The 288358-nt window shown below is 42.1% G+C and overlaps 4 protein-coding genes and 1 long non-coding RNA gene across 15 annotated transcripts; 1 reads left to right on the forward strand and 4 right to left on the reverse strand.

Annotated features, from left to right (window-relative positions):
• Positions 1–33122: 33122 nt before the first annotated feature.
• On the forward strand, positions 33123–154450 carry LOC147578358 (uncharacterized). Of its 2 annotated transcripts, XR_015254247.1 has the most exons (6): positions 33123–33192; positions 33667–33795; positions 49061–49106; positions 63539–63650; positions 66897–66987; positions 153794–154450. It is a non-coding gene; the product is annotated as an uncharacterized LOC147578358 (long non-coding RNA). The 2 variants fall into 2 exon arrangements; XR_015254246.1 differs by lacking the exon at positions 153794–154450 and having other exon boundaries at positions 66897–67260.
• Positions 54360–61887, reverse strand: LOC147578359 (uncharacterized). Its single transcript, XM_086718250.1, has 3 exons — positions 61793–61887; positions 60797–60951; positions 54360–59094 (listed from the first exon to the last, which is right to left on the reverse strand). Exons 2-3 carry the CDS (start codon positions 60932–60934, stop codon positions 55294–55296), a joined length of 3939 nt encoding a protein of 1312 aa, XP_086574376.1. The 5' UTR covers positions 60935–60951; positions 61793–61887; the 3' UTR covers positions 54360–55293.
• Positions 97367–111689, reverse strand: FLG (filaggrin). Its single transcript, XM_086718251.1, has 3 exons — positions 111586–111689; positions 108600–108758; positions 97367–107997 (listed from the first exon to the last, which is right to left on the reverse strand). The coding sequence occupies exons 2-3, from the start codon at positions 108735–108737 to the stop codon at positions 97663–97665; spliced, it is 10473 nt and encodes a 3490-aa protein (XP_086574377.1). The 5' UTR covers positions 108738–108758; positions 111586–111689; the 3' UTR covers positions 97367–97662.
• Positions 154451–172598: 18148 nt separating the features above from the next.
• FLG2 (filaggrin 2) lies at positions 172599–186298 on the reverse strand. Of its 10 annotated transcripts, none has more exons than XM_086718254.1 (5): positions 185932–186040; positions 185125–185284; positions 182007–184086; positions 180224–181889; positions 172599–179998 (listed from the first exon to the last, which is right to left on the reverse strand). In XM_086718254.1, coding segments are annotated over exons 1-5 (10725 nt in total). In that variant the 5' UTR covers positions 185934–186040; the 3' UTR covers positions 172599–173181. The 10 variants fall into 10 exon arrangements, with proteins under 10 accessions (XP_086574380.1, XP_086574382.1, XP_086574381.1 ...); XM_086718256.1 differs by having other exon boundaries at positions 172599–179464; positions 179690–179998; positions 180224–184086; XM_086718255.1 differs by having other exon boundaries at positions 172599–178873; positions 179099–179998; positions 180224–184086.
• Positions 186299–251485: 65187 nt separating this feature from the next.
• Positions 251486–256570, reverse strand: CRNN (cornulin). Its single transcript, XM_086718262.1, has 3 exons — positions 256506–256570; positions 254422–254572; positions 251486–253316 (listed from the first exon to the last, which is right to left on the reverse strand). Exons 2-3 carry the CDS (start codon positions 254557–254559, stop codon positions 251829–251831), a joined length of 1626 nt encoding a protein of 541 aa, XP_086574388.1. The 5' UTR covers positions 254560–254572; positions 256506–256570; the 3' UTR covers positions 251486–251828.
• Positions 256571–288358: the final 31788 nt, after the last annotated feature.

Consider the following 288358-nt stretch of genomic DNA (forward strand, 5'->3'; position numbering starts at 1 on the left):
GTTCAAGTCCCAGCCCCATTTAATTAGGGGAGTGTGTGTGCATGTGCATGCTGTGGAGGTCCCAAAAGACAGATATGTAGGTTGAGTTCATCCTTCATATATGTTGCCTACCATGGCTAATGGAGGACCACAGTTAAGTCATACCAAAGAAGGGTATTGATATGGTCACTTTATAAAAATCTGTCAGAGTAGAGACTAGCGGCTGTAGGTAAATAGCCAGGATATAGTTCCTAGAAGAGATTTGCTTTGTGCTGTTTTGCTTGTGTCGGTAGATATGTATATTTTAATCTATCGACCTGTTTTAATTTTAATGTTTTTTTTTTTTTCACTTAATGGCTCGTCCTGCTAGAGAGAGAAGTAAATACACGACTAATTTTGAGAGGGAAGGGTGCGATGATGGTGGAGTTGCTGCCACGAGAGCCTGTTAAGGTCTTCCTAAAAAGCCACAAGGTGAAGGAAAATGTGGATGCTATGATATCTATGAGTAGAGCTGCTATTGGAGACCTGGGTCACGACTTATTCCCCACTTCTGCGCCTGTGATGTGCCAGCAATATCTTATGCATAGGAAAGTCTCAGTAACTTTTTGTGGAGTAAGTCAATTACTGATTTATAGAAGCATTTCAGAATCTAGTTTAAGCGCAAAAAATTCTAAATTTGTCTCTACTTTCTACTTTTGTTCACATCTACATCCTTGCTTGGACTTTTTCTTGTGCGTCCATACACCAGTCAGTTATTAATTATGATGCTTGCTTGCTATTATTGACTGTGTGTTCAGCATTCTGCAAGGCAATCACAAAAGTGCAGAGATTTTAGTCCATTTGGAATAAAGAAGCTTGATATAGAAAGGAGTTTGAGCAGCAGAAGCAGGACATGAGAAGTGCTGAGAGTTAGAAAACCTAGGTGCATGAGGAGTCTTCATGGGCTATGCCCAGGCTCCCTTCATTAGGTAGGTTTTGTGTTGTTCCTGGTGGGATTCAGGTGGGAGGAAGAAAGCAGAGAAATCCTGGTGGGGAGAAGGGAAAGGACAAAGGTATGAGGCGAGATTTTATAAGACATGTTTGGATTGCGGTGAGCTGGTAAGTCTGGCTGGAGTAGCGGGTGTACAGAAGAATCGAATCGGAAAATTTTGGAATGGCAAAGGAAATCTAGTTTTAGCCTCTTAATTTTACAGATGAGGAAAATGAGGTCCAGGTAGACTGAGTAACTTGCTAAGGGTTCCACAGGGCTATGATGACAGCCAGGCCTAGAATTCTTTTTTTTTTTTCTCACCTCTGGTTCTTATACATTCTCTGAGGCAGATTTGGGGCCTGCTTTAGGGTTAGTTTTAATGAGAAATGGGAGATGGGGAACATTTTGGTGAGGAAAATGACATGAGTAAAGCATTGTCTGGGGGAAGATCTTAATCTGACTGCAGTAAGGTGGCCACCTGTCTCAGTTTGTGTGGGACTAAGGGGTTTCCCAGGACATGAGATTTCAGCACTAAAATTGGGGAGAGTTCTGGGCAACCTAGGATAAGTTGGTCATCAGATACTGCAGGATACAGGATGAACTGGAAAGAGGAGTTTCTGAGTAGGGAGACTAGCAGTCTATTGTGTGGCCCATGTGAGAAATGACTTGGACAACGCAGTTCCGAACTACATGATAGGAGCTGGATGATAGAGGGAAAGAAAGGTTAGGGACCAGATTAGGTGAGGGGCAGGGAAGGTGGAGAAGCCAGGAGACACTCTAGGCTCTAGGTCTGGATAGCTCAGAGAACTGTGGTGTGCTGAAGAAATTTGACATCTGAAAGGGGTTCACTGGGGTCTCAGATTCGGCACCCCTCCCAGCATCCCACAGGCTTTCCGCCTCTGGGAGCCTGCCATCTGCCTTCCTGCTTGCATCCTCTGCTCTTTGGGCTCTCCCAGTACCAGTCAGGACTTGCTTCAGTCTGTTTATAAATCCTGAGAGTGGGGTCATACCAAGATTCTCTTTCTGCTTTTGAATCTTGACTTGGTTTTCTTCAATGTTCTATTTATTTTTTGAGAGAGAGCAGGGGAGGGGCGGAGAGAGAGAGGGACAGAGGATCTGAAACAGGCTCTGTGCTGTCAGGCTGACAGCAGAGAACCCTATGTGGGGCTTGAACTCACAAATCATGAGAACATGACCCGAGCTGAAGTCAGACGCTCAACTGACTGAACCACCCAGGCACCCTTGAATCTTGACTTGTAAGCACTATTCAGTTATGTCTCTTCTTACCCATTAGAAGCAAAAACCAAGAGAAATTTTGGTGACCCCAGAGGCAAATAAGGGGAATGTCAGTGGAGTGGGTAGAGGGTAAAGACAACAGCCATTGCAATAGAGTGGCAAAACTGTGGCCCCCAAGATGTTGGTATTTTCCAGGGCTCCTTAGAAACTCTTTCATTGGTTAGATGGGCAGTTCTCTGCCTGAATCTGCAGTGGAGAGAAAAATGTTTGTTTGTTTGTTTGTTTGTTTGCTTCCTTATTTATTTATAATCTCTACACCCAACTTGGGTCTCAAACTCACAACCCTGAGATCGATAGTCACATGCTCTATTGACTGAGCCAGCCAGGTTCCCCCTGAGAAAGATGATGTTCTTAAAGTAGGGTCTGCTATGTACCCATTCATTCGATGCTTGGTAAGTTCCTACAGGATGAGCAGAGAACTGTGTGTTGCTCAGTTAGTCAGTTGGTCTGTGTGAGCATGTGGAGGGCTCTTTGGTAGGCCCTGAGACAAAGGCACAGTCTTTGTTTTAAGGAACTTTCAATTTCACTGAGACACAAGATACACAGGCTTCTCCTTTGCAGTAGACATTGTACTGTCATTGATAGGGCGTTGGGAGAGTTTGGCTAGAGGGAAGAGAGGGGGAGGATGCAGAGGCTTAATATAACACATATTTGAAGAAATCATGGAATATAGTGGGCAATTTCGGGCAAATTACTTAACCTCTCGGTCTTGGATTTCTTCATCTGTAAAAGGAGAGGGTTGAACTGATTTCTAAGCGATCTTTTTTAATATTTTTAAGATTTTGTGATTCTAATCTTAGGGTTAGCAGGGGCTTCAGAGGTTGTAAAAATATAACTTTGCTGTATTTGTAAATGTGTTAAAAGCCTCAGAACTTTGTGCTTCTCAGTCTTACTCAGTGGAAAATGGGGAGGGGGAGTGGGATTGTGGGGGTCCTGTCATTTAGCTAGCATTTGTAACTTGCATGAGGATCTTCACTGTTTTTGTTCATTGTTTTTCAGTGTGTTTTCCTTTTATTTGCATTCATGTTGGTCTGTGGCCTTGTGGCCTCAAAGACAAGATGTTTTTTAAGCTACAATTTATTGAGGTCTTATCATATGCTAGGCTCTATGTTGAGCTATATGTTATATATGTTGTCTTGCTTAATTCCCCCAACTCTATGAGGCAGGGAATATTATTGTCAGTTTTCAAACAGGGAAACTGAGAGTTAGAGAAAGATAAATAACTTGCCCAGGGTCATGCAGCCTGCAACGGATGAGCTGGGGATTGAAGCTGCACCTTCCTGGCTCCCAAGCCCTTGTTTGCAACCCCTATGTTCATACCATCTTTTGGAACAGGACTGGTGATTGCCCACTCCACAGTGAGAGAAATTGTTTTCCACAAAAGCTGACTTAAGAACAGAGTCATTTCCTAATGACATGCTCTGAAGGAATCCAACTTTGAAATGAGAACCTTCTGGTGTTTAGCCAGTCAAATATTTATTATTTTCCCATGCTTCTTGCCTACCTAAATGATTCCAACACTGAAGCAACCTACAATCTATTTGGAGAGATAAGACAGATGCTTATACTTATTATTTTTTTTTTAAAGCTGCTCTTCTGTCTTTACAGTGGAGAGAATGGGATGGAAGAAGTTCCACGTGTTGCCCACTGTTTTCAGGTCTTGACCTTATTAAAGCCTTTGCTGTTCATTTTCTGTGGGGTGCAGATGTGCCTATTGGGTGTGACAGGTACTATTTTGAGCTAATGGAGTTTTCAGGGAGTCTCCTCGCATATTTTGACCAAATCATTAGGGATAATTATCACAGAGCTCTTTAGACTTCCTTTTTCCTGCTGTTGAGAAGTTGGGTGTCTATTCAATGAGATGAAATCCTAAGGACCCAGAGAACGGCTGTTTGTCTGACAAAGGAAGGCCCCTGTGTAAGCTTGGGGCAAGCCCTCCATTCCTGTTTAGCTTTTGGAATTAAGCAGGTAGATAAACTGCAGATGGGGAAAATGACCACCTTCCTCTGGAAAAGAGTGGGACTAATTAATAGGCATAAAAGTCTTTGAGATTTCTTGATATTGAAAGGTCATTTATTATCATCTACACAAATAAGTTCTCATTTTAAAATCTTTCCTTGCAGATGATATACCCTCCTGCTAATTATAGGCCATCTCCCTATTAATGACATCTGTGAGAGTTAGTAGGTTTTGAAGTTTAACACTGGCCTCAGCGATATTTTAACCTTGTCAGAAAATGTGTTTTGAGCCAAAAGGGAAAGAGAGGTTGAGTTCCTGGGGGTCTAGTGCACAGGTTTTGTCTGATAGCCTGTAGCCCAGGCTTTTCTTCTGTAGTTTTTGTTTTTGGATACATCATCCCTTACCTCCCCAATGTTTCAGGCCATGTCCCCCATGAAATGAGCTAGAAAGTGTAAGAAGTTATTGCCAAGCACAGCCCCTGGAATTTTAGATAACCCTAGAACATAGTTAACACTGCTCCAGACCAAAACAGATGCCCCTAAAGTTGGCCATGTGTGACAGAAATTGGATCATTCAGGTCAGGTTTTTGAGTTCTTCTTTTTGTTAAAGAGCTTCATCGAGATGTAATTCATGTGCCATACAATACACCCATTTAAAGTGTGACATTCAATGCTTTTATTATTATTATTTTTATTTTAGAGAGAGAGACTCAGTGGGGGAGAGGGACATAGGGAGAGAGAGAGAAAGAGAGAGAGAGAGAGAGAGAGAGAGAGAGAGAGAGAGAGAATCTTAACCAGGCTCTGTGCTGTGCATGGAGCTCCCTGATGGGGGTCTCCATCCCACAGCCCTGGGATCCTGACCTGAGCTGAAATCAAGAGTCACCGACTGAGCCACCCAGGCGCCCCTCTGTGCTTTTTAGTATTGTACAACCATCATTAAAACCTCATTTTTAGAACATTTTCATCCCCCCTGTGCCCATTAGCACTCATTCCCTATTCTGCCCTCTTCTATCCCATGGCAACCACTGACCTACTTTCTGACTCTATAGCTTTGCTTATTCTGGAAATTTCTTGTAAGTGGAATCATACAAAATGTGGCCTTTTTGGACTGGCTTCTTGCACCTGGCATAATATTTTCAAGGTAGCACTGCGGTTCTGTGCCTTCTGGGGGGCTTGCGCAACGCCTGGAAGCCAGCAGCCACCAAGAACCCACAATGGTAGGCACCCTCTGAAGGTTTGTGGACCGAAAGAATGAATGTGGCCTGAGGTAGAGTGGGAGTGGAGGAAATGGGGCAAGGAAGGTAGATAAATATGCTTTGTAGTCTCTGAAGTTTCAATTGTATTTTAGGTATTATTAGCAAGCCGCTTGGGGTTACATCGGTGTTTTCCGTTCCCCAGCTCCCATACTTCCATCCCCCAGTCAGCTCCTTCAGGATGGGAAAAGGTGAATGTGGGGTGGCTGGGTGTGTGGAAATCAGGCATCTGCCTGTTCCCCTGCAAAAGCGGTCGGCTCCCCCCTTTTCCCTGCAGCTTCTCCTGCTCCTCACTTCGGTGCCCCCAAGAACCCTTGGGCAGAGAAGTGGAGGCCTTGGCTTCTCATCAAGGGCCCCGCTTTCACTGTGAACTTGGAAACGATGTTTCTACTTTGTGACCTTTTCTTAATCTTTAAATGAGGGAGGGGTTTGAAGCCATGACTGGTTGAACTGGATGTCTTCCCACCTCTGCCAGTGTGTGCTCCCTGAGGTCTGCTGGTGCTGAGACTCTGTCCTAACTTGTTTCTTGTCTCTCCCTGCCTCACCTTTGCTCTGGCCACTGCTCAGGAGTGGGCCTCGTTTCTGTTTGCCAGGACTGCTGGGACTGCTGTGCAGCTACCAAAACACCTCCCTGCCTCCAGTCTTCCTTTCTAATTCATTCTTCACATTATCCCTAGAGTGATTGTCTCTTCTCAAGGGGGGGTTACAGTTTCCCATTAGAATAAAAGGTTAGGGAGGCGCTTGGGTGGCTCAGTCGGTTAAGTGTCCATCTCCTGATTTCAGTTCAGGTCATGATCTCACGGTTCATGGGTTCAAGCCCCGCGTTGGGCTCTGTGCTGACAGCAAGAGCCTCCATGGGATTCTGTCTCCCTCTCTCTCTGCCCCTCCCCCACTTGCTCGCTCTCAAAAGTAATAAACATTAAAAAAAAGAATAAAGGGTTATCACTTTTCCATAAAAATCAAGTTCAAAATTCTTTTTTAAATTTATTTATTTATTTTTATTTTTGAGAGACAGCATGAGTGGGGGAGGGGCAGAGAGAGGGAGACAGAGGCTCTGAAGTGGGCTCTGTGCTGACAGCAGTGAGCCGATGTGGGGCTCACTCACAAACCTCGAGATCATGACCTGAGCCTAAGTTGGACGTTCAACCGACTGAGCCACCCAGGTGCCCCTCAAGTTCAAAATTCTTAACATGCTCTTCAAGACCCTCTATGGCAAGCAGATCTGTGGTTTCATGTAGTTTTATTTCTTCCTGACCACTGTGGACTTCTTGAGGTTCTCTTACTAAATCTGCAGTGTCCTTTCTATTTGTATTCACACTGCTTCTTCCCCCTGGACCCGCTTCTCTCTATTTCTGTTGACCAAAATTCTACTCATTTTATTATTTTTTATTTTTTTATTAAAAAATTCTTTTACGTAAGTTCTATGCCCAGTGTGGGGTTTGAACTCATGAGTCTCATGCTCTACCAACTGAGCCAGCCAGGCACCCCAAAATTCTATTCATTTTAAACACATTTAAATAGTTACCTTTTCTAGAAAGATATCTCCAAGTCTTCCTCGCCAGAACTGTCCCCTCTCTTCTCTGCCCCTCCCCATACTCTGTAGCCCTTGCTTGGTGTTTGCAACCTTCTCTTTGGTGTTCTGTAGATGGCTGTGTCTGTGTTTGCCTATCTCAGTAGATTTTGAGCTCTATGAGGGAAAAGACAGCCTCTTAATACCTCTGCCTGTCTCCTACAAGCTCTGCTTTGCCATTCCTAGTTTTTTAAATTGATGTTGGGTGGCTTTCTGTAGCTCCTGTGGCCCCTGTAGAGTGGGATTTTGAAACATACAGCTAAGCTCTCATTTCATGTGGTGTCTTAGCCCTGTGTGCTGTTTCCTGTGTCTACTTCTTACCTCTGAATTAGATGATGAGTTCTCTGGGGGCAGGGACCTTGACTTCCCTTCTTCTGTGCCCCCCATGTGCCCTGCCACAGTGCTAGGCCCCCAGTGGGTGGCTGAACCTGGTGACTGCCCACCTCTGCAAGTCTTTGCTCCAGGGGGAGTTCTGGGTGGGATTTAGAGTTTGTTTGTATTTGGACTCTAGGGAATAAAGAGCATATTCTGTGAAAATTATGGCTCCATACAGAGTGTGGGGCAGAAAGATGGGTTTGTAAGCTGGACCGGTGGTGGGCTATGATGATTTCAGGAGGCCTGGGGAATGGCTGCTAGTATCTGAAAGGATTTGTACAGACAAAGAACAAAGGAACAGTTTTAATTTCCCTGGAAATAGCTGGGTTCTGTGGTTCCCAGTCCAGCTGATGGGGTGAGATCTGGGCATAGCCTGGGAGCTGCACCTCTCACCAGCAGCTGAATGTGTGTGTGACACATGTCAGCATGTGCACAATGGGTTCTGGAACAGGCAGGCCAAAAGCAGTGTTGGGTGAGCATCAGACTCATCAGGCCTCTGTCTTGCCATGCCTTGGCCTCAGATGGTCAGTGCCCTGGCCATCCCCGGCAGGTGTCCATCCTGAGGCTCCCCAGAGAAGCAGATTGCCTACTGTCCCTGAGAAGCTCCTGCCTGTTTCTCATTCCCTCAGCTATTGGGCACAATAGGATGCTGGGTCCAGGGTTCTGAGAGATCATGGAGAGAAAAGCAGGCAGTCTCGGGGAGTTACTACAAAGCCTTCAGTAAGGGGAGTGATTCTTCAGAGGCTTTGGCCAGCAGTGCACAGAAGGAGTATTAGAGGTCACTAGTGGATGGCCTGGGGGCTTTGGTGGAGATGCTCTGGGAGTGGGGAGGGATGCTATCCCCAATCCTTTGTGATTTGTTGCCTGGTTCTGAAAATGAGGGCAGTTGATGCTTGAGTGATACATCTACTTGTCACGTCCATCTAGCAAATTCTTGGCATAGTCAGGAAACAAAGAAGAAAGGTTGTGGGGTTGGAGGCCACACCAGAGTTTTCATCCTCAATTGGCTGGCTCATTCATTCATTCATTCATCCTCTTCACGAAATGGTAGGTGAGGAAGACAGACCCATTAATAATGAGAAGGATCCAAGGAGAGGTTACAGTGGAGCTGGGGGCAAAGGTTGGGGGAAGAACAAAGTTTTGCCATCTTTAGCTCTCCCCCCACAGTGGGACCCACCCAGACAGCACCCCCTGTCCCTTGGCTCCCTCTTGCAATGCCTCATACCCGGCTGTGCGCCCCAACCAGACTCAGCTGTGTTACCACACCCCTTTGCCATGGGTGTTCTGCCTACTCATCCCCTTTAATCCCTAACCTCTTTATTGTGGTCACAAATGCTCCACGTGGCCCCAGAACCCTGCAGGGAAGAAATCATTAGTTTCTTGCAGCATCCAGAAACAGTAGCATTGCACTATTTGTCGAAAGGAGCAGAGGGGAGGGATTAGGGAGGAAAAGTGGCAGCAGAGGGATAGGCCCAGGCAGGATTTTGTCGTGACATGTTGCCCAGGCTGATCAGAGTCGGGAGGAGCCTGGCTTCCTATCTGAGCCTCTCACCTCCAAGCATCTGTGCAGAGTGCCAGCCTTCTCTTGCTAGTCTGTAAGAGAAGAGGCTGGCAGTCCCCTCCGCAGGGTGTCCAGAGCCTGCCTCTGTCATGGGAGGTGGGCTGGTGAAGGTGAGTGCAGGGCATCCTCTGCTCTCTGGAAGGACCGAAGCCCCTGTACTGTGGGTGTCTCAGGTTCCATAGAACAGGGAGTTTCAAGTGCCCAGAGCCTTCCTGCTTTTGAAAAGGGAAAAATCAAGGTCACTGGAGAGAGGATGTGCATTTTACAAGGTCACACAAGAAGTCAATAATTAGCTGTAGTTAGAACCCAAATAGTCAAACACAGGTGTATGGCACAGGGTCTTTCTTGTCTTGACACTACATTCCATTCTTCTCTCTGCTCACATTTACTAGTCCCACACCAGGCAGGAAGAACCAGGGTCCGAGGGTCAGGCAGGTCTGTGTGGGAATCCCAGCTCTGCTCAGGCTTGCTCTCTCCCCCAGCACCTGGCACAGGGGAGGGTGAGGTCAGCACTCTCTGCTTCCCTACCTAGGGGCCCGGCCATCATTTCCTCTCTGGAAACTTGCTGCGCAGCAGAGGTCCTGACCTCCTTGAGCACGGTGCTCAGTATATGTAGGCCTCTGTTTACAGAATGTGTCAGGAGCTCAAGTACTTTATGGGTAGAGATTAATTACTGTCACAATTTATTCTACTGGCCACCCACAGTGGTGAGATGCTGGTCTGAACCATCTTATCTGAGAAGCAGTGGAGGGACTTTCTGAAACTAATAAGGTCTGTGCTATCAACTTAGTCTTGAGGATGTGGACTGTGGGAAGTAGACCGGTTAAAAATTTTTTTTTATTGTTTATTATTTTTGAAAGAGAGAGAGACAGAGAGCGAGCAGGGAAGGGGCAGAGAGAGAGAGGGAGACACAGAATTGGAAGCAGGCTCCATGCTCTGAGCTATCAGCACAGAACCTGATGTGGGGCTAGAACTCACGAACCATGAGATCATGACCTGAGCTGTAGTCAGCCGCCCAACTGACTGAACCACCCAGGCACCCCTGAAGTAGACTGTTTAGAGACTCTGTTCCATGCTATACTGTCACCTTTGCCACAACTTGGTTCTCTGCAGTGCATTCCCACAGCCACCTAGCATCCCCTGTCAGGCTCTCATCAGATGCAGCCTAGAGGGCCACACATCCTTTTTTTATATTATATTATATTTTACTTTATTTTATTTATTTTTAATATTTGTTTATTTTTGAGCAAGAGAGAGACAGCCTGAGTGGGGGAGGGGCAGAGAGAGAGGGAGACACAGAATCTGAAACAGGCTCCAGGCTCCGGGCTGTCAGCACAGAGCCTGATATGGGGTTTGAACTCACGAGCCATGAGATCATAACATGAGCCAAAAGTTGGATGCCCAAATGACTGAGTCACCCGGGTGCCCTGAGCCACATGTCCTGAAGAAGAGGAGGTGGTTGTTTTCCATGTGGAAGGATCACAAATGATGGATGGGGGAACAGAGGGAAGTGAGGGCAGATCATTGTCCATTCGTTCAGTGATGATTATGATTTTGAGAACCATCTCTTCAGTCCAGAAAGCAGGTAGGAAAGGTACATGGAGTTCACTTACAGGCATATGCAAAGTAATACATTTAGGGAAAAGTACTTAGAGTGGGAAGTGCATGAACTGCACTGTAGGGGACGAAGGTGGACTTGGAGTCAGAGGAACTGACCCACATTTCTTGGTCTGTGAACAACCGGTTGTCTGGCACCAGTAAACTGGAAGGATTCCTTCTGAGAAGGGACAGATGCATGTGCTGGAGCCACGGTGTGCTGAGTGTGCTCTGACTCTGAGGCTGCATGTACTGATTCAGATGTGACCTCGCCATGAGCTGTCTCTGCTTGGGTGCCCAGGCCCAGACACTGGATGAAGGGAGCTTTATGCCATTGGCAGCCTCTGCTTCATGTGGGGTCTTTTCTTAGAAAAGTAAGCTTTTGCTTGATTTTGTTATCAAACCCTGGCCCATGTCAATGTTCCTCTGCCTCAGTCTTCCCAGAATCCATGGAGTCTTGTCCAAAATGGCAGCCAGGATTTTTGTTCCAGGCTTATCTCAAGTCAACACCATTTCTTTGCCTATCACTCAAGCAGATGCCCATCTTTAGATTACGAACGTCCAGATGCTAGACTTTGTAATGTTACTTATTCCTTCCCATCAGAGTGTGGGATTGTAGTGAAGACAAAGTGCTTAGGACTCTGCTGGCGGGTGGTCGGCCCTCAAGAAACATTAGCTACTTTCGATATGATTTTTCTATCTGTAAAAAGCTCAGCATGATACTTGGCACATGATCAATTTAACGCCAGCCCAAACTGTCCACAGGGAGTGATGGGCTCTGAGCTGTCCACATGATACAGGAAGGGGGTCCCGGGTTCCTGCGCTGTGTCTTGAGAACTTACCGCAGTGTGCATATATTCCGCAGCCTGTCACAACCTTCTGTGCTGAGCCGGCCTCTGCACCCAGCTGTGCTAGGCTTGCCTCCCCTCCATCTGTGGCTTACTTGTCTCCATGTCCCTTGCTTGTGGCACAGTGCCTGGCACAGGGCACTTCCTCAGGATGAATAAATTTAAAAGGAGACCTGAAGTACGGACACCACTGAAATGTGTGCTACAAACAAGCCAGGAACACTCACTCTCAGCCTCCCTGGCTCCAGAGCCAGACGGCCTGGGGTTGTATGCTGGCTCTGGTGCTTACGAGCTTGGCAGTCACTGGCATGTAGTAGGCACTTAGTAAATGTAAGCTGGAATTATGTTTATCCTCATTATTATTAAGAGTTTAATGGACCAGTGCCTGAAACAGCAAGTACAATTTTGGTTTCCACACTGTGAGAAACAATTGGCAAATTTCAAAAAAAGGTAACCAAGAGATGACGATAAAGAACCTCCTACCTCAAGGCCTCTGTCCTTGCTGTTCCACTGCTGTTCCCACTTCCTGGAATGCTCTTCCCTCAGATAGCCATGTGGCTTAATTCCTCATTGTTTTAAGGACTCTGCTCAAATGTCCACTTACAGGAGAAGCCTTCCCAGACACCCTGTAGAAAATAGCAAGTGGTCACCTAACTTTCTGTTCCCTTACTCTGCTTTATTTTTCTTCTTAGCACTTATGACTACCACCTGCTTTGGTGCATATTTGCTCATTTCTTTTTTCTCTCCTCCCCTAGAAAGTAAGTACTTTATAGCCCCTGTGCCTACAACAGTGCCAGGCACATGGTGTGTGCTGTAAATGCCTGTTGATGTGATTGAATGGCAAAATTAAGTCTCTTCATTTACAGAGGATAACAGCAGCGAAGACATTAAATGGAAGATTGTAAGATCAAGAAGGGTATATATTATATGCATATGGCCATGTCTACAAACACCTAACATAAAATAAGGGGGTCCTCCTTCCTTTAAGGCTTGAGAAAGGCTTGTCTTTAAGACAAAGAGAAGAAGTCTTACTCCATATAATTGGCCAGCACTTGGGGGAACTCCTTGCTCCAAGAAATGGTGCTACCTGAAAAATGAGAATCTATTCACAGCTTTCCAGCAGCACTAGGCACCGTCTCTGGCCATCTGGCACTGGGTTTCCACAGCTTTTTTGCGTAAGACTCAGATGCCTTTGTTAGGGGCAGGCTCTTGGACAAATACACACAGGGCTGCTTCTCAGCTGGCCATTTCAGATGATTCTGTGTACCGGGGTAACAAGAGAGAGAAGTAACAGGGCAAAGGATAAGTGCTGTTGAAAGCAAAGAGGAGGGAAGAGAGAGTGGGGAATGACAGATTGCATTTCCCCTGGGTCTTCGTGAGTGGGAGACATAGGGAAGGAACCCTGGAGGAAGTCACGTTGAGAAGTTTGGGAGACCACCATAAACCTTGTTCATTTATCGAACAGATGCTTACTAACAACCTGCTATACACCAGTCACTGTTCTAGACACGAGGGTTACAGAAGTGACACCCTGGCCTCCTACAGCTTTACATTCTAAGATGGGGAGACTCATGATAAACTAGTAAATAACTTCACAGTGTGTCAGTTGGTGCCAAGCACTATGGACAGGAAGAGGCAGGGGAGGTGACAGGGTGTTTTGGGACTGTGGAACAGAGGCAGTGACTGGTGGGGATTTGTGATCTGCTGGCTGGGGGAGCTGCTCTGAGAAGGTGATGTTTGATAATGGCCTGAAGGAGGTGAAGCTTTCTGTCTGGTCCCAACCAGAGGCTCAGACAGCTCTCAGTGGCCTATTTACATTTGACTGTCTGCTTCTGAGTCGTTTCCTCCCTCCGTGTGCCTGTGTTTCCTTCCCTGGCCCGGAGAATCTAGTTTACTCAGTAAACACTAAGCACTGGGGACATACTGTGAACAAGACAGACAGGATCCATGGAACTTTCAGGCTGAAAAAGGAAACAAGTAAATAGTCACTCAACAGTGTGAGGGCTGCTGCCTTGGGCATTTTCAGGATGTGGGGGCAGCGTGGAGAAGGGTGCCATCCTTCCTAGAGGGTCTCACACTAGGCCTCCCGGCTGAGATGGGAGTCTGAGCCCAAGTTTGTCTTTTCTTCACTTCCAGCCCTCTCTCCTTGCCTCCTTCCATTCCTTCCCTTCTCGAATGTCTCCTGAATTTCGAGTTCTTTCCCATCTCACATTTCTTGTTGTCTTAGGCATCATGACTGATTCTTCTTGGCTTTTACTTCCCAGTTAAGTGAACATAATAGCTGTTACCACCCATATGCTCACAAGAATGCAGGAGTGTTACAGGGGATTAATGGTATTTTAGGATTAAGGACACGATGGTAATTTAAATCTTTTAACTCCTCCTAAATTAGGGGAGCTGGCTGACACAATGCATTGCTAAGCCTCACAGATTTCCCTATGGCAATGCTTCTGTTTCTCTGTGGGCCCCACACTGACTACTGTTTGGGAAATCTGGGCACGACTGCTTTGAGTATCATGTATGTGTCTCTTGGACCCCACCCCTGACCCTGTGGCCTTCTGACCACAGAGCTCAGGTATATGGTGCCTGATGAACTTGCAAGGGATGTGGCAGGCGTGAGGGAGGGTTGGTGAAGGTCACCCACAGCTGCAGTGGGACATGGTGTAGACCGCTCTGTAGTTCCTGTCCTCTGCAAAGCAGACCTCACTGATCAGGGATGGGGGCACGGGCACCAGGGGCCTTCCGTCAGGGTCTCTGTCAGGGTCTCCATACTATGACCTGACTCCTGTTTCCAACTTCATCTCCCTTCCAGAACCTCTGCTCTAGTTAACATGTCATCTTTACTGAGCCCCAGACCCACCTCCACACCTTTGTCCAGGTGCTAAGTCCTCTGAAATGTTTTATTTACCTCTCACTTTCTTGAAAATCTGCCTCCCTCCATGAAACACCCCTTGATCCCCCTTTGATCTCTCCCTGAACTGAGCTTCTTGGCACACCTTATCTAGCACAGCACTTTGGTTCAGAGCAACATCTACCACCATAGAGGATCCTCAAAGTAGCACCAAGAGGCACTTCATGGCTCTAACCCAGTGGCTTTCAAACTGTGTTCCTTAGAACCTGTCAGGGGCTGAGGTGAGGGGCCGGGAGGAAGGACTCAGCTGCTTATGCCCATTCAACTAACTGCTTTTGTCTTTCAAACATCCTACGCTTTGCTTTAAGGAAGGGATTCTGGACTCAGACAGCTTGAAAACTATAGCAGCAGATTTGATTTGTTTATAACGTGGACGTGGAGGTCCACAGTGTACAGAACGGCACACAGCTAGGCAGTGCTGGGATCAGACGTCACCTCCCTGTTACCAGAAGGCATTACTGGAGTTGTGGCATGCCCTGCCATATGGTCTAAAGTGAATTATAACTTCTCTGAAATCATGAAAGTCTTATATCTCCTTGCTCCCTGGCACAACGCCCTGCTCATAGATGCTCAACTAACATTGGCCACCATCTCCAAAGGTGGTGATAACAGTGACATAGTGGACACATCCAGTGAGCCCCTGAGAGGCCCCTGGCTAGCTTCCCTGGCTCTGCCTGACCGGTGGTGTGCCTGCGGCAGTGGTTAGGCCTTAAGTCCAGGCAAGGCATCTCAGAGGGATCCCAGTTGCTCCCCAAACTGTGTTTTTGGTTATCAGTAAGGTTAACATGAACCAACTCTGCCTTCCTCATCATTCAGTGTTGGCCTTAAAGCTGTCTCACCAAGAAACATGGAGGCTCCCAAACACTGTTGGCAAACCCAGCTCTCAGGCTGTGTCTTTGCTTTCCTGCACGCACTCACCTCACCTCCGCCTCTGCTTCACTCATGACCTGTAACACCCACCTCTGCACAGAGCCTGTTCTGGTTCCCAGGCTCCCAATAGTCTTCCTTTCTCTGATAACAGTGCTTTTAGCTTTATTATCTTGTTTGCTCAGTTTTATTGAAGTGTAATTCACAAATAAAATTGTAGTGTATGAGGGTGCCTGAGTGGCTCAGTCGGTTAAGTATCCAACTTCAACTCAGGTCATGATCTCACAGTTTGTGGGTTCGAGCCCCACGTCCAACTCTGTGCTGACAGCTCAGAGCCTGGAGCCTGCTTCGAATTCTGTGTCTCCCTCTCTCTCTGCCCCTCCCCTGCTCACACTGTCTCTGTCTCTCAAAAATAAACATTAAAAAAATATCAAAAATTGTAGTGTATGGTGTACATTGTGAAGATTTGATATACGTACCCATTGCGAGAAGATTCCTCATATCTAGTTCATTAACATACCCATCACCTCACGTAAGTACCTTTTTTTTCCTAAAGAAAATTTTGGGGGGGATCAACTTATAATTTATATATATCTACATATTTAAGTTTTTATTTTAATTCCAGTTAGTTAACATACAGTGTAATATTAGTTTCAGGTGTACAATATAGTAACTCAATACTTCTGTACAACACTCAGTGTTCATCACAAGTGCACTCCTTAATTCCCATCGCTTATTTTACTCATCCTCCACCGTGTCCTCTCGGGTAACCATCAGTTTGTTCTCTATAGTTTGTTTCTTGGTTTGTCTCTTTCTCTCTTTTATCCCCCTTTGCTCCTTTATTTTGTTTCTTAAATTATACATGAGTGAGGTCATATGGTATTTGTCTTTCTTTGACTGACTTATTTCACTTAGCATTATACTCTCTAGCTCCATCCATGTTGTTGCAGATGGCAAGATCTCATTCTTTTTTATGGCTAAATATGTATCCCATATTGTTAATAATGGTGCTACAAACAGAGGGGTGTGTGTATCCCTTTGAATTAGTGTTTTTGTATCCTTTGGGTAAATACCCAATAGTGCAATTACTAGATCATAGGTTAGTTCTATTTTTAACTTTTTGAGGAACCTCCACGCCATCTTCTACAGTGACTATAACAGTTTGCATTCCCACCAACAGTACAAAAGTGTTCCCCTTCTTCCGTATCCTTGCCAACACCTGTTGTTTCTTGTGTTGTTGATTTTAGCCATTCTGATAGATGTGAGGTGATATCTCATTGTAGTTTGATTTGAATTTCCCTGATCATAAGTGATGATGAACATATTTTCATGTGTCTGTTGAGCATCTGTATGTCTTTGAAGAAATGTCTGTTCATGTCTTCTCCCCATTTTTAAATTGGATTATTTGGTTTTTAGATGTTGAGTTGTATCAGTTCTTTATATTTTGAATATTAACCCTTTTATCAGATATGTCATTTGCAAATATCTCCTCTCATTCTGCCTTTAGTAAGTTGCCTTTAGTATTGTTGATTGTTTCATTCTCTCTGCAGCTTTTTATTTTGATGTAGTCCCAATAGTTCATTTTTGCTTTTGTTTCCGCTGCCTCAGGAGACATATCTAGAAAAAAGTTGCTATGGCCAATGTCAGAGAAATTACTCCCTGTGCTCTTTCATAGGATTTTTATGGTTTCTGGTCTCACATTTAGGTCTTTAATCCATTTTACATTCTTACCTTTTTTGTGTGTGTGAGAACATTTAAGTTCTAGCCTCTAGCAAACCTTGATTATACAACACAATGTTATCAACTAGTAATTCCTATTTATTGAGCTCTTTGAGCTCTGTGCCAAGTGCTTTACAACCATTATCTCATTTGATGCTCACAACAAGCTTGTGAAATAGATAATATTATTACTCTCACTTTGTAGATAGGAAAGTAGAGCTAAAAGAGGTCAAATAATTTGTCTGAGGTCCTGGAAGTAGTAAATAGCAGTGGCAAGAACTGAACCCAGGCATTCAGACTTCAGAAACTAGGGGCTTAATGTTGCAACCATGCTGAGCTTCTATTAGGTTTAGAGACAGTCATATTATGTATCATTTACTGGCTGATTCCTTCACCAAATACTTATTAGGCACCAATTCTATTCAAGAGACCTTACTTAACGCCGTTAAAAGTATGTATTAAAATTGTCTCATCCTAGGAGCTCCTGGGTGGCTCAGTTGGTTAAGTGTCCAACTCTTGATCTCAGCTCAGGTCTTAATCTCAGGGTCATGAGTTCAAGCCTCGTGTTAGGGCACCCAGCATGGGTGGAGCCTACTTAAAAACAAAACAAAACAAACAACTGGACTGCAGGGCACTTGAGGGAAGCTCCTATGTTTCCTATCTCTCTTTTGTCCCCTGCTTTTCTTGCCCACTCACTTAAATGGCTAACAGACTGCTGGGCACAGATGCTCACCCAGCTGGTTAACGTGATTACATGACAACATCCATAGCCTGTGACACATGCCACAGATTCCCATATTGGAGGGGAGGTCAGAAGTGACCTGGTCCATATTCCTGACTCCAAGCAGCCCTAACTACAACTATACCATTCAATAAAATACAGTCATCAAATTTAGGGGTTGACAAACTATGGCTGTGGGCCAAATCATGCCTGCCAACTGTTTTCGTAAGGCCCACAAGTCAAGGATGATTTTTATGTTTTTAACTGAATGAAAAGAATGGAAAAAAGAACACCATTTTGTGATGCATAAAAATCATATGAAATTCAAATTTTAGTACCCATAAATGGTTTTATTGGAACACAGCCATGCTTATTTGTTGCATATTGTCTCTGGCACCTTCACATTGCTGCTGACTGTGCTGTTAATTGCAGGTGCATTCGTGACTTGACAGTGTTTCAAGGGCAAGCTGATCATTGTACTGTAACATCTCCTTTCATTTTCTATTACCAGTCACACCCATCATGTCAAACAAAAAAAAAAAAAAAAAAGGAAGAGAAAAGTAGACTTCATATGTCCTTCTTTTAAGGCACAGTGGAACATAGTCTGTTGTCCTTCTCATCATGGAATTAGAGGACAAAGCATTACGTTTATTATGCAGTGATGCTGCTGCTGTGTTGAGATCATACAATCTATGTTGATGTCATCAGACTAAGCACTCATCAGAGGTTTCCAAGTTGGGCGCCTGGGGGGCTCAGTTGGTTAAGCGTCTGTCTGACTTCAGCTCAGGTCATGATCTCATGGTTCGTGAGTTTGGGCCCTGCATCCAGCTCTGCTCTGGCAGCTCAGAGCCTGGAGCCTGCTTGGGATTCTGTGTCTCCCTCTGTCTCTGCCCCTCCTCTGCTCATGCTCTGTCTGTCTCTCTCTCAAAAATAAAAAAATAAAAACATTTAAAAAAAGTTTAAAAAAACAAAGTGCCCAACTCACAGGAAACAATGGTCAGAAAAATCAGCAAACTGAAATTGAGACATATCACAGCAGAATTTCTTTACAAAAAAATGTAAGCAAAACCACAACTAAGTAAGTTTCCCAAGCAGCTTTTTTGTTAGCTAAGCAAGAAAAGCTTTTCTAGTTGGTGAGTCAATTAAATCATATTTGATTGCAGTGGCTGAAGAAATGTATCCAGAGAACACAAACTTGGTTAAGGTCACTAGCCTTTTGGTAAAGAGTGAGGACATTGGGAACATCAACCGTCAATAAAAAACAAGGCAAATAAATGGTTTTGAGTGATTTTCTTTGGTTTTTGATGAGTTGGCAGATGTTTCTGATACTGCTCAGTTGTTTATTTGGATAGTTAATACTGAGTTTGAAGTACCTCACAAATCTGAAGTACCTCTGCGATAGTCTGTGCAATACCTGCCTGCAAGCATGTTCTCAAAGTGCAGAAAATACTGATTTCCTGAAGTGGAATCTGCTACTATATGTTACAACTGATGGTAAAAACACAGTTGGAAAAGAGCTTAATTGGAAACATTTTCAAAGCTCATGAAACCGTAGTGTTTAAAGCCTATGATTAATGTTGTGTTATTCGTCAGCAGATACTTTGGACAAAATGTTGCAGTCTTTCATGTTTTTGAACCAATGGTGTCAACGGTGAACTTCACTTCCTCTTGTGCACTTAATCATCCTCAGTTCTGTGATTTTTTGGGTCAGAAATAGAGGTTAAGTAGTCTCACTCGCTCTATTCCACAACAGTTTGAAGGTTTAGCAGTGGTCAAGTTTTCCTGTGATTTTTTGAGTTCAAGGCTAAGCTTGAAATTTTTATTGAATGAGAATTATCTTCATCCACTATTTTTTAATAGAGATAGCTTTGGAAGTTAGCTTTTGTGGCAGACTTGATAATGTTTCTTAATGAATTTAATTTAAATTTACAAGGCAAATGAGCTCTTAAATGTGGAACTCCTACCATGCTAAAGTTGTTTCTGAGATGACTAACACTGTCTAGATCACCAGTAATGTCGAAGTGTGCCTTCCTGTGTGTCAAAAGTTAGAATAAAAAGTGAAGCTGTACTGCCACACAAATTTGTAGCAGATGTATTTTCTGAGCTCAACTCTGTACTGGCAGCAGTTTTTTGTTTTTGTTTCTTTTTTTTTTTTTTTTTGGACCTTGATGCAGGTACAAAGGAAATTTCCGTTTCCATTTAACTATGCAATGGAAGATCTTTCCCCTTAACCTTCAATTGGAAGGACTTACACTCTTTAATGTAATGCCATGTTAAAAGGCAAATATCAAGAGGTGAATTTAGTAGAATTCTATAAATATCTTCCAAGTGATGAAAATGCTGAATTAAAATCCTATCTATGGATTGGCATCAGTATTTGGCAATATCTATGTGTGAAAACACATTTTTAAATATGGAATATCTAAGATCTTTTTAGACATTAGCATCGGCAGATGAACATTTGCAGTCGATTTTGATGATAAGCAACAGCTCTGAACCTCAATTAGATGAATGGTTACTCCTTAAAAAGAGAATTACATTTTTTTCTCATTGTAGACCCGTATTACAAAAAATTGTATTCAATTATTAATATCATATTTTGAATTTTGTCAATAAAAATTGTGGAAGTTTGTTTTCTCTCTCGTTAAATATAAGTATCAATGTAATATCCTTAGCCACAAATGCCAAAAATATTTATTATCTGACCCTTTACAGAGAGAGTTTGCCTACCCCTGATTTATCTATACTGGAAATGTCCAAGGGACAACCCAAACGAGCAGACAGACAGACAATCACCAAAGGATCCCATTTCTTTTATGCTTTGTTTCTTGTCAGAAAATACATTCTCAAATCTCATTCTTGGCCCTGAAGTTGAGCTGATTTCTTCTGGTATCTGGCATCTCATCAGTGAAGAGCAAGGTCAGCAGGTCATTGTGGAAATCTGTTTTAATTTGCTCTGAGTCAGTTCTATGCAACAGAATAATGAAGCCCTTTACTTGCAGTAAAGAAACTTACGGGTCTAGCCACCTGTATTTGCTAAGCTGGTTTTCATTTACGGAACTCTCTCCCTCTGAAGCCAGTAAATGCTGCTTGGGGTAGGAAGGGTGAAGTTGAGGACACCCTCTGGAGTACCTGAAGTTGTTGTGGAGGGGGACGAGTTCAAGGGCCTTTGGGCATGCTTGGGCTGGTGGAGAGAGAACTGAGGAATCTTCTATGCCAGTAGGAAAGACTGGGCTCTCAGTGGGGATTAGGCGTGGCTCAGTCCTCTCCCTGGGCCTGAGCTGCGTGTTTCTCCTTCTGTGTCCCCATCTCCTTTCTCTGTCATTTTGTGTGTTTGTTCTCAAGAAGAGGGGGTAGTACCCTATTTTATAGATGAGGGAATCGAAGTCCCGAGAAGTTAAGTAATTGACCTAGACAACATAGTCAGTGAGGTGGGACTGGGACTTAACCTCAGGACTTCTACCTCTCAGTCCTCTGCCCACACCCGTGCGTAACACTGTGCCCACACCCCTCCGTAGCACTGCGCTGGCCATAGTAGAGATTTTGAGCCCTTGTTGGTTGACTAACTGAAAAGTATCTGAGAAGACTTTCCCATTCAAATGCTACTGAGCTGCCAACCCACCATTAGACTTGCTCACACTTTACCAAGGCACTTGCTTTTTTTTTTTAAAGTTTTTATTTAAATTTCATTTGGTTAACATACAGTGTGATATTAGTTTCAGGTGTACACTGGGGTGATTCGGCAGTTCCATACAACATCTGGTGCTCATCACAAGTCCAGGCATCCTCTTTCAAAATGTGGACTGACATAGTAAGGCATTAACACTTGTAAGTAAGTTCTTTTTTTCCATTACTCATACCCAAGCCAGGAAAGTTAGTGTTAGGAGTTTGGGGAGTAGAGTCAATAAAGGTTGTGAAAAGGTGAGTGAAGGATGTTGAAGTCAGATTTTTCCTCTCTTCCATTGCTTTGCTCAGGGCCCCTCAGGACTTGTATCACACGGACACTTGTCCTTCTATTCTGGGGCATGAGAGACACAAATTGAAATCTTCCAGGTAATGTCAGTGGTTCCAGGTAACCTTTCAAAAGGTACACCCCATGGTGGTGACCAGCCTGTGCTTGGCCGTGCCCTCTAACGGAGGCGGTCCTCCCCAGGGGGCAGCCTGTGCCATTCCGGATAGTGCTAGTCTTGGGGAACATACATCACTGGGAGATGCAATCTATGTTGGACCTCTGCTCCTTGGTTCCTATTCTACCTTCTGGAACAGTGTAAATCAAGGCTTATTGAATTCTTCCTCCACGTGGCATCACCAAACAATTGGCCAGGCCCCCTCTGACACCTCCTCTTCTCTGTCCCTATCGATTCTGTTCTTGTCACCTTTCTCATGTGATGAGGTCTCCAGAATATTCACAACCCTGGCCGTGCCATCTCCCGATATGCTATAGTTTGTCAGCTCCTCTCATAAAATGCGGCACCCTGGACTGGCTGGTGCCCATTCGGTTTTGTTTATGTAACAAATATTTATGTGAGCTTGCTCTGTGCCAAACCCTGGGCAAGTGTCTGAGGGCTCCTAATTTTGTGGAACTTGGTTAATACTCAAATAGCCATGTCCTAAAACAAACAACAAACTGCAGTACATGATGTGAAGGAGTGTACCGTATCTGGAGAGATTCCTGACTGCTGAAGTCAGCATTCAGGTGGTCCTCCTGCTACTGGCCTGTGTGGACAGACCCCGGACATGACTCAAGATGGTAAGTCCTGGGCTTTCATAGAGGGCCTGAGGCACACTTTGACTACCCCCTTCCACAGAGGGAGGAGCCACTTAGGCACCTTCAGACCTGATGTTCTGTAGCCTCCAGTCTCTCTGCCTCACTCCCTTTTCTTCTATTTTGGGGAAGACACAGGCAGAGATACCAAAGTTGCATAAAAGAGTCTTGGGAAAGGCTCTGGTGGAGTTTTGAGATGTGGCTCCCAGGGCTCAGCTCAGCCAGCTTGCAAAAATGCTTTGTCTGTGTGGCTTTCATTAAAAAAAATTTTTTTAGATGTTTATTTATTTTTGAGAGAGAGAGAGAGAGGGACAGAGAGGGAGAGAGCACGAGTGGGGGAGGGGCAGAGAGAGAGGGAGACACAGATTCTGAAGCAGGCTCCAGGCTCCAAGCTGTCAGTACAGGGCCTGATGCGGGGCTCAAACCCATGAACCGTGAGATCATGACCTGAGCCGAAGTCGGATGCTTAACCCACTGAGCCACCGAGGCGCCCCGCATTTTTCTTTTATTTTTTTAAAATTTATTTATTTTTGAAGGAGAGAGAGAGAGATAGAGCATGAGTGGGGGAGGGGCAGAGAGAGAGAGGGAGACACAGAATTTGAAGTAGGCTCCAGGCCCTGAGCTGTCAGCACAGAGCCCAATGCAGGGCTCGAACTCACAAACTGTGAGATCATGACCTGAGCCGAAGTCGGCTGCTTAACCGACTGAGCCACCCAGGCACCCCTGGGCACCCTGCATTTTTAATAGACTTACAGGGCTGCCCCTCAGTATGATGTGATGTTCAGTCATGAAAGAATTCTTGAGATATCTTCGGTGCCAAAGGTGCTTTTATTAGAGCACAGGGACGGGAACCATGGGCAAGAAGAGATGCACTGGGGTTGTGATGAGTGATTGGTTACATACTTTTAAGTTGGAGGGAGGGGTAGAGACAAAGGAAGTTTCCAAAAGGATCTTTGTACGTTAGAGAAGATTTACAGGATCCTTGAGGTCTGGCTATTGTCACTCTAAGGTTGCTTTTTTCTCTAGCAAAGCATTAATGTTGATGTTGTTGTGAATTCCTCAAGGAATGTCCTACTCTGTCCATCTCAGGGATTTATTAGTGGGCTGAAAATTATAAGGAAATTTAATTGTATCTACATTTATTTTGCCTTTGTTCTCCTCATTAAGCAGAGGGAGAGCTTTTGTTTCCTCCCTGGTCTTACCCGGCTCCAGAATGCCAGTTTAGGCTGAGGTTGGAGCAATTGTCCCAGGATGGGCCGCTGGCTGAGTCTGTGCACACCGTGGCTGGAAAAGTGTGGAGGTCAGTGTGGCACCTCCCATGAGGACACAGACTGCATGGCACACAGTTACGAAGCGAGGTCCTGCTCTGCAGAAAGCTGGGCTCTTCACCTTGACTCACAAATGACAAGAAAACATCCAGTGACTTCTAATATCATCACTCTTGTTGCCCACGTTATCATTATTATTGCTGTTACTATGCAATGACCGTGGCAAAATCTAAAAAAGAGTTTTATCTCACCCTGGGGTCTCATAGCTCCCTGGGGTCAGAAATAGCCAGAAGGCATAACTGGAAGGGCCTGCCATGAAGAATAAGGCCTTCCTCAGATGACAGCACTGGAGCTGGCCCCTGTGGCCGGGTTCTGACCATGCAGAGGGTGAGGCCCATGGGGATGAGAGAGCTGAATGGTTTCAGGCATAGGCTAGGCTTGAAAGGAGTTTAATCTCAGCACATGTAGTGGGTCAGAAGGCAAGGGGCCCACTCTCAATATTCTGTCTTGCCCTAAGTACTGAAGACCTGGATTTGGGGTGGGACCTAGTTATTAGAAGGGAAGAGGGTTATAAAGTCCAAAGAGCTGAAGACAAAACAGAGGCAGAAGGTCTGGAAGAGAACATGAAGGCCACATCAGGCCTCTTTGGGGTTAACCTGAAGTCACAAGTTACAGGGTGAGGTCAGCTGCTTGTTCCACCAAAAGCTTTCCTGGAAGGAATTTATTCAGCTCTGCTGCGGGGACAGTTGAGCAAGTTTGCAGTGCCTCTGTAAGGAAGCACCTGAAAACAACCACCCTGAAGTGAAATCAATGCATATTATTCTGTGGGCTTGGGAATTATCTCATAAGAAGTTGTGAGCTTGGTGCTGAGGGATGTTGGAGTAACAAAGGCCAACAAAGAGGTTACTATGCTGTTTAAACAACAACAAAAAAGCAGAGTGGAAGAAGTTTGAATTATTAGATTTCCTTTACCAGTATTCTGGGAAAAAGCATTCTGTTTTTTAATTTAGAATTCCTCTCAGGGTGCCTGGGTGGCTCAGTCGGTTAAGCATCTGACTCAGTTTCAGCTCAGATCATGATCTCACAGTTTGTGAGTTCAAGCCCCTCATCAGGCTCTGCACTGACAGTACAGAGCCTGCTTGGGATTCTCTCTGTCCCTTTCTGTCTGCCCCTCCCCTGCTCTCTCTCTCTCTCTCTCTCTCTCAAAAATAAATAAATAGAAACTTAAAATCCCTCTCAAGGTGAAAATATTTTCTGTCCTGACTCCCTGTCTCCTGTAAACTTGTGATATGTGGTATCAGACTCCTTAGTGGTCTTGTACACGTGATAAGCATGTCCCGGTGCCTGGCCTGAGGATAAGGCCTGGTGTCTCATCAATATACATGACTATTGTCATTTGGCTCCTCAGTCAGGTAATCTGCATGTGGTCCATGTGGATCAGACTCCTGGCACCTTGAGACTCCAGGGTGCACCCATGAGCTGGCTTCTTAGCCATCGGCCTCCCAGTGGAGTGCACTTCAGATGATTCCCCAGGGGTGGCTGCTACTTTGCATGTTAGCTTTGCAGCTTTCTGGCTGGCCTGAACCCAGCTGAGAGCTGCCACAAGTTCAACATTAGATTTGAATTTGTAGTTTCTTGTTATGGAAACAGGCTTTTAATAAGAGTCAGAAAGGGGCGCCTGGGTGGCGCAGTCGGTTAAGCGTCCGACTTCAGCCAGGTCACGATCTCGCGGTCCGTGAGTTCGAGCCCCGCGTTGGGCTCTGGGCTGATGGCTCAGAGCCTGGAGCCTGTTTCCGATTCTGTGTCTCCCTCTCTCTCTGCCCCTCCCCCGTTCATGCTCTGTTTCTCTCTGTCCCACAAATAAATAAACGTTGAAAAAAAAAAATTAAAAAAAAAAATAAGAGAAAAACTGGGCTCACATCCTGACTCTTTCATCAATGAGCTGTGGGGCTTTGGCTAGTCACTTTGCATATGTGTTCCTTAGTTATTTCATGTGCAAAACAGCTGAGAGTGGGAAGGAATAAGGAGTGCATTGGTCCTGTTCGACTGTGAGTCCTGGCTCTAAGATGTGACCGACATGGTCTTGGCAGTGCATCCGGAGTCTGGGAGGGGTACCCATTCCTCCACACTAATCAGCAGCATGAACTCATGGAGTTGCTCTGGAATCTGGCATTTCCAACATGCCTCCCTCTGGACCACAACCTTTTGGTCTTCCTTTTCTGCCAGTTTTCATCTCCTACAATTATGACCAGAAATGAAACAAAATCAATGAAAGCTCAGTTTCTCACCAGGTCCCAAGAGACCATTTGTAGGGAGTGCATGGGATGAGAGTAGATCTCAGATCAAGGTCCAAGCTATGAGGGCGTGGAGGGGATAGAGCTCCTGGGTAGGGGTGAGGTGGCACTGAACTGGCACAGTTGGCACCAGGTTAATTGGATCCCTAGTCGGGATAGGATGTGTGTCAGTTCTCCTAGCATAGAGCATGGTCCAGCACCTTGCTCAGGGCTTAGTGGAAAAGTGCTGAGTTGGGATCAGGACAGCAGAACCGCACGACTGAGTGCTCCTGGGTGTGAGCCTGCCTTGGGCTTGGATGCTTGCTTCTTCCTGACTGGTGGTGAAGCAGCCATACTGCCACTGATCCCTGGGTGTGGAGTAGGCATGTCCTGAGCTCCTACAGTGGGCCTGATGGTCCTCTGAGTGCTCTCTATAGGAATTGGGGGACCCCAGCTAGTGGACTGGCCTGCACGTGGCAGGGTGGGCTCTCATAGATCTGCTCTATTCGGAGGGTTTAGTGAAAGAAAGCCAGCACCTGGGCAGGGGCAGGGGGGCGGCAAGTGACTGATTGAACAACATATACAGGGAATGCTAGATGGGGGTATAGGAAGTAGTAAAGGGTTTTCTATTGGAGTCCTCCCTGGTGCAGAACACTTTAGGACAGGTGACTCCAAATGCCCCGCATTTGAGCTGTACTTGAGCTGCCATTGAGCTGGTCATTGGAGGCCCTCTAGTCAGGGCTCTGAGTCTTAGGAATGGAGCTCTGATGTTGTTTCTGCAATGCAGGGAGGTGGAAAAGGAGAGGAAATGAAAAAGGATGGCAAGAATGGAGAGATGAGGAGACAGAAGGAGGGGAGAGAAGAAGTGAAAAAGGCAGCTCGTCATCCCTGGGGCAGATGTAGAGAGTCAGGGGCACCTAGGCCATGGAGGGTCTGTGTGCCTGTGACCACTGGCCTACTCAGATTTGCCCAGCCGACGCCTCATCCCATGTCATGCTGCCATATCAGACATCATACCACCCATATGGGTCTCCAAACAGAACGACTGTTGCTGTTGGGGAGATGTCTGCCATTTTCCAGAGAAGCCATTCCTTAGGGTAGAGAGGCAACCATCCCACATGGACATAAAATCCCACATCTAGAATTCACACAAATCTCTCAAGTTTGTCAGCATTTGGGACCAATTCAACAAACATTCACTGAACATCATCACTACATGTAAGTTACCTTGTGTGGTGCTGGGAATAATAGAAAGCCAAGGGACTTAGGATCTGGTGGTGGTGGTGGTGTATTTGTATAAACAGGACAAACACATAAAATAGATGTGGTGAAGCCGGAACATGCTAGATGGCTACAATGGCCCCTGAGCTACAGATATGAAGGGTTTACAGAGGAAAACAGTATATATCTACCTCTAGGTTTGTCAACAGCTAGAACTGACAGGGGAAAGAGAGATAGAAGTTTGTAGTGGGGGATCCCTGCTCCACACTGAACAATGCTAATGTGCTCCTGGGCTCACAGGAGACAGACAAATGCAAGCTGGACATTTCAGTGCTGACATGAAGGTATCTGAAGGCACAGCCAAGAATAACTTCTCAGCTGTGAGAAGTGTCAGAGCCTGGGCTAGAGGCTCAGGAAAACAGAGGGGCAATTATTTATTTATTTATTTATTTATTTATTTATTTATTTATTTATAATATGAAATTTATTGTCAAATTGGTTTCCATACAACACCTAGTGCTCATCCCAACAGGTGCCCTCTTCAATGCTCATCACCGACTTTCCCTTCCTTCCCACCCCCCATCAACCCTCAGTTTATTCTCAGTTTTTAAGAGTCTCTCATGGTTTGCCTCCTTCCCTCTCTGTAACTTTTTTTTCCCCTTCCCCTCCCCCATGGTCTTCTGTTAAGTTTCTCAGGATCCACCTAAGAGTGAAAACATATGGTATCTGTCTTTCTCTGTATGACTTCTTTCACTTAGCATAACACTCTACAGTTCTATCCACGTTGCTACAAAAGGCCATATTTCATTCTTTCTCATTGCCAAGTAGTATTCCATTGTGTATATAAACCACAACTTCTTTATTCATCAGCTGATGGACATTAGGCTCTTTCTATAATTTGGGTATTGTTGAAAGTGCTGCTATAAACAGAGGGGCGATTTAAATCTCTTTTCTGGTAGACTAGAGGATTCTTCTTTGGTTGGGATGACTTAAGTATTATTCTGTGAAGAGATAGAAGGATATGTGATTTTATTGAATCATATGATTCTTTCTTTGCAATCTGTTTCTCCTTCCTAGCCCTGGAACACTTTGGAACTGGGGCCAAAGCACTACCCAGCCACCCAAACCTAGGCTCTAGGGCAGAGCCCACAATGGACAAACCTTGTGTCCTTGGGTTAGTTACTTGCTCTCTGTTCCTACATCCACATTTGTTGACCCTGGAGCCAAACAGGGAAAGTGTGAGTGTCTGTAGACACCTGGTGGCAGTTTGAAGGCATTAAAGTCAGTATTATCAGAGCAAAGCCCTGTAGGTTGTTCAGGTGTGTCTCAGGTGCCCCCAAACACTTCCTGGGTTTGAAGGCTAAGTTATTCAATTTGAGGGGTTCATCCTGGGAAGATGGGACTATTTTCTAAGTCAAGTTTGTCTAGAAATCCATCCTTGTTACGAGCACAAATGTTCAGATTTGGTTTAATTTTTACTATTCCTACAATCTGATTGCAATGATTTCCTTTCTTAGTTCCATAGATTTTATTCCAGAGGTAAAATGCTTGTGGATCTAGGACTAACAAAGAGTGTAAAAGGTAGCTGAAGTTTTATCATGCTTACCAAGTGTCTTTCACAGTCCCACTATTATCCCCTTTTATAGATGAAAAAACTGAGGCAGAGAGAAGTGATATAACTTACCCAACCAAAGTCACAGAGCTAGGGAAAGAGACAGGGTTTGAACCCAGACTGTTTTAACTTCACAATCTCTACTTAAAAAATTTTTTTGGAGTTTATTTATTTTTGAGAGAGAGAGAGATTGAGAGAGCATGAGCTGGGGAGGGGCAGAAAGAGAGAGAGGGAGACACAGAATCTCAAGCAGGCTCCAGACTCTGAGCTGTCAGCACAGATCCTGACATGGCTCGAACCCACGAACCATGAGATCATGATCTGAGCCAAAGTCGTACATTCAACCAACTGAGCCACCCAGGTGCCCCCATAATCTCTACTTTTAACTTTTAATAAACAATTGTTGACTGAATGATATATATGTTTATTACTTGAGGAACTCTGGGGGTAGAGTTGTATATTTACTATCAAGTACTGCCCTTTGTCAGGGTTTCTTATAGTGATTTTTTGGAATGTTTTAAAATTATTAAAAATTTTTTTAACGTTTTATTTATATTTGAGGGAGACAGAGCATGAGCGGGGAAGGGACAGAGAGAGATGGAGATACAATCCGAAGTAGGCTCCAGACTCCGGGCTGTCAGCACAGAACCCAACGCGGGGCTCGAACTCGCAAACCGTGAGATCATGACCTGAGCTGAAGTCGGATGCTTAACTGACTGAGCCACCCAGGCACCCCTAAAATCACCTTTTTTATTCAAGTGTAATTAACATAGTGTTATATTACTCTCAGGTGAACAGTATATATTTTTCAACAATTCTGTACATTACTCAGTGCTCATCACAGAGAGTGTACTCTTAATCCCCTTTATCAATGTTACCCATTCCCCACCGACCTCCCCTGTGGCAACCATGCGTTTGTTTTCTGTATATGAGTCTGTTTTTTTGTTTGTCTCTTTTTTTCTTTGTTCATTTGTTTCTCAAATTCCACATGTAAGTGAAATCATGATATTTGTTTTCCGCTGACTGACTTATGTCACTTAGCATTGTACTCTCTAGCTCTATCCATGTTGTTGCGAAAAGCATGATCTCGTTCTAAGGTTGAATAATATTCCATTGTAGATATACACCACATCTTCTTTATCCATTCATCTATCGATGGATACTTAGGTTTGTTCCATATTTTGGCTATTGTAAATAATGCTACAATAAATATTGGGGTGTATATATCTTTGCAAATTAGTGTCTTCGTTTTCTTTAACTTTTTTGAGGAACCTTCATACTGTTTTCTAAAGTGGCTGCACCAGCTTGCATTCTCACCAACAATGCACATTGTTGTGATTCCTTCACATCCTTGCCAACATTTGTTATTTCTTGCGCTTTTGACTGTATCCATTCTGACAGGTATAAAGTGATATCTCATTGTGGTTTTGCATTTCTCTGATGTGGAACATCTTTTCATGTTATCTGTTGGCCATCTGTATGTCTTCGTTGGAAAAAAGTCTATTCAGGTCCTCTGTCCGTTTTTTACTTGGATTTTCTTTTTTTTGGTGTAGAGTTGCTTAAGTCCTTTATATATTTTGGATATTAACCTCTTATCAGATATATCATTTGCAAACATCTTCTTCCATTTAGTAGCTTGTCTTCTTGGTTTTTTGATGGTTTCCTTCACTGTGCAAAAGCTTTTTATTTTGGTGTAGTCCCAGTAGTTTAATTTTGCTTTTGTTTCCCTTGCCTTAGGAGACATATGTAGAAAAATATTTCTATGGTCGATGTCAAAGAAACTACTGCCTATGTTTTCTTCTGGGATTTTTATGGTTTCAGGTCTCACATTTAGGTCAATAACCCATTTGAGTTTAGTTTTGTGTATGGTGTAAGAAAGTGGTCCAAGTTTCATTCTTTTGCAAGTTGCTGTCCAGTTTTCCCAACACCATTTGTTGAAGAGACTGTCTTTTCTGCATTGTATATTGTTTTTGTAGTTCTTTTAAAGGTGTAGACAACCTATGAAGGGTTACAGTAACTCACTGATGTGAATTTATTCATTAGAGGTTTTCACTGCTTAGTGAATGGAAGTTCTAGAAGGGGCTAAGAGGAATTGTTTGGTTCTTCAAAGGCATTTCAATAAAGAGTGTTCCCCCCGCCCCCCGCTCTTGTTCTGAACAGGATTAAAAATTAAACCTTAAACCAAAAATACAGTAGTGAAAATGCCACCTTTTTTTCTGATAGTGATTAGATTATAGGCAGTGGCTCTAGGTCTGCTAGCTAGGGCTCGCTCATACTAGACCTCAGAATTAGTCATATTTGCCCACCCAGTGGCAACCTTGGGGTGGGGCACACATCCCTGCACAAGTATAGGTCCTGTTATGGCCTGGAGCACCTGTAGTTCCCAAACAGAAGCAGGGCAGACATGAGCCAATTGTTCTTACAAAAATTTTCCAACCAGTCCCTCTACCGTCTCAGGGGTAAAGAGAAAAAAAGGGTGGAAAGAGACCAGGAGTGGGGAAAAGGTGCTCACATCCAGAAGAAACCTTAAATATCAGATTGCACAGATACATTGCATCATTGTACAGGTGCCACAGAATTCCAGGGAGGGGAAAGGATTTTGATAAGTGACTGTTGCAAGCTTGTGAGGGAGATGAGCCAGGACACCAGACATCCCGACTTGGGTCCAGAGCTCCATCTACATCTCACTATGCTGTTCTCCTCCAGAAAGAGGGAGCAGTAGGAGTAGGAAGGGGAAAGAGGACAGTAGCAGTGAAGCCAGAGTAGGTGGGCCCCGTAAACAGAGGATAGGGTGACCCCTTTAGCACTTTGGAGCATCAGTTGTTGGAGTCAAGCCCTCTCTGTCCTGCTGATCTCCTTACATCCTTACAGCTTCACCAAGAGTCAGAGCAAGAAGGACTATTTGAGATCACCTACTTTAATACTAGGGTTCTCCAGAGAAACAACAGAAATACACTATATATAGTGTATATATTTATTATATGGGACTGGCTCATATGATTATGGCAATTTCAAAATCTGCATTGTGAACCAGCAGGCAGGAGACCCATGGGAGCCAATAGTGGAGATGGAGTCTAAAGGCAATCTGCTGGAGAATTCCCTCTTGTTCAGGGCAGTGGGTCTTTTTCTTCTGTTCAGACCTTCAACTGATTGGATGAGATGCACCTCACTCAGTTCATTCATTTAAATATTAATTTCACCCAGGGAGCCTGGGTGGCTCTTAAGTCTCTGACTTTGGCTCAGGTCACGATCTCACTGCTTGTGAGTTCAAGCCCAGTGTCCTGATCTGTGCCATCAGCTCAGAGCCTGGAGCCTGCTTCAGATTCTGTGTCTCTGTCTCTCTGCTCCTCTCCCACTCCCACTCTCTCTCTCAAAAATAAACATTAAAATTTTTAAAAAATATTAATTTCATCCAAAAACACCCTGTAAATTGACACATAACAGTAATTATTACACGTATTCCCTTGATTGTCCTTGTTGGGCTGGTCATTTTCCCTGATATTAGTTATTTGAGTATCCCTTTCATGATTTTTTGCAGTATCTCTGTATCATTTATTTAATATTTTCTTTAAAACAATGTTTACTCCCTTTTTATAACATGGATGGAGCTAGAGAACATAATGCTAAGTGAAATATGTCAGTCAGAGAAAGACAAATACTATATTATTTCACTCATGTGGAATTTAAGAAACAAACAAGTAAGGGGAAAAAAAATAAGAGAGAGACAAAGCAAGAAACAGACTTAATAGAGAACAAAGTGATGGTTACCAGAGGGGATGGGGAGGGGGTGGAGGGATGGGGGAACTAGGTGATGAGGATTAAGGAGTGCACTTGTGATGAGCACTGGGTGATGTATGGAAATGTGGAATCACTAATTTACACCTGAAGCTAATATAACATTGTTAACTAATGAATTAAAAAAACACTTAAAAAAATAAAGCTACTAAGCAGGACCGTTCCATTGCCAGAGATAGCACGTACCCCTTTATTTATGCCTGGATTATTTCATCTCTAAGATCATAAAAATAAAATCAGATTTTGTAAACACACACACACACATACACATACACACATCTTAGCCTTATACTAAAATTCTATTTGAGACAAATGGTGTTAGTTGCACTAGTTGCAGTTTTTTCTAGCACGGGTAAGAATAACTCAAAAACTATTAAAAGTGCACGTAGCACCTAAAAGCCCCCCATTTTGCACACGTCTTTTGGGAAGGAGCATACCAGCCAGGGCTGCAGGGAAGGCGCCGAGGCTCCCACCGGCCACCAGGAGGCGTCAGCGCCCGCCGTCCCAGAGGCCCCAGGTGCTCGACCGCAAGCGGAGGCGCGCGGCCGGGCTTGGAAAGGCGGGGGCGTCACCCGCGGTGGCGGGGGGGGGGGGGGGTGCTGCCGGGGCCCGAGCCGAGTCCCTGCCCGCGGAGGTAAGGGCGGGGCTGCACGAGGGCCCTCCGGGAGGCGCGTGGGGGTGGCGCCTGGAGCCGGCCGGTCGCGGGTCCTGGCCGGGGCGCGCGGGGGGTCGAGGGCTGTGCTTCCGGGCAAGAGCGGTCTGTCTTCCGCCCCCTCAGTCGGGAAGGGCGGTGGGAGCGCAGGGGCCCGGGAGGCGGTCCCGGGGCAGCGGCCTCGGGTTCTTAGCTGCTCAGAACCAAGTGGAGACCCCCGGCCGGCTTGGGGAGCACCATCGGGTTGCTGAGGATCCTCACATTTCGTGGGTGCTCCGTGGTGCTGTCACGCTGTCCAGCGCGTGTGCGCGAACACTCCCAAAGCCTCCTGTGCGCACCTTGTCCTGATGTCACCTATGAATATTCTAATGTGAATGGCTTCGCTGATTTACTTAGTTGGAAGTATTTGTTTATTTTAAAAAAATGACTTTATTTTTATTTATGTTCTTTTTCTAGACAGAATGAGCCAGTGTGCCAGAAGGGCAGGGGCAGATGAAGAGAGAGAGAGAATCCCAAGCAGGCTCCACAGACTCTTGGCTCGATCCTATGACCCTGGGGCCATGACGAGCAGAAATCAAGAGTCAGGTGCCCCTATTTGTTTATTTTTATTTTTTTAGTTGTTTATTTTTGAGAGAGCGTGCAAGCAGAGAGGGGCAGAGGGAGAGAGAGAGGGAGACGCAGGATCAAAGCAGTCTCCAGGCTCTGTATATGGGGCTAGAACCCACAAACTGTGAGATCATGACCTGGGTGGAGGTCAGATGCCTAACTGACTGTACCACCCAGGCGCTCCTGTTTATGTTTATTTTTATTTTTAAATTTATTTGTTTTAAATAGGCTCCACATCCAGTGTGGGGCTTGAGCTCACAACTCTGAGGTCAAGAGTCCCAGGCTCTATGTGTGGACTGAGGCAGCTGGGCGCCTCTTGAAAACATTTATTTTGAAAGGAAACTTTCTTTATGTATAGAATGGTGACAACCATGCCAGCATCAAAAGATTGATTAATGAAATAATGCCAGAAGTGCATGGTGTTACTGTTATTACTGTAGGTGGAAAAGGAGTTCTAGGAAACACTGTTACATGTTCAGAGACGATTTTAATTCTCTTCCAGGAGCTTTGGGAAACTCCTTGACTTCCACTCTATTCTCCTTCCTCCCGTTTATGTGTAGTGTGGCAGTCCTCACTACTGGAGAGATTCCCGGCAATTCCATTTACCAATAAATAGAGTTGCCAGCAGGTGGCCCCAGAGCACCATGGGTGTATTTGCACTTTTAGGTCCTAACATCTGCCTCACACTCTGGTACAGGATGTGGGGGTGGGGGTATAGGGTTGAATGAAGGTATGGGTAGGAGCCCCTGGCTTCAGGGAGAATATAAATGATTTATTATTCTGGTCTTTTTCTTTCACAAGGTTTTGGCCTTTATTAGATTCATTCATATAGTCATTCAGCAGATATTTATTGAATGCCTACTCTGTTCCAAATGCTATTCAGAGACTTGATGTGCATCAGTGAATTAGAACAAAGGTCCTTGCCCTCACAGAGCTTACATTCTAGCCAGCAGCAATAAGGATAATGAGTAAATAAATTATATAGTTTGTTAGAAGCATTGTGAAAAAGAAAAGTATAAACCTGAGTGTGTGGGGATATGGGGGTTGGGGTGGGCAGTTCAGAGGATGGCTAATAGGCCTCATTAGGAAAGCAAAATTTGAGCAAAGTTTCAAAAGAAATGAAATTAGCCAAGCAAGAGCTGGGGAAAGAGTGTTCTAGAGACTATGAAAAATTTGCAGCAGTTACATTAGGTACCCTTTTATAGATGACGTAACTGAGGCTCAGAGAAGTGAAAGGACTTGTTTAAGGTCTTATGGGAGGTTACCGGCAAAGTTGGCATAGCTTTACCACCTCATTCCTAGCCCCATGTTCATGTACTGGATCATGTTACCGCTCTGTGTTTGCCAGGTGATGGCACCTTCTTGTAAAGCTGCCACTACACAGCCTGCTTAAGAGTGACTCAGGTGAGCTGGCGTATTTCCCCCGTTGGGTAATACTAACACTGCCCGTGGTCTTTTTTTTTTTTTTTTTTAATGTAACGAGTAAATATTTCTTTTGCTGAGTGCTGTGGAGGCAAGAAATGAGCATAGCCCCTGCACCTAAGGGACCAATAATCTATCCGTAAACATTTGGGTCTTCATTTCTTTGATCTACTTTCCCTACTTCCCCTAAACAAGTCCACTGATGATCTCTACCTACAGCTTGGAGTTGAATCAGTCCTCAAACTTGGTCACTCATCGTTAGTTTCTAGGTTCCTGGACTCTCCCTAGATTCGTTTTGCTGCCAGTTGGTACACGGTGCCCCTGTGTATCCCCAGGTCACTCCTTCTACTCTGTGTCGGACCCATCTATGAGACAAGGCTTATGCTTTGTCTCCTAGGCTTTGGTTAGATGCCCCACCTGGATCCATTCTTCATTCCCCTTAGAACCGTCTCTGTCACCTATATTCACAATTGTTGAGATCTCTCCACTTGATTGGACACTCTGTGTCTTCCTCCTTGGAAACTGTGCTCCTTGGGCATTCTGCTTGGTCTCCTTTGGCTGCCTTTTTGTGCCAGTCACCTCTCTCAGCCTCTGGCCCTGAGAACTCAGGACATGTACTGAGTCGCCTTCCTGGCCACATTTACTGAGAGGAGATTGTGGTACCTGGTGTTAAAGTCCTGGGTTATGGTGCCTGTGAAGCAGCAGAGAAGGACAGAAAGCTGTAATTAGGTGGTTGACAGCTAGTAGTTTAGAGGGGAGACGAGCTTGGTAAGCTTGCAGTGGATAAGAATGAGGAAGCCTGGTGTTGAAGGATGGGTAGAATTAATAGGTGTAGGGGAGAGAACAGTGTGGGGGTGAACGTGGGGTGTTGTGGGATAATGCGAGATTAGCCTGAGTAGAACAGAGAGGGTGTGTTTTGGAGTGCTGTGGGAAGCTTGTAGATAGGCAGGGTGGGGTTGGAGCAGGGCCTGGAACACCAGGTCAAGAAGTTTGCATTACAGAATCTTAAACTGTTCTTAAATAAAGCTCCTGGGAAGCTGGCGGAAAGACATTTAGGACAACATGTCATTAGGACCTGTATATCCACCTGCCTATCTTTGAGCATCTCAAATTTACTACATTCCTGAATGCTCCATATAAAAGAGATTCCCTTGGTTATTTTGTCATAGTGTCCTGTTTCTTTTTTTTTTTTTTATTAAAAAAATTTTTTTTAACGTTTATTTATTTTTGAGAGGGGCAGGAAGAGAGAGACAGAGGATCTGAAGCAGGCTCTGCACTGTGAGCACAAAGCCCGATACGGGGCTCAAACTTACAAACCATGAGATCATGATTTGAGCCGAAATCAAGAGTCAGCAGCTTAACTGACTGAGCCACCCAGGTGCCCCCATGGTATCCTTTTTGTTTCCGTTTGCTTGTTTATTCTCAGTTTCCTCTAGAGTGTCCTAAAATTGCTGCCAAATGGCAAGGACTCCGTCTGGTTCTCTGTTGTATCTAGAATGCAACACAGTAGCTACTAAAGGCTCTTGAAATATTTGTTGACTGAATGAACAGTGTAAACTAAATATCTGTTTCTCTAACTGTGCTTTACCTTCTGGCTACTTGACTTCTGTTAGTGCTAACACCATCTGGCTGGCCTGCACAGTAGAGATCTTGGAGTCAACCTTGATGTGGACATGAACACAGAAACTGCTTCTGAAGTTTACATGGGCTGTACTCCTGCTGAGGCCTTGTTTTATACTCTGTTATGACAAGATAACACAACGTACCCTGTTGGGTTTTAGATGTGAAGGCTGAAAACATCGAATGTAAACATCAAGGGAAAAGGAGTTAGAAATCATTGGGAAGCAGGGCTGCTGGCAAATTGCAAATTACATATTTCTAACTATGATATTAACTATGCTGATCTTTTCCAAGGGGCAGAATTACATAGTGGTTAATAATAGTATTAATAATAGTATTAGTTGTTAATAATCATGTTAGATTGCCGGGCTCAGATCTTGGTTCTGCTGCTTACTAGCTGTGTGTCTTTGGGAAAGGGGCTTAAGCTCTCTCTGGCTCTGTTTTCTGATCTGCAAAATACAGGTAAGAATAATATCTCACAGAATTATTGTGACAAATTTCTTAGAGCAGTGCTAGCATGTAGTAAATGATCAACAAGATATAGGTACTATGAACTATTATTATTCAATGGGCCATTGAGATAACTTATGTTCTATTGCTATTTTGAACTGTTGATCTGAAACAGGCAGTCACATTTCCTCAGGGAATGACCTTTGCAAAATGTGACCAAGGATGTAGTGAAGGGAGGTTGGGATTTGTTGAGGATGGAGTTTCTGCAGGAGAGGTGGTGGCCATAGAGAGAGGTACCAGGTCTGGATGTGATTGTTTCAGATAGAATGTGCACATGAACTCCCTGACACAATGAAGGATGTGCCACCACTCAGCTCTCTATGTGCGGAGCTGCACAGAAATCTAAACGAACTCTGCTTCTCCTCTGGTTTTGCTTTGTAGGGGGAGAAGGCAGCCGTGTCTGAAGCCAGGCCGATGATGACCGTGGTGGTTGGTGCTTGCCCAAGCCCTCCTTTACACTCTTATCCCCTCCTTCCTCACTGTGACTCTGTCTCTGCTCAATCAACACAACCGGAAGTTTCATTCCAGGAGCCCTGGTGGTGCAGAGGTAGGACCAGAGGGTTTTGAGATTTTACCAAACTTTTTTTTTTTTTGGAAATACAAAATTTTATTTTATATTATTATTTTTTTAATATGAAATTTATTGTCAAATTGGTTTCCATACAACACCCAGTACTCATCCCAACAGGTGCCCTCCTCAATGCCCATCACCGACTTTCCCCTCCCTCCCATCCCCCATCAACCCTCAATTTATTCTCAGTTTTTATGAGTCTCTTAGGTTTGGTTCCCTCCCTCTCTAACTTTTTTTTCCCTTCCCCTCCCCCATGGTCTTCTGTTAAGTTTCTCAGGATCCACATAAGAGTGAAAACATATGGTATCTGTTTTTCTCTGTGTGACTTATTTCACTTAGCATAACACTTTCCAGTTCCATCCATGTTGCTACAAAAGGCCATATTTCATTCTTTCTCATTGCCAAGTAGTATTCCATTGTGTATATAAACCAGAATTTACCAAACTTTTTTTACCTATAAAAAGTGCCTTTCTCCCTCTGTGCCCCACCATTTCAGAAACTTAGTATTCTCACCACCTCCCTCTGACAAACAGAGCTACAGTGGGTTTGATAATCAATTATTTTATACTTTAGAGTGATTTTTCTTTTACTGAATTTTGAGATACTGGGAAGTGAAACATTTTAGAGCTACAGAGGCAATGGTGGCAGATCTGTGCGGTATTGACAAAGTCTTTCCTGGACCTTCTGGGCTTCCCACAGGTGTCCCCTGGGGCCTGTCAGTCCAAACCAAGGGGCCAGTGGGTGCAGATGTGCATTCTTCCCTTCTAAATGCCAAAGGCAGCTAGCAGGTGTGAGACGATGGTATGGGACAGAACCTGTGTTTTTTTCTGTCTTGCTTCTGTCTAGAATAGAAAAAAGATCACCTGAACACAAATGGAGGGGAGTTTGGAGAAGAAATAAAGAGTAGGATATAGTGTGTGAGACTTAGCTCTTCCTTTGCCCAGACTGAGTGTGAGGGATGGTGATTTTTTGTGTGTCAGAGGGATTGATGTATTTTCTGAATAAGGCCTTGATCAGCATGGCTGGCCATCTTTATAGCACATTCTCTGTAAGTGAATGTTTCCAATATCAATGAACAGTCCACTTTGCAGGTGTGGGCACGCCAGAGCTGAGAGGACATGGGCCTCCCTGTCTTAGTGTCTCCACGGGAACTTTGTGCCCTATAGGGAGGCGCTCTGGTGCTATGAAGGCATGTCTTGGCATAAGTATTGGAGAAACTCAGCCTCCCAAGTTTGCCTTAGCCTAAAAGTGGCCTGAGAGGGCATTTGTGGAAGTCTAGCGACCCCTGTCCCCTTCCTGGGTTCTTGCCTGTCTTCCTCTTCACCACCCTGGTCCAGTCACTTTTCCAATTCTATCTCCAGGAGGATTTAAGTCTTGCATATTGATTTTCCGCTGTTGTATGTGTCCATTCTGGACTCTAAATCACACGTTTCTTCTTAGGTGGCCTGTCTCCATTCGTTCCTTGACACTTCCCCAGAGCGATTTTCAGGGTCATGGTCGTTTCCCAGTCTGTCAGCTCTTTACCTGCAGTGTTCTGGGATCGCTCTGCCTGCTCCCTCAGGTCCTTTCAGTCACTCAGCATTGACCCTGTTTCCTGACTGAGCATCTGGGCTTCGACTTTGTGATGATTTCCTTCAGCGTCCCCTCCTCCTTGGTGTGCTCGGCAGCTTCATGTCTAACACACCACGTCTCCAGTTCTCTGCTTATTGGTTGCTGGTAGGACCCACCACTCCTCTTTAATTGAAGCTAGAGTTTTGGATCATGGAATTATACCCTTAGAATTTCAGTGGGATTTGTGAGGTAACTATCTCCTCACCTGACTGAAACCGGGCTTTTCCTGAATGACCCTGCTGTCCAGCTGTTCCCGTGGGTGTACCCCTCTCTCTCCACTGTGCGTGGCCTGGGCTTTCTGCTCCTTGTGTGGCTTCTTTCAACAGCCACACCTCCACTCATACACATACACTCCGCCCTCTTACCATCCTCATTTTTGGCTCAAGTAATCTTCTTGCCCTATAACCATATTCAATGAGAATGTTGGCACCTCTCTCTTGCCTCCCTGGCTTTTGTCATCATTCTGGAAAACTTCCACATTGGTGACACATCTGAATCCTTTGTTTCTTATACCCCATCGATTCCCACCTCCACTCAGCTTCAGCCACCCATTGAAATGGCCACACCTCAGACCTTGTCACCACCCATAATCGTTCCATCTCTGAAGCCATGAACCGTGAAGTTCCAATTATTGATCTCAAAGCACAGCTTTCTTTTTTAAAAACATTTATTTATTTGTTGTGAGAGAGAGCATGCGTATGCGCGCGCACACACACACACACAAATGCGGGAGGAGCAGAGAGAGACAATCCCAAGCAGGCCCTGCGCTGTCCGCACAGAGCCCAATGTGGGGCTCAATTCTCACAAACTGTGAGATCGTGACCTGAGCTGAAATTGAGTCCGAGGCTTAACTGACTGCGCCACCCAGGTGCCCCTCACAGCACAGCTTTCTAGCTGTGACTCCCAGGTTCCCACTAAGCCTGTTCTTAAAAAGTGGTCTGTATTTTTATTTTGAGCAATTGCATACTTGCCTCCTAGAATTGATACTAATAAGCATTATGTCATATTTGCTTCAAGTCTTATTCGAATGAATATAACAATAAAGGTACATTTAAGTCTTTCCTGGGGATCTCCTCCCAGCTTCTTTTTTTTTTTTTTTAAACATTTATTTATTTTTGAGACAGAGAGAGCACATGAACAGAGGAGGGTCAGAGAAAGAGGGAGACACAGAATCCGAAACAGGCTCTAGGCTCTGAGCTGTCAGCACAGAGCCCGATGCGGGGCTCGAACCCACGGACCGCGAGATCATGACCTGAGCCGAAGTCGGACGCCCACTGACTGAGCCACCCAGGCATCCCTCCTCCCAGCTTCTAATCTGCCCTCCTCCTCAGAAACAACCATCTCATGAATTGAGTGAATGTGTGTGTATATGTATAAAATGTAATATTGTTTTTTGTTCCTGTACATAAGTTACAACTTGATTTTCACTCAATGTTATGTTTTTGAAAAATCTATAGATACATAACAAATAGTCCATTCCTTCTGAGTGTTCCATAGCATCCCAGTGTAAGAATAGAGTGCGATTTATTTGTCCATTTTCCAACTTCATCAGCACAAAGAGTGCTGCATTAACACCCTTGTAAATAGCTTCCTGCACAGGACAGTCAGTGCAGCGCTGTGGCTGTACGGGACCTCTATGTGCATCTGAAAGGCTTCCTCTTTGCATGGACCTAGTCCTCTGAGCATACAGCTTGGCAAACGGAAGGGCCTGAGTGAAGAGAAGAGTTCTTGGGTGGATGTAGCTTTCTGTTCAGGATGCATGGATTGTTAAGGGTGTATGGATTGAGTTTCTTGGACTTGCTCCCTCTGGGCACCTCTGGACAGGGGACAGATCACATAGCCATCTTTGGTGCCATGAGTTAAGAACAAAAACTTTAGAGGGGTGCCTGGGTGGCTCAGTTAAGCATATGACTCTTGATTTTGGCTCAGGTCATGATCTCACAGTTCGTGGGTTTAAGCCCCATGTTGGGCTCTGCACTGACAGCATGGAGCCTGCTTGGGATTCTCCCTCTCTCTCTCTCTCAAAATAAATAAATAAACATTAAAGAAAAAGAACAAAAACTTTATAGAGTCACATTGTTGTGGTTTAGATGTTAGCTTTTGTAGATTCTCAGCACCTGGATCCTCAGCTGGTTAAGTGTACGACTCTTGTTTTTGGCTCAGGTCATGATCTTGAGGTTCAGGAGTTCAAGCCCCACATTGGGCTCTGCGCTGACAGCACAGAGTCTGCTTGGGATTCTCTCTCTTTCTTCCTGTCTTCTGCCTCTCCTACACTCATGCACTTTCTCTCTCTCTTTGTCTCTCAAGATAAATAAATAAAAATGTGCTAGCTATTGTGACTGTAGCAAACTACTTAATCTCTGTGCTCATCAGTAAATTGGGAATATGGAATTCTTTCTCTCATGGGTTATATAGTAAGGGTTATCAAGAGGATTATGTATAGTGGCTTTTAGCATATAGTAAGTTTTACATAAATGTTGGATATTCCTTTAAGGTATAACAGCAGGAGTACAGCTGTTGGTTGGGAGGGTATGCACTTTTTAAATACACCTGTTCTTTATCCCATCTCTATTTTTTAAGTCTTTATTTTATATCTAGCCTGGATCCCTAATCACACTTTTGAGACTGTGGGCCTCTGTCATGTTATAGTGCATTGGGATTGTTCTTGGCAATGGGAAAACATCCCAAAGAGGAGCAGACAAGTCACCCAGGCCACTCCCCAAAGTGGGCAGAAGGAAAGGATTGGATTAAGGGTGCAGTAAGAGTGGCCCCCTCCTGCCAGGCATGACGACCCTCCTTATCTATTTTTTTTTTTTTATTAAAAAAATTTTTTTTTTCAACGTTTATTTATTTTGGGGACAGAGAGAGACAGAGCATGAACGGGGGAGGGGCAGAGAGAGAGGGAGACACAGAATCGGAAACAGGCTCCAGGCTCTGAGCCATCAACCCAGAGCCCCACACGGGGCTCGAACTCACGGACCGCGAGATTGTGACCTGGCTGAAGTCAGACGCTTAACCGACTGCACCACCCAGGCGCCCCAACGACCCTCCTTATCTAGAGAGGGCCCTTTGAGAGATGTCTCAGATAACAGTAGTGAGTGGGCTGAGCTCATTTTCTTCCTCTAAATTCCTTCCACCCCCACCTCCTCATGCACACACTCCTTCAGCCAGCAGTCTGATACACATTTGTTATTAACAGCTATCAATTTGTTATTACCAGCTGCTTATTGCCTGTTACTTTATTCTTGCTGCTAATTGTCCCACATTATGCTTCTCTCATTTTCTTTAGTCTTGTTGCCAGAAAATACCCCTATATTCTTAATTCTTTCTTAGAATACTCCCTGCAACCCCTTGTTCTACCAGAACTCTGGTTTCCCTTTGATGATCCTGATTCCCTTCACTCTACAAAGTGGAGCCTCTCTAGTCCTGGTGGGGTCAGTGTGGGCTAGCGGATGGATTGAGAGTGAGTTTTGCGGTCAGTCACACTTGAATTCAGACCTGAACTCCATCACAGGCAGACTGTGTGTCCTTGGCCTCATGATAATTTATAAAAATCTCAGTTTGCAAACCTTGATTTAAGGATCTCTGCTCCAAAGAGTTGTGAGGTAAAAAAAGGGATACGTGACCTCACACTGATACATGGCTTCTAGTATATTCCATATTGTTATTTACTTTTACCCAATAAGTTGGGGCTACTAGCAAGCCCATCTTTACTACAGTAATTGGAATGTAGAGGAAAATTTGGCTGTAACTTTATCCCTCTCATCACACACATGCAGTTTGGGCTGAGGAGAGGTCCAGTACAGCTCTTTCCTTTCCTCCCATACCTGTAACCCTCACTAGGGATCATGAAGTGTCCATGGTTAGAGCCTTCACTTTCCCTTGCACCTGCCCTGCCAGTTCCAAGCCCAGTGATTAATTTTATGACTATTATTCTAAATTCACTTTCTGCTATATTGTTTAAATCATTTTTGATCAGTTCGTTACCTGTTGTTATTTCCTGGACGTTTTTCTGAGGGGAATTCTTCCGTTTCGTCATTTTGGATAGTCCCTGGAGTGATGTGGGACTGCGGGGCACTTCCCCTGTGCTGTCTTGAATAACTTGCGTTGGTGGGCGTGGCGGCAGTCAGACCTGATGTCTGCCCCCAGCCCACCGCTGGGGCCACAGTCAGACTGGTGTGTGCCTTCTCTTCCCCTCTCCTAGGGGCGGGATTCACTGTGGGGTGGCGTGGCCCGTCTGGGCTACTTGCACACTGCCAGGCTTGTGGTGCTGGGGATCTGGCATATTAGCTGGGGTGGATCGGCAAGGTGCATGGGGGTGGGAGGGGCAGGCTCAGCTTGCTTTTCCTCCGGAGATCCGCTTCGGAAGGGGCCCCTCTTCTGTGGGCCTCTCGTCTGCGCTTGGCTCCAGAGACTCTGTTCTGCTAGAACCGTCTTCTGGCGGTTTTCTGGGTTATTTAGGCAGGTGTAGGTGGAATCTAAGTGATCAGCAGGAGGTGCGGTGAGCCCAGCGTCCTCCTGTGCCGCCATCTTCCCAGGATCTCTCTGCCCTGCCAGTTCCAAACCTGCAGTTAACCTAACTCCCATTTTCTCTGCTGCTCCTGCCAGGCTATTGAGTGTCAGCAGGTATCATATACTATGGTGTGTTAGCTGCTGCTGCACATTTGTGATGTGCAGCCTTATCTAAGCTCTGAAAACTGCCCAGCAGTCTGTTTTCTGGTTCCTGGTTGGTGCCCTTTGTCAGACCCTCAACAGGTATTTCACACTGTTTCTGCTTTTTTTCAAGTCTCCCTCCCTCCCCCATCTTCCTTTTAGATCACTTCACCTCTTCCTATGTTAAGGTGGTGGAGTAATTGAATAAACATTAGGAGTCCAGTCTGGAGAAGACTGTTTCCTTGAATAAATGACAGTGCAGACATTGAAAGGAAAAAAAATCACAAATCACCAAGGCTACATTTAGTGTGTTTATGTGGAAAAAGAGTGGTTTCCCCACAGGATTTTCATGCTTGTAGATGTTAGCATTGCAGACATCAAGAAGTTTTTTTATGTTAGGGAGTTAGAACTTTACAGGAAAGGGCTCCAGGCTTCATTGATTTTGAGAGACTAATACTGGGTAGAATATTCTTCCTTATTTTTAGCTTATCTCAGAGTGTAAAGACCTTTTTTCCTCTCCATCTGAGGGACCTGGTCGGCTTAGTCATAATTGTGGCTGGTTAAGGAGTTGGTTTTCTTTCTCCATAGGGGCCAATGGATATGAATTCTAAATTCCACTCTTCTGAAAGGAAAGCAGTAGATCACAGACTATTCAAATGCAGTTTGCTGGGCCTCATCGGCTAGAAGTTTTGACTCCCTGGGTGTGGGGTGGAGTCCAAGAATTTGCCTCAGCCAATTCTGATGCAGCTCATCCTAGGACCCCTTTATAGAACATTGACATAGTTATGTCTTCACTTATTTTTTATCTCCTTTTTGCCTCAGAAGTGTGAGGTGCCCTGTTCCCTTTCAAGACTGATTTCTCTGTATGTGCTTTTGATTCCATTTTGTCCTTCTTCTCAGTCCTTGGGCCAGCAGTGAATCCCTCTCTCTGGTACTGACTGTCTCACAGTCTCCTTCCCCTTGGCTTATAGATATTATTCATCTGGTAAATTTTTATTTAGTTTCCAGCATACGGTTTAATTGCCTTCTTTGCTGCTTCTCTCCTCCTGTCTATTCTTCTCTTTACCACCCTACGTCTTGAAGGGATCTTTCTTTTCCACACTGATTTTTAATAATAATTACAACCACCATAACAACAAGTGGTAAATAAGAATAGCCACTAACATATGCTCATTGATTACTATGTACTGGACACTTTTCTCTCGGGTTTCTTTTTTTTAAGTTTATTTATTTATTTTGAGAGAGAGCACACACCTGCACGTGCACGTGTGTGGGTGAGAAGGAGAGAGAGAGAGAGAGAGAGAGAGAGAGAGAATCACAAGCAGGCTCTGCACTGCCAAGCATGGAGCCTGATACTGGGCTTGAACTCATGAACCATGAGATTGTGACCTGAGCTGAAACCAAGAGTCAGATGCTTGACTGACTGAGCCACCCAGGTGCCGCTGGACCAGACACTCTTCTAATTGCTTTACATATATTGACTTTGTAGCTGATATTCCACATTTCAGTTATAAAATATTAGGACCTGATTCTGGACTGTTTATTCAGTTATATTGATCTGCATTATGTACTCTTATCCCAATACCCTACCATTTTATTTACTATAACTTTATTAACTACGTTTTATGTTCATGCCCATTACTTACTGGAATTCTTTTTGGTTCTGGAACACCACTTTCTTCTGCTTCTCTCCTTGCTTTGATTCATCTTTATCAATGTGCTTCACTGGGTTTTCTTTTCTGCTTACTTCAACTCCATTTATGCTCATTAGAGCTTGCCTCCAGCTTGCTTTTCCTGCTACAGTTCCCAATACTCTCTTTTTGCCCTACATGCGTGAGCCAGAGACACCTGCTCTTTGGTCCCCAGCATACTATTTCCTTGATAACTTTGCATGGAGTTCCCCTTCTCTGCTGTAAAGTCTGGCAGTATTGCAACAGTGGATTTGTCCCAGCTCTGTGCCTCAGAGTACCTGCTGATTTAAGACCTTCAACACTTGGAATGCTCAAGCTTTGTAGATAAGGACCAAGCAGCAGCCAGGAAAGCTGCTCTGGGATAGTTCATCCACGGGGTAGAACACACAGGGCAAAGGAATCAGAGAGCATAGGAGTAGGTAGTGGGACAGGGAATTCTGGGTGTTGGGGGCAGTGGCTATAAGATCTTTGTCTTTTAAAGAGTGTAACACTGTGGGTGGTTGTTTCTAATTAGTCCACAGTGAACTTCAAATGAGGCATACCCTAAGGAGGACAAGGTCAGAAATGCCACCCCCTGGAATGGAACTTAATGAGGACTATTAAATGTGATGAGATAAATAAATGTGAGGACATGAGTTATCTGCAGCAGGGAACCTCCCTTGGAAATTGTTTCTAAGTGTGTTGCTGATGAGTGAGGGTATTTCTCAAGTGTCCCTCAAGGACATTAAGTATCCTTGTATTGAGGGCAAGAAAAGGGGAGTCAGGATTATTATTAGTTGGTGTGTCTTCCGCAGTGCCCAGAAGAGGGAGCTGTTCTGGTTTGAGGTATCTGTATAGTTGGACCTTGAACAACACAGGTTTGGACTGCACTGCTCCACTTATGTGTGCATTTTTTGGGATAAATATAGTACAGTACTATTAAATATATTTTCTCTTTTTAATGATTTTGTTAACATTTTCTCTAGCTTACTTTATTGTAAGAATGTTGTTATATAATACATATACAAAATATGTGTTATTTGAATGTTTATGTTATTGGTAAGGCTTCCGGTCAACAGTAGGCTGTTAGTAATTAAATTTTTGGATGAGCCAGAACTTATCTGCATATTTTCAGCTGTGCTTATTGGGGGGAGGTCAGCGTGCCTAACCTGCTTGTGGTTCAGGGGTTAACTGTAGTTGTTTAAAGAGAAATATTACTAGCGTGGAAGATGTGTTTGTCAGACAGATCTGGTTCTCAAACCTGGCTCTACTAATGTAAGGAACTCACTTCACCTTTCCTTTTTAATAAAATGAATATAAAAAACCTCTAGTCATAAGGTTGTAATGAGAATGAAACTAAGCAATAAATAATATATTTAATAATACATATAAAACACATACTTTAATATTCCCAGCTCACATGGTACTCAATAAAGACGTTAATTTCGTACTCTTTTCCCTTTTAGGGAAAATTGTTAAAATCACCAGGTTACCATAACACGATAGGGCAACCTTTTGAGAATAAAACTCTTTTGCTCTTGAGCTCATTTAACAACCTCTGATAATCTCTTAAATGAATCTATCCAGTGGGAGGGGATATCCTGTGGTGGACAACTGTTTCCTGTTCGCAATGCATGTGTATTTTGTAGTTAGTGAATTAGATCCTTAAGGCTTTGTTTAGTATGAATCTGTCTCTCAGAGCTTGGTTACATCTGAGTGTACAGAAAAAAAAAAATCAACTTTCTTCATCTTCAGAAGTGAGGTCCAGACTCTGGACAAGGTATTGAGACCCTATTAGATACTGCCTGAAACAATTACCTCACCCTTTTCTACCCTTTAGATTCTGTGGTTCTAACAAAGAGAAGAGAGACACATGAAAAATGGGCTTAGCTATACAACTAGGCATTTGCGTGAAATTTGTTTTCTCTTACTAGAATAATGTTTTTGCTCCTGAACTCTTGAAATTTGGAAGAGGCAAAGAATAAGGTTGGGCTGTTGCCTGGAAAAGGGGTCTGGGTTTGGCCATCATTCTTGTAGGCTCAGGTAGGATGCGCTCATGTTGCAGAGTTGATTAGACTCAGGAAAGCTGTTTCTTTGTAACTAAACTCACCAGGGACTGAAGTATGAAAACCAGAATGTCAAGAGGGAACCAGAAAGTCAGAAATGCACTGCCAGAAACACTAGGTGTCTATATTAGTGAATGGATAGTGAATGCTTTCTCTTTTTGGGAAAATTACAGGAAACCAAAATTTGCAGACAGCTCCCTGCTGAATTTCAAGTTGAGCCAGAAAGTTGGTTGTATGATTCAGATGATGAATATCATCAGGCACTGATGTACTGATACATGTATTTCAACAGCTGGGACATGCTGGAGCAGATACGTCTGTGGGCTAGCTTGTCAGAGTACTTTCTTTCTTGAGCAGACCTTGATGGGCATTCTAACACTGATCTTTGGGCCCTCCTTTTTCTTGTGAAATAATTTGAGGTTTACAAGTTAAGTGTAGGGAGGGAATAATATAATCAACATTGTCTTCCTGAAGAAAACTTTTGACTTTGTTATTCTTTTTTTTTAATTGAAAAGCAATTAGGTTTTTTAAGTTGGAAGCAAGTTTTATTCTTTCTTTTTTCTTTTTCTCTTTCTTTCTTTCTTTCTTTCAAGTTTCTATTTATTTATTTATTTGTTTAATATAACTTATTGTCAAATTGTCTTACATACACCCAGTGCTCATCCCAACAAGTGCCCTCCTTAATGCCCATCACCCACTTTACCTTCTCCCCCACCCCCTATCAATCCTCAGTTTGTTCTCAAGTTTCTACTTAAATTCTAGTTAGTTGTCATATAGTGTAATATTGGTTTCAGGAGTAGAATTCAGTGATTCATCACTTACATACAACACCCAGTGCTCATCAGGAATGCCTTCCTCAACACCCATCACCCTTCTCTCCAGAGATAACCACTATCCTGAATTTGGTGTTTCACATTCCCAAAAGGATTTTTATATTTACCAATTATGTACTAACCACAAACAATATATGGGATTGTTATATATGTTGTAAAGCTAAGTAAATGGTATACTATACACATATGTTTTACAACTATTTCACTCAATATTCTACTTTGGGGACTTGTCCATGTTGATACATATATCAAGTAGAAGCAGAAAACTTTTCCCTTCTTCCCTTCTAGGTTCCTTGGCTGCCCTACTAACTAAATTGACAGAACACAGAGTAAGGTGAGAAAGATTTAATTTCATATGTATGGGAGCCCCATAAAAATATGAGACTCAAAAGCAGTCAGGCAGTTGAGGCTTATATACCTACCATCCTGAGCTAAGGAGCCGCAGGTCTGGGGCTTCAGCGGGGAGGAAGGCAATTCACAGGAAGATGAGAAGAACAAATATGCCGTGCAGATCAAGTCTTTTTGGTATAAGAAGTTATCTCTGGTAATAGCTGTCTCCTGGGACAGATTTCAGTTGGTAGTATGTAAGTATCTAGGAATTTGTCCATTCTGTCCTGATTGTTCAGTGTTGGCATATAATTTTTCAGTATTCTCTTATAATTGTTTGTATTTCTGGGGTGTTGGTTGTGATCTCTCCTCTTTCATTCATACTTTTATCTGCTTGGTTCCTCTCTTTTCTTTTTGAGAGGTTTGGCTAGGGGTTTATCAATTTTGTTTATTCTTTCAAAAAACCAGCTTTTAGTTTCATTGGTCTGTTCTGTGTTTTTTTTGTTTGTTTCTGTATTATTTATTTCTGCTCTAATTTTTATAATTTCCTTTCTTCTGCTTTGGGTTTTATTTGCTGCTCCTTTTCTAGCTCCTTTAGGTTGGAAAGTTCGGCTGTGTATTTAGGACCTTTCTTGCTTCTTGAGATAAGCCTGAATTGCAATGTGTTTTCCTCTTAGGATTGCCTTTGCTGCATCCCAAAGGGTTTGGATTGTTGTGTTTTCATTTTCATTTCCTTCCATGTATTTTTTAATTTGTTATTTAATTTCCTGGTTGACACATTCATTCTTTAGTAGGATGTTCTTTAACCTCCATGTTTTTGAGGGCTTTCCAAATTGTTTTCTTGTGGTTGATTTCAAGTTTCATAGGGTCGCGATCTGAAAATATGCATGGTATGATCTTGGTCTTTTTATAACTGTCGAGGGCTGATTTGTGACACAGTATGTGATCTGTTCTGGGGAATGTTCCATGTGCACTGGAGAAAATGTGTATTCTGCTGCTTTAGAATGAAATTTTCTGAATATATCTGTTAAGTACATTTGGACCAGTGTGTCATTCAAAACCATTGTTTTCTTGTTGATCTTCTGCTTAGATGATGATCTGTCCATTGTTGTAAGTGGGATATTAAAGTCTTCTATTATTATCAATTAATTTATTTGTGGTTAATTGATTTACATATTTGGGTGTTTTTCATGTTGGGGGCATAAATATTTACAAGTGTTAGGTCTTGATGTATAGACCCCTTAATTATGATATAATGCCCTTCTTTGTCTCTTGTTACAGATTTTGTTTTAAAATCTAGTTTGTCTGGGGCGCCTGGGTGGCGCAGTCGGTTAAGCGTCCGACTTCAGCCAGGTCACGATCTCGCGGTCCGTGAGTTCGAGCCCCACGTCAGGCTCTGGGCTGATGGCTCAGAGCCTGGAGCCTGTTTCCGATTCTGTGTCTCTCTCTCTCTCGGCCCCTCCCCCGTTCATGCTCTGTCTCTCTCTGTCCCAAAAAATAAATAAACGTTGAAAAAAAAAAAAAATTTAAAATCTAGTTTGTCTGATATAAGTATGGCTACTCCAGCTTTCTTTTGACTTTGGTCTCCATTAGCATGATCAATGGTTCTCCATTCCCTTACTTTCAGTATCAGTTATAGAATTTTTAAAATTCATCCTGACTATAGGTCTATGATCTCTGCAGCTAGGGTTTCTCTGGTGTCTTCTATGCTTTTTTTCAAACCCAGCTAGTAGTCTCATGACTGCTGTTCTAAATTCTTGTTCAGATATATTATATATTTGTTTGAGCAAGTCCCTGGCTGTGATTTCTTCTTGACCTCTCTTTTGGGGAGAATTCCTCTGTCTTGTCATTTGGCTATGTTTTTTTTTTGTTTGTTTGTTTTTTGTTTTTTTTTTTTTTTGTTTGTTTTTTGTTTTTTTGTCTTTGCATGTTTTAAAAGCTTGTTATGTGTCCTTCACCTGAGAGTACTACTATGTTAGAAAGGGGTCATACACTGTCTAGGGCCAGCACTCCAGGAAGTGTTTCTGGTGTATGCTGTGTGTGCTCTGCTGTTATGTTCTGGCTGCTCTTTCCCACTGGTCAGTCCTCTGCAGAGCTCCTCCTTATTTGCAGTGGTGAAATGTTTGGGACTTTAAGTAGGTGTGCTTTGATTTGTTTGTTGAAGTAATCCTGGGAAAAGAAAGAGGGAGTAGCTTGATTCCATTAGAAACAGGAACAGAAAAAAATCAAACAGGGAATCAAAAAACCATAAGGCTGATTCCAAGGAAAAATAAAGAAAAAAAAAAAGAGGAAAAAAAAGCAGAAGGAAAAAAGAAAAGGATAAAAAAGCCTGATTCAAAAAGAAAAAAAAAAAAAAGGAAGGAAATGACAAAAACCTAATTAGAGACTATGAACCTGATTCCAAAAGAAAAAAAGAAAATGGTAAAAATGAAAAAAAGAAAAAAAAGAAAAAAGTTTTCTGTTGGTGCCTGGGGGTGGTGGTGGCTGTGCTGGCTCAGTGTCAGTCTTGCCCCAATAAATAAACAGTTGCCAGGCATGGTAGGGAAGGGTTTGGTGTAAGTGGGTCCTACTTTACTGGGGGCTGCTGTGTTGATCCCACCGTGTTGGTGTTGGGGAGAAATGGCTCCACCCCAATCTCTAGTCATTAGCTGGGGACCTCAACCCCTGCTGTTCAGGCAGCCCTTGAGGATTAGTGGGGGAAGTCACCTCGCCCTGTGCCAAAACTGTCTTGCATTTCTCTTACATTTTTTCTTTGGTGCATGTGTGGGATTCAAAACCTAAAATCTTAAGGACCCGGCACTTGGTGCGCAGCTGGGATTCAAAATCCAAAGTGATAAGTGACCGGCATGGCATGGATCTACTCCCCTCCTCTGGAGTAGAGTCTCTCTGTCCTGCTGATGAAAGGCCTTTGGCTGGCACCTGCAGGGTCTTTTGTCCTTGGCGAGGCAATAAATCCTCTTCTAAGAGGAAGGGGACTGTTCTCTCCCTGTGCATCCCAGAGATTGCTACACCACACTATGCACTCTGGGGCTAGCTCCCTCCTCCCCAGGAGTGCACGCCATGGCTCCACTCCAGAGAAAATTGCACACTTCCAAAACTTCCAGGTTGGAGCTCCAAAATCTGTTTGCAAAAAAGAATTGGGACACTCAGTATTTCCAGCTCCCCGGTCCGTGGTCCAGAGAGGTTTTCCTCTTGTGCTAACTCGATGCTGCACTTTCTCAACCCCTCTCTTCTCTCCCTTTTGTGTCTCCACAGAAAGTGTTTCCTCCCCTCCACAGCTCCGGCATTTTCTCTTCCCCAATTCATGTCTATGCACTTTGCATCTGCCAAGCTGTCTCCCTCCAACTGTGGAGATCCTTCTGCTGCTCCACAAATCTATTTTCTGTGTGTTCCAAGTAATCTGACCTCAATACAGCTGTGTTTGAGGAATGAGAAAAACCCAAGGTCCCCTTACTTCTCCTTCATCTTAACTCTTCCTCCTGTGTTTCTTGTTTAAGACTTCAATCTACTTTGAAGTCATAAAAATACTGTCCTGTATTTTCTTTATTGTTTAAAAATTTTTGGCTTATCACACTTTAGGTCTTTATTTGGAACTGATTTTGTGTATGGCATATGAAATGGAGATATAATTTTTTTTTCACATGGAAAACCAATGATCTTGGCACTATTTGTTGAATGGTTTGTCTTTTCCCACCGAAATGCAGAGTCATTACTAATATAAGTCAAGTATGCATGGGTCTGTTTCTGGATCTTCCACTGTTCTATGTGTCTGTTCTTATAATAGTTCCACACTGTCCTGAATAATGTAACCTTGTAATATTTTGATATCTGATAAGATGACATTCCTTCTCCTTATTTAAAAATTGTCCTGGACATTTTTAATTCTTTGCTCTTCTATATAAATTTTAGAATTAGTCAAGTTTCACAAAAAGCCTTGTGGAGACTTTAAACAAAATCAACTTTATTGAGCTGTAGTTTTCATATGATAAAGTGCATATGTAATTTATGCACTGTGTAGAATAATTCCCATTACTTTTAGCTCCCTTGTGTTCCTCTTTCTAGCCAGTTATTAAGTTCATAAGTTCTCTCATTCTGAGTTAACCACTGACCTACGTTCTGTTTTTCTATTTGTTTTTAGTAACTTTCATATAAATGGAATCATATTGTATGTACTCTTTTGTGTTTAGCTTTTCTTTTTAAAGTTTTTATTTATTTTGAGAGAGTGCAAGCAGGGGAGGGGCAGAGAGAGAGAGGGAGAGAGGGAATCCCAAGCAGGCTCATTGCTGTGAGTGTGAAGCCCGTCATGGGGCTCAGTCCCACAAACCATGATATCGTGACTTGAGCCAAAACCAAGATTTGGACGCTTAACTGACTGAGCCACCCAGGTGCCCCTGTGTCTAGCTTTTTTTGATCAATATAATGTTTTTGAGGTTAATCCATATCATGTTTGTTAATTCTTTTTTCCTTCCTAAATAATGTTTCATTGTATGACAATACCACAATTTGTTTATCTATTCATTCGTTGGTGGACATTTGGGTTGTTTCAGGTTTTGGGCTGTTATTAAAGCTTTTATGAACATTCATGTAAAAATCTTCATGTGGACATACGTTTTAATTCCACCTAAGATCAGAGTTGATGGGTGATATAGTCAGGTATATTTTACCTTGTAAGAAATTGCCACACTATTTTCCAAAGTGACTGTGTCATTTTATTTTTTCACTTGTTATATCTACACTTGGTGTTGCCAGTATTTTTAATTTTGGCCATTCTAATGGGTGTACAATAGCATCTCATCATTCATTCGTTCATTCATTTTGAGAGACAGAATGTGAGCAGGGGAAAGACAGAGAGAGAAGGAGAGAGAGGATCCCAAGAAGGCTCTGTGTTGTCAGAGAGCCTGACTCAGGGCTCAATCTCATGAACTGTGAGATCATGACCTGAGCTGAAATCAAGAGTTGGATTCTTAACCAGCTTAACAGGTATCCCTCGTGATATTTTAAGATGTTGTTGACTAATAACATTGAACATATTTTTATGTGCTTATTGGCTATTTGTACATCTTTTTTTTTTTTTTGGTGAAATGTCCATTCAGATCTTTTGCTCATTCTTAAATCGAGTTGTTTATCATTAAATTTTAAAATTCTTTGTCTATTGTGGGTTGTTTGTGAAGGACAAGACCATGGAAAATAGCTATTTGAGTTAGTTTCTAGTTTGACTACCTGTGTGTGAGAAGTAAAACAAAGGAGAGATGAGACAGACTTTAGTATATGATCATCATAATTTGCTGTCAATTTTAATAATATCCAGTTATTTGAATCCAAAGACTTGAAACAAATATAGTCAAATCAAGGAGCAATATAGCAGTGGTAGATAGTCTTCCTTTCCATCTGGGCATAAATGATATTTTCCTACACAGAAAGACCAATGAACTACAAAAGTAGGTTGGAGACAGTATATTTCCATGCTATTGCTCTTCCTTTTTTAACCTGGAGCAAATCCTTAGAAGGAGGGGGCAAGAGCTTTATTGCTGAAACCAAGTTAGAGTCCACATTTGTATCCTTTAATCATGAAAATATCCATCCCTGCTCTTTAAGAAAGAATGCTTTTATTCACTGGTGAGGGAGAAGCTCCTAGTGCCACTTTTTAATGCCATTTGTTAGCTTATTGATTAAAGATTTACTCAAAAATAGGGTCTTGGTGGTTTTGATGGGCAAAGAAACTACCAACGCCGTGCTTTTCCTTTTAGGATCTTCTCCATTCCATCACCATCCAATGTGGGGAGCACCAAAAATTATGATCCATGTTTCTGTAAGAGAGGCTTTGGCTCCAGAACTGGTAATGCATTTCTAATACTTTATTCTTTAGGGGTGAAAGTTTGGCTTTGGCATCTTAAAATGACTAATGAGCTCTTGAAATGATATCTCAACTAAACTCCGTGCTCCTCATATGTTTTGTATTATTCTTTCAAATGTAGTCCCACACATAATTTGTTCAACTCAGTATTTCCTAACAAAGTGCTCACATATCCTACATTCTCTGAGGGAACCTTAATAACAAGGAATAGAGTACAGTTACATGTTTAGAAGAAGAAACAGATACACCCACTTTTAAAAGAAGTTTTATAATGAATTGCTTATCTGTAACAGTGCTGTATTTCTTAAATGGCTACTTGAATGAATTTCACTTCTATTTATTATTTATCCTTAGAATTGGCACGCTGCTCTTGGATATATTCATAGAGTGGTGTGCTGCTGTGGAAATTATGAGAACTTGGGCCGGTACTTCCCCCTGCACAGTTATCTCCTCCTCTTTTATAACAGTAGTCACCTTGTCTGTTATCCTCCTTACAAATTAACAATGTATTGGTAGTGTTGGATCTAGACTGTCCAAAAGAGGGTATCAATTGTCCAGAGCTACAATTCGAGGAGCTTTCTACTTGTCTACAACTGCTTCCTGATTGCCCTTCATTACAGTTTGATTCAATGAAGCCAGGTTCCCATGGACCTTGGCTCCATCCTTGGCTTTGTTGCATACATGTTCTTGATTGTCCATGAATACTCTCATATACATCAGGCCCACTACCTGATAGGCTGTAACACCTACTTCTTTCTTTTTGGCCGCACCCTGACCATTCCTGGCTATTTCTTCTTGATTGATTAGGGATTGAGCCCATATGGGGTCTGTTGTATTCATTATGAGTTCCACTTGAACTTGACCTATATCTCCCTTGTTGCTCATAGCTAGAACACTGACCAGATCTAGAACCACATTGTCCAGAGGTAGATGAGTGACATGAGCCATACCTATATTGCTCAGAGCTAGAACACTGACCAGATCTAGAACCACACTGCTCAGAGCTAGATGAGTGACATGGGCCAGACCCATATTGTTCAGAACTAGAACATTGACCTGAGCTAGATCTGTGTTGTCTACAGCTAGAAGATTGACCTGATCCAGACCAGTGTTGTCCAGAGCCAAAAGACTGACCTGATCCGGACCCATTCTGGCCATAGCTAGACGACTGACTAGATCCAGACCCATATTGCCCAAAGCCAGAAGACTGCCCTGACCCAGACTCATGGTAACCATATCGAGAGGACTGACCTGAGCCAGATCTATGTTGGCCATGGCTAGAAGACTGTCCTGATCCAGATGCATGTTGCCCGCAGCTTGATGACTGTCCTGAAGCAGAACCATATTGTCCATAGCTAGAGGATTGACTTGAGCCAGAACCATGTTGACCATGGCCATAAAACTGTCCTGATCCAGACCTGTGTTGACCATAGCTAGAAGATTGACCTGATTCATAGCCATGTTGCCCAAAGCCAGAAGACTGACCTGATCCAGACCCATGCTGGCCATAGCTTGAAGACTGACCAGTTCTGGACCCATGTTGCCCAAAGCCAGAAGACTGACCTGATCCAGACCCATGCTGGCCATAGCTAGAAGACTGACCAGTTCTGGACCCATGTTGCCCAAAGCCAGAAGACTGACCTGATCCAGATGTGTGTTGACCACAGCTTGATGACTGTCCAGAAGCAAAACCATGTTGTCCATAGCTAGAGGATTGACCATATCCAGATTCATACTGTGCAGAGCTTGATGACTGACCTAAGCCAGATCCATGCTCAGTGCCAGAAGACTCTCCTGAGCTATATTCATGTTGCCCAAAGCTAGAAGACTGACCTGATCTAGACCCATAATGCCCCAAACCAGAAGATTGGCCTGATCCAGACCCATGATAGCCATATCTAGAGGACTCACTTGAGCTAGATCTGTGTTGACCATAGCCAGAAGACTGTCCTGTTCCAGATGCATGTTGACCACATCTTGATGACTGTCCAGAAGCAGAACCATATTGTCCATAGCTAGAGGATTGACCTGATCCAGAACCATACTGACCATAGCCAGAAGACTGTCCTGATACAGACTCATGATGACCAAGGCTAGAAGATTGACCTGATCCAGACCTGTGTTGCCCAAAGCCAGAAGACTGGCCTGATCCAAACCCATGTTGGCTGTGGCTAGAAGACTGACCTGATCCGGACCCATGGTGCCCAAAGCCAGAAGACTGACCTGATCTGGACTCATGATGACCATATCTAGAGGACTGACTTGAGCCAGATCTGTGTTGACCATGGCTAGAAGACTGTCCTGATCCAGATGCATGTTGCCCACAGCTTGATGACTGTCCTGAAGCAGAACCATATTGTCCATAGCTAGAAGATTGACTTGAGCCAGAACCATGTTGACCATGGCCATAAAACTGTCCTGATCCAGACCTGTGTTGACCATAGCTAGAAGATTGACCTGATTCATAGCCATGTTGCCCAAAGCCAGAAGATCCAGATGCGGGTTGACCACAGCTTGATGACTGTCCAGAAGCAGAACCATGTTGTCCATAGCTAGAGGATTGACCATATCCAGATTCATGCTGTCCAGAGCTTGATGACTGACCTAAGCCAGATCCACGCTCAGTGCCAAAAGATTCTCCTGAGCTAGACTCATGTTGCCCAAAGCCAGAAGATTGACCTGATCCAGACCCATGATGGCCATACCTAGAGGACTGACTTGAGCCAGATCTGTGTTGGCCATAGCCAGAAGACTGGCCTGATCTGTGTTGGCTGTGGCTAGAAGATCGACTTGAGCCAGACCTATGTTGTCCATAGCTAGAAGACTCTCTTGACCCAGACCCATGTCTACTGTGGCTAGAAGATCGACTTCGGCGAGACCTATGTCGTTCATAGCTAGAAGACTCTCCTGAACCAGACCTATGTCGGCTATGGCTAGAAGACTCACCTGAGCCATACCCATAGTGTCCACAGCTTGATAACTGTCCTGAAGTAGAACTATTTTGTCCATAACTAGAGGATTGACCTAAGCCAGACCCATGTTGCCCAAAGCCAGAAGACTGACCTGAGCCAAATCTATGTTGTTCATAGCCAGAGGACTGACCTGATCCAGATCCATGTTGTCCACAGCTTGATGACTCACCTAAACTGGATCCTGAGCTAGACTCATGGTATTTCTGACTAGAAGATTGATTAGAACCAGATCCATATTTTCCATAATTAGAGGAATGGCCTGACCAAGACCCTTGATTTTGTCTTCCACAACTCCCTGGATAACCACCTGAGTTGGATTCATGGTATTTTTGCCTAGAAGGATAACTGGAGCCATAACCATATTGTCCATAGCTAGAAGACTGTCCAGATCCATGTTCTTCGTGACTGTGGTTAGAAGACTGTCCTAAGCCAGACCCATGGTGACCAGAGGCAGAAGACTGAACCGAGCCAGACCCATGCTTTTGTCTTCCATACCCTCCTGACTGATAACTAGAGCTGCTGCTATGTTTTCTCTGAGTAGAGGACTCATAGGAGCTTGAATGAGTTTTGCCATTGCTTATGGACTGGCCTGATTCAGACCCATATCCCTCATAACTTGAAGACTCTCTTGATTCAGAACCCTGTTTTTGTTGTCTACCAAGTCCCGATTGACCACTTGAATTGGATCTGTGTTGCCTCTGACCAGAAGAATGACTCTCAGATCTCTCTTGCTGATGAGAGCCATGCTTGTTTTTCTTACTATCCTTGAAGTGGCCTGAACTTGACTCTCTCCTTTCCCCAGAGCTTTGCCTGTGCTCTGAACTAGATAAGCCTCCTTGATGACCCATTCTTCTGGAGCTGGACCCAGGCCTGTGTTTAATCCTTCTTCTGGAGCCCCCAGAATAGGAATTACTCTCTTCTGTACTTGACCCTGAATGACCTTGCCTTCTGTCCTCCTCTTCTGTTTCATTCTGTTCCTCTTGGTACTGGTGACTGTGGTCTGTCTGCTTTGACCCTGAAGCTTGGCAGTAATCTTTGCCAATGATTTTATTACAAGCCTGAGCCAATTTGAATATCATCAGAAGGTACTCAGTAAAATCCACTTTCTTGTCATGATCTTGATCCAGATTTTGCATGATGATATCTACAGTGTCTGGATCATCTGGATTCTGTATAGGAACAAGGTACAAGGGACAGCTATGTCACTGTGGACAACACACACCCAGCAATCCATTTGAAAGAAGACTGTAGAAATGTGAATGCTTGGCTTACTTAGGTGGAGCTCAACCACCTAGTCCTTTAGGCTGGAGTGTTCTATCCTGAGCCGAAAGAAAGAAAGAAAGAAAGAAAGAAAGAAAGAAAGAAAGAAAGAAAGAAAGAAAGAAAGAAAGAAAGAAAGAAAGAAAGGAAGGAAGGAAGGGATACATAATAAGCAATGAAGTGAGAATTTTCTAGAAGTGGATGCAACTGAAAGATGTTAGTGAACAAGGAAATTGATTATATTTTGTGAGCAATAGGTTAAATATGAATGATTAACATAATTATATATGACTTTTCTTTATTTGCCTAGTTATTCATTAACTCATTCAAAACAAAGATTTTTTTGTACCTACTATCTGCTTAGCATTGAGTTAGCTGCAGGGGATGAAGCAGTGAAAAAGTTTGTTTTCTGCCAAAATGGAAATTAAAGTTTAGTGGCTCAGACACACAAACTTAAAATTACAGTGTATTGTGATAATGTTTTAGAGAGTACACCAGAGGGGAACCAGTGGGGGTTTAAGGAAGGTTAATGAGAGGAAGTAATGCCTTTTGAAGTATTAGTTGGACTTGGCCAAATGAAGGGGTAGGAAAGAAAGGAGAGGGGACACGAGTTTTCCAGGCAGAGGGAACAACAGAGCTGGAGGTTAGAGGACACATGGCTCATACAAGGAAGAAATTATGGATTGTTAAATTTTGAGTCTCAATAGTCAAGAGATACTGCTAGAGAAACAAATAGGGATAAGATCATGCCTTTTAAGTTATGTGAAGGAACTTTAGACTTTATTTATTTTAAAAGCTGAAGGATTTTGAATTGTGCCATAAAATGATTAGATTTGCATTTAAGGTTGAGATTGGGAGTAGAAGGTGGCCTGAGCCAAAGGACTAGCAATAGTGATGGAGAGAAATGGGCAGTTTTGAGAGACTGTTGATGAATTATATGGAGGGTGGAGGTGCTTGCTGAGAGAATGAGTTATGAATGGAACCAGATTTCTGCCTTGGGCAGAAGAGGAGAAAGTTTAGAGGGAAAATGATGAGTTTCATATCTGACATACTGAATTTAAGACACCCATAGGAATCCAAATAAGAAATATTTAGTAGGCAGTTGGATATAATGAATTGATGATCAGGAGCTAGATCTAAGCTCCCAAATATTTATTTTCAGAGCTGACATTTTAAGATGTTGGTCACCATGTTTTATGATTTAGGAGGAAGATGCTAACTTTCTGAACTCTGAGGCCTTATAGTGTCAGAATCTCAAAAATAGGCAGTCAGGTCAGTCAGGATGTTCTGGGATAAAGAAAGACAAAGGGAAGAAGATGCATTTCATCTACTTTTTCTGAGAACTATCTAATTTTTTTTATTCCATAAGAATCACATAGATAGGATATTATATAACCTATGGATTTTATCTGTTCAGTAGGATCACTTCCCTTGGTCCTGTTAATGGAAACAATTGTGGGTCAACTTTTGATCATATTTCAAGCCTTTACCAAACCCTAATCTCTATCACCAAGTAGAGAGTCCTGTAGGAGTCTGACAGATGTGACAAAAAGGTGGGAAGGAGTGAAGAAGAGAATTATAGCTGTTTTCAGTCCTGAGCTGGGTTCTTACCTTCAGAATTTGTTGAAACTCATTTTCCAAAAGTTCTTTCAGTTCTGCCTTATTCAATGTGTCACATTCCCCATCCTGGGTGGCATATTGGTAGAAAAGATCAATGACAGTGACAATGCCATGTAGGAGTTTAGGCATCTTTTTGTAAATTTAACCTAAAGGAAAAAAAAAAGGAGAGAGACCCACCTCTTATTACTCCTTTTTCTTGCTTAAATACATAAATAGTTACAATCATTTGTAGTATTTGTTCAGAATTAATTGGGCATGATTAATTTTATCCTGTTGAAATCAAGAACCAATCCAGAGTTGACAGACTTGTTCAAGCCATGTAGCAAGAGAGTGATGAAATTAGGAACAGAATATGTATCTCTTATTTTCATTCCTGAATGAATGTAGGAGTAATGGCTTTCTGTTTTGAGCTTCCTGCTTCTACCAAGGATAATTTTATGAACATTGCTCTGGAGCTATAGAAATCTTGGGTGTGCCGATCCACCTACTTCCTCAATTCCTCTCTAGGTGCCAGCCACCACTATGGAGGGACAGGTCCTTCACTCATGGCATGCCTGATTCCACCCAAGGGACACCAGTGACTAAGATAGACCCTCAAGACTTGTAGGTCAGAGGAAGTAGACAAGGTGAGCAACCACAGGCCTAGGTGGTAAAGAGCTGGGGGCAGCTGCTATTGGGCCCACTTCTGTTTTCATTCTCCAAACAGGGACCGACCCTCAGGCTTTGCTGATTATATAGCAGAGAGAAAAATCTCAGTAGTCCAGGAGCAACCTGTCTAGTGGATAATTAAGCCCCATGATCTTTAAGGAAATGACCCTGAAGAAAGAAGGTGCTATAATTCCCAGTCATCTCTTCATTTTCCTTCTCAGTAAAGTTAAAATTATATCAAAGTCCCCAATGTACATTAGAAAGAAGGCTGGTGTCCAGTGCCTCTTTGTCTTAGAGCACATACTGGATTTATGGCCCAAAGTACTCCTGTTCACTTACCTAGTTCACCAGAGGAACAAGTCGGATGGAGACTGGAATGGCTTACAGGGTGCTGCTAATTGGGGATAGTGGCCTTTTTATAGAGGGGATAATGGTCCATCTTAGGGAGGAGCTGTCCTGAGATGTCCTGATTCACCACAAATAAGCCCAGCTCCACCTCCGCCTCCATCTCCACCTTCCTGGTGATTGCCCTCTTACTTCCTTACATGCTCACCTGTGATTGTACTAGCAGTTCCCAAATCTGGGCTAGTATCAGCCCCACCTGCCAGAGTCTCTGGGCGATGCAGAAAGACCTTTGTGTATTCAACAAAGTATCTAGCATAATGCATCGATAGCCAATTATGTGGACTTTAATTGGAGTGAATGGAATGTGTGCAGGGACATCACTGACTGAATGTCCAACCCAACAATCATGGGACCTGATGTTTCAAAGGAACCTTAAGGATCATCCAGTCAAACTCCCATTTTGAGCTGAATTTTCTTATATGGATTTCCAACCAGAGTATCATCCAGGATATTATTACCCATGATATAACCATTCCTCTTGAATCAATAATGACTGCACAGGCCTTCTTGTCTCTTTACCTAACCCTATTTACCAGACCTTAGTGGCCATTCTCAATATAGCTTTCATTTTAACTACTGTTAACCTTAGGAAGAAATCCATGCTCTTTAGCAAGGTATCCCAGAAATAGCTACTGTTAATTATTTGGTGTATATTCTTTCTGATGTATGCATGTGTGTGTACACACACAGACACATACCCTGATGTATGTGTTTATTTTTTTTCTCAACGTTTTTTTTTTTTTAATTTATTTTTGGGACAGAGAGAGACAGAGCATGAACGGGGGAGGGGCAGAGAGAGAGGGAGACACAGAATCGGAAACAGGCTCCAGGCTCTGAGCCATCAGCCCAGAGCCTGACGCGGGGCTCGAACTCACAGACCGCGAGATCGTGACCTGGCTGAAGTCGGACGCTTAACCGACTGCGCCACCCAGGCACCCCATGTGATGTATGTGTTTATATCACTTCTAGACTATGAGCTCCTTGAGATCAGGGGATGGGCATTATTATCACCTGTGTCACCTGGAGACTCAGCACATTTCTTGGCACAAAGAAGTCCCCAGTAAATGTTTGTTGAATTGAATTGAAAGAGGAGTGAGGGTCATGACTGTAGTGCTCTGCATTGATCAACTTCCACTTTTTCACAGGATTGGGGGCTGCCCTCTCTCTTGCTATCTTCACCTCAGAGGACATGATTTCACCTAAATACAAACTGAGTCCTAGGGCGCCTGAGTGGCTCAGTCGGTTGGGCGTCTGACTTCGGCGCAGGTCATGATCTCACGGTTCATGAGTTCGAGCCCCTCATCCAGCTCTGGGCTGACAGCTCAGAGCCTGGACCCTGCTTCAGATTCTATGTCTCCCTCTGTCTGCCCCTCCACTGTTTGCACTCTGTCTTTCATATTGTCTCAAAAATAAATACACCTTAAAAAAAATTTAAACTGAGTCCTAGGATTGGGAATCAACACATGCCTTCTGCTTATCCCTGCGACCTTGCTCTGCATTTCATCCTTTCTGAACTATGCGTATAACATGGATGTCACTGAAGCTGGGTGAAGTCACATGGACTTAAAACTTATGCAATACAATCATCAGGATTTGGGAAGGAGTGGTAGCAACTGTTGGTAAATGATAAATTATGTGATTCCAAATTCAACCATTATGATGCTCTGTGTTTTCTTCTAGGAGCTACCCAGAGGGCTGCACGGTCAGGATCCATGCTGTGGCCGCGTTTCTTCTGGATGCCTGATTTGGGCCACGTTGTCATGATTCCATCAGAGGAGTGAGCCTTTTGCAGGTGTGACTAAGACTGTGGGGGTGCAGGGGAGGTGGAGTTTGCTGAGTGAAGACTAATTTTCTGCAGGAGCCAGTGTTTGCCACAGAGGGACAAGGGGGTTGCTGGTGGAGACTAATCCAGGTGAATCATGCTTTCAGTGCCAGTGTTCTCCTAAATGAGGGGTCAGCAAACTTTTCCCGTAAAGAGCCAGATAGTATATATTTTAGGCTGTGTGGGCCAGACAGTCTTTTGCAGCTACCCAGCTGTGCTCTGGTAGTATGAAAGCATCCACAGATGATATTTAAATGAATGAGCATGCCTGTGTTTAGTAAAACTTATTTATTGACACTGACTTATTGACAATTTAAATTTCATAATTTCACAGGTCACAATTTTTTCCAGCCACTTAAAAATGTAGAAAACATTTTTAGCTTGTGGCCCATACAAAAAGTTGGTGACACACTGCATATGGCATTCCTGACCCTCGTTTATATTTGCTTGTCAGGAAGATTCCCCAGGAGAGGAGTCTCAGAGTGAAGAAGAGGGCTGGGAAGGGTGGGACATCAGAACCACGAGTTCCCTTGAGTGAGAAAAGTGTGCATGTCTGTTTGTGAATGTCAGCGTGTGTGGTGGTAGGGAAAGGGACCAGAACAGGGCACCGTTGGGTACTAATAAAAGGGAGGTACCTTTTGACTTGATGTAAGGAAGAAATTTTTAACATCTGCATTGACTAAAAGTGCAATGAGCTTTTTGCAATGTAACTTAATTCATTGCTAGGGGCATTAAAGGAATTGTCATGTATCATATAAGCAGTTTTAGTCCTTTTGGGGCTATATATTCTGAATACCCTCCGACATCACCAACCAGAGTTGTGTTGAGCTTTATTTCCTGGTTCGTGTGATGAAAACAAGAGGCATATTGAATGTGCATTTTGGCCTCTTTGCTCCCTTTTGAGCATTACTAATGTAAGAGTTGGACTAGGTTATCACAAACATCCTTTCCCACACAGAGAGTCATGATTTTACCAGAGCATGTGCTCCACAGTGAAAGGGTGGGCATGAAGATTTCCCCTCATGAATTTGGTTCACGGTTTTCCCTTTGGAGATGACAGGGTTCAGGAGAAGAGGTTTCTTATGGTATGTGTCATGTTTTAGGTTTTTCAGTACCTCCACATTTTGGCAGAAGAAAGAGAATTATGGTCCCCTTTATACCAAGCACAGTGCTTTGCATGCTTACATTCATCATTTTATTAATCCCCACAACAAGTATATGATGTAGGTATTATTACCTCCATTTTGCAGATGATAAAACAGGCTCAGAGAAGATATCTAACTTGTTTTAAGTCACTTAGCTATTAAGTGGAGAAGACAGGATTCAAACTCAAATCTGCTTCTTCCTAGGAATAGCCAGGGAGTAGGGGACTATTTGTGTCTTAGAAAAGGAAGGGTTTGGAGGCATCTCCTGAGGAACGGAGTGTTTGACCTAAAACAAACAAACAAACAAACAAACAAACAAACAAACAAACCCATAACAACCAACCAATCAACAAACAGATAAAACTGGTGAAGATCATCAGGTGGAGTTCTCTTCCCATCCCAGTGCACTCGCGCTGCCCTTGTCCCTAAGGCAGTGTTCTTATAGCACCATCTGCTGGGTCTTAGGAAAGTTCTGCAGAAGGTCTTTTCCTCCCTGCCCTTTCTTTCCTCTCCCATCACATCCCCTATGCAATTCCTGGTGATTCTTAATAGCTTAGTGTTTATGAAGGAGGAGACTATGCAAAAACCAGGGACATAACAAGCAGAGAATACTGATGCTCATGAGTTTGGGTTAAGGGGAGTCAAAGAAGTTGGCTATAAATTAATACTTGTCAATAGGTGTTCTTTCTAGGTACAAGAGTCATTTCCCTCTTATCTCAAAAAGTCAAAAATAAATGTGATATAATCTTATAGCTTAGCATCTGTTCTCTAGGGAGTGGGGCCGGCACAGTGATCCATCTTACAGCTCCAGCCCCAGGCCCTGGAACATAGCCTGCTTGAGTATTGGTCTTCCTCTTCAGCTGTTTCTCTCTCCTGTTGGTATATTCCCTTTTCTCCTCCAAGTTCCAGAAGATGCTCCAGATGCTGGGAATCCAGAGCTCATTCTTACTTGCACCCCCTTATTTATTCTGTCAATACCTTTCTCTAGTGTGTGTTTATCTCCTTAACTTTCTGTCTGATGCTATTATTGGCATGACCATTCATAGCCTGTATCCCTTGTTGCTGCCTACCTGAGGCTTTCTGCATGCAGGCTTGGTTGATCATAGTAGGCAGATGGGGGAGAGTGATGGAAAGTGCTCCTTGGGGACCCTCCAAGTGTTACATGTAGGTGACACAAAACACCTGCTAGCATGGGGGACATTGGGGATGGGGGTACATCTGAGCTTCAGGTATGGGAAGGGAAGAGTCAAGACATAGATAGAGAGCCCTTGGGTGTTGGGAGTCAGATCCAGAGCCTTTGCCTGTGTGTGCGTGCGTGTGTGTGTGTGTGTGTGTGTGTGTGTGTGAGAGAGAGAGAGAGAGAGAGAGAGAGTGTGTGTGTGTGTGTGTGAGTGAGTGAGTGTGAGAGACAGACAGAGGGAGAGGGAAGGATATATTTTTTTAAATTTTTATTCAAATTCAAGTTAGTGAACAGTGTTATATTAGTTTCAGGCGTACAATATAGTGATTCAACACTTCTGTACAACACCCTCTGCTCTTCATGACAGGTGCACTCTTGATCCTCATCACCTATTTTCCCTGTCTCCCCGTCCACCTCCCTTCTGGTAACCATCAGTCTGTTCTTTATGCCTCCACATTTTGGCAGAAGAAAGAAAATTATGGTCCCCTTTATGCCAAGCACAGTGCTTTGCATGCTTACATTCATCACCTATTTCCTGGTTTCTCTCTCTGTCCCTCTCTCTTTTTCAAGAGGGAGGCATACTTTAGTGTGAATGTGATGAGTATGACACTGATCAGGCCCCTTTTTCTTCTCTGACATTCCTCCAGCTCCGTTTCCTCATGGACTCGGATGAAGCCATACTGCTTCCTTGCTATTCTCTAAAACCTCCCAGGCATTCTCTTTCCTTAGGATTGCCATTAGGAATGCTTTCACCCTGAATATCCACTTGGTTTTATCCTTTATTTCCTTCAAGTGCTTGCTCAAGTGTTGCCTTCTAATAAGGCCTGCCTTGACCACTCCATTTGGCACATGCTCCTAACATACTGTATGGTTGGCTTATTTATTATGCAGGGGTTTGAGCAGAGGAGAGACATGACCTGACTCACTGCTGTGATGATGCTTGACCGTGGGGAGCTGAGGTAGAACAAGGAAGATCAATCAGGTGAGAGGCAAGGGAATGGACGTAATCAGGGGTCTGGCTTGGATGACTGTGTGTATGGTGGTGTACGCACTAGGAAAAGCAATCAAGGAGAAAGAGGAGGCTTGAGATGAGGGGAGTGATGATGATTTCTCATCTAATTTATTCCCATCAGATTTTTCTACCTCTTCATAGCCTAACTCCATAGCGCTCCCTGTCCCTCACCTTCCATTTACTTGTCAACACTTTACAATCTGATTATTGCACCTCTTTCAGTCTTTCTTGAGGGCTCCTCTTCCTTGGCCAGTGCTTAAATGTTTTTGCTCTCCAGAGCTCCATCATTAATTTCTCTGCATGTTTGGGTCAGTTTCTAGCCTTCCCACTTATTAAGTCGAGTAGTGGAGCATGAAAGAAGCAAGACATATTGTTCATAAATTTTTATTGGCCATTTTTTTTGCATTTGCATAGTCTGAAACCAGAAGCTTGGAAGTTCGATCTGTAAACTCAAAGGAATTGCAGTCACAGTGATGTGATGATGCTGTAACACCTAATACATCTCCTAAAAGGATCATGTATAATATAGAAATTTGCAGAAATGTTAGAACTTGAACTCTCACACTTAACACTCTAATGAACTCCACGTAACAAAATTTTTTATAATATTATTAAAATTTAAACTTATACTGCTAACATGCTGAGGAAGACATATACATTATCCTTCAAAAGAAGGTTAATATTAAGAAGGATTAGATTTACATTTTTAAAGGATTTTTTAAAGTTTATTTATTGAGAGAGTGAGAGAGAGAGAGAGATAGAGAAAGAGAGAGGCAGAGAGAGAGAGAGAGAGAGAGAGAGAGAGAGACTCCCAAGCAGGCTCCACACTGCCAGTGTGGATCCTAATACGGGGCTTGAATTCACAAACCCACGAGATCATTACCTGAGCCTAAATCAAGAGTTGGCCACTTAACTGACTGAGCCACCCGGGTGCCCCAAATAATTTACATTTTTAAAGAAAAGGGGAGAGACATAACTCTGTCCTCAAAAAGGAGTTTTTACAATAAATTCCTGTACTTTATATTTTTCTTCTCATGTCTTTGCTTAGTTCCTCTTTTGCTGGTGTCTTACTTAAGATAATGTTCCCTTTGTTCTATTTATAGGGTAGAGTGTTGGTACAAAATATAGTAACACCTTGTTTTTTTGCTTGCTTTCATTGTTACCTGTTGTCTCAGAGCTGCCATTTTGATAAATATCCTCATCCTGTCTGTACTTTCCACTGTCCCTCAGCTGACTATGGTAAGATTCCTGTCTATGCCTTACATTAAGCCCCTTGGTTTTGGTACTAAATGACTAGTAATAGTTCTACTCTCCTATTCTTTTTGGGCCTTTGCTGTTACCAGATAGGTAAGAACTGGAGACCCGAGCTCTGCTTTTGTGAACTTGATTGCCCTCTGTTCATACCAAGATCACCTGGAGAACTGGACATTATGATGCTGCTTTCTATTTACTAGAATTGAGCTGACTGTGGATATAGCTCACTTAAGTGGGTATTACTATGTTTGTATCTTCCAGTGTCATCGAGTTGAGTCCTGGTCCTTTATGGCCAGAAGTCATCTGTCCACTTGTTGATAAGTGCTTTCTATTTGAATATCCTGACTGAATTTCACAGTCACTAGAATGTCCATTGCTGGGTGCTTGTTTTCTAGTGGAAATGTATGATGGACCATGAGGGGAAGTAGATGTAAATTAAAAAAATGACAGGATTATGTGTCATTCAGGGGACTGGCTCTAAGTAGTTGGTGGTCTTCCACCTATGTTAGATCTACACTGACCATTGGTGTCAAATTAAATTTATAGCTTATCCTCGAGTATCCAAAGTTAAATCTTTGCTCCAGACCTTGAATGATCAGAGGTATACCCTGACTGTTCAAGACTAAGCTTGTTTGTACTTCTATTCCCAGATTTCAGTGGACTGGAATCAAGGCTGAGTTTCTGTTGTTTTCATATTATCCATAGTCCTATCCTATGATTTTGTAGTTGATGTGTTTGTAGCTATAAACCAATCCTTGCTTTTATTTACACTACTGTGTATATATTATTAGGCCAAAATTAATCTTGCGTTTGACTTGTTTGGCTTCTAAATGTGCTGTTTCTTGCCTGATTATAATTATGACTGATTTGTTCCTCTAGAGAACTTCCTGGATTCCGACTACTTATGGGTTGACGTTGTCCATTTATGATTAGACCCTGAATTTCTTGCATTGTCTTCAGAATATTCATGGATGGGTCCTTTTTGGCTTATCTTATTGAGTTCCAGTTGTCCATGGCCCTCCTCATACTGTCCATAGGTTGATATTAACTCTCTATTTGAGTCTTCATCACTACCTCTAAACTGACAATAACTATATCTACAGTATCTATTTTTACTAGGATAAAGCTGTGTAGATGAAATTTGTCTGTAAGTTGACTTGCATGTCTGGATCTATTTTCTGATTGTTGGTGGCTTAACACACGTCTTCTGTTGTGCCAGACCTAAATTCCTCATGGGTAGACCCAAACTCCATTAGTGGGTGTCTGGTCATGATGAGATCCTGAATATCTATTATATTTTCCTGCCTGCTCCTAGTGGGAGGCTTGCCTTCTTGTTAGGTTGAATCCTGACTGTCCATGAGTGGCTCTCTGACTCCATTGCAATTCAGACTGTATGGTCCTATCTCCTTGTCTTCCTCTGTGCTGGACACATATTTCAAATGTCTATATCCGGACCATCCATGAGTTAGTGCTGATGCTGTCTCTGAATCTTCTGCTTGTCCTTCACTCTCCCTGACCTGATGGGATACACAAAACTGAATCTTTGATGTCTGCTTGCCCTGTACCCAGATGATGATCATCTGTGTCCGGGCTGAGTCTCTAGAGCTGTGTCCTGTGTGTTTATGGAAAGATCTTTGTCTTCCTCTTATACTTGATCTTGATGGTCCACAGAATCAGACTCCCCACAAACAGTCTCCTGACTTTCATGAGACCCTGAGTGTCAAGACTATTGCAATTAGTCTCCCTCTTTCCTCTTGCTTTGTCTCACAATCTGCGTCCACATAGCAATCAGCCTTTTAAATCAGCTTAAAAGAAATTTTAAACGTGCAAATCAAGAGTGTTACTTTCTTGCTTAAAACTCTCCAAGAACTTTCCATCGTACTTAGAATAGTAGACAAACTCCTTGCTATTATTCTCTTTGTGATTTGATCCTCATCAACCTTTTTGATTGTATTTTGTACCTTTATCCCCCTTGTTGATCATGCTTTAGACATACTCACTTTTCAACTCAAAAGATTTTTCAGCCTGTACACTCCCAAGGACCTTGCCCTTTGATTTGATTGTTGGTTCTTTTTTTTCTGCGTTGCTTTTTTTTTTTTTTAATTTTTTAATGTTTATTTATCTTAGAGAGAGAGACAGAAAGAGAGAGAGAGCGCATGAGCAGGGGAGGCACAGAGAGAGGGAGACACAGAATCTGAAGCAGGCTCCAGGCTCCAAGCTGTCAGCATAGATCTTGAAGCAGGGCTCAAACTCACGAGCTGTGAGATCATGACCTGAGCCGAAGTTGGACACTCAACTGACTAAGCCACCCAGGCGCCCCTGCATTGCTGACTTCTGTTTGTAATTCTGTTCTCTGCTCAGATGATGCCTAATACAAGTAACTTTCCTTCCTACCTAGACACCCTGACACCTTTATTTTACTATAGTATTTATTACCATTTGAAATTTGTTTAGTGTCTGTCTCCCCCTACAGAATGTATAAGCTGTCTGAGAGAGTGATTTTGTCTGTCTTGTTCTCTACTATAAACTCAGAAGCTAGAATAGAGCCTGGCTTATAATAGGTAGGCACTTATTAATATCTGTTGTATGAACAAATGAATATTTTTATCTATGTAGAGTCTTCTTCATTATTCCTTAGCACATTGTTTACATTGTTTCCTTTGCATGCTTAGCATGTTGTTCTACCTATAGGAGGTAATATACTAAATTGTAGTTGCCATTTATGGGATTATCTCATGTTATGAGTTATCATTTTGAAGGAAATTTATTTTTTTCTCTATCTCCACAGCTTTTTCATCTTTGTGTCTCTAGCATGTATCAAAGCACTTATTTAATGCTAGAACTCAATACATATTACCTGAATAAATGTAATCACTAAATTAGAATTAGATGAATCATTGGATTAGAATTTAGTCATTGCTTATCTAGATAATAGAGAATCATGGAATTGGTCTCCTTAGATCACCTCTCCTTAGATCTACCTCACTGAAGACTTGTCTAAATTATCATATAGCCAAAAGGAGTAGAAGGACACACAGAATTTCCTACATCTTTAGATTCAATAGTGCAGGAGGCAGTGTGACTCATCTGTTCCACAGTAAGAGCTATATGATATTTACATAAAACTCTCTGAAAATCGACAATGCTGAATCTCTTTTGGACTGCCATGTCTTAGGGCTGTATAATGCAGCAATGCAAAGTGAGTGTAGAGCTATCTCAGAGAAGGCACATCTCTGTCCCCAATTTCCTCTCCATACAGGCTCTAATGACAACAGAGTAACAAAAATAATCAAAGCATGTATTGATGTTATTCCTAGATTCAAGATGCATGAAGATTGTATATGCCGGAATGAAATGGTGTGAAGCTTTAATAGAGGTCATTTGAATAGTGGTAGATGTTAAAAGCTGAATTTGGGAATAAAATAGCAATGTAAGCACAAGATAGAAAATATGTATTTTAGCAGAAATATGTATGAGACTGTGTGTGTGAGAGAGACAGACAGACAGACAGAGAGATAGAGATTGCGAGTGGGGGAGGGGCAGAGAGAGAAGGAGACAGAGAATCTTAAGCAGGCTCTCCACAATCAATGCAGCGTGCGTGGCTGGAACTCACAAACCATGAGATTCTGACCTGAGTCAAAAATCAAGAGTCGGCTGGAAAGCGGTGTGGAGGTTCCTCAGAAAATTAAAAATAGACCTACCCTATGACCCAGCAATAGCACTGCTAGGAATTTATCCAAGGGACACAGGAGTACTGATGCATAGGGGCACTTGTACCCCAATGTTCATAGCAGCACTCTCAACAATAGCCAAATTATGGAAAGAGCCTAAATGTCCATCAACTGATGAATGGATAAAGAAATTGTGGTTTATATACACAATGGAGTACTACGTGGCAATGAGAAAAAATGAAATATGGCCTTTTGTAGCAACGTGGATGGAACTGGAGAGTGTGATGCTAAGTGAAATAAGCCATACAGAGAAAGACAGATACCATATGGTTTCACTCTTATGTGGATCCTGAGAAACTTAACAGGAACCCATGGGGGAGGGGAAGGAAAAAAAAAAAAAAAAGAGGTTAGAGTGGGAGAGAGCCAAAGCATAAGAGACTGTTGAGAACTGAGAGCAAACTGAGGGTTGATGGGGGGTGGGAGGGAGGAGAGGGTGGGTGATGGGTATTGAGGAGGGCACCTTTTGGGATGAGCACTGGGCGTTGTATGGAAACCAATTTGACAATAAATTTCATATATAAATAAAAAAAAATCAACAGTTGGATGCTTAATCGACTGAGCCACCCAGGTGCCCCTTTACTTAGATGTTTAAAAGACTGAATCCTGGAATAGTGAACCCTGTCCCCACTGAGAACTTTTTCTCTTCCCATTGTGACCAGACAGAGTGGCACAGGTGTTTCTTAGTCATGTTGACTTGCACAGTGAAGCCAAGATTTAGTAAGGGGTGAAAGTGACCAAACTCTCCAAAGGCAGAGATCAGTGACAAATAATAATTTATATAATTTCAGACGGTTGTCCCATTAGCAATTCTGTAGTCTTCCTGCTCGATGAGCTGGAAAAGTAATATCCATTCTGTTTCTGTAAGGTCTCTCTGATGCTGATGTGGGCCAGTCATGGTTGGTCATGGGAAATGCCCTTTGAGATGTGTAACCATAATTGTAGGACTGAAGAGGAGTTGCAGTTTTTGTTGAGTGGTTTCCAGAAGGAGGTATTTGTTACCACTTAAGGAGGAGTGATTTTGAAGTTGGTATTCCAGGTGAAATACTTTATTGTATTCCACAGCTGAAGCCAATAGTCCTGCACACCCATCAGGACTATTGGCTGCAGTGTCTGTTAAAAAATAACCCTGGTCAGGACTGTCTTAGTCTGGGCAGGATGATGGTCAGGCTGACCCCACACACATTTTGCAATTTGTCTCTGGTGTTCTTGCCCTCTGTGTTCACTACAATTGTTTTGCTAGGTGATGCTCTGCTCTTAGAGGTGAAAGTGAGCCAGTTAGGGCAAGGAGAGTTTATAAGTTGGTAAAATACTCAACACATTCAATCTTTTTATTCACTGCTGCATCACTTGAGACATGGAAGGAGACATTCTTACCAGAAATGGCTGGAAAGCCTGGAAAGTGAGTACTTTGGGAGGATGTCTCTATAGCTAAGTATCAGACACCTCCTTGTGGCTATCGAGGCAGGTGGGAAGAGCACAAAGAAGAGCTAGACCTCATGAAGGACTCTCCTGCCTCCCCCACAAACCCCAGGTGGAGCCGTGTTCTGGAGGGATAAATATAGTTCTGTGTAATTGAGGGAAGTTCAAAAGAAGAATCTCAGTATCCTGAGGTCATCATTTCATTCACAAGCATTTTTTGAGGGCCTACCGCATGTAGGGCACCGAACTAGTCATTGGGTTATAAGTACAAAGAAGACATGGCGTCTGCCCTCAAGTGGTTCATAATCTAATGCAGGGTGTAGACATGCAGCAACCACCTGGAATATGAGGTAATGATTCTAATCCAGGTGTTTCCAAATTGCTGTGTAATGACAGATGAGGGAGTAACTTGTTCTTCTCAGAAAGATCATGGAATGTCTCCCAAGAGGTGCTGCAGAAGCAGACACTTGCTTGCTAGATTCTTCCATTCCTCACTGTGTTCTCAGTGCTTTGCAGAATGCTGGACATGTAGAAGTACTCAATAATTACCTGTTGATCATGCATTCTAGGCAGGGGGAGCATCCTGAGAAGGGCAGTGATTCTCACAGTGTTGGTAACTATTGGTAGCCCAGTGTAGCTAGTTGATGGCTAGAATACGGGAAATGTGCAGCTAAGGAAGGCCACATGAGAAAGGTCTCATTTGGAGTACCTCATAGAGTGAAACAGGACTTGAAATATTTTTGAATTAAATTAAGCTAAAATTTTTTGAATAGATAATATATACAAAAGGCATAAAAGGATATACAAAGATGAATTTCATTCCTACCCCTGCCTGTCACTGCTGAGTTTTACTTACCCAGAGGCAATCAGTGATACTATTTTATCTGTAACTTTCCAGACATAGTCTGTGTACATCCAAGCAAATACTTGCATGTAAATATTTTTCCATTTCCCCCTGTAAATGATGGCATATATACTTTCCTGGAACTTAACTTTTCTCACTTGATAATACCTTTTGGAAATTGTACTAGCACATAAAGAATGTCTTCATTTCTTTTTACGCTGGTTAGTATTCCATCCTGTGGGTGTACCCTGTTGTCTGAGGTGACTGGGGGTGTGTAGGGGGTGTCCTTTCATTTTGTTCTGCTTTCATTGCCACCCTCCCCCCCCCCCCCCCCAGCCTATCTATCTTTCCTTGTAAGAATCTTCACACTTGGAATCATGGTTTTCTGGTGACCTCTTGCTTGCCTCTTGGTAGTTTACCATTTTCTTATCCTTCATCCCTGATCGTGGACATTATTGATCTGGCTTTGCTAGGACTCTGTCTTTGCCACGCTGTTCTCCCCCAGGTTTGATAGGATTAGTCAGGAGGCCTGAAATAGGTGGAGAGAGGAGGATTATGCAGACTCACCAGCATAGTATTTGTTTTTTTCCAGCCCACACATAGCTTGGAGAAGAGTATTCAGGAGACAATGACAATAGTATCCTAAAGTATCCCGAGCTGTGAATCGCTCTACAGCCAGAGTACTCACTGAGGTGGGGTTCTGGAAGTCCTTCAAGGATGGCCTCACGTCAACAACAGTGCATGTGTGGGCTGAGGCTGTCAATTCCTTAAGGAGTGCAGGTCTTGTTGGGGAGAAGCCTGGCTCAGTCTCTCCACAGCATTTTCTAATTCTCTTATCAGCCTCTCTTTGTAGTGAGCTGCTTGCACAGTGTCCTGTCATTTCCTAGGGATTCCTCTCTATTTTAGGGGGTCTTCTCTATTTTAGGGTGTCCTAAGCAACCTGGGAAAAATCTCTTGAGTCAGGAGCTGACATTTTTAGTGGTGGGCTCTGTGGCGGGAAGCATACCAGGGCAATGGTGTGGGACCCAGGGCCTTTGACTCTTGACTGCTTGAGGGGGAATTCCCTTCCCTCCTGGGGTACACCTCAAGGGAGTTGGGATGGTCTTTGCTTCCTCCCTTTGTTCAAAATGTTTGATTCACATTCCCTGGAACCCAGCTCTGCTCCCACTTTTTCTCATCCTTTCTCTCTTGGACCTATTAGTGCTCATGCACAGTATATTTCTGTCACCCAAAATAATTTTTGCTGAATTACGCATAATTTGTATATAGTGTGGCTATGTTTTATTGAATATTTTAATTTTCCTTATGCAGTTCTTGTTCTTAAGAAGCCTTTTGAGGAAAGTTAGTATGATGGGGTTGACTTAACATACCTGTCGCTACATTGGTGCCCTTCTTGTGTAGACCAGGCCACAAGCCAGCCTGGAACCATGCCAGCTGCAAAGGTTCTAGAGTTGGCTCACCTGAGTGCCTCCCAGCTTTTTCCTTCACTTCTCTGTGACCTCAGGCAGCTACTTAGCCTCTCTGAGTCTGTTTCCTCATCATTAATATGAGGATAAAGTGCCTGTTTTAAAGGGTTGTTGAAAGTATTAAATAAACTAATCATGTCAGTTATCTGGCACATTACCTAACATTTTAGTTATGTTAAAACTCATAGATATTATTGTTCTATAATTATCAGAGTTTAGTTGCCAACCTAATGTTCGCTGTTTTAATTGTGTGAACGTAGGTACTCGTATGTGTTTCCAGTAAGAGGGGATCTGAGAATGTAAATGCCTTTTTCAAGGACTTTTCCCTTTGAAGGTTATTTTCCTGGAGGCCCCATGAAGAATGGCTCAGGGGGCACAGTGTGATCTGAGTCCTACCCCGTCCCCCATCTAAACTTCAGAAATCACCATAGGTCTCTGTCTCTCGGAGCACAGCTTCAGGGGAATTGTGGTTTCTGACTGAGTTCCTCCAACTAGTGCTTTTTGCTTTTAATCTGATTTCCTCTGTATTTCCAGAGGAATGAATGAAGAAGCCCTTACTGGAAAAACATAGCAAAAGAGCCAAGAATGTAGTGAGGAGAAATAGTAGTAGAGAAATGAGATTAGGGTGGGGATCCCACTCAGAATTTGCATTTGTTCCTTCTTTTTGTCCCTGACTTCGGATGTCCTGTGTTATGTGTTCTCTTCCCTCCAAATGAAAGATGATCTGCTATCTAAAGTCACATTATATGCAGTCAGCGAGACTTCATTTGGGGGGACACAGTTAAGTGTCCACAAAACCTGGCTGGGGTTTTGTGGGCCTGTGTGTAGGAACTTTTTAGCAGGAGAACGTGTGTCTGTAGGCCCTGGCCGCTCTGAGTCCCGCTCTAGCCTGCACCTGCAGCTCTGCTCCGTGAGCGCTAATCTTCCTTTCTTTCTGATTTCAGTCTTTGGTTATTTCTCTCCTTCTCTATCAAGACCCTCAGAGGTCAGCGTCCCCAAACTTAATTCCCAGGTGCTTTTTGTCTCCCTTTAAGCTTTCCCACCATCCTAGAGTGTTCTCCCTCACTCCTAAGATTATTTCATGATAATTTTGTGCTTCAAACCTTTTGGCATCTTGAGGTTCTCAGCATTCAGGGCACTGAAATCTAATCTTGCCATGTGGGATTGAAGGCAGAATTAGAAAGTAATTATCAGGGAGTTCTCAAATGACTAGCGGATGTCTAGGAGAGGGAAGCATAGGGGAGGAATACAAGTTACCTTTGGTGGGAGGGATAGGAAGAGCAGGGAAGATGAGCAAGGGATTCTACTTCTTCACATGCTCTCTGCATCCTAATCTCCTATTTTTTTCCGTGAGCCTTTTATTGAAGCATAATATATATACAGAAAGATACACAAATCAGTAAGTGTATAAATTGATGAGTTTTCTCAAAGTGAACTCTCCATGTAACCAACACCCAGATTAAGAAACAGAACACTACCAGGGCCCCTGGGTGGCTCAGTTGGTTAAGCGTTGGACTTCAGCTCAGGTCATGATCTTGCGCTCCGTGAGTTCAAGCCCCACATCGGGCTCTGTGCTGACAGCTCAGAGCCTGAAGCCTGCTTCAGATTCTGTGTCTCTCTCTCTCCCCTCCCCAACTCGTGCTCGCTCTCTCTCTCTCAAAAATAAATGTTTAAAAATTTTTTTTAAATTAAAAGTAAAGAAACAGAACATTACCAGCACTCCCAGAAAGCCCACAATTGTATCCCCTTCCAGGTACTCCTGACTCCCCAGAAGACTATTATGCTAACTTCTAACACTGTAGATTAATTTTGCCTATTTTTGTACATAGCCATGGTTATTAATTTTCATCGTTCTACTTTATTGCATTATATGAATGCATTACAAATTACATATTTTTTCTACTCTTGGATATTTGGGTAGTTTCCAGTTTTTGACTATTATAAATGGTGATACTATCTATGTACATTTTTGTACATGTGTTTTGCTTATGTAAGTATGCAAGTCTGTTCTCTTCATAGTTTGCTGAGAGTTTTTAACCAGAGTGGGTGTTGAATTTTGCCATAACAGTAAATGATTATTTGGTTATTGTCAAGTGACCTATTATGTTTCCAAAAGAATATGTGGAACGTATGAGGCTAAGGCAGAGAACCAGTAAGTCACAGCATTCACCATTGATTGTTTAATTTGAATATTTTTGCAGTCTACTGATTTGAACTCATGGGCCCATAGGACATGTCAGTGAGTTCAAGAGCCTCTGAGTCCTAAAGGCCAGACAATGATTGTAGACAGTCTTTATTCCTGACCCAACTCCTGAGTTGTGTAGGGATGCAGTATTCCACATTGCCAGGAATAGAAGTCTTGGAGTTTTACTGCCAGGGATTAAAATCTAGTCCCAGCCTTACTTCCTGTATGTCCTTGGGCAAGTCAGTTACCTTACTTATTATGTTCTAATTGTCTCATCTCTGAAAAACGGATAATAACAGTACCTACCCCAAGGTTATTATGAAGATTAAATGAGTTAATCCAAGTATAATCTCCAGCAGAATGCTTGGCATATAACAAGCAGTCAACATATCATACAACTCTGTAATGGAATGTGCTACAAGATGTTACAGGTGCAGCTTTGGACTCCAGAATCAGAAATCTAGGCCTGCAGTTTTAACTCCTTGGAGAATTGTGACCGGCTTTTACAAGATTAATTTATAACACCTCAAAAAGCCAGAAACTTTAGCTTGGAGATTAGAGAGATTTTTGGTTGAATCTCAAATGAAATAAGTGTCTTCAGGGGCACTGGCTAGCTTAGTCAGTAGAGCGTGTGAGTTTAATCTCTACATTGGGTGTAGAGATTACTTAAAATTAAATAAAATTACTTAAAAATTAAAAAGATAGAGTGGTATGATTCAGCTGTTCAGAAAGTAGATGACAAGAGAAATGAGTGTCTCAACTCTCTGTCCAGTGCTTGGCAAATGGTAGGCAGGCAAATTTTGGTTTTACCACAGTTTTTCTCCCATTTTTTCCACTGTTTTCACCCAAGAAGCTCAGGTACTTATAGAATACCTAAATCCTAAGAATAAAATTACATTTTAGAAAGGCTAACCAAAATTCTCTTTGGAAATAACTAGAGTTTACATAAATAAAATACTTGTTTATAAACTAAAAACAGTTAGTTTCACTTCCTTTTCATTCTGCTAGAATCATCAGAACGAATGGTTTGTTTTTTTTTTCTATGAAACCTTTCTTTTTTAACTCAGGATTGGAGACAATCTTCCTGCATGCATACTCTGTTGAGAGTGCCAACTTAAACTGGATTCCTTTTGTTTCTAGTTAGGAGAATATGGAAATGAATTAATGAGAAAGGCTACAGTTGAGAATTTTATTTGCCAGTAGACTTATGTTGATCAAAGCTTGGTGACTGAGTACTCCTCTCTTATTTTAATTTTATTTTTGTCCTCTATAAATCTCTTTCCCTTTATTTCTATTACTGTGGAGAATGGTTGGTAGTCACCAGTGAATGATTGGAGATAGATTAAACTCTCTGTCCTCAACATCCCCGACTGAGGAAAGTTTGACTCATGTCCTTTGATGTCCAGTCCAGTAGGTCACTAGAGTTCTTATCTTCTCCACGCCCAGAAGCAAGACAGCCAGTTCTATGCTCTTCTTTGCTAAATCGCCTGAAGGAACAAGGATTTAACTTTCAACAACAAGCTGCACTAAACTTGGTTTCATTCACTCTTTCTGTTCCAAGAGTGACCTGGGCTTGACCTATGCTGTTCCTTACCTGATCCCTCTATGTTCCTTTGAGTGACCCCACTGTCTCCATTCCTCCTCTTCTGCACTCTCCTCACCAAGAGGGGGCTAACTCCTATGATTTTCATTCCTTTTCTCTTGTTACTAATGAATAATACTTAGCTTTGACCTTGATGCTGATGGTACAGCTTTCTGTTACCAGTGTTGGACTTGTCACTGATGGTCCTGAATTCCTGTGTACCATTCTATTTTTTTTTTTAATTTTTTTTTTGAACGTTTATTTATTTTTGGGACAGAGAGAGACAGAGCATGAACGGGGGAGGGGCAGAGAGAGAGGGAGACACAGAATCGGAAACAGGCTCCAGGCTCTGAGCCATCAGCCCAGAGCCTGACGCGGGGCTCGAACTCACGGACCGCGAGATCGTGACCTGGCTGAAGTCGGACGCTTAACCGACTGCGCCATCCAGGCGCCCCCTGTGTACCATTCTAAAACAGTTGCTCCGTTTTGTCCAGTCTTAGCATGGTCTCCTAGTAATGGTAGTTGTAATCTTTGCTTGGGTCTCTCAATGAGCATTCAGGGAACTTTAATGTTTAACACTGTTCTGCTACATCTCTAGAAAATTTTCCTTTTCCCTATCTACTCCTTCCCCTCCCCCACCATATCCTAGCTGGTTTAGAGCCTTTCTGTGCTTTTAAAAAATGTACAAATATGCTGTTTTTATTTTTAGAGAGGAATAATGATTTCCTTATTTACTTATTAAGAAGGATATTACAAAATGTTCAAGCACTGAAGAAACTATAAAAAAGAAATTAATACCTCACATCCCACTACATAGAAATAACTAGTGTTATCATTCTAGGAATATTTCTTTGTTTATATACAAATGGATGCATTGATGGATAACAGACAAATAGACATATAGGCAGATAGAGAAAAATGGCATCTTATATTTCATACTATTTAAAATAAAGTTATTGGGATTCCGGAAGATGGCGGCGTAGGAGGACGCTGGGCTCACCGCGCGTCCTGCTGATCACTTAGATTCCACCTACACCTGCCTAAATAACCCAGAAAACCGTCAGAGGATTAGCAGAACGGAGTCGCCGGAGCCAAGCGCAGACGAGAGGCCCACGGAAGAGGGTAGGAAGGGCAGCGAGGCGGTGCGCGCTCCACGGACTGGCGGGAGGGAGCCCGGGCGGAGGGGCGGCTCGCCGGCCAAGCAGAGCCCCCGAGTCTGGCTTGCAAAAGCGGAGGCGCCTGACGGACTGTGTTCCGACAGCAAGCGCGATTTAACCTCTGGGAGGTCATAAGTTAACAGCTCTGCTCGGAAAGCGGGAAGGCTGGAGGACAAAGGGAGGGAGAGCTGCTGAGCCCCCGGACGACAGAGCTCAGTTTGGTGGGGAACAAAGGCGCTCGCCAGCGCCATCTCCCCCGCCCATCCCCCAGCCCAAATCCCAAAGAGAACCAGTTCCTGCCAGGGAACTTGCTCACTCCGCGAAAACACCCAACTCTGCTTCTGCGGAGCCAAACCTCCGGCAGCGGATCTGACTCCCTCCCGCTGCCACAGGGCCCCTCCTGAAGTGGATCACCTAAGGAGAAGCGAGCTAAGCCTGCCCCTCCTGCCCCCGTGCACCTTGCCTACTCACCCCAGCTAATACGCCAGATCCCCAACATCACAAGCCTGGCAGTGTGCAAGTAGCCCAGACGGGCCACGCCACCCCACAGTGAATCCCGCCCCTAGGAGAGGGGAAGAGAAGGCACACACCAGTCTGACTGTGGCCCCAGCGGTGGGCTGGGGGCGGACATCAGGTTGGACTGTGGCCCCGCCCACCAACTCCAGTTATACACCACAGCACACAGGAAGTGCCCTGCAGGTCCTCACCACGCCAGGGACTATCCAAAATGACCAAGTGGAAGAATTCCCCTCAGAAGAATCTCCAGGAAATAACAACAGCTAATGAGCTGATCAAAAAGGATTTAAATAATATAACAGAAAGTGAATTTAGAATAATAGTCATAAAATTAATCGCTGGGCTTGAAAACATTATACAGGACAGCAGAGAATCTCTTGCTACAGAGATCAAGGGACTAAGGAACAGTCATGAGGAGCTGAAAAACATTTTTTTTTTTTAAATTTTTTTTTTCAACGTATATTTATTTTTGGGACAGAGAGAGACAGAGCATGAACGGGGGAGGAGCAGAGAGAGAGGGAGACACAGAATCGGAAACAGGCTCCAGGCTCTGAGCCATCAGCCCAGAGCCCTACGCGGGGCTCGAACTCACGGACCGCGAGATCGTGACCTGGCTGAAGTCGGACACTTAACTGACTGCGCCACCCAGGCGCCCCTTTTTTTTTTTTAAATTTTTTTTTCAACGTTTATTTATTTTTGGGACAGAGAGAGAGCATGAACGGGGGAGGGTCAGAGAGAGAGGGAGACACAGAATCGGAAACAGGAGCTGAAAAACACTTTAACGAAATGCAAAACAAAATGGAAACCACCACGGCTCGGATTGAAGAGGCAGAGGAGAGAATAGGTGAACTAGAAGATAAAGTTATGGAAAAAGAGGAAGCTGAGAAAAAGAGAGATAAAAAAATCCAGGAGTATGAGGGGAAAATTAGAGAACTAAGTGATACACTAAAAAGAAATAATATACGCATAATTGGTATCCCAGAGGAGGAAGAGAGAGGGAAAGGTGCTGAAGGGATACTTGAAGAAATAATAGCTGAGAACTTCCCTGAACTGGGGAAGGAAAAAGGCATTGAAATCCAAGAGACACAGAGAACTCCCTTCAGACGTAACTTGAATCGATCTTCTGCACGACATATCATAGTGAAACTGGCAAAATACAAGGATAAAGAGAAAATTCTGAAAGCAGCAAGGGGTAAACGTGCCCTCACATATAAAGGGAGACCTATAAGACTCGTGACTGATCTCTCTTTTGAAACTTGGCAGGCCAGAAAGAATTGGCACGAGATTTTCAGTGTGCTAGACAGAAAAAATATGCAGCCGAGAATCCTTTATCCAGCAAGTCTGTCATTTAGAATAGGAGGAGAGATAAAGGTCTTCCCAAACAAACAAAAACTGAAGGAATTTGTCACCACTCAACCAGCCCTCCAAGAGATCCTAAGGGGGACCCTGTGAGACAAAGTACCAGAGACATCACTACAAGCATAAAACATACAGACATCACAATGACTCTAAACCCGTATCTTTCTATAATAACACTGAATGTAAATGGATTAAATGCGCCAACCAAAAGACATAGGGTATCAGAATGGATAAAAAAAACAAGACCCATCTATTTGCTGTCTACAAGAGACTCATTTTAGACCTGAGGACACCTTTAGATTGAGAGTGAGGGGATGGAGAACTATTTATCATGCTACTGGAAGCCAAAAGAAAGCTGGAGTAGCCATCCTTATATCAGACAAACTAGACTTTAAATTAAAGGCTGTAACAAGAGATGAAGAAGGACATTATATAATAGTGACAGGGTCTATCCATCAGGAAGAGCTAACAATTATAAATGTCTATGCGCCGAATACCGGAGCCCCCAAATATATAAAACAATTACTCATAAACATAAGCAACCTTATTGATAAGAATGTGGTAATTGCAGGGGACTTTAACACCCCGCTTACAGAAATGGATAGATCATCTAGACACACGGTCAATAAAGAAACAAGGGCCCTGAATGAGACATTGGATCAGATGGACTTGACAGATATATTTAGAACTCTGCATCCCAAAGCAAGAGAATATACTTTCTTCTCGAGTGCACATGGAACATTCTCCAAGATAGATCATATACTGGGTCACAAAACAGCCCTTCATAAGTTTACAAGAATTGAAATTATACCATGCATACTTTCAGACCACAGTGCTATGAAGCTTGAAATCAACCACAGAAAAAAGTCTGGAAAACCTCCAAAAGCATGGAGGTTAAAGAACACCCTACTAACGAATGAGTGGGTCAACCAGGCAATTAGAGAAGAAATTAAAAAATATATGGAAACAAACGAAAATGAAAATACAACAATCCAAACGCTTTGGGACGCAGCGAAGGCAGTCCTGAGAGGAAAATACATTGCAATCCAGGCCTATCTCAAGAAACAAGAAAAATCCCAAATACAAAATCTAACAGCACACCTAAAGGAAATAGAAGCAGAACAGCAAAGGCAGCCTAAGCCCAGCAGAAGAAGAGAAATAATAAAGATCAGAGCAGAAATAAACAATATAGAATCTAAAAAAACTGTAGAGCAGATCAACGAAACCAAGAGTTGGTTTTTTGAAAAAATAAACAAAATTGACAAACCTCTAGCCAGGCTTCTCAAAAAGAAAAGGGAGATGACCCAAATAGATAAAATCATGAATGAAAATGGAATGATTACAACCAATCCCTCAGAGATACAAACAATTATCAGGGAATACTATGAAAAATTATATGCCAACAAATTGGACAACCTGGAAGAAATGGACAAATTCCTGAACTCTTCCAAAACTCAATCAGGAGGAAAGAGAAAGCTTGAACAGACCCATAACCAGCGAAGAAATTGAATCGGTTATCAAAAATCTCCCAACAAGTAAGAGTCCAGGACCAGATGGCTTCCCAGGGGAGTTCTACCAGACGTTTAAAGCAGAGATAATACCTATCCTTCTCAAGCTATTCCAAGAAATAGAAAGGGAAGGAAAACTTCCAGACTCATTCTATGAAGCCAGTATTACTTTGATTCCTAAACCAGACAGAGACCCAGTAAAAAAAGAGAACTACAGGCCAATATCCCTGATGAATATGGATGCAAAAATTCTCAATAAGATACTAGCAAATCGAATTCAACGGCATATAAAAAGAATTATTCACCATGATCAAGTGGGATTCATTCCTGGGATGCAGGGCTGGTTCAACATTCGCAAATCAATCAACGTGATACATCACATTAACAAAAAAAAAAGAGAAGAACCATATGATCCTGTCAATCGATGCAGAAAAGGCCTTTGACAAAATCCAGCACCCTTTCTTAATAAAAACCCTTGAGAAAGTCGGGATATAAGGAACATACTTAAAGATCATAAAAGCCATTTATGAAAAGCCCACAGCTAACATCATCCTTAACGGGGAAAAACTGAGAGCTTTTTCCCTGAGATCAGGAACACGACAGGGATGCCCACTCTCACCACTGTTGTTTAACATAGTGTTGGAAGTTCTAGCATCAGCAATCAGACAACAAAAGGAAATCAAAGGCATCAAAATTGGCAAAGATGAAGTCAGGTTTTCGCTTTTTGCAGATGACATGATATTATACATGGAAAATCCGATAGACTCCACCAAAAGTCTGCTAGAACTGATACATGAATTCAGCAAAGTTGCAGGATACAAAATCAATGTACAGAAATCAGTTGCATTCTTATACACTAACAATGAAGCAACAGAAAGACAAAGAAACTGATCCCATTCACAATTGCACCAAGAAGCATAAAATACCTAGGAATAAATCTAACCAAAGATGTAAAGGATCTGTATGCTGAAAACTATAGAAAGCTTATGAAGGTAATTGAAGAAGATTTAAAGAAATGGAAAGACATTCCCTGCTCATGGATTGGAAGAATAAATATTGTCAAAATGTCAATACTACCCAAAGCTATCTACACATTCAATGCAATCCCAATCAAAATTGCACCAGCATTCTTCTCGAAACTAGAACAAGCAATCCTAAAATTCATATGGAACCACAAAAGGCCCCGAATAGCCAAAGCAATTTTGTAGAAGAAGACCAAAGCAGGAGGCATCACAATCCCAGACTTTAGCCTCTACTCCAAAGCTGTAATCATCAAGACAGCATGGTATTGGCACAAAAACAGACACATAGACCAATGGAATAGAATAGAAACCCCAGAACTAGACCCACAAACGTATGGCCAATTCATCTTTGACAAAGCAGGAAAGAACATCCAATGGAAAAAAGACAGTCTCTTTAACAAATGGTGCTGGGAGAACTGGACAGCAACATGCAGAAGGTTGAAACTAGACCACTTTCTCACATCATTCACAAAAATAAACTCAAAATGGATAAAGAACCTGAATGTGAGACAGGAAACCATCAAAACCTTAGCGGAGAAAGCAGGAAAAGACCTCTCTGACCTCAGCCATAGCAATCTCTTACTCGCCACATCCCCAAAGGCAAGGGAATTAAAGCAAAAGTGAATTACTGGGACCTTATGAAGATAAAAAGCTTCTGCACAGCAAAGGAAACAACCAACAAAACTAAAAGGCAACCAACGGAATGGGAAAAGATATTTGCAAATGACATATTGGACAAAGGGCTAGTATCCAAAATCTATAAAGAGCTCACCAAACTCCACACCCAAAAAACAAATAACCCAGTGAAGAAATGGGCAGAAAACATGAATAGACACTTCTCTAAAGAAGACATCCGGATGGCCAACAGGCACATGAAAAGATGTTCAGCGTCGCTCCTTATCAGGGAAATACAAATCAAAACCACACTCAGGTATCACCTCACGCCAGTCAGAGTGGCCAAAATGAACAAATCAGGAGACTATAGATGCTGGAGAGGATGTGGAGAAACGGGAACCCTCTTGCACTGTTGGTGGGAATGCAAATTGGTGCAGCCGCTCTGGAAAGCAGTGTGGAGGTTCCTCAGAAAATTAAAAATAGACCTACCCTATGACCCAGCAATAACACTGCTAGGAATTTATCCAAGGGATACAGGAGTACTGATGCATAGGGGCACTTGTACCCCAATGTTCATAGCAGCACTCTCAACAATAGCCAAATTATGGAAAGAGCCTAAATGTCCATCAAGTGATGAATGGATAAAGAAATTGTGGTTTATATACACAATGGAATACTACGTGGCAATGAGAAAAAATGAAATATGGCCTTTTGTAGCAACGTGGATGGAACTGGAGAGTGTGATGCTAAGTGAAATAAGCCATACAGAGAAAGACAAATACCATATGGTTTCACTCTCATGTGGATCCTGAGAAACTTAACAGGAACCCATGGGGGAGGGGAAGGAAAAAAAAAAAAGGTTAGAGTGGGAGAGAGCCAAAGCATAAGAGACTGTTGAGAACTGAGAGCAAACTGAGGGTTGATGGGGGGTGGGAGGGAGGAGAGGGTGGGTGATGGGTATTGAGGAGGGCACGTTTTGGGATGAGCACTGGGTGTTGTATGGAAACCAATTTGACAATAAATTTCATATATTAAAAAAAATAAAGTTATTAAATTTAATTTTATATAAATTTCCAGAAGAAAAAGAAAATGAAGTGAAAGTGGAGTATTTTCTGGCCTTCAGATAAATATTTCTTTATCACAAGGAATCACAGTTTTTTGAATAATAACCTACTGTTAAGAAAAAGAATTATGAAAAACCTTGAGATGTGGTAGTTTATGTTTTAAAAACCTAAATGTTTCAAGTTTTGACTGTATTAATTGGCTTGGTTAATTGTGAGCGATTTTTACCTCCTGTCACCTGCCTTTCTCCTCTTTCCTATTCTTTCCAATGAAAGGGCGAGGTAATGTTGTCTACAGATTTGGATAATAGCATGTGTGTATATACACATCTATGTTGTTTTGTTATATATGCTGTTATCTGAATCTGTACACATTATTCTTTTTCTATTTTTATGTATAATTATGTGTTAAGATTTTTTAATATTTACATTCTATTGGCAAATATAATTCTCATAATTGTTAGCCTTTTTTGAATTCTTTTGAGTTCATATTTTAGGTTTATATGTTTGAATGATAGCTTCACGGATGCCATATTCTCTGAGGTCTGTGACATTTGAGACCATCTGCTGCTTGAAGGACCCTGGCGAGGCACTATGTTCTTGATCACACTTTCCTTCAAATGCTGCTGTTGCTGTCAGCTGGCCTTGAATTTTGGGTAGCAAAACTTGAATCTGACTTTGTGCCTTGAGAAAATATTCTTTTTCTTCTTCAAGGTTTGGAAAATTCTTTAACTCTTAAGTTTAGTCATTTCTTTCAAGTTTATTTATTTATTTTGAGAGAGAGCAAAAGCAGGGGAGGGGCAGGGAGAGAGGGGGAGGGAGAGGGAGACAGAGAGAGAGAGAGAGAGAGAGAGAGAGAGAGAGAATCCCAAGCAGGCTCTGCAGGGTCAGCGCAGAGCTGGACATGGGGCTTGAACTCACGAAACTGTGAGATCATGACCTGAGCCAAAATTGAAAGTCAGACGCTTAACTGACTTAGCCACCCAGGAGCCCCTAAGTTTAGTAATTTAGTTGAGATATGTCATTTTATATTGATTTTTTTTCTGGTTATATGATGGACCCTTTCTTGGTATCTAGCTAGTTTTTAATTCTGGGGAGTTTTCTTTGTTGTATATCTCTGAACACCTTCTCTAGTCCATTTATTTGTTTCTCGCCAAAGGTTTATCAACTATCTTCCTACCTTTAAACCTCTCGTTAGTAACTTTAATCCTTCTATCACTTTTCTGCACTTTCAGTAGGATTATTTTAAGTCTTTTCACCCAGTTAGTAACTTGATTTTGAGCTGTTTCTTCATGTTTGTAATTTATGTGTTAGATTTGCAAAAGGATTGTTATTAGGGATGTTTGTCTGACTTCCTACAAATCTAACTTAAAGCAGGCTGGCTTTCTGGGTGGTTTATTGTAGATAAGGGGTTGGTTTCCCGGTCAGGTTTCTGCAGTTTGTGGGTCAGAGTTCTATTATTTTTTTATTTTGAGAGACAGAGAGTGAGTAAGTGAGACAGAGAGAGAAAGAGAGAGAGCCAGAGTGCATGAGTGGGGGAGAGGGGCAGAGGGAAAGAGAGAATCTTAAGCAGGCTCCATGCTCAGGATAGAGCCTGACATGGGGCTCAATCCCATGACCCTGAGATCATGACCTAAGCGGAAACCAAGAGTTGGATGCTCAACCGACTGAGCCACCCAGGCACCCCCAGAGTTCTGTTTTTATAGATGGTCTGGCCATTGTCTGGATGAAGGTAGAAACTGCCAGTCTTTTTAAAGACTAGGCCTGGAAATGGCATAAGTCACTTCCACTTTAACTCTGTTGGCCTGAGCAGTCACAGGACAGCCCAGACCAAGAATAGGGGAAATAGACTTCACCTGTTGATACCAGGAGTGTTAAAGAGTTTGTAGCCATTTCAGATCTGCCACAGGGTGCATGTATTTTACCCCTGGAAACATAGTTCTCTTCTTATTCTTTAGAATTCTTCATGAAGGATTTAATGTGAAAATTGACTTACCTCTCATAGCTGACACATTATGAACTCTGTTCCAGGAAGATAGATACCCAAGGATACACACAAGAGAAATGCATACTCCTCAAGGTTCAGCCTCATATCCTGTCTGCTGTCTTATCCAGATGACCTCTGTGACCAAGGAGAACTTCATGAATTTCTTTTAGCCATTTAGTTTGAGACCTGGAAGAGTGGCTAGTCCAGCAGCTTGTTTTAGGTTTCCTGCTTCCAATCCCACTCTGATTCCCTCTTGGCATTTTATACTACCAGACATCTCAGAATGTATGAGAGATCCAGTGATAAAAAGAGAATTTTAAGCCTTTTTATACCATCATGGAAAGGCCCACCTCCTGTTCCTTTTGGTACCAGTTTTTTCTTGAATTATTTCAGGTTTACCTGTGACTGTGGAGTGAAATGGGGGTTGGTAGTGGTAAGGGGAGCTTCACTGTACTTTAGGCATCAGGGGCGCCTAAAGGGATCAGGTCAGAGATGGAGTTAGGCAGGTAGATGATCTAAATAAGTGAGGCTGCCTTCAGTTAGAGGGCATGTATCAGTCTAGCCAGTGGGTGGCAATCTTACTTCTCAAGTATTGCTGATTGTTACCAGAAGATGCTAATCCACAGATGCCTTAACTTAGAATTTTGAAGAGAAGTCCTTTCTCTGAAGCTGTGTTTTTATGTGGAATCACCTAAAACAAACTCAGATTCAGAATACTTGGGTTAACATGGTGCAAGCCAAGTAAAACTCATCTGTAGGCTAGATTTGGCCCTCAGGTGATTAGTGTATCATCTCTGGTTGGCATGTGATTCAATGGTAAAATTCTTAGAGAGTGCATTCATTTATAAAAGCATTGCTTTTCCACCTCAGACATGCTCTGTTTACTTAGAAGTCCAATCCAGAAATCTGGCAGATTACCCAAGACTCTTTCTGCCTGCACGATCACCACCTTCTATCTGTCCCTGCATCATATCCATGTTATCTGTCATGTCTTTGACACTCTACACTGCTTTGCTCTTACTGATTAGATATTGCAGCAGTCTCCCAGCTAGTCATCTTGCCACAAATGTCACCCCCTTCCTGTCTTGCCACCAAAATAACCTCTTAAAATACAGATCTAGGGGTGCCTTGGTGGCTCGGCCGGTTAAACATCTGACTTTGGCTCAGGTCATGATCTTGTGGTTTGTGAGCTTGGGCCCCGCGTAGGGCTCTGTGCTGACAGCTCAGTGTGTCTCTCTGCCCCTCCCCCACCTGCTCACGTGCGCGTTCTCTCTGTCAAAAATAAACATTAAAAAAAATAAAATGCAGATCTAATTATGTGACTTCTCTGTTTAAAACCCTTTGTTGGTTCTTCCTGTCAGAAGATAAGAGGAGTTAAGGTGGCAGAGTGGTGGGGAGATCCTATGCTTGCCTCATCCCTTGAGACAGCTAGATAAATATCAAATCATTCTGAACACCCAAGAAATTGATCTTAGGACTGAGAGAGCAAAACTGCACATCTAGAGGTATAAAAATGGTCACATTGGGGAAGGTAGGAGCTGCGGAGATGTGATTTGGGGGAGAAGAGAATCTTGGATGCTGCAGAGAGCAGGGAGCCCTGATCACAGAGAGGGGTGTAGAGAGAGAGCAGCACACAGGAGACTGCACAAGAGAAACACTTTCCCAGAATCATTGACTGGGAGAGTGAGAGGGGCTGATTATTGTGAGTTTTTACAACCAGTGGAGCTCAAAGGCTGGGGTTTTAGAAGTCCATGTCATGGAGGGTGTGGAACCCAGCAGGCACAGTGGTGCTCCCATGGAGGCGGGCGGAGGCCCTGGAGCACACAGCATGGTCTGAGGAACCTCTGAGTTGCACTGGGAGAGAAGGTTCCTCTTCTTGGAGTGCATTCGGGAGAGGTGGCACTGTCTCTCAGGGACAGAAGAGCCAGGGGATGCCATTGTGCTGTCCTGTTCATTAGCATAGGGGCAGAGACACCTGCTGAGGGCTGCTAACCTGGACACTGGTGCTTTGCTGTGTTTTACTCTAAACTCCAAGCCCCTGTGTGTTTGTGCAACTGCCCTTCTGGGACAAATGGGCACCAGCCACAGCCCAGTGAGACCCTTCTCATGAGGATCATCGAGGGTCCATGGTGCACTGGATACCTAAAATTTGGAGTTTCGAAACTCAGCTGGTGTACCTGAGAGAAAACACAGGTGCACTGTGCTGCAGGGCAAGCAGACAGCCCCATCACAGACAGGATTGAGGCAGGGATATGAGGGAGGCCAGCACAGACAGGATCAAGGCAGGGATATGAGGGAGGCCAGTGCAGACAGGATCGAGGCAGAGATAGGAGGGAGGCCAGCATAGATAGGATCGAGGCAGAGATATGAGGGAGGCCAGCGCAGACAGGATTGAGGCAGGGGTATGAGGGAGGCCAGTGTAGACAGGATCAAGGCAGGGGTATGAGGGAGGCCAGCACAGACAGGATCGAGGCAGGGATATGAGGGAGGCCTGGGACAATGAGAGGAGATTGTTCACTCTCGTGTGAGAGCTTCCCAGACAGTAGCAGTTGTGAACTCCCCTCTCTACAGATGAGGAGGTGCTGGTGCCACTTTTCCTTCCCTCCCAGACTAACTTTTGTGAGCAGCATGGGGCCCACAGTGGAGGCTTGAGCCTCTTACATCAAGGTCCCCTCTCCTGCACTCTGCAGATACTAATGAACTAGGGCAGGTGTGTCTGAGAGCCAGAGAGGCAGTGAGTCCCTCCCTCAGAAGGCCAGCACGGACCACACACACCAAGTCTACTGACCATAGAGTGCTAAAAAACTTCAGTTCTAGTGAAAATAAGATCAGGCCTCTTTTAACAAGCAGACCAGAGCACACCTAGTTAAAACTCGCCACACACTAGACAAAGTCCAAACATTCTCCACGACAGGCAAAGAGAAGCTCTGCAGAGGACTGACCTGAGGGAAAGAACAGCCAAAACACAGCAGCAGAGTGCACACAGCACACACCAAAAACATTTCCTGAAGCACCAGCACTCTCAGGAGCAGGAAACATAGCTACTGTCGAAAGAACAGAAGATAACAAATGTGGGTGAGGATGTGGAGAAATTGGGACCTTTGTGCACTATTGGTGGGAATGTAAAATCATACAGCTGCTGTGGAAAATAGTATTGTGGTTCCTTAGAAAATTAGAAATAAAATTGCTATATGATCTAGCAATTCTACTTCTAGATATGTAGCCCAAAGAATCAAATCAGGATCTGACAGAGGTATTTGCACACCCATGTTCATAGCAGCATTATTGTAAATAGTCAAAAGGTAGAAGCGAACTAAATATCCATAGAGGAATGAATAAACAAAATGTGGTATATACAAAGAATGGAGTATTATTTAGCCTTAAAAAGGGAGGAGATTCTGATACTTGCTACAATATGGATGAACCTTGAGGACAGTGTGATAAGTGAAATGAGCCAGTCACAAAAAGACAAATACTCTATGATTCTATATGAGGTATCTTAAATAGTTAAATTAATAAAAACAGAAGGTAGAATGGTGATTGCTAGGTGCCAGGGGGAGGGGGAAATAGGGAGTTATTGTTTAATGAGTATAAAGCTTCAGTTTTGCAAGATGAAAAAGTCCTGGAGATTGGTTGCACAACAATGTGAATACACTGTATACTACTGAACTGTGTCCTCAGAAATGGATAAAATGATAAATTTTATGTGTTTTTACTATAATTAAAAAACATCAGTCTTCTTACTGTGACTTCCAAGATGCTACATGATCTGATCCCTGCTTAATTCTCAAAAATTATCTCTTGCAAACTGTTTTCCCAACCTCCACCCCTGCAACCCCTACACCCTAGGGCACTTAGGGTTGGGAAAAACTTAAGGGATTTGGTTAGAAAATAATTTTTGGCTTTCTTATAGGAATAGTGAGGCTAGTTCATTACTTCAAACTTCCTTTTTTATATCTAATTCCTTAAAAACCATTTACACCTAAGCCTTCCAACAGAGTTTGTATCATCACCTCGCTATAGCTGTTTCCAAGTCAAATGTCAAGTTACTAATTCAGTGAACATATTTCATTCCTCATTTTATTTGACCATTCTAGGGTACTTGAACTGTTGAAATGTTGATAACACTCTCTCCTTTTCATTGAAAAGTACATAGAAATCAGAATCAGGTTTCATATCTTGCTTCTACCGCCTATTTGTATGTGACTGTGGGTGGCTAATGGTAGGTTTTCTCGATATTCTATCCTTGGTTCTCACTCTTCACCCTCCCATTTCAATCATTCCTATAGCCTCATCCATAATGGCAAACATTTATTGAATGCTTATTATGAGCTAGGTACCATCTTAAGTATTACTCATGTATCACCTCAATTTTCACAACCATGTTAAGGTAGGTACTTTATTATCTATAATTTTTAGGTGAGGATACCAAGGCATAGAGATCTTGAGTAGTTGCTCAAAGTGCACAGAATATTAATGACAAAGCTGAGACTCTCCCTAGACAGCATTTGGCTCCAAAGTCTGTATTTTAAACAGTTCAGTAAACTACTTCTGTGTGAATTGCTCTGATATGAGCTCTTGTTTGATGTATAGACACACATATCCATTTGTTCAGGAAAGCTCTGCCTGACTCTCTCTTGGGACTCTCAAGCTCACAGTGTCCAAAATGGATCTTACCGTTTTTCCTTCTCTAATCTTACTCTTTACCTCATTGAATGACCTCATCCTTCATCCAGTTGCTGAAGGTAGAATCCTAGGAATAACCTTAGATTCCTTCCCCTTCTCTACCTCCAGATTCAATTGATGACCAAATTCGGTTGACTTCATTGTTCGTATGTTACTGTCATGAAGAGTGGTTCACACTCTTGTATTTCTCCCTTGCACCATTGCCCTCTCACAGACAGGCCTCTTTACCTCTCGTCTTCTCTAGGATAGAGAAGGTCCATACCATTTGATGTAGACATTTGATTAAGGAATTTCTCTGCTCACAATTCTTCTGTAGCTTATCTACTGGGTAAAATCTAAATAACCATTTGTAGTGAGAATTATAGAACAGTGTTTTTAAAACTATTTAGGTGTGAAAGATCAGGATTTACCTTTCTTAAGGGACTGAGACTTTCTTAAAAATGGTCATTATTGACAATAGCTGAGATATGGAAGCAGCCCAAGTATCCATTGATAGATGAATGGATAAAAAAAGATGTGACACATACATACACACACACACACACACACACACACACATATACGTACACACACATACCTACAATGGAATATAACTCAGCCATGAAAAAGAATGAGATCTCGCCATTTGTAACAACATAGATGGACCTAGAGGGTATAGTGTTAAGTGAAATGAGTCTAACAGAGAAAAACAAATACCCTAAGATTTCACTCCCATGTGTATTTAAGGAACAAATGACCAAGGAAAAAAAGATACCAAAAAAATTGCCCTTAAATACAGAGAATCTAAAAACACAAAACTTGTAGATATAGAGAACAGAATGGTGGTTGCCAGGGGGAGGGGTGTTGAGAGTAGGTAAAATGGATGAAGGGGCTCAAGAGGTATGAATTTCTAGTTATAGAATAAATAAGTCATGGGGATGTAATGTACAGCATGGTGACATAGTCAGTATTGTAGTGCATACTGAAAGTTGCCAAAAGAGTAAATCTTTAAAAAGTTTTCATTGTAGGGGCACTTGGGTGGCTCAGTTGGTTAAACTTCTGACTTTGGCTCAGGTCACAATCTCATGGTTTGTGAGTTCAAGCCCTGCATCAGGCTCTCTGCTGTCAGCACAGAACCTGCTTCAGATCCTCTGTCCCCTTCTTTCTCTGGCCCTCCTCACTGGTTCTCTCTCTGTCTCTCTGTCTCTAATAAATAAACTTAAAAAATGTTTTCATTGTCATAAGGAAAAAAAATTATAACTTTGTATGGTGACAGATGGTACTAGATTTATTGTAGTGATCATTTCATGGTGTACACAAATATCAAATCATTATGTTGTGCATCTGAAATGAGTATAATGTTACATGTCTAGTAGACAACTAAAAAAATTAAGGAGAAAAAATAAAATGTTTCCAGAAAGTCATCACTTAAAAAAAAACCAGAAAAAAAATATAGAGGACAAACTAGTAGTTGCCAGAGAGGAGGTGGGTAGGGGATTGAGTGAAATACATATGGGAGATTGAGGGTTCACTTATCTCAATGAGCAGTGAGAAATATGTAGAATTGTTGAACCATTATAGTGTACACCTGAAAGTAATATAAGACCACAAGTTTATTATTCTTCAATAAAAAAATAAAAGTGAATATTGCACCACTGCTAAATTGTTATAAAAAGTTTCTAAATCTTCACCTTTAATTTCTGTGCTTACCTTGCTCTGCACCAAGAACAGTGTGCAGACCAACAATGGAAGGCAGGCCCATACTTTAAGAAGACTTGTCACATGAGACTGGCTGTGAAGTCTGATTGTGAATAATAAGCCTGTGTTGGTCTCTTTCACTTCCCTATTCTACTGCTCTGTATCCCTCTGTCCATCAGATAAACTTGCCATGGATTGGTATACTTTGGAGGAAGTTTATGTGCAGGTAAGAGCGAGCTAGGAAAATGTCTGCACCTTAAGAGTGTCCCAGTGAAAGAAAAACTCAGACATTTAGTTATTTTGCATGAAGATCGTTGATTGACATGTGAGGGAGTTGGCTGATTGAGTTAAGGAACAGTCAAAAACACGTTTCATAAGGGAAAGAGAGGACAGAAAATTGTAACTGGGATTTGCCCAGTGAATCTTGCTTGTATCTTTTTGACTAAACCATTTTCTCTCAGCTAGCAAAGAGGAGTGTCTGGTGATTCCCTTGTTGAGTGGACAGAGCTATGAAAGAAAACAATTTCAGTTGTCTATGGGTTCTTCTGAAAGTGCTGAGAGATATACATACCTGGCTATCTCTGTTGTAATGACTGTCCATCATTCCATCAGTACCTCCACCTTAGTTAGGCTAGGTCTGCACTGTTTCCCTCATTGTAATTTCTAGTTCTTCAGCCTGTTAGTTAGGCCTGACTCCTCTAGGGAAGGGCCTCAGAAGCTGAACTAGCTGGTTATGACACTGGAGGCAAGGTGGCAAATTGTGCCACAGAAATGGAGAGAGGAATTGTTTTCACATTCCTGATGGTGCAATTCAGTGAGGCCTGCACAGCTGGTACCTTCTATAGGTTTTGCAGCTTTGGTAGGGGTACCTGGGGACAGCACTTCAAGCAGGGAAGGAGGAAGCCAGTAGGGGGTAGTGCCCCCTTCGAGTGGCTTGTGGAGAGCAAGCATAGACAGAATATTGTTTGAGAACACTTAGAAAAAAATGAGCTTGTTTGTTGCTTTTCATTAAATACCTGTCCACATTGGGGATCATTTAAACCTTGGCCGTTAATTTCACTTTATCTTGATCTGTTCAAGTAAAAGTGAAGGAGAGATAGCTTTTGTAAGTACTTTTATAAAACTCAGAATTAGGAGACTTGAGGACTAATTGCTGTTTTGGTATGGATTATTTGTGTGACACATGCATCTGCAGAATGGGAGCACTGGCTTAGATATTCTCTAATGTGCATTCTGGTCTGATGTTATGGAGAGGGAAAACTTGGGTATGGTTCTCACAGAGGGATATTGCTTCTAATGGTAGAACTTGTACACATTTGTACTGTTCTTTCTTTATTTCTTCACGTGCCAGCATCAACTCTTTGTGTTTTCTTTCTAGGGCGGAGAGGGCATTTTCTTTGTTGCTTTTCCTTTGTCAAAATATTTCAGCAAAAAAGTCTCTGCTTTCATTAATCTCCATTGGAAAACAGCTCCTACTGTCTTTGGAAGAAGGACCTGTGGTTAGTAATTTCTGTGTACTAATCTTGGTTTGACTTGGCTAATACCCACTTGGGTTGATGTTTGGGTAATAATTATGGTGTGATTCACGATTAAGCTAAGCCTTTTTTCAACCTGAAGGTGATTGTGTGGGACAATGATTATGTTAAGTTCTTTTTTCCTTGGGCTCCTTATTACTTTTGCATGGTGTATAATTGCCATTTGGTCATATATCTTTTTAGTGATATAAGAAAAAGACGTAATTTTGGCTATGGGGAAGTAAGTTTTCTGGGATCTATGACAAATAAGCATAGAAGAGACACATTATGACATATGCCCAAATGTTTATTTTGAATCTTTATGCAATTCACTTTTTCGATTTTAATGAAGCCAGAATAATATAGAATTCCATTACAAGGATAGTCCAGAAAGATGTACTGAGCCCTGATAATAACATTGGAGGTTTGGCCACTAGAACAGTGATTTTATAATTTTTGCCACTAGAACAGTGATTTTATAATATTTTTCACAAAGATCAGTGCACAAATCTACAAAGGTCCTAAAATTTATTTTTTTTTTTAAATTTTTTTTTTCAACGTTTATTTATTTTTGGGACAGAGAGAGACAGAGCATGAACGGGCGAGGGGCAGAGAGAGAGGGAGACACAGAATCAGAAACAGGCTCCAGGCTCTGAGCCATCAGCCCAGAGCCCGACGCGGGGCTCGAACTCACGGACCGCGAGATCGTGACCTGGCTGAAGTCGGACGCTTAACCGACTGCGCCACCCAGGCGCCCCTGAAGGTCCTAAAATTTAAGCTCACAAAAGAAAAATGCTTACTTCAACCCCAACACCCAAAATACTGTGTTTTCCAAATTTAGGTCTAAATAACATTGTTTATTCCCATTCACCATTTCCAAACAAAGGCATAAATCTTCTAGAGAATAAACTAAACTATGCCCAAGGGAAGAAATTGTGTAACTTATTCAAAATAAAATGGTAACGTAAACCCTTTGGAAGTATAATGAGAAATTTCTTGATGCAAAGTTATGTCTTGTTTCACTTACCTACTCTCAGTATTAATTATTTTTCTATTGGGTTCTCACTCATAATAATAATATCTTTCTAACTGACCAAATCCCAACTGTTTTGAATTATCACTTGAATGACCGTATGTTCCTGACTGCATATTACTGTCTGATATATTGGATGTTATAAATTCATCTCCAGAGTGAGGTCTGTCACTGAATGCCATATTGGTGCAATCATAATTTACACGACCATACTGAGACTGTCCAAAATCTGAATCAGACTTCCCGCAATTTTCTCTCTGCCCTAGAGGAGACACTGATTTCTGGTAGAAATAAGACCCTGAGTTTTCAGAACTGCCACGTACATTGTCATGTTGTCTCCTTTGACTGGAACTGGGCCGTTCCAAGACTGACCCTGACTGAGTATCTGAGTCTTCTGATTGTCCTTCACTGTCACTGGCCTGACCGGTTCTGGATCCCCGGTGTCTGCTGTTACCAGATCCAGAAGAGCTTTGTCCACGTCCGGCACCTGAGTGTCTGGAGCTGTCGTCTGACTGCCGAAGGTGGCGCCCTTGCGTTTCTCTGGTGGTGGATCCTGACTCTAGGTGGGCAGAGTCTGATCCCCCAAGGGAGGCCGTCTGCCCGTGAAGGGATCCTGAGTGCCCAGATCTGTCTCCTGACTGCTGGTGGTGGCGCCCTTGCCTATCCCTGGTGGTGGATCCTGACTCTCGGTGGGCAGAGTCTGACCTCCCACGGGAGGCCGTCTGCCCTTGACGGGTCCCTGAGTGCCCAGACCTGTCTCCTGACTGCCCATGGCTAGACCCATGTTCCTTCCTCAAAGTGGACCCAGACCTTCGGAGGGTGTTTGAAGATTCTCTACCTGCACCTTCTGAATGTCCTTCGCTGTCGCTGGCCTGACTCACACTGGATCCCCGCTGTCTGCTTGCCCGGTATCCAGAGGACGACTGTCCATGTCCAGTGGCTGAGCGTCTGGAGGTGTCTGCTGACCGGTAATGCTGGGATTCTTGTCGTCCTCTTGTGCCGGATCTTGACTGCCCACGGGAGGAGTCAGTGTGTCCCCGAGAGGATGTCTCTCCGTGATGAGACCCTGATTGTGTGTAGCTGTCTACAGAGTGTCCGTGACTAGCTCCTTGTCGTCTTCTGGTACCAGAGTCTGACTGTCCATGGGCAGAATCAGAGTGCCCATGATTGTCTCCCTGCCTTTGATGAGAGTGAGAGAGTCTAGAGCCGTCTCCCGCATGGCCATGGGCAGACCCACGTTGGTTTCCTGAACCAGACCCATACTGTCTGTCCGAATCTTCTGAGTGTCCTTCACTGTCGCTGTCCTGACTGACACTGGACCCTCGGTTTCTCACTGGCCTGGATTCAGATGAGGATTGTCCATGCTCAGGGTGTGAGTGTCTAGAGCCGTGTGCCTGAGTGGATGACTGATGGTGACGAGATCCTCGCTCCGAGTGTCCACCATCGGCCGCCTCACCCTCAAGGGATCCTGCCTGTCTAGAGCTGTCACGTGCCTGCTCAGGGCGGGATCCTTGTCTCCCTCTGGTGCTGGATTGAGACTGCCCGTGGGCAGAATTCAAGTGTTCTTGGGAGGGTATCTGGTAGAAATAAGCCCCTGAGTGCTCAGAACTGCCACGTACATTGTCATGTTGTCTCCTTTGACTGGACCTGGACCGTTCCAAGACTGACCCTGACTGAGTATCTGAGTCTTCTGATTGTCCTTCACTGTCACTGGCCTGACCGGTTCTGGATCCCCGGTGTCTGCTGTTACCAGATCCAGAAGAGCTTTGTCCACGTCCGGCACCCGAATGTCTGGAGCTGTCGTCTGACTGCCGAAGGTGGCGCCCTTGCGTTTCCCTGGTGGTGGATCCTGACTCTCGGTGGGCGGAGTCTGACCGCCCACGGGACGCCGTCTGCCCTTGATGGGACCCTGAGTGGCCGGATCTGTCTCCTGACTGCTGATGGTGGCGCCCTTGCCTTTCTCTGGTGGTGGATCCTGACTCTAGGTGGGCAGAGTCTGATCCCCCAAGGGAGGCCGTCTGCCCGTGAAGGGATCCTGAGTGCCCAGATCTGTCTCCTGACTGCTGGTGGTGGCGCCCTTGCCTATCCCTGGTGGTGGATCCTGACTCTCGGTGGGCAGAGTCTGACCTCCCACGGGAGGCCGTCTGCCCTTGACGGGTCCCTGAGTGCCCAGACCTGTCTCCTGACTGCCCATGGCTAGACCCATGTTCCTTCCTCAAAGTGGACCCAGACCTTCGGAGGGTGTTTGAAGATTCTCTACCTGCACCTTCTGAATGTCCTTCGCTGTCGCTGGCCTGACTCACACTGGATCCCCGCTGTCTGCTTGCCCGGTATCCAGAGGACGACTGTCCATGTCCAGTGGCTGAGCGTCTGGAGGTGTCTGCTGACCGGTAATGCTGGGATTCTTGTCGTCCTCTTGTGCCGGATCTTGACTGCCCACGGGAGGAGTCAGTGTGTCCCCGAGAGGATGTCTCTCCGTGATGAGACCCTGATTGTGTGTAGCTGTCTACAGAGTGTCCGTGACTAGCTCCTTGTCGTCTTCTGGTACCAGAGTCTGACTGTCCATGGGCAGAATCAGAGTGCCCATGATTGTCTCCCTGCCTTTGATGAGAGTGAGAGAGTCTAGAGCCGTCTCCCGCATGGCCATGGGCAGACCCACGTTGGTTTCCTGAACCAGACCCATACTGTCTGTCCGAATCTTCTGAGTGTCCTTCACTGTCGCTGTCCTGACTGACACTGGACCCTCGGTTTCTCACTGGCCTGGATTCAGATGAGGATTGTCCATGCTCAGGGTGTGAGTGTCTAGAGCCGTGTGCCTGAGTGGATGACTGATGGTGACGAGATCCTCGCTCCGAGTGTCCACCATCGGCCGCCTCACCCTCAAGGGATCCTGCCTGTCTAGAGCTGTCACGTGCCTGCTCAGGGCGGGATCCTTGTCTCCCTCTGGTGCTGGATTGAGACTGCCCGTGGGCAGAATTCAAGTGTTCTTGGGAGGGTATCTGGTAGAAATAAGCCCCTGAGTGCTCAGAACTGCCACGTACATTGTCATGTTGTCTCCTTTGACTGGACCTGGACCGTTCCAAGACTGACCCTGACTGAGTATCTGAGTCTTCTGATTGTCCTTCACTGTCACTGGCCTGACCGGTTCTGGATCCCCGGTGTCTGCTGTTACCAGATCCAGAAGAGCTTTGTCCACGTCCGGCACCCGAATGTCTGGAGCTGTCGTCTGACTGCCGAAGGTGGCGCCCTTGCGTTTCCCTGGTGGTGGATCCTGACTCTCGGTGGGCGGAGTCTGACCACCCACGGGACGCCGTCTGCCCTTGATGGGACCCTGAGTGGCCGGATCTGTCTCCTGACTGCTGATGGTGGCGCCCTTGCCTTTCCCTGGTGGTGGATCCTGATTCTCGGTGGGCAGAGTCTGATCCCCCAAGGGAGGCCGTCTGCCCGTGAAGGGATCCTGAGTGCCCAGATCTGTCTCCTGACTGCTGGTGGTGGCGCCCTTGCCTATCCCTGGTGGTGGATCCTGACTCTCGGTGGGCAGAGTCTGACCTCCCACGGGAGGCCGTCTGCCCTTGACGGGTCCCTGAGTGCCCAGACCTGTCTCCTGACTGCCCATGGCTAGACCCATGTTCCTTCCTCAAAGTGGACCCAGACCTTCGGAGGGTGTTTGAAGATTCTCTACCTGCACCTTCTGAATGTCCTTCGCTGTCGCTGGCCTGACTCACACTGGATCCCCGCTGTCTGCTTGCCCGGTATCCAGAGGACGACTGTCCATGTCCAGTGGCTGAGCGTCTGGAGGTGTCTGCTGACCGGTAATGCTGGGATTCTTGTCGTCCTCTTGTGCCGGATCTTGACTGCCCACGGGAGGAGTCAGTGTGTCCCCGAGAGGATGTCTCTCCGTGATGAGACCCTGATTGTGTGTAGCTGTCTACAGAGTGTCCGTGACTAGCTCCTTGTCGTCTTCTGGTACCAGAGTCTGACTGTCCATGGGCAGAATCAGAGTGCCCATGATTGTCTCCCTGCCTTTGATGAGAGTGAGAGAGTCTAGAGCCGTCTCCCGCATGGCCATGGGCAGACCCACGTTGGTTTCCTGAACCAGACCCATACTGTCTGTCCGAATCTTCTGAGTGTCCTTCACTGTCGCTGTCCTGACTGACACTGGACCCTCGGTTTCTCACTGGCCTGGATTCAGATGAGGATTGTCCATGCTCAGGGTGTGAGTGTCTAGAGCCGTGTGCCTGAGTGGATGACTGATGGTGACGAGATCCTCGCTCCGAGTGTCCACCATCGGCCGCCTCACCCTCAAGGGATCCTGCCTGTCTAGAGCTGTCACGTGCCTGCTCAGGGCGGGATCCTTGTCTCCCTCTGGTGCTGGATTGAGACTGCCCGTGGGCAGAATTCAAGTGTTCTTGGGAGGGTATCTGGTAGAAATAAGCCCCTGAGTGCTCAGAACTGCCACGTACATTGTCATGTTGTCTCCTTTGACTGGACCTGGACCGTTCCAAGACTGACCCTGACTGAGTATCTGAGTCTTCTGATTGTCCTTCACTGTCACTGGCCTGACCGGTTCTGGATCCCCGGTGTCTGCTGTTACCAGATCCAGAAGAGCTTTGTCCACGTCCGGCACCCGAATGTCTGGAGCTGTCGTCTGACTGCCGAAGGTGGCGCCCTTGCGTTTCCCTGGTGGTGGATCCTGACTCTCGGTGGGCGGAGTCTGACCACCCACGGGACGCCGTCTGCCCTTGATGGGACCCTGAGTGGCCGGATCTGTCTCCTGACTGCTGATGGTGGCGCCCTTGCCTTTCCCTGGTGGTGGATCCTGATTCTCGGTGGGCAGAGTCTGATCCCCCAAGGGAGGCCGTCTGCCCGTGAAGGGATCCTGAGTGCCCAGATCTGTCTCCTGACTGCTGGTGGTGGCGCCCTTGCCTATCCCTGGTGGTGGATCCTGACTCTCGGTGGGCAGAGTCTGACCTCCCACGGGAGGCCGTCTGCCCTTGACGGGTCCCTGAGTGCCCAGACCTGTCTCCTGACTGCCCATGGCTAGACCCATGTTCCTTCCTCAAAGTGGACCCAGACCTTCGGAGGGTGTTTGAAGATTCTCTACCTGCACCTTCTGAATGTCCTTCGCTGTCGCTGGCCTGACTCACACTGGATCCCCGCTGTCTGCTTGCCCGGTATCCAGAGGACGACTGTCCATGTCCAGTGGCTGAGCGTCTGGAGGTGTCTGCTGACCGGTAATGCTGGGATTCTTGTCGTCCTCTTGTGCCGGATCTTGACTGCCCACGGGAGGAGTCAGTGTGTCCCCGAGAGGATGTCTCTCCGTGATGAGACCCTGATTGTGTGTAGCTGTCTACAGAGTGTCCGTGACTAGCTCCTTGTCGTCTTCTGGTACCAGAGTCTGACTGTCCATGGGCAGAATCAGAGTGCCCATGATTGTCTCCCTGCCTTTGATGAGAGTGAGAGAGTCTAGAGCCGTCTCCCGCATGGCCATGGGCAGACCCACGTTGGTTTCCTGAACCAGACCCATACTGTCTGTCCGAATCTTCTGAGTGTCCTTCACTGTCGCTGTCCTGACTGACACTGGACCCTCGGTTTCTCACTGGCCTGGATTCAGATGAGGATTGTCCATGCTCAGGGTGTGAGTGTCTAGAGCCGTGTGCCTGAGTGGATGACTGATGGTGACGAGATCCTCGCTCCGAGTGTCCACCATCGGCCGCCTCACCCTCAAGGGATCCTGCCTGTCTAGAGCTGTCACGTGCCTGCTCAGGGCGGGATCCTTGTCTCCCTCTGGTGCTGGATTGAGACTGCCCGTGGGCAGAATTCAAGTGTTCTTGGGAGGGTATCTGGTAGAAATAAGCCCCTGAGTGCTCAGAACTGCCACGTACATTGTCATGTTGTCTCCTTTGACTGGACCTGGACCGTTCCAAGACTGACCCTGACTGAGTATCTGAGTCTTCTGATTGTCCTTCACTGTCACTGGCCTGACCGGTTCTGGATCCCCGGTGTCTGCTGTTACCAGATCCAGAAGAGCTTTGTCCACGTCCGGCACCCGAATGTCTGGAGCTGTCGTCTGACTGCCGAAGGTGGCGCCCTTGCGTTTCCCTGGTGGTGGATCCTGACTCTCGGTGGGCGGAGTCTGACCGCCCACGGGACGCCGTCTGCCCTTGATGGGACCCTGAGTGGCCGGATCTGTCTCCTGACTGCTGATGGTGGCGCCCTTGCCTTTCTCTGGTGGTGGATCCTGACTCTAGGTGGGCAGAGTCTGATCCCCCAAGGGAGGCCGTCTGCCCGTGAAGGGATCCTGAGTGCCCAGATCTGTCTCCTGACTGCTGGTGGTGGCGCCCTTGCCTATCCCTGGTGGTGGATCCTGACTCTCGGTGGGCAGAGTCTGACCTCCCACGGGAGGCCGTCTGCCCTTGACGGGTCCCTGAGTGCCCAGACCTGTCTCCTGACTGCCCATGGCTAGACCCATGTTCCTTCCTCAAAGTGGACCCAGACCTTCGGAGGGTGTTTGAAGATTCTCTACCTGCACCTTCTGAATGTCCTTCGCTGTCGCTGGCCTGACTCACACTGGATCCCCGCTGTCTGCTTGCCCGGTATCCAGAGGACGACTGTCCATGTCCAGTGGCTGAGCGTCTGGAGGTGTCTGCTGACCGGTAATGCTGGGATTCTTGTCGTCCTCTTGTGCCGGATCTTGACTGCCCACGGGAGGAGTCAGTGTGTCCCCGAGAGGATGTCTCTCCGTGATGAGACCCTGATTGTGTGTAGCTGTCTACAGAGTGTCCGTGACTAGCTCCTTGTCGTCTTCTGGTACCAGAGTCTGACTGTCCATGGGCAGAATCAGAGTGCCCATGATTGTCTCCCTGCCTTTGATGAGAGTGAGAGAGTCTAGAGCCGTCTCCCGCATGGCCATGGGCAGACCCACGTTGGTTTCCTGAACCAGACCCATACTGTCTGTCCGAATCTTCTGAGTGTCCTTCACTGTCGCTGTCCTGACTGACACTGGACCCTCGGTTTCTCACTGGCCTGGATTCAGATGAGGATTGTCCATGCTCAGGGTGTGAGTGTCTAGAGCCGTGTGCCTGAGTGGATGACTGATGGTGACGAGATCCTCGCTCCGAGTGTCCACCATCGGCCGCCTCACCCTCAAGGGATCCTGCCTGTCTAGAGCTGTCACGTGCCTGCTCAGGGCGGGATCCTTGTCTCCCTCTGGTGCTGGATTGAGACTGCCCGTGGGCAGAATTCAAGTGTTCTTGGGAGGGTATCTGGTAGAAATAAGCCCCTGAGTGCTCAGAACTGCCACGTACATTGTCATGTTGTCTCCTTTGACTGGACCTGGACCGTTCCAAGACTGACCCTGACTGAGTATCTGAGTCTTCTGATTGTCCTTCACTGTCACTGGCCTGACCGGTTCTGGATCCCCGGTGTCTGCTGTTACCAGATCCAGAAGAGCTTTGTCCACGTCCGGCACCCGAATGTCTGGAGCTGTCGTCTGACTGCCGAAGGTGGCGCCCTTGCGTTTCCCTGGTGGTGGATCCTGACTCTCGGTGGGCGGAGTCTGACCGCCCACGGGACGCCGTCTGCCCTTGATGGGACCCTGAGTGGCCGGATCTGTCTCCTGACTGCTGATGGTGGCGCCCTTGCCTTTCCCTGGTGGTGGATCCTAATTCTCGGTGGGCAGAGTCTGATCCCCCAAGGGAGGCCGTCTGCCCGTGAAGGGATCCTGAGTGCCCAGATCTGTCTCCTGACTGCTGGTGGTGGCGCCCTTGCCTATCCCTGGTGGTGGATCCTGACTCTCGGTGGGCAGAGTCTGACCTCCCACGGGAGGCCGTCTGCCCTTGACGGGTCCCTGAGTGCCCAGACCTGTCTCCTGACTGCCCATGGCTAGACCCATGTTCCTTCCTCAAAGTGGACCCAGACCTTCGGAGGGTGTTTGAAGATTCTCTACCTGCACCTTCTGAATGTCCTTCGCTGTCGCTGGCCTGACTCACACTGGATCCCCGCTGTCTGCTTGCCCGGTATCCAGAGGACGACTGTCCATGTCCAGTGGCTGAGCGTCTGGAGGTGTCTGCTGACCGGTAATGCTGGGATTCTTGTCGTCCTCTTGTGCCGGATCTTGACTGCCCACGGGAGGAGTCAGTGTGTCCCCGAGAGGATGTCTCTCCGTGATGAGACCCTGATTGTGTGTAGCTGTCTACAGAGTGTCCATGACTAGCTCCTTGTCGTCTTCTGGTACCAGAGTCTGACTGTCCATGGGCAGAATCAGAGTGCCCATGATTGTCTCCCTGCCTTTGATGAGAGTGAGAGAGTCTAGAGCCGTCTCCCGCATGGCCATGGGCAGACCCACGTTGGTTTCCTGAACCAGACCCATACTGTCTGTCCGAATCTTCTGAGTGTCCTTCACTGTCGCTGTCCTGACTGACACTGGACCCTCGGTTTCTCACTGGCCTGGATTCAGATGAGGATTGTCCATGCTCAGGGTGTGAGTGTCTAGAGCCGTGTGCCTGAGTGGATGACTGATGGTGACGAGATCCTCGCTCCGAGTGTCCACCATCGGCCGCCTCACCCTCAAGGGATCCTGCCTGTCTAGAGCTGTCACGTGCCTGCTCAGGGCGGGATCCTTGTCTCCCTCTGGTGCTGGATTGAGACTGCCCGTGGGCAGAATTCAAGTGTTCTTGGGAGGGTATCTGGTAGAAATAAGCCCCTGAGTGCTCAGAACTGCCACGTACATTGTCATGTTGTCTCCTTTGACTGGACCTGGACCGTTCCAAGACTGACCCTGACTGAGTATCTGAGTCTTCTGATTGTCCTTCACTGTCACTGGCCTGACCGGTTCTGGATCCCCGGTGTCTGCTGTTACCAGATCCAGAAGAGCTTTGTCCACGTCCGGCACCCGAATGTCTGGAGCTGTCGTCTGACTGCCGAAGGTGGCGCCCTTGCGTTTCCCTGGTGGTGGATCCTGACTCTCGGTGGGCGGAGTCTGACCGCCCACGGGACGCCGTCTGCCCTTGATGGGACCCTGAGTGGCCGGATCTGTCTCCTGACTGCTGATGGTGGCGCCCTTGCCTTTCCCTGGTGGTGGATCCTGACTCTAGGTGGGCAGAGTCTGATCCCCCAAGGGAGGCCGTCTGCCCGTGAAGGGATCCTGAGTGCCCAGATCTGTCTCCTGACTGCTGGTGGTGGCGCCCTTGCCTATCCCTGGTGGTGGATCCTGACTCTCGGTGGGCAGAGTCTGACCTCCCACGGGAGGCCGTCTGCCCTTGACGGGTCCCTGAGTGCCCAGACCTGTCTCCTGACTGCCCATGGCTAGACCCATGTTCCTTCCTCAAAGTGGACCCAGACCTTCGGAGGGTGTTTGAAGATTCTCTACCTGCACCTTCTGAATGTCCTTCGCTGTCGCTGGCCTGACTCACACTGGATCCCCGCTGTCTGCTTGCCCGGTATCCAGAGGACGACTGTCCATGTCCAGTGGCTGAGCGTCTGGAAGTGTCTGCTGACCGGTAATGCTGGGATTCTTGTCGTCCTCTTGTGCCGGATCTTGACTGCCCACGGGAGGAGTCAGTGTGTCCCCGAGAGGATGTCTCTCCGTGATGAGACCCTGATTGTGTGTAGCTGTCTACAGAGTGTCCATGACTAGCTCCTTGTCGTCTTCTGGTACCAGAGTCTGACTGTCCATGGGCAGAATCAGAGTGCCCATGATTGTCTCCCTGCCTTTGATGAGAGTGAGAGAGTCTAGAGCCGTCTCCCGCATGGCCATGGGCAGACCCACGTTGGTTTCCTGAACCAGACCCATACTGTCTGTCCGAATCTTCTGAGTGTCCTTCACTGTCGCTGTCCTGACTGACACTGGACCCTCGGTTTCTCACTGGCCTGGATTCAGATGAGGATTGTCCATGCTCAGGGTGTGAGTGTCTAGAGCCGTGTGCCTGAGTGGATGACTGATGGTGACGAGATCCTCGCTCCGAGTGTCCACCATCAGCCTCCTCACCCTCAAGGGGTCCTGCCTGTCTAGAATTGTCAGGTCTTTGCTTGTGTCTATTTTCCCCTTTTCCTTTTAGTCCTTTGGATCTTGTCTCCTTCCTTTTTTCATGGGATTTTCCTGATTGTGTGGATTTTCTCAATTTTTCTTCTTTTTCTTCTTGTACTTTGTCTTCATCTAAATCATCGTCTTCATCTTTTGTATGGTGTGCATGGTGGTTTTGGTTTTGCTCTGTTGCTTGGAAGTTCTGTCTTCTGTTTGACTCATAGTATGCTGTAGCCAACTTGAATACCATTAGAAAGTACTCAGTGAAGTCAATTTTCTTGTCATGGTCTAGATCAAGAATATGCATGAAGACATCAGCAGTGTCTGGGTCATCTGGATTCTGTACATATGGAAGATACAGGGAGATTACATGAGAGTGATTCCCTTGGTCAGTTGAATAATCCAACCAACTGGTGATTCTGATTTCCGGTAAGGAAATGTGGGAGCATATGTGGTGTTGTGTCTTTGCTAATGTTCAGTTTATGATTAGTTACAGGAAAGTGTAGATAATGTACCTAAAAATATATGTTAAATAGTAGTGTGTGAAAAGTAATAATTTGGATGGGTCATATTACTGGTTTTTCTTTTTAATGTACATATGTTATGAAATCCATCAGTGCATTGTCTTTTTAGTGGAGCTTGTTAGCATTCTTGAGATTAGGAAACATAATATGAAGAACTAATTTTTGGTGTTCAGTTTTTGTCATTAAGTATTTATATTTCTTTCATAGAAGATGAATGTGTGTTTGTGTGTTGTGCACATTTTTGTTTGCACATAGTATATCAAATGTGTAAAGAGAGGAAAATAATACTTGTTTTGAATTAAATGAAGTCTCTTTTCTTTTCCAAAAGTAATAATTTACAAAGACTTCACAGATATTGTCACAATGCTGCTGCAAAACAAACATGATACACCCTTGGGTCCTGGCTGATATCCCTTACCTTCAGGACTGGCCGAAACTCTCTTTCCAGGAGCTCCTTCAGTTCTTCCCTGCTCAGTGTGTCAGTCTCCTTGTCTGTTGTTGAGTACTCATGGAATAGGTCGATGATGGCAATGATGTTTTCCAGGAGAGTAGACATCTTTTGGTAGTAAAGGTGAACCTGGAAGGAAGAAATAAAAATGTACTTTTGTATGTCTTTTCTTCTTCTTCTTCTTCTTCTTCTTTTTTTTTTTTTTTAAGAAAAGATTATTTAGTTGAGAGAGAGAGAGAGTGCGAGCAGGGGAGGGGTGAGAGATACAGAATCCAAAGCAGGCTCCAGACTCTGAGCTGTCAGCACAGAGCCTGATGTAGGGCTTGAACCTGGGAACTGTGAGATCATGACCTGAGCTGAAGTGGATGCTTAACTGACATAGCCACCCTACTGCCTCTGTCTTTTATTTTTCTAAGGTCTTACCAATTATTAGATTGAATTTCCACCTTTGTTTAAAATCAACATTTCATGATGTATACAGTATTTTTAATTGGATAGGGTGGCTTTAATAGCTTCTCAATATTATACATTTTTTTTTGTTGTTATTGACTGGCTTTCATTTTGCCACTTAATGAAGAGCATTTAAGGCATGCTCAATTTATGTAATTGGTGAACAAAGAAATTACTAAGCAGGTCAATAAATCTAAGTAAGCATTTATTTTATAAAAGCATTGTAATGACATCCAAATAAGCATTTTTTTATAAAAGCATTGTAATGACTACTTTAGAAGTTATAAAACCAGATGAAACTAATATGATATAGGAAATAATAATGTGAAAGACATGACTGAAATCGAGCTAAAGTATGTATGGACCTTGGATTATTTTATGAGAGGAAATAGGTGTTAATTCTTGACATTGTTAAACCTGTATTTTGATAAGTTTATGAGTAACCACTAAAGTAATGCAGTTTATAACTTTTCAACCATAGAGAGGAAAAATAAAAATTAAAAAAAAAAAGCTTCAATCAATGCATTGGAAACCAGGAAAGAAGAAAATAAGAAGCATAGATAAGGGAGGGTAAACAGAAAGTGTAAAATATAAAAGTAGGATTACATATAATTTTATCATGAATTATGTATGTGAATTGATCAGACTGGTTGGCTAAAAGACAGTTTGTAAAGATTGAATTAAAAAATACAGTTGTATGCTTTTTACAAAAAGAAATTAAGATTTTTTTCAGGCACTGTCATTTATGTTGATATTCCAGACCTTGAACTTATGTGTAATTGTGCTGTCCCCAAAAGTCTGCATCTCAAGGATTGCACTTTCTGACCTCCTCTGGTACTCTGATTTCAATAATTCTGTGGCCTCATTGTTTATTTCTGCTTTATGTATTCACCTACCTCTTTACTCTGGTTAGACATTTGGTTAATCTCTGTCATTGCTTCTAGCATGTACCCCGTCTTTCTTGTACTTACTGGCAAAAGCTCAACAGTTACTTTTTGTACTTTATCTCACAAGAAGTCCTTGAGTTTTATTTCACTGAGAGCTTGGAAGCTAATGAAAAGAATTTCCTCACTTTGCCAATTTCTGATCTTCCAGCCTCGTGCATCTGTGTCCATAGACTTTAACCAGCAGTGATGTTGTGTATGTGTACAGTCTGTGCTCCTGTCCTCTGTTTTGGCACTGGAACCCCTTTGCCTACTCAAAAAGTTTGCTTTTGCAATTGTCATCCTTCTCTACTGGATATATTCATATATCCATACTGATGTGGCTCTTTTAAAATTTTTTTAATGTTTATTTACTTGAGAGAGAGAGAGAGAGAGAGCGAGAGAGCGATAGAGCGAGAGCGAGCAGGGGAAGGGCAGAGAGAGAGGGAGACACAGAATCTGAAGCAGGCTCCAGGCTCTGAGCTGTCAGTACAGAGCCCGATTTGGGGCTCAAACTCATAGACTATGAGATCATGACCTGAGCCGAAGTCAGACGCTTAACTAACTCAGCCCCCAGAATGATCTTTTAAAAACATGCATTAGATTATCTCATTCTTTATGCTGAATACTCTCCAATTACTTCTTATGTAGTTAAAGTAATGTACAAATTCTACTATGCCTCTCTTTACATGGTTTACTCCATCTAGCTCTCTGATGTCACCACACACCACTGTTTTTTTTGTTAAATATGCTCTAGGCATACTAGCTTCTTTTTTTTTTTTTTAAATTAAATTTTTTTTTCAACGTTTTTTATTTATTTTTGGGACAGAGAGAGACAGAGCATGAACGGGGGAGGGGCAGAGAGAGAGGGAGACACAGAATTGGAAATAGGCTACAGGCTCCGAGCCATCAGCCCAGAGCCTGACGCGGGGCTCGAACTCACGGACCACGAGATCGTGACCTGGCTGAAGTCAGACACTCAACCGACTGCGCCACCCAGGTGCCCCTTCTTTTTATTCTTTGAAACAAATTGACTCCTATTTAGAATCTTGCCCTTTGCCTTGGCTGGTTCCTTTTGTCATTAAGATCTCCGTTTAAAGGAGAATTCCCCAGAGAGATCTTCCCCGGCCTTCTAATCTAAAATTCTCTCCTCCCATCACTTTATTACACCACTCTCTTATTTTCTTCATTGTTCTTAGCACTATTTGAAATTCTTGTTCATTTATTGTTTACTGGATGTCTCCTTCTACTAAATGCAAGCTCCTTAGAGTAGGGAGTTTATATCGTCACTGCTGCATAATCAGCCAAGTGCAGCACTTGGCAAATAGAAGGCAGTTTGTATATATTTATTGAATGAATGAATAAATGGAAACTCCAGCAATACAGAGTATTGAGTAGCTTCATAGGAAACACATTTATGCTTCATTTTCCTTTTATATCAAAATAAGGTTTTAGTAACAGTTCCACTAAAAATGAAGATCCTCAAACATCCAGAACATTTCCCTCAGAGCACACATACCTCCCGTATTTCCACCTTGCTTAATACCAAGTAGGCAAAGTTAGATGTATTCCCTTTTACTTACGTTCTTCACCAGACGAGTAAGTAGAATGTAGCCTGAAGGAGCTTTGCTGGGTGCTGAAGTCTGGGATAGTGGCCCTTTTATAGCAAGTCCATCCAGGGAGGAGCCATTCTCTGTAGGAGGTCTGAATCACTCCTAACCAAACCCAGATCCACCCGTATCTCCACCTGTATTTCTCTAGCAGTGTGTTTATCTCCCAACTTCCTCACGTACTCGTCTGTACTTGTTTTACCAAGTTCCAAATTTAGTTTTACATAGACCCCATGTACTGGATGTTTTGAGGAAGGTTTTCTTTGGTGTGCAGGGTCCACACCTTCTACTTTTTTTTTTATAACCCCCACTTTGACTTGGTAGGTGCTTGATAAATATCTATTGATAAATATACTTTCTTAACTGTGTCTTTAGAGAAGTAAAATACACATTTTGAGATCCTCAAATTGAGTTTGGGGTAGAAAAACATCACAGGTACCCACTGCATGTCCCTTTTTATCTATGAATTCTATGTGTGGATACTGGGAGAACTTGGCATGAAATGAATATTGGTTTTCTAGAAGTTATGGTAAACAGAGGAGAGATAGGCAAATTTAATTTTGATTTTTCAAAAGGAAGCAAGAAAATGAGCTCTTAAGTTAAAAGCAGTGATCACCAGAAGCTAGCATGACTTTATTAGACAAGAACCATTAATCTAATTTTACATTGTTTTCAAGGTTATTACCTTGGGATATCAGAGATATGTTCTACCTACTCTTTCTATAGGTTAAACTGTGGGTTTTCTCACTTATTCTCATAAATATACAGGAGGCTTCTTTTCTTGGCCTCTCCTTTGATTTCCAGACTTTTATGTTGAACAGACTATGGCTCCATTCAGATGTCCCCTGGTTACTTCTGCCCATGCTATTCAAAACTGAGCTCATTGTCATGGCTTGCACCAAAGTGTACGGTCTTCTAGAAGTCCACATATTGGTTACTGACATCCCTATCCACTGAGTGTCTCAAGCTATTCCCAGTCACTTTTCATTTCTCCCTCTCATTTACCCCTCATATGCTGCCACATCCTGCCAGTTCTCTGTAGATTACCTTCCTGCACATGTAGGCCTGTTCTGTATCTCTAGAGCTGCAGTTTTAGTTCTGAACTTCATCATCTTTCACATGGCTGTTTGTAAAAAGTGTCATAACGAGCCCCTCTGCTACAGGCTGCCTGATTCATCTTCTAATCTTATTACGTCATTCCCTCTTGTAGAATTCCAACGTTTTTCTAGACCTAGACGCTCCTTCACAATAGACGTGAATCTGTATCTTTCCAGCTGCCTCTCTTACTGTTTGTATTCTATGGGAAAGTCACTCTAGACTGATCGACATTTCTTGGCTGATCCTTTAATGGTCTACCACTATTTAAAATCTCTACATTCTGTCCTTACTACCTGGAGTGTCTCTCAGTCATAGCTTCTCCTCATCCTTTAAAACTATCTGGGATCATCCCCTCCTTCATAAAGCTTAACTGAAATCTCCATATAGATCACAGTTTCCTCATATGCTCTATATTTATCTTTCTTGTGGCATTCGTGATATTTTATTGTAATTATTTACTTATGTGTCTGCACCCCCTCCTTTCCCATTTTGTGTTTCTTCTCACCCTGGTATTTACTGGGTCTGAATCATCTTTTGTATCTTATGAGTTTCTGGAGAATGATAAAAATAAGATGTGCAAGGAGGTGGCCAATCTTATTTAGGGCCAATGAGATAGAAATATGTATGAGTTTTAAAAACTGGGTTTAATGCTCTTATTTCCAATGAAACCATCAGTTCTTTCTTTTGTGGAACATTAGTTAACATCTACAAGACACAGGGCTTCATTTTTCTCTCCTTTTCTTCTTGGGTTTAATTGTCTTTCTGGGCCAGTAGTTACTGTGTTTTTGTCTTTCTCACCATGCTATAATAATAAAAGTAACCTGTATTGCTTAGATTATGCGCTGAGGATGGGCTAAGATTTTGCACGTATCACTTCTAACCCCCATAACAACCCTGTGAGGTCATTACTATTATCCGTATATTTGAGATGAGGGAACTGATAGTGGTAGGATGCCCGCAGTTACCCAGTGAATAAGTTACAGCACCAGGATTCAATCCCAGGTCATTGTGAATCCAACTCCCACATTATTTCCACTGTCCCACACAACTCTGGGTGTGAACTTTTCTCCTTTTTTGTTAGGTTTATTTATCTTTTTAGTGTATTAAACAGCGGTTTCTCTGAAATTACCCTAAGTCCTGGGTGAACTTACTTGCGGAGACCATTGTAGGGGCAGCAGAAAGACTCGGCTGTGGCATATGAGCTCGGAAAGGTGGAGTCCAGAGAGTGGCAAGGATGAGGCAAGCTGGGATCTGATGTTTTAATGGCAGAAGACCAAAATATTAGATTCATATAAATATGGAGGACAGTCTGTTGGTCTGCTCCAGGACTATTTTCTTGGCCACAGTCATAATCATTACATCTTCATCAGTCACTTGGATGAAAATATGGGCACCTGGCAAATAATTTTAGGATAGAATGAAGTTCCAAGAAGATTTTAGCATGTCACAACACAGCTCAGACATAATAATAAATCCTCCTGAAAGAAAAGTAGAATTCTGACTTTGGGTCTAAATTAACCTTTGCAAGGACAGGGTAGAAGACATAAGTAAAAACAGGGATACTGTGATGGCAGCAGTGTGATGTAGTATCCAGAAGGTAATGCTGATTTAGGCTGCATGAAAGAAGCACATTAGCTAGAACAGAGTAAGTGGTGCTGGTCTTCACTTGGCATTTGCCAGATTGTTTCTGTAGGTTTTTGTTCAGTTATATATGGTCACTTTTCAGTAAAGATGTGGACAACTTGTTATGGGTTCTGATTAAAGTAAACAGGATGATTGGCCAGATGGGTGGTAAAGGGAACTGAGTGAGAAGTAGATGGATGGGAGACAAGTGTCTGTCTTCAATTATATGAGTGGCTGTTACATACAATTAGGATTATACATAGGTTATATAAAAAAGTCAGATAAGTGGGTAGAAACTGCAGGGAAGCATATTTGACTCTGTATAGGGAAGAACTTTTTACTAGTCAGAATTATCCAAACATGAGAAGAATTATCTTTGGAGATAGTGAGTTCCCTATCACAGCCTAGAAAATTTTGAATCATTTGAGAAGTTGGTAGTCAAGTAGTCTAGCCTCATCATATTGTAATTGATGACCAGCAGGTTCAATGTAGTGTTGCTGATGAATCAGAAAGTCAGGACCCAGGCCTCCAACTCAGGACTTTTCACTGTAAATCCCCTTTGCTTTGCATCAGGTTATATCAGCTATCAGAGATGAGCATGAGACCAGGGATATTTTGGAGGGGGATTATTAAGCAGAGGAACATTGGACAAATGTCTGATAAATTCCTCTTTCAACCTGAGAGCTATGATTCTGTTATTCAAGTAAGTTTCTTTGCCTGACTTGATTCAGATGACAATTTGATCAGTGCAGTTTAATAACTGCAGGGGTGACAGGACTATCAGTTCCATTTTATAGCATGAACTGGAAGATAGCACTTGGCTTCCCTACCCCACTTCCTGCCAACACAGCTGATCCTTTTGCATATTAGTTTTTTACCCTTAGAATACCGAGTAGTTTTTCCCTCTAAACATTTTAAATTACTGACCATGGAACAGTGACCTCTGAGATATGGGGCATCTTCTCTATCCTCAGAACTTATTCTTTGTTTCATTGTTACTAGATGATGAAATGGTTTCAGAAGCATTGTAGGTGTCCAGTTACATATTGTGGCTGCCAGAGTGTGTTGGGGGTAAAGAAAACTCCCCAAAAGTTAGCAGTTATTGACAAATCCCAAATTATAGGATTTCAATTACAATCATTCAAGTGGTTGTCCCTCCCTTTTCCTATCCAATGGGCTGGAAAGGCCTTATGTTGCCATTTGGCCTCGGGACTGCTGATGTGGGTCAGATTGTCACGATTCAAGGGACCAGCCCTTTGAGATGGGTGACAGGCTGTGGGAGTGAAGGGGAGTTGGAATTTGTGGTTAAATGATTTCCTACAGGAGTTGTAGTCATCTGCTGGGAGGTGCTGTTTTGGGTTGGCACTTTTCCATGTTGGATATCCACTTGGATTCCTTGGCATGGTAGTCGCCATGTACCTGCTTAGCCCTACAGAGTGGAGCACAATCTGGCAAGAACACCTGTATTCGCAGCTTGTATTTGCCAGGACAGAGGTGAAAAAGAGAAAGGTTGATCCCATAAAAAAATTTCAATTTGTCTTCAGTGACCTCAGAGTCTGCTTTCATTAGCCTCTTCTCTGTGTGTGTGTATGCGTGTGGAGAGAGAGAGACAGAGACAGAGAGACGGAGACAGAGAGATGGAAAGACAGATTGAGAGATGGAGAGATGGAGAGAAGGAGGGAAGGGACACTAGAGTGGGAGGAATACAAGTGAGAAAGAGCTTTTTCCAGATAAAGCCATTAAAAAATTTTTAATTCCCCTCCCCAAATTTAATTCCAGTGTAGTTAATATACAATGTTATATTCATTTCAGATATATAATATCGTAATTCAACAGTTCTGTACATTACTCAGTGCTCATCAAGATAAGTGTACTCTTAATATAAACAAGCCATTTTATGCCAGTCTGGATTGCCTTGCAGTTTTTTCCATGCCCAACACAGTTGTTCCCAGGCACTCACTGACAGTTTCTATGAGGTATGGAGAAGACATACTGTGTGTGTGTGTGTGTGTGTGTGTGTGTGTGTGTGTGTGTGTGTATGTGTGTGTGTGTGTGTGTGTGTGATTTCTGCATCTGCAGTAGCTGGAATACCATGTATTACACTTGCCCAGTGAGAATATGTGTGAGAGACAGTCACAGAGAAAGCAATGATCAAAGACAGGTCTTTTGAACAGTGGAGACATATTCTTCAGGAAGCGCTTATATCAGTAAATGTTATTTTTCTAAAAATCATGATGGACATTTAGGCTTTTTCCACAATTTGGCTATTGTTGAGAGTGCTGCTATAAACATTGGGGTACAAGTGCCCCTATGCATCAGTACTCCTGTGTCCCTTGGGTAAATTCCTAGCAGTGCTACTGCTGGGTCATAGGGTAGGTCTATTTTTAATTTTTTGAGGAACCTCCACGCTGTTTTTCAGAGTAGCTGTACCAGTTTGCATTCCCACCAACAGTGTGAGAGGGTTCCCGTTTCTCCACATCCTCTCCAGCATCTATAGTCTCCTGATTTGTTCATTTTGGCCACTCTGACTGGCGTGAGGTGATATCTGAGTGTGGTTTTGATTTGTATTTCCCTGATGAGGAGTGATGTTGCGCATCTTTTCATGTGCCTGTTGGCCATCTGGATGTCTTCTTTAGAGAAGTGTCTATTCATGTTTTCTGCCCATTTCTTCACTGGATTCTCTGTTTTTTGGGTGTGGAGTTTGGTGAGCTCTTTATAGATTTTGGATACTAGCCCTTTGTCTGATACGTCATTTGCAAATATCTTTTCCCATTCCGTTGGTTGCCTTTTAGTTTTGTTGATTGTTTCCTTTGCTGTGCAGAAATAAGATACCATATGTTTTCAGTCTTATGTGGATCCTGAGAAACTTAACAGAAACCCATGGGGGAGGGGAAGGAAAAAAAAAGAGGTTAGAGTGGGAGAGAGCCAAAGCATAAGAGACTCTTAAAAACTGAGAACAAACTGAGGGTTGATGGGGGGTGGGAGGGAGGGGAGGATAGGTGATGGGCATTGAAGAGGGAATCTTTTGGGATGAGCACTGGGTGTTGTATGGAAACGAATTTGACAATAAATTTCATATATTAAATAAAATAAAAATCATGATGGTTCATTAAAACATCTATACAAACTGTAGAGATTGCCAGAGGCATTGCATTCTAGGGTGTGATGGATGTATCTATGCAGTTGCTATGTTATATTTATGAAATTTGTTCTTAACAATCAATGATAAAAGTAAGAACAGAAAAAATGATAGAAGGAATAATAGAAAAGCAACAGATCACCCCATGTAGTTAAGGGAAAATTTTTTCTGAGTTAACTTTTGAATGGTTATGAGAAAGGACAGTATGAGATCTTTAGAGTGGCCATGTCAGCAGTGCCTAGTATCAGCAGTAAAGGATGGGCCATCACCATTCCTCGTCCCATAGAAACATTGAACTGTGGTGACAGTGGTGCAGCACTGGGAAAACTGGAAAAGAAGGACCGAGGAGCAAGCTAGGACAGAGACATGATAGCCGTTCTGGCCAGATTTCACCAGTGTCTTCTGTTCACACAGGATCTAGAATAGGCCAGCAATTACAGATCAATGTGGAAGATTAGGAGGGCTAGAATTGGAATAAGTGCCCACTCCCCTTTCCTACCTGCTCACTGTATATGTAGGGATATTATAGACAGGTGGATAGACTAGAGTGTATTCTAGAGGGGAAACAGGTGTCAGAGGGAAGTTCAGATTAAGAGACAGGTCAGAGTGTTCAGGGATCATTCATTCATTCAACAAACATTTGTTACTAGCTGACTACTCCCTAGTCACGATGCTTGTCATAGGCCTATCAGTGAAGTCATGCTCCCTGTCCTTAAGGAGTTCATAATCTAATGAAGAAACAATGTGACATGTGTTATAATAAAGGTATTTACAAATTACTGCAGAAAGATGAGGAAGCAACTCATTCTCTTCTATTTTTAAAAATTTCCCCCAACTTTATTGAGGAATTATTGGAACATGATAGTTGTATATATTTAAAATGTATATGTGATGATTTAAACATGGAATGATTACCAAGATCAAGATAATTAACACATCCATCACCTCACATGTTTTCTCTTGTTTGTGTATGTGTGGTGACAATACTTACAATGTGTTCTCAGCAACTGTTAAGTATATGATGTTGTATTACTAACTATAGTCATCATGTTTACAAGAGATACCCAGAACTTATTCTTTTTATAACTAAGTTTGTACCCTTTGACCTACGTCTCCCATTCCCTGACCACCACCCCTGCCCAGCTCCTGGTAACCACAATTATTTTTCTTTGTGTCTATGAAATTGATGTGTTTTTTTTTTTGTTTGTTTGTTTTTAGATTCCACATATAAGTGATACCATACAGTACTTGTCTTTCTTTCTCTGACTAAACGATACTTAGCATAATGTTCTCCAGGTTCATCTATGTTGTTGCAAATGGCAGGATTTCCTTCCTTTTTTTTTAGTGGCTGAATAATGTTCCATTGTATGTATATACCACATTTTCTTTATCTGTTCATCTGCTGAAGGACATTTAGGTTGTTTCCATATCTTGGCTATTATTAGTAATGCTTCATTGAACATGGAAGTGCAGATAATCTCTTAGAGATACTGATTTCAGTTCCCAGGAATTGGGTGGGGTTTCTTGATCATATAGTAGTTTTATTATTTTTTTTTTTGAGGAACTGCCATATTGTTTTCCATAGTGGCTATACTAATTTACATTCATATGAACAGTATATAAGGGTTCCCTTTTTTCCACATCCCCACTAACATTTGTTATCTCTTGTCTTTTTGACAATAGCTATCCTAAAAGGTGTGAGGTTGTGGTTTGTTGTGGTTTTGATTTGCATTTCTCTGATAATTAGTGATATTGAACATCTTTCCATGTACCTGTTGAGCATTTGTATGTCTGTTTTGGAAAAATGCCTCTTTAGATATTTTGCCCATTTTTAAATTGGATTATTTTCTTTTTTTTTCCTTTTAACTTGTTTGAATTGTTTTTTTTTTTTTCTTCCAAGATTTTATTTAAATTCAAGTTAGTTAACATATAGTGTAGTATTGGTTTTAGGAGTAGAATTTAGTGATTCATCACTTAGATATAGCACCCAGTGCTCATCATAACAAGTAAACTCCTTAATGCCCATCACCCATTTAGTCCATCCTCCCACCCGCCTCCTCTCCATCAACCCTTCCTTTGTTCTCTATAGTTAAATCTCTTATGGTTTGCTTCTCACTTTTTTTCACTTCCCCCATGCTCATCTGTTTTGTTTCTTAAATTCCACATATAAGTAAAATCATAGGGTATTTGTCTTTCTCTGACTGACTTACTTCATTTAGCATAATTTTGATATTAACCTCTTATCAGATATATGGTTTGCAAACATTTTCTCCCATTCTGTAGGTTGCCTTTCAGTTTATTGCTTGTTTCTTGTGCTGTGCAGATGCTCTCTAGTTTGATGTAGTCCCATTTATTTATTTTAGCTGATTCCCTTTTAGAAGATCCAGACAAGGTGATATTTGAGCTCATCTTTAAAGAATGAGCCTTTGGATTGTGTGGGAGAAAACAGGGCAGTGGACCTGGAAGACTATATGGAAAGGCCTCAAAAGCCATGCTAAGTGATGGGGATGTTATCATATTTACATCAGATAGCAACTGAAGAGTTTTTGTTATTATTTAAATTTTACTTAGTTAACATACAGTGCATTATTGGTTTCAGGAGTAGGATCCAGTGATTCATCACTTACATATAACACCCAGTGCTCATCACAAGTGCCCTCTGTAATGCCCATCATCCATCTAGCCCATCTCCTACCCACCTCCCCTCATCAACCCTCAGTTTGTTTCCTATCATTAAGAGTCTCTTGTGGTGAAGAGTTTTAAAAAAATGTTTTTTTAAGTTTATTTGTTTTCAGAGAGGGAGCGAGAGAAAGAGAAAGAGAGATAAAGTGCAATTGTGAGCAAGGGGAGGGGCAGAGAGAGAGGAGAGAGAGAATTCCAAGAAGGCTCCCAGTGCTGTCAGCACAAAATTCAGTGTGGAGCTCGACCTGAGCTGAATTCAAGAGTTGGATGCTTAACTGACTGAACCACCCAGGCTCCCTGTGGTGCAGAGTTTTTAAGTAGAAAAGTGACAGGACCAGATTTTTATTTAGTAAAAATAATTCTGCTAAGAATATGAATGGTGAATAGAGTTTGACACTGGCAAGGATGCAGACAACTTGAAAAAGGGAGGGGGGATAATGAGGTTTCATACTAAAGTGTTAGCAGTGGTATTGAAGGGAAGAGGTATTCAGAAGTAGAGCTTGACAGTGCATTAGATGTGGAGGCTGAGGGAGAGCAAAGCACAAGGGGCAATAGGTCAGAGTCTTGGGAAGACAGGTTAGGAAGGGACAATCTCAATAAAGTAGAACTCAATGACGAAGAAGCCAAGTGTAGTCGCTCTCCCTCTCGCTCTCCCTCTCGAGAGGAAGAGAGAGAGGGAGAGAGAGAGGGAGAGTGAGCGAGACAGGTTTAGAAGGGCATGTGATGGGCAGCTGGTACCAACAGGACCTTAGGGTTCATCTTTCAGGCCAGGATTTTAAGTTTGGAAGTAGGGAAGACCAAAAAATAAAAGAGATTCTAACGTGAGACACTCAAAGACAAAGAACCAGGCAGAGACCTTGTTACCGTAACTGACAGGCATCAAAGCTAAATTATCAGCACAGATGATCTGATACTGATTCCTGAGTTCTGAGGAATGTCTATCCTTAAATTCCTCCTGCTGAAGGTCAGTACTTGTTCTGGGTGCTGGGAAATCTGAACTCCTGGTACCTGAAGACCCTTCCATCTACTCTTCGCCCACTTTTTATCAGCTTGGACTTTAGTCCCCTGCTTGCAAGTCTCTTGTTTATTCATCCATCATAATTTCCTGCCTACACCCTGTAGATTAGGCAGATGCTTGATTGATAACCCCCATGATTATTGGTATAGCTAGCTCCAGACTCTGACTACACCACACCTCTGTCACCCGGGCACAGCCAGGGGAGGACCCAGAGTAGTGTACGTGGCTTAGCTTCAGGGCCAGCAGTGTTGCATGGTCGAATCACCTGGGAGTTGATGGGTTCAGAAGGTGAACATCAGAACCACTCTGAAGTTATACTGGAATATTATTTACAACTTGTGCTTACAGCAAAAGTTAAAAACAGTCATGCAGGACTCTAAAGTACCATATGTCCCCAATAGTCACTGAGACCCAAGCCTCCAAAGTCTTTAAAGTGTGACTGTAAGATGAATGAGATTCTTCTTGTTACTTTTCTAGATTTTCACATCACTGGTGATCTTGTTGAAGTAGAGATGGACTCTTGCCCCACCAACATGTCTCCCTTTTTGTCAGCATTGCCTGAAATATGACCATATTTTTCCAATTTCTGAGAGCATTCATTTCAGGGGATATCCAGATAACTTGGGGCAAAGTCCCCTGGGCTGGATCAGACAACTTTTTTGGCATCCCGTATTGCGTATTATTGAATGGGTGTGTCAGTCTGGAGCCCATATCTTTTGTCTGCAGTTTTTTCCAGGATGACTTCTCTGCTCTTCTGTGGCAGTTCTTGAGAAATTGAGGTAGTTTTTGCCCTCAGTTTTTATTTAATAATTTTAATCCATATTTCCCTGATTCTACCTCTTTAACTCATTCTATCATTTTTCCAACCAGAACCTCAGTTACTCTTGCAAAGTGTACTGTGGCAGTAATTAATATATATTTATGTTTAAGAGCAATTCACAGAAAACTATTTGCAGTTCTTTTTACAGTACAGATTTAGTAATTCAGGCAATTGGGTTTTTTTTCCATGAAATTCCAAATTATAAGAATTTTTTTAGATGAGGTACATGAAATGATTGGATTCAAATAACACTGTGGTCACAGTATCAGAGCTTTAGTAAGTGCCACGATCACAAAATCCATGGTACAGTTTTGAGAGCACTGTGTTGCAAGCTGCACAGACTTGCCTCTGATTGTTGGCTACTCCAGTTACTGGGTCTGTGACTGAGCAAATTTCCTAATCTCCCCGAACCTGTTACCTCATCTTTAAGGTAAGGATGATAATGTACACTTTGCATGGTTGTCACAGTTATTAAATGAATTACATATAATGGTTTGACACTGTGCCTGATATTAATAGCAGGTGTCCAATAAATGGTAATTACTAATATTATGTAATTCTGAAACCTTATGGAATTAGAACCCAGTATAAGGCATTCTTTTTTTAACGCATTTTTATTTTGATTTAATTTTTACATGTGTATGGTTTCCATCAAGAGAGAAGAGCAGAAAACATGTATCTTTTTCTTTTCTTTTTCAGGACTTTTCCTTCAAGAGTTGACCCTGTCTCCCTGAGATTATGAAACTTATTGGAGGTCCTATAGGAGCAGTGTGATCTGCTGGATTCCTTTACTAAATTTATGAGATAAGGGAGATGGTTTTCATTTGTTTTAGGAAGAGAGTAGCTTTAGATGAATAGTGAATGATAAACGTAAATACTAAAAACTTGGTGAAAATTACTCTAGGTACATTTATTGTTTGCCTCCCTTGTATACATTCTACCTTCCACAACAGTCCCTGATTTTCACGAGGTCATTCCCTCAATGCCCACTCTTACTCAATGTGGTTGTGGTGGGGTGGAAGGTCTACTTTTGACTTGGAAGGTGAAGAATGCTACTTGGTTATTAGTGGGCAGTGGTGTGTGGGCATGTAACCTGGGTTAACTAAGGCAGAGTGGATCTCAGGACTGCCGGCAAGGAGATACCATTCCATGCTCCTCCACCCCCTATACCTTGAGATTTGAGCCTGGAAGTTTGTAGGCTGAGCTGCTGCAGCCATCTTGTGACTGTATGCCAACAGTCTGCCTGAAAATGGAGTCAGCAGAGAGAAAAGTAGACCTGAGAGACTGAGAGATTCACTCAACCATGATGATACCCTTTGAGCCTACAAGATCCATCCAAGACTTTTCAATTACACAAACCAATACATTCTCCTTTTCATTTATCAAAGTTTTAGTTGAGTTTTGCTGATTGCTTTTGACTATGTTCCGCATTTATAATAAATATAAAAAACAAGATAACTAGGGCATATAAAGGAAAGAGTGGTAATAGTGAAAAGGGAGGAGGAATGAACAAACCCTCCTGCCCATTCTTTCGTGGCTCACCTTTCCCTCCAAAGAAAAGTCTGAGCCAATATCAGTCACATAATACTTTATTTTTAAAGGGTATATTCTTTTGGGAGCAAGAGCAGGGGGCCCATTTGGGGATGTTGGGGACCTGCTTCTAGGAACTTCTGCAGAAGTAGATGTTCAACTTTGGGAACTACCTGACTATCCTGCTTTAGATCTCTTAATTTCTATGGGTTCCTTAAGAATATGCATTGTTATATTTGTGTGCATAGTTTTCTTTTATATACATGCTCCTATGTGGTAGATCTCATTCTGTTTCTTACCTTTTTTCACTTTGTCCATTTTGCTTTATGTATATTTAGTCCATCACCTGTTACTGTGCCACTGTTGTGCACTATGCACTCCCCCCAGTGATGGATGCTCAGATTGCGTCTAGTTACCCAGTGCCAAAAACAATGCCATGATGAATATCCTCTTATCTACATCCATTATGGGTCTATGAGAAGTGTTTTCTGGAGGCTGTAAACACAGAAGTAGAGTTGCTGAGTAGTAGCATGTGTGTATGCTTGATTTGACTGAACACTGAGATCACCCTTTGGAACAGTTGTATGCTTTGCTTTCCTCCCAGAAGTGCCTGAGGTTTCCTAAACCCACATTCATCTCTTGACGCTTAGTATTATCTAGTCTATTTCACTGTTATGTCAGCTTGTGTTTCTCTAATTAATAAGTTTGAGTACCCCAATGTATATTTCTAAACTATTTTGATTTCCTGTTCCGTAAATTGCCTCTTCAAATACTTTTACCATTTTCCAGTTATTTTATTTTATTTATTTTTTACTTGAAGGAGTTCCTTGTATGTTCTAGATACTAGTTCATTGTTAGATTTAGACATTGCGAATAATTCTCAGTCTGTTATCTGTTAACTTTATTCATGGTACCTTTCACTGAACAGAAATCTTTATGATGTAATAAAAGGTAATCACTATTTTTGTTTTATGTTGTATGCATGTAAAGTTCTATCTACAATGTCCTTTCCTACAATGTCCTTCACAATGGAATATTATTCAGCCATCAAAAAGAATGAAATCTTGCTATTTGCAACAACATGGATGGAGCTAGAGAGTATATGTTAAGTGAAATAAGGTGATCAGAGAAAGACTAATACCATATGATTTCACCATGGGGAATGTAAGAAACAAATAAGCAAAGAATAAGGGAAATACATAGGTATTTTCCTATATTTTCTTCTATTTACATTATTGTTTTAAGTTTTGCATTTAGACATTTATTGTATTTGGAGCCTATCTTTGATGTAGTTTTAGGCACAGATCCAGTTTTATTTTAATCTATAGCATTAGCTAGATTTGCAACTCCATCTGTTAAATGATCTATTCTTTTCCCATTGATATGTGGTGCCCACATTACTGTATATTCAATTCCCTTGTAAACATGGTTATATTTCTAAACTCTTCATTTATATTTCATTGATCTATTTGTTACTGCAATAATATTATACCCTTTTATATTTTTATTATGGTTGTGTAGTATTTCCTAATACCTAGTAGGGCAAATTCCTCCTCTTTGCCCTTCTTTTGAAATGTTGACTTAACCTATTCATGGATCTTTATTCTTCCATAAAAATTTTAGATTAAGGTTAATCTAAATTTTAGATTAAGAGTGGCTCAGTTGGTTAAGTGTCTGACTCTTGATTTCGGCTCAGGTCACAATCTTATGGTTGTGAGATTGAGTCCCATGTGGGGCTCTGCACTGGGCATGGAGCCTGCTCAAGATTCTCTTTTTCCCTCTTCCTTTGCCCCTTCCCCCCAACCCCCTGGTCTCTCTCAAAAAAATTTTTAAAGTTATCACCTTTCTCAAAAAATTCAACAAAACATTTTGAAGTATTTGTGATTATATTCAATTTATGGATTAATTTGATCAACTAATTTGGGATAAATGGATATAGTTATAATATTAAGTTATCCCAACCAAGAGCTGAAATGTCTCTCCATTTATTCAGACGATTTTCTGTATTATTTATTAGATCCCCAAATTTCCTCCATGAAGAGGTAATGTATTGTCATTAATTTCTAGTTACTTTATGTTTTTATTGCTACTCTGCATATATTTATTTAAAAATTTTTTTAATGTTTGTTTATTTTTAAGAGACAGAGTGCTAATGGGGGAGGGGCAGAGAGAGGAAGACTCAGAATCTCAAGCATGCTCCAAACTCTGAGCTGTCAGCCCAGACCCCGATGGAGGGCTCAAACTCACCAACTGTGAGATCATGATCATGAGCTGAATTTTGACACCCAACCGACTAAGCCACCCAGGTGCCCCTGAATATATTTTTTTTTAAATCTTCTGCATAGCAAAGGAAGCAATCAACAAAACTAAAAGGCAACCTATAGAATGGGAGAAGATAATTGCAAGCAACATATCTGATAAAGGGTTAATATCCAAAATATATGAAGAACTTCTAAAATCCAACACTCAAAAAACAATCCAATTTAAAATGGGTGGAAGATATGAATAGACAGTTTTCCAAAGAACACATCCAGATGGCCAATAAGACACATGAAAAGATGCTCAACATCACTCATCATCAGGAAAATACAAATCAAAACCATGATGAGATATCACCTCACAGAATGGCTAAAATCAACAACACATGAAGCAACAGGTTTTGGTGAGGATGTGAAGAAAGGAGAACGCTCTTGTACTGTTGGTGGATATGCAAATTGGTGAAGCCACTCTGAAAAACAGTATGGAGGTTCCTCAAAAGTTAAAAATTAGAACTACTTTATGATCCAGCAACATACCAATTCAAAGGGATATATGCACCCCGATGTTTATAGCAACATTGTCTACAATAGCAAAATTATGGGAAGAGCTCAAATGTCCATCAACTGATGAATGGATAAAGAAGATGTAGTGTATACACAATGGAATATTATTCAGCCATCAAAAAGAATGAAATCTTGCTATTTGCAACAACATGGATGGAGCTAGAGAGTATATGTTAAGGGAAATAAGGTGATCAGAGAAAGACTAATACCATATGATTTCACCATGGGGAATGTAAGAAACAAATAAGCAAAGAATAAAAAGGAGAAAGAGAGGCAGAAGCAGAGTTAAGAGTTAAAACAGATTCTTAACTACAGAGAATAAACTGATGGTTATCAGAGGGGAGGTGTTAGTGGGGGGATGACTTTTAATTCTTTTACGTTGACCTTACCAAATTATCTTATTGTAATGATTGGTTGATTGTGTTTTATTTTGTTTTTATTTTTAAGCTGGAGGATCATACCATCTACAAATAGTGACAGTCTTTTCTCTCCTTTTTCTCCCCCAAACAGTATACTTCTTATTTCTTTTTTTTTTCCTTTGTAGCATTGGGCAGGATACCTCATTCTTTGTTAAATACTAACAGTGATATTATCCCTGGCTATTTATTTATTTATTATTTTTTTTAATATGAAATTTATTTTCAAATTGGTTTCCATACAATACCCAGTGCTCATCCCAACAGGTGCCCTCCTCAAATGCCCATCACCCATCCTCTCCTCTCTCCCATCCCCCATCAACCCTCAGATTGTTCTCAGTTTTTAAGAGTCTCTTATGCTTTGGCTCCCTCCCTCTCTAACTTTTTTTTTTTCCTTCCCCTCCCCCATGGTCTTCTATTAAGTTTCTCAGGATCCACATAAAAGTGAAAACATATGGTATCTGTCTTTCTCTGTGTGACTTATTTCACTTAGCATAACACTCTCCAGTTCCATCCATGTTGCTTCCAAAGGCCATATTTCATTCTTTCTGCCTTTGTTTCTAAAGGGAATGCCTCTAAAGTTTCTTCATTAATTACGAGGTATATTATAAATTTTGATGTATAACTTTTACCACGTTAGTAAACTGCCTATTTCTAGTTTGAGTTTTTATTTCTGATGCACATTAAGATTTGTCAAATACTTTTCTGCTTTGAGAGAAATATACTCTTTTTTCTCTTTTAGCATATTAATGTGGCAGATTACAAACCTGGGTTATCTGATTTGGAATCATTTTTGGATTCTTGGTATAAACCTGGGTGGATAATGATATATTTTTAAACACTTTGTTGGATATAGCTAGGAAATATTTTATTTAGGATTTTTGAATATGCTTCATAAATTAAATGAGACTGTAATTTTATTGTATTGTTCATTCATATCTAGTTTTAAATTTTTTTTTTCAACGTTTATTTATTTTTGGGACAGAGAGAGACAGAGCATGAACGGGGGAGGGGCAGAGAGAGAGGGAGACACAGAATCGGAAACAGGCTCCAGGCTCTGAGCCATCAGCCCAGAGCCTGACGCGGGGCTCGAACTCACGGACCGCGAGATCGTGACCTGGCTGAAGTCGGACGCTTAACCGACTGCGCCACCCAGGCGCCCCTCATATCTAGTTTTAGAATCAAGGTTACTCTATAAAATTTGTTGGGGAGGTATCACTTTATTCTTTTATTCCTTCTTGCTGTTCTCCTGTGCCTTCATTTGAATGTTTAGCACATTTATTTTTACCCTCTTTTCCCCTAATTTAATGCCATAAATTTCCCTCTAAGAACTGTTTTATGTCTGTTGCACAAATTTTTACGTGTAATATTTTCATCATAATTTAGTTTTAAGTGCTTTTAAGTTATCTTTATTATTTGTTTTTAACCCAAAGACTAGTTGGTTTCCAAAAATATGACTTTTTTTTGATATCCATTTGTTATTAATTATTTATTGTATTACAGTCAGAGACTATGGGCCATATGATATTGATCTTCAGGAATTTATTCTTTTATTGCTTGAATGGTCTGTTTTTCAGACTATCTCATCTGAAGAATACATACTCTCAGTTTGGGGGATGGAATTCTGTATGTTTGTAATAGCTTGAGCTTTTACTCTAGTTTTTTAAAAACAGCTTTATTGGTGTATAATTGATGTACAAGTAACTGCACATATTTAGTGAATACAAGTTGATGAGTTTCCCCATATGCAAACACCCTTGATCCCTTTACCACAGTCAAGGTAATAGGCATATCCAACACATGTCAAAATTTCCTTATGTCCTCCCTCCACCCCCCTTTTTCATGGTAAGAACCCTTAACATGAGATCTACCCTCTTTTTTCTTTCTAATTTGAGTATAGTTGACATACAGTGTTACTTCAGTTACAGGTGTATGACATAATGATTGATTTATGCTCTCTTAACAAACTTTAAAGTGCACAATACTATATTATTGAATATAGGCCATCTGTTGTAGAGCAGATATTTAGAACCTATTTTTCTAGCTTAACAAACTTTTTACCCATTGAACAGCAACTCCCTATTTCCCCCCTTCCTCCAGCCCCTGACAACTATATTGTATTCTCTATTTTCATCAGTTTTACTATTTTAGATACCTCCTGTAAATGGAATCATGCAATATTTGTCCCGTGACTGGCTTGTTTCATTTAGCATAATGACCTCCAGGTTCTTCTATGTTGTTGCAAATGGTAGGATTTCTTTTTTTTTTTTTCTTAAAACCTAAATAATATTCCACTTTAAGTATAAACAACATTTTTCTTATTTTTTTTTAATGTTTTTATTTTATTTTTGAGAGAGAGAGAGAGACAAAGCACAAGCAGGGAAGGAGCAGAGAAAGAGGGAGACACAGAATCTGAAGCAGGCTCCAGGCTCTGAGCTGTCAGCACAGATCCCAATGTGGGACTGGAACCCACGAACTGTGAGATCATGGCCTGAGCTGAAGTCAGATGCTTAACTGACAGAGGCACCCAGGTGCCCCTACAGCATTGTTTTATTTATTTGTTAATGGACACTTGGGTGGTTATAAAATTTTGTAGATATTTGACATCTCTGCTTACTTTTTGCCTGCTTGGGCTATCAGTTTCTGAGAGTGCATGTTAGACTTTTAAAATCATATTTATTGATTTGTCTATTTCTCCTGCAATTCTGTTAGTTGTCTGTTATATTTTGAGCCTGAACATTAGCTGCACATATATTTTGATAGTTGTATCTTTTTTGTTCCCTATGTTTTCCAAGATTTTTTTCAGGTACTAAGAGCTCGTCTCCAGCTACGTTTGGTTCATATTTGTCTGATTTATTTTTTCATCCTCTTATTTGCAACTATTCTATGCCTTTTGTGGCAGTCGTGTCTCTTGTAGAGAGCATTTTGTTGAATCTTTTTTGTTGTTATCAAATCTGAAAGTCCCTGTCATTTCATTGGTTAGTTTAGTCTATTTACATTTGTGAAATTATGGTAATATTAAGACTTATTTCTGCTATCTTATTTCTTACTTCCCAAGGGCTGTAGGTTTTCTTTTTGTGATAAGCTGAACTGCTATTGTTTTGTATTAACAGATATAAACTCAGATTGGATAAGTAAATAACCCACATTTTTCTATATATTGTTTATTAGAGACGTACCTACAATAAACCTACAATGAAAGGATGAAAAGAGAGGAATGGAACAGATATGCCAGGAAAACACTAATAAAATTAAAATCGAAAAGAATTTTTAAAAATTTTATTTTAAATTTAAAAAATTTTTAAAAATGTTTATTTATTTTAGAGAGAGACAGAGTGTGAGTGGGGGAGGAGCAGAGAGAGAGGAAAATACAGAATCTGAGCTGTCAGCAAAGAGCCTGATATGTGGCTGGAACCCATGAACTGTGAGATCATGACCTGAGCTGAAGTCAAATGCTCAACTGACTAAGCCACCCAGGCGCCCCCAGATAGAATTAAAGGTAAAACATATTAGTAATTAAAAGCATACCATATTGCTAAAAGGAAGAATTCACAAAGAAATATCTCTTAACCCTAGCACCTTTAAGCACCTAATATTTTTTTTTGAGGTTTATATATAAAGTAAGAACAAATTGCAATAAAGAAAAAAATGCACAAATCTATAATTATAGTAGGCAACCTTTACACTTTTGTTAAAAGTCAAAATCATTAAAAGATATAGAAGACTTGAGTAATATAGCTAACAAGCATTCATAATTTGATAGCTATGTAGTTGGTCCTCACGTAACACACAGGGTTGGGGCACTGACTCCTGCAGAGTCAAAAATCTGCCTATAACTTTTGACTTCCCCAAAACTTAACTACAAATATGCTACTGTTAACTGGAAGCCGTACTGATAATATAAACAGTTGATTAACACACACTTTCTATATTATATGTACTATATACTATATTCTTACCATTAAGTAAGCTAGGAAAAAGAAAATGTTATTAAGGAAATCATAAGGAAGAGAAAATACATTTATAGTACCATGCTGTATTTATTAAAAAATGCATAAAAATGGACCTGTGCAGTTCAAACCTGTGTTGTTCAAGGGTGAACTATATATCTAATTCTGCTTTCAACAGAGAATATGCATTCTTTTCAATAGCACATGCAAAGTGAATAAAAATTGACCATATATTAGGCTACAAAGGAAGTGTTAACAAGGTGCAAAAATTGGATATCAGACATACCACAGTAATTAACTAAAATAAAAAATAGAAGTCAAAAATGAAGGATAGGTAAAACAAAATCCAAGTAATCCATATATCTTGAAATGTTAATTTCACACATATCAAAAACACACCTCTAGGTAATTCATGAGACACAGACGAAATAAAAATGGATATGCAAAATATCTGGAATCAAATGACAACTAAAGCAATATATTTAAAATCCATGAGATACAGATAAAGCACTCAGAAAAGAACTTACAAGCTTATATACACTTATTAACTACAAAGAAAAATGGGGAAAAAATTAAGCTTTCAGGTAGAAAAGGAATGGCAAAACAAACCTAAAAGAAATAGAATGAGGAAGATAATAATGATAAAAGCAGAAATTGATGGTGAAAACTTCTATGTCTTTCACAAAACCATGAACATCTTTTTAAAAGAATAATAGCATAAATAAGAGAAGAGCAAACAAAAATGACTTTAAAGAACAATAAAAAAAAAAAAAAAACCTAACAGGAATAGCTACAGGTAAAATAGTAATTTCAAAATAAGTACTATGAGCAAGTAAATACTAATCAAGTCCAATGGATTCTTTTTTCAGAATATATAAACCACCAAAATTTGCCCAGGAAATCTATATTTCTGTTTCTTTTTGGCTATTTCAAGTATGAAAGATTGACTGTTTCATGTGGATGGAGCTAGAGAGTATTATGCTAAGTGAAATAAGTCAGAGAAAGACAAATACTGTATGATTTCACGCGTATGTGGAATTTAAGGAAAAAAAACAAACAGCAAAGGGAAATAAAAAGAGGCCATCAAAAACAAACTCTTAACTATAGAGAACAAACTGATGGTTTCCAGAGGGGCAGTGGGTGTGGGGATGGGTTAATTAGGTGATGGGGATTAAGGAGTGAATTGTGATGAGCACTGGGTGTTGTATGGAAGTGTTGTATCACTATATTGTACATCTGAAACTAACATTACACTATATGTTAACTAACTGGAATTTGAATAAAAACTTTAAAAAATAATTTAAAAAATTAGATCAATTTTACTATAAATACAGAGGTGCAAATATCCTTTATTTTTTATTTTTATTTGTTCATTCATTCATTATTTAGAGAGACAGCATGAGCTGGGGAGAGGGGCAGAGAGAAAGAGAGAACCTTAAGCAGGCTCCATTCTCAGTGCAGAGCCTGAGGTGGGGCTTGATCTCATGACTGTGATATCATGACCTGAGCCAAAATCAAGAGTCAGACACTTAACCAACTGAGCCACCCAGGCACTTGAATTTTTTTTTTATTTTAAAGATTTTTTTCTAGAGATGTAAATACCCTAACAAAATATTAGCATATAAAATCTAGGAGAGTATCAAATATATTTCACAAGGACTAAATAAAGTTTACCAGATGATTGCCAGATCAGTTCAACCTTTGAAAATCAATTAATGTAATTTATAAAATATGTTGGAAAAAAAAAAGGAGACCATCCCTCTAATTCTCTCAATGGATTGAAAAAAACACTTGGTAAAATTCAAAACTCACTTGTGGTAAAAATTCTCAGTAAACTATGACTAGAAGGAGACTTCTTTGATCTGATACAGGTTATTTAACACAGAAACAAAAAATTGTAGCAAACATTATGAAGCATTGTAGAAAGATAACATTGATAAGACAAGGATACTTGCTATCACTAGTACTTCATAGCCCTAGCCAGTAAGAAATGAAGTGGGAGTTCTGCTTCTGGGTAGGTACCCAGAAGAATAAAAAGCAGGATCTTAAAGAGATAATTGCATACCTGTATTCATAGCAGCATTTTTCACAATAGCTGAAAATGTAGAAAAAACTCAAATATCCAAAGACAGATGAATTAATAAACAAAATATGGTTTATATGTACAGTGGAACCTTATTCAGTCTCAGAAAGGAAGGAAATTCTGATACATACATATGGGTTCCTGGATGAACCTTGAAAACACACTGTATGAACAAACTAAGCTGGACACAAATGACAAATATTGTATCATTCCACTTATTTGAGGTCTAGAGCAGCTAAATTCATAGCGACAGAAAATAGAATTAGTTGCTAGGAACTGGGGGTAAGGAGAATGGGTAGTTATTGTTTCATGGATAGAGGTTCAGTTTAGGAGAATGAAAAAGTTCTGGGGATGGATGGTGGTGATGGCTACACAACAATGTGAATGTGCTATTGCCACTGAGCTGTATAACAAAAGATAACTAAAATGGTAAATTTTATGTTTGTGTATTTCACTACAAAAAAAGAAGTGAGAGATATATATGGAAAAGGAAGATAATTTATGTATCAGTTTCAGACAAAATGTACTGAAGAAAATTGATATTCAAAGAAATTAAGAAGATACAAGATAGCCAAATACACAATTAGCATGAACAAATTAGTAACTTTCTATATAATAGAAATTTCAATTCAAAAATTAAATAGAAAAATCCCATGTACATTAACAACTAAAATAGAAAGCGTCCTCAAGTAAGGCTAATGAAAAAGTACAATATCTTTCTAGGAAAAAATTTTTAAAAATTTACAGAAGGACATAAAAGAACCCTTGAATAAATTGAGAAAGATAGCATGTTAAGATGGCAGTTAGTCTCCATATTAGTTTAAACATTTTAATGCAATTCCTTTTACCATCCTTGAGAGAATTTCTATAGAATCTGATAAAATTCTATAGTTCATGTAGAAGCATACATATATAAGAAAAGTCACCGTTTCTTTGGAATACAAGAACAAAGTGGGTAGAAATTGGCCCCTAGTGATCTACACATTTATTAAGTTTTAATTAAAACATGGTATGGAGGGGCACCTGGGTGGCTCAATTGGTTGAGTGTCTCTGCCTTTGGCTCAGGTCATGATCTCATGGTTCATGAGTTTGAGCCTGGCATCGGGCTTGCTGCTGTCTGCTCAGAGCCTGCTTTGGAGCCTCTGTCCCCCTCTCTCTTTGCCCCTCGCCTGTCCATGTGTTCTCTCTCAAAAATGAATACACATTTAAAAAAATTTTAAAGAATAAAACATGGTCTGGACAATGGACTAGAGGAAAAAACTAGGAACAGACTTATCTATAAATGGGATTTTGGGATATGCTAGAGGTAGTGTTTCAAATACATGGAGAGATTATTATTGAAAATGGCATGGGACAATTTTCTGATGATAAAACCAATAGATAACTCTATAGAGAAAATCAGATCATGCCTCACGCAAAAATGAATTCCAGATGGATAAAAGACACACCCAAACAGAGTAAAAAAGGCTCTTAAGTTATTTGAAGAAGATAAAGGAGAATGAAAAATAAATTTTTTATTTCTAGTATGAAGAGGCATTCTTAAATATGTCCCTAGAAACTGAATTCATATAGAAAAAGGTAGATACACTTAATGACATAAAAATTTTAAATTTTAAATTTCTTGTTTGACAAAAGGCACTATATGGTAAAACAGAACTGTTGAATCAGAAGAAAATATTAGTAATGTATTTAAAGCAAAGACTTGATATTTGAACTACATAAAGAGATAAGATATCTAGATGCAATAACCAAATAAAAGGATCAAGGATTAAAATAAACATTTCATAGAAAACCATTTTTACATCTTTTTATCCTGTATATTGCTTAACTAATTATTATAATCATAGTTATTTTTACTACTTTTGTCTTTTAACCTGAATACTAGCTTTATAAATGATTAATCCACTACCTTTACTATATATATGTACTTTTTTTTAAATATGAAATTTATTGTCAAATTGGTTTCCATACAACACCCAGTGCTCATCCCAACAGGTGTATATATACTTTTAAAAAATGTTTATTTTTGAGAGAGAGAGAGAGAGAGAGAGAGAGAGAGTGTGAGCCAGGGAGGGACAGAGAGAGAGGGAGACACAGAATCCAAAGCAGGCTCCAGGAGCTGAGCTGTCAGCACAGAGCCTGATGTGGGGCTTGAACTCATGAGCTATGAGATCATGAGCTGAGCTGAAGTCAGATGCTTAACTGACTGAGACCCCCAGGCACCCTATGTATAGGTACTTGTACAGTGGCTTTCTTTGATATATTTTCTTATTACTAATTAGTACCCTTTCTTTTCATCTTCTTTAGAAGTCTCAACATTTCTTAGAAGGCTGGTTTAGTGGTGATTAGCTCTTGCTTTTGCTCTGGAAAATTCTCTCTCTCCTTTGATTCATAATGATAACTTTTCCCTGGTAGAGTATTCTTGGTTAGAAGTCTTTTTCTTTCAGCACTTTAGATATGTTATGGTATTCCTTTTGGCCTGCAAAGTTTCTGCTGCAAATCTGCTCGTAGTCTTATGGGGGATTCTCTTGTATGTAGCAAGTTATTTTTCTCTTGATGCTTTTATGATTCTCTCCTTTAACTTTTGACATTTTAATTATAATGTGTCTTGGTATGGGTGTCTTTGTGTTCCTCTCATTTGGAACTCTCCAGTCTTCTTGGATCTCAGTATATGTTTTCTTCTCAAGGTTAGGGAAGTTTTCAGCCATTATTTCTTCCAATAATATTCCTGCCACATTTCACATCTTGTAAAATGTGACATCAAAAACATAAAACATGACAGGGGAGAGTAAAAATATTGTTTTAGTATGAGATTAAACTTTGGTTGTTATCAAATTAAAATAGGCTGCTACAGATATAACATATCTGCATGTAAGCCTTAATGTAACCACAAAGCAAAACCTTCTGTAAATACACAAAAGAGAAAGAGAAAGAAATATAAACATACTACTAAAGAAAGTCAATAAACCACAAAGGAAGAGAGAAAGAGAAGAAAGGAACAGAGAGGGTCTATAAAAACAACCAGAAAACAGTTAACAAAATGGCAGTAAGTACCTACCTGTCAATAATTGCTTTAAATGTAAATGGACTAAATTCTACCATCAAAAGACATAGTGGCTGAATGGATTAAAAAAAAAAACCCCATCTTTATCTGCCTACAAAAGGCTCATTATTTCTTCTTCTCCTTGTCCTTCTCCTCCTCCTCCTCCTTACTCTTATTCTTATTATTTTTTATTATTATTAGAAAGCACACAAATGGTGGAGAAGGGCAGAGGGAGGGAGAGAAAGAGAGGGAGAATCTCAAGCAGGATCCACACTCAGCACGGAGCCTAATGTGTAGCTTGATCCTATGACCCTGGGATCATGACCTGAGCTGAAATCGAGAGTCAGAAACTCAACTGACTTAGCCACCCAGGCACCCCCAAAAGACTCATTTTAGATGTGAGGACATATAACGACTGAAAGTGAAGGGATGGAAAAAGATATTCCATGCAAATGGAAACCAAAAGAAACCTGGAGTAGCTATATTACATCAGACAAAATAGACTTTAAAATAATGACTATAGTAACAGACAAAGAAGGGCAGTATTTAATGATAAAGGGGTCAATCCAGCAAGAGAATACAACATTTGTAAGTAGTTATGCACCCAACATAGGAGAACTTAAATGTGTAAAGCAAATATTAACAGGCCTAAAGGAAGAAATAGACAGCAATTCAATAATAGTAGGGGACTTTAATATTCCACTTACATCAATGGATAGATAATCCAGTCAGAAAATCAATAAGGACACATTGTTTTAAATGACATTAGACCAGATGGACCTAACATATTTACAGAATAGTCCATCCAAAAGCAACAGAATATACATTCTTCACAGGTGTTCATGGAACATTCTCCAGGATAGATCATATGTTAGGCCACAAAACAAGTCTTAATAAATTTAAGAGGATTGAAATCATATCAAGCATCTTTTCCAGCCACAATGGTATGAAACGAAATTAATTACACAAAGAAAAATTTCACAGATATTTGGAGATTAAACAACATTTAAACAACTGAACAATAAGTAGGTGAAGGAAGAAACCAAAAGATAAATAAAAAATATATTGAGACAAACAGCAGTGGAAATATACTAAAATTTATGGGATGCAACAAAATCAGTTCTAAGAGGGAAGTTCATAGCAATAAATTCCTACCTCAAAAAATAAGAAAAATCTCAAACAAACAACCTAACTTTACACCTCAAAGAACTAGAAAAATGACAAATAAAACCTAAAGTTAGTAAAAGGAAGAAAATAAAGATTAGAGCAGACATTATTGAAATAGAAACTTAGAAGAGATCAATGAAACTAAGAGCTAGTTCTCTGAAAAAATAAACAAAATTGACAAACCTTTAGCTAAGCTCATTAAGAAAAAAAGAGAGGACTCAAATAAAATCAGAAATGAAAGAGAGGTTACAACTGATACCACAGAAATACAAAAGATTATATGAATAATCATATGCCAACAAATTGGACAACCTAGGAGAAATGGATAAATTCCTAGAAACATACAACATACCAAGACTGACTCATAATGAAACAAAGTCTGAATGGACTTATTACAAAAGGAGATTGAATAAATAATAAATCTCCCAACCAACAAAAGTATAGGGCAAGATAGCTTCACTACCAAACATTAAAAAAAAGACTTAATACGAGTCTTTCTCAAACTCTTCCAGAAAATAGAAGACTCTTCCAAATTCATTCTATGAGGCCAGCATTACTCTGGTACCAAAACCAGACAATGACACTACTAGAAAAGAGAATTACAAGGCAATATTCCTGATGAACATAGATGCAAAAATCCTCAAGAAAATATTAGGAAGCTGAACTCAGCAATATGTTAAAAGGATCATTTACCATGACCAAGTAGGATTTAAGATAAAGGAGCCAAGAAAATATTTTGGTGAAAGGATGGTTTATAAAATGGTACTGGAAAAATTGGACAGCCACATGCAAAAGAATGAAACTGAATCATTATCGTACACCTTACATAGAAATTAAATCAAAATGGATTAAAGATTTGAGCACAAGATCTGAAACCATAAAACTCCTAGAAAAAAACATAGGCAGTAAGCTCCTTTACATAGATCTTGGTGATGATGTTTCGAATCTTACACTAAACACAAAAGCAACAAAAGTGAAAATAAACAAGTGGGACTACATCATGCTAAAAACCTGCACAGCAAAGGAATCCATCAAGAGAATGAAAAGGCAACGTACAGAATGGGAGTAAATATTTGCAAATCATATATTTGACAAGGAGTTAATGTCTACAATATGTAAGTAACTCATACAACTCAATAGCAAAATAACAACTGATTAGGAAATGGGCAGAAGATCTGAATAGCCATTTTTCCAAAGCCATACAGATAGAAAACAGACACATGAAAATATGCTCTATGTCAGTAATCATCAGACAATGAGAGATCACCTCACGTCTGTTAGAATGGCAATGATCAAAAAGATAAGAAATAACAAGTGTTGGCAAAGATGTGGAGAAAAGGGAGTGCTTGTGCACTGTTGGTGGAAATGTAAATTGGTACAGCCACAATGGAAAATTTAAAGTAGAATTGCTGTATGATACAGCAATTTCACTTCTGGGTATTTATCCAAAATGAAAACACAGGCTTGAAAAGACATAGGCACTCACATGTTCATTGCAGCATTATTCACAATAGTCAAGATACAGAAAAACCTAAGTGTCCACTGGATGAATGGGTAGAGAAAATGTGGTAGATATATACAATGGGATATCATTCAGCCATAAAAAAAGAATGAGGGGAGCTAAGATGGCAGCATAGTAGGAGGACAGAGGCTTGCTTCATCCCTTGAACACAGCTAGATAACCATCAAATCATTCTGAATACCCATGAAATCAACCTGAGGACTGACAGAACAAACTTCACAACCAGAGGTAGAGGAGAGGACACATTGAGGAAGGTAGGAAGTGAGGAGACATGGTTTGGGGGAGAAATGGATTGCAGGTGCTTCAGAGGGGAGGGAGCCCTTGTTGTAGAGAAAGGTGAGAGGGAGAGAGAGGGAGAGAGAGATAGAGAAAGAGTGGGGGGGGGGGCAGGCACACAGTGGAATGCACAAGAACACTTTCCAAAAGCCACTAGCTGGGAAAAGGAGAGGGTCTGATTTTGTGAGTTTTTGCAACAAGTGGAGCTCAAAGACTGGAGTTTTAGTGGTCTGCAGGCCTGGCTGGGATAGAGCCCTGAGGGCACTGCCCTACTCCTGAAGTGAAGGCAGGCAAACAACCCATGGGAAGATGGCACAATCTGAGGAATGCTAAGGTGAATGAGGAGAGACTGCTCTTCTTGGAGCACATCTGTAGGAGATCATGTTCACAGAGTTGCCTCTCAGGGACAAAAGATCCAGTGGGCACAATTTCCCTCCCTGCCCCCCAGCATGGGCTCAGAGATACCTGCTGAGTGTGGCTAAATCAGATGCTGTTTATCTTGCTTTACTCCAGATCCCATGGTCCTATGCTCTGGCATGAGTGCCCTTCTCAGTCAAACCTCCATCAGTCCCAGTGCATTGAGACCCTCCCCCAGAAGACAGAAGACCAGTACAGGCCCCCACCACACCAGGTCCCTAAAGTTTGGACTTTTAAAAAGTCAGCAGGTATGGCTAGGATAGAGCCTGAAGTGCACTGTGCTGCTCCAGGCAGGCAGACAACCCAAGACAGCGTGAAAACAGTGATCTGAAAAATGCCTGGGATGTGTGAGGAGAAATTATTTACTCTTTTGGGAGTGCTTCCTTGAGAACAGTAAGCAGTGAGTCCTGTCTCTGGGAAAAAAGGAAGTTTCTGGTGTCATTTGCCTCCCCCACAACTCAGGATAAACTAACTTCAGTAAACATCACAGTGCCAACACAGGCTGCTTAACCTACTTACACTGAGCCCCACCCTCCTGAGTTCTGCTGGTACTGCTTTTCTTGGGCAAGTGTGCCTATGCATGAGGGCAGCAAGCCCCTTCCCCAGAAAACCAGCAGAAACCTCTGCATGCACCATGTCTATTGACCATAGCATTCTGCAAGGCTTCAGTTCTAGTGGAATTAGTATCAGGTCTCACTTAACAAACAGACCAGAGCACGTCTGTTCAAACTCACTACACTCTGGCCAAGGTCCAAATACTGCCCACTGTAAGCAAGGAGAACCTCTACAGATGACTCACCTGAGGGGTAGAGCAACCAAAACACAGCAGCAGAGTACACACAGCACACACCAGAGACACTCACTGAAGTGCTATGCCCTGGACAGTAAGTGACCTCTTCATGAAACCATTACTCTCAGGAACAGGAAACATAACAGGCTTTCCTAATACACAGAAGAAGACAGAGATCTAGACAAAATGCCAAGATGGAGGAATTCACTCAAAAAGAAAGAAAAGAAAAGTTCGTGGTGAGAAATATAATCAAAACAGATATAAGTAATTTGCCTGCTGGAGAATTTAAAGCAATAATCATAAGGATACTCACTGGGCTTGAGAAAAGCATGGAAGACATCAGGGAGACCCTTACACCCAGAGGTAAAAGAGCTAAAAAACAATCAGGTAGAATAACTGAGATTCAAAACCGACTGGATGTAATGACCACAAGGATAGAAGCAGCAGAGGAACAAATAAGTGATAAAGAAGATAGAATTATGGACAATAATGAAGCTAAACAAAACAGAGAAGGAAAAATTATGGATCACGAGAGTACAGTTAGGAAATCAGTGACTGCATCAGACCTAATAACATTCTTATAATAGGAGTCCCAGAAGAAGAAGAGAAAGAAAAGGGGGAGAAAGGTTTATTTGAGGAAATAATGGCTAAAAACTTCCTTAACCTGGGGAAAGAAATAGACATCCAAATCCAGGAGGCACATAAAATTCCCATCAAAGTTAAAAAAAAAAGCAGACCAATACCAAGACACATTGTAGTTAAATTTGTAAAATATAGTGATAAAGAAAAAATCCTAAAAGCAGCAAGGCAAAAGAAGTCCCTAACTTACAAGGGAAGAACCATACAGCTAGCTGCAGATCTCTCCACAGAAATTTGACAAGCCAGAAGGGAGGGGCATGAAATATTGAACATGCTGAATGGAAAAAAATATGCAGCCAAGAATACTTTATCCCTCAATGCTATCATCATTATAGAAGGAGAGTTAAAGAGTTTCCCAGACAAACAAAAACTAAAGGAGTTCATGACACTAAATCAGCCCTGCAAGAAATACTAAAGAGGACTCTGAGGGAGAAGGAAAGTCCAAAAGTGACAAAAACTGGAAAGGAACAGAGAAAATCTCCAGAAACAATGACAAAACAAGTAATACAATGGCATTAAATTCATATCTATCAATAATCGCTCTGAATATAATTGGACTAAATGTTCCAAAAGACATAGACTATAAGAATGGATTTAAAAAAAACCCAAACCTCTCTATATGCTGCCTACAAGAGACTCATTTTAGGCCTAAAGACACCTGCAGATTGAAAGCGAGGGGACAGAGAAACATTTATTATGCAAATGGATGTCAAAAGAAAGCCAGAGTAGCCATACTTAAATAGACAAGCTAGACTTTAAACCAAGATATAATAAGAGTTGAAGAAGGGCACTCTATCATAATAAAAGGCACTATCCAATAAGAAGATCTAACAATTGTAAATATGTATGCCCTCTACTTGAAAGCACCCAAATACATAAAACAATTAATAACAAAGATAAAAGAACTCACTGATAATAATACCATAACAATGGGGGACTTTATTTTTTATTTATTTTATTTTATTTTATTTTTTTTTATATATGAAATTTATTGTCAAATTGGTTTCCATACAACACCCAGTGCTCATCCCAAAACGTGCCCTCCTCAGTACCCATCACCCACCCTCTCCTCCCTCCCACCCCCCATCAACCCTTAGTTTGTTCTCAGTTCTCAACAGTCTCTTATGCTTTGGCTCTCTCCCACTCTAACCTCTTTTTTTTTTTTTTGGTTCCCCTCCCCCATGGGTTTTTCTTAAGTTTCTCAGGATCCACATAAGAGTGAAACCATATGGTATCTGTCTTTCTCTGTATGGCTTATTTCACTTAGCATCACACTCTCCAGTTCCATCCACGTTGCTACAAAAGGCCATATTTCATTTTTTCTCATTGCCACCTAGTACTCCATTGTGTATATAAACCACAATTTCTTTATCCATTCATCAGTTGATGGACATTTAGGCTCTTTCCATAATTTGGCTATTGTTGAGAGTGCTGCTATGAACATTGGGGTACAAGTGCCCCTATGCATCAGTACTCCTGTGTCCCTTGGATAAATTCCTAGCAGTGCTATTGCTGGGTCATAGGGTAGGTCTATTTTTAATTTTCTGAGGAACCTCCACACTGCTTTCCAGAGCGGCTGCACCAATTTGCATTCCCACCAACAGTGCAAGAGGGTTCCCGTTTCTCCACATCCTCTCCAGCATCTATAGTCTCCTGATTTGTTCATTTTGGCCACTCTGACTGGCGTGAGGTGATATCTGAGTGTGGTTTTGATTTGTATTTCCCTGATAAGGAGCGACGCTGAACATCTTTTCATGTGCCTGTTGGCCATCCGGATGTCTTCTTTAGAGAAGTGTCTATTCATGTTTTCTGCCCATTTCTTCACTGGGTTATTTGCTTTTCGGGTGTGGAGTTTGGTGAGCTCTTTATAGATTTTGGATACTAGCCCTTTGTCCGATATGTCATTTGCAAATATCTTTTCCCATTCCGTTGGTTGCCTTTTAGTTTTGTTGGTTGTTTCCTTTGCTGTGCAGAAGCTTTTTATCTTCATAAGGTCCCAGTAATTCACTTTTGCTTTTAATTCCCTTGCCTTTGGGGATGTGTCGAGTAAGAGATTGCTACGGCTGAGGTCAGAGAGGTCTTTTCCTGCTTTCTCCTCTAAGGTTTTGATGGTTTCCTGTCTCACATTCAGGTCCTTTATCCATTTTGAGTTTATTTTTGTGAATGGTGTGAGAAAGTGGTCTAGTTTCAACCTTCTGCATGTTGCTGTCCAGTTCTCCCAGCACCATTTGTTAAAGAGACTGTCTTTTTTCCATTGGATGTTCCTTCCTGCTTTGTCAAAGATGAGTTGGCCATACGTTTGTGGGTCTAGTTCTGGGGTTTCTATTCTATTCCATTGGTCTATGTGTCTGTTTTTGTGCCAATACCATGCAGTCTTGATGATGACAGCGTTGTAGTAGAGGCTAAAGTCTGGGATTGTGATGCCTCCTGCTTTGGTCTTCTTCTTCAAAATTACTTTGGCTATTCGGGGCCTTTTGTGGTTCCATATGAATTTTAGGATTGCTTGTTCTAGTTTCGAGAAGAATGCTGGTGCAATTTTGATTGGGATTGCATTGAATGTGTAGATAGCTTTGGGTAGTATTGACATTTTGACAATATTTATTCTTCCAATCCATGAGCAGGGAATGTCTTTCCATTTCTTTAAATCTTCTTCAATTACCTTCATAAGATTTCTATAGTTTTCAGCATACAAATCCTTTACATCTTTGGTTAGATTTATTCCTAGGTATTTTATGCTTCTTGGTGCAATTGTGAATGGGATCAGTTTCTTTATTTGTCTTTCTGTTGCTTCATTGTTAGTGTATAAGAATGCAACTGATTTCTGTACATTGATTTTGTATCCTGCAACTTTGCTGAATTCATGTATCAGTTCTAGCAGACTTTTGGTGGAGTCTATCGGATTTTCCCTGTATAATATCATGTCATCTGAAAAAAGCAAAAGCTTAACTTCATCTTTGCCAATTTTGATGTCTTTGATTTCCTTTTGTTGTCTGATTGCTGATGCTAGCACTTCCAGCACTATGTTAAACAACAGCGGTGAGAGTGGGCATCCTTGTCGTGTTCCTGATCTCAGGGAAAAAGCTCTCAGTTTTTCCCTGTTGAGGATGATGTTAGCTGTGGGCTTTTCATAAATGGCTTTTATGATCTTTAAGTATGTTCCTTCTATCCCGACTTTCTCAAGAGTTTTTATTAAGAAAGGGTGCTGGATTTTATCAAAGGCCTTTTCTGCATCGATTGACAGGATCATATGGTTTTTCTCTTTTTTTTTGTTAATGTGATGTATCACGTTGATTGATTTGAGAATGTTGAACCAGCCCTGCATCCCAGGAATGAATCCCACTTGATCATGGTGAATAATTCTTTTTATATGCCGTTGAATTCGATTTGCTAGTATCTTATTGAGAATTTTTGCATCCATATTCATCAGGGATATTGGCCTGTAGTTCTCTTTTTTTACTGGGTCTCTGTCTGGTTTAGGAATCAAAGTAATACTGGCTTCATAGAATGAGTCTGGAAGTTTTCCTTCCCTTTCTATTTCTTGGAATAGCTTGAGAAGGATAGGTATTATCTCTGCTTTAAACGTCTGGTAGAACTCCCCTGGGAAGCCATCTGGTCCTGGACTCTTACTTGTTGGGAGATTTTTGATAACCGATTCAATTTCTTCGCTGGTTATGGGTCTGTTCAAGCTTTCTCTTTCCTCCTGATTGAGTTTTGGAAGAGTGTGGGTGTTCAGGAATTTGTCCATTTCTTCCAGGTTGTCCAATTTGTTGGCGTATAATTTTTCATAGTATTCCCTGATAATTGTTTGTATCTCTGAGGGATTGGTTGTAATCATTCCATTTTCATTCATGATTTTATCTATTTGGGTCATCTCCCTTTTCTTTTTGAGAAGCCTGGCTAGAGGTTTGTCAATTTTGTTTATTTTTTCAAAAAACCAACTCTTGGCTTCGTTGATCTGCTCTACAGTTTTTTTAGATTCTATATTGTTTATTTCTGCTCTGATCTTTATTATTTCTCTTCTTCTGCTGGGCTTAGGCTGCCTTTGCTGTTCTGCTTCTATTTCCTTTAGGTGTGCTGTTAGATTTTGTATTTGGGATTTTTCTTGTTTCTTGAGATAGGCCTGGATTGCAATGTATTTTCCTCTCAGGACTGCCTTCGCTGCGTCCCAAAGCGTTTGGATTGTTGTATTTTCATTTTCGTTTGTTTCCATATATTTTTTAATTTCTTCTCTAATTGCCTGGTTGACCCACTCATTCGTTAGTAGGGTGTTCTTTAACCTCCATGTTTTTGGAGGTTTTCCAGACTTTTTTCTGTGGTTGATTTCAAGCTTCATAGCATTGTGGTCTGAAAGTATGCATGGTATGATTTCAATTCTTGTAAACTTATGAAGGGCTGTTTTGTGACCCAGTATATGATCTATCTTGGAGAATGTTCCATGTGCACTCGAGAAGAAAGTATATTCTCTTGCTTTGGGATGCAGAGTTCTAAATATATCTGTCAAGTCCATCTGATCCAATGTCTCATTCAGGGCCCTTGTTTCTTTATTGACCGTGTGTCTAGATGATCTATCCATTTCTGTAAGTGGGGTGTTAAAGTCCCCTGCAATTACCACATTCTTCTCAATAAGGTTGCTTATGTTTATGAGTAATTGTTTTATATATTTGGGCGCTCCGGTATTCGACGCATAGACATTTATAATTGTTAGCTCTTCCTGATGGATAGACCCTGTCACTATTATATAATGTCCTTCTTCATCTCTTGTTACAGCCTTTAATTGAAAGTCTAGTTTGTCTGATATAAGGATGGCTACTCCAGCTTTCTTTTGGCTTCCAGTCGCATGATAAATAGTTCTCCATCCCCTCACTCTCAATCTAAAGGTGTCCTCAGGTCTAAAATGAGTCTCTTGTAGACAGCAAATAGATGGGTCTTGTTTTTTTATCCATTCTGATACCCTATGTCTTTTGGTTGGCGCATTTAATCCATTTACATTCAGTGTTATTATAGAAAGATATGGGTTTAGAGTCATTGTGATGTCTGTATGTTTTATGCTTGTAGTGATGTCTCTGGTACTTTGTCTCACAGGGTCCCCCTTAGGATCTCTTGGAGGGCTGGTTGAGTGGTGACAAATTCCTTCAGTTTTTGTTTGTTTGGGAAGACCTTTATCTCTCCTTCTATTCTAAATGACAGACTTGCTGGATAAAGGATTCTCGGCTGCATATTTTTTCTGTGTAGCACACTGAAAATCTCGTGCCAATTCTTTCTGGCCTGCCAAGTTTCAAAAGAGAGATCAGTCACGAGTCTTATAGGTCTCCCTTTATATGTGAGGGCACGTTTACCCCTTGCTGCTTTCAGAATTTTCTCTTTATCCTTGTATTTTGCCAGTTTCACTATGTTATGTCGTGCAGAAGATCGATTCAAGTTACGTCTGAAGGGAGTTCTCTGTGCCTCTTGGATTTCAATGCCTTTTTCCTTCCCCACTTCAGGGAAGTTCTCAGCTATTATTTCTTCAAGTACCCCTTCAGCACCTTTCCCTCTCTCTTCCTCCTCTGGGATACCAATTATGCGTAGATTATTTCTTTTTAGTGTATCACTTAGTTCTCTAATTTTCCCCTCATACTCCTGGATTTTTTTATCTCTCTTTTTCTCAGCTTCCTCTTTTTCCATAACTTTATCTTCTAGTTCACCTATTCTCTCCTCTGCCTCTTCAATCCGAGCCGTGGTGGTTTCCATTTTGTTATGCATTTCGTTTAAAGCGTTTTTCAGCTCCTCGTGACTGTTCCTTAGGCCCTTGATCTCTGTAGCAAGAGATTCTCTGCTGTCAGCTATACTGTTTTCAAGCCCAGCGATTAATTTTATGACTGTTATTCTAAATTCACTTTCTGTTATATTATTTAAATCCTTTTTGATCAGCTCATTAGCTGTTGTTATTTCCTGGAGATTCTTCTGAGGGGAATTCTTCCGCTTGGTCATTTTGGATAGTCCCTGGCGTGGTGAGGACCTGCAGGGCACTTCCCCTGTGCTGTGGTGTATAACTGGAGTTGGTGGGCGGAGCCGCAGTCAGACCTGATGTCTGCCCCCAGCCCACCGCTGGGGCCACAGTCAGACTGGTGCGTGCCTTCTCTTCTCCTCTCCTAGGGGCGGGATTCACTGTGGGGTGGGGTGGCCTGTCTGGGCTACTTGCACACTGCCAGGCTTGTGATGCTGGGGATCTGGCGTCTTACCTGGGGTGGGTAGGCAAGGCGCACAGGGGCAGGAGGGGCAGGCTTAGCTTGCTTCTCCTTAGGTGATCCACTTCAGGAGGGGCCCTGTGGCAGCAGGAGGGAGTCAGATCCGCTGCCGGAGGTTTGGCTCCGCAGAAGCGCAGAGTTGGGTGCGCGGAGCGAGCAAGTTCCCTGGCAGGAACTGGTTCTCTTTGGGATTTTGGCTGGGGGATGGGCGGGGGAGATGGCGCTGGCGAGCGCCTTTGTTCCCCACCAAACTGAGCTCTGTCGTCAGGGGGCTCAGCAGCTCTCCTTCCCTTTGTCCTCCAGCCTTCTCGCTTTCTGAGCAGAGCTGTTAACTTATGACCTCCCAGACGCTAAGTCGCGCTTGCTGTGGGAACACAGTCCGTCAGGCCCCTCCGCTTTTTGCAAGCCAGACTCGGGGGCTCTGCTTGGCCAGCGAGCCGCCCCTCCGCCCCGGCTCCCTCCCGCCAGTCCGTGGAGCGCGCACCGCCTCGCCGCCCTTCCTACCCTCTTCCGTGGGCCTCTGGTCTGCGCTTGGCTCCAGCGACTCCGTTCTGCTAATCCTCTGGTGGTTTTCTGGGTTATTTAGGCAGGTGTAGGTGGAATCTAAGTGATCAGCAGGACGCGCGGTGAGCCCAGCGTCCTCCTACGCTGGCATCTTCCCTCTCCCGGCGTAATAGACAATTTTAAAAGCTTGATTCCAAAACCAGACAAAGACCCCACTAAAAAGGAGAACTACAGACCAATTTCCCTGATGAACATGGATGCAAAAATTCTCAACAAGACACTAGCCAACTGGAGCCAACAATACCAATGGGGGACTTTAAAACCCCATTTACATCAATGGACAGATCATCTAAGCAGAAAACCAACATGGAGACAATGGCTTTGAATGACACACTGGACCACGTGGATTTTTTTTGTTTGTTTTTGAGAGATTGGGGGAGAGAGAGGCAGAGGGAGAAAGGGGTGGGGAGAGAATCTCAGAATCTTGAGAATCCTGATGTGGGGCTCAGTCTCACAATTGTGAGATCATGACCTGAGCCAAAATCAAGAGTCAGACACTTAACTGACTGAGCTACCGAGGTGCTCCTATGGACCAGATGAACTTGACAGATATTCAGAACATTTCATCCTAAAGCAGCAGATTACACGTTACTTTTGAGTGCACATGGGACTTTCTCCAGAATAAACCACATACTAGGTCACAAATCAGGCTTCAACAAGTACAAAAATATTGATATTATACTGTGCATATTTTCTGGACGCAATGCTATGAAACATGAAGTCAACCAAGAGAAAAATTTAGACCATTTATGGTCTATAAATACATGGAGGTTAAACAATATGCTACTAAAGAATGAATGGGTCAACCAGGAAATTAAAGAAGCAAATACATGGAAAGAAATGAAAAGGAAAACATGATGGTTCAAAACCTTTGGGATGAAGCAAAAGTGATCATAAGAGGGAAGTATATCGCAATATAGGTCTACCTCAAGAAGCAAGGAAAGTCTCAAATACAAAACCTAACCCTACCTAAAGGAGCTAGAGAAAGGACAACAAAGCCTTAAGGTAGCAGAAGAAGGGAAATAATAAAGATTAGAGAAGAAATAAATGATACAGAAACCAGAAAAACCAAACATACAAAACAAACAAAAACCCACAGTAGAGCATATCAATGAAACCAGGAGCTGGTTCTTTGAAAGAATTAATAAAATTGATAACCCCCTAGCCAGACTTATCAAAAAGAAGAGAAAGGACCCAAATAATAGAATCACAAATGAGAGAGGAGAGATCACAACCAATACCACAGAAATACAATTTTAATAGAATATTATGAAAAATTATATGCCAACAAATTGGGCAATCTGGATGGGATGGATAAATTCCTAGAAACGTATAAACTACCCAAACTGAAACAGGAACAAATAGGAAATTTGGACAGATTAATAATCAGCAAAGAAATTGAATCAGTAATAAAAAATCTACCAACAAACAAAAGTCCAGGGCCAAATGGTTCCCGGGGAATTCCACCAGACATTTAAAGAAGAGTTATAATACCTATTCTTCTCAAACTGTTCCAAAAAGTAGAAATGGAAGGAAAACTTCCAAACCAATTCTCTGAGGCTGGCATTACCTCGATTCCAAAACCAGACAAAGATCCCACTAAAGAGGACAATTACAGGCCAATATCCCTGATAAAAATGGATGCAAAAATTCTCAACAAGATCCTAGCAAATCAAATTCAGCGGTACATTAAAAGAATTATTCACCATGATCAAGTGGGATTTATTCCTGGGCTGCAGGGCTGGCTTAATACTTGCAAATCAATCAACATGATACACCACATTAATAAAAGAAAGGATAAGAACCATATGATCTTCCCAATAGATGCAGAAAAAGCATTTGACAAAATACACCAGCAATTCTTGATAAAAACCTTCAATAAAGTATGGATAGAGGGAATATACCTAAACATCATAAAGACCATATATGAAAGACCCACAGCTAATATCATCCTCAATGGGGAAAAGCTGAGAGTTTTTCCTGTACAGGGATGTCCACTCTCACTACTGTTATTTAATGTAGTGTTGGAAGTCCTAGTCTCAGCAATCAGACAACAAAAAGAAATAAAAGGCATCCACATCAGCAGGGAAGAAGTCAAACTTCTCACTATTTGCAGATGACCTGATACTCTATAAAGAAAACCAGAAGACTCCACCAAAAATAGAACTGGTATGTAAATTTGATAAGTTCTGATATGTGTACACACACACACACACACACACACACACACAATGTAATATTATTCAACCATCAAAAAGAATGAAATCTTGCCATTTGCAATGATGTGGATGAAACTAGAGCATATTATGCTAAGCAAAATAAGTCAGAAAAAGACAAATACCATATGATTTTACTCATGTGGAATTTAAGAAATAAAACATGAACATGGGGCAAAAAAAGGAGGCAACCAAGAAACAGACTCTTAACGATAGAGACCAATGAGGGTTCCTGGAGAGGAGGTGCCGTGAGGGGATGGTTATTTTTTTTTTTTATTTTTTTTTTCAACGTTTATTTATTTTTGGGACAGAGAGACAGAGCATGAACGGGCGAGGGGCAGAGAGAGAGGGAGACACAGAATCGGAAACAGGCTCCAGGCTCTGAGCCATCAGCCCAGAGCCCGACACGGGGCTCGAACTCACGGACCGTGAGATCGTGACCTGGTTGAAGTCGGACGCTTAACCGACTGCGCCACCCAGGCGCCCCGAGGGGATGGTTATTAAAGAAGGTACTTGTTATGATGAGCACCAGGTGTTGTATATAAGTGATGAGTTGCTAAATTCTACACCTGAAACTAATATTACACTGCATGGTGACTAACTGGAATTTAAATAAAAATTTGAGAAAGAGAGGGGCCTGTGTGGCTCAGTTGGCTAAGCATCTAGTTCTTGATTTTGGCTCAGGTTGTGATCCTGCTGTCGTGAGATTGAGCCCTGCATTGGGCTTGTGCTGAGCATGGAGCCTGCTTGGGGTTCTCTCTGTCCGTCTGTCTCTGCCCCTCCCCTGCCCGTTCTCTCTCTTTCTCTCAAAATACATAAATAAACATTTAAAAAACCCAAACAAACAAAAAACTTCAGAAAGAAAAAAGGAGTGAAATTGTACCATTTTGACAACATGGAGGGAACCTAGAGGCATTATGCTAAGGGAAATAAGTCATATAGAGAAAGACAAATGCTATATGTAGATATAAATGAATGAATGAATGAATGAATGCCAAGCTCATAGACACAAAGAGCATATTGGTGGTTGCCAGAAGTGGGAGCTGGGCGTGGGTGGTGGAAGAAATTGGTGAAGTGTTAAATAAATGTTCATCTATGGTCAAGCTTCGTGAATAGTAACTATTCAGTACTTCCCTATGTTTAGGATGACTTATTTCCTTTATTTATACCTAACAGTTGATGGTAATGGCAAAGAAAAAAAAAAAAAGAAAAAAGCCTAACAACACAATAAAATTTAGAAAAGACACTAACTCACTGGTATTCAGGAAAATGCAAATTAAAATGATGATAGATGCTATTACTTACCTAAAATATTGATAAAACTTCCAAAGTTGATAATATAAAGTTTTGGCCCAGAGTTGGGAAAAGGGAACCTCTAATAGGAATGTAAATTGGTAGTTACTTACAGGTCGATTTGGCAATATCTATTAAATTTAAAATTCAATTGCATACACCCTTTGTGCCAGTAATTTCATTTCTAGGACTCCACCCTAAGGAATACACAAGCGTGGACAAGGAGACAAGGGCAAGATATTTATTGCAGCATTGTTTGTAATACTAAAAAACTCCAAACAACTTAGATGCCCACCAATAGATGAATGGCTAAATTAAAATTTAGCATATCCATATCATAGAATTCTATTTGACAAGTTAAAAGAACAAACTAGATTTATATAAATCAACATCTCCAAATATTCAGTGAAAAATATATAATGAAAAATAATAAATACAGTATAACATCTTTTATATAAAACACACACACTAAATGTTATATATTTTCTTTTTGTCTCTGTTTATGTGTGTAAAAATATTTTAAGGTATCTGGAGGGAATCAAATTCAGCTATCCGGTGGTTATCCCTGGGGAGGGGAGGGAAGGGGTTGATCTGAGATGAAGGTCAGAGGAGACTAGGTTTATGCACAAGTATTCTAAGTTTTAAAAGGAAAAATGTATTTTTTATTATTTCATAATTAAAATTAATTTTAAAAATAGTTGCTATTATTCTGTGGTATATTTGTGTTGAAACAATGCATTGTATGTACTGATGGTTTGCACAGTAGTTTTTATGCTTATGTGTTGGTGTGAGTTTTATTTATAATAGTAAATTGACTCATTGTACTAGCAGGCTTTCATGTTTATGTAATATGCAAATATATGAAAAGAAAAAATATTGAGACTACTTAAAAATCTGGACTCCCATGTTGAATTCTCTTTTAACTTCAGTCCATACCTACAAAAATTCATTTTTCTTTGGTCTATTTCCAAAAAGACAGACTATGATAGAAAAAGCCCTGGGCTGGGATATGGTCTGCGCTTTGTTCTGATTAAACAGTTGATACTTATTAGTTGTATGAGATTGGAATTTACTTTCCTCAAACAAAAAACAAAGGAATTATCATGGGGTCTCTAACTTGGCAATATCTAGGAATGAACTTTTCAGGGTCCCTGAAATTACAGGAAACGATGTGTAGGTAGGGATGTGCATGTTTTTTGATGGGGATGGCATTTGGGAGAGAGAGTCTTAAATGGTTCTGGAACAACAAAAACAGCAGAAGGTTTAGAGCCATTGATCCAGCTGATCTTCATTGTCCTTTTCAGCTATGAAATTCTGTTGAAGGTAATCACTGAGTCTCTTTTATACTGTCCTTTTCTCTTTCCACTCATCAAACTCCTAAAACAGAGACAAAACAGTTTAAAAGTTTCATCAATTATAAAATAAAGACTAATAATACTTAATTCTCAAAGTCAACGTGATTATTAAATGGAATAATCCATGTAAAGCCCTTTAATACTTAATTCTCAAAGTCAACGTGATTATTAAATGGAATAATCCATGTAAAGCCCTTTAATACTTAATTCTCAAAGTCAACGTGATTATTAAATGGAATAATCCATGTAAAGCCCTTTACCACCATCTGCACATAGTAAGCTAACAACAAACAGATCTTTTAAAGAATTGTAATGGAATTTGTTAGTGTTAAAACAGCAGCCTTGATTCCTTACGCCAATAAATAAGCTAGTCCTGTGGGTTTTTCGCTCCTTGGAAAATTGTGAAGCAATTAATGTTTAGGGCTGGAAAGCTCTGAAAGGTGAGCTCTGAGATTAAGAAAATCAGCTGAAACCCAATAAAATGGGAGTTTTAGCTTTTCCTAAACCTGGAAAATGATAGGCAGTCAATATTAGTTTTGTCCAGAGTTTGGCTTTGTATTCCAAAATTTCCTCACTTTTCTTACCTAGAGGATCCAAGGCCTAGAAAGCTTATTCAAAACTAACAACCAAGAATAAAATTCCATGTTTTCAAGTGCTTGCTAAAATTTTCTATGGTGGCAGTTCGCAAAATGCCTTGGGGTACATGTGAAGTCACAGTGTATTCTTTTCATCCTAATATCAAGACATTATTTGTCTTTTTTTTTTCATTGCCATTCTTTCACAAGTGTATAGTAGAGTTTTCCAGAAGCAGAATATAACAAACAAAAATTATTAAAAAGCAATTCTAATACCTGTTAGGTCTCTTAAAGTACGTTAAGGGGTTAAATTATGAGTCCACCATAACGCTTCTTAAAAATTCCTTCTGTGTTCCATTTCTCTCTTATTCTATAGTTGGCTCCAAACTTTTCTGTGTATACTTTGTACTTTTGTAAGTGTAAACATGAGTTGTTTTAGATGTTATTTTTAATCGATATTTTATTTAAAAGGATATATACATATCATTTATAAAAGTCAAGCAACACAGGGGCACTGGGTGGCTCAGTCGGTTAAGCATCCGACTTCGGCTCAGGTCATGATCTCGTGGTAACCCCTCTTATGCACACCAGGTAACCTCTGTCATCTTTTACCTGGATTATCATAGTAGTTTCCAGATTGATCCTCACATTTCCAGTCTTGCTTCTCTGCCACAAAAAAAAATTTTCTGAAATGAATATATGATCATGTGATTTTTTAAAAAGGCCTTTGATGATTCTTCATTGCTTATAGATGAAGACAAAAATTCTTACCAAGCCTTATAAGGTTCATTGTGATCCAGCCTCTGCTTATCCTTGTAGCATCATTTCTTGCTGTGTTGCCATGTACAACCTGTGTATTAACTATGTGGAATTATTTTCACATTTCCTAAGCTCACCATGGTCTTTTTTATTTTAGATCTTCCACAGACTTCATATTTATATATGCCTGGATTAGTCTTCCCAAGCAATCCTGAGTAACTCCTGGCCCTTTCTGGAGACCCACTGCAAAGTTCTCCTTTTAAGATTTCTTTGAATCCTTTTTCTTCACTTTTAATCAGCTTATCACTTCACTGCAAACACAGTCCCTTGGTAAGTCATTTATAGCACTTGCTACAATATTCATGTCTATTGCTTTCTCATATGTTAGTCTCCTCAGTGAACATGTAAACTCCTAAAAGACAGGGACAGTGTCTTTCTCATATTTGTAACTTTAGTACCAAGTATAGTGTCAGTCAACTAAGTAGTTATTAACTTCCTTCCAATGAATGAATGAATGAACGAGTGACCCTGGTGTTGCATTGACAACACCCACATTATCTGGATCATCTGGATTCTGCCACCAAACTAATCAGAGAGGGATTGCTGATCAGCCTATCCCACATTCTCGGATTACTTGTTGAAGGAGTGCTGTAGAAATGTGAGTATTTTGTCACACATAGGTGGAGCTAAAACATTTATTCCCACAGGCTTGGCTAGCTGAGCCTGACAAAACTTGTTGGAAAGGTGTTAGGAGAAGTGAGGAAGGATTTGGAAGAAAAGAGCAGTAGGAACTAGACAGTAACATTGCTGGAAAATAAAGCTCTCAGGTATTCCCCTACTCCAAATATTCAAAACTGGAGTTTATGTGGTGTGCTTTGACAGGCAACATTAACCCTCATCCAGCCAATGGAATTGCACCAATTGGAAACAATTACAGGCTCTAATGCATGTTTTATTGCTACTTGGAATAAATTAATTTGAATGAAATGTGATTTTGTTTATTGGTTGATTGGCTTTTAAGACATCCAGCCAGAGAAGCAGTTCAACAACATCAGAGCTGATAAAAGTCATCTTGAGAATATGAGGAAGAAGGGTTGAATGGTTTTATTAAAGCCCTCTTGACAAAAGGGAAAGACACTGCTAAGTGAGGTATTGAGAAGATGTTAACATTTAAAAAATTCAATAATCTCTCTCTTATCTCTATCTATCTATCTGTCTATCTATCACTTATCATCTGCCTGCCTACCTACATATCTACCTATCTACCCACCTACCTATGTTTATCTAAAAGAAGAGACATGAACTGACTTTTAGAGAAAAGAAGGTAAGGGAAACCAGCATTGGATGTGTGCTCTCTGGGTGTCAGAATTTTGTATTGTGTAGCCTGAGGGATAGACGACACCTGGGCTTTTGTGTTTGTGGGGTCTGACTTCAATGCTGCTTTGCTGCTTACCAGTTGTGTGGATTTGGGTAAGTTTTTTTTTTTTTTTTTTTATTTTCTCTGACCCTCAATTTTGTATTTAAAGTATGGATAATTTTTTATGTGCAAGACTGTTATAGGGAAAGTGAAACATAGAAAGTAGGCATTCAATAAATTTTAGGGTTTTTTCCCCTTTGATCCACAATAGAATAAATAACACAAATATTGATATTGAATGTTTTGTAGTAAGTAATAGCAGCAGACTAGAACTCAGTTTTTTGATCCCCAGCCCTAGAGGAATCTTGAAGTAATGATTTTAAGCTGGTGGTAGTCTGCCTATACTGTTATATGAGTTCTTGAGCTCCTTAGGTCCTGTTTTTGTTTGCATTACAGCCTGTTTTTGCCCAAGCAGATCATCTCATTTGTATATTTCAGTCTCTCTATATTTCCTCTTTTCTTTTTTTTTTTAATTTTTTTTAACGTTTATTTATTTTTGAGACAGAGAGAGACAGAGCATGAACGGGGGAGGGTCAGAGAGAGGGAGACACAGAATCTGAAACAGGCTCCAGGCTCTGAGCTGTCAGCACAGAGCCTGACATGGGGCTCGAACTCACGGACCGCGAGATCATGACCTGAGCCGAAGTCGGCCGCTTAACCAACTGAGCCACCCAGGTGCCCCTATATTTCCTCTTTTCTAATAGCTGTACTATGGAAAATTGCTTCTCTTACCTTTCATGTCTATGTTCTAATGAAGGACTGATAGCCAGTCAACCCTTAAAGCTTTAATCCTAAAGAAAGGAGGAGGTAAAGCCAGAGACACATCTAAGTGATTTGGAGTGACAGGATGACTCTCCACTCTATTCTCTTCCTAATTGCTGTACTTTATGGTAGGCAGTCAGGAGGACACAAGATTTTTATCAATGTACATCATGAAGAAATGGAAAAATCAGCAATAGAAGAGACATTTTAAAATATCTAAATAATCTTTTAAAAAGGGACTCATTTCCCTTGCAAATTCCATATTTCCTTGTGCTAGATGGCTTTATAATATAATACTTCTAAACTTCTATGGATAACTCTATGTGCTTGTAAGCAGAGCTTCACTTTCACTTACCATGCTCCCCAAAGATTAGGTAAGATGTTGCTTAAGATAACTTTCAGAGTTTGCGTTAGTGGCCTTTTAATACTGCCATATTATTTATTATCACAGAGGGAGCTGTCCTCTGTTTACTGGCTTGGTTTATTTCCAGTTGAATCCAGAATTGTCTCAATTTTCATCCTTTCTCTTGCTCATTGTTCTTGAAGCTTATACCCTCATGTTTAATTGCATTAGATTGTTCAACACAGGTTGCACTCAGTTTGAGGTATTCTATTAGAAGGTCCTTTCTGGTTATGAAAACTCTTGTAACACAGGGCACCAGGACTTATGTGCATGTTGTATCTCTGGTACAAACTGACATCCAATTTCCCACATCCAAATGTTTCTTTACCTAGAAAGCTTGGAAGAAGAATAGTTTTGCCTTGTTTCTTCTAATTCGGCCACTCAAAGTCCCCCCCTTGTTTTGGAATACTTTTGGTGTAACTTATAAGGTACAACTGCCTTCAATTGGATTAAAACAAATTATTGAATGTTTTAGTGATCTGGAATATAAATTTTTTTGCATTACATATAAACTTCAAATGAATGCAGTCAAAGGATTATAGGAATCATTTGTAAATATTTGATCTATATATTTATACATACACATATATACACAGAAACACATACAGTAGCGGCAAATTAAATTGATTCAGGAGATTGGTAAAATTTCAGACACTCCTAAATTTATACTCAGAGATTAAAGAATGTAACATTACAGATGTATGGACAGAACCCCTAGCAGAGTAGAAAGAGGCTTGAGAATCAGAAATGTATACCCTGGTGATAGCAGCACTTCTCATTAGCTGCATGATATAGACAGGTTAATCTCTCTGTCATATATTTTACCTACAATAGAAATTGTTTGGATGACATTAAACATAATATTTAAATTTCTTTTTTTCCTTCTTTTTTTTGTTACAAGTTTTTATTTAAAAATTTTTAAATTTTTTAATGTTTTTTATTTATTCTTGAGAGAGAGAGACACACACAGAGTGTGAGTGGGGGAGGGGCAGAGAGAGAGGCAGACACAGAATCTGAAGCAGGCTCCAGGCTTTGGGCTGTCAGCACAGAGCCTGATGCAAGAGTCAAACTCACGAAGTGTGAGATCATGACCTGAGCTGAAGTCGGACGCTTTACTGACTGAGCCACCCAGGTGCCCCTACAAGTTTTTATTTAAATGCGAGTTAACACATAATGTAATATTAGTTTCAGGAGTAGATTTTAGTGATTCATTACATATTAGCACCTAGTGAGCATCACAACAAGTGCCCTTCTTAATACCCATCACCCATTTAACCCATCCCCTGCCCACCTCCCCTCCATCAACCCTCAGTTCTCTATTGTTAAGAGTCTCTTATGGTTTGTTTCCCTCTGGTTTTTCCTTCCCCTATGTTCATCTGTTTTGTTTCTTAAATTCCACTATGAGTGAAATCATATGGTATTTGTCTTTCTCTGACTTATTTCTCTTAGTATAATACACTCTAGCTCCATCCACATCATTGCAAATGGCAAGATTTCATTCTTTTTGATGGCTGAGTAATATTTCATTACACATATATACCACAACTTCTTTACTCATTTATCAGTTGATGGACATTTGGGCTCTTTCCATAATTTGGTATTGTTGATAGTGCTGCTATAAAAATTGGGGTGCATGTGTCCCTTTGAATCACTATTTTTGTATCCTTTAGGTAAATCCCTACTAGTGCAGGTGCTGGGTCATAGGGTAGTTCTATTTTTGTTGTTGTTGTTGTTGTTGTTGTTTTAATTCAAATTTTGTTAGCTAACATACAGGACAATATCAGTTTCAGGAGTAGAATTCAGTGATTCATCACTTACATACAACACCCAGTACTCATTACAGCAAGTGCCCTCCCTAAATACACGTCATCTATCTAGCCCATCTCCCATCTACCTCCCTCCATCAACCCTCAGTTTGTTCTCTATTTTAAGAGTCTCTTGTGGTTTGTACCCCTCTCTCCTTTTTGCCCCCTCCCATATGTTTTATTTCTTAAATTCCACATGAGTGAAATCTTATGGTGTTTGTCTTTCTCTGACTTCTTTCACTTAGCATAATACATTCTAACTCCATTGACATCATTGGAAATGGGAAGATTTAATCCTTTTTGACAGATGAGTAATATTACATTATATTATACATGGAATTATACATATCCATTCATCTTTATCCATTCATCAATTGATGAACATTTGGGCTCTCTCTAGTTTGGCTATTGTTGATAATGCTGATATAAACATTGGGATGCATGTACTCTTCTATATTTTTTATTCTTTGTGTATATTCTTAATAGTGAAATGCTGGGTTGTAGGGTAGTTCTATTTTTAGTTTTTTGAGGAACCTCCATACTGTTTTCCAGAGTGCTGCACCAGTTTGTATTCCCACCAACAGTATAAGAGAGGTCCTTTTTATCTGCGTCCTTGCCAACACCCATTGTTTCTCATGTTGCTAATTTTAGCCCTTCTGACAGGTGTGAAGTGAACCCCTTCTGACAGGGGTTGTATTCCCCTGATGATGAATGATGTTGAGCACCTTTTCATGTATCTGTTAGCCATCTGGATGTCTTCTTTGGAAAGTGTCTATTCATGTCTTTTACCCATTTCTTAACTGGATTATTTGATTTTTGGGTGTTGAGTTTGATGAGTTCTTTAATTTTGCATACTAACCCTTTCTCAGATATGTCATTTGCAAATATCTTATCCTATTCCATATGCTGCCCTTTTAGTTTTGTTGATTGTTTCATTCACTGTGCAGCCTTTTTATCTTGAGGAAGTACCAATACTTCATGTTTGCTTTTGTTTCCCTTGCCTTCAGTGACATATCTAGTAAGTTGCTCTGGCCGAGGTCATAGAGGTTGCTGCCTGTGTTTTCCTCCAGGATTGTGATGGCTTCCTATCTCACATTTAGGTCTTTCATCCATTTTTGATTTATTTTTGTGTATGGTATAAGAGATGGTCCAGTTTAATTCTTTTACTTGTTGCTGTCCAGTTTTCCAAACACCATTTGTTGAAGAGACTTTTTTCCATTGGATATTCTTTCCTGCTTTGTCAAACATGGGTTGACTATATAGTTGTGTGTCCATTTCTGGGTTTTCTGTTCTGTTCCCTTGATCTGTGTGTCTGTGTTTGTGTCAGTACCATACTGTCTTGATGACTACAACCTTGTAATATAGCTTGAAGTCTGGAATCATGATGCCTCCAGCATTGCTTTTCTTTTTCAGGACTGCTTGGGTTATTTGGAATCTTTTGTAATTCCATATAAATTTTAAGATTGCTTGTTTTTCTCTGTGAAAAATGCTGTTGTTATATTTTGATAGGGATTGCATTAAATATATAGTTTGCTTTGGGTAGTATAACATTTTAACAATGTTTGTTTTCCAATCCATGAACATGGAATGCTTTTCCATTTCTTTGTGTCCTCTTCAATTTGTTTCATGAGTGTTCTATACTTTTCAGAGTACAGATATTTTACCTCTTTAGTTAGATTTATTCAAAGATACCTTATTGTTTTTGGCGCATTTGCAAGTAGAATTGATTCCTTGATTTCTTTTTTTGTTGCTTCGTTATCGGTGTATAGAAATGCAGCAGATTTTTGCACATTGATTTTATATCCTACACCCTTGCTGAATTCATGTGTTCTAGCAATTTTTTGGTGGACTCTTTTGGGTTTTCTACATAGAAAACCTTTCTTGCCTTGCACCTCTGCACATGCACAGAGCAGAAGCAGTATGTGGCTGGGGCGGATAGCAACCTCCAGGGGAATTGGCCGGTGGTATACTGCACCAGAGCAAAACAATGGATATGACTGGCTGCTGCTGCTGGGGCTGGCTGGGGGAGAGAGAAATCTCTGACTTGCAGAATCAGAGAGGGGATGAATAGGGCGGGAGGGAGGAAAACCACAGAGCACAGAGGCTACTGGCAGTGACAGGTCCGACTGCCTGGGGTGGATAGGCAGGAAAGGGCTTCCATGGATGGAGAGGCCAAGGCATTGCCTGATTCATTTCTGTGGATGTCAGTCAAAAATGGCAGTGAGTGCACAAATGTCATTTGCAAATGGTGAAAGTTTGACTTCTTTCTTGCCAATTTGGATGCCTTTTATTTCTTTTTGTTGTCTGATTGCTGAGGCTAAGACTTCCAGTACTATGTTAAGTAGCAATGGTGAGAGTGCACATCCCTGTCTTGTTCCTAACCATGGAGGAAAAACTCTCAGTTTTTTCCCATTGAGAAGGATATTAGCTATGGGTCTTTGATATATGGCCTTTATGATGTTGAGGTATGTTCCTTCCATCCCTACTTTGTTGAAGGTTTTTATCAAGAATCGATGCTGTATTTTGTCAAATCCTTTTTCTGTATCTATTGGGAGGATCATATGGTTCTTATCCTTTCTTTTATTAATGTGGTGTATCACGTTGATTGATTTGTGAATATTGAACTACCCCTGCAGCCCAGGAATAAATCCCACTTGATCATGGTGAATAATTTTTTAAATGTACTGTTGAATTCGATTTGCTAGTATTTTGTTAAGAAGTTTTGCATCCATTTTCATCAGGGATATTGGCCTGTAATTGTCTTCTTTAGTGGGATCTTTGGTTTTGGAATCAGGGTAATGCTGGCCTCAGAGAATGAGTTTGGAAGTTTTCCTTCCATTTCTACTTTTTGGAACAGTTTGAGAAGAATAGGTATTAACTCTTCTTTATTATTATTATTATTATTATTATTATTATTATTATTATTTCTTTTTTTGGGCTTTTTATTTTATTTTATTTTTTTAAATATGAAATTTATTGTCAAATTGGTTTCCATACAACACCCAGTGCTCATTCCAACAGGTCCCCTCCCCAATACCCATCACCCCCCCCTCCTTCCCACCCCCCATGAACCCTCAGTTTGTTCTCAGTTCTTAAGAGTCTCTTATGTTTTGGCTCCCTCCCTCTCTAACCTTTCCTTTTTTTTTTTTCCTTCCCCTCCCCCATGGTCCTCCACCAAGTTTCTCAGGATCCACATAAGAGTGAAAACATATGGTATCTGTCTTTCTCTCTATGACTTATTTCACTTAGCATCACACTCTCCAGTTCCATCCACGTTGCTACAAAGGGCCATATTTCATTCTTTCTCATTGCCATGTAGTATTCCATTGTGTATATAAACCACAATTTCTTTATCCATTCATCAGTTGATGGACATTTAGGCTCTTTCCATAATTTGACTACTGTTGAAAGTGCTGCTATAAACATTGGAGTACAAGTGCCCCTATGTATCAGCATTCCTGTATCCCTAGGGTAAATTCCTAGCAGTGCTATTGCTGGGTCATAGGGTAGATCTATTTTTAATTTTTTGAGGAACCTCCACTCTTCTTTAAATGTCTGGTAGAACATGGGAAGCCATCTGGTCTAGGATGCCTTGTTTGCTGAGAGGTTTTTGATTACTGATTCCATTTCCTTGCTGGTTATGAGTCTGTTAAGATTTTCTATTTCTTTCTGTTTCAGTTTTGGGAGTTTGGGAGTTTCTAGGAATTTGTCCATTTCTCCCAGATTGCCCAGTTTGTTGGCATGTAAATTTTCATAGTAGTCTCTTATAAATGTTTGTATTTCTATGGTATTGGTTGTGATCTTCCCTCTCATTCATACTTTGGGTCCTCTCTTCTTTTTGAGAAGTCTGGTTAGGGGTTTATCAGTTTTGTTCATTTAAGTTTCATGATTTGTTCTACTGGTTTTTTTTGTTTGTTTGTTTGTTTCCATACCATTTATTTCTGCTCTAATCTTTATTATTTCCCTTCTGCTGGTTTTAGGCTTTATTTGCTGTTCCTTTTCTAGCTCCTTAAGGTGTAAGGTTAGGTTGTGTATTTGGGACCTTTTTTGCTTCTTGAGATAGGCCTGAATTTCAATATATTTCCCTCTGGAACTGCTTTTGCAGCATCCCAAAGGGTTTGTGCTGTCTTGTTTTCATGTTTATTGGATTTCATTCATTTTTAAAATTTCTTCTTTAATTTCCTGGTAACCCATTCATTCTTTAGTAGGATGTTCTTTAACCTTCATGTTTTTGAGGGCTTTCCAAATTGTTTTCTGTGGTTGACTTCAAGTTTCATAGAGTTGTGATCTGAAAATATGCATAGTATGACCTTGATCTTTTTGTACTTGTTGAGGACAGATGTGTCCCAATAAGTGGTCTTTTCTGGAGCATGTTCCATGTGTACTCAAAAAGAATGTGTATTCTACTGCTTTAGGATGCAATGTTCTGAATGTATCTGTTAAGTTCATCTGGTCCAGTGTGTCATTCAAAGCCATTGTTTCCTTGTTGATTTTCTGCTTAGATGATGTGTCCATTGCTATAAGAGGAATGTTAATCTCCCTTATTGTATCATTATCAATGAGTTTCTTTATGCTTGTTATTCATCGATTTTTATATTTGGGTGTTCTAAGTTGGGGGCATAAATATTTACAATAGTTAGATCTTCTTGATGGATAGAACCCTTAATTATGATATAATACCCCTCTTCATCTCTTGTTACAGTCTTTCTTTTAAAATCTAGTTTGTCTGATAGAAGTATGGTTACTCCAGTTTTCTTTTTTTAAAATATAATTTATTGTCAAATTGGCTTACATACAACACCCAGTGCTTATCCTAACAAGTATTCTCCACCCAAGTGCCCATCACCCATTTTCTCCTGTGTCCCACTGCCCCCATCCACCCTCAGTATGTTCTCTATATTTAAGAGTTTCTTGTGGTTTGCCTCCCTCCCTCTCTGTTTGTAACTGTTTTTTCCCCCCTGCCTTTCCCCCATGGACTTCTGTTAAGTTTCTCAAGATCCACATATGAGTGAAAACTTATGATATCTTTCCCTCTCTGACTGACTTATTTCACTCAGCATAATACCTCAGCATAGTTTTGCTGATTGTTTCCTTCGCTGTGCAGAAGCTTTTTATTTTGATGAGGTCCCAGTAGTTCATTTTTGCTTTTGTTTTCCTTGCCTCCGGAGACGGGTTGAGTAAGAAGTTGCTGCATCCAAGATCAAAGAGGTTTTTGTCTGCTTTCTCCTCGAGGATATTGATGGATTCCTGTCTTACATTGAGGTCTTTCATCCATTTTGAGTTTATTTTTGTGTATGGTGTAAGAAAGTGACCCAGGTTCATTCTTGTGCATGTCGCTGTCCAGTTTTCCCAGCACCACTTGCTGAAGAGACTGTCTTTATTCCATTGGATATTCTTTCCTGCTTTGTCAAAGATTAGTTGGCCATATGTTTGTGGGTCCATTTCTGGGTTCTCTATTCTGTTCCATCGATCTGAATGTCTGTTCTTGTGCCAGTACCATACTGCCTTGATGATTACAGCTTTGTAGTATAGCTTGAAGTCTGGGATTGTGATGCCTCCTGCTGTGGTTTTCTTTTTCAAGATTGCTTTGGCTGTTCGGGCTCTTTTCTGGTTCCATACAAATTTTAGGATTATTTGTTCTAGCTCTGTGAAGAATGCTGGTGCTATTTTGTTTTTTTTTTAAATGAAATTTATTTTCAAATTGGTTTCCATACAACACCCAGTGCTCATCCCAAAAGGTGCCCTCCTCAATACCCATCACCCACACTCCCCTTCCCCTCACCCCCCATCAACCCTCAATTCTCAGTTTTTAAGAATATCATGGCCTTTTGTAGCAATGTGGATGGAACTGGAGAGTGTTATGCTGGTGTTATTTTGATAGGGATTGCACTGAATATGTAGATTGCTTTGGGTAGTATCGACGTTTTAACAATATTTGTTCTTCCTATCCAGGAGCATGGAATCTTTTTCCATTTCTTTGTGTCTTCTTCAATTTCTTTCATAAACTTTCTATAGTTTTCAGTGTATAGATTTTTCACCTCTTTGGTTAGACTTATTCCTAGGTATTTTATGGTTTTTGGTGCAACTGTAAATGGGATTGATTCCTTGATTTCTCTTTCTGTCACTTCATTGTTGGTGTATAGGAACGCAACCGATTTCTCTGTGTTGATTTTATATCCTGAAACTTTGCTAAATTCATGAATTAATTCTGACAGTTTTTTGGTGGAATCTTTTGGGTTTTCCATATACAGTGTCATGTCATCTGTGAAGAGTGAAAGTTTGACCTCCTCCTGGCTGATTTGGATGCCTTTTATTTCTTTGTGTTGTCTGATTGCAGAGGCTAAGACTTCCAATACTATGTTGAATAGCAGTGGCAAGAGTGGACATCGAAAGGGTTTCTCTTTTATCTTCACTGCCTCTGTCAAGGCCAGCTAGTATCCTTATAATTGTTATTTAAAATTTTTTTTAATGTTTATTTTTGAGAGAGAGAGAAACAGAGTGTGAGCAGGGGAGGGGCATTGAGAGAGGGAGACACAGAATCTGAAGCAGGCTCTAGGCTCTGAGCTGTCAGCATAGAGCCTAACGTGGGGCTTGAACTCACAAACCATGAGATCATGACCTGAGCTGAAGTCCACTGCTTAACCGATTGAGCCACCCAGGCACCACTTTATAGTTGTTATTTTAAATTCTAGTTCAGATATCTTACTTATATTTGTATTGATTAAATACCTGGCCGTGAGTCCTACTTCCTCTTCTCCTTGTCATTTTGTCCAGAAAAGAAAAGAAAAAACAAGTAACAAAGAGCAAAACCAAAAAACCTCCCTAAAAAAAAACCCAAAAATGAAACAAACAAAAAAACCAAGCTAGGTCCTGGGCGTGTTTTGGTCTGCTTGTTAAAAAAAAATCTAGATCCAAAAATAAAAATAATGTAAAATAAAATAAAATGAAAATGAACAAACAAAAAAGTTTTTAAGTTAAAAAAAATACATACATATATGTATATGGTGCCTGGCTGGCTCAGTCAGTTAAGTATCTGACTTTGGCTCAGGTCATGATATCACAGTTCATGAGTTAGAGCTTCACATCAGGTTATCTGCTGTCATAACAGACCTCGCTTCAGATCCTCTGTGCCTCCCCCCCACCCCTTCCCTACCAGTGTGCGTGCTCTCTCTCTCCAAAATAAGCATTGAAAAAATCTAATATATATATATATATATATATGTAATAAAAATTTTAACAAAGAAAATAAGTGAAAATTAAAAAAAATAAAGAGAAAAATAAACATGAAATTAGATCCTGTTTCTGCTAGAGCTGAACCTTTGTATCACTCTTTGGTCAGTAGACTAGGTTCAAGCAAGTCCTTTCTGGGGAAAGGGCCTGCTGTATTTATTCTCAGGCTGACTTCTTTCAGGGGAAATGCATCTTCCGCCGGAGGTGTTGGGGCTTAGTGTAGGCGGATCTGGCTTCCAGTAGGTGGTGCTGTGTTGCTGTCACTGCTGATTGGTTGGATGAATATAGTGGAGCCCTTCTCTCTAGCCCCAGAGCATAAAGATTGTGTTCCCCTCTCTTCAGGGAACCCTCGCAGAAGAGCAATCAATAACCCCTCTTTTGTCCCCAGTTTCCATCAGAACCCTGTGTTCACATTGCCTATATCCAAGCTTTTTAATCTCAGGCACGTGACTGAGTTTCAAAACTCCAAATTTTAGGGACTTCCACTCCAGAGATGCACTCTGTTCCTCTGGGGGAGGGTCTCACTGTGCCTTTTGCCGAGGAAAGTGATCCCATGACCTCACAGCTGTTCAGAATTTATGTCAAAACATAGCAGAAAGCTGGAACCCCTGCTTGCTACCTTCAGTCCCAGTAACCTTCCCCTATGCCTGAAACAGTGTAGCACATTGGCACCACCCATCGTTCTTTCAACCCAGGGGATCCTCAGACCATGATGTCATTCCTGGGATTCCTCCCCACTTTGCCACCTAAGCACCTTTGAGCCAGGCACATCTCCCACTATAGTAGACTGCTAAAAGTTCAGATTTTGCTATCTGCTGCTTATGATACTCTGCGGTAGCTTCCATAAACAGGTTCCCTCTCTGCTGCTGTAACCACAGCTTTGTCTCCCCCAAATCATATCTCTGCACCTCCTGTTTTCTGGAAGGTGGTCACTTTTTTACTTGCAGACTTGTGGTTTTGTTCTCTCAGACCTGTAATTGATTTCTTGCCTGTTCAGAATGATTTGATTACTATTTAGTAGTGTTGGAGGGATGGGACAAGCTTAGGGTCTCCCTGCTCCTCCGCCATCTTAACTCTCCTAAGTCTTCTAGTACTAAAGTAATAATGGTGAGAGTGGACATCCCTGTCTTGTTCTTCACTGTAGAGGAAAAGCTTTCAGTTTTCCCCCATTGAGGATGATATTAGCTATGGGTCTTTCATATATGGGCTTTATGATGTTGAGGTAAATTCCATCTATCCCTACTTTGTTGAGGTTTTTAAATTTTTTTTATTTTTTATTTTTAATCAGAATTGGATGCTGTCAAATGGACTTTGTCAAATGCTTTTTCTGCGTCTATTGAGAGGATCATGTAGTTCTGATCCTTACATTAATGTGGTATAACACATTAATTTGTGAATATTGAACCATCCTTGCAGCCCCAGAATAAATCCCGCTTGCTTGTGGTGAATTTCTTTTAATGCACTTTGGGATCATTTTGCTAGTATTTTGTGGAGAATTTTTACATCCATGTTCATCAGGGATATTGGCCCGTAATTCTCTTTTGTAGTGGGATGTTTGTCTGGTTTTGGAATCAAGGTGATGCTAGCTTCAGAGAATGACTTTGGAAGTTTTCCTTCCATTTCTGTTTTTTGGAACAGTTTGAGAAGAATAGGTATCTTTATTTTTTTCAACGTTTATTTATTTTTGGGACAGAGAGAGACAGAGCATGAACGGGGGAGGGGCAGAGAGAGAGGGAGACACAGAATCGGAAACAGGCTCCAGGCTCCGAGCCATCAGCCCAGAGCCTGACGCGGGGCTCGAACTCACAGACCGCGAGATCGTGACCTGGCTGAAGTCGGATGCTTAACCGACTGCGCCACCCAGGCGCCCCAAGAATAGGTATCTTTAAATGTCTGATAGAATTCCCCTGGGAAGCCATCTGGCACTGGACTTTTATTTTTTGGGAGAATTTTGATTACTTATTCAATTTGTTTGCTAGTTATCAGTCATTCCATATTTTCTATTTGTTCCTGTGTCAGATTTCGTAGTTAATGTTTTTAGGAATTTATCCATTTATTTCAGACTGCCCAATTCGTTGGCATGTAATTTTCATAATATCCTCTTATAATTGTTTGTATTTCTGTGGTGTTGGTTATGATCTTTCGCATTTGTGATTTTATTTATTTGGGTCCTTTCTCTTTTTGATAAGTTTTTCTAGGGGTTTATCAATTTTATTAATTCTTTCAAAGAACTAGCTGTAGGTTTTATTGATGTATTTTTTCTTATATCATTTATTTCTGCTCTAATCTTTATTATTTCCCTTCTTCTGCTGGCTTTAGGCTTTAGTTGTATGTTAGGTTGTGTTTTTGAGAGTTTTCTTGCTTCTTGAGATAGGCCTGTTTTGCTATGTGCTTCCTTCTTATTACTGCTTATTACTGCTTCTGCTGCATTCCAAAGGTTTTGGATCATTATATTTCTATTTTTATTTGTTTCCATGTATTTTTAAATTTCTTCTTTAATTTCCTGGTTAACTAATTCCTTCTTTAGTAGGATGTTCTTTAACCTCCTTGTAGTCCTTGCCTTTCAAAAGTTTTTCATGTGGTTGACTTCAAATTGTAGCATTGTGGTTGAAAAATATGCATGGTGTGACCTCAGTATTTTTGTATTTGTTGAGGCCTGATTTGTGACCCAGTATGTGATCTGTTCTGGAGAATGTTCCATGTGCACTCGAAAAGAATGTGTATTCTACTGCTTTAGGTTGAAATGTTTTGAATATATTTCTTAAGTCCACCTGGTCCAATATGTCATTCAAAGCCATTGTTTCCTTATTTATTGATTTTCTGCTTAGATAATCTGTCCATTGCTTTTAGTGGTGTGTTAAAGTCCCCTTCTGTTATTGTATTATTACCAATGAGTTCCTTATGTTTATTATTAATTGTTTTTTTATATTTGGTTGCTCCCAAGTTGATGGCATAAATATATAATTGTTAGATCTTGTTGGATAGACCTCTCTATTATGATATAGTGCCCTTCTTCATCTCTTATTACAGTCTTTGTTTTAAAATCTTATTGTCTGATATAAGTAAGGCTACTCTGGTTTTGTTTCGATGTCCACTAACAGGATAAATGGTTCTCATCCTCTGACTTTCAATCTACAGATGTCTTTAGGTATAAAATGAGTCTCCTGTATGCAGCATATAGATGGCTCTTGTTTTTTGTTTGTTTGTTTTTGTTTTTGTTTTAATCCATTCTAACACCCTATATCTTTTGAATGGAGCATTTTGTCAATTTATATCACAATGATTATTGATAGATATGAATGATACATATTATTTTATTGAATGACATTTTATTTTACTACATGTTTTGTCATTGTTTCTGGAAATTTTCTATAATCTTTTATAATTTTTTTATAACCCTTTATAATCTGTAACTTTTGGTCCTTTCCTTCCCATTCAAATAATCCTCTTCAGTATTTCTTGCAGGGCTCATTTACTGGTAATGAACTCCTTTAGTGTTTGTTTATCTGGAAAATACTGGTAATGAACTCCTTTAGCATTTGTTTATCTGGAAAACTCTTTATCTCACCTTCTGTGCTGAATGGTAGCCTTGCTGGATAGCGTATTCTTGGCTGCATATTTTTCCCATTCAACTTGTTGAATACATCATGCCACTCCCTTCTGGCCTGCCAAATTTCTTTGGAGAGATCTGCTGCTAACCTTGTTTGTCTTACCTTGTAAGTTTGGTATTTCTTTTCCCTTGCTACATTTATGATTTTTTTCCTTATCTCTATATTTTGCAATTTTTACTATGATATGATTTGTTGTTGGCCTGCTTTTGTTGATTTTGATGGGAGTTCTCTGTGCCTCCTGGATTTGGATGTCTGATTTCTTTCCCAGAGTAGGGAAGTTTTCAGCTCAAATAAACATTCTACCCCATTTCCCCTCTATTCTTCTTCTGGGACTCTTCCTATAATACAGATGTTACTATGTTTTATGAAGTGGCTGAGTTCCCTGAGTCTACCTTCATGACCCAATATTTTTCTTTTTCTCTTGTTTTTAGCTTCATTATTTTCCTTAATTTTATCTTCTCTATCACTTATTCATTTGTCTTCTTCTTTCCTTGTGGTCATTATTTTCAGTCCATTTTGCATCTCAGTTTTAGCAGTTTGTATTTCAGCCTGACTAGTTTTTAAGTCTTTTATCTCTGTGGTAAGGTACTCCCTTGTGTCTCCTATACTTTTCTCAAGCCCTGCTGGTATCCTTATGATTGTTGTTTTAAATTCTGAATCAGGCATATTACTTATATCTGTTGTGGTTAGATCCTTGGTTGTGACCCTTTCTTGTTACTTCCTTTGGGATGAATACTTCCATCTTGGCATTTTTGTCTAGGTCTCTATATTCTTCTCTGTGTTAGGAAAGCCTGCTGTGTTTCCTGCTTCTGAGAGTAATGGCTTTATTCAGAAGATGTCATATAGTATCCAAGGACTGGTTCTTCAGTATGTATCTCTGGTGTATGCTGTTTGCACTTTGCTGCTGTGTTTCCCTCAGGTCATTCCTCTGGGAGTTTCTCCTTACCTGAAATGGGGATTATCTGGACCTTTTCCAGAAAGTGGCAAGTTGTAACTAGGAGTGCTTTTGTCTGCTTGTTAAAAGAGGCTTGGTGCTTATTCCCCTAGAGCTGAAGCCTTTTGGCAGTCTGTGGTCAGTGGACTTGGTGCATGGGGTGGGGGGTGCTGTTCTTCTGGGGAAGGGGCCCATTGCTCTGGTTCTCAGGCACACTTGCCCTAGAAAAGAAGCACCTGCAGAGCTCTGTGAGGTGGGGTTGGTCTAAGCATCTCAGGCCTTCACTGTGGGTAATGTGTTGCTCACTGAAGTCAGTCCATGCTGATGGGTGGGGGAGAACAATGGTGCCAGCTCTCTCTCTCTCGTCCCCAGACAAGGGAGTTCACATTTGCCACTGTCTGGGAAGCCCTCCTAGAAGAGCAAACAATCTCCCCTTGTGTGTTACAGGCCTCCCTCATATCTCTCCTCTCACTCTTTCTGTGTCTCTGTGTCCACCCAGCTGTGCAGTGCACCTGTGTTTTACCCAGGCAGGCCAGCTGAGTTTCAAAACTCCAGACTTTAGGAAATTGGCATGGTATGGTCCTGCAGTAAACCCCTGGGGGTGGATCTCACCTCACTGGGGTTGGTGCTGGTTTGTCTCAGAAGGTCAGTAGCATCAACATGCAGGAGCTTGGAGTTTAGATTAAAGTGCAACAAAAGCCTATATCCAGGTTAGCTGCCCTCAGCAGGTGTGTCTGCCACCTACACTAAGGGGCGGGGGATACAATGTTACCCACTGACTCTTTTGTCCCCTAAGAGACAGTATCAGCTCTCCCAGATGCACTCCAAGAAGGGTGATCCATCTTTTCCTGTGCGTCCCAGGGTATCCTCAAATTGCAGTGTCTGCTCCCAGGCCTTTGCCCTCCTTCTCCAGAGGAACACTGCAGCGCCCACTGAGTTCCACACCAGCCACAGTGCAGACTTCTATAATTCCAGTCTTTGAGCTCTGCTGGTTGTAAAAACCCTTGATAATCAGCCCCTCTCATTTTCCCAGTCAATGGCTTCGGGGAAGTATTTTCCTTGTGTGATCCCTGTGTGCTTCTCTCTCTCTCTCTCTCTCTCTCTCTCTCTCTCTCTCCCTCCCTCCCTCCCTCCCTCCCCACCTCTCCATGATCAGGGATCCCTCCCCTCCCCTCTTTTTTCCCCCAAATCACATCTCCACACCTCCTACCTTCCATGATATGACCTCTTCTCTCCTTCTGGTTTGCAGTTTGTTCTGTCAGACCTCAGATTTATTTCTTGGGTGTTATATCACAATAATTTGATATTTATCTAGCTGTCTGTCAGTCCTCAGATATATTTCTTGGGTGTTATATCACAATAATTTGATATTTGTCTAGCTGTCTTGAGGGACAGGTAAGCATAGGGTCCTCCCATTACTCCATCCTCTATGCTCCCTCTACCAATATTTAAATTTCTTCTTATTTTTTAATGTTTATTTATTTTTGAGAGACACAGGGAGGCAGAGCATGAGCAGGGGAGGGACAGAGAGAGAGGGAGACACAGAATCAGAAGCAGGCTCCAGGCTCTGACCTGTTAGCACAGAGCCTGATGCGGGGCTGGAACTCACAAACCATGAGATCATGACCTCAGCTGAAGTCAGATGCTTAACCGACTGAGCCACCCAGGCACCCACCAATATTTAAATTTCTAATGATGCTCTGATAATTAGTATTTACTTAGTGAATTAATGGTGAATGTATGAATTGATTATTATTTAGGATTAACTATCATAGACTCAGTTATTTTTTTTTCTGTGTACATTAATAGTACATTAAGTATTTTATTTTCTTTCACTAATAAACTAATATGACTAATGTTCTGTTGACCACATAGCACGGTGGTCAAAATTTATATCATCTTGCTTAAAATATTAAAAACTAGATAGAATATATTCTGAGTATAATAAGAAAACAGAGCCCATGTTTTGTTTTTCATATAACTTCTGCCCCCAATAGGGACACCCACTGATGAATTTCACTTCAGTTTGAATTTCAAAAGTGGAGGTGGAAGAAAAGTTGCTTCAGTTTTTTGGGGGAGGAGAGAATGATGGGATACCAGATTCTGATTTAGGGCATTGTCATTCTTTTTGGTTAGATTAAATAAGTCTTGCTTGGATTATTTTCTTTCAGTCTGTAAATTGTGGGGATGATGTTTAAAGTCCTTATGAGTTATAGTATTCTGAACATTTTCTTTAGATTTTATTGTAAACTTTCTACTGAGGTTAGTATCTTTTGTATATATTTTTCTATTCCTTTTTACATATTTTGCTATTCATAATAAATGTATGTATTGTTTTCCTCCTAGGCAAGAGTATATTTTTTATTGTTGTTGTTGTTGTTTTTTTTTTTCATTTGGAAACTTCAGGACTCCATTAGCCTCCACTCCCATTAGCCTGCATTGATGGGGGAGGGATTTCAATTAGTGTATTTATCAGAGAGAGTCTATGGTGCATACCTCTTATTTCCAGAGTTTAGGTTTCTCAAGTCATGTTTGACAATGGTTGTTGTAATGATCATGATTAACTAAAACATCTGACTTCTCAGTATAAACCATCTCTTCCTATAAATGCTTTGGATAATGATTAGATTGAGGAGAGGACTAGATGTAGTTGAGTTTCACCTTTTCTGGACTCTTTGTTATTGGTGTCTTGATGCTTCACTTACATCTGGGTGCCCAGAGGCAGAAGAATGAAATGTGCATCTGTCCCCGGGACAGGGAGCTGTATTTGTGTTTGTGAGGATAAAAGAGAAGAGAAACCTTACCTTGATGTAAAATTTATTGCCAATTTTATGCAATATAGGAGATCATGACAATAAATTCAAAAATAGTAGTATCTAGTTCCAGTGGTGGCACAAAAGATGCAAATATTCTGACTCATCACCTACTATAACATTCTTTGTTCAGAACATGGAATGTGTTACAATATTATTGGAGAAATTTTGGCTCCAAAATCATGTTTCTTAGCTCCCTGGATAGGTTTGTCAGTGGTCAATTAAAATAAAATCTGGAAAGTCCATGATCTGAGTCTGAGAAATTTTTAAAAAATGCTCATTTTATCCTAAAGCACCCAAATGACTTTGTCATATAGTTTTGAATATAGTTCCAAATGCTATTTACTTCTTCCATTCATTGTTTTCTAACCAAAGAGCTTAGTGATTGTGGAGCCTTACAAAAACCTTGCACCAAACAAAAGAAATAGAGTACAGTGCTACAGTTAAATAAAAGGACAACTATATACCCCCCTACCAAAAGAAAAGATCATGTATCTTAATTCCATGTTGTATGTCTCATTTCTTTTTTGGGTTCTTATTTGAGCTAGTTTGTTTTCTGTTGGTTTCAAATTATTCAAAGTAATAATACCTTTGTTCTTGGACATATTCATAGAGTGGAGTGTTACCTTCTAAGTAAAAGGAACCTGATTCTGTTCTCTCCCTTTTATGGCAATCTCTGGCCTCAGAGTTTCTTGTATGCATGTTGTCCACATCCTGACTATATATACTGATGCTTCCTAACAAACTTGATGTGGGCCCTTGCTTTTGTTTTTCCCCACTCCATATGGTTTTACTGCTTGATGAATGTCTATACCCATATTTTTCACTTCCTGTAGGGTCTTGTCTATTAAGAGAGTGACTAGAAATGAACCCTTGCCTCCTGCTTCTGCTATCACTTGACTGCTCATAGCTGTCACTTGATTGGTCATGGCTATATACTTGTCTTTCATTGGTGCTGAATCCAGATTGACCCAGGATGTCTACTGATTGTCTATTACTTGATCCTTGTCTTACTAAACTTGTGCTGGATCTTATCTGCTCATGAGAAGATGTATCTCCCAAATGCTCCTGGCTGGATTCAGGCATACTTATATTATTGAACTCCGACTGTCCATGAGTAGATCCTGATGATTCATGAATCTGTTTCCCCCAATCTTTGGAATTCCCTTTATTACCACTATGGGATCCCTGCCTAAGAGTTGAACCAGATTTTGAATGGCAATGAGCTGATATAGATTGTCCATGGCTGAATATAGAATGGTTGCTTGATTGCCAACTTCCAGATTGAACATGAGTGTCACTTGATGGTTCATGACTTACTACTGAATGCCCATGACTAGATCCCTGCCTTCTAGTTACACTGGATGCAGACTGATTATGGGAATCAACTGATTGTCCATGACTTGAACCTTGTCTTTCTGTTATTTCAGTTGCTTTTGATCCTGTATGGTCATAACCAGAAATTAATTGTCCATGTGTAGACACTTGATTGTTTGCAGCTCTCTCTGTTGACCTCAAAGGGCTAGAATTGTGGCTGCTTGTTCTGCTGCCCCCAGAGGGTCCATACCCAGACTGCCCATAATCATATTCAGCACTTCCATAACTGCCATGTTTCCATCCTTGACCTGATCCATGTCTTTGTCTTCCACTAAGCTGTGACTGAGAATGACTTACTCTAGATTGGTGATGACTGCTATGTGAATGCTTACTTATGCTATCACTGGTGTGTCTATGAGTATCATGCGACTGTGTATGGCTGGATCCACCTTGTTCTGTTGTGCCAATTCCTAACTGTCCACGAGAAGATGTGGTGTGCCCCTGAGCTGAACCTGAGAATGTAGATTTGTCTCCAACATGTCTATGAGAGGATGCCTGTACTCCTGATCTTCTGGAACTAGGTTGCTTATGAATTGAAGTCTTCCCTTGTTCAATTATGGAATGTTTAGAACTATCTCCTGACTCTTCAGTACTAGAACCATGTCTTCTGGTTGTATTACTAACTGTGTTTTGGGGGATAGAACCAAAATGCCTATGACTAGAAACTGAGTGTCCTTGTGACACACCTGAGTGCCTTTCAGTGTCGCTGGACTCACTCACACTAGATCCCTTTCTTCCAGTCCACCTGGATTCTGCGCTGGTGGCTTGTCCATGACCAGACTGGGCAGGTCCAGTGGTGTCTCCTGTCTGTGGGCGAGTAGTTCCCAGTCTACCTTCATGGGTAGATGTTGACTCTCTAAGTTGAGATCCAGCATGGCCATGAGGGGACGCTGTGTGTGTCTGTGGGACTCCTGAAGGCCTTTCACTGGACTCATTGATGCTGGATTCTCTTCTTCCAGTCCTACTGGATTCTGACCTGGTGGCTTGTCCATGAGTGGACTGGGTATGTCTAGTGGTGTCTCCTGCCTGTCTGTGAGTAGTTCCCTGTCTTCCTTCCCGGGTGGATCCTGATTCTCCATGTTGAGATCCAGCATGGCCATGAAAGGACCCTGCCTGTGTCTGTGGGACTCCTGAAGGCCTTCCCCTGTCCCTGGACTCACTGCTCCTAGATCCTATTCTTCCCGTCCTACTGGATTCTGTCCTGGTGGCCTGTGCATGACCAGACAGTGTATGTCTGGTGGTGTCTACTTGCTGTCCGTGAGTAGTTTCCTGTCTTCCTTCATGGGTGGATGCTGACTCTCCCTGTTGGAATCCAGGGTGGCCATGAGGGGACCCTGCCTGTGACTGTGGGACTCCTGAGTGCCTTTCACTGTCACTGGACTCACTGATACTGGATTCTCTTCTCCCAGTCCTACTGGATTCTGACCTGGTGGCCTGTCCATGACCAGACAGTGCATGTCTAGTGGTGTCTCTTTGCTGTCTGTGAGTAGTTTCCTGTCTTCCTTCCCGGGTGGATCCCGACTCTCCATGTTGAGATCCAGCCTGGCCATGAGGGGACTCTGTGTGTGTCTGTGGGACTCCTGAGTGTGTTTCCGTGTTACTGGATTCACTGATGCTAGATCCCGTTCTTCGGGCCCTACTGGATTGTGTCCTAGTGGCCTGTCCATGAGCAGACTGGGCATGTCTAGTGGAGTCTCCTTGCTGTCTGTGAGTTGTTCCCTGTCTCCCTTTCAGTGTGGATCCTGACTCTCCCTGTTGGAATCCAGGGTGGCCATGAGGGGACCCTGCCTGTGTCTGTGGGACTCCTGAGTGCCTTTCACTGTCACTGGACTCACTGACACTGGATTCTCTTCTCCCAGTCCTACTGGATTCTGACCTGGTGGCTTGTCCATGAGTGGACTGGGTATGTCTAGTGGTGTCTCCTGCCTGTCTGTGAGTAGTTCCCTGTCTTCCTTCCCGGGTGGATCCCGACTCTCCATGTTGAGATCCCGCCTGGTCATGAGGGGACTCTGTGTGTGTCTGTGGGAGTCCTGAGTGCCTTTCCCTGTCACTTGATTCACTGGCACTGGATCTGCTTCTTTGGGTCCTGCTAGATTCTGTCCTGGTGGCCTGTCCAAGACCAGAATGAGCTTGTCTAGTGGTGTCTCCTTGCTGTCTGTGAGTAGTTTCTGGTCTTCCTTCCCAGGTGGATCCCGACTCTCCATGTTGAGATCCAGCATGGCCATGAGGGGACCCTGCCTGTGTCTGTGGGACTCCTGAGTGCCTTTCACTGTCACTGGACTCACTGACACTGGATTCTCTTCTCCCAGTCCTACTGGATTCTGACCTGGTGGCTTGTCCATGAGTGGACTGGGTATGTCTAGTGGTGTCTCCTGCCTGTCTGTGAGTAGTTCCCTGTCTTCCTTCCCGGGTGGATCCCGACTCTCCATGTTGAGATCCAGCATGGCCATGAAGGGATCCTGCCTGTGTCTGTGGGACTCCTGAAGGCCTTCCCCTGTCCCTGGACTCACTGCTGCTAGATCCCGTTTTTTGGGTTCTACTGGATTCTGTCCTGGTGGCCTGTCCATGGCCAGACAGTGTATGTCTAGTGGTGTCTCTTTGCTGTCTGTGAGTAGTTCCCTGTCTTCCTTCACAGGAGGATCCCAACTCTTCATGGTGAGATCCAGCCTGGCCGTGAGTGGATCCTGTGTGTGTCTGTGGGACTCCTGAGTGTGTTTCCGTGTCACTGGACTCACTGATGCTAGATCCCGTTCTTCGAGCCCTACTGGAGTCTGTCCTGGTGGCCTGTCCATGACCAGACTGGGCATGTCTAGTGGAGTCTCCTTGCTGTCTGTGAGTTGTTCCCTGTCTCCCTTTCAGTGTGGATCCTGACTCTCCCTGTTGGAATCCAGGGTGGCCATGAGGGGACCCTGCCTGTGTCTGTGGGACTCCTGAGTGCCTTTCACTGTCACTGGACTCACTGACACTGGATTCTCTTCTCCCAGTCCTACTGGATTCTGACCTGGTGGCCTGTCCATGACCAGACAGTGCATGTCTAGTGGTGTCTCTTTGCTGTCTGTGAGTAGTTCCCTGTCTTCCTTCCTGGGTGGATCCCGACTCTCCATGTTGAGATCCAGCCTGGCCATGAGGGGACTCTGTGTGTGTCTGTGGGACTCCTGAGTGTGTTTCCGTGTTACTGGATTCACTGATGCTAGATCCCGTTCTTCGGGCCCTACTGGATTGTGTCCTAGTGGCCTGTCCATGAGCAGACTGGGCATGTCTAGTGGAGTCTCCTTGCTGTCTGTGAGTTGTTCCCTGTCTCCCTTTCAGTGTGGATCCTGACTCTCCCTGTTGGAATCCAGGGTGGCCATGAGGGGACCCTGCCTGTGTCTGTGGGACTCCTGAGTGCCTTTCACTGTCACTGGACTCACTGACACTGGATTCTCTTCTCCCAGTCCTACTGGATTCTGACCTGGTGGCTTGTCCATGAGTGGACTGGGTATGTCTAGTGGTGTCTCCTGCCTGTCTGTGAGTAGTTCCCTGTCTTCCTTCCCGGGTGGATCCCGACTCTCCATGTTGAGATCCAGCCTGGCCATGAGGGGACTCTGTGTGTGTCTGTGGGACTCCTGAGTGCCTTTCACTGTCACTTGATTCACTGGCACTGGATCTGCTTCTTTGGGTCCTGCTAGATTCTGTCCTGGTGGCCTGTCCATGACCAGACAGTGCATGTCTAGTGGTGTCTCTTTGCTGTCTGTGAGTAGTTCCCTGTCTTCCTTCCCGGGTGGATCCCGACTCTCCATGTTGAGATCCAGCATGGCCATGAAGGGATCCTGCCTGTGTCTGTGGGACTCCTGAAGGCCTTCCCCTGTCCCTGGACTCACTGCTGCTAGATCCCGTTTTTCGGGTTCTACTGGATTCTGTCCTGGTGGCCTGTCCATGGCCAGACAGTGTATGTCTAGTGGTGTCTCTTTGCTGTCTGTGAGTAGTTCCCTGTCTTCCTTCACGGGAGGATCCCAACTCTTCATGGTGAGATCCAGCCTGGCCGTGAGCGGATCCTGTGTGTGTCTGTGGGACTCCTGAGTGTGTTTCCGTGTCACTGGACTCACTGATGCTAGATCCCGTTCTTCGAGCCCTACTGGAGTCTGTCCTGGTGGCCTGTCCATGACCAGACTGGGCATGTCTAGTGGAGTCTCCTTGCTGTCTGTGAGTTGTTCCCTGTCTCCCTTTCAGTGTGGATCCTGACTCTCCCTGTTGGAATCCAGGGTGGCCATGAGGGGACCCTGCCTGTGTCTGTGGGACTCCTGAGTGCCTTTCACTGTCACTGGACTCACTGACACTGGATTCTCTTCTCCCAGTCCTACTGGATTCTGACCTGGTGGCTTGTCCATGAGTGGACTGGGTATGTCTAGTGGTGTCTCCTGCCTGTCTGTGAGTAGTTCCCTGTCTTCCTTCCCGGGTGGATCCCGACTCTCCATGTTGAGATCCCGCCTGGTCATGAGGGGACTCTGTGTGTGTCTGTGGGAGTCCTGAGTGCCTTTCCCTGTCACTTGATTCACTGGCACTGGATCTGCTTCTTTGGGTCCTGCTAGATTCTGTCCTGGTGGCCTGTCCAACACCAGAATGTGCTTGTCTAGTGGTGTGTCCTTGCTGTCTGTGAGTAGTTTCTGGTCTTCCTTCCCGGGTGGATCCCGACTCTCCATGTTGAGATCCAGCATGGCCATGAGGGGACCCTGCCTGTGACTGTGGGACGCCTGAGTGCCTTTCACTGTCACTGGACTCACTGACACTGGATTCTCTTCTCCCAGTCCTACTGGATTCTGACCTGGTGGCTTGTCCATGAGTGGACTGGGTATGTCTAGTGGTGTCTCCTGCCTGTCTGTGAGTAGTTCCCTGTCTTCCTTCCCGGGTGGATCCCGACTCTCCATGTTGAGATCCTGCCTGGTCATGAGGGGACTCTGTGTGTGTCTGTGGGAGTCCTGAGTGCCTTTCCCTGTCACTTGATTCACTGGCACTGGATCTGCTTCTTTGGGTCCTGCTAGATTCTGTCCTGGTGGCCTGTCCAAGACCAGAATGAGCTTGTCTAGTGGTGTCTCCTTGCTGTCTGTGAGTAGTTTCTGGTCTTCCTTCCCAGGTGGATCCCGACTCTCCATGTTGAGATCCAGCATGGCCATAAGGGGACCCTGCCTGTGTCTGTGGGACTCCTGAGTGCCTTTCACTGTCACTGGACTCACTGACACTGGATTCTCTTCTCCCAGTCCTACTGGATTCTGACCTGGTGGCCTGTCCATGACCAGACAGTGCATGTCTAGTGGTGTCTCTTTGCTGTCTGTGAGTAGTTCCCTGTCTTCCTTCCCGGGTGGATCCCGACTCTCCATGTTGAGATCCAGCCTGGCCATGAGGGGACTCTGTGTGTGTCTGTGGGACTCCTGAGTGTGTTTCCGTGTTACTGGATTCACTGATGCTAGATCCCGTTCTTCGGGCCCTACTGGATTGTGTCCTAGTGGCCTGTCCATGAGCAGACTGGGCATGTCTAGTGGAGTCTCCTTGCTGTCTGTGAGTTGTTCCCTGTCTCCCTTTCAGTGTGGATCCTGACTCTCCCTGTTGGAATCCAGGGTGGCCATGAGGGGACCCTGCCTGTGTCTGTGGGACTCCTGAGTGCCTTTCACTGTCACTGGACTCACTGACACTGGATTCTCTTCTCCCAGTCCTACTGGATTCTGACCTGGTGGCTTGTCCATGAGTGGACTGGGTATGTCTAGTGGTGTCTCCTGCCTGTCTGTGAGTAGTTCTCTGTCTTCCTTCCCTGGTGGATCCTGACTCTCCATGTTGAAATCCAGCATGGCCATGAGGGGACCCTGCCTGTGACTGTGGGACGCCTGAGTGCCTTTCACTGTCACTGGACTCACTGACACTGGATTCTCTTCTCCCAGTCCTACTGGATTCTGACCTGGTGGCTTGTCCATGAGTGGACTGGGTATGTCTAGTGGTGTCTCCTGCCTGTCTGTGAGTAGTTCCCTGTCTTCCTTCCCGGGTGGATCCCGACTCTCCATGTTGAGATCCAGCCTGGCCATGAGGGGACTCTGTGTGTGTCTGTGGGAGTCCTGAGTGCCTTTCCCTGGCATTCGATTCACTGGCACTGGATCTGCTTCTTTGGGTCCTGCTAGATTCTGTCCTGGTGGCCTGTCCAAGACCAGAATGAGCTTGTCTAGTGGTGTGTCCTTGCTGTCTGTGAGTAGTTTCTGTTCTTCCTTCCCAGGTGGATTCCGACTCTCCATGTTGAGATCCAGCATGGCCATGAGTGGACCCTGCCTGTGTCTGTGGGACTCCTGAAGGCCTTCCCCTGTCACTGGACTCACTGCTCCTAGATCCTGTTCTTCCTGTACTACTGGATTCTCTCCTGGTGGCCTGTCCATGACCAGACAGTGTATGTCTAGTGGTGTCTCTTTGCTGTCTGTGAGTAGTACCCTGTCTTCCTTCACGGATGGATCCTGACTCTTCATGCTGAGATCCAGCCTGGCCATGAGGGGACTCTGTGTGTGTCTGTGGGAGTTCTGAGTGCCTTTCCCTGTCACTTGATTCGGTCACACTGGATCTGCTTCTTTGGGTCCTGCTAGCTTCTCTCCTGGTGGCCTGTCCATGACCAGAATGAGGTTGCCTAGTGGTGTCTCCTTGCGTTCTGTGAGTAGTTTCCCATCTTCCTTCATGGGTGGATCCTGAGTCTCCCTGTTCGAATCCAGGGTGGCCATGAGGGGACCCTGCCTGTGACTGTGGGACTCCTGAGTGCCTTTCATTGTCACTGGACTCACTGACACTGGATTCTCTTCTTCCAGTCCTGCTGGATTCTGACCTGGTGGCTTGTCCATGCCCAGACTGGGTATGTCTAGTGGTGTCTCCTGCCTGTCTGTGAGTAGTTGTCTGTCTTCCTTCCTGTGTGGATCTCGACTCTCCATGTTGAGATCCAGCATGGCCATGAGGGGACCCTGTCTGTGTCTGTGGGACTCCTGAAAGCCTTCCCCTGTCCCTGGACTCACTGCTGCTAGATCCCGTTTTTCGGGTTCTACTGGATTCTGTCCTGGTGGCCTGTCCATGGCCAGAATGGGCACGTCTTGTGTTGTCTCCTGCCTGTCTCTGAGTAGATCTTTCATTTTTACCTGTGGGAATTCCTCCTGATTTTTCATGGTCATTTTCATAATGCTCCCGGGTAGTTGCTGAATATGTCTCCCATTTATCTGTCTGGGCTTGACTGTCATTTTTGTGGTTATGTTTCGTGTCCTGTGTTGTAGAAGTCCTTCTGTCCTGACTTGATCCTTGCCTTTGTTGGCTATGTCCATGAATGCTGTCATGATCTTCAGTCTCTTTTGCTGTTGTACTGTGTCTCTTGTTTCTCTCATTATCCCTCTGAGTAGTTTTCTTTGGGCCTGTTTCTCTTATCTGAGTGTGGGCTGAATCTGATATGGGTCTTCCATGTTTTGGACCCTCTTTTCCTGAACTAGTGTGAGAGCTTTCTTTTCCCCTTACCCTAGATTCATGTTGTTCATATCCAGAAGATTCTCCTGAGCTAAACCCATGTTGATCATAAGTAGAAGACTGACTTGTGCTAGCATGTTGATCAGGGTTAGAGGACTTTCCTGAGCAGGATCCTTGGCCAAAATTGGAGGATTGCATTGAAGTGGAACAGTGTTGACCACAGCTAGACTGACCTGATCTAGACTCTTGTTGTCCAAAGCCAGAAGAATGACCTGAGCCAGTCCCAAAGCTAGGGGACTGTTGTGAGCTAGATCCATGTCCAGAGCCTGAGGATTGACCTGTCCCAGACCCATGTTGTCCAGAGCTAGAAAATGGACCTGCACCAGACCCTTGTTGTTCAAAGGCAGAGGACTGACTTGAGCCAGACCCATGTTGACCAAAGCCAGAGGATTGGCCTGAGCCAGACCCATGCTGTCCAAAACTAGAGGAATGACCTGAGCCAGACCCATATTGGCCAAAGCCAGAAGACTGACCTGAGCTGGATCCATGTTGTCCATAGCCAGAGGTCTGACCTGAACCAGACCCATGCTGGCCAAAGCCAGAGGACTGTCTTGAGCTAGACCCATGTTGTCCAAAACTAGAGGACTGACCTGAGCCAGACCCATGTTGTCTAAAGCCAGAGGACTGGCTTGAGCCAGAGCCATGTTGTCCACAACCAGAGGACTGACCTGAGCCAGAGCCATGTTGTCCAAAACTAGAGGACTGACCTGAGCCAGTCCCATGTTGTCCAAAGCCAGAGGACTGGCTTGAGCCAGACCCATGCTGGCCAAAGCCAGAGGACTGGCCTGAACCAGAGCCATGTTGTCCAAAACCAGAGGACTGACCTGAGCCAGACCCATATCGTTCAAAACCAGAGGACTGACCTGAGCCAGACTCATGTTGTCCAAAGCCAGAGGATTGGCTTGAGCCAGACCCATGTTGGCCAAAACCAGAGGATTGACCTGAGCCAAACCCATGTTGGCCAAAACCAGAGGATTGACCTGAGCCAGACCCATGTTGGCCAAAGCTGGAGGACTGACTTGATCCAGACCCATACTGACCAAAGCCAGAGGACTGACCTGAGCTGGATCCATGCTGGCCAAAACCAGAGGATTGACCTGAGCCAAACCCATGTTGGCCAAAACCAGAGGATTGATCTGAGCCAGACCCATGTTGGCCAAAGCTGGAGGACTGACTTGATCCAGACCCATACTGACCAAAGCCAGGGGACTGACCTGAGCTGGATCCATGGTGGCCAAAGCCAGAGGACGGTCCTGAACTAGACCCATGCTGACCAAAGCCAGAGGATTGCCCTGAGCTTGACCCATGTTGTCCAAAACCAGAGGATTGACCTGATCCTGACCCATGTTGTCCAAAGCCAGAGGTCTGACATGAGCCAGACCCATGTTGTTCAAAGCCAGAGGACTGGCATGAGCCAGAGCCATGTCCAAAGCCAGAGGACTGACATGAGCCAGATCCATGTTGTCCACATTTAGAAAATTCCTTTGAACCAGACCCTTTTTGATGAGAGTTTGAAAAGTGTCCACAAGAACCAGATCCATGTTGACCATAACTAGAAGACTGACTTGTTCCAGACCCATATTGTTCACAGCAAGAGGACTGACTTGAACCTGTTCTCTGTTGTCTTCCACAGTTCTGTGTCTGACCACATGCTCTAGATCCGTATCCTCTTTGACTAGAAGACTGACTACAGAAGCTAGGCTCATGTTGACCATATCCAGAGGACTGACCTCCCGAGATACATCCACGATCTTGTCTTCCACTACTTCCTGTTTGATAACCTGACTGAGTGCAGCTAGATTGATTTCCTTGCCCTCCAAATCTACCTTCCTGACAGGAACTAGAAGTATTTTGTGGACTTCCACACCCACCCGAATTGCTGGAACCACATCCATAGCTTTGTCTTCCACTGTCTTCTGAACCTTTAGAGCTAGACCCAAGCTTTTGTCCTCCACTATTTCTTGACTGAGTAGAGTTTGATTCATGCCCACCAGCATCCAGTCTATGTGACAGACCACCATGACTTTTCCTCCTCTCACTCTTTGACCCAGATCCAGATTCTGATTCATATTCCTTCCCAGATTCCCTGGTGGGGCTAACATGTGACTTGTTTCTTCTATCCCCCAGCTCTCCAGAGCTGGAACCATGTCTTTCTTTGTCACTATTCCATGAGTGACCAGACCCACGGTGTCTTTTCTCAGATTTCTCTTGGTTCTCTGAGCTAGATAAACCACCTTGCCTTCCCAGCCTCCTGGAATTTGACCCATGTCTGTGTTTCACACTTCGCCTCAAACCCTCAGAACCATAACCATACTCCTCTCCCTCCCTCCAGTTTGAATGCCTGTAACCTGATTTCTGTTCTGGTGCATCTTCTTCATCCTCTTCTGTTTCACTTTCTTCCTTATGGTGTCGGTGACCACGCCTATGCTTCTTTGACCCTGAAGCTTTGCAGTATTCTTTGCTGAGAACCTTGTTGCAGGCCATAGCCAGCTTGAATACCATCAGAAGAAACTCAGTAAAGTCCAGTCTTCGGTCATGATCTCGATCTAGCATGTGCATGATGACATCCACTGTGTCTGGATCATCTGGGTTCTGTATACAAGTGACATACCAAAGGAGACCTGGTCAGCTTAGCCCACATAGCTAAAATATTCAAGTAGAAAAAATAAAATAAAATATTCAAGCAGAGCTGTGGAATTGTGGATGTTTGACAATAGGTATTTTTTTTTTTTAGAATTTTTTTTCAATGTTTATTTATTTTTGGGACAGAGAGAGACAGAGCATGAACGGGGGAGGGGCAGAGAGAGAGGGAGACACAGAATCGGAAACAGGCTCCAGGCTCCGAGCCATCAGCCCAGAGCCTGACGCGGGGCTCGAACGCACGGACCACGAGATCGTGACCTGGCTGAAGTCGGATGCTTAACCGACTGCGCCACCCAGGCGCCCCGACAATAGGTATTTTTAATCCAGTCAAGGGTTACTTTAAGCTAAAGCAGCCTAATAATTAGGATCCAGCAGGTGAGAAGAGGTAATAGAAAAGAACTATTGGGTTCTCCAACAGAGTACAATTCAAGGACCTAAGGTAGGGGACTAGGTACTCAGGTATATAAAAGAAGGAATTGAATAAATCAAGTTTAGTACCTGGTATATTTTAGTTTTACATAAATTTTAAATATTACATGCTAATATATTCTTTGTTAGAATCTATACTTTTAAAGTTATTAGCTGAGTCCTTCCCAAGTAAATGGGGGAAAAAATGCTTGTTTTTTGTTTATAATTTTTAGTAATTCTGGCTACTTAGTCAGATCTCCTTGTAGACATTTCCCTCTTTATACTTTTTCTTCTTTTAACTCATATTTTAGCACAAATTTATTTTCTGTTATTTTTCATAAGGGGAGACCTGGGAGCATGAAAAAGTCTGAAGGTCTATATGGTGGGGGTAAACAGGAAAATGAGGGAAAAATCACCTTTATAAAAATAAATTCTGCTCCAACAGACTTTCTGATGTGCCCAAGAAGTACCACTCATAGTTTGCCCAAAGACTACTGAGACTGTGCAGTTTTTAGCTACTCTTTGGTCACATAACAGAGAATGGATAGGACCCTAGCAATCTTGGTAGATGGTTCTCACCTTCAGAATTGGACGGAACTCTTTCTCTAGAAGTTCCTTTAGCTCATCCTTGCTCAGTGTGCCACACTCCCCATCTTGGTTGGTATATTTGTAGAAAACATCAATGACTGTGACAACACTTCTTAAGAGGTCGGTCATCTTTTTGCAAGTTAAAGTGTACCTGAAGATAAAAGAAACAAAAGACCCTATTATTCATTTTCTTTTTTAAAAAATTTATAAGTAATTCTAACTTTAATAATAATCATTCTAGTTTTTCAAGTCTCTTACACTTGACAAATACAACAAATAAGGAATGGTTGAGGATCTGTCAACACAGTAATAACTAACTTTGTTAACTTTGAGTTACTTTGCTAAGATTGTCATGGCATGTTACTGGCTGAACTGGGATAAGCACTCAGATCTCCATGTCCTGGGTGAATATATTCCTTACATAATGTCTCTACACTTTGTGTACTTTGGTGTTCTGAGTGTTGTCCTGGAGCTTCTAAAGTTTCCAGAACCACTCAGATGTATTGTCCCAGTCTCTCTGGTTAGTTTCACTGGTTCTCTTGAGTTAAAAGTGACAGAATTTCTATCATACCTACTTCTCCTCTGGCCACCAGAAGCTAAACAGGACTACTAAGGCCTTCAGCAAATAGAAAACGGTGCTACAGAAGCATGAGATAGCCCTTATCAGAGCTCAAGTACTATCCTAATCTCAGCCTTGACCAAACACTGTTCTTTTTCAGTAACCAGAAAGAAAGACTCAGCAATGCAGGCAGTAGCTTGACTAGTAGATGATTTGATCTTGGAGCCCCAAGGACTTACATTAAACAGGGAAGGGACTCTACACCAGGGCTGACCTCCGCCCTATTTGAGCTGGGCAATCCAGAAAAAAAATGTCATGCAAAAGACTGGGAAGAGAATGTGGAATGGCCTAGAAGAAGGCAAATTTCTTGCATTATTCATCTTGGCAACAACAGACCCCAGGATAAAGTAAACTAATCAAAAAATTAAAAGAAAAGAAAAAGAGATGAAAAGGCCAAATATATATTAACTCTGGCTTAGCTCTTACTCCTGGATTTCTGCTGTGGATAACAATCAACCAAATATTCATCAGTATAGCTGGATGAATTTTCTCTCACCTGGTTCACCAAAGGAACACGTAGGATAAAGCTTGATGCAGCTTGCAGGGTGACCAGTGGATTGAGATAGTGGCCCTTATATAACTAGAAATGTGTGGGTGCTGCCCTCTGTGGGATGGACTGATTCATTTCTAATCAAATCTAACCCCTCCTCTGTCCATGTTTATCTTCCTACTTCTTCACATTCTTATCTTTGATATGATTGCAGAAAGGATGGTGCTGGCCCAGCTTTCAGTATGAGGACATGTTACAGAACACTTTTTTTTAGCGTCATGCACTTGTGAAAAATAGACTGTGTTTTAGAGGACTAAACAAGGGAATGTGTGGTTCATTCCCTTTATCTAGTACCCACAATAAATAGCAATGTGTAAGATACTTGGCGGGTGTGCAGTAAATGTATATTCACTTGAAAATGAATATAGGCCATTAGGCTTACCTAATTCATACCTTTTGGCATTAATAATACCTACCATTTATTGAGTTTACTATGTGCTAGATATTGTGCTGAATACTTTTTATGTATCATTTTATTTGATCTTTATAACATTTCTATGATATTTTATTGTTCATTCCAAGAGCAATCATTCAGGGAGCATGAGTCCTCTTCAAGGTCACACAGCCTGTAGGTGGAGGAACCAGGGTTTGGGCCTGTAGCTACCTTATTATAACCATTCTCTTAACCATTATGCTGGCTTACTTTTGTGTATCTATCACATATACCTGTTATATGGAAAATGATGCACTGTTTTAGGAGCATCAGGCCTACCCAAGCACAAAAAATATGAAAGAGTGATATAAGAAGTGCTGCCAGCCAGGAAGACAAGAAACATATTCTCTGGCTCCCCGAAGGCTCTTTTCTAAGCTATAAAAGTTATGTTAATACGCTATACACAAAAGTAATGTTTCAAGAACTATTCACGGACAAATCTAGAGTGAGTTTTCTTCTTGGGATATTTTTCTAGCATCCTGCTATCCATTGGTTATTTGGCAGCTTTGGGCCTAGACCTTTGGGAGAATATCATTTGTATACATAGTCTATCAAATATAATACTTTAGGGAAGTGAAAATAATCAGAAAGTTGTGTTAGGCATGGAGAGGCAGCTTTTCTGCACTTTGTCAGCACGTGATACTGCTGCTTCTGCTGCTGCTGCTGCTAAAGACAGCAGCTACACGTGCTAGCTTTACATACTTACCTATTTATTCTTTACAGTAACTCCACCATTCTCATTTTACAGATAAGGAAAGCACAGAGAAATTTAATAATTTGTCCAAAATCACAGCTAGTAAGTGGCAGCACTGGGATAGAAACCCATGCTGTCCAGTGTGAAAGCTGGGTGCTTAACCACATCTGTACCACATATGTGGGGGAGGGGTCGATTTCTATCTGGGCGCCCCTCCTGCGAAGCTGTCTTACATTATTCACCGCACCATCTAGACAGTGCCTAGAACTTAGTAAATACTTAGAATGGGTGCCTGTTCACAAAATAATGGTTATACTACTGAGATATATCCATTGATCTCATAGCCAGGGAGCCCAGAACCAAAATGGCCACACAGAAAGTTGTGCTGTCTCTTGGATATCGTGGTCATTTTCAATGGTAGGCATCTTTTGGAAATGTGCTTTTTTTTTGTTGTGGTAACCGCTATTTCAGGACAACTTTCAGACCCCAGACTCTGTACCAAGACAGGTTTTAAAGCCGTCCTTGCATAGCAACTCCAGTTTAGAACTTTGAAGCCAGTTCCATTGCTTGCTTCTGTGTGTTCTGTGTATTCAGGTGTCTCTTCCTTTTCTGACTTGTTTAGCATAATAACGGGAAGAATAGACTCAGAAGTCAGAAAGATTTGAGCTCCAATCTCAGCTCTGTCTTTTCTTGGCTGTGTTCCTTGGGCAGTTACCTAATCTTTTGAGCCTCAGTTTCCCAACTTTTATAGTGGTAAACACTACAAAACACTGACCTCACTGGTGGAGATTGCTTAAGATTTATTACATATAGGAGGCACTCAATCATGTTAGATAAATTAAATTAGGAGCCAAAACTAGGCCTTTAAAGGCAGAAATACTACTTTGTCAAAAGCATGACAAGTCATGATTCTTTTTCTTAAAAAAATAACAATTTTATTGAGATATAATTAACACACCATAAAAATTAGCCTTTTAAGTTGTACAATTCAGTGATTTTTAGTATAGTCACAGAGTTGTGCACCTAAGTCAGGTTTGTTGTGATGTCTGTGTCCTTAAGTAAGTTTGCTCACCAGTCCTCCAGTTTTCCCTCTATACTAATCAGAAGGAGGGTGTTCGTGTCAGAGTGCAAGTGGACTCATGTCACACCATTTTAGCCACAATTCTGGGGAACAGCTAGAGTCCTACCAGAGCCCCACTGTTTGGAAAGGAATGATGGTCTCTAAGGATCCATTGGATGACACCTGCAAAGACTTTGGCCTGCCTGGGTTCTGAAAGGCAGCTTGGTCCAGCGAAACAGAACTCTGGAGCCTGGAGCTAGAACGTGGTCTCTGCTACACCAATTCTCTGGGTCTGAGCCTCTTTCCTGCCCTATTCTACTAATTTTATCACCCTCTGCTTATTCCACATTTATACTGCTCTGGGCTCTCTTAGATTTTGGGCCCATTTGGTGAAACTTGTGCATTATTGGTGACAGGATTGTCTTGAGGCAGAAGCAGTAACTTGGAATATTAAAAATAACTGTAATTGCATCTGTGAAAGTGATAGCTTTTGGTTTTCTTCACTGAATGTCAGCTGAATTTTGTTTCCACAGCTCATCCTGTACAAGGGTGGGGGGTGCTTCTTTAAGTTAGAGTAGTTCTGCTTTGGCTTCCTGTTCAAATGGAATTCCTAAGGACTTGCCTTGGGGCCTGAGTGGGGCTGTGCCTGTCGTAACAACTAAGCATTTTCTCTGCACTGGGACTCTTAGTAGCCCTGATTTTGGGGTTTCTCAATGAACTCACCTTAGAGCTGATACCCAAGAGCTGCTCTAGGGGACACCGATACATATTAAATGCCTCTCTAAAAGCGGCTCTTGGTATGGTGTGGTAGGAAGAATGTTGACTTTGCATTAAGACAGACTGTTTCTTTACCACAAGCTCCAACATACTCCCTGTAATATTTTGGGCAAGTTTCTAAATCTCCGTCTCTGATTCTTCACTGTGGATAATGAGGAGGACCTGATAGGAATTTAACATATTTTCTTTTCTTTTCCTTCTTATTCTCAAGGTTAATCTGATTGGTAGAAGGTTATTGATAGCATCTGGGGGTGATGGTTCCTGGATATGATTCTTAACTCTCTTTCCTTCTGGTAGCCTCTCTTCCTAAATGAAATCAGAGGCCAGTGGGGTTGAATGATTGGAACCCAGCCTTCAAAGGAGTTTTACATTTCTATTATGAAGAGTCCATGGGGAAGGTGGAACCACTAGCTTCATTAGCTGAGAGTGCCCCCACTCCCAGATTCCTTTCTTATTTTCCCGAATTTTGCTGATATCTCAAGCCCCATGTGCTGGAGCAGCAATCTCACAAAGAGATGCCTACCGACAACCACACCCAGGCTGTCAGTCTGGAATAGGAGGCTTCAGCAGCTTCTGTCCAGATTTAACTGAGATGTACCACCTGGGACCTCTAGATGCTTGTTGAAATCTACTCGGGGCCATTTCTGAAGACCATTTCTGTGTCTCAGATGCTTAAATGGTCCTTGCAGCCACAATATCAATAACCTGTAATGACATTATGGATTTGGAAACTTCCTGGCTATATAAACTTGACTTGAAAGGGGAGGGACTTGGATTACCACTGGAATGCTCAGATTCACTAGATGATCTATAATTTGTATTTGGACAATCTGAAAGGTATGATTATTAAGTAAGGCTGCTGATTTTTTTCTTAAAACAGCCTAGAAAACGTACCAAAAGTAAGTTCCCTGAAAGGCTGTAAGTAGTGCCTAGAATGTTGGGAGAGCTCCTCCTTCAGAGCATTTAGAGCAGTGCATCCTTTTAAATATTATTTAGTAGGTGAAAATGTTGGCATTTTAAGCATGAATTTGATTTGGGAATAATTTATAAGACTTTGGAACCAAGTTTGGTAAATAAAGAGAATAACTGATAAAGTTTAAAAAAGAGAGTCTATTGTTAAGTGTGAATGAATTTAAAGTAACCAGACTGATTTCTTCAGTCCAGTGGTTCTCAGCAATTCATTTTACTTCAGCAAACATTTTCCGAGGACTTTTCTATGCTCCCATTACCCTTTTGTTTGTGGCAATATGCTTTCAGTGTAAGGCAGTCCAAGATTATGTGCAACAGTATAATAAAGCTAGATCAACTTTGAGGCTTGGCTTAGGGCTTTGGCTATCAGGAAAACTGCTGAATATTTATGTATGTCTTCAAGGAAATTACATTGGTTTAGGATTATTTATGAGACTGGAATTTTCTATCACTCTCTTTCAGTGATTTGGTACTCTCCTGTTTGAAAAACTATTTTGCTGTTTAGGATTTCCCAGGATGCATTGTGCATACATGTGCACGTGCACACACAAATATATAGATGTGAATATGCATCTATCCATCCCTAAATCATCCATAAAGTTTAGCTAGGGACAGACTTGCTCTAGAATATCCAATATGACTGATCTTTCATGCCTTCTGGTTAGAAGAAATTGACAAAAATTGTATTTTAGGCTGCCTGGGATGGTATCTTTGAATAGCACTAGAGAAAAATAAATCTAAGACCTCTATGAATTATAGTCATCAGGCTTAGATTTTGTTAATTTTGGATTAATTTTATTGATTGTTGCCATTACCTATGACCGTTTCATTTGTTTCCCTTTAAAATTAATTACGTTTATTTTACTAATTATAAATAAAGTCACTCCACCCATGTGCTAATTCCTTGCCTCTGGCACTGACTATACCTCAGAGCTTGGGCCTTCTGGGATTATTCAGTTTAAATTACCTCTGAGCATCTGGACTCTAAACGGAAGGATAGCAAAGTGGGATCTATGGAAAACCATATCGACAGTGTCTCATTTTTGTTTCAGTGGGAGGTTTTCTTCCTTGGGGACTGGTGTCTTGAATTAGGGATACTAGCTCACCAGGTTAGCAAGGTAATTGCAAAAGGCAGAGAGTGTAATTATTTTGTGTAACTATTAAAGGATGACTAAAGGTTCAAGGATTGACTTCTAATCCAATTGCTTCACCCACTGCCCCTAGTATCGTGCAGGTCAAAACACATGGAGCAGAACTGCTCCCTGAGGGTCGAGGACCCCTGGCTGAGGGAGACAAATATTTAGCTTTTTAAGATGTTCATAGATGGCATTCTACTCACTTCTGAGATGTTTATGGCTTGAGAGGCAGATGAACTCATGGAGAGTGGGGCTTGGGCCTTTGCCACAAGAGAAGAGCCTGTTAACCTAGACCTCTGCCAGGGCCTTCCTCACACACATTTCCTAAGTCTGGTCCATGTAGAATAATTCAGGGCAACCACAAGGTAGGACTCTTGAAGGAAAATGTTTCTTGGGTTCTCCCGAAAAACTAAAACAAAATCTGTTTGCAAAATTGTTTAGCCCAACGATGAAGCACACAAACCTTGGAATCTCACAAATCTGGGTTGGAAGTCTGCCTCTGCCACCCACTACTTGTGTGGCTTAATGGGTCTGTAAATATAGGGAATTTTGTTCATAGGGTAGTTATAAAATTTAAAAGAAATAAGTCAAATGCCTAGAACAAAATAGCCATTCAGTAAGAGATAGAGATTGCTATTTTTTAACTACACTCCGCCCCTTTTTTTTTGCATTTGATTGAAATATTGATACTTTCTTTGTCCATTTTGTGGGTGATACTATCAACATGAATGTTGCTTTTACCAGTTTGTTTTGAGAGCCAAAATCTTATGTCGGAAATTGTGCTGGGGATTAATCTGCTTCTCTAGACACTGCATACTGTAGAAGGTGACCTGTGATTAGTCTGCTTGGAAAAAGGACATGGTTCAGGTTCAGTTGGCCAGGAGGTCACATTTATTGAAGGTAATTATGATGCCAATAATCGTGATGCTGTTTGTGGTGGTGGTGATGACAACACAAACTCTGTTCATGAAGGGATAGAATCCTCAGATCAGACCTATTTATTTTTGCTGCAGGTCAAAGCATAGGACCGAGATTTGCCTGAAGGGTACATAGATTGTCTCCTTTCTCTTCCATTCATTCTATGACTGCAGGGTCAGGGGGGGAATGGAGGCTGTCTATGGTGTATTTATCTTGATTTTCTAATGTATAAACTTTCTCACTCTGGTTATGCTCTAGCCCCTGGAAGCCCCTTTCTGGTTGTTTAGCCACCTCATCTTCACCAGAAAGGTATTCTCTTCCCAAATCTTGAGACCATGGATTCTTTTGAGGCTTTATAGATAGAAAAATATTTCTGTCCCTTCTCTCATAAAGAAGCCAGATTCCTACCAGTCTCTAATGAATTGTGGATTTACGGATTTCTCCACTGCCTCTTCCCCTCCTACCCCCATAGAATTCTGATAGATAGGTATCAGAATGTGTGGTTTGGATTGGTCTGAAATGTCAGGAGACACTTGCTGACTAAGGCATATTTTGCAGCTTTAGAAACCTCCTCTACCTGTATGTAAAATAAAGCTGAGCTATCAAGTTCAGCTGCTTTGACCTGCTAGCTGCTTAAGCCTACCAGTGCCTGGAGTTCAGTTGAAGCAAAGCCCAACCCAAATTAGGTCTTTAAGTAAAGCCAGAGGCAAGTTGAGTCAGGTGCATACCAGCAAAATTCAGATCCTGCCTGCTGTAGGACTGGTTCTCTCATCTATTAGTTCTACAACCCAGCAAGCTAGGGCTGAGGCACGGCTGTTTGTCAAACAGCATTGTCAGTGATAAGGCAGGCTGGATCTCTATTCTGAGAATGGTAGTGAAGGAAGGGTCCTTTGTATATTAATTTAAATATAGAGTCTATACTTCCACCCTAAGAAATGCAGAGGTTGGCTGTCCTAAATCACACCTGCATCAAGTACATGGCAGAGGACTGCACTTCAATCCTTAGCCAATTTGAAAAGAGAGTCCCATATGCTTTATTCTTATATCCAAGAAATATTCACAAGAGAAGATGTGTGCTGGGTCATTGGAAAAGGAATAGGACAAAAAGTACCAAATATACACCCAGTGCTCATCTTCTAGACACAGTCACAATAATAGGAGGGCCAACCCCCAAAACTTTTTGTGAAAATATAAAAGGTAAATGTGATACAGTACAATACTAGGCCATTCTTGATTCTTTATTTCATACCTTAAAGCAACAAATCCTATAGATTCTGCCTTCAGATTATAGCCAGAATCTGCACAATTCTCACCATCTCCACTGCTACTATCTAGGCTCAACTGCCACCATTTTTTGCTGGTACTGTAAGCCTCCTAACTAATTTGGTGCTTCCACTCTTAACAGTGAACAGTGTGAACATTTCAAAACAGAAGGTTGAGCATGCCTGTCCTCTGCTTAACACCCTAGAGTGCCTTCCATCTTGCTCAGAGTAAGCCATAGGCCTGAGAGGGGCTGCAAGGTCTCTCACCTCACCCTGCTACTCCCCTTACTCTCTTTGCTGGGAGACACTGGTCTCCCATCTTAGAGTTTCCTCTCTATGGAATATTCTTTCACAGCTATTACTCCTCTGTCTCCTTTAAGTCTGTGCTCAGTTACTGCCTTTGGGATTCTTGCTTCTGGAGTAATATGGATTGGATTTACCCTCCCATGTTTGTCAGCTAAAATCTAGTTTAAAAAGGAAACAAATATTTTTGTAAGTTGGACGACATGCAGAACAGGGGAAATAAATGAGGTGATCCCCAGCTTGAAGCCTAGAGAGAGTTTCCAGGCTGCAACATGAGAGGAAACCTAGGTGAGGTCAATTTGCCAAAAGGACATTACACAATTCTAAGTGTGATATGAACCAAAACTGAACAGAACTGCAAGGAGAAATGGTAGTTTATAGTCAGAGATTTCAAAACTCCTCCCTCAATAATTGGTAAAATAAGTAGAAAATTAGTAAGGGTATAGAAGTTCTTAAAGATCACTATCAACCAAGTTGACCTAAGTGACATTTAGGTCATTTAGTGACATTTAGAACACTCAACAACAGCAGAATAAACATTTTATTTATTTATTTTTAAAGTAGGTTCCATGCTGGGTGTGGAGCTTGAACTCAACATGGGGCTTGAATTCAACATGGGGCTTGAACTCATGACCCTGAGATCAAGACCTGAGCTGAGATCGAGAGTTGGATGCTCAACTGACTGAACCACCCAGGTGCCCCTACACATTATTTTAAAGTGCACTTGGAACATTTATCTAGAATGACTGAATTCTAGGCATAGAGCAAGTCTCAATAAATTCAAATGATTCAAATCCTACAGACTATGTTCTCTGCAGCAGAAGTAGGAATTAACAGATATCTTGGAACACTCAAATATTCAGAAACTAAAACATCAAAATAACTTATGGTTCAAAGAACAACAAATCAAAGAGGAAATTAGAAAGTATTTTCAACTGAGTAGTAATTTTAAACACCCACAAAATTTGTGAGTTACAGTTAAAGCATGCTTAAAGGAAAATTTATAGCACTAAAATATCTATACTAGAAAAGAAAAAAGGCCTCAAATCAATTACCTAAGCTTCCACTTTAAGAAACTAGAAAAAAGGGGCACCTGGGTGGCTTAGTCGGTTGAGCATCTGACTGACTCAGGTCATGATCTCACTGTTTGTGTGTTTGAGCTGCACATCGGGCTCTGTGCTGACAGCTCAGAGCCTGGAGCTGCTTTGGATTCTGTGTCTTCCTCTCTCTCTGCCCCTCCCAGCCCACACTCTGTCTCTCTGTCTCTCTCAAAAATAAATAAACACTAAAATATATTTAAAGTTGAAAATGACCTATAAATATTAAAAAAAAGAAACTAGAAAAAAAAAGAGCAAATTGCACTTAAAGTAAGTAGAAAAAAAAGAGATAATTAAAGACAAAAGAATACGTCAATGAAATAGAAAACAGAAGAATTGTAGAGAAAAAACAGAGAAACCAGGATCTGATTCTTGGAAAAGATCAAAAGAATTGAAAAACCTTTAGTCAGACTAATTAGGAAAAGAGAGAAAGAGTGAGAGAGAGAAATGACATGTATTTTCAATATCAATATCAGAATGAGAGGATATCACAAAGAGATAAATCGCTTTATGAATAGCCTTAGTGTTTAAGTTAAATATGTAGTTAAAAACCTCACATGCACACAAAACCCCCCTCTAGACCCAGATGGCTTCACTGGTGAATTATATCAAACATTTAATGAAGAAATAACACCAATTCTCTACACACTCTTCCAGAAAATTGAAGAGGAGGGAACACCTCCCAACATATTCTGTGAGGCCAGCATTATCCTGATAGCAAAACTGGATCAAGACATTATAAGAATAGGAAAAATGCAGACTAACATCCCTCATGAACATGGATGCCAAAATTCTTAAGAAAATTGTGGCAAATAATTTGACAATATATTAAAACTATAATATGTTATGGTCAAGTGGGGTGTATCTTGGGAATGCCAGGCTGATTCAACATTCAAAAATCAATCAAGGTGGGGCACCTGGGTGGCTCAGTCGGTTAGGCCTCCGACTTCTGTTCAGGTCATGATCTCACAGTTCATAGGTTTGAGCCTGGCAGGGGGCTCTGTGCTGACAGCTCAGAGCTTGGAGCCTGCTTCGGATTCTGTCTCCTTCTCTCTCTGTCCCTCCTCTACTTGTGCTCTCTTTCTCTCTCAAAAATAAACAAATAAACTTAAAAAAAAATCAAGGTAATGTATCATATCCAAACAGAGAAGGAGGCAAACCATAAGAGACTCTTAAATGCAGAGAACAAACTGGGGGTTAATGGGGGTGGACAGCTGGGGAGGTGGGGAATATGGGTGATGAACATTGAGAAGGGCACTTCTTGGGATGAGCACTGGGTGTTGTATATAAGTGATGAATCAGGGGAATCTACTCCTGAAACCCAGACTACACTGTATTTTAGCTAACTTGACAAAAAAAAAAAAAAAAGTAATGTATCATATCAAAATATGAAAGAAGACAAACCATATTATCATCTCAATAGACGCAGAAAAAGCATTTGATAAAATTCAGCATTCATTTGTGATAAAAATCTTTTAGCTATGAGATGCCTGGGTAGCTCAGTCAGTTAAGCCTCTGACTCTTGGTTTTGGCTCAGGTCATGATCTCATGGTTTGTGGAATTGAGCCTTGTGTCAGGCTCTGCTCTGGCAGTGCGGAGCCTGCTTGGAATTCTCTCTCTCCCTTTCTCTCTGCCCCTCCCTCTCTCTCTCGATCTCAAATAAATAAATAAACTTAAAAAAATCTCTTAGCTAAATTGGAATAGAAGTAAACTTTCTTGGGGCGCCTGGGTGGCTCAGTCAGTTAAGCGTCTGACTTCAGCTCAGGTCATGATCTTGCGGTCTGTGAGTTCGAACCCCGTGTCGGGCTCTGTGCTGACAGCTCAGAGCCTGGAGCTTGCTTCAGATTCTGTGTCTCCCTCTCTCTGCCCCTCCCCCACTCATGATCTGTCTCTCTCGCTCTCTAGAAAATTCCTACAACTAGCATTTTACCTAATGGTAAAGACTGAATGCTTTCCCTTTAAAACTGGGGGTATGAATATCACCACTCATATTCAGTATCATAGTAGAGACGTTAGCCAGTACCGTAAGGCTACAGGTGGGAAAGGAGAAAGTAAAACTTTATTTATTTGTAGATAATGTGATTGTCCATGTAGAAAATCCCAAACTACAAAAAAAAAAACCCTCTATTAGAACTAATAAGTGAGTTTTATTGAGTCCCAGGATATAAGGTTAGCATACAAAAATTGATTATATTTCTATATAACATTAATAAACCATTGAAATTGAAAGTATCATTTACAAGAGCACCAGAATCATGAGAACTTAAATATAATTTAAAAAAATATGTGCAAGATATGTGTGCTGAAAACTACAAAACACTGATGAAAAATCAAAGGAAAACCTGTATAAACAAAGTTACCCATATTCATGGGTTCTAGGCTTCCAAGACTCAATATTAAGTTATAAATTAAAAAAATCATACAGATTCAACAAGATCCTTATAAGAATCATAATAGGCTTTTTGTTTTGTTTTGTAGAAATGGGCAAGTTGATTCTAAAATTTACAGGGAAAGGCAAAGAAACCAGAATGGGCAAACAACTTGAAAAACACAAAATTGCAGAACCCATATTGATTGACTTCAAGACTTACCGTAAGCCACAGTGATATAGTATCTTATTGACAGAAAGTCATACAGAAGAATGGGATAGAGTAGAATATCCAGAATTTTTTTTAAAAAAAAACTTACTTATTTTGAGAGAGAGAGAGAGCAAGGGAGGGGCAGAGAGAGAGGGGAAGAGAGAGAATCCCAAGCAGGCTTTGCACCAGCAGTGCTGAGCCCGATGGAGGGTTCGAACTCATGAACCATGATATCATGACCTGAGCAGGATGCTTAACCCACTGAGCCACCCAGGTGCCCCATCCGGAATTTGTTTTTAATTCAAGTATGACACAGTGTTATATTAGTTTCAGGAATGCAATATAATGATTCAGTAATTCTATACATTTTTCAGTGCTCATAAAGATAAGTGTACCCTTAATCCCCTTTATCCATTTCACCCATCCCCCCCACCTCCTCTCTGGCAACCACCAGTTTGTTCCCTATATTTAAGAATCTATGTTCCTTGGGGCGCCTGGGTGGCGCAGTCGGTTAAGCGTCCGACTTCAGCCAGGTCACGATCTCACGGTCTGTGAGTTCGAGCCCCGCGTCGGGCTCTGGGCTGATGGCTCAGAGCCTGGAGCCTGTTTCCGATTCTGTGTCTCCCTCTCTCTCTGCCCCTCCCCCATTCATGCTCTGTCTCTCTCTGTCCCAAAAATAAATAAACGTTGAAAAAAAAAATTTAAAAAAAAAAAAAAAAAAAAGAATCTATGTTCCTTTTGTTTGTCTTGTTTCCCCACATTCACTTGTGTTGTTTCTTAAATTTCAGAAATTGACAAATTCTTAGGTGATAAGTTAAGTTTCAACAGAAGTGCAAAGGCACAAATTGAAGAAAGATAGTCTTTTCAACATATTATGCTGGAGCAATTGAATATCCATATTAAAAAAAAAGAAAAGGGAAAAAGAAACTATGGTTTATCTTTGCATGATATACAAAAATTTCCATAAAATGGATTGTAGATCTAAATATCAAACTTAAATGAATAAAATTTAAAAAAACATTCTTTCAATGTTTACTTATTTTTTTGAGAGAGAGAAAAAGAGAGAGAGAGAGAGAGAGAGAGAGAGAGAGAGAGAACGAGCAGGGGAGGGACAGACAGAGAGGGAGACACAGAGTCTGAAGCAGGCTCCAGGCTCTGAGCTGTCAGCACGGAGCCCAACATGGGGCCCAAACCCATGAACCACGAGATCATGATCTCAGCCAGTCGAATGCTTGACCAACTGAGCCACCCAGGTGCCCATAAATTAATAAAAATTTCAAAGAAAACATAGGGAAAAAGTCTTTGTCCTTGAATTAGGCCAGATTTTTAAAATTGATTTTTTAGATGTGACACTGAAAGCATAATTCATGAAAGAAAAAAATGGTAAACGGGGTTTCATCAAAATTTAGAACTTTCCTTTGAAAGACAACTATTAAGAAAGTGGTAAAACAAGCCACAGACTGGGAGGAAGTATTTGCACATCATGTATCTGATAAAAGACTTATATCTAGAATTTATAAAGAACTCCCAAAACTCAATAACAAGAAAATAACTCAATGAAGAAATTGGCAAAAACAAATGAGCAAATGGAAGAGACAGAGAGAGAGAGAGAGAGAAAGCGAGCATGACAGAGAAACCAAGAAACAGATTCTTAACTATAGAGAACAAACTGATGGTTACCAGAGGGGAAGGTGTGGGGAGATGGGGGAAATAGGTGATGGGGATTAAAGAGTGCACTTGTGATGAGCACTGGGTGTTGTGTGGAATTGTTGAATATTGTACACCTGAAACTAATATTACACTGTTTGTTAACTGACTTGAATTAAAATAAAAAAAAATTTTAAATTTTGAATGGACCCTTCACTAAAGAAGATATGTTAATGGCAACTGAGCATATGAGAAGATGTTTAATATAATTAATCATGAGGGAAGTGCAAATTAGAACTTAAGTGAAATACTGCGACATAATTTTTTAACAAATCTGATAATACCAAATGCTAGCTAGGGTGCAGAGCAACTGGAATTCTCAGAATGAAAAAATGGTGCAGCTACTTTGGAAAACTAAATTTCTTATAAAGGTAAACATACACTCACCATCTGATTTAGCAGTCCCACTCTTAGATATTTACCCATGTGAAGTGAAAATTTATATTCAAAAACCTAAATGCAAATGTTTATAACAGCATTAGTTGTGATAGCCAAAGACTAGAAACAACTAAAGTGTCCTTCACCTGGTGCATTGCTCATTCAACACCCCTCCTCCAAAACAAAACTGTGATCTATTCATAGTAATTTGCCACAAAATTGATGAATCCCAAATCCGTTTTGCTAAGTGAGAGAAGCCAGGCTCAGAAGGATGAATTCTGTGTATAATTCCATTTATATGACATTCTGGAAAAGGCAAAGCTATAGGGGCAGAATTGGATCAGTTGTTGCCAGAGCCTGGGTTGAAGAAAGAGGTTGACTACAAAGGAAAGCAGAAGTATTTTTTTTTGAATAATGGAACTTTCTATATGTTGATTATGGTGGTGGTTATATGGCTATTTGCATTTGTCGAAGCTTGCAGAACTGTACACTAAAAAGATTAAATTTTAATCTATATAAATTATATCTTAATATAAAAATTTAAATAAATTAAAAAAATATTGTCTTCATAATAACACCTTTTCTGACCACTTTATTTAATATCACCATTCTTTTCCAGCATTCTCATTTTCACTTCTGTTTGATTTTTTCCATACCACTTATCATCGTCTAACATCCTGTATAACCTACTTATAATATCTGTTTTATTTACTGCTATATTAAAAATGCCTAGAATAGTTCCTGGCACATCATAGATACTTAAAATATTTGTTGAATAGATGAATAAATAAGTGAATGTATGATTTGGTATCAGGAGATCTGCATTTTGCCTCATCCCCTTCCTGTTTGTATTCCTTGGATAAACCACATAAACTCTCTTTGCTCAACTGTCTAATCTATAACATGGAGTGATAATATAAACATTATTTATCTCAAAGGGCTTTGTGAGGATAAAATTTAAAAAAATTATAAAAACTTATTATAAACTCTGTAGTATATGAATTAATATTGTTGTCATTGTTATTACTTTTTAAAATCCACACAATCTTCAATTTTTTATTTACATAATTCTTCTCTTTTCTCCACTGATATGACATTAATAATCCCACTCATACAACTTAGCACCCAGGCTTACATTGATCTAAAATGTGAAATGTTTTGTTAACACAACTAGATTTTAAGTTCAGAGAGGACAAACTATAGTTCTATATCATACATTTTAAATTATTCCTGATAAAATGATCTTATTCTTTTCATTCATTCAATCAAGAAATCAACCTGTGCAAAGCCCCTGAGGTAGAATGGACCTGATAAGTTCAGGGATCAACCAGGAGATAAGTGTAGCTGGAACAGAGTGACTGAGAGAGAGAGAATACTGAGAATGTATGGTTCACATCTCTAAGCCTTAGATACTGGCTTTTACTTTAAGTGAGAAGGGGAATTAATGTCAGATTTAGAACAAAGAGGTTATCTGATTTCCTTTTAAAAGCGTCTTTCTACCCACTTAGGTTGAAAATAGACTGTAAGGGGGCAAAGGAAGAATCTGGGAGACAAGTTATGAAGCTACTGCAATATTTGTTAAATATATACTCATGTTTGATCAAATTTGTCCTTATTTAAATAAAGAAACAAAGCAGAAAAATTTCATGTATTGTCAAATCACCTGTTGTCAAGCTTAGAAAATATGGTCATTTTATTCTATTGCCTAACCATCTAACATGGGAGACATAATAAGTACTAAAGAGACAATTGTTGGTGGATTTGAATTATTGTATTAAGAGGACTGAAATCAGTGTAGCCTTCTTGAATCACCTAAGATTATCCTGTTTTGCTCTTTGGGCCTATGGGAAGAGATGAATGAATCTAGGACCTCTTATAGCAGGAAGTTTTAGTTGTGAGATCACCAGGTTGTGTGGCAGAACCACCTAGGGCTGCTGTGCCACAAACACCCTCCCAGTGTTCTAGTGTTGCTATGCTGGGTTACAGCACCAGTCATGAACACTCAGTACAGTACATGGAGACTTCTGCATATGTGCCTCATCCTGACTCTCAGCATAGGCCAGGTCCCTGATCAGCAATCCCACCTGCTTCATGGAATGGGATACAGCTGTATTCTCCACTATGGATTTATTTTTAGTGTCTAAAAATTTTCATTTAGCAAGGAAATTTAGACTTCCAGGGCAACAATGGAGGCCTCACAAGTGAGTTTTCTTTACTTAAGAGCACAAGTTCTGGGGGTACCTGGGTGGCTCAGTCGGTTGAGCATTCGATTCTTGATTTCAGCTCAGGTCATGATCCCAGGGTCATGGGATGGAGCCCTGTGTTGGGCTCTGTGCCGAGCATGGAGTCTGCTTAAGACTCTCTCTCTCTGTCTCTCTCTCTCTCTGTGTGTCTCTGTCTCTATCTGTCCCTCTGCCCCTTACTGCCCCACCCCACTCTAGGCTCACTGTCTCTCAAAACAAAACAAAACAAAACAAAACAAAACAAAACAAAAACGCACAAGTTCTGAAGCGGATTAGATTTGGATTTGATTCTTCTTTGTGCTACTTGGTTGTGTTACTCTGGGAAAGTTATTGAACCTTCCTGACCGTGGAGTTTCCTCAAATGTAAAATTGAGATTCATTCATTCAGTTGCTCATTCACACAAAATGTATTTAGTGAGCATGAGCTAGATAGACACTGTGCTAAATGCTGGAAATACAGTGGTGAATGAATAGATATGACCTTTGCCTTCAGAGCATTTATAGTGTAAAAGATAGTAATACTAAGTACCTCATAGTGTTAATCTAAGGATAAATAAGAAAATGTGTAGCATATACCTTGGGTCATCTTTCCTACTGCTACTTTTTCTAGAAACTGCCCATTTCCTTCCAAGTTCTGTGCACATTTATTTGGTCCAGATTATCCACCTGACCAAGCTAGGCCAATGGGTACCTTCCCTTGGAATTCAGTATTAGCACTATGGGATTGCATTTTTAGTCTCTTCCCAGTGTCTTCAATGGAGATGATATTAACCCCTGAAGTATGAATAACCATGTAGTTTGGGAAGCAGGAAAAAATAATCTCTACCAAGAGAGAATAATGAAGCATGGAGCAGAGGCACAAGGAAGACTAGAGACCAAATTCAACAATACATTAAAAAGATCATAAAAATCATAAAAAGATCATAAAAATCCCACCAGAATCAAGTGGGATTTGTTCTAGGGATGCGAGGATTTTTCAACATCCAAAAATCAATCAATGTGGTAACTGCATTAACAAAATTAAGAATAGAGATCATCATCTCAATGGATGCGGAAAAACATTTGACAAAATTCAACATCCATATATAATAAAAACTCTCAACAAAGTAGAGAATGTACCTCAACATAAAAAAGGCCGTGTGTAACAAACACACAGCCAACATCATACTCAATGGTGAAAAGCTGAAAGCTTCTCCACCAAGATTAGGAATAAGACAAAGATGTGCATTCTTGCCACTTTTATTCAATATGTTATTGGAAGTCCTAGCCACAGCAATTAGGTAAAAACAATAAAAAGAAGTCAAATTGGAAAAGAAGAAGTAACACTATCACTATTTTCAGATGACGTGATACTGTGCATATAAAATCCTAAAGACTTCACCAAAAACTGTTAAAAGTGATGAGTGCAGTAAACCTACAGGCTACAAAACTAACACACAGAATTTGGTTGTGTTCCTAGACACTAATAATCTATCAGAAAGAGAAATCAAACAAGTAATACCATTTAAAATTGCATCAAAAAGAATAAAAATACCTAGGAATAAATTTAACGTAGGAGGAGAAAGATCTATACTCCGAAAACTATAAGACATTGATGAACAAAATTGAAGATGACACCAAAAAAAAAAAAATGGAAACATATATTGTGTTCATGGATTGGAAGAATTAATATGGTTAAGATATCCATACTATGCAAAGCAATCGACAGGTTCATTGCAATCCCCATTAAAATATCAATGGCGTTTTTTCTCAGAATTGGAGCAAAGAATCCTAAAATTTGTATGGAACCAGAAAAGACCCCAAATAGCCAAAGCAATCTTGAGAAAGAAGAATAAAGCTAGAGATGTCATTCTTCCAGATTTCAAACTATACCATAAAGCTATAGCAGTAAAAACAGTATGATAGTGGCATAAAAACAGACACATATATATATAGAATAGAATAGAGAGTCCAGAAATTAACCCACACATATAGGGTAAATTAATCTGTGAAAAAGGAGGGAAGAAAATACAATGGGAAAAAAACTTTTATCTTCAATAAATGATGTTGGGATATCTGGACAGTTACATGCAAAAAATCAAATACATTCAAAATGGATTAATGGATTTAATCATTAATTAATTGATTAATACATTCAAAATGGATTAAATACTTAACTGTAGGACCTGAAACTATAAAACTCCTAAAAGAAAACATAGAAAATAAACTCTTTGACATTAGTCTTAGCAATATTTTTTGGACCTGTCTTCTCAGGCAAGGGCGATGAAAGCTAAAATAAACAAGTGGGACTACACAAAACTAAAAAGCTTGTGCACAGTGAAGGAAACCACCAACAAAATGAAAAGATAACCTACTGAATGGGAAAAGATATTTGCAAATCATACATACATAAGGGGTTAATATCCAAAAAATATAAAAACTTAACAGAACTTAATATCAAAAAATATAACCCAATTAAAAAATGGGCTTTTTCAAAAAGACATACAGATGACCAACAGGCACATGAAAGACTCACAGTGTCACTAATCATTGGGGAAATACAAATCAAAACCACAATATAATACTGCCTTATACCTGTTAATCACACTAAATTGTAATATTTAACGTTACCTATCTTCTAGACTACTCCCTGGGGGGTAGGGGCATGTCTTATTTTTCATGATATTCCAGCATCTACACATGCCAGGCACATAATATGAGAGTAGAAAATGATTGAACAGAACCAAACAAAACCTTAGTAACTTACGATTGACAGAGTGTTCTTTCATAATTAGTTCATTTGATCTTCGTAATAGCCATTAGAAGTATTATCATCTCCATTTTGCCTATGAGGAAATGCTCAAAGAGGTCAGTTGAGTTGCCTCAAATCACACATATGGAGAAGGGTAAATATACTCAAACCTAGATTTTCTAACCTGAAGTCCATTATTTTCTTCATTAGAATCATGTGATTATTTATATAATGGTCATTATGGTAGACAGAATGGCTCCTCAGAAATGTGTGCAGCCATATCCTTGGAATCTTGGAACTATGTTACCTTTTATGGCTAAAGGGACTTTGCAGATATGTTAAATTAAGGATATTAAGATAGGAAAAGTGTCCTAGATTATCCAGGTGGGCCCAGTACAATCCCAGGTGTCTGTATACAAGGGAGGCAAGAGGGTCAAAGTCAGAGAGAGGAGATGTGACAGTAGGAGCAGAGGTCAGAATGATGTGCTTGAAAGGTGGAGGAAGCATCCTTAAACCAAAGAATGAGGTTGCCTGTAGAAGCTGGAAAAAGCAAGGAAATGAATTATCTCCTAGAAGTTATCTCCTAGAAGGAATGCAGCTTTGCCAACACCTTGGTTTTAACCTGTAAGATCCATTTTGGACTTCTGACCTCCAGAACTATAAGAGAAAAATTTGTGTTGTTGTAAGCCACTAGACTTGTGTTAATTTATTACAGTGGCAACAGGTAACTAATATAGTAATAATTTATTGTTAGACTGTGTCTGTGTTGTATAGACCTTTAGATACTACCAGATGGCATGGTTTCTATCTGTTCAGTTCCCACGTCATCCTTAGTCATAAATTTTAGGGTAGTAATGATGTAGTTTGAAAACTACCTACTGATTGATTTCAGTACCATTGATGTGGACACTGAATAAGTGTCTGTTGGTTAACTGATATACATTCTGGGCTCTATAAATGTGAATGTCCAAAATCAGATACAGAGACTTAAGATGGCAGAGTAGCAGGAGGACCCTCTGCTTGTCTCATCCCTCAAACACAGCTAGGTAAATATCAAATCATTCTGAACACTCAGGAAACAGATCTGAGGACTGACAGAACAAACTGCACAACTAGAGGGAGAGAAAAGGCCACATTGTGGAAAGTAGGAGGTGCAGAGACATGATTTAGGGGAGAGGAGAGTATATATACATGGGATTGCACAAGAAAAACACTTCCCCAAAAACACTGGGAAAATGTGAGGGGCTGATTAACATGAGTTTTTACAATCAGCAGAGCTCAAAACCTGGAGTTTTAGAAGTCCATGCCATGGTCAGTGTGGAGCCCACTGGGCACAGCAGTCTATCTGTTGGATAGACCCTTTTCTTATGACATTGTGTCTTTCTTCATCTCTTGTTACAGTTTTTGGTTTAAAATCTAGTTTGTTGATATAGGTAAGTATGGCTATTCCGGCTTTCTTTTGAAATGAAATGAAAAGATGAAATGAAAAATGGTTCTCCATCCCCTCACTTTATTTTTTTTTTAAATTTAAATGTTTATTTTTGAGAGAGAAAGAGTACGAGTGGGGGAAGGAGCAGAGAGAGGGAGACACAGAAACCGGAAGCATGCTTCAGGCTCTGAGCTGTCAGCACAGAGCCCTATGCGGGGCTCGAACTCACGAACCATGAGATCATGACCTGAGCTGAAGTTAGATGCTTAACTGACTGAGCCATCCAGGTGCCCCTAAGAGCTAGTTCTTTAAGGAATTAATAAAATTGATAAACCCTTAGACTTACCAGAAAGGAAAGAGAAAGGATACAAAGAAATAAAATCACAAATGAGAGAGGAGAGATCACAGCCAACACCACAGAAATGCAAACGATTAATACAGAATACTATGAAAAATTAAAATTAAAAATAAAAGATCTGTACTCTGAAAATTGTAGAACTTATGAAAGAACTTGAAGAGGACACAAAGAAATGGAGAAACATTCCATGCTCATGGATATGAAGAACAAATATTGTTAAAATGTCTATACTGCCCAAAGCAATGTACACTTTTCAATGCAATCCCTATCAAAATACCACCAGCATTTTTTTCACAGAGGTAGAACAAACAAACCATTTTAAAATGTGTATGGAACCACAAAAGATCTCGAGTAGTGAAAGCAATCTTGAAAATGAAAAGCAAAGCTGGAGGTATCACAATTCCAGACATCAAGCTATATTACAAAGCTGTAGAGATCAAGACAGTATGGTATTGGCACAAACACAGACACATAGATCAATGGAACATAATAGAAAACTCAGAAATGGACCCACAACTGTATGGTCAACTCATCTTTGACAAAGCAGTAAAGAATACCCAATGGAAAAAAGACAGTTCCTTCAACAAATGGTGTTGGGAAAACTGAATGAAAACATGCAAAATAATGAAACTGGGGGCACCTTGGTGACTCAGTTGGTTGAGCATCTGACTTCAGTTCGGGTCATGATTTCACAGTTCATGGGTTCTAGCCCCACGTCAGGTTCTGCACTGACAGCTCAGAGCCTGGAACCTACTTCACATTCTGTGTCTCTCTCTCTCTGCCCCTTCCCCACTTGTGAGCTCTTCTCTCCTCTCCCTTTCCCTCTCCCTCTCCGTCTCCCTGCCATGAAAAGATGCTCAACATCACTCATCGCCAGGGAAATACAAATCAAAACGACAATGAGATACCACTTCCAACATGTCAGAATGGCTACATTTAACAACATGGGAAACAATAGATATTGGTGAGGATGGGGAGAAAGAGGAACCCTCTTATACTTTTGGAGGTTTCTCAAAAAGTTAAAAATAGAGCTACCCTATGACCCAACAATTGCACTACTAGCTATTTACCCAAAGGATACAAAAATATTGAATTGTGAGGCATATGCACTCTGATGTTTGTAGCCGTATTATCAACTGTTACCAAATTATGGAAAGAATCCAAATGTCCATCAACTGATGAATGGATAAAGAAGTTATAGTATATGTATGTGTGTATATATAATGGAATATTTATCAGCCATCAGAAAGAATGAAATCTTTTTTTTTTTGTATTTTGTTTATTTATTTATTTATTTATTTTTATTTATATATGAAATTTATTGTCAAATTGGTTTCCATACAACACCCAGTGCTCATCCCAAAACGTGCCCTCCTCAATACCCATCACCCACCCTCTCCTCCCTCCCACCCCCCATCAACCCTTAGTTTGTTCTCAGTTCTCAACAGTCTCTTATGCTTTGGCTCTCTCCCACTCTAACCTCTTTTTTTTTTTTTTTCCTTCCCCTCCCCCATGGGTTCCTGTTAAGTTTCTCAGGATCCACATAAGAGTGAAACCATATGGTATCTGTCTTTCTCTGTATGGCTTATTTCACTTAGCATCACACTCTCCAGTTCCATCCACGTTGCTACAAAAGGCCATATTTCATTTTTTCTCATTGCCACGTAGTATTCCATTGTGTATATAAACCACAATTTCTTTATCCATTCATCAGTTGATGGACATTTAGGCTCTTTCCATAATTTGGCTATTGTTGAGAGTGCTGCTATGAACATTGGGGTACAAGTGCCCCTATGCATCAGTACTCCTGTGTCCCTTGGATAAATTCCTAGCAGTGCTATTGCTGGGTCATAGGGTAGGTCTATTTTTAATTTTCTGAGGAACCTCCACACTGCTTTCCAGAGCGGCTGCACCAATTTGCATTCCCACCAACAGTGCAAGAGGGTTCCCGTTTCTCCACATCCTCTCCAGCATCTATAATCTCCTGATTTGTTCATTTTGGCCACTCTGACTGGCGTGAGGTGATACCTGAGTGTGGTTTTGATTTGTATTTCCCTGATGAGGAGCGACGCTGAACATCTTTTCATGTGCCTGTTGGCCATCCGGATGTCTTCTTTAGAGAAGTGTCTATTCATGTTTTCTGCCCATTTCTTCACTGGGTTATTTGCTTTTCGGGTGTGGAGTTTGGTGAGCTCTGTATAGATTTTGGATACTAGCCCTTTGTCCGATATGTCATTTGCAAATATCTTTTCCCATTCCGTTGGTTGCCTTTTAGTTTTGTTGGTTGTTTCCTTTGCTGTGCAGAAGCTTTTTATCTTCATAAGGTCCCAGTAATTCACTTTTGCTTTTAATTCCCTTGCCTTTGGGGATGTGTCGAGTAAGAGATTGCTACGGCTGAGGTCAGAGAGGTCTTTTCCTGCTTTCTCCTCTAAGGTTTTGATGGTTTCCTGTCTCACATTCAGGTCCTTTATCCATTTTGAGTTTATTTTTGTGAATGGTGTGAGAAAGTGGTCTAGTTTCAACCTTCTGCATGTTGCTGTCCAGTTCTCCCAGCACCATTTGTTAAAGAGACTGTCTTTTTTCCATTGGATGTTCTTTCCTGCTTTGTCAAAGATGAGTTGGCCATACGTTTGTGGGTCTAGTTCTGGGGTTTCTATTCTATTCTATTGGTCTATGTGTCTGTTTTTGTGCCAATACCATGCTGTCTTGATGATGACAGCTTTGTAGTAGAGGCTAAAGTCTGGGATTGTGATGCCTCCTGCTTTGGTCTTCTTCTTCAAAATTACTTTGGCTATTCGGGGCCTTTTGTGGTTCCATATGAATTTTAGGATTGCTTGTTCTAGTTTCGAGAAGAATACTGGTGCAATTTTGATTGGGATTGCATTGAATGTGTAGATAGCTTTGGGTAGTATTGACATTTTGACAATATTTATTCTTCCAATCCATGAGCAGGGAATGTCTTTCCATTTCTTTAAATCTTCTTCAATTACCTTCATAAGCTTTCTATAGTTTTCAGCATACAGATCCTTTACATCTTTGGTTAGATTTATTCCTAGGTATTTTATGCTTCTTGGTGCAATTGTGAATGGGATCAGTTTCTTTATTTGTCTTTCTGTTGCTTCATTGTTAGTGTATAAGAATGCAACTGATTTCTGTACATTGATTTTGTATCCTGCAACTTTGCTGAATTCATGTATCAGTTCTAGCAGACTTTTGGTGGAGTCTATCGGATTTTCCATGTATAATATCATGTCATCTGCAAAAAGCGAAAGCTTGACTTCATCTTTGCCAATTTTGATGCCTTTGATTTCCTTTTGCTGTCTGATTGCTGATGCTAGAACTTCCAGCACTATGTTAAACAACAGCGGTGAGAGTGGGCATCCCTGTCGTGTTCCTGATCTCAGGGAAAAAGCTCTCAGTTTTTCCCCGTTGAGGATGATGTTAGCTGTGGGCTTTTCATAAATAGCTTTTATGATCTTTAAGTATGTTCCTTCTATCCCGACTTTCTCAAGGGTTTTTATTAAGAAAGGGTGCTGAATTTTGTCAAATGCCTTTTCTGCATCGATTCACAGGATCATATGGTTCTTCTCTTTTTTTTTGTTAATGTGATGTATCACGTTGATTGATTTGCGAATGTTGAACCAGCCCTGCATCCCAGGAATGAATCCCACTTGATCATGGTGAATAATTCTTTTTATATGCCATTGAATTCGATTTGCTAGTATCTTATTGAGAATTTTTGCATCCATATTCATCAGGGATATTGGCCTGTAGTTCTCTTTTTTTACTGGGTCTCTGTCTGGTTTAGGAATCAAAGTAATACTGGCTTCATAGAATGAGTCTGGAAGTTTTCCTTCCCTTTCTATTTCTTGGAATAGCTTGAAAAGGATAGGTACTATCTCTGCTTTAAACGTCTGGTAGAACTCCCCTGGGAAGCCATCTGGTCCTGGACTCTTACTTGTTGGGAGATTTTTGATAACCGATTCAATTTCTTCCCTGGTTATGGGTCTGTTCAAGCTTTCTATTTCCTCCTGATTGAGTTTTGGAAGAGTGTGGGTGTTCAGGAATTTGTCCATTTCTTCCAGGTTGTCCAATTTGTTGGCATATAATTTTTCATAGTATTCCCTGATAATTGTTTGTATCTCTGAGGGATTGGTTGTAATCATTCCATTTTCATTCATGATTTTATCTATTTGGGTCATCTCCCTTTTCTTTTTGAGAAGCCTGGCTAGAGGTTTGTCAATTTTGTTTATTTTTTCAAAAAACCAACTCTTGGTTTCGTTGATCTGCTCTACAGTTTTTTTAGATTCTATATTGTTTATTTCTGCTCTGATCTTTATTATTTCTCTTCTTCTGCTGGGTTTAGGCTGCCTTTGCTGTTCTGCTTCTATTTCCTTTAGGTGTGCTGTTAGATTTTGTATTTGGGATTTTTCTTGTTTCTTGAGATAGGCCTGGATTGCAATGTATTTTCCTCTCAGGACTGCCTTCGCTGCGTCCCAAAGCGTTTGGATTGTTGTATTTTCATTTTCGTTTGTTTCCATATATTTTTTAATTTCTTCTCTAATTGCCTGGTTGACCCACTCATTCGTTAGTAGGGTGTTCTTTAACCTCCATGTTTTTGGAGGTTTTCCAGACTTTTTTCTGTGGTTGATTTCAAGCTTCATAGCATTGTGGTCTGAAAGTATGCATGGTATGATTTCAATTCTTGTAAACTTATGAAGGGCTGTTTTGTGACCCAGTATATGATCTATCTTGGAGAATGTTCCATGTGCACTCGAGAAGAAAGTATATTCTGTTGCTTTGGGATGCAGAGTTCTAAATATATCTGTCAAGTCCATCTGATCCAATGTCTCATTCAGGGCCCTTGTTTCTTTATTGACCGTGTGTCTAGATGATCTATCCATTTCTGTAAGTGGGGTGTTAAAGTCCCCTGCAATTACCACATTCTTCTCAATAAGGTTGCTTATGTTTATGAGTAATTGTTTTATATATTTGGGCGCTCCGGTATTCGGCGCATAGACATTTATAATTGTTAGCTCTTCCTGATGGATAGACCCTGTCACTATTATATAATGTCCTTCTTCATCTCTTGTTACAGCCTTTAATTGAAAGTCTAGTTTGTCTGATATAAGGATGGCTACTCCAGCTTTCTTTTGGCTTCCAGTCGCATGATAAATAGTTCTCCATCCCCTCACTCTCAATCTAAAGGTGTCCTCAGGTCTAAAATGAGTCTCTTGTAGACAGCAAATAGATGGGTCTTGTTTTTTTATCCATTCTGATACCCTATGTCTTTTGGTTGGCGCATTTAATCCATTTACATTCAGTGTTATTATAGAAAGATATGGGTTTAGAGTCATTGTGATGTCTGTATGTTTTATGCTTGTAGTGATGTCTCTGGTACTTTGTCTCACAGGGTCCCCCTTAGGATCTCTTGGAGGGCTGGTTTAGTGGTGACAAATTCCTTCAGTTTTTGTTTGTTTGGGAAGACCTTTATCTCTCCTTCTATTCTAAATGACAGACTTGCTGGATAAAGGATTCTCGGCTGCATATTTTTTCTGTGTAGCACACTGAAAATCTCGTGCCAATTCTTTCTGGCCTGCCAAGTTTCAAAAGAGAGATCAGTCACGAGTCTTATAGGTCTCCCTTTATATGTGAGGGCACGTTTACCCCTTGCTGCTTTCAGAATTTTCTCTTTATCCTTGTATTTTGCCAGTTTCACTATGATATGTCGTGCAGAAGATCGATTCAAGTTACGTCTAAAGGGAGTTCTCTGTGCCTCTTGGATTTCAATGCCTTTTTCCTTCCCCAGTTCAGGGAAGTTCTCAGCTATTATTTCTTCAAGTACCCCTTCAGCACCTTTCCCTCTCTCTTCCTCCTCTGGGATACCAATTATGCATATATTATTTCTTTTTAGTGTATCACTTAGTTCTCTAATTTTCCCCTCATACTCCTGGATTTTTTTATCTCTCTTTTTCTCAGCTTCCTCTTTTTCCATAACTTTATCTTCTAGTTCACCTATTCTCTCCTCTGCCTCTTCAATCCGAGCCGTGGCGGTTTCCATTTTGTTATGCATTTCGTTTAAAGCGTTTTTCAGCTCCTCGTGACTGTTCCTTAGTCCCTTGATCTCTGTAGCAAGAGATTCTCTGCTGTCAGCTATACTGTTTTCAAGCCCAGCGATTAATTTTATGACTATTATTCTAAATTCACTTTCTGTTATATTATTTAAATCCTTTTTGATCAGCTCATTAGCTGTTGTTATTTCCTGGAGATTCTTCTGAGGGGAATTCTTCCGCTTGGTCATTTTGGATAGTCCCTGGCATGGTGAGGACCTGCAGGGCACTTCCCCTGTGCTGTGGTGTATAACTGGAGTTGGTGGGTGGAGCCGCAGTCAGACCTGATGTCTGCCCCCAGCCCACCGTTGGGGCCACAGTCAGACTGGTGTGTGCCTTCTCTTCCCCTCTCCTAGGGGCGGGATTCACTGTGGGGTGGGTTGGCCTGTCTGGGCTACTTGCACACTGCCAGGCTTGTGATGCTGGGGATCTGGCGTCTTAGCTGGGGTGGGTAGGCAAGGTGCACGGGGGCAGGAGGGGCAGGCTTAGCTTGCTTCTCCTTAGGTGATCCACTTCAGGAGGGGCCCTGTGGCAGCAGGAGGGAGTCAGATCCGCTGCCGGAGGTTTGGCTCCGCAGAAGCGCAGAGTTGGGTGTTTGCGCGGAGCGAGCAAGTTCCCTGGCAGGAACTGGTGCTCTTTGGGATTTTGGCTGGGGGATGGGCAGGGGAGATGGCGCTGGCGAGCGCCTTTGTTCCCCACCAAACTGAGCTCTGTCGTCCGGGGGCTCAGCAGCTCTCCTTCCCTTTGTCCTCCAGCCTTCCCGCTTTCCAAGCAGAGCTGTTAACTTATGACCTCCCAGACGCTAAGTCGCGCTTGCTGTGGGAACACAGTCCGTCAGGCCCCTCCGCTTTTTGCAAGCCAGACTCGGGGGCTCTGCTTGGCCGGCGAGCCGCCCCTCCGCCCCGGCTCCCTCCCGCCAGTCCGTGGAGCGCGCACCGCCTCGCCGCCCTTCCTACCCTCTTCCGTGGGCCTCTCGTCTGCGCTTGGCTCTGGCGACTCCGTTCTGCTAATCCTCTGGCAGTTTTCTGGGTTATTTAGGCAGGTGTAGGTGGAATCTAAGTGATCAGCAGGACGCGCGGTGAGCCCAGCGTCCTCCTACGCCGCCATCTTCCCTCTCTCCTTCCAGAAAGAATGAAATCTTGCCATTTGCATATGACATGAATGAAGCTAGAGTGTATTGTGCTAAGCGAAATAAGTCAGAGAAAGACGGATATCAAATGATTTCACTTATATGTGGAAATTTAGAAACAAAACAGATGAACATAGGGCAAATAAAAAAAGGAAGGGAGGCAAAGCAAAAGAGATTTTTAACTATAGAGAACAAACAGGATTCCTGGAGGGGAGATGGACAGAGGATGCATTAAATGGGTGATGGGTATTAAGGATGCGCTTGTTGTGATGAGCATTGGGTGTTATATGTAAGTGATTAGTCACTAAATTCTACTGCTAAAACTAATATTGCAGTAGATGTTAACTAACTAGAATTTAAATAAAAACTTGAAATATTAGGGGCACCTGGGTGACTCAGTTAAGCATCTGACTCTTGACCTTGGCTCCAGTCATGACCTCACAATTTGTTAGTTTAGCCCTTCATTAGGCTATGTATGCATTGTCAGTGCAGAGCCTGCTTGGGATTCTCTGTCCCTCCCCTGGTCACGTTCATTCTGTCTTTCTCTCTCTCGCTCAAAATAATAAACAAATAAATTTAAAAAAACTGGAAACATTAAAAAAAGGTAAAGGGGAAAAAACTGTTAAAAGGTACAGGGAAACTCTACTATTTTTGCAACTTCTTTTTTTTTAATATATGAAATTTATTGTCAAATTGGTTTCCATACAACACCCAGTGCTCATCCCAAAAGATGCCCTCTTCAATGCCCATCACTTACCCCTCACTCCCTCCCACCCCCCCATCAACCCTCAGTTTGTTCTCAGTTTTTAAGAGTCTCTTATGCTTTGGCTCTCTCCCACTCTAACCTCTTCCTTCCCCTCCCCCATGGGTTTCTGTTAAGTTTCTCAGGATCCACATAAGAGTAAAAACATATGGTATCTGTCTTTCTCTGTATGGCTTATTTCACTTAGCATCACACTCTCCAGTTCCATCCATGTTGCTACAAAGGGCCATATTTCATTCTTTCTCATTGCCACGTAGTACTCCATTGTATATATAAACCCCAATTTCTTTATCCATTCATCAGTTGATGGACATTTAGGCTCTTTCCACAATTTGGCTATTGTTTAGAGTGCTGCTATAAACATTGGGGTACAAGTGCCCCTATGTATCAGTACCCCTGTATCCCTTGGGTAAATTCCTAGCAGTGCTACTGCTGGGTCATAGGGTAGGTCTATTTTTAATTTTTTGAGGAACCTCCACGCTGTTTTCCAGAGTGGCTGCACCAGTTTGCATTCCCATCAACAGTGCAAGAGGGTTCCCGTTTCTCCACATCCTCTCCAGCATCTATAGTCTCCTGATTTGTTCATTTTGGCCACTCTGACTGGTGTGAGGTGATATCTGAGTGTGGTTTTGATTTGTACTTCCCTGATGAGGAGCGATGTTGAGCATCTTTTCATGTGCCTGTTGGCGATCTGGATGTCTTCTTTAGAGAAGTATTTTTGCAACTTCTTGTGAGTGTATACTTATTTCAAAATAAAAAGTTCTTTTAAAAAGCAAAAAAAAAAAAAAAAAAATCCAGTACAAAAAATGACCTCATGATCTTTGTGTGAGGCTTGTGAACTCTGGGATGAGACTTGTTTGTTGTTTCCCCATTAGATACATGAATTCAGTGTGTAATCATCTCCAGTGAGAGATTAATTTAGTAGAGATGGAAAATATCACCCTGATAGGATTTCTCAGGGGCCTACATGGAGTCTTAAGTGAATTTGTGCAATATCTCAACTCTAGATATCTGCTGATCAATATTCCCTATTCCTATCACTTTTACACACATATGCAAATAGTCTTTTTTTATTTCCCTTAATATTTATCATTTTCTTTCTTTGTATTCATTAGCATCCTGTTTGGCTATTGACAAAGGATAACATAATGACTTCACTAAACAATTTATTCATAAGACAATAAAATATTATTTCCCCTTGTTTGGGAAGATTGAACTCTTTCACTACTTTTTAAAAGTTATAATGGATTTTATTTTTTGAAAATTTATTTATTTACCTTTGAGAGAGAGAGAGAGAGAGAGAGAGAGAGCAAGGGAGGGGCAGAGAAAGAGGAAGAGAGAATCCCAAACAGGCTCTGCACTGACAGTGCAATGTGAGGCTTGAGTTCACGAACCATGAAATCATGACCTGAGCTGAAATCAAGAGTCAGATGCTTAACCGACTGAGCCACCCAGGCGCCCCGAAGTTATAACTGGTTTTAAAAAGGGAGAATTAGAGAAATTTGAACAACTGTGCCAAGGCCCTATCCTAATATGGCATTAATGCCTGGGGTAAAGTTCCTTCCTCCCCAGTGAGCAGGGAAATTCCACTGGGAACAGGAGTGGGGAAGAATAGACAATAAGTGATATATGATACGACATATAATATGACATATGTATATATGTAATATGTGATATTACATGTATCTATAATATCTCTATATAGGTATATATGATATGACAGATGGTGATAAGTACTGTGGAAAGAAACAGGATAAAGAGGAGCAGGAGTTGGGGTGTATTTTGTATGAGGTGTTCAGGGAAGGGCTAACTTAGTGACATTTGGGCAGGCAAGAAGGTAATTAAGGTTCAAGTCATGCTCCCAGGAGAAGAGTTTTATGGACAGAAAAAACGTAAGGGCCCTGTGGTAAGAGCTATTTGGTGCATTTAAAGAACAGCAAGGAACTAGTGTGGATGGAATGGAGTGAGCAGGGGAGACAGGTATAGAGGATGAGGTTAGAAAATGGTGGGGGGTGGGGTGCCTGTGTGGCTCAGTCAGTTAAGGGTCTGATCAGGTCATGATTAGTGAGTTTGAGCCCTGAATTGGGCTCTGTGCTGACAGCGTGGAGCCTGTTTGGGATTCTCTCTCTCTCTCTCTCTCTCTCTCTCTCTCTTTCTGCCCCTCCCCTGCTTGTGTGCACGCGCGCTCTCTCTCTCTGTCTCAATAAATAATTAATAAAAAAAAAGAAAGTGGTGAGGGCAAGGTCTTATATCATAAAACAGTAGTTGGGTAGGAAAGTTTTTTTTTTAATGTTTATTTTTGAGAGAGCGCAAGCTGGGGAGGAGCAGAGAGAGGAGGACAGAGGATTCAAAACACGCTCTGAGCTGACATCAGCTTCAGCACAGTGAGCCAATGTGGGGCTCAAACTCAAGAAATGGGAGATCATGAGAACTGAGCCAAAGTCGGATGCTCAACTGACTGAACCACCCAAGTGCCCAGGGTAGGAAAGTTTTGAGGTGTGAGATAGGCTAAACTGTAAGCTTGACCAGGCACAAATAACAAAGTTATTTCAGATGTATTATAAATCAGGCAAAAGAGAAGATAGAGAGTATGCCTGGCAACCCTAGGCTAACACATCCTCATTTGCTCCATGTTTGTGATAAAATCGATGTAATGGCAATAAAAGAATGACTAGGAAGAGAAGTCAGATTTTAGTGCAGAGTCCATAAAGTTCTTATTACCATATGCTTATTATGTGTCAGGAATATATTGAGCACTTGAAATACAGTATTTCTTTAACCCTCACTAATATCCTTCCTTTACAGGTGAGTTACAGAGAGGGTAGGCAGCTTTCCTTAAATCAAATCAGGGTTTCACTTCAGGTAGTCCGGTTGCAGAGTCACAATGGTAGGCACCCAATGTGTGCCCTAAACTAAGTACCTGTTAGGCGAGGCAAAGGTGGCCCTTTCAACTTTGCCACATCCTAATAATTTGCTAAATTCTGTGTATACAGCTGGCTTTGGAGTCAGCATTACCTGTGCATGAGATTCCCCATGGTGTAGTAAAGAACCTTCTTCTCGAAACTAGTGGCTGAGTATGATCATGATGAATCACTTCTTAGGAAGGTGTTAAGGAGGATCCAGGGTTTGCCCATGATGTGTTCAAATCCCATACCCACTGCTGGTCTCATGTGAATGAGCACTGCCAAGAATGCAAAGGTTTTGTCTGACATTACAGCATCTGATTATGTGGGAGCATGGTGGGAATTATGGCACCCAAGAAGTCTCCTCTCAAGAATGCAGGAAACATTTTAGGGTGATAAGATCCAAGAATCCAAGGCCATTGAGTCTGAGGTATCCCCAGCTATTTTTCCAAGTGACATTGCCAAAGAAAATAGAGTTGAATGGAGGTCACAATAATTAGATGTTGTTTCTTTTTTTTCTCTCAAAAAGGATGGGGATAGCTATGTCACCACAAGGCCTGGTGTACCCATCTGTTTTTGATTAGGAAAAGAGAGCCATGGTGAGGATTATGGGAATAAGAGACTTCATATAGGAATTATAGATTATGTGACTGTGGGAGGAGCTGAGAGAGTGAAGGTCTCCCAAGAACTGGAGAAAAAGTCACTGTGAGGAAATTCTAGAAGCTGTCATAACTGGCCACTGTGACTTCCTAGGAATGGCTCCCTCTTTGCTCCCACCCTCCACATTTCACAGAAGTTTTTTTCATTGGCAAACTATAATCTGGATTTATATAGGAAGGGTTTCTGGGAAATGTAATTCTTAAATTTAGAAAGGCATGGTGGTGATGATGGTGCCAAGTTTGTAGTATAAAGTGTGGCAAACGTGCAATCTCCAAGAATGCAAGGATCAAGTGATGAAGAGAGTGATCCACAAGCTTCTCTAACCAGTACCCTCCACTTTTTGACCTGCATCCTTATACAACACTTGCTGCTCAGAATCACTATTTGGGATCTGTCTTACCGTCTACACACAGGAAATCTGTCTATACACAGAGGAAATTGTTAAACTCTGCTTCCACTCAAACATTGTTTTGCTTGTTTGTTTGTTTGTTTTTACCTCCAGTTCTAAACTATTAACACTTTCATTGAGTGGTAAGTCAAACACCAGTCTCACTCTCAACTTTTAGAGAAAATAATGATCATTTCTTAATTTCTTGTAATCCTTTGGAAACTTACCTCTTTCTGCACTTCTGTTCTCACATTCTCTTCCAGTGGAAAGAGAGGTTTGGTCCAAGGTTAATTGTTGGTGTCCTGGGTCCCAATCCTCCCATATTTTCATGGAACTGTCTTCCTCTTATCTGTCAATCTTGCTCTTTCTCTTTCTCTCCCATTTCTCTATGTAGTTCCTTATTCTCCTTAGCATAAAAACATGTTCAGGTCTGTGCCATATTAAAAACAATTTCTTCCTTGACCTCATTTCATTTCTTTATTTTCCTGCAGAGTGAAGCTCCATGAAAGAGTAGTTTCCTCTTAACTCTTCCTCCACCTTTCCTAATTTTACTACATACATTTCAGTATAACTTTGATTCCCTTTCTGCCACACACCACTGCAGCATTAAAATCAAGGCCACCTTAACTGCTGAATTCAAAGGCCATTTTCAGTCCTGGCATTTTCTTGGTCTCTCTGTAGCATTTGAACATTTGACCCATCCTTGATATCATCTCTTCTGTTGGCTCCTGTAATATACCAGTATCCTCTAATCTCTTATTTTTTTCACACTTCATTGTGATATTGTCTTCTTTCCTCAGTGTACCCTTTAAGAATTGTATTCTCCTGTGCTCCATATGAAATCCTCTTCTTTTATTTATCTGTACACTTTTTATAACTTATTAATATCCATGGCTTTGATCTTAACCCAATTTGTCTTCCTTTATGATTTGATTATCTTTTTGGTAGTGATATACTTTCATCCCTTTCTATTTCTCTTTTTTGTATCTATTGTAGGTTTTTTCTTTGTAGTTACCATGGGGCTTGAATAACACTTCTTATTATAGTCTGTTTTGAGCTGATAACAACTTAACTTCAATCACATATAAAAAGTCTACAGTGTTACCACTTCTCCCCTCCTACACACTATGTTATTGATGTTAAAATTTTCTTCTTTTTATATTGTGTATCCATCAACCAGTTTTTGTTGTTAGAGTTTTTCTTTTTTCTTTTGGCTTATATAGTGATAATTTATTTGTATAGAATACATTTTAAAGGATGGAATATCAGGTTCAAAGACTGTATGTATTTTTAATTTAATAGATGTTGTTACATGGCTCTTCAAAAAGGCCATAACAATTTACCTAGCACAAGGTATGGAAGTGCCCATTTCTTGCATCCCAGCCAGCAATAAATGTTATCTGTCTTTTGAATTTTTTCTTGTTTTACACTGGGAAGTGATATCTCACTGTTGTTATAGCTTTTCTTAATATTTTTGCCTGTTAACTTTTATACTAGAATTAAACATGATTTATGCACCACTGTTAAAGTATTATGTTATTCTGTATTTGTCTATGTATATATACTTAGCTTTACCAGTCAGATGTATACTTTAATATGCTTTCATGTTTCTGTTTAGCATTCTTTTATTTCAACTTGAAGAGCTCTCTTCAGCATTTGTAGTAAGGCAGGTATAGTGGTGATGAGCTCCTTCCTTTTTTGTTTGGGAAAATCTTTATCTCTCCTTCATTTTTAAAGGACAGTTTTGTTGGGTACAGTATTCTTGGTTGGCATTTTCTCTTCTTTAACACTTTGAATATATCATCCCATTTTCTATAGTTTCTGTTGAGAAATCTGCTTATAGTTTTATGGGGGTTCTCTTGTATGTGACAAATTATTTTCCCCTTGCTGCTTTCAAAATTATCTCTATGTCTTCCACACTTTTGACAGTTGAATTATAATTTATCTTAATGTAGACCTCTTTATATTCAACCCATCTGGGATCTTTGATTATGAATTTGGATGTCTGGCTCCCTCACTAGATTTGGGAAGTTTTCAACAATTATTTATTTAAATAACCCCTCTGCACCTTTCTCTTTATCTTCTCCTTCTGGAAATCCCAAAATACACATTTTGGGTTGTTTGATGGTATCCCATAAAGTTCTGTTGACTTTCTTTACTCTTTTTCATTGTTGTTGTTATTGTTGTTCCTCTAACTAGGTAATTTCAAATGACCTGTCTTCAAGCTTGCTGACTTTTATTTTCTTGAAGCTTAATCAAGTCTGACACTTCTGTTTTTTTATTTAATTTTTCAGCTCAGTCATTGTATTCTTCAGCTCTAGAATTTCTGCTTTTTAAAATTTTTTTTTTTTTTTTTAATGTTTATTTATTTTTGGGACAGAGAGAGACAGAGCATGAACGGGGGAGGGGCAGAGAGAGAGGGAGACACAGAATCGGAAACAGGCTCCAGGCTCTGAGCCATCAGCCCAGAGCCCGACGCGGGGCTCGAACTCACGCACCGCGAGATCGTGACCTGGCTGAAGTCGGACGCTTAACCGACTGAGCCACCCAGGCGCCCCCCTGCTTTTTAAAATATAGTTCCTGTCTCTGTTGAATTTCTCATTTTGTTCAAGTATTATTTTCTTGGTTTTGTTGAGTTGTTTACCTGTGTTCTCAGTGAGCATCTCTCAGATGATTATTCTGAATTCTTTGTCAGGCAATTTTCAGATTTTCATTTCTTTAGGGTTGGTTATTGGAGCTTTATTTTATTCCTTTGGTGGTATCATGTTTCCCGATTCTTCATGATCCTTATAGTCTTGCATTAGTCTCTGCACATTTGAAGAGGTAGTTACCTCTTCCAGTCTTTACAGACTTGTTTTAGCAGGGAAAGCTCTTCACTAGTTTTTTTAGCCAGAGATTCTGGAAAGGCTGGCTGGCAGGGTCCATGAGTTAGCATGCTGCCAGAGCTGCAGGTAAGCAGGCCTGGGACCTGGGTGCCAGGGTCTGTGGGCAAGTGGGTCTGGTTCCATGGTCAATGGGTAGGCACCTTGCAAAGGTCCACAGAGTGGCCTGATGCCTGAGTCCATGATGGTGGGCCTGGAGCCAGGTATCCAGGTTCTGGTTTGGCACCAGTATCCACTAGAGTGCGCCTGGTGCAGTGTCCATACTAAAGTTCAACTCTACTTTGTTCTTTTCCCCAGAAGAGAACTCCTGGGCCAAGGGATCTCTCTTGGTGCTGCACTGCACAGGCTAGGGGGAATGGTGACAGAGGTAAAGTGATACTGTTCTTTCTATCTTCTTAAATGTATCTTTTCTCATTTTTGTGCTCATCTGGGTATGGTAATCTCTCACCTAGGTTCTGGAGCTCTCATGAAGATATTTTTGTCTCTGAGTGGTTGTCAAATTGGTGTTTCTGTGGAGGCATGAGAGGTAGAACTTCCTATTTTGCCATCTAGCTGATGTCACTCATCCTACCCAATTTGATTATGACCCTAAATCTTAGCTTTTTCCTGATCTTCAAACCAGTATAGTTAACTGTCTGTATCTCCACTTAGATGTCGTATGAGACAGGCTAAGCTGCTGTAACAAAAGACTAAAAATTAATAGCTTAAAGGGCGATAAATTTATTGTTCTATCATGTAAACGTCACAAGATGGGATTTCTAGGTTAACAGACAGGAACATGCAGGAACCCAGGCTAATGGATACTCTGCTGTTTTCATCTTGTAAGTTAGGTTTTAGGTAATTATGGTCATTACCACTTCAACCAGTAGAAGGGGAGAAGGACAGAAATCCAGAGACAAGAAATTTTTCTTAAGCAAGTGAAAAATTATATACTTTGTTCTTGGTCACATTCCACCAAAAAGATCTTAGTCATATGCCAACCACCACCCCTCCCCGCAGCCTCGAAGAAGACTGAGAAGTGTAGCACCAAAGGAGTGCTGGGCAGCCACATCCTAGCTACTATTATGTAGAAAATGGAGAAAATGGATTCTGGTAGACAGTGAGTAATCTTTTCCACAGGTATCAACATGCATTAAACAGATGTCATAGTTTCCCCATTTCTATTTTCCCTTCTTCCCGCAGTTCTTTTCTCTGGGCATTACAATCCATCCCATTGCATGAACCAAAAACCCAAGAATCATCCTAAACTCTACTCTCCCACTTCCCAGAGTGAGAAAATTCCCATCAAATTCTGTCAATTCTAGTGTCTAAATATTTCCTTGAACTATGATCTCTTTGTTCCCTCTGCCACTGCTTTTCTTACCTGGGTTTCTGAAACAGTTTCCCTAAGTAATCTTTATTTGTTTCCAGTCTTGCAGCCATCTAAATAACCTATTGTCCAATGTTCAGAATGAACTTTCTAAAATAGGAATTGAATCATAGGACTTTCAAATCATTCAATAGTTATTCAATGCTGTTTGGATAAAACCCAAACTTCTTAGCATGGATTAGGAAGCCCTTTCAGAATAGGTGCTCAATAAATATTCTTGATTGGATGAATAATTTGGCCCTTGCCTACCACTTCTCCCACACCTACCTATGTGAAAACATATGGAAGTTCTCTAAGTTCTTTGTACCTGATATATTGTTTCATGCATTTTCTGGAGCTGCTCTCCACTGGCCTTAATTGTCCTTACTGTATTATATTTCTCCTGTTAGACTCATTTAGTTCAAATATTAGTCTAAATACTCCTTGTCTCCTGAGGCATGTGTATATATAGTATAGCACTTTTAATCTACTTTAACTTTGTCTTTAAGTACATCTTTCAACATATACTTATTGTCTATCATATGTCATCACAGTCCTGATGACCATATAGAGCATGCAGTGCAGGCAAATTGATACTAAACAGTGTCAAAATAAATATAAAACACAGACTGTGAGTTCTATAGAGAAAAATAGCATTAGGAGATAGCATAACAGGGACATCTAATTTAGTTGAGGCTCTGTGCTAGGAAGAGCTTCTCTGAGAAAATGACATTTAGGTAGAAACATGTAGTATAACTTTGGTACTTGTTGTTGTCACTTACTTACCTCCCGTTTACTTTTTAACCCTCTGTTTTAACCCCTGTCTTGGGATTTTATGTGTGTGCTTTCCCACTTGTTTCAAAGGACCAACCCTGATGGTGGTAAAATCCTCTTCATTATCTTTTAAGATTCATTTTCAGCCTCAACCCCTCCATAAAAACTTTCCTGACTCCTCTAGGAAAAATGAACCATTTCTTATACATTTTGAATCTGCCTCTATTACAACACTAATCACCTTAAATAGGAGCTCCTTGAGATGAAAACCTATCCTATACCTTCTGTATCCTATGCGGTCCTGTTTCCTTAGAACCTTTGAAATCTTTTGTGCAGTGTAAAAATCCCTGCTTCCTCAAACATTCTTCTTATGATGTAGCTTAAAATCCTACTGATTTCCCTTTTTAAGTGCATTTCAGCTTACCAATATCTTTTATTTATTTATTTATTTATTTATTTATTTATTTATTATATGAAATTTATTGTCAAATTACTTTCCATACAACACCCAGTGCTCATCCCAAAAGATGCCCTCTTCAATGCCCATCACCCACCACCCCTCCCTCCCACCGCCCATCAACCCTCAGTTTGTTCTCAGTTTTTAAGAGTCTTTTATGCTTTGGCTCTCTCTCCCACTCTAACCTCTTTTTTTTCTTTTTTTTTCCTTCCCCTCCCAATGGGTTTCTGTTAAGTTTCTCAGGATCCACATAAGAGTGAAAACATATGGTATCTGTCTTTCTCTGTATGGCTTATTTCACTTAGCATCACACTCTCCAGTTCCATCCACATTGCTACAAAGGGCCATATTTCATTCTTTCTCATTGCCACATAGTATTCCATTGTGTATATAAACCACAATTTCTTTATCCATTCATCAGTTGATGGACATTTAGGCTCTTTCCACAATTTGGCTATTGTTTAGAGTGCTGCTATAAACATTGGGGTACAAGTGCCCCTATGCATCAGTACTCTTGTATCCCTTGGGTAAATTCCTAGCAGTGCTACTGCTGGGTCATAGAGTAGGTCTATTTTTAATTTTTTGAGGAACCTCCACACTGTTTTCCAGAGGGGCTGCACCAGTTTGCATTCCCACCAACAGTGCAAGAGGGTTCCCGTTTCTCCACATCCTCTCCAGCATCTATAGTCTCCTGATTTGTTCAATTTAACCACTCTGACTGGTGTGAGGTGATATCTGAGTGTGGTTTTGATTTGTATTTCCCTGATGAGGAGCGATGTTGAGCGTCTTTTCATGTGCCTGTTAGCCATCTGGATGTCTTCTTTAGAGAAGTGTCTATTCATGTTTTCTGCCCATTTCTTCACTGGATATTTTGTTTTTTGGGTGTGGAGTTTGGTGAGTTCTTTATAGATTTTGGATACTAGCCCTTTGTCCGATATGTCATTTGCAAATATCTTTTCCCATTCCGTTGGTTGCCTGTTAGTTTTGTTGATTGTTTCCTTTGCCGTGCAGAAGCTTTTTATCTTCATGAGGTCTCAATAGTTCATTTTTGCTTTTAATTCCCTTGCCTTTGGGGATGTGTCAAGTAAGAAATTGCTATGGCTGAAGTCAGAGAGGTCTTTTCCTGCTTTTTCCTCTAGGGTTTTGATGGTTTCCTGTCTCACATTCAGGTCCTTTATCCATTTTGAGTTAATTTTTGTGAATGGTGTAAGAAAGTGGTCTAGTTTCATTCTTCTGCATGTTGCTGTCCAGTTCTCCCAGCACCATTTGTTAAAGAGACTGTCTTTTTTCCATTGGATATTCTTTCCTGCTTTGTCAAAGATTAGTTGGCCATACTTTTGTGGGTCTAATTCTGGGGTTTCTATTCTATTCCATTGGTCTATGTGTCTGTTTTTGTGCCAATACCATGCCATCTTGATGATTACAACTTTGTAGTAGAGGGTAAAGTCTGGGATTGTGATACCTCCTGCTTTGGTCTTCTTCAAAATTACTTTGGCTATTCGGGGCCTTTTGTGGTTCCATATGAATTTCAGAATTGCTTGTTCTAGTTTCGAGAAGAATGCTGGTGCAATTTTGATTGGGCTTGCATTGAATGTGTAGATGGCTTTGGGTAGTATTGACATTTAGACAATATTTATTCTGACAATCCATGAGCATGGAATGTTTTTCCATTTCTTTATATCTTCTTCAATTTCCTTCATAAGCTTTCTATAGTTTTCAGCATACAGATCTTTTACATCTTTGGTTAGATTTATTCCTAGGTATTTTATGCTTCTTGGTGCAATTGTGAATGGGATCAGTTTCTTTATTTGTCTTTCTGTAGCTTCATTATTAGTGTATAAGAATGCAACTGATTTCTGTACATTGATTTTGTATCCTGCAACTTTGCTGAATTCATGTGTCAGTTCTAGCAGACTTTTGGTGGAGTCTATCGGATTTTCCATGTATAATATCATGTCATCTGCAAAAAGTGAAAGCTTAACTTCATCTTTGCCTATTTTGATGCCTTTGATTTCCTTTTGTTGTCTGATTGCTGATGCTAGTACTTCCAACACTATGTTAAACAACAGCGGTGAGAGTGGACATCCCTGTCGTGTTCCTGATCTCAGGGAAAAAGGTCTCAGTTTTTCCCCCATTGAGGATGATATTAGCTGTGGGCTTTTCATAAATGGCTTTTATGATCTTTAAGTATGTTCCTTCTACCCCGACTTTCTCAAGGGTTTTTATTAAGAAACGATGCTGAATTTTGTCAAAGGCCTTTTCTGCATCTATTGACAGGATCATATGGTTCTTATCTTTTATTTTATTAATGTGATGTATCACATTGATTGTTTTGTGAATGTTGAACCAGCCCAGCATCCCAGGAATGAATCCCACTTGATCATGGTGAGTAATTCTTTTTATATGCTGTTGAATTCGATTTGCTAGTATCTTATTGAGAATTTTTGCATCCATATTCATCAGGGATATTGGCCTGTAGTTCTCTTTTTTTACTGGGTCTCTGTCTGGTTTAGGAATCAAAGTAATACTGGCTTCATAGAATGAGTCTGGAAGTTTTCCTTTCCTTTCTATTTTTTGGAATATCTTGAGAATGATAGGTATTATCTCTGCTTTAAATGTCTGGTAGAATTCCCCTGGGAAGCCATCTGGTCCTGGACTCTTATTTGTTGGGAGATTTTTGATAACTGATTCAATTTCTTCACTGGTTATGGGTCTGTTCAAGCTTTCTGTTTCCTCCTGTTTGAATTTTGGAAGCGTGTGGGTGTTTAGGAATTTGTCCATTTCTTCCAGGTTGTCCAATTTGTTGGCGTATAATTTTTCATAGTATTCGCTGATAATTCTTGTATTTCTGAGGGAATGGTCGTAAGAATTCCATTTTCATTCATGATTTTATCTGTGTCTTCTTCCTTTTCTTTTTGGGAAGCCTGGCTAGAGGTTAATCTATTTTGTTTACTTTTTCAAAAAACCAACTCTTGGTTTCATTGATCTGCTCTACAGTTTTTTTAGATTCTATATTGTTTATTTCTGCTCTGATCTTATTTCTCTGCTCTGATTATTTCTCTTCTGCTGGGTTTGGGGTGTCTTTGCTGCTCTGCTTCTATTTCCTTTAGTGTGTTGTTAGATTTTGTATTTGGGATTTTTCTTATTTCTTGAGATAGGCCTGGATTGCAATGTATTTTCCTCTCAGGACTGTCTTTGCTGCATCCCAAAGTATTTGGATTGTTGTATTTTCATTTTCATTTGTTTCCATATAGTTCTTAATTTCTTCTCTAATTGCCTGGTTGACCCATTCATTCTTTAGTAGGGTGTTCTTTAACCTCCATGCTTTTGGAGGTTTTCCAGACTTTTCCTGTGGTTGATTTCAAGCTTCATACCATTGTGGTCTGAAAGTATGCATGGTATGATTTCAATTCTTGTATACTTATGAAGGGCTGTTTTGTGATCCAGTATGTGATCTATCTTGGAGAATGTTCCATGTGCACTCGAGAAGAAAGTATATTCTGTTGCTTTGGGATGCAGAGTTTTAAATATATCTGTCAAGTCCATCTGATCCAATGTATCATTCAGGGCCCTTGTTTCTTTATTGATCCTGTGTCTAGATCATCTATCCATTGTTGTAAGTGGAATATTAAAGTCCTGTGCAATTACCACATTCTTGTCAATAAGGTTGCTTATGTTTGTGAGTAATTGTTTTATATATTTGGGGGCTCCTGTATTCGGCTCTTAGACATTCATAATTGTTAGTTCTTCTTGATGGATAGACCCTGTAATTATAATATAATGCCCTTCTTCATCTCTTGTTACAGCCTTTAATTTAAAGTCTAGTTTGTCTGATATAAGTATGGCTACTCCAGCTTTCTTTTGACTTCCAGTAGCATGATAGATAGTTCTCCATCCCCTCACTTTCAATCTAAAGGTGTCGTCAGGTCTAAAATGAGTCTCTTGTAGACAGCAAATAGATGGGTCTTGTTTTTTTATCCATTCTGATGCCCTATGTCTTTTGGTTGGCACATTTAGTCTATTTACGTTCAGTGTTATAGAAAAATATGAGTTTAGAGTCATTGTGATATCCGTAGGTTTCATGCTTGTAGCGATATCTCTGGTACTTTGTCTCACAGGATCCCTCTTAGGATCTCTTGTAGGACTGGTTTAGTGGTGACGAATTCCTTCAGTTTTTGTTTGTTTGGGAAGACCTTTATCTCTCCTTCTATTCTAAATGACAGACTTGCTGGATAAAGGATTCTCGGCTGCATATTTTTTCTGTTCATTACATTGAAGATCTCCTGCCATTCCTTTCTGGCCTGTCAAGTTTCAGTAGAGAGATTGGTCACACATCTTATAGGTCTCCCTTTATATGGTAGAGCACATTTATCCCTAGCTGCTTTCAGAATTTTCTCTTTATTCTTGTATTTTCCAGTTTCACTATGATATGTCATGCAGAAGATCGATTCAAGTTACTTCTGAACGGAGTTCTCTAGGCCTCTTGGATTTCAATGCCTTTTTCCTTCCCCAGATCAGGGAAGTTCTCAGCTATTATTTCTTCAGGTATACCTTCAGCACCTTTACCCTCTCTCTTCCTCCTCTGGAATACCAATTATACGTAGATTATTTCTCTTTAGTGCATCACTTAGTTCTCTAATTTTCCCCTCATAGTCCTGGATTTTTTTATCTCTCTTTTTCTCAGCTTCTTTTTCCATAATTTTATCTTCTAGTTCACCTATTCTCTCCTCTGCCTCTTTAAGCCGAGCTGTGTCGTCTCCATTTTATTTTGCAGCTCGCTAATAGCATTTTTTAGCTCTTCCTGGCTGTTCCTTAGTCCCTTGATCTCTGTAGCAAGAGATTCTCTGCTGTCCTTTATAGTGTTTTCAAGCCCAGCGATTAATTTTATGACTATGATTCTAAATTCACTTTCTGTTATATTGTTTAAATCATTTTTGAGCAGTTCGTTAGCTGTTGTTATTTCCTGGACGTTTTTCTGAGGGGAATTCTTCCGTTTTGTCATTTTGGATAGTCCCTGGAGTGGTTTGGAACTGGGGGGCACTTCCCCTGTGCTGTCTTGAATAACTTGTGCTGGTGGGTGGGGCCACAGTCAGACCTGATGTCTGCCACAGCCCACTCCTGGGGCCACAGTCAGACTGGTGTGTACTTTCTCTTCCCATCTCCTAGGGGCGGGATTCACTGTGGGGTGGCATGGCCCGTCTGGGCTACTTGCAGATTTCCAGGCTTGTGGTGCTGGGGATCTGGCGTATTAGCTGGGGTGGATCCACAGGGTGCACAGGGGTGGGAGGGGCAGGCTCAGCTCTCTTTTCCTTTGGTGATCCGCTTTGGGAGGGGCCCTGCGGCACCAGGAGGGAGTCAGACCCACCACTGGAGGGATGGATCCGCAGAAGCACAGCCTTGGGTGTTTGCGCGGTGCAAGCCAGTTCCCTGGTGGGAACCGGTTCCCTTTGGGATTTTGTCTGGGGGATGGGTGAGGGAGATGGCGCTGGCGAGCACCTTTGTTCCCCACCAAGCTGCACTCTGTCATCAGGGGCTCAACAACTCTCTCTCCCGTTGTCCTCCAGCGCTCCCGATCTCCGAGCAGAGCTGTTAACTTATAACCTTCCAGATGTTAAGTCCCGCTTGCTGTCCGAACACACTCCATCTGGCCTCTCCGGTTTTGCAAGCCAGACTCGGGGGCTCTGCTTTGCCGGCGGGCTGCCCCTCCGCCCGGCTCCCTCCTGCCAGTCCGTGTAGCGTGCACCACCTCGCCGCCCTTCCTACCCTCTTCCGTGGACCTCTCGTCTATGCTTGGCTCCAGAGAATCCATTCTGCTAGTCTTCTCGCGATTTTCTGGGTTATTTAGGCACGTGTGGGTGGAATCTAAGTGAACTGCAGGACGCAGTGAGCTCAGCGTCCTCCTGCGCGGCCATCTTCCCAGAAGCCTTTTCCTCACCAATATCTTTTTTAAAATGTGTCATCCTTAGCGAAATTCAGTTCAAAAGATGTAGTCTAGCTGCCTAAGATAGACTCTTAGTATAAAGCTAGACTTCTAATGCATCCTAAGATTGTATCAATTTTTTGGCAATTATGTAACAATATGAAATCATACCAAGTTGATTGTGGGAGACGGACTATTGGTCAACCAATTCAGTCTTATCCTACACTTGTGATCTTGGGTTTTTTTAGACTCAAGGAAATAACTTTACATTTTCCCCCTTAACATCTTGTTTTATTCAGCCCATCAATACAACCTGCTAAGATTATTTTTGTTTTTTGGAGCTAGTACTGACTTGAAGATGTTTATCATCTTCTTTAGCTTTCTGCCATCTGCAAATTTGGTGAATCCAAATAATTAATAAGATGTTAATTAAATTTTTTTTCAACATTTATTTATTTTTGGGACAGAGAGAGACAGAGCATGAACGGGGGAGGGTCAGAGAGAGAAGGAGACACAGAATCGGAAACAGGCTCCAGGCTCTGAGCCATCAGCCCAGAGCCCGACGCGGGGCTCGAACTCACGGACCGTGAGATCGTGACCTGGCTGAAGTCGGACGCTTAACCGACTGCGCCACCCAGGGACCCCAATAAGATGTTAATTAAAATAGGATGTGGATAGAATGCTACTATAATACATAAGATTTCTCAAGAAAGATACTGTTTCATCAATCACCATATTTTATCTTGGAAATTACATAATTGTTTATGTTACCAAGTGTCCTTTTGCCAGGGATCTTGTCAGATGCCCTGAAGTACAATGACATACATTTAAATTAGAAATGAAAATAATTTTATTGAGTTAAAATGGAATGAATAAAGAACATGGCTTTTATACAAAGTATGCCCAAGGAAGTAGCCTTAGAAACTATCTTGCAAGATAGAACTTTTAGAAAAAAAAGTTGAAAGAGAAATTGGAACAATAGGTGGGAATATAAATGGCTATAGATGTGACCACCAGAAGGAATTTAAAAATGGGAATATAGAAAATAAAAGGAAGAAACTGAGGGAAGGGACTCAACCAGAGTTCTGTTACATATCTTCCTTTTTTCAGCATTGAAATAACCCTATGAAATAGATTTGAAGGCTTGAAGAAGTAAGTAACTTGCCTGTCAGAAGTGGAGCTGTGATTTAAACCCAGATGTCTTGACACTAAAAGACTAAGATTTTTTACTGTATTGGGCTGCTTGGTTAAGTAAGGCTGCTTTTAGGGAGAATCTAGAAGGAATAAAACCCAGCATTGGTGGCTTTGAACCTATTTGGAATAGGTTCAGAGAATGGATCTTGGACTCAGAGGGATTTTTCTTCTTCATTGAATAAGAATGTTAAGCCTGAATTGTTAGCCTAACCTTAAAGTACAGGTCAAGTTAGAAAACAGCAAGGAAGGGCTGAGACATAATCCAGGTCCAGGACTGAAAGAATGATCCTTCCAGCCAGGGGAAGAACCATCAATAAACTAGCAACTGAAGTTGAGACTTCGGCTTGAGACAGTTTTTCACTGCAGAATGAAATTGGGGGGAAAATAGATCATGCCGGAACCAGTCCCAGGAGCTCGTTCCACAGATAGACCTCAGGTACTGAGCTGGATGCAGAGATGACTAAGTAGATATTCTTATAGATGAAGCAATTGAGGGCCAAAGCATTAACTAACTTGCCCACGGTTATATGTCCAATGTGTGGAAGATGCAGAATTTGAAGCTAGGCCATCTGGCTCCAGAGCCCACTCTGGCCACTGCTGCTGTGTTATCTCTTTATGTCATCTCCTCTGTGAAACTTTCTCTGAGTCCCCATCTGGCTTCCCATAGAGCTAAGTTATACTTTCATAGGTATTCACCTTGTACCTTTAATTACCTTGCATTCTTGTTTATTTGTCTTTTCTTTTTTTTTTTTTTCCTCAGACAGATTGAGCTCCTCAAGAGCAGAATTGAAGCCTTTTGTTCCACTTGCCTGTCCACAGTAGCACAGTGCCTGGAATTAGTGACATCCAACAAAGTTTTGCTTGATAGATGTCTTATAAGATAAGATTATGGGCTCTAATCACCTCTGCCTCTACTATTCTTAGGAAGAATAGTATTTTATAGGAAGGATATCTAGTGGTTTATAGAATCAATTAGAAGGCTAAAGACTGTGTTAAGAAAACAGGCAGGAAATTGGGGCACCTGGGGCCTCAGTCTGTTAAGTATCCGACTTTGACTCAGGTCATGGTCTCAACAGTTCGTGGGTTCAAGCCCCATGTCGGACCCTGTGCTGACAGCTCAGAGACTGGAGTCTGCTTCAGATTCTGTGTCTCCCTCTCCCTGCCTCTCCCCTGCTCACGCTGTGTCTCTCTCTGTCTCTCAAAGGTGAATAAATGTTAAAAAAATTAAAAAAAAAAAGAAAACAAGCAGGAAAATAGGGAAGTTAGGCAACAGAAAAAAAAAAAAAAAAACCTGTTCAGAACCTGGTTGTGTAAAAGAAAAAAATCAGTTATTACAGGTAAGACACTTAGAACAGTGTTAGTAACCTTGTAACGGAGTGATAATGTTTACTATTATGTGTGCTGAGTCTTGAAGGATATCAGGTTCACCAGCTGGAGCAAGATGGACCAGCATATGCAAAGGGCCTGGTGTGTTAAGGGAGTTTCTGGAAGCCTGATATAGCCAGGGGATAAGATATACTAAAGAGGACAAAGCAGAGGTAAAGCACAGCAAAAGCTGAGTTTGGCAAAGGAGGACAGAGATCAGGCCTGGGAGGGCCTTGTGAAACTTTATCAGAATAAAGTCCTTATTTAGAATGTGTTCTAAGGTCAAAGGGGAACCAGTGGTGTCTTCTAAACAGGGCATGTGAGGTGCTCTGTACACATAGGTTCTGATTGTATTTCTTGAGATCCATTTAGTCACAAATGATTTGGGTTCATTAATCACATAGGACAGAAGACTGTGTGACTACTCAGCACTGTTGAGGACCCATATGAAAAATGCTAAAGGTTACACGTGAATCCTGACTACAGTTTTAGAAGCACATTTGAAGCCATGACTGCTAGTGACCCTCAGGGTCTGGGCATCTCCCTTGGCAAGTTCATTGTGGGCTTGGTTTGAAGGATTGGGTCATGGTCATCTGATCCATGAAGAAAGGAACTGCTAGCAAGTGGGTATGTCTGCCAATGGTCACATTGCAGAGTTCTGATGGCTGGCTTCTTCTGTGGCACATTTCCCACTGCATTGTGCTGCTGCCACACAAAATCTCTACATGCTTTTCCTGGCTGTAAGTCAAGGGGAATGATCCCATCATAGCTTCTGGGACCATTGGGAGGAATCCCTCATGAAAACAGCCGTAAATTCAAAGACACCTTATAAATGCTTTCGAACAACGGCTGTGTGTGGACGAGAGACTCTGAGCGCTGCAAGCCTGAGACTGCCTTGTGAAGGCTTAGGGCACGGCTTGGAAAGGAGAAACTCTCCCACAGGCCCAGCCTCTACCTTGGCCAAAGCAAAGAGCAAGTTCAAGGAAGCTCAAATGGATTTAAAGAAACAGACTTTTTTTTTTTTTTTTTTCGGACTATAAAAGTAATACATGTTCAGGGGTGCCTGGGTGGCTAAGTCAGTTAAATGTCTGACTTCTGCTCAGGTCAGAATCTTGTGGTTTGTGAGTTCAAGCCCCTGTGTCGGGCTCTGTGCTGACAGCTCAGAGCCTGGAGCCTGCTTCAGATTCTGTGTCTCTCTCTCTTTCTTCCCCTCCCCTGCTTGCACTCTGTCTCTCTCTCTCTCTCAAAAATAAACATTAAAAAAATAAAAGTAATACATGTTAATAACAGGAAATGGTAAAATGCAGAAAAATACAAAGAAAAACAGCAAAAATCTCTTAAAATTTCATGATTCAGACTTCACAATTTACTGCTAACATTTGGCTTATAGCCTTCAGTGTTTCATTTATGTATGTATGTGTCTGTGTATTGTGTGTATGTATATATAATATGTATATTTTTATTGTAGTAAAATATGTACATGAAATTTACCATTTTAACCATTTTAAGTGTCCAGTTCTATGGCATTAAGTACACCCACACTGTTATGCAACCATCACCACTGTCCGCCACCAGAAGTCTTTCATCTTTCCAAACTGAAATTGTGTCCCCATTAAACACTAATTCCCCATTCTCCTTCCAGCCCCTGGCAACCACTATTTTACTTTCTGTCTCTATGAATTTGACTACACTAGGTTCCTCATACAAGTGAAACCATACAGTACAGTACTTGTCCTTTTGTGACTGGCTTATGTCACTTAACATAATGTCCTCCAGGTTTATTCATGTTGTAGCATGTGTCAACATTTCCTTCCTTTGAAGACAAATACCATGTGATTTCACTTATATGTGGAACCAAACCAAACCAAACCAACCAAACCACCAAAAACCAGAAACAGACTTAAATACAGAGAACAAACTGGTGGTTGGAGAGGGGAAGGGGTGGGGGGATAGGCAAAATAGATAAAGGGGATGAAGAAGTACACATTTCCACTTATAAAATAAATAAATCTCAGAGATGAAAAGTACAGCATAGGGAATATGGTCAGTAATATTATAACGGTGTTGTAAGGGGACAGACGGGGACAACACTTACTGTGGTGAGCACTGTGTAATGGATTTAATTGTCAAGTCACACTCTCTTGCACACCAGAAACATTAATAACGTTGGAGGTCAACTATACTTCAATAAAAAAGCCCCCCCCCCAAATTTTCTTCCTTTGGCCGAATAATATTCCATTGTCTGTGTGTATACCACATTCTGTTTATCAGTTCATCTGTTGATGGATACTTGAGCTGCTTCCACCTTTTGACTATTGTGAGTAAGGATGCCATGAACATGAGTTACCAATATGTTTGGTCCCTGCCTTTACTCCATTTGGGTATATGCCCAAAAGTGGAAATTGCTGGATCATATGGTAATTCTATGTTTTATGTGGTTTTTTTTTTTATTGTCTTTAAAGTTTAATTTAATTTAATTTAATTTATTTTATTTTATTTTATTTTTTATTTTTTAAAATTTACATCCAAATTAGTTAGCATATAGTGAAACAATGATTTCAGGAGTAGATTCCTTAGTGCCCCTTACCCATTTAGCCCACCCCCCCTCCCACAACCCCTCCAGTAACCCTCAGTTTGTTCTCCATATTTATGAGTCTCTTCTGTTTTGTCCCCCTCCCTGTTTTTATATTATGTTTTATGTGTTTTAAAATTTGTTAATATACTCCTAATTTGTATCAAATTGTGAGAATTTTCCAATGTCATTATAAACTCTTTCAAAATCTGATTTTTAATGACTGCCTGGTATTTACTCCATTATTTTGGTGTCCTATTCTTAGATCTTTTGATTATTTCCAACTTTTAACTATTACAACAATGTAACAAACATCCTATATACAAATAAATGAAGATACCTGATTATTTCTTTAATATGATTAATCCCTAGAGATGAAATCATTGCATCAAAAAGTATGAACATTTTTAAAGCTCATGTTGTATATTTATAAGTTTATTTTATAAAGTTGGTTCCAATTTTCTACCCCTCTAGTAGTGTTTAAGCCCATCTTACTATCATTTATTTAAAAATGAATTATTCTTTTTGTAACCTGGCATTCTAGGTAACTGACCCATCAACAATACAGTTGTGGTCCTGGCTTCCCAAGGATCTTACCAAGCTGAGGTTGTAGGCACACAGGTTCAAAAGAGGATCTGGGAAATATGATTAGAAGAAAAGAACAGAAGCTGGCAGTTTCTGGTGTGGGGAAGTCAGGCAGGCTGGTGCAGGTGATAGGGATAGGTGGATATGGCAGAGGGGAGCAGAGGGCACCCATGTTGATCAAACATCTCTACATGAAAGTTGCTGTACACGTAGTATTAACCTACAACAACTGTGTGAAGGAAATGCGATTCTCATTTTCCAGTGAGGAACCTGAAGCTCATAAAGAGTTTCAGTGCCAAAGTTATGCAGATGGTAGGTGGCAGAGCTAGGATTCAGCCCAGAATGTCTGACATTCTGACACCTGGCCTGGCATTGGCAGCTTTTCACTACAACACGATGCTCTCAGGAGAACACCGGAGTCCCAAGCTACAGAAGGAACAGAGAAGGTGGGCAATGTTGCAAAGTAAAATGAACAAACAAACAAGAAAACCAGACTCTTAAATACAGAGAACAAACTGGTGGTTGCAGAGGGGAGGGGGGTGGGGGATGGACAAAATAGATAAAGGAGATGAAGAGGTACAAACTTTCAGTTACAAAATAAATAAGTCATGGAGATGAAAGTACAGCACAGGGAATATAGTCAAGAATATTGTAATAACGTTGCCTGGTGACAGATGGTCACCACACTTACCTGGTAAGCACTGAGTAATATAGAGAATCGTGGGATCAGTATCTTGTACCCCTGAAACTAATATAACATTTATGGAAATTATACTTCAATAAAAAAAGAAACCTGAAAAAGTTTGGTATAGACAAATTTTATTGTTAGTTCCTAGGTGCAGGGAGAGGTGAGGGTTGTCATTCTGTGTGAGGGGAATGAAAGATGCCTCCATTTGGGAGACAGACAAAGTCCTCTGTGAAGGGGTGTGGATTTAGCACTTGTGGCATGCCACTGAGCTGGATAAGCTGCCTGCTTTCAACAGATGCCACAAATTGCAGCAGAGCCACCTGCAGGCCCCATGTCAACGTAGGTGAGGTGCTTATGTAAGGTCGTAGAGCAGAGTCATCAGCAGCTTATTCAGATGGCAAAACTCTAGAGGGGAGGCAGAGGCCAGAACCAGCTAGGTGAGAAAGACCAGGTCATGGATGGAAAAACCATAAACCTGTGGTGCAGGTTACTGCATTGCTGCTAAATTTCAAGAAAAATAATATGTTATGTTAAGGTGTGATTTAATCTTTCATTGATTTGGGTAAGGAGGTGTAATTAAATTTATAACAACCATTCATAACACAAACACTTCAACCATTGGTATGGCTACCGATCTTATCATGAAGTAGATGGTAATTAGAGCAGTGAGTTCCTGTCTGGTGTATCATGGAAAAGAGAAGTGGATTTTAGTCCTCTGTTTTATAAGGGCAACTATGTATTTATTGTGAGTGGCAGGCAGTGGAAAAGATGCTTATTGAAATGACAGAGGGGGTTTGGGGAGGGGAGGTCGCAGTCATGGTGAGTAGAGTTCCATTACAAATACATCTTTCTGCACCAGAGATTGAGGCTCAAATAGCCATTTTCAGGGTTGGTGATACCTGTGGCAGAAACACCTGGAATTGTAACAAGGCTAAGGTTCATTTTGGGGTCCCCAAGTAGAGAGCAGGGACTTCTGAACTCTGAGCTATGATTCCTTGGTTATTTCAATACTTTCCATTGTATCTATTAGTTTTATGTTAGCTCCTTGATGGTGGGACTTAGGTCTGGCTTGTTTTATAATATGCCAGGCACAAAATTGGTGCTCAATAGATTTGTAGTAATATACAAATGTATCATAGCATGGCATTCCATTTTTATTATTTATGGTTATTTAGATTTGGAATTAGAATTAAAAGATATGGTAGATTCCAGCATGTTTATAGGAATTTTCCTCTGGGGTTGGTGACTTTCCCTTGGAAGAAAAAAAAAGGAATCAAACAAGGAATATTTCATGATATGGGATGAAATGTATCATAAAATGAAGATTTATTTTTCCAGTCAATGTGGCCTGAATTGTTCTAATTTGTTAAATGTGCTTCTCTAAGTCAGATGCAAGAGTTGAGGCACTAAGCGTTGACTATGACACACACACCCTCCATTCCACTGCCCGAGTCTTGTGGAAAAATAAGCCACTTAGAGATACACTCCCTACCTTCTTCTTAGGTAACAGCCTAATTATCTTGAAAGAGTGAGAGGGTGAAGCAGTGAGAAACTGATTTTGTCCTGATACATAAGGGGCTTGAGAGACAGAGGGGAGGGTTAGTGTTATATGGGTACATTGATAGTTAATACTCAAACGTTCAGCCCTAATCCTTAGGTTTTCTTTGAGAGAGAAATGACCTGTGAAATGAGCTGTGGTCCAGAGCAGCTGCTAAAAGCCACAATTATATTTTCATAAGAAGAAAGCCTAGACCCTGAGAATCTATACTGGGCCAAGGTCAGGCTGATTAGGACCATATGTATCTTCTCCTTCTTCAAACATTCTTTGCTTTCTAAATGACTGGTCTTAAAGCATGCTTCATTTAGTTCTTAATGTTTTTTGAGTGCTGGCCATGCCGTGTATGTGCCAGGCATACATATACTTTTATATGTAAAGATTTATCTGTCCTCATAACTACTAACTATGAGGAGATACCACTATTTATTTTACAGGTAAGATAACTAATATAGACATATCTGTATCAAGGGCACACTTCTTGTAAGGTGTGCAGCTGAGGTTTGAACCCTGGCAACCTGTTACCATAGCATACAGTCTCAACCACCAAAGTCTACTAACATGGGATACTCTAAATCACTGGCGATAGTTCATGGAAGCTATTTTGCAACCATACATGTTTGTATACATACATATATAGTTTGATACAAGTGTAATTTATATGCGTTACATATAGCTGTATAATTTATGTTTTACATAGTATAATTTATAGATTGCATATATATTTGCATATGTAATAATAGACATACATTTTCTGTGGATATTTATATGGTAATTTGCATATAGAAGATCTGGAAGGGATTAGATAATAATGGTTATCTCTGGGCAAGAGTATTATTGGTGTCTTTTGTACTTGTGTCTTTTATGATTTCTTCATGACAAGCATATAATGGTTTGTAACTAAATTTTCTTAATTTAAAAAAGGATTTTTTACTTTGCTTAGGACATTTAAAGACATGCATTGACTAAACTTGTGACTGCTCTGTACAGGATTATACAAAGTCCAGGCAAAACCCTGTGTTCAGAGTAGCATGTGGCTGGCTGGTTACCATGACTGGTTTATTTTCTTTTCTAGACAGGAGAGTGAAGACTTAACATGGTATGGATTACTGTATTGGCCCCATGACACTTCTCCAACAGGCAGGCCTCTTCAAGTTGGGCCCATTTTGTTATCTTTGGGATGTTAGCTCTTCTCCAGAGAACCCCAGATAAACTAGAACCAGTGTTCCCTCCACATGTCACCCCAGAGCTATAGCCTCAAAACTGCCTCAGCAATCCTGGTAGCACCGCAGAATGGGGAGCCTCTTCCCCCTGGAGATCTGCTCAGTGTTGTAAGGAGAAGTTTCAGGGAACACTTTCAGCCATGGTAGGAGGTGATGCTGCTTTGAGAGTTTAGGCCTTATCTGTCAACAGGCCCAGCCCGAATCCTCAACTTGTCTACAAGAACTGCAAGCCTCTTTCCAGTCAGACACAATAGAGGCAAAGCCATTTGGCCACTTTAGTTTCTTAATTTTATCCCTCTGTTACATGGAAATATGTCAGAATAGGAGGTTCCCCTTCCACCTCAAACTCTGCCCGCTTCCCAGAGATGTACAGAAGGGAACTACCATTCATTACTTATAGCTTATGTATAAATGGGGAGCACTGAGGATGCTCCGCACACAGCTGAGTGGTCTACATCCATCCTGGGAGATGAATTTGGTGTTCCTATAAGTGGCCAGGACAAGGGTCAGCCACCATCTTGGTCTCAGGGCCCCAAGGAGAAGGTACAGATTGCTGTTTCCTGCCTTGAGGAGGGAGAATCCCAGGATATCTACCTTCCTGTCTCTCCACAGGGACTGCTCCTAAAATGCCCTTTCCCAGGTAAAATAATTGTAGGCATCTATAAGGCCATCCCTGTGCAATGGAGCCAAAGCCCTGGCAAGAGACCTAGCTCTACAGGGGGATCAGAGAAGGACCTGCCCCAAATCAGAGCAGGAGCCCATTTGTCACTGGGAGTGGCTCTGTGAAGGGCACCCCTCCCCCCCCAACAAACACACACATACATACACCTACACTCAACCCTATAGCTCAGAGCAGCTTGGGGTGGGTCATGACTGAAATTTTCAGGGCCACTTCCTTCAGGAAATGTGCCCAGTGTCATACTACTGACTGAACCTGTCCTAATTTCTGGTACCATCTTTCATTCCAGCAAAATCTGATTGCCTGCAGAAGCTCCTTTAGAGGTATTAGTTCTCACCACCACCAGGGGGTAGCAGTGGTGCACCTGCCCTCCATATGAATGCAAAGTACTAGTGGAAGAGGTTGGCTGGGCTTTGGAGGGAGTCTTCAGCCAAAGTATCCTTGAAGACCTGGCCGTTTACACACTATATAGGCAATGTGACTGAAGCTTATGAGCTTTGGAAGAGTCAACAAAATGTTTAGGGGCATCTGGGTGGCTCAGTTGGTTAAACATCCAACTTCAGCTCAGGTCATGATCTTGCAGTTGGAGCCCAGCGTCGGGCTCTGTGCTGACAGCTCAGAGCCTGGAGCCTGCTTCAGATTCTGTGTCTCCCCCTCTCTGCCCCTCCCCTGCTCATGCTCTCTCTCTCTGTTCTCAAAAATTTATTATTATTCAATAACAAATAAACGTCAATTTTTTTTAAAAAAGTCAACAAAATGAATCAGAAATAAATAGATGTCTTTCTGTAAGTATGTCAGCTCCAAAATAAAATTGGGTAAAATTGAAATCTATAAATCTTGAAAGGTCTAGAAATAAAAAGTCATGAACCTCATTCATTGTGAAATCTATAAAATTTTTATATCCATAAAATTATTACTAATTAAGCAATTTTAATATAGAGTTTTTTTTCTAGAATGTATACTGTAATTGAAAAGAAAGCATAGCCAAAATGAATGTATGACTTATATGTAAATAATTTCAAAAACAAAATTATTAAAATGTTTTCAAAAACTTTTAGTAAAAATCATACTTAAGTGGTCTATAGATACATTTTAATATGTTTGATATCATGTGGAAGGGTTATCCCCCTACTCTTCAAGAGAAATATAGTTCATCTCAGGGGCAGTGAACACATACACTCCATTTACATCACACCCTTCTATATTTTCTACAAAATTTCCCTCTTGCATCTAGGAAACTTTAGACATTTGAGGAAGGTCAGAAAGTCCAGAGAGAAGGAGGGGCATGACCAGTGATGGAGCAGTGTGGTTACTTTGGTGGGGGCCTTGTGGTCACAGGGGTTAGGACACACTCAAAGACACCCAGGCTCAGAAAGAAAGTAGATCCTTCTTGAGTGGCAGACTCATATATGCCAAGCCCAGAGACTAAGATTGGCAGTCATGATTTCAGTTCATTAATTTACAACAAGAAACATGATTGTTGAAAGGACTGGTCACTCATACCCCTTAAGCAGTGTCTTTTCTTCCACATAGACAGCAATATCATAATTAGAAGCTGGTGATCACAGACTCAGAGGAGGAAATTTGGTTTGTTGATTTGGAGGTTAATGGCATCCAGCCAGTCACCTGCTAGAGAGTTCCATTGCCATCATAGACCTTGCCACTGGGACTTGACTCTCTTGCCTAGACATAGACTGCTTATATGGGTCCAGCCTCATTGACCTCCATGAATCCCCTTTTCTACATTTAGCTGAATAACCCCCCTCCCCTCTGAATGAATGGTTAATACATTAAAGTTGCAGTCAGATTCTGTTAGTTTAGACACCATTCTTTCTTTTTAAGGTTGACTGTGAATATGTCTCTGATTTGATCCATTCCAATGTTTAATATTTACAAGGAATCTCTTTTTTATTTATACCTAAACATGGGAGGGATTCTACTGTAGCTTTCAGATCTGTCCAGCAAAGCACAGGAGGTTACAGGGGATAGGCTGTCAGCTCTTGACTCTGCTTGAATTCATTGTTGCTTGACTTCTCTTTCAGGACCACTTCTGCCTTCATATTTCCCTCCATTGTTCTAAGGTACCACCACCCTTCCTTTTCCTGGAAGCTCCCTGGAACATGAATCCAGAGAATGGCATCTATTCCAAGATGTCAGTGGGCTCCACACTTCCAATGCCAGAATGTTCTTCTGGGGCCTGAGGTAGGATTAGAAGGGCCACGGTCTGTGACTTCTTTCCAATCCCTCTGTGTAAATTCTCACACATTCTGTGCTTCTTGTTTCTGTGAGGTGATCAGTCACTACATTTAGGGCCAAAAAGTCTGGGTTTAGTTTTATATCTGCCATTTTCTAATTGCATGACTTTGGTAACACTAAAAGAAAGCATTTTCTTGGTTGATATGAGCTTGATTATATTTACATTTGCCTTCCATAATCACAAGACTATCTAGAGATTATATGACCTAATGTATGTGAAAGAGGAGATCAAGTTATTCTATTTTTTTCAACAAATAATTATTGAATGCTACTATCTGCCAGGATCTACTTCAGGCACTGGGAAAAAGCATGAACAAAACAGGTAGAGGTAATAATGATGAACCCCAAGTTCCCTCCACCGAGGCTGTATCATTTTGTTTTCCCACCAAAAAGTGTGTGAATGCCTCTTCTCCACAGCCTTGTCAACAAAGTCTTTTCTCAAACTTTCAGAATTTCGCCAAACTGATGGTGAGAAATGATATCTCAGTACAGTTTTTTTTTTTAATTTTTTTTTCAACATTTTTTATTTATTTTTGGGACAGAGAGAGACAAAGCATGAACGGGGGAGGGGCAGAGAGAGAGGGAGACACAGAATCGGAAACAGGCTCCAGGCTCCGAGCCATCAGCCCAGAGCCTGACGCGGGGCTCGAACTCACGGACCGTGAGATCGTGACCTGGCTGAAGTCGGACGCTTAACCGACTGCGCCACCCAGGCGCCCCGAGTTTTAATTTGTGTTTCTATTGTTATAAATAAGCTTTAGCATCTTTTCATATATTTAAGGATCATCTGAATGCCTTCTGTCAACAAACTGTTTATATCTTTTGTCCATTGTTGTTTCTTATTTTGTGCATTTGTGCTTTCTCACCTATACCTGTCTTACCTTTTAAAAAATTAGGTTGGTTAGTAGTTTCCTACTTTGTTCTTTCAAAATAATAGGTTACTTACTTATTTATTTATTGTACTAATTTCCTATTTTCTTAGTCATTAATTTATGCTTATGCCTTTTAAAACAGTTCCTTATACATTTTTTGTTTTCTTCACTGATTTTCCTGGGAGCACTCATGTAATTAATACAGATCCTTATACATCTAGTTTACTTATCATCATTTTCTAACAGTTCTACAATTTCATTTTGTAGTCATCTCCTTTTATCCAAGAGTTATTTAATAGAGTGTGTCTGTTATTAATTTCCAACAAAACAATAACAACAGAGAGATTTGGCAATATTTAGTGATATTATATGTGCATGCAAGAGCACTATTTCTATTATTTCTATTTTTAAATAGTGTGTTTAAGTTTTCTTTGTGGCCTAATATTGAATATTCCATGTTTAAGAGGTGTACTTTTATTGTTGGGTTAATATATTGGTGGGAAAGAGTTCTTTATATCTTAGTAATTGTGTTGTTCAGTTCTTCTCAGTACTTAATGTCTTGAACTGAGAGAAATAAAATATTCCATTATTATTATGGGTTTTTTCTTTAAGTTTTAAATTTAAATTCCAGTTAATATACATTGTAATATTAGTTTCAGATGCAGAATTTAGTTATTCATCACTTGCATACTCTTTAGTCCCCATCACCTATTTCACCCATACCCCTGCTCACCTCCCCTCCAGTAACCATCAGTTTGTTCTCTATAGTTAAAAGTCTGTTTCCTGGTTTGCCTCTCTTTTTTTCCCAACTCTGTTCATCTGTTGTTTTTTTCTTTGATTTTTTTTTAACATTTATTTATTTTTGATAGAGAGAGACAGAGCACAAGTAGGGGAGGGGCAGAGAGAGAAGGAGACACAGAATCTGAAGCAGGCTCCAGGCTCCGAGCTGTCAGCACAGAGCCTGATGCAGGGCTTGAACCCACAAACCGTGAGATCATGACCTGAGCCGAAGTCGGATGCTTAACTGACTGAGCCACCCAGGTGCCCCCTGTTCATATTTTGTTTATTAAATTCCATATATGAGTGAAATCATATGGTTTTTGTTTTTCTCTGACTTATTTTGCTTTAGCATAATAATCTCTAACTCCATTCATGTCATTGCAAATAGAAATATTTCATTATTTTTTATCTCTGAGTAATATTCCATTGTATATATATACCCCATCTTCTTTATCCATTCATCAGTCTGTGAACATTTTGGCTCTTTCCATAATTTGGCTACTGTTGATAATGTTGCTATAAACAGGGTGCATGTATCACTTCAAATCAGTACTTTTGTATCCTTGGGGTAAATAGCTAGTTATATAATTGCTGAGGCATAGGGTAGTTCTATTTTTAATTTTTTGAGGAACCTCCATACTGTTTTTTAGAGTGGCTGCACCAGTTTGCATTCCCACCAGCACTGCAAAAGAGATCCTCTTTCTCTGCATTTTTGCCAACATCTGTTGTTGCCTGAGTTGTTAACGTTAGCCATTCTGACAGGTATGAGGTGGTATCTCATTGTGGTTTTGATTTGTATTTCCCTGATGATGAGTGATACTGAGCATCTTTTTTCATCTGTCTGTTAGCCATCTGTCTTCTTTGGAAAAACTTGTATTCATGTCTTCTGCCCATTTTTTAACTGGATTATTTGTTTTTTGGTTGTTGAGTTTGATAACTTATTTATAGAATTTGGATACTAACCCTTTATCAGATATGACATTTGCAAATATTTTCTCCCATTTCAACTAAAAGGTTGTCTTTTACTTTTGTTGAGTGTTTCCTTTTCTGTGTGGAAGCTTTTTATCTTGATGAGGTCCCAATAGTTCATTTTTGCTTTTGTTTCCTTTGCTTCAGGAAATGTGTCTAATAAGAAGTGTTTATGGCTGATGTCAAAGAGGTTGCGACCTGTGTTCTCCTTGAGGATTCTGATGGTTTCCTGTCTCACACTTAGGTATTTCATCCATTTTTAATTTATTTTTGTGTATGGTATAATAAAGTGGTCTGTTTCATCCTGTTGCATGTTGCTGTTCAGTTTTCCTAACACTATTTGTAGAAGAGACAGTCTTTTGTTCCATTGGGTATTCTTTCCTGCTTTGTCAAAGATGAGTTGACTATATAGCTGTGGGTCCATTTCTGGGTTTTCTATTCTGTTTGATTGATCTATGTGTCTGTGTTTGTGCTAGTACCATACTGTCTTGATCACTACAGCTTTGTAATGTAGCTTGACGTCTGGAATAGTGATACTTCTAGCTTTTCTTTTCTTTTTCAGGATTGCTTTGCTATTTGGAGTCTTTTATTGTTCCATACAAATTTTAAGATTGTTTGTTCCAACTCTGTGAAGAATACTGATGGTATTTTGATAGGAATTGCATCAAGTGTGTAGATTGCTTTGGGTAGTATAGACATTTTAACAAGGTGAACATGGAATGTTCCATCCGTGAACATGGAATGTTTTTCCATTTCTTTGTGTCCTCTTCAATTTCTTTCATAAGGGTTCTTTTTTTAAAAAAAATGTTTATTTTTATTTTTGAGAGAGAGGGCAAGTAGGGCAGGGGCAAAGAGAAGGGTACAGAGGATCTGAAGCAGGCTCTGTGCTGACAGAAGTGAGTCCAATTTGGGGCTCGAACTCATGAACTGTGAGATCATAACCTGAGCCAAGATCAAATGCTCAACCAACTGAGCCACCCAGGTAACCCCATAAATGTTTTATAGTTTTCAGGATACAGATCTTTTATCTCTTTGGTTAGGTTTATTCCTAGGTATTTTATGGGTTTTGGTGCAATTATAAATGGGATTGATTCTTTGATTTCTTTTTCTTTTGCTTCATTATTGGTATACAGAAATGCAATAGATGTCTGTACATTGATTTTGTATCATATGACTATGCTGAATTTGATACCAGTTCTAGCAATTTTTTGATGGAGTTTTTCAGGTTTTCTACATAGAGTATCATGTCATCTGTGAATAGTGAAAGTTTGACTTCTTCCTTGCTGATTTGGATGTCTTTTATTTATTTTTGTTGCCTGATTGCTGAGGATAGGATTTCCAGTACTATGTTAAATAACAATGGTGACAGTGGACATCCCTGTCTTATTCTTCACCTTAGAGGAAAAGCTCTCAGTTGTTCCCCATAGAGGATGATATCAGCTGTGGGTCTTTCATATATGGCCTTTATGATGTTGAGGTATGTTTTTTCAATCCCTATTTTATTGAGTTTTTTTTTTTTTTATCTGAAATGGATGTTGTATTTTGTCAAATGTTTTTTTCTGCATCTATTGACAGGATCATATAGTACTTATCCTTTCTTTTATTAATGTGGTACATCACAATGATTGATTTGCAAATTGGACCACCTTGCAGCCTTAGAATAAATCCCACTTGATTGTGGTGAATAATTCTTTAAATGTACTGTTGGATTCAATTTGCTAGTATCTTGTTGAGAATTTTTGCATCCATGTTCATCATGGATATTGGCTTATAATTATTCTCTTTAGTGGGGTCTTTAGATGGTTTTGGAATCAAGTTAATGCTGGCCTCAGAGAATGAGTTTGGAAGTTTTTCTTTCATTTCTATTTTTTTAGAACAGTTTGAGAAGAATAGATATTAACTCTTCTTTAAATGTTTGGTAGAATTTCCTGGAAAGTCATCTGGCCCTGAACCTTTGTTTGTTGGAAGATTTTTGATTACTGATTCCATTTCTTTGCTGGTTATGGGACTGTTCAAATTTTCTATTTCTTCTTCTTTCAGTTTTGGTAATTTGTATGTTTCTAGGAATTTGCCCATTTCTTCCAGATTGCCCAATTTGTTGGCATACAAGTTTTCATAACATTCTCTTTTAATTGTTTGTATTTCTGTGATGTTGGTTGTGATCTGTCTTCTCTCATACATGATTTTATTTCTTTCAGTCCTTTCTCTTTTCTTTTTGACAAATCTGGCTAGGGGGTTTATCAATTTTACTATTTTTTTAAATAACCACTTGTTAGTTTCATTGATCCAATCTACTGAGTTTTTTTGTTCCTATACCATTTATTTCTGCTCTAATGTTTATTATTTCCCTATTCTGCTGGCTTTAGGCTTCATTTGCTGTTACTTTTGTAGCTCTTTTTAGTGTAAGGTTAGGTTGTATATTTGAGAATTTTCTTCCTTCTTGAAGGAGGCCTGTGTTGCAATATATTTTCCTGTTGGGACTGCCTTTGCTTCAGCCCGACGGTTTTGGGCTGTCATGTTTTCATTTTCATTTGCATCCATGTATTATTTTTTTTCTTCTTTACTTTACTGGTTAATCCATTCATTCTTTAGTAGGATGTTCTTTAACCTCCATATATTTGTGATCTTTCCAAATTTTTCCTTGCAGTTGACTTCAAGTTTCATAGCATTGTGGTAAATAAATATGCATGATCTGATTTCAGTATTTTCGTATTTGTTGGGGCCTCATTTATGACCCAGTATGTGATCTACTCTGGAGAATGTTCCATGTGTACTCGAAAATAATGTTTAATGGAACTGGAGGGTATTATGCTAAGTGAAATAAGTCAGGCAGAGAAAGACAGATACCATATGTTTTTACTCATATGTGGATCTTGAGAAACTTAGCAGAAGACCATGGGGGAGGGGAAGGGGAAACAAAGTTACAGAGAGGGAGGGAGGCAAACCATAAGAGACTTTTAAGGACTGAGAACAAACTGAGGGTTGGTGGGGGGTAGGGGAGAGGGGAAAGTGGGTGATGGGCATGGAGGAGGGCACTTGTTGGGATGAACATTGGGTGTTGCATGGAAACCAATTTGATAAAAAAAATTATATTTAAAAAAACAAAAATAAACTAAATAAAATAGAAGACAAAAAAAAAGAATGTATATTCTGCCACTTTAGAATGAAATGTCCTGAATATATCTATTAAGTCCATATGGTCCAGTGTGTCATTCAAAGCCATTGTTTCTTTGGTGATTTGCTGTTTAGATTACTTGTTTATTGTTGTAATTGGCATATTAAAGTCCACTACTATTATTGTACTATTATCAATGATTTTCTGTATGTTTGTTATTAATTGTTTTATATATTTGGGTGCTTTCAAATTGGGGCATAAATATTTACAATTGTTAGATCTTCTTGTTGGGTAGACCCCTTTATTATGATATACTGTGCTTCTTTATCTTTTGTTACAGTCTTGGTTTAAAACCTAGTTTTTCTAATATAAGTGTGGCTACTCTAGCTTTCTTTTGATGTCCATTAGCATGATAAATGGTTTTCCGTCCACTCACTTTCAATCTGTAGGTGTCTGTAGGTCTAAAATGAGTCTCTTGTAGGCAGCGTCTAGATGGGTCTTGTTTTTTAATCCATTCTGGTATCTTATGTCTTTTTATTGGAGCATTTAGTTCATTTACATTCAGATTATTGATAGATATGAATTTAGTGCCATTGTATGACCTGCAAACTTGGTGTTTCTGGTGATTTTCTATGTTCCTTTCTAGTCTGTTGCTTTTGGTCTTTCTTTCCTACTCAAGGAGTCCCCTTTAATGCTTCTTGCAGGACTGGGTTAGTGGTAATGAACCCCTTTAGTTTTGTTTGTTTGTGTTTCTTTATCTCTCTTTCTATTCTGAATGACAGCCTTGCTGGATAATACACACCTCGGGTGTATATTTTTCCTCTTTAGCACATTAAGTATATCATGCCACTGCCTTCTGGCCTGCCAGGTTTCTGTGGCTAGGTCTGCTGGAAACCCTATTTGTATTCCTTACAAGGTTAGGGATTTCTTTTCCCTTGCTGCTTTCAGAATTCTTTCCTTATCTCTATATTTTGCATATTTTACTATGATATGTCTTGTTGGCCTGCTTTTTTAAATTTTTCATGGGAGTTCTCTGTGCCTCCTGGATTTGGATGTCCTTTTCCTCTCCCAGATTAGGGAAGTTTTAGCTATAATTTGCTCAAATAAACCTTCTGCCCCCTTTCCCTTTTCTTTTTCTGGGACTCTTATGATATGAATGTTACTACGCCATATGGAGTTGCTGAGTTCCTTAAGTCTACATTTGTAATCCAATAGTTTTATTTCCCTCTTCTTTTCAGCTTCATTATTTTCCATAATTTTATTTTCTACTTATTACTTAGTTATTCGTTCCACTGCTTCTTCCATCCTTGTGGTCATTACCTCCAGTCAGTTTTGCATCTAGGTTATAGCATTTTTTATTTTGGCCAGACTAGTTTTTAGGTGTTTTATCTCTGTGTTAAGGAACTCCCTGGTGTCTTCTATGATTTTCTCTAGCCAGCTAGTATCCTTATGATTATGTTTTAAATTTTGGTTTAGTCATATTACTTATATTTGTTGTGATTAGATCCCTTGCTGTGACCTGTTCTTGTTTTCTTTTGGGATGCATTTCTCCATCTTGGCATTTTTCTGGGTCTCTGTCTTCTGTGTGTTAGGAAGACCTATCATGTTTCCTGTTCCTGAGAGAAATGGCTATATTAAGAAGAGGTCATATACCGTCTAGGGCTTGGTGCTTCAGGATATGTCTCTGGTGTGTGCTGTATATACTCTGATGTTGTGTTTTGGCTGCTCTTTCCCTCAGATGAGTCCTTTGAAGAGTTTTACCTTGTCTTAAATGGGTAGTGTTTGGACCTTGTCCACTGTTGGACAAGTTTTAACTTGGTGTGTTTTGGTCTGCTTGATATAAGAGGCTGGATCCTATTTCCCCTAGAGCTGAAGCTTTTTTAGCACTCTATGGTCAGGGGATTTGGTGTATGTGGGGGGATGGTATTATTCTTTTGGGGGAGGGACCCACTGTTGCTCTGATTCACTGTTGCAAGCACACTTGCCCTACTAAAAAAGCACCTGCAGAGCACATAAAGTGGGATGTAGTGTATTTGGTTCAAGCCTCCACTCTGGGTGCTGTGCTGCTCACTGAGATCCACCTGTGCTGATGGGCAGGGATAAAAATGTCTTCACCTGGCTCTCTCATTCCCAGAGAGGGGAGTTTATCCCTGATGCTATTCAGGAAGCCCTTGTGGAAGAGCAAATAATCTTCCCTTGCGTGTTCCAGGCATCCCTAAGATCCCTGCCTTCACCCTGTCTGTGTCCCAGCTGTCTGCCTGCCCTGAAGTGCAGTAGTCCTTTTTTTTTCTCTCAGGTGCACTGGCTGGGTTTCAAAACTCCAAATTTTGGGGACCCAGTGTGGTGAAGACCTAAGGTGGTTCTCTAGGGGAGGGTTTCATTGTGCTGTGACTGGTACTTACTTGTCCCAGAAAAGCAGTCACATGACCATGCAGCAGCTTGGAGTTTACAAGAAAACACAGCAAAAAGCTGTGTTCAGTTAGCTGCCTTCAACAGGTGCTACTGTTCCTATGCTAAGGAACGGGGCAGCTCAATGGTGCCCATCGGCACTTTTGTCCCCTGAGAGACACGTCTCCCAAATGCAGAGACAGAGAGACAATGCCACCTCTCCCAAATACACTCCAAGAAGGGGAACTGTCTCTCCCACTGTGATCCCAGGGTATCTTCAGATCATGCTGTCTGCTCCCAGACCTCTGCCCTCCTTTTCCACAGGAGTACTACTATGTTCACCAGGCTTGACCCAATGATGGTGCAGACTTCTGAAACTTCAGACTTTGAACTCTGCTGCCTGTAACTACTCAGCCCCTCTCATTTTACCTATCAATGATTTTGATGAAGTGTTTTTCTTGTGCAATGTTCTCTCTTTCTGTTTCTCTCTTCCTTCCATGTTTAGGGCTCCCACCCCTCCACAGCACCTACAATTCTTTTCTCCCCCAAATCATGTGTCTGCACCTCCTTACTTCCATGATGTGGCCTAGCCTCTCTCTCCAGTTGTGCAGTTTGTTCTCTCAGTCCTCAGATTTCTTGGGTGTTCAGAATTATCTGATATTTATCTAGCTGTGTTTGAGGGATGAGGCAAGTATAGAATCTCCCTGCTACTCTTCCATCTTAACTCCTCCCGACTAAGGGTTGTTAACACATATTGTTTTCTCTTTGGAGATTGCCCTTACTTCCTATAAGCCAAAATGCAATGGAAAATATGCCTTATGCATGATCTAGTTATTTTGTTGTGGAAAGCCCTTCAGAGTATCTAGTTTGCCACAATGCCAGAAGCAGGAGTCCCCTTACAAAGCTTTTACACAGTTTTCATAAGCCCCACTCAAAACCTGTGGACTCAGCATTTCTGCAGTTAGGCAGATAAATCTATATTTTAAAAACTAGTTCTGAAGTTATTATTATAATAAACCATAGTTAAGAGTTTCTACCCGATAACTTGTTTATATCTAGCTGATGAGACATAATGAGAGGTCAGAGCTGACACAGAGGAGTTTCTGGGGCTCTGGCTTCTGGTTCAGTTCCTGGTAACACATGCCTTCTCCCCTACATAGTCCCCATTGGCCTTCTTCCATTTATTGGTAACCTTAAGTTGGCCTTCTTATGTGACCTTACAGATGAACAGAGACTTAACATTCTAGAATTAGAGTGTTACCTCCTTCCCTCCCTCCCTCCTTCCCTAAATCCTGCTTGTCTTTTAAGGGCATTGCAAAAAACCTCTTCTGGTTGAAAACTTTTCTGATCCCTGTCTGCAAAGTATAAAAATATGATATCTTCTCTCTTGACACTTTTATAACTCTTGGAATCTCATGCACTATTTTCCCAACCAGATGCTCTTCAAGGGTAGGGGCCATGTCTAGTTCATTATCACAGCCCTGTAGCCTTAACCCATTATATCAATAGTGATTGAAAGGGACAGAGAGCCCAGTTGCTTAGGAAGGTTTTATTGGTGCATTAGGATATATGGGGCAATGGACAGATGGAGGAGACAAAAATAGCTATGAAAAGCCCCACAAGCTGAGGAGAATCTGGCATAAATGAGTGATTGGCTCTGTGTTTTCCTGTTCCTGAGGGGTCTGCACAGTGGAGCAGATGAGAGAGGAATTTAGGATAGAAAGCACCTTGCAGAAATGGTCTCACTGAGAAAGACCTAAGAGAAACACCATGATAAAGAGCTGACATGCCAACTGGACTGGCCAGGGCAGGACAAGCCAACCCCTCTGCAGCTGTCTTCTTCTGGTACTGGGCACTGGAGTCTGGGGCTGGGACACTCATGGCTTATTGCTTTTGAAGTAGGAATACAGCCCCCTGGCTGTGAGGCCTCGCTTTCCTTCTGGCTGGGCTGTGTCTGGGCCCTGGACTGAAAGCATGCCAGAATGCAGGCTACCCTGGTCCTGCCTTGGGATTGCTGTATCCCTTGTGTGGTCATCCACCCACTCTTGGGTAACCACAGTGGATTCACTCTCTCCCTGTCCGCCTGTCACACTACACCTTGGTTGAGTGCTGCTCCGGTCCTGTCTCCCTGTCAGAGTGCTTGCCCCAGCCTGGGCCTGTCCTCCCATCTCTGCCTCTCCTGCTTCATAGTGGCTTACTTGTGTCCATCTTTGACCACCGTCTGACTGCCTTTGAATCTGTCCCTCATCTCTATCCCCTGTGTGCCTTGCAGACTGGCTCTTGCCCTGCTCCATGGTCTGGGTGTGTGTCTGGGTTTGTGATCCTGCCTGTGTTTGAATGTGCCCTCCTGTCACCACTTGGCTTGTCTGGCTCCTATCTTGACCCTGGACCTCAGTTCCTCTGGTCTGTCCATGGGTGGACTCCTGTGGCTGGGTGCCAGGGCTTCCTATCTGACCACTCCTGTCCTGCTCCATGGTCTGGGTGACACCTCCTGGTGTCTGAACATGTTCTCCTGCCACTATCTGGCTTGTCTGACTCCTATCTTGACCCTGGACCTCAGTCCCTCTGGTCTGGCCATGGGTGGACTCCTGTGGCTGGGTGCCAGGGCTTCCTATGTGACCACTCCTGTCCTGCTCTGTGGTCTGGGTGACACCTCCTGGTGTCTGAACATGTTCTCCTGCCACTATCTGGCTTGTCTGACTCCTATCTTGACCCTGGACCTCAGTCCCTCTGGTCTGGGTGGACTCCTGTGGCTGGGTACCAGGGCTTCCTATCTGACTGCTCCTGTCTTCCTCCATAGTCTGGGTGGTATCTGTCTGGGTCTGAGTTCCAGTTCCAGTCACTGTTTCACTTGTCTGGTGGGCTCTATCCTGTTCCCTGGCCTGCGACTGTCTCTCTGACTCCCTCTCTCTGGTCTGGTGGCTCTTGTCTTCTCCCACTCTCTGGGTCTGCTGTGTACATTCCCCAGCTTGTGTCTGCCAACTCTCTCTCTCTTGTCTCTGAGACTCAGACTGCCTATCCTGGCCAATATCCTGACCATGGGTCTGAGCCCTGGCCCCTACCTGTCCTCTGGAGGCTTGTGTGCTCTGTCTTTGTTGGCTCTCCTCACAATGCTGTCCTTCCCTAGTCAGCTCCACCTCAGTTCTCCTGTTCTGTCCTTCCCCCAGCTCTTGTGAGTCCCCAGCAGGGCAAATTCCAGACTCTTGAGATCCACAAGCCCCCTCAGGACTCTCGCTCAGTGTCTTGAAACAGGCTTGGGCGACTTTAAACACCAGGACCAGGAATTCCTTGAACTCCACAGTCCCTGTGTCATCTTCATCTAGCAGGCACAGGACTTCATCCACAGTGGCAGGATCATGGGGTTTCTGGGGAGGAGAAGAGGCAAAATCAGCATACTGCCCCTGGGGAAGGTGTGGTTGGGCCAGTTCACTCAGTCTGCAGGCTTCCCACCCCTGAGCCAGGGAGCCCAGCTGTGCCAGCCTCAGGGTGCTTACATAGCTACAGCAGCCCTAATATGAAATAGCTTTCAGTGTGCAGTCCTTCTCACAAGGGTAGGAAGCACCTTTTGATTTGTATCCTCTGTGCCTGGGATAATTTCTGGATTACAGGATAACTGGAGCAAGACTCACTGAAGAATGAATGAATGAATGAATGAGCTCATAATGATTCTTTGGGCTGTCCTTGGCTCCTGACCCCTGGCACTGAGTGGGATTCTCTCCAGTGCCCAACACCAGGCGAAGACAGCAGGAACATGCCTCAAGGAGATTTTGTGGGTTCACTGAGGCTCAGGTGTTTTCCCATGGTGGGGTGAGTGGGGTTTGGTGAGATCACAAGTTGCCCTGAGTATGCATCCTGCTGTGCCTACACATTCCTGTCCCTAAGGCCATTGTCCTGGTTGCTTTAGATGGGAACCAAAGGCAGGAAGAGGCAGGGAAGTGCATCAATGCCCTGGGTCTGCTTTCCTGGTAGGGGGAGAGAAGGAGGGGCTCCCAGAGTGTCCTCCCAGCTGATAACAACCAACTTGCCCTCAAAAACACATTTCTGATGTGACCATTCAACTAATATTTTTGAGCAACTGCAAGACACAGAGCTATGCTTCTAATAAATGAATGAATGAATTTCTGATGGACATAGGAAATGGCTACTGCATCAGATTTAAGTAGCAGCAGAGAGCAGTAATTACTTTCATTTCTAGAATACTCAAGGGTTCTATTCTTCCCTGAGCTGTCCCTTTTGAGTCCTTTCACCTTGTCTCTAAATTAGAATTAATTGAAATCAAGGTTTTTTCTCTAAGGAAACTACCATCTCTTGTTCCTTTGCCTTCCTTTTCTCCTCCTCCACAGCTGCCAGGAGATCCAGTGGGCTTGGATCCAGTGGCTACCTCTTCAGATTCCTGAGGCAGAGCATCTGCAGGCAAACCCCTTTCCTCTTTCCTCTCCCACCCTCCCCACCTCGCCGGGCACATCATACCACAATGACGTCAGCAAACTCATGCTCCAAGAGCCTTTTCAGCTCCCCCCGGGTGAGCATTTTGCAGTTGCCCTCCATCCTGGCGTATCGCCCAAAGGCTTCGATGATCCCATTAATGTTTCGCATTAACTGAGGCATCTTTGGAGTCAAGCTGGAGAAAGAAACAAAGCCCCCACGGGGGCTCCAAAATCAACCTCAGCGTTTCCTCCTGCTCCTTCTAGGTCTTTCCTTGCATATTCAGCTCTGCCTCTGATGACTCTGAGTATTCCCTCTCCCTTTCCTACTTAATGGATTTTATGAATGGGAAGGAGGGGCACATCATAGTTAGTGACAGGCTCCAGAGTCAGGACTTCTATGCCAGCCTCACCACCTGCCTGTCAGGTGAGCTAGGGCAGTTTTCTTTGCCTTTCTATGCCTCAGTTTACTCATTGTGAAATGAAGGTAATACCAGTATTTACTTGATAAGATTATTGTGAAGATTAAGAGATAATTCATATAAAGCACTTGGAAGATGCTGGCTTATACTAAGTGACAGCTATTAAATATCATTATGATGTTATTATATACATACATAATATGTGTACATCTGTGTGAACTCTGCTGCTCACAGAGTACTTCCATATGCATCATCTCTTATAATCCTTACTATCTCCACTTTTTATAGGTGAGGAAACAGGCTCAGAGAAGTTAGGTGATTTTCTCAAGGCCCCATAGCTTGTAGGGGACCAAGAAACCCAAGAGTTCATATCTCCTGAACTCAAATGCAATGAACATTCTAGACTGCATCCTGTGGACAGTCTATCTAGTCATATGGTGTTAGGGTCCTGCTGGGAACACCAACAGGCAGTAAGTACATATCTAAGCTGACCCCTGCCTCAGGTGGGGCAGGCAGGAACCCCATGGGGTTGCACCCTTTCTTGCTGCCTTTTGAGTAGGCATTCAGGAAGAGGCTGGGTTACCAGCTGTTGGCCATACTCAGGGCGCCTTCCAGTTCCAAGTCTTAAGTTCCTCTGAATGTGACATCTGTCCTCAGCACTGGGACTTGTGAACTGTGAAGGAGGTCAGCCTTCCCATAGCTGTGTGGCTCCTTCCAGCCCACAAAACTGGTGACCTATGAGGAATGACTCCTAACTGAAGGGAGAGATTTTGCTTCTCATTAGCTGGGGATCTGGGCATAGCTTGAAGGGAATCCTGAGTGCAGCTGCATGGGCAAAAGGCAAAGGGACGTGGAGGTGCATTAAAGTAGAAGCCTCAAAGACCGGGAGATGGCAAGTTCAAATGCAGGAGGAAGAGGAAGGCCTGGGTACAGAAGCATGAGAGTGAAGGGAGGCAGGAAGGAGGCTTGGTGCTGGAGAAGATGGGGCAGTGTGGCCAGAAGGATTTTGAAGGTTATAGACCCCAGGTAAGCTCTTCAAGGGGTGTCCTTTCTACCCTCCAGTAGCCAAAAATTTCAGGCAGACTTTGCTTTTGCACGTCAAGGTACAAAACTCAAATATTGTACCCCAACAAAGAAATGAAAAGATCCTGGGTTTTTGTTGTTTAGCATGTCAGACCTTAATCACTGACCTATAAACAGTAAAAATAAGGCTACTTTTTAGTTACTCTTCAGACGCCTTAGGATAAACCTACAAACTCATCTTGCCTAATAAGGCCCTGGGGAAGACTGTCATGTTAGCCCCTTCCTCTGTGACAAGGTTCAAGCCCATTGTCAGATTGGCATAAGTAACCTGATTCTGGCCTCATACACTGTGAGTACTGCAAAGAGGTTTCCAGAACCTTAAGAATAAAACACCTTTGCTGTCCAGAAAGGCACAGGAGTGGTTCCATTGCTGCTGCTAACATGCCCTGGTGAGAGGCGTTACTGACAGGCCAGTCTCAGGGGAGGAGGAAAGAGCCCCATGGCTTCAGGACAGCATCTTCTCCCACATGCACATGCCCACTTTGCCTGAGGCCCAGTCAGAGTGGACACTTTCTGTCCATGGCCAGCACCACAGGCCATGACCTGGATCTGACAGCTTGGTTTTATGAGCTCAGATCACCAGGGCAGTGAGAATGAGAAAGAGGTTTCTCAAGAGGGCACTTACCTAATGCACAGGCAGGATGAGCAAGTGGCTGTTAGGTGGTGAATGGAGTACCAGGTCAGAGGGACAGGAACCTTTTATAGGGGATTTAATGGAGGCTGGTGTTTTAGATAGACGTCCCCGCCCCATGGGAAGGCTTGATTCACTCAAGGCTCTGCCCAGCCCAGCCCCACTTCCCTTCTTGTCTGTTTTACCTGCTGACACATGGCTGTGTTGGCTGAATGAGCACTCCCTCTTACTACACTGGGTACCTCCCTGATTCCTTCCCTGGGTCTGTCTCCTCATGTCAGGCAAGCTCCTTTCTGATATGATGGGCTCAGAAGTGCTAGGCACAGGTTGGGGCTCCTGGTGAACTTTCATCATCTCCATGTGACTGCAAAGTCATGGGACTCCTTTTTTTTTTTTTTTAAATATAAACATTTTAAAACATTTCCATCTATTGAGGGTTATCCTTTCCAAAGTGGTCACTTTGGGAGACTATACATGTTTTGTAGTAATGTTGTAATTTTGCCATTACTTAGAACATTCTTGGATCTTGTTTTGGAATTGCCTTTCATACCAAGTTTATGAGACATGCAAGAAATTCAATCTCATTTATTTTTGGTTGGGTCTCATTTTTTATTAAAACAAACAAAATTAATAGCTTCCCCCATCCCCCATCCTATGGGCAGGCATGGGCTGGTGGGAGAAGAGACTTAAGATAATTAGGTGCAACCCCTTCGTTGCAAACACAGGGAACTCAACTGCTCGATTGGTCAGCAGGTATTTGTTGAGCGCCTGTTCCACTTCAGACCCAGGGCTAAGGACTGAGGGAAACAGTGTGGAACAGGCTGTGAGCAGTTTCTACCCTCACAGGTTTTGCAGCCTGGCAGTCCCAGGAGAAAGTCCCAAGAGAGTAACAGTACTGCCAATTACTGTTTGAGTTGCTTCAATTTGATTCCATTTTCATTACCACCTCATTTTGTTGTATCCTCACAACTAAACCCCTTTTATAAATGAAGACACTGAGAGCCCTTGGAGTAGTGCCCGCTCTGAAGAAGGTATGGGTGTGGTGGAGCCCTCAATTTCTGGCCATGTTCTCCTCTATGCAACATGTGGCTGCTGCTTCTTCTCTCCATGACTTTTGGCACTTTACAAACATCAACTTTGTTCTCTGTGGATAAAGAACAACCATACTTGAGGATGCTGAGAAGGAAGCATTCTGAGCTCTGAAGCCAAGTCCTGAAGGGGCTTCTAGCACACATTTTTGTGGGAAGTACATGTAGCTTCTGGAATGACTCTGGATAGGGAAAGGCATCTCCACAGTTGTCACTTATTTGTCTGCATGCAGCCCACAGGAAAGGTAATGATAGGATAGGAAGGTGCAGTAAGATGGGCAGAGGGAGGGCAGGCCTGTAGCCACGGCACAAGCTCCAGTAAGGGGCACAGAGCACAGGGTGAGGTGCAGCCTGCAGAAGAGGCCAACTTCATGGAGAGTGGCTGGTTCCAGTCCCTGGTGAGAGAGGGGGCAGAAGTTGCTGTGGTAACTGGTCAGTTCAGAGAAGGCCAGTGTGAGAGGGGGAGGCTGGAGAACAAGAGGGGGTCCTGCAGAGTAGACCTTCCTTCTGTGAGTGATTTTCTAAGTCTTTTCTGAAGGGGCTCAGAACTTCCAGAAAAGTTTGGGAACTCAGGGAAAGTAAGTTTGGGAAGTAACAAACCAGGTGCTTGATATGAGGTAACTCTGAGGTAGGTATCATTATATCTAATTTACAGATGAAGAAACTGAGGTACAGAGAGGTTAAGTAAACTACCCAAGGTCACATACCTAGAAAGCAATAAAATTAAATTTGAATTTAGGTTTGCCTGCCTCTGAGGCCTGTGTCTTTCCAGGAGGCAGGACTGATCCTGGGGAGTTGAGGGCCATGAAAGTGGAGGGAGGGTGGCTGGTGGGGGTGGGGGTGGGTGAGGCGGAGCTGGGGGGAGAAGGGTGAGCCAGGGATGGGCCTGGCAGTCTCAGAGGGTGTCACATTGTTAGTGTGTGACATTTGTGAAGAGTTGTCACAAATGAGGGACTTTACTTAGTAGTCACATCCCTTGGGTCTAGAGGCAGAAAGAGGTCAGGGACCCTGTCTGAAATTGAATCAAACTCTTCTCTTATGTTCACTTTGCCTTGGGATAAACAGAAATATCTCAATGAAACAAACTCATTTTTGCATTTTGATTCCTTTTTACACACTCACTCAGAAATTTGTTGCTGATAGAGATAATTTATTTCTACAAGTATTTAACAGCCCATCTTTGTGACACTTAGTAGGCTACAAATGAAGAGTAAAATTCTGCTCTCCAGGGAATCAGTCTAGTTGGGAAAACAGGCCATGTGCACCCTGAAGAATTTGACAATGGAAGACAAGGTGTTGTAAGATGTAAATCTGTAAAACAAGATACCTTCACTTGTACCCTGGGGCACAGAATGGAGACACAGACAGGGACCTGGCAGTGGGGAATGATTGGAGGTGGTCATTTGAATTTCCCCCCAAAAGCAGAAGATGGAAAAATTCCATAATCTTGGGCTTCACTCTCAGAAAGGAGTAAAAACAGTTCTGAAAGCCAGAGAGCTGTTGCCCAGAGTGTCATGTGTGGTGAGAGAAGTCACCTGTCCATGCACAGCCTATACATCCTGACTGAGAGGCAGGGTGAGGGCATGATTCTTAGAGGGGAAAAAGAGCAGTGGACAGTTTTGAGACTCTTTATGCTTTCTTTGCCCCAAATGTGGCCTCTTCTCCCAAGCCCACCTGACCTGGGTCCTGGTTAGAGCATCCTGGAAGCCCAGATGCTCAGGTTCAACCCCAGATATGCCAGGGAGGATTAAGCAGATACCAGAGACATCCCTGTTGACACAGTTTGCAGCGATTTAGTATCTATTATACTTTCTGGGCCTAATCCCCAACCTGACAGGTGGTGTTGGTCCTGCTGTGTCTCTGAGTCCAATGCAGACAGGGAGCATGTGACTAATACTGTCGTTACCATTTGCCAGGAAATCTGGAAGCTGCCATTTGAAAGGGAGTCTGAATTTCCCAGAGCTAGGTGTCCAGCCCAAAGGCAGAGCTCCTTAGATCAAGCAAACCAGAAGGTTTCAACCTCCTTCCCATTGGGAAAAATGAGAAATATCATAGGAGGTGGGGAAGTTCTTCCTTTTCCTGCCTCATCAGTGCTAATGAGTCTGCACAGTTCTGGTGGTACCAAAGGTTTGTTGATTTAAATGTAATGGGAATAGATAAGACACTTCCCAGTATGTCTTTATTTATGTCAAAACTTGGACCTGTCTCAAGGCCCGAAAACTCCCTTTCCCTGCCTTGCTGATATGCTTACAGGGTGCTGGCATATGAGCAGTGTGCCTGGCCACCAAACACACCTGCATGGGACTCTGATTCAGGAGTGAAGGGTGTGAGGACGTAGGTGCACACGGAGAGGGCTAGACTGAGGCTAGACTGGGATCTAGGGGTGATGCAGGACAGTGGGGTCTTTCCTAGAATAATCCTGTAGTCTGACTTGGGCTTTTGTTTTTGTGGGGCAGCCTCTAAATTCAACCCTCTGATCCTAAAGTGGTTTTATCTGGTTTCAGGTAGGCCTTCCTGTCAATGGCTTAATTCAATGTCATTCCATCATGTTTTAGGAAAACATTTTCTTTAACAGGTGGGTTTTTTTCCCCATTCATTTGTCCGTTTAAATATTTCAGGATGTAATATCAAAGTTTAATTAGGAAATACAAAATAAATATAATACCAAACACATTCATGTAATAGAATTCCATACAGCAGTGAAAATGAAAAAAAAAAAAAAACTGTTATATGTAACAACAATGGGTAACTCTCACAAACATAAATTTCCAAAAAAAAAAAAAAAACAGATATAAAATCTACATAGTATGAGTCCATTTATAGAAAATTAAAACAACAGGCAAAACCAAACCACGGAGTTATACATGAGAATATTAACTTTGGAGAGGCACGAGCCTAGCTTCTGGGATGCTGATAACATGCTGGTTCTGGATCTGGGTGGTGGACACATTAATGTGTTACTTTGTGAAAACTCTTACATTAATGATTTGTGCACTCTTCTGTATGTATTTTACACTTCAGTAAAAAGGTCTTTTTCCCTTGGAAAAAGAAGTGTGGACCTGCCATTCCCACAAACCCAGCTTCTGCTGCGTTCTGCCTGTCTGCCAGGCCTTCCTCCTGCCTGAATGCATTCTCCTTCTCCTCCATGCAAATGGCCTCTGTCCCTTCAAAACAACTCAAATACCACTGACTCCATAATGTATTTCCATATTATCCTAACCAGATGAGATTTGTTCTTGTTCGGGCGTCTCTTTGAGGACAAGGCTAGTTTGTAAGTACACATATGCTAAGTTGATATGGAGGCCTGGTTCATTCTTCAGGAGAACAAGCTTTGCCCTGCAATTGTGAAGGCTGGGTGATGTGTCACACACACCATGCCTGGCCCCACATTCCATCCCACTACAGCTCCTGGGCTTCATCCCTGGCTCATGGAGATAATATGGGATAGTTCAGAATTTAAGGCTGCAGGAGATGCCAGGACCAAAATGGAGCAAAGCTCCAAGTCAGCTCTCATCAGGATGGACCGGATTTGTGGTGCTTTCCCTAAAACCCTCATAAACCCATGTGTGCTAGCCTCCACTGGAGTTGGCCAGCTGTGAACTATTTCCTCCTTCATTTATCAAAGTGCCTATCCCTCCTAGGGTGGTAGCCAGGATTAAAAGGTAATGATCAGGTGTTGTGAGCACACTGGATGACAAAGGGACATCGAAGTTGTGCAAAGATGAAAGCCATTAGTAGGAAGTTACTTTGGGGCCTGGAAATAGAGTCCTGATTTAACAGGAAAAGGGTGAAGTGGTGGTGCTGAGGGCCTGAGGTTATTCTAGGGACCACTGGCTATTGGCAAATGTGATGTTCATTGTCTTCAGACCATCGTGATGTTAGCAAGACAAGAAGACACACAGGAATGTTCTTATCCTGAGAGTGGAAAGGACTGGCATGCCCTGCCCCCCATACTTCCCTGGCTGCCTGGCTTCACTTACTCGATGAGCCCCTGTTTCCTTATCTGTAAACTAGCGACAACCTCTGTAACACTTGGTTATTACGAGTTAACAATATGCACCCAGTGTAGAAGTGCCTTCTGAACCAAGAACACTAAAACCTGTGCAGGGCATTATTATTCTTGTCATTTGAAGTTGTGATGAGTAGTCCTTTTGAACATAGGCAAGAGGAATGTACACAAAATTAATGCTCACATGGGTTAGTCAATCTGCCCCTTTAAGAAGCACTAATCCACGGGGCGCCTGGGTGGCGCAGTCGGTCGAGCGTCCGACTTCAGCCAGGTCACGATCTCGCGGTCCGTGAGTTCGAGCCCCGCGTCAGGCTCTGGGCTGATGGCTCAGAGCCTGGAGCCTGTTTCCGATTCTGTGTCTCCCTCTCTCTCTGCCCCTCCCCCGTTCATGCTCTGTCTCTCTCTGTCCCAAAAATAAAAAAAAATAAAAAAACGTTGAAAAAAAAAAAATTAAAAAAAAAAGAAGCACTAATCCATAAATAATAAATAATACACACACCTTGGAAAATCCAAAAATATAAATTAGAAAAAACACAGTGGGTAATTATTCTCTAATGAAGGGATGTTTATTTTCCCTCAAGAGGGTTTACCACAGACTTCTTTCAATTACCTTTGATATATCTATACACCACTGAGTATTTCAGAACAAATGTAGATAAGGGTAACATTAAGAGCCATTATTTGCAAGTCAATCCAAAGTGAAACTATAGTTGTCTGTGAAACAGAAGGAAATGATATTCAATTTACACAACTTTTGTGGGCAAAAGTGACATGGCTTTGCAGTGAGCCTGCCTCCAGTTTTTGGTATGTAGAGCTGCTGTGGGGTTCTCTGGGGCAGTGATCCACCATCTGGTGCCCACTCCTCCACCTGAGTGCTAAGAACCTGCTTTCACTCCCTGGTTCTGGAATTGAAGGCTTCCAATGCTTGGTGGCCTTTGCAATTATTGTGAGGGTCCTATGAGTCCACGTGCCTGTCTGTCATTGCTGTGTAAGGAATTCCTATCCTGCACATATGTGTGCTCTTGTGTCCTAAATATGTGCTGGCCAAGTGGCCAAGACAGAAGTCACTTTCCTCCAAGCACACCAGCGTGGAGCCCCTTGCCTGCCATCTAGGGGAGATGGTCATGGGCAAGGCCCCCAAGGCTGGATAGTGGCAGCAGCCGACTCCAAGGAACAGTCAACAGAGCCAAGATCCACCAGCTAAACCTTCACTCAGGACTGAGCACCAGCTGTGCACAGGTCAGTGTGCTAAGGTGACTGCCACACTTGCTGTCCTAACCTCTCACAAACACCCTGAAAGCTTCTTCTTCTTCTTCCCATACTCCACAGGAGGCACTTGAGTTTCAAAGAGGGGAAATGACATGGCAAAGTCACACAGTTTTGGGTGGAGATAGGACTGGACTTGAGAGTTTTTGCTCCTGGCTGGGTGGGCTCCTCACACTATACAGCCACCTCCATGGAGGGCTGGGGGAAGACAGGAGCCTGAGTGACCCTGAGTGGTAGGTAACACACTTTTGTTAGCATGAGGCATCCTCCACAGCTCCCTGAGTTGTGTGGGAACAAGGACTTAGGTGGAAGGTCACATTGAGGAATATTGGCATGTGTCAGGATGGCCCATAGGAGGGCAAATCCTCAGAAGCAGCTTACTGGGGTGTGGGCATGGTGACATCATGTGGGATCACAGGGGATAGCTTTAGCCTCTTCCATTGCTGTCACCAGCCAAGAATTAGGGCCTCCCTGCTTGCTTCTGTATTTCTCTCTTCTTAGCCAGTCCTTATGCAGGCATGACATTTTCTGTTGTTAAAATGGAAACCAAGGGCTTCACAGGCCAACTGATCCCAGGATGTCTCTGGCTCTACCACTTGAGTTCAGTGACTTAGGACAAATCCCTTAACTTCTCTGAGCCTTGACCTCATCTCTAAAAACGGAGCTTGTAAGTAAAATAAGTCAGGCGGAGAAAGACAGATACCATATGTTTTCACTCATAGGTGGATCCTGAGAAACTTAACAGAAGACCAGTGGGGAGGGGAAGGGGTGAAAAAAAGTTACAGAGAGGGAAGGAGGCAAACCATAAGAGACTCTTAAATACTGAGAACAGGGGCACCTGGGTGGAGCAGTCGGTTAAGCGTCCGACTTCAGCCAGGTCACGATCTCGCGGTCCGTGAGTTCGAGCCCCGCGTCGGGCTCTGGGCTGATGGCTCAGAGCCTGGAGCCTGTGTCCGATTCTGTGTGTCTCTCTCTCTCTGCCCCTCCCCCGTTCATGCTCTGTCTCTCTCTGTCCCAAAAATAAATAAACGTTGAAAAAAAAATTAAAAAAAAAAAAAATTGAGAACAAACTGAGGGTTGATGGGGGGGTGGGGGAGAGGGCAAAGTGGGTGATGGGCATTGAGGAGGGCACCTGTTGGGATGAGCACTGGGTGTTGCGTGGAAACCAATTTGACAATAAATTATATATATTATTATATTAATATTATATATTAATATATTATGTTAATATTAATATATATTAATATTTAATATATAAATATATAATTAAATCAAAAGAACTATTATGCATACAAAAAAATAAAAACAGAGCTTGTATAATGCCTGTTCTTTTATGGATGGCTTATAGATTAAATAAAATAACGAGTCTTAAATGTTTTACCCAAAGACTGGTGGAAAAAAGTAGGCTGTCAGTCGCTAGTAGAGGTCTGATTCGTTCATGAGGATGGGTCAAGAACATAACAAGCTATTCATAACATAACACAAGCTATTCAGGATTGGGCTCAAGCCTGTACACAACAGGGACTGGTGTGATTAAACAGAAGAACCAGAGGCTCCTGTGGTCATGAGGGAGGTCTGTAATAGTTTCTAGAATGTTAACATCGTTGAATCATGAGTGTGTATGTGTGTGTGCACACATCTGTAGAAGATAAATCTAAGTTTCAACCTGTATTTCACTATTCAGTAGCAAAATGGGACCAGAAATAGTTTGAACTGCAAGTTGATGGAAATTGTGAACTTTGGGCAATTGCAACTAAAAAACCAGAACATTTTCTGTAATTTCTATAGCAGGTGTGGCACAAGGATGTGACAATTTGGAGGTACATTGATGAAGAAGAGGTTCAGAGGGTGACACAAAACCAGAATAGCACAAGAGGGAAACCCAGAGAGGACACCTGTGTGGTCCACCCATTCCGCAGTGAGGAGGGAATCCACTTAACCCCGGAAGTACTCTGGAAATGGTTATGTAATCTGTTGTGAATGCAATTTTGCTTCAGTTAATATATTTATAGAAGTTCAAATCATTTATACAATAATGTGTGTTCCATCATTTCTAATAAGCCATTTTGCTGTCCATTCCTAAGATCTGAGTTCAGGGAAGCCCTGTGTGTTTTCCTAATGGAGTCCTAAGCATTGGGTGGGGCCCCTTGGCCACTGCCTTGCAGTTCTGGTGCCCAGGCCTGGCACACCAGGTGTGCTGTCTATGTCTCGCCCAGGGCTTGCTCCTGTCTGGACCTGCTGCATGTTTCACATATGCTCCTCCCGAAATGCTGCTTCTGCTTGGCTTGTCTTTTTTTTTTTTTTTTTCAACGTTTATTTATTTTTGGGACAGAGAGAGACAGAGCATGAACGGGGGAGGGGCAGAGAGAGAGGGAGACACAGAATCGGAAACAGGCTCCAGGCTCTGAGCCATCAGCCCAGAGCCTGACGCGGGGCTCGAACGCACGGACCGCGAGATCGTGACCTGGCTGAAGTCGGACGCTTAACCAACTGCGCCACCCAGGCGCCCCGGCTTGTCTCTCTTTAACCCTGCTGCCACATGTGTAGAACCAAACATAAAACCCTTCAAGGTGTGAGGCAAAGTCCTCAAGGTAAACCATCAGGGGAAGCCCCAACTCTGCTTCACCATGACAGGGAGTATTTTACCTTTGTTTCTTAAATGAGGAAGGCTGTGTTCTTACACACTTCCAGGCACTAATAATCCCTCTGATTGGTTGTTTTGAGCATAATAATAACTGTTTCTCCAGGCAGTAAAGAGGATATAGACACCGATAATTACAAGCTAGTTCACCACTCCCTGGGAGGCTGTGTAGATGGATCACTGTGTTGGAAGCATTCTCACTGGTTTCTTCACATGGTCTGTGTATCAGTTAGGGTTCTCCAGAGAAACAGCCAATTAAGAGAGTTTATTTTAAGGATATGGTTCACACAATTGTTGGGGTTGGCAAGTCTGAAATTCACAGGGCTGGCCAGTAGGCTGACAATTCTAGCCAGAGTTGATATTGAAGTCTTGAGTCCAAAGGCAGTCTGGGGGGGAGAATTCCCTCTTCCTTGAGCGAACGCTAGTCCTTTTAAGGCTGTCAACTGATTGGATGAGGACCACCCACATTGTGGAGAGTAATTTGCTTTACTCAAAGTCTACTGATTTAAATGTCTATGGCATGTGAAAAATACCTTCACAGAAACATCCGGACTGATGTTTGACAAAACAACTGGGCACCATGGCCTAGCTAAGTTGACATATTAAAATAGCTATCACAGTGTAGGTACTCTGTTTGGTTTTCCATCATCGCTTTTCAAAGTATAGGGTACCCCCCTTCTCCCAATTTCTTAGTAAATCATTGCTCCCTTATATCCTTGGTCTGGACTTTCATTCCCTGTGTTTCTTCCTAAGACGTTTGATACAGATTTCTTTAATTTTAATTAAGTGATATAGTTTTTCTTATTTAAAGTAGAGGTACATGAAAGAAAATTTAGAAAATTAAGATATCAAAAGGAAGAATAAACATTACTGTGACACCACATAGCATAAAGAATCATTAGATTATATATCCTTCCAAGTAGCTTTTCTGTGTGTTCATAAGCAAGGATAATAATGGCTAATGCATGTAACTTACTATGTTCCAGTTACTAACTCATTCAGTCCTCCCAACTTCAGTGCGGTAGGTACCATTATTATGTTTATATTCAGATGAGGAACATAAGGCACAGAGAAGTTAAGTGATTTGCCCAATGTCATATAGCTTGTGAAGGACAGTTTCAAGCACAGAGTCTGTGGATGGCAAGGACGAGAATAAAGGGTTCTAGGGGTCCTGGCACCTGCAATACCAGCCTTCTCCCCAGATTTGTATCTCTCATTCCACTGTTCCCCTGTATACAAACACAATCAATGCCTCTGGGTGAGGGAGTAAAGTCCTCTGACTTTGGAATCTGGCTTTTAATTATTTCATTATAGTGCCCCTGTATACAGATATTTTTCTACAATATGGGCATTATTATAAATACAGTATATTGTTTATTTTTACCTGATTTGCACAAGTACCTTTAAAATTTTTTTTTAATGTTTAGTTAATTTTGAGAGAGAGAGAGAGACAGAGCATGAGTGGGGACGGGGCAGAGAGAGAGGGAGACACAGAATCCGAAGCACGCTCCAGGCTCTGAGCTGTCAGCACAGAGCCTGACGCGGGGCTTGTGCTCATGAACAGTGAGATCATGACTTGAGCTGAAGTCAGACGCTTAACCGACTGAACCACCCAGGCGCCCCCGCACAAGTACCTTTTTAAAATTTTTTTAAGCAATTTTTTAAAATTTATTTTTATTTATTCTGAGAGAGAGATAGAGAGCAAGTGGGGGAAGGGCAGAAAGAGAGAGGGAGACAGAATCCCAAGCAGGCTCTGTGCTGACAGTGAAGAGCCAGACTTGGGGCTTGAACTCACCAGCTATGAGATCATGACCTGAGCCAAAATCAAGAGTCTGACGCTTATCCAACTGAGCCCCCCAGGCACCCCACACAAGTACCTTTTTTTAAAGTCACTATATAACCTTCAGGTTTTCTGTATCATATTTAGTGGTAGCAAGGGATTCCACTGAATGGAGACGCTTATGTAGTCATCCCATTCTTAGGTTTTTTCATTGTGCCTCTTGTTTTTCTTGTGTCAAACACACAACATGTATTCTTAAACATATATTTTTGTACCTATTTATAAATTTTACCTTAATATCTAGAAATAAAATTGTGGAGTCAAAGAACATCAGTAACTTTAAGGCTCTTACATACCACAGACCAAACTACTCTCTCAGAAGGTGGTTTCAATTTTGCACTTCCATGAATGTTCAGCTCCTAAAAGTCACTAATATTTTGTGATTTAAAAAAGTACCAATTTTAATTGATGGTATCTGAGTGTAATGATTTGAATTCTGTTTATTGATTGTAATGAGGACAGTTTTTTTCTTCGCGTTGTTTATTGGTGATTTATATTTTATGCATACATTTTTGGTTCATTCATTTCCTTTGTCCCCTTCTTTAGAGATGGAAAATTATAGTCTTCCAAGCTAAACATTTTTATTTTGTAAATTACTTTTGAATATTTTTTTAAATTCTCCGGTGATGATTTTGTTTTTGTTTTCTGTCATCTGTAAGCCCTGGAGCCTTGGTAGTTTGTCTATAAGCTCCCTGGCCTTCTTGCCGGTATGAGCCAGGCCCCCAGCCCCCTCGGTGGGGCAGGACAAGTTATTCAGTCCTTGGAGGAGGCGTGAGGAAGAGCTGGCTGCTGCCCACTGCCTCATGCCCTGCCGCCCCACCTCTGGCCCAGGGGAGGGGCCCTGATGGGGAACATGGTGCCCGCCTTTGAAAAGGCAGCTGCTCACTTCTCCCACACTTCCCACTGCCTTTCCCCGAATCAAGGCGCATCTGAAAAGCAAGATGGATAGGGCTCTTTCATAGGGCTGCAGCGAAAATCTTATGGGAAGGTGTTTTACAGACGGTTATGAATTACAACAAAACAAAGTTCTTACTACTTTGAGCTGTGACTGTGGTTCTGGTTCTTCAGGGCAAGAGTTGGGTGGTTTGGGGTAAGCAGGTCCATTTGTCATGTTTGGAGAATGTGTGACATTTTGGGTTAGGCTATGCTGATGATCTCCCCACCCCATGCTCTCTGGGTCTCAGTTTCCTCCTCTGTAAAGGATAGTAATAGTACCAACTTCATTGTGCTGTGTGAGGATTAAATGCGTTAATCTATGTAAAGCACTGAGATTAGCCATTGGCACCTAGTAAGAGTTTAATGTAGATTAACTCATTAAATCGTCACATAATCCAGTGAGGTAGGTACTATTTTTCCTCAGTCTACAGGGGGAGGAGACTGAGACCAGATGGGTGAAGTGGTCAGCCCAAGGTCACACAGCTCTTCAGTAGCTGAGCTAGGATGTATAGCCAGGCAGTCTGTCTTGAGAGTCCACATTTTAACCCCTGTACTGCTGCTCCCCTGCTTTGGGATGAGGGGGAAAGGGCTCCCCTGCTTTGGGATGAGGGGGAAAGGTGGGTAAGGAAGCAGAAAAGCCTGGCCTTTCCCTCCCAGAAGTTAAAATGACAGGCCTTCTACATGCTTTTCAGCCCCTCCTCATAGTCTCCTCCAGCCACACCTCCTTCAGAAAGTCTTCCCAGATGAGCCCCACCCTTGTGATCACTCCTGTTTTCTCCATCTACTTTGAACTTATGAACCTAGTTGTTTGCATGGTGCTTTTTTTTTTTCAAACGTTTTTTATTTATTTTTGGGACAGAGAGAGACAGAGCATGAACCGGGGAGGGGCAGAGAGAGAGGGAGACACAGAATCGGAAACAGGCTCCAGGCTCTGAGCCATCAGCCCAGAGCCTGACGCGGGGCTCGAACTCACGGACCGCGAGATCGTGACCTGGCTGAAGTCGGACGCTTAACCGACTGCGCCACCCAGGCGCCCCGCATGGTGCTTTTTTAATGCTTTGAAAATTATTATTCAATTTGATGGGCATTTATCAAATGCCTAGAGCATAAGGCTAGAACTGCGGGGTATGTGAACATGAATAAAACATAGTTTCTCCCTGCCAAGAATTTGTAACCTTGCCAGGGATGTAGACTAAGACAGCCTTATGGAATTCCATTGAAAGAGAAATTGAGACCAGCGTTGTAAAAGAAATAGGAACTATGTACTACAGAAGTGTGCGGGAAGTAATGGTTAATTCAGACTGGGGTGGATGGCTTTGGACAGCTTCACAGACCATGCACTTGTACTGAGTCTTGAAGGATGGCTAAGAATTTAAGAGGCACAATGAGGTGGGATAGCAATCAGAGTTGGATGAGACAACACTATTGGTGCTGTGGTAGCCTCTTCGCCGTTGTTATTCACAGGAGCAGGAGCTCTGCCCTGAGACTTTTTCAAGTGTTTGCATCTCAGTTGAATCATCAATGGAGATCCTGACTTCTGTGCTCTTGTTCTGGGTTTCCCCAGGCTGACACATGGCTCAGAGATCCCTTCTGCAAAGGGACCGGCTGTCTTCTCATCACGTACTTGCCTGCACTGCTCCCATTTCTCTGGTAGGGAAGGAGCTCTGGGATGAGAGGGCACAGCTGGACCCCTGTGTCTACACTTCCTGGCAGTGTACCCAGGGAGGCTGTTCCTACTCCCTGGCTCCAGGGGAAACATCCAACTGTGTTTTGTGTTCTGAGGCCTGAGACCTCTGGTGCCAGAGGCTTGGGGTTAAGATGAGGACTTGGAACACTAGACCACCTCTGAATAAGCAAGGGACTTTTTCTGGACAATAACTTTTCATTTTTCCATCCATCCATCCATCCATCCATCCAACAAACTCTTGCTGAACCTCTCAGCTCTTGCCCTCAAGCTCAGAGCCTAGTGACATGCGATCACACTATCATTACACTGATTACACTGAGTACTCTGATCAAGGGAGCACAGAGAAGGGGAACCCTACTCAGAACTGGGGTTAGGGAGTTGTCAAATCTTGAACCGAGTGAACAAAAAAGAGGTGGTGCAGATGGGGTGTAGTAGAAGGCAGAGGTGTGGGGTGCCCGGGGACACTTTTGCTGGGGCAGAGACAGAGTTGGGGGCAGATGTTACTCAGCAATGTGGCTAGAAGGGGCAGGTGGAGTCAGATTGTGAAGGTTCTGGAGTGGGAACGCAATAGCATTTGGGGCCCTGGAAGGTTTTAAGTGTAAGAAATGGTTGGTTTAATAGAGAAAACACTGTGGTGAGGAGAATGCAGTGTTGGAGGCAGGAGTGAAATCAAGGAGACAAGTTAGGGTTAGGGCAGCAGTTTTTAGAGAAGAGATGAGGACCTGGCCTGGGGTAGGGAAGGGGACTGGAGAAAGAAGAGATTTGGGAGGCCATAAGCAGGTACAATGGGTAGGACATTGAAGTCACGAGGTTGTGGGGGGACAGGGAGGAGTCAACAATGACTTTGGCCACCACTGATTGCTAGTGATGCTCTTCACCAGGTCAGAAAACAGGAGGAGAAGCAGGTGAGCAACAGGCCTGGGGAAGAGATGAATTCACTGTGGCGTGAGTTGAATCAGGCAGAGATAGGACACTGGAGTTGAGGTCATCAGACCCTAAGGTAGTGATCTGGAAATCTTCCAGATGTAAGTCTTAGGTAAAAAGTGAGAGTACTGGGCTTGAGTGGCATGTATGAAGCAGATTCTAAAGAGAGATGGAGAACAGAAAGGGTTACACCAAGGATTGGGGCACAAGTGAGGCCTGTGTCAAAGACATGCAGCAAAGTAGAGAGCAAAGGTTCCTGCTGGCTCCAGAGACAGCAGATTTTGAAGAATAAAAATCAGGATGCAGAGGGTTGAGGAGTGAGTGGGAGTCAAGGAGAGTGTGTAGGCATCTTTTGCAATAAGTTTGGCTAAGAAGGTAGTGAGAAGGGAGAAGGGAGGGGAAGAGAGAGACCAACCAGGAAACACTGTTTTAGAATGGGAAGGGCTTGATGTGCTTATGCCCAAGGGGAGTCTGTAGAAAGACTTTGTCTCAGGTTCAGTGGGTCTGAGAGGGGCCTCTGGGCCTCAAGGGGAGAGGGCACCCAACGCCCTGAGGGTAAGTCAGCCTTCCCAGGGAACAGCTGTCATGCCTGCCCCTGAGCCCACCCAGGCCTCAACCCCTCCACACTCCACCAGAGGCCATGCTGGGTCTCACAGAGGCAGCTGTGGAGGAGGATGGGGTAGGGCAGAGGACTCAGGCCTTGGTTCTGAGTCAAGCAGGAGGCTGGGCTAACCCAGCTAGGGCCTGTGGCAGACTGCCACCTGGTGTCGAGCTGAATATATAGCAGGAGGGCATCTACCAGGCACCAGCTCTGGAGGGTGGAGGGGGGCAGGTAAAGAAAGAGGAAAAAACAGGGGCACCTGGGTGGCTCAGTCAGTGAAGCATGTGACTCTTGATTTCGGCTCAGGTCACTATCTCAGGGTTCATGAGTTCACTGGCAATGCAGACCCTGCTTGGGATTCTCTCTCTCTGCACCACCCACCCCTGCAAAAATAAATAAAACTTTAAAAAAAAAAAAAAAAAAAGAAAGAGAAAACCCGCAGAGAAGCCGGGCTCCTCAGGGTGTGGAATGCCACCCCAAATCAGAGAAAGAGTATATTTCACGTGGGGAAGATGAGCCGCAAAGTTACCAGTCTGAGGCCAGAGGTCAATAAAACTGACAGCACACAGTTACCTACATGGTTTCCCCCGTGACCCTCTGGGTTAGTTATTATCATTTTCCCTACTTTACAGATGGGGCTTATTCCTGGAAGGCTCAACATGTTTGTCCAAGTCCGTGGCCTGTTGAATAGAAGAGCTGGGATTTGAAAGTTTCACACATTGAGAGGGGATGGGTGTGTGTGGGGGGGGGGGAGGGGGGGTGGGGCAGGCACTGGGTTTAATTTCAGGAGCAATGGGGGACAGTCTGGGCAGATGTAAGCATGAAGTGTGGAGGGTCTGGGCAAAATAAATGATAGGGACCTGTGTCCTGTTGGTCTTAAGGTAGAGAGTCTGGCTGGGGGGTGAGAAGCCTACCACTACCCAGGATGGATGGGAATGGCCGTTGGGCTTGAGGAGAGGTTTGCTAGGGAGACAAGTCCCAGCAGGTCCTGCCCCAGAGCCAGGACAGAAGTTGGCCACAGATGTCAGGGCCCTCTGGAGGGGGACCTAAGTAGTGCTGACAGGACAGTCCATGACAGACCCAGTGAGCATGTGGCCTACTAACCAGCGGCTGTAATGGAGGACCAAGATGGGAGAGGTGCACCAGCGAGTGGACAGGGCCTTAATGGAGCAGGCAGCACCAGGGGAACTGGAGCCTGATGAGAGAAAAATTCATCCAGCTCACCTGCTGGCAGGCACCGCTAGGCACAAGGCCCAGAGGCCTCTGGGGACGCTGGTTGGGGTGGGTGGGTAGAACTGCCTTCACCTCAGAGCCCCCAGGTGAGAAAGAGCAGAAGTGTTTTCCTCCCAGCTGCCTGCACCCTATTGGTAAAGGTGTGGGGGGAGCAGCTGGAGGCAGGTTGCTGATCCCTTCTAAGAGTAAGAGGGCAGAGTCTGGGTGGCACCTGCCAGCCACACCAATCTATAACCCCAGTGCTGTGGGGTACGGCCTCTGTGCCTCACATGGCTTTCCACTTCCACCACTTCCTACTTACTCTCTTTATTTTGTTTTCCTCTCAGCTTCCCAAATAAATTTCCCTTTGAAAAAAAAAAATCCCTGCTCCCATTTTTTTTTCTTAACAAGGAGGTGGAATCATTTGTCCCCATGCAAGGCAGCTTAATCAAAAGTACAGAGCATCTCTAGGGGCCCAGGCCATAAAGTTTGAGTGGGAAGGGGGGTGAGCTGAGGTGGGCAGAGGGGGACAGCCTGGGGAGAAGCCTGGCAATGTGGGATCTGTCCTGCTGGCAGTGTTACTGCCCTGGCAGGTGGCCCTCAGAGGCCTCTGGAGTCGTGTCCCCTCCACCCTCCCCATGTCCTACTAGACCCTCTTCCAACACACTCAACACCTTGCTTTCCCATCCAAAAGTGACTAACTGGGTGAGTAACAAACTAGATTCAATTGCTAATCTATCAATAACTCTGAATCAGTGACTGTATGCCCCACATTTGCCCCACATTTGCTATTCCCACTGACTGTCTTAAATTTTTCTTTTTCTTTTCTTTTTTAAAAGTTTATTTATTTTTGAGACAGACAGAGAGAGAGAGCACAAGCAGGGAGGGGGCACGGGGTCAGACAGAGATCTGAAGCAGGCTCTGGGCTGACAGCAGTAAGTCTGATGCTGCTTGAACCCATGAACTGTGAGATCATGACCTGAGCCAAAGTCAGAAGAGTAACCAACTGAGCCACCCAGATGCCCCTAACTTTTTCTTTTTAATAAAAATCCCGCTAGTAAGTAAGGCGTGCCTGCTTTGGGAAAGTCAGGAAATCATAATGAGGACAATGTCAATCAGGATTTTTCATTAATTAAAATTAACAACCTTATCTCATTTCTGATGACTAGTAAGTTGTTCCCACTTCTCATCACAGCCACCAAAGTGTACTGGTGCCCTGGTGGCTTGTCTACCATGAGTTCTCAGCCAGTATTTTTGGGATGACTGGTTGTTGACCAGCATGTCCAGAGAGCTCCACATTTCCTGTAAACATATGAAACTATGATGTGTGCTGGCAGTGGTAGCTGGTTTGTGCCACACTGGCTGGGGAGCTAGCTAGATTTCACATAGACTTGTTTTTCCCAGGTTAACTGGTGGCTTTCTGCCATGACAACAAGTATAGCCCTACAGGAAGTGGGTTTGGATGATGCTTCAGCATCACCTGAGTGTGAGTTGGTCCTGGGAGGAGTGAGTCTCTCCATAATCAGATGTTGAGCGCCTACTGTGTGCCAGGCACTGTGTGTACTATAAGGAATATGAAGACAAGAGTTGTTGGAGATAGGATCTACAAGCTAATTGGAATGTGACCTAATAACTGTGGTCCTAGAGTTGGGTACAAAACCCTGGGGGAACCAAGAGGGCTGGCTCATCACTCAGGAAGGCTTCACAGAAAAGACCACATGAGAGTTGAGTCTTGAAGGGTGATTGGTCACCTGGGGGACTTTGGGGCCAGGTGGAGAGAAGTGAGACTGTCGTAGACAAAATAAAGAATGAGAGCAGTGACCTGAGGTATGAAGGCTAAGCACCTTTGGTGGCTTCCATTTTCAAATCTGAGCTGCTGAGAACCATGTGAGCAGCTATAGCTCATCTGCCCCATTCCTCTGTGCTCTTCCTTGGGTTGACCTAGCAGGGAGCAGCCATGTCTGCATGTGCCATCCAGGCCCAGCTGCAATGCCTCCTCGCCTGACACCTCTGGGATTGTTGAGGCAGATGTGGCAGCTCCCACATCTGGACTATCACTGCACCCCATCTTTACCACTGTCATGGCCCCTTACACACAGATCATCACTGTTTTGAGGTCTGTTTTCTTCTACGTACTTGGTTTATCCCTGCAGTCCTAGCATCTGGCTTTAGACCTCACAGAGAATACACACACAATAAATGTTTAATTCCTTAGCTTATTCTGTGAACACATCCCAGTCACTCTTCAGACTGTGGCTCAGTTTCCCCAACTAACCTCATTAGGATTATGGCAGGATCATCAGCAGTCTGTTGTGGGATGAGAAGGTTTAGGGTAGATTGCCCTCATCAACCTCAATTAGTGCTTAATTGAGAAGGTCACAATTGGGGCTTATGTAACAAGAGCTCATCGTTTGGTTAAAACAGGTTTCCAGTTGGCAGCTGGACAAGTGCACACTGCACAGCCTCTCCCACTCCACCCTACAGTGCCGGTAAGTGACAGATTTGGGTGGCAAATGCTTGGAGTGCCTTGAAGATCCTGCTCCAGCCAGCCAGCTAGGTACTACTGGGATAGGGAGGATACTGGTGACAAATGTGACCTGATTACTTACAGACCTTTGTTCCTAGGATGGTCTCTGAGATCCTGACGAGTTGCTGAACAGGCTGTTAAACAGCCCACCAGGGACTGGAGAAGATGAAAAACATCATCTTCTCAGGCCTGTCCTGTTGCATCATTGACCCCATTTGGGAACCTGCACCTTGACTTTTCTACTAAATCTCTAATTCCTTTTGGAATTTAGTGAGTTTTGTGATGAGGCCCTTCCAAGGAAGAGTGGATGGATGAATTGGTAAACAGAATGGTGGGATACATGGATGGGCAGATAGTAAGTCATCAAATGGATAGACAGGTAGGTAGTAGATTATGTAGATGTATGGATGGGTGGGTGGGTAGTCAACCTGTGCGAGACCTCCTAGGGACATAAAGTCCTCTAGTTGTTGGTGGCAGTGCCCACAAGTACTGCCGTAGCAGTACCTTAGTTTCTAAAGCCTTGTGAATATCTGGAGAGCTAAATATAAAGGAATAGCTCTTCCATTTATTTTTCAGGAAACAGCAATAAATGAAACACAGCTGATGCCTCTTCAAAGATTTGCTATCTTCCAAGATTTTCCAGCATGAAAATATCTTTATCTTCCCCTCTCAGAATTGGCCATATAGGAGAGTGAAATAACCTGCAAATAGAACACCTTAGGAAAAGTAGATCTATAAAAATAATGTAACAAACAACAAAACAACACTGCCAACAGTTTGACAAACAGAGAACAAAGACTCACCTTCATAAACGTATCATTGTAGAGCAAGCCTTGTTGTTTTGTGTGGCCATGCTAATGCATTAGGCGCCATACATAGCTGCAGTCACCATCCTCATGCCTACCTTCTGTAACCTACTTTCTCCTCTTCACATGATGTCATGAGCATTCTTCTGTGTTGCCACATAGTCTTTACAATTACTTTAAATGACTGTAAATATTCCATTCATTATGCTACTGCTGAATATTTAGGTTTCTTACATTGTTTTTTCTTCCTTTGCTCATTTTTGTGAATTAACAAATGTTAGATATTTTACCTGGTGCTTGGAAAAATGTATACACTTAGGAGGCACTTTGTTGCCTTCCCATCACTCTCCTTTATATATCTTTATATTTGGGATTTTCCTTAGGAAACATTTCATAGGATAAATATTAGTTCAAGAGTTCAAACAATTGTATGGCTCTTCATGCATATTACTGCCAATGTTGCTTTATTGATAACCATGAATAATATAAATAGCTCCACAATTACACATATTATCTCATAAAATCCTCTCAACATCTCTAAGGGGTGACCACTACCCCATTTTTGATGAGAAAGCAGAAGCCCACAAATTTAAATAATTTGTCCAATGTCCCTGTCTGCTCTGTTTTCTTCTTCTTCTTTTTTTTCATGGTGTGGTAGTGTCTGGCACACAGAATGGCTTCAATAAATATTTGCTGAATGGAGTCCACAGGTGGGAGTACGATGATTAAATCCAGGTATGTTTTACTTCAAAGCTTGTACCTTTCCCCTTAAACCTTGCCAACTGGCTTTTGACACTCACTTGGGTGGGGGTAAGGTATTGCCTTACCTTTAAATTAAGGACTTAGATTTACTGAAGCACTCATTCAAGCTTAGGACAAATGTGTGAGAGCAAATGATGTGCTGTGGGTGGGAGTTTAGGAACTTCCTTATAGTTTGCCTACAACTGTGCCTGTCTGGATTTTTCCTGGATCACCCATGCACAGCTATTATATGGTTCTAAGAACAATGCCATAGGAGAGTGGTCCTAAGAACTTGGTGGCCACATTGAATTCAGAGGGTTTGTGTTGTCTTGTGGCCATATGACCTGATTGTACATGTATAGAAACACTGTACTTATTTGGGCTCACTTTCTAACATCCAACTTTACAAGCTGAGGAGGCAGAATGGACCCCTGGACTGAATTTCCTTGAGCTCTAGCCTTTCTAGTTCCAGCGGATGCATCCCAAAGAACACCAGCCCTAAGAGTCTTGAGTAGTAATTTCCTCAGGTTGTTTCTTCTTGGCATAAGGCAGGAACCTATGCCTTATTTCTATTGCATAGGATGAGTGTTTTGAGTGTCAGAATGGTTCTTCAGAGACCCTTTAAAGGATACAATCTGTCCACTGATGCTGCTTGACCAGGAAGAGGGTTGGAGAGTTCAATGACAGGGCTTGCTTCAGGGCTATGAAGGAGACCCAACATGGTAGGGCTTGCTGTGTGCTGTGTGAGAATGTGTGTGTGTAACCTTTATCCCCCAATTCTAATCTCCTGCTTTTCTGTTACACCTGTCTTCTTCAAGCTGTCAAGCTCCATGGTAGTGGATAAAAGGTTCTGGACATCTCTCCAGATGGGAGTCGCTGTACCTTCAGCATGACCTTTGGTGAGGGAACTGAGTCCTTCTCTTGGTTCTGGAAGATCAGAGGTGACTCTGCCCATGCCTTCTCTGAAAAGGGTCAGGGGGTTGGAAAGCCAGCTTCATCTTGGTCATTGACTCATGCTCAACTTGCCAGGATAAATGGAGGCCACTTTATTCAATATGTGTTTATCAAGTTCTTGCTGTTTGCCAAACCCTATTCTGGGCACTGGTCACACAGCAGATAATAAAACATACAAAACACTACTCTCAAGGAGAGTAGGTAGACTAGCAACAGGCAAAATAATAAATAAAACATATCCAAGAGTTACAAGGGCTATGGAGGAGGCAGGAATGATGGGAAGGGAGGGCTGGTGTGGGTGGGGAGGGTGGTTGAGCATGGAGAGGTGGTATGTGGGCCAGCTGTAGACTGTGCATGGGACTGCTCCAGGAAGTGGCCTTTCTTGGTCTCCAGCTACTTGGGTGGCACTGTCCTACCCCTGAGGGAAATCTTTACATATCACCTGCTTTGTTTTCTTCCTAGTGCTTATGGTGTCCCGTGATGACTTTGTTCATTTGTTTGTTTGTTTATTCCTTCTTCAAATAATTGAGATGAGTTTTTGTGTGATTCCAAAAGGTGTAAATTTGGGGAGGAGATGGAAATAGGGATGGGTCATGAAAGCTATGGCATGACTACAGGTGCTGAGTTCAAGTTAGGAAGGGTCTGGATAGACTTGGAAATTGGGTTCATAGATGGACAGTCCTGGTGCCAGTGTTGGGATTCTTCTGACAGGAGAGAAGGGAAGTATACTGATGGGAGAGGCATTCAGAGAGACAATTCGGATTGGAGACCCTGAGGGACTGTGTCCCTTCTGGGTCTGAGCAGGATGCAGGCAGAAGGGCAGAGTTTCAAAGCAGGGCTGCCATTTAGTTAGAGCCTGGCTTGTTCCTGATCTAGTGCTGAGATGCTGGAAGAGTTCAAACAGGAGGGACCCCATCCCTGCACTGAACTTAACTCCGCTGTCCCTCCTCTAGCATGTTGCAACAGGTTTTCCTATAGGAGCTTCGGCTAGGGAGAGGTGCCCTTAATCAGCAACCAAAACTCTGGGCAGGTGTTAATTAGGTCCAGGGAGCTGAGAAGTGATTATATCTTTCCTTCATTAAAGATGAGGAGAGCGTAAGGTGCCCCCTGCTTCTCCCTGGCTCCTCCCTGACTTCCAGAGAAGGCTGGGAGGTGGGGCTGGGATAGGGCCTGCTCTGGGGAGGTTGAATGGAAGACCTGGTCCACAGAGCAGAGCACTGCTCTGCCACGTGGCTGGGCACAGAGGCAGTGGCCCAGCTCAGACCATGAGAAGAGGCAGGCAGAGGAGGACACTCTAGCACTGGTGTTGATCTCAGCAGGAGAGTAAGAGTCCTTGCTTATGGTTCCACTTGCCACTGCTGCATCTGGCTGGTCTTATTCTGAGCATTTTTTCTTGTCATTTTCCTCTAATTATGGACATAATAAACATAGACACACATACACACTCATATACACATTGCTTATCACAGGCTTTGGAGGTAGAGTGGCTTGGAAGAAGACAGGTGAAAAGCAGGAGATTGGAATTGAGGGAAAAAGGTTACAGTTTTCATTAAATGACTCTGTTACATGAATGTGTCCATGTTACTTGAATTGTGCTGACATATCCACATCTATAAAATAGGTATTTAAAACAATTTGTTGTTATTATGAGCATTTACGTTTGTTTTGAAGAGCTAATACTCGGGTACTCGAAGTAGCTAATACTTCGGGTAAGCCCTGAAGTTCTGTCCCAGTAAAGGAGGAGAGCTATCATTAAGCCCTACTCTCATTGGAGTGGACTTCCATAGGAACTGAGTTGGCAAGTGTAAGAGGTTATAAATATTTAAAAACCCTTTTGAATTAACTTCTTCATAAGTGAAATGAGAGGATTGGACCAGAAGGGTAAGAGCCTTTCCAGGTTAGAGTTTGGTTTTGAGGAGCAAACAGCAGACAGAAGCATTACTCCTGGGGTGGGGGGGGGGCGGTCCTGTGCAAAGAAGTGCATGGCAGCCTGCATGCGAGCCCCTGACACATGCCAGCATGTGTCAGGGCAAGCATGGCCTTTAGCCCAAATGCCAGCCCCACATGCTTGACTTTAGGTGAGTTTCTTAACATCTTTGGGTCTCAGTTTCTTCATCTGTAAAATTGGGATAATGATTTCTCTCTTTTGTTTTGGGGGTTGGAATGGAGAGTTATGTGAAAGAATCAAAGTGCTTGGCATGATTGCACATGGGAAGTGGGGCAGTGGCTGACAGTCACAGTGAATCTTGAACTTGATTTTTAGGTTCTGATTCCCAAAGCCTTCTCTCTGGACCCTTCCCCAGAGGGGAATTCCCTGCCTCTCTACCCCTGGAGGCTCTACCAGAACAGAGGCAGAAGGGCCTAGCTGGCTCATGATAGGGTAGGGCCAAGGAATTTCCACGTGGAAAATGGAAAGGTCCTGTGATATTTACCTAGTCTTTATCCTTCGTTTCACAAATGAGGGAGCTGAGACCCAGAGACGTAGGCGCCCAAAACTAAACTTTATGGCAAGTTAGTGGGAAAGCTTAGATGAGGACCAGGTCGCCCAAAGGCCATCCACTCGGGTTTTATGATCTATGCTTGAGGGATTCCACCTCTGTTGCTGTTGCGAGTCACTATCCATCTGGCCTAGGGAGTCTGTCATCTGGGAAGGGCAGGCTAGTGCGTAGCTACGTCTTCCCCAAAGTCCACAGGCTCCCTGCTGCTGCGCGGCCACCTTGACTCCTAGGTGCCCTCACCATTATGATAGTTTCTAGGTTTTCAGTATTCCATGTCACTGTGCCACTTTAAAAAGAGATTCAAATAATTAAAAAGTGTTTTCCTATGAACCCACATAATTACCATTTTGGGTGCTCTTCATTCTGTTGTGTAACTCCACATTTGCATTTATCATTTTCTTTTCACTGGAAGACTTCCTTTATCATCTCTGTAGTTCAGGTTTGCTGGTGACAAATTCTTTCAGCGTTCAAATGTCTAAAAAGGTCCTTAATTCGTCTTCAGTTTTGAAAGATGTCTATAGTGGGTGTAAAGTTCTAGGTTAAAAGTAATTTAAAGATATTCCTCCACCATTTTCTGGCTTGGATCGTTTCTGGTGAGAAGCCTGCTGTCACTCTTCTTTTTCTTCCTCTGTAAATTATGTATTTTTTTTCTGGCTGCTTTGAAGATTTTTTTTCCCGCCACCAGTGGTTTTAAACAATTTGATTATGAAGTACCTTGGTGTAGTGTTCTTTGTGTTTCTTGTGCTTGGGATTTATTGAGATTCTTAGGTGTATATATGTTTTTTAAAAAATCAAATTTAGAAAAATTTTGACCATTATTTCCTAAATATTTTCCCCCACCCCACTCTATTCTCCAAAGGACTCCAATCACAAGTGTATGAGGCTGCATGAAGTTGTCCACAGCTCACCTCACTTGTTTTTCAATTTTTTTTCTTTTTTTTTTTGAAAATATATTTCATATCCCTACTTAGTCTTTCTGCTAGTGTTTTGAACATATGAAATATGGTTATATTCACTTTTCTGATGCTCTCATTGACTAATTCTATCATCTGTCAACTTATTTCTGGGTTAATATTGATTTTGCTGATTTTTCTCTTCATTGTATATCACACTTTCCTGCTTCTCCACATGCCAGATAATTTTTGATGGATGCCAGACACTCTGAATTTTACCTAACTGTTGGGGGCTATATACGCAATTTTGTTTTTATAAATATTCTTGAGCTTTGTTCTGGGGCACAGTTAAGCTACTTGGAAGAAGTTTGATCCTTTCCAGTTTTTCTTTTAAAGATGTGTAAAGGTTTAGTCTACAACTAATTTTACTCCATTACTGAAGTAAACCTTTTCTGAGTACTCCATCCAGTGCCCAATGAGTTAGGGCTTTTCCACTCTGGCTGGTGGGAATGGAACTCTTCTCAGCCCTGGGTGATTCCTAGGATTCACCCTTTCTTCCTCCAACCTCATAGAGTTTCCTCACACACAGATGCTAGTCACCATTAAGCTGAAGATATGAGAGAGGCCCTCTCCTGCTTGTCAGAGCTCTGTGTCTACGCAGCCCTCCTCTGCAGGACCTGCCCTGAAAGTCTGGCTGCCCTAGTCTTGGGACCAAGCCCCATTTCCTTAATTCAGAAAGACCACTGGGCTCTGCCTGGCTCCCCTCCATACACTGCAGCCTAGAAACCTTAGGGCATTAGGCTAGGGGTACCCCAGGCTCACTTCCTTTGTTTTTCATCTCTTAGAGATCACAGTCCTTCACTGCTTGAGATCCAGTGTCCCGACAAGCGTTTAGTATGTTTTGTCAGGGGCGCCTGGGTGGCTCAGTCGGTTAAGCGTCCAACTTCAGCTCGGGTCACGATCTCGCGGTCCGTGAGTTCAAGCCCTGCGTCAGGCTCTGGGCTGATGGCTCAGAGCCTGGAGCCTGCTTCCGATTCTGTGTCTCCCTCTCTCTCTGCCCCTCCCCCGTTCATGCTCTGTCTCTCTCTGTCCCAAAAATAAATAAACGTTAAAAAAATTTAAAAAAAAGTTTTGTCAGGTTTTGTGTTTTTTTTTTTTCAAGTGGGAGGATAAATCCATCCCTGTAATTCCCTTCTCATTAGAAAAAAATAAGTTTACACTTTATACTTTTACTAGCTCAATACCATTATTCTGTTCTTTTTCAAAATCAAAATCTAAAAATATAAGTGGATTCTACATTACTTTAAAATTTCAAATTGAACAAACATGTAATTTTTCTATTGAAAATCCTTCCAAGGAGTTTGTTTCTAGTGGGGCTGAGCCCCTTCTCTTGTGTTCACCAGTCATTTCTAATCCCTCCATAGCCAGCTTGGGTCCCTTTCCACTCCCACAGGCCTTGACAGACATTTTTTCAAGAACTGGGGAAGTGAGGGGTGGGGGTGAGGTGCTAAAAACAAATGGAGAGGGTATGGAAGGGAGGAGGGGGAAGGGGACATCCGTTTTCCAGAACCAATTCCCAGCATCCTTCCCCCATCCTGACCAGGGATAGAGGCCGCTGCTCACCTCCACCTTCAAAGCCAGATTTTCTTAAGGACTGGCCCCTCTTCCTCTAGGATAGTTATTTTATTCAGGTCTTCTTCCCCAGTCACCCTAATTGGACAGACATACTGACTGAGGAAGAGGAACTGCAGGCCTTCTCAACTGCATCAACATCTGCAGAGAAAGAACAGAAATTAATGACAACTGTTCCTTTTTGAAATAAAATATGAGGTATTTTTAGTATTCTAGATAAACGTGGAAATATGAATGTTGTCATAGGGATCTGATACCACAGTCACTACTTGGCTGTGTAGGAGGGAAGATCTTAGGGTCCCCACACAGACCAGGAGAGTCTTGGCAGGACTCAGCCCCATGGAGTCATAGAGCCCTGGCCCTGACCCTGGCCCATGCCCTAACAATCTCAAGAGTATGTGATCTGGGCTTCTTGCCTTTAAAGGCAATAATTACAGAAGGCCTGGAGAACAGGACCAGACCACATTTGACAAGATGGGGAACTGTGGGGGATGCAACGGTAAACATGAGAATTTAGGGAGGGGAGGATGGGGGGGGGTAGGTTGTTTTGAGGGCTTTGGTTTTATAGACGGTGTCTGGGACCCAAGAGACGACTGTCTTTTGCAGAGTGACTGTCATGTGCCAGGCATGGTGCTGGGTTTCTTACAGTCTATAGTCCATTCATTCCTTGTGATAACTTTATGTGTGGGCAGTCTCCTTTTACGTTTTACAGCTGAGGACAGTTAGCCTCAGAGGGTGAAGATTGTGATTCTGTAGGACTCACGCTCCAGACCCTGAGAGAGGGCTCATAGGACCTCCTGGTGAGAGAGGACCTTGGGCCCCTGCACCCTGGCTGGCTGGTGTCCTGCTATGCCCAAGGGACCTGCACTCTGAGATGCCAGGTGGGCACTTCCCAGTACAGCGGCTGCCTGCAGCGGGAGGTGTGGCCAAGGCAAAGAGCAAGACCCTGAAACTTTAGGGCCAGGAGGGGATGCAAAAAGAGTGAAAACAGAATTTGAAGGCAGAGGGTAATGGGTACAGTAAAAGAAAGGGAAAAAGGAAGAAAGGAAGGAAGGAAGGAAGGAAGGAAGGAAGGAAGGAATAAAGAGCTAGAGTCTGTAGTGAAATTGAGAAGACGAGAAGGGGTAAAATATTAGTTTGGACGATATGAAGCTGTTGTTTCGTAGGTGAAACTTGGTGGGTTATGAGCAATTTTGTTTAATATAAGCATACCGAGGATAAGCACTAAAATCCTCAGCATTCCCCATGAAATGCATCAGTCTAAATGAGCCGCTCTTGATTTTACCATGTGGAAAAATACATTCGGTTCCCAAATACATCTTCAGAAAGCCCCTGCTAAAATCTACCTGTGTTACCTGGGAGGAGCGAATATTGCCTAGCAACATGCGGGCACAATCGGCTTTGTCCCACTTACCCAGGACAACCATTACACAAAGTGACTGAAAAGAATACTGGCATTTTGATTGGATGGAGCCTGGGAAGGGCAGCAGGCTGGCACCGGAGGGCGGGCTTGGGTCCAGGGCACCGAGAGAGGGGATACCCGGGACTGGGGCCCCGCAAATCTCGCGGACTGACTTGCCTTGCTGTCTAGGGGCCCTGCCCAGAGTCATCCCGAGATCCAGGATTCCTTGGTGCTCTGGCGCCCTCTTGAGGGAAAGTGCTGAAACGCACCCCTGTGTCTCCGGAAATGGGAACTTGGGGAAATTTCAGTCTCACGACGGAAGGGGAAGGGAAATAGTTGTATCAAATGCACACTGTAGGTAAGCAGTGAGCTGGGCACTCAGCATAACCTTTAGCAGTGGCCATTACTATCCCTGTTTGACAGAGATGTAAACCCGGGTTCAGAGAAATTATTTGACGTGTCCAAAATCATAATTAGTGGTGATGGTACTGGAAATCATATCCAAGTTTGCCCCTCTCCAAAAGACAAAGGTTGACCGTTGACCGTGGGCACCTCCAGGGCAAGGAGCAACGTTTACTGATTTCTGAGTACTCGGAGTGTAGTGGAGCACAATAGGGGCCAATCCCCAAAGACACCGGCCCTGCTTTACTCCCCACCTGTGATGCTTCTCCCCAGCAAGTTTATGCCCCTCTGCACTGGGGACGCGAACCTTGGGCCCTAGATATATGTCAAGGGCAGTCCTTCACTCTTCCCTTCTAAATGCTTTTGACAGCCATTTGGAAAAAAGTTTGCCATGTGCAGAGCTTGGCCTCCGACCAGCCCTTTCCTATAAGGGACCACCTTTCCTCTTAACACCAGCTCAGCCTTAACACCAGCTCTGTCCAAGGAGGAGACTTGATTCTGAGATGGAAGGTCTTTCATGCATGCATTAATTCACAACACCAGTAAATATTTATGGAGCCTCTACAATGTGCCTGTCAATGTTATTGGCACTAGGGATACAGCAGTGAACAGAATAGATAAAAGTAAGGGTGCAAAATGTGGGGGGGGGGGGGAAGTAGGCACTAAACAATAAGCCTAATACACAAGTAAATTATTCAAAATGTTAGAAGGTGATAATGTCTATAAAAATAGGAAGAATTAGGAGGATTGGGAATGTATGTGGGAGATGGAGGCTAAGTTGCAAATTAAATGGACTAGTCAGATCTGCTTTATTAAGAAGCTTACTTTTGCACAAATACTTGAATGGAGTTAGGGAGTGAGCCAAGGGGGTATCTTGGGTAAAAACATTCCAGCCAGTGCAAATGCCCTGAGATGAGAGTGTGCCTCACTCATGCAAAACACAACAAAAAACCCAGAATTTGTAGATGGATGCACCATTCTTTGAGAAAGAACCCAAAGCAAGCCCCTTGGAGAATGAATCCAGTGATTTCATTGTTTATTAAATGAGATTACACAAGGAAGCTCTGTAAAGTATCCAGCATAGCCCTTTAAAAATATATTTATTTTTGAGAGAGAGAGAGAGAAAGAGAGAGAGAGGCAGGGAGAGAGGGAGACAGAGAATCCCAAGCAGGCTCCATGCTGTAAGTGCCGGAGCTGAGCCCTATGTGGGGGGCTCGAACTCACAAACTGTGAAATCATGACCTTAACCAAAATCAAGAGTCAGAGGCTAAACTGACAGAGTAACTGGGTGTCCTCGGCATAGCCCTTTTAATTATAGTTGACATTTCCTGAACAGCGGGGCCTTTTGAACAGTGGGGCATTTTTGTATGGATGTATAGGTTGTGCACTTGTGCAAGCACACTGTGGAAGCCTCACACTAACTTTTAGAGGTTGATAATTTTTAACAACCATTTTATAGATGAAAAAAATTGAGCCATAGAGAGGTGAAAAACTTAACTCAGTAACTGGTAGAGTAGAGCCTATTAAAAAAGACACAAGGAGGCCTATGTGGCTGGGAGAGTGTGAGAGAGGAGGAGAGTCATAGGGATCCTGAGTAGCTCTTACCTGCTGGGCACCACTGGGCACCACCACGTGCTGATCTTGTCACCCCTATTGGAGGGTGGTATGAAGCATTCATAAACTGAGGAAAGGTTCAGTGAGATTGGGTGACTTGTCCATGGTTTCAGGGCTAGCAAGTCAGCTGTTTTTGCTCCAGAGCCCCTATTCTCTCCTCTATGCCCTCCTGCCTTTCTTCCTGTGTTTCTTTTGGGGGTGAACTGTCCCTGCCTGCAGTGGAGGCCAGGTTCCAGGCTCAGTGGGTGTGGCGTGGGTGGGCCGGCTCACAGTTACCCAGGAGCCGTAGGTGGCGGGGGGGGGGGGGGGGGGGGGGGGGGGGGGGGCGGTCTCAGCGAGTGCTGGGTTTTCTCATCAGGCTGCTTCCTGTACCCCTCATTTTAGGTTCCAGCTACCTCACGACTCTGAAATCCACTACTGTTTTTACTTTTTGATTTTTCTTGGCATTCAGAAGTCATTGTTTTAAAATTTCTGAAAGGGAGAGCCCAGAAGTTACATTCTGTAAAACGAAAGCAAACATGGTGCTTTGTTCACCATGGCTGTTTCCTCTTCTTGTTTCTCTGGGTAGTGGGTACAGAATAGTTCAGGATACATACTGCAGGTGTGCGTGTGTGTGTGTGTGCGTGCGTGCGTGCGTGTGTGTGCATGCGCGCAGGTGGGGTTGCCCCAGGCAGGCATCAATCTGTATTTGGCTGCTTCCTGGGTGATAAACTTTGGGAAGAATCCAGCCAGGCCCTGTGCTTGGAGGACGGGTGGACTCTACCTGCTGGTTGTACAAACCACATTTAAATCCAGTGGCTTCACTCAACGTTTTCCAGGTCAATTTGGAAATGGTGGAGGAAGCCTTTCTAGTTGTGACTGCAGCAAATTAATTTTTCCCTTTTCAGCTTTCCCAAAGCACTTTATAGTATCTGGTACCTTTATGGCAGCATCATGCTAACGTCCTTGGACATTACTTGTGCTGGTAGTTATTAGGAACAGTATTCTCTACACTTAAGGTTTCCCTCATCTCCCGTTCAACTGCCATAACTTTGAAAATCACCTGTTCCCAGCAACCATCTCTTACTCCCCCAGCCCCAGTCCTCCGTGGCCCCTGCATGACTTCTACTGACTTTGTGGTTATTGCGTCTGTGTCCTCCCCAGTGTGTGAACCCCCTGCCCCCAGGATAGGGAGGTATATAATTTCTCTCTGATTCCAGGTGGCAGCACAGGACCTGGGAATGGTAAGGTGCTCAGTAACTGTTGAAAGAATGAATAAGTAAACAGCAACAGGTAACAATAAGTAGAAAACAGACTGCACTTTGATCTGTAGAAATGTGTGGAGTTTATTTAAAAGGAAGAAGAAAGTCCCCTTTTTGATAGGGCAACTCAAGAACATCCCTTTTAAAAACTTTTAGGTGTCAAAATTCATAAAAATATTCCCAGATGCTATGGTTTCGACTTTTAAACAGACAGACTGCATGCATTTTAGGTTTTGCTGATTTATGCTCGTCCTTGGACCTGGCTACACAGATTCCTTACCAGGTCTTATCTAATTGTTGAAAAAACGATTTTGTCACAGCACTTATCATATATTATCATCTGGCTACATGTATGCCTCCCATAAATGGTTTAAAACAGCATAGTCACTGTGCAGGGAAACAGCTCCTGATGAGCTGGAAAGCCCGGCTGGGACAGGTGGTCAATAGCCATCTGCGCTAAACAAGGTCAGGACTTGCTCTTATGCAGGGGTGCCCTCTTGTGAAGGACCAGCAAAGTAAACACAAAAGAAGTTAAAAAAAATTTTTTTTATTCTATGGATAACTAACCTCCCTACCAGCAATAATTGAATACTCTATTTTTTCCCCATTATTTTTTCATATCAAGGTATAACTTTAAAAAATTAGGTTACAAAAACCTTAAGTGTAGAACTTAATGCATTTTTACATATATATATACAGCAGTGTAAAAACTGCCTGTGTCAGGGATGTCTGGGTGGCTCAGTTGGTTAAGTGTCTGACTTTGGCTTAGGTCATGGTCTCAGTGAGTTTGAGCCCCGTGTCTGTGTCTGTGCTGAGAGCTCAGAGCCTGGAGCTTGTTTCAGATTCTGTGTCTCCCTCTCTCTCACTGCCCCTCCCCCCACTCACACTCTGTCTCTCTTTCTCTCTCAAAAATAAATAAACATTAAAAAAATT

This window comes from Puma concolor, chromosome C1, assembly GCF_028749965.1.
Source record: "Puma concolor isolate L17-30 chromosome C1, mPumCon1.1.hap2, whole genome shotgun sequence".
NCBI lineage: Eukaryota > Metazoa > Chordata > Mammalia > Carnivora > Felidae > Puma > Puma concolor.

Bases quoted from the DNA above. Each gene is read 5' to 3' on its own strand.
- CRNN (XM_086718262.1), bottom strand. From the start codon at position 254,559: ATGCCTCAGTTAATGCGAAACATTAATGGGATCATCGAAGCCTTTGGG. The intron at 253,317-254,421 runs GTATGATGTGCC...TCTCCTCCCCAG, and splicing joins AGTTTGCTGACGTCATTGTG to AAACCCCATGATCCTGCCAC.
- LOC147578359 (XM_086718250.1), bottom strand. From the start codon at position 60,934: ATGCCTAAACTCCTACATGGCATTGTCACTGTCATTGATCTTTTCTAC. The intron at 59,095-60,796 runs GTAAGAACCCAG...GTTCCTATACAG, and splicing joins AGTTTCAACAAATTCTGAAG to AATCCAGATGATCCAGACAC.
- FLG2 (XM_086718252.1), bottom strand. The intron at 184,087-185,124 runs GTGAGAACCATC...ACTTGTATACAG, and splicing joins AGTTCCGTCCAATTCTGAAG to AACCCAGATGATCCAGACAC. The intron at 179,999-180,223 runs CTGGGAAGGAAG...GTCGGGATCCAC, and splicing joins CATGGAGAGTCGGAATCCAC to CCGGGAAGGAAGACAGGGAA.
- FLG (XM_086718251.1), bottom strand. From the start codon at position 108,737: ATGTCTACTCTCCTGGAAAACATCATTGCCATCATCGACCTATTCCAT. The intron at 107,998-108,599 runs GTAAGGGATATC...CCATATGTACAG, and splicing joins AGTTTCGGCCAGTCCTGAAG to AATCCAGATGACCCAGACAC.